The 244,541-nt window shown below is 40.6% G+C and overlaps 13 protein-coding genes, 1 long non-coding RNA gene and 2 pseudogenes across 19 annotated transcripts; 7 read left to right on the top strand and 9 right to left on the bottom strand.

The window, feature by feature from the left end:
* Positions 1 to 5,782: 5,782 nt before the first annotated feature.
* LOC119735353 (adhesion G-protein coupled receptor F1-like) lies at positions 5,783 to 16,085 on the bottom strand. The gene is made up of 17 exons (XM_038209047.1): positions 15,797 to 16,085; positions 14,871 to 15,057; positions 14,309 to 14,367; positions 13,477 to 14,076; positions 13,023 to 13,304; positions 12,378 to 12,490; positions 11,171 to 11,387; positions 10,780 to 10,893; positions 10,315 to 10,433; positions 9,673 to 9,819; positions 8,840 to 9,206; positions 8,512 to 8,708; positions 7,790 to 7,951; positions 7,252 to 7,364; positions 6,626 to 6,888; positions 6,373 to 6,439; positions 5,783 to 5,873 (listed from the first exon to the last, which is right to left on the bottom strand). The coding sequence occupies exons 1-17, from the start codon at positions 16,083 to 16,085 to the stop codon at positions 5,783 to 5,785; spliced, it is 3,387 nt and encodes a 1,128-aa protein (XP_038064975.1).
* A 393-nt stretch (positions 16,086 to 16,478) lies between these two features.
* Positions 16,479 to 31,104, bottom strand: LOC119735352 (hyalin-like). Its single transcript, XM_038209046.1, has 9 exons — positions 31,029 to 31,104; positions 24,152 to 24,421; positions 23,605 to 23,880; positions 22,506 to 22,781; positions 20,565 to 20,840; positions 19,910 to 20,188; positions 18,704 to 18,970; positions 17,361 to 17,489; positions 16,479 to 16,516 (listed from the first exon to the last, which is right to left on the bottom strand). The coding sequence occupies exons 1-9, from the start codon at positions 31,102 to 31,104 to the stop codon at positions 16,479 to 16,481; spliced, it is 1,887 nt and encodes a 628-aa protein (XP_038064974.1).
* A 723-nt stretch (positions 31,105 to 31,827) lies between these two features.
* On the bottom strand, positions 31,828 to 41,727 carry LOC119735470 (follistatin-related protein 1-like). The gene is made up of 11 exons (XM_038209170.1): positions 41,538 to 41,727; positions 40,959 to 41,033; positions 38,043 to 38,100; positions 37,460 to 37,572; positions 36,782 to 36,914; positions 36,272 to 36,450; positions 35,668 to 35,795; positions 34,542 to 34,654; positions 34,262 to 34,325; positions 33,815 to 33,903; positions 31,828 to 33,532 (listed from the first exon to the last, which is right to left on the bottom strand). The coding sequence occupies exons 1-11, from the start codon at positions 41,538 to 41,540 to the stop codon at positions 33,210 to 33,212; spliced, it is 1,278 nt and encodes a 425-aa protein (XP_038065098.1). The 5' UTR covers positions 41,541 to 41,727; the 3' UTR covers positions 31,828 to 33,209.
* Positions 41,728 to 43,687: 1,960 nt separating this feature from the next.
* LOC119736105 (39S ribosomal protein L37, mitochondrial-like) lies at positions 43,688 to 49,799 on the top strand. 2 transcript variants are annotated; one of them, XM_038210117.1, is made up of 9 exons: positions 43,688 to 43,847; positions 45,032 to 45,316; positions 45,900 to 46,032; positions 46,782 to 46,912; positions 47,506 to 47,621; positions 47,789 to 47,939; positions 48,176 to 48,213; positions 48,843 to 48,988; positions 49,271 to 49,799. In XM_038210117.1, exons 2-9 carry the CDS (start codon positions 45,072 to 45,074, stop codon positions 49,601 to 49,603), a joined length of 1,293 nt encoding a protein of 430 aa, XP_038066045.1. In that variant the 5' UTR covers positions 43,688 to 43,847; positions 45,032 to 45,071; the 3' UTR covers positions 49,604 to 49,799. The 2 variants fall into 2 exon arrangements, with proteins under 2 accessions (XP_038066045.1, XP_038066044.1); XM_038210116.1 differs by lacking the exon at positions 48,176 to 48,213 and having other exon boundaries at positions 47,789 to 47,977.
* Positions 49,800 to 55,552: 5,753 nt separating this feature from the next.
* LOC119736024 (glycogen synthase kinase-3 beta-like) lies at positions 55,553 to 86,259 on the bottom strand. Of its 3 annotated transcripts, XM_038210013.1 has the most exons (10): positions 85,795 to 85,933; positions 78,547 to 78,710; positions 67,573 to 67,778; positions 66,862 to 66,963; positions 66,124 to 66,237; positions 64,158 to 64,288; positions 63,392 to 63,498; positions 62,667 to 62,860; positions 59,189 to 59,375; positions 55,553 to 58,615 (listed from the first exon to the last, which is right to left on the bottom strand). In XM_038210013.1, the coding sequence occupies exons 2-10, from the start codon at positions 78,584 to 78,586 to the stop codon at positions 58,464 to 58,466; spliced, it is 1,233 nt and encodes a 410-aa protein (XP_038065941.1). In that variant the 5' UTR covers positions 78,587 to 78,710; positions 85,795 to 85,933; the 3' UTR covers positions 55,553 to 58,463. The 3 variants fall into 3 exon arrangements, with proteins under 3 accessions (XP_038065941.1, XP_038065939.1, XP_038065940.1); XM_038210011.1 differs by lacking the exon at positions 78,547 to 78,710 and having other exon boundaries at positions 85,795 to 86,259; XM_038210012.1 differs by lacking the exon at positions 78,547 to 78,710 and having other exon boundaries at positions 66,124 to 66,234; positions 85,795 to 86,258.
* A 107-nt stretch (positions 86,260 to 86,366) lies between these two features.
* On the top strand, positions 86,367 to 95,002 carry LOC119736023 (cell wall protein DAN4-like). Of its 3 annotated transcripts, none has more exons than XM_038210009.1 (7): positions 86,367 to 86,508; positions 89,050 to 89,290; positions 89,760 to 89,899; positions 90,228 to 90,268; positions 90,762 to 90,830; positions 92,771 to 93,446; positions 94,240 to 95,001. In XM_038210009.1, the coding sequence occupies exons 2-7, from the start codon at positions 89,070 to 89,072 to the stop codon at positions 94,689 to 94,691; spliced, it is 1,599 nt and encodes a 532-aa protein (XP_038065937.1). In that variant the 5' UTR covers positions 86,367 to 86,508; positions 89,050 to 89,069; the 3' UTR covers positions 94,692 to 95,001. The 3 variants fall into 3 exon arrangements, with proteins under 3 accessions (XP_038065937.1, XP_038065936.1, XP_038065938.1); XM_038210008.1 differs by having other exon boundaries at positions 86,367 to 86,514; XM_038210010.1 differs by lacking the exons at positions 86,367 to 86,508; positions 89,050 to 89,290 and adding an exon at positions 89,431 to 89,507 and having other exon boundaries at positions 94,240 to 95,002.
* A 12,765-nt stretch (positions 95,003 to 107,767) lies between these two features.
* LOC119736191 lies at positions 107,768 to 110,043 on the top strand (annotated as a pseudogene).
* Positions 110,044 to 113,098: 3,055 nt separating this feature from the next.
* On the top strand, positions 113,099 to 115,977 carry LOC119736189. The gene is made up of 4 exons (XM_038210214.1): positions 113,099 to 113,229; positions 114,057 to 114,239; positions 114,702 to 114,835; positions 115,239 to 115,977. The coding sequence occupies exons 1-4, from the start codon at positions 113,100 to 113,102 to the stop codon at positions 115,383 to 115,385; spliced, it is 594 nt and encodes a 197-aa protein (XP_038066142.1). The 5' UTR covers position 113,099; the 3' UTR covers positions 115,386 to 115,977.
* Positions 115,978 to 120,884: 4,907 nt separating this feature from the next.
* Positions 120,885 to 125,660, top strand: LOC119736243. The gene is made up of 5 exons (XM_038210283.1): positions 120,885 to 121,048; positions 121,800 to 121,853; positions 122,349 to 122,552; positions 123,550 to 123,731; positions 124,108 to 125,660. The coding sequence occupies exons 1-5, from the start codon at positions 121,045 to 121,047 to the stop codon at positions 124,216 to 124,218; spliced, it is 555 nt and encodes a 184-aa protein (XP_038066211.1). The 5' UTR covers positions 120,885 to 121,044; the 3' UTR covers positions 124,219 to 125,660.
* A 272-nt stretch (positions 125,661 to 125,932) lies between these two features.
* Positions 125,933 to 137,683, top strand: LOC119735958 (zinc finger HIT domain-containing protein 2-like). The gene is made up of 10 exons (XM_038209935.1): positions 125,933 to 126,044; positions 128,252 to 128,401; positions 129,293 to 129,450; positions 130,756 to 130,880; positions 131,683 to 131,981; positions 132,356 to 132,425; positions 133,505 to 133,597; positions 134,223 to 134,379; positions 134,758 to 134,949; positions 135,307 to 137,683. The coding sequence occupies exons 1-10, from the start codon at positions 125,959 to 125,961 to the stop codon at positions 135,429 to 135,431; spliced, it is 1,455 nt and encodes a 484-aa protein (XP_038065863.1). The 5' UTR covers positions 125,933 to 125,958; the 3' UTR covers positions 135,432 to 137,683.
* LOC119735959 lies at positions 136,488 to 139,245 on the bottom strand. The gene is made up of 3 exons (XR_005272238.1): positions 138,848 to 139,245; positions 138,233 to 138,374; positions 136,488 to 137,759 (listed from the first exon to the last, which is right to left on the bottom strand). It is a non-coding gene; the product is annotated as an uncharacterized LOC119735959 (long non-coding RNA).
* An 8,799-nt stretch (positions 139,246 to 148,044) lies between these two features.
* Positions 148,045 to 150,619, top strand: LOC119735351 (annotated as a pseudogene).
* An 11,673-nt stretch (positions 150,620 to 162,292) lies between these two features.
* LOC119735349 lies at positions 162,293 to 162,766 on the bottom strand. The gene has a single exon (XM_038209045.1). The coding sequence runs from the start codon at positions 162,764 to 162,766 to the stop codon at positions 162,293 to 162,295; it is 474 nt and encodes a 157-aa protein (XP_038064973.1).
* A 12,119-nt stretch (positions 162,767 to 174,885) lies between these two features.
* Positions 174,886 to 185,323, bottom strand: LOC119735348 (tyrosine kinase receptor Cad96Ca-like; the record flags this gene model as incomplete). The annotated part of the gene is made up of 7 exons (XM_038209044.1): positions 174,886 to 174,986; positions 175,553 to 175,664; positions 175,769 to 175,888; positions 184,450 to 184,452; positions 184,609 to 184,790; positions 184,881 to 184,991; positions 185,158 to 185,323. Coding segments are annotated over 7 exons (795 nt in total), but the record flags the coding sequence as incomplete, so codon positions are not given.
* Positions 185,324 to 188,210: 2,887 nt separating this feature from the next.
* On the bottom strand, positions 188,211 to 188,570 carry LOC119735347. Its single transcript, XM_038209043.1, has one exon. It carries the CDS (start codon positions 188,568 to 188,570, stop codon positions 188,211 to 188,213), a length of 360 nt encoding a protein of 119 aa, XP_038064971.1.
* Positions 188,571 to 221,487: 32,917 nt separating this feature from the next.
* On the bottom strand, positions 221,488 to 222,294 carry LOC119735346. Its single transcript, XM_038209042.1, has one exon. It carries the CDS (start codon positions 222,292 to 222,294, stop codon positions 221,488 to 221,490), a length of 807 nt encoding a protein of 268 aa, XP_038064970.1.
* Positions 222,295 to 244,541: the final 22,247 nt, after the last annotated feature.

Raw genomic sequence — 244,541 nt, 5'->3', positions numbered from 1 at the left:
TTACCTTAACTGGGCATGTCACGGTCCGCATTGTCGATTAGATTTTATGGTGGTAACATAGTTTAGTTTTTAATGTTGCAATGTTTTTTTGGGTTTGCCACGGTTCCCATCAATTTGTTACAATCTTTTTTATGTTATATTTGTAACCAGGTCGGGTTTCAGTACTTACTTTTACCCGACAGGTTCCTTACTCCATGTACTCCAGCATTCATTTCATAACTTTTGTAATTTCGTGTTTGTGTCGATTCACATGTGAGCAGCCATTGCGATCATGCTTTTTGCCTAGCGCCCTCTCGCGGCCAACCAAACTTTTTTTTTACAGCGCGCGCCGCCTAGAATTAATTTTGCTCAACTATGCAATGGGCGTAGCGAGCAGGCGAGTTTTGCATTCCACCGCGCTTTGTTGAAGAGAAATAGCTAACATTCCGGGCGTTGCGGTTAGTTTTCTTGTAAGGCTAGCTGTGAAATAACTTTGATTTCGATCCAACACCTTGTTGCGTTCAAACCATCATTTTGCGAGCTCTTACACTCTCCACTTTTATCTACAAATTTTGAGTGAGGCTCCCTGATAGCAGTAATATTTTTACCTATTTTAACTGCTGATCTTCGATTTTGACATCGGACACGGAGAAGGCATGAACGTAGACCATCCCAAGTGGTGAGTAAATCCCTTGTCTGATATTTCGCTTTTTATGCCAAAACCTTTTTATGCCTAAAACCTTTTTATGCCTGAATCTTTTAATGCCATCATTTATGCAACATTGTTGTCTTTTGTATGCTTTGTTTATTGCCAGAAATTAAGGCCGTCAAAACGGACACGGCCGGAAATTTGCCTTGCGATCACGACTGATTAACTTTTGAAATCAATCTGTTGTCGTGATTTGCAAGTATTTTTGAGAATCAGTTTTTTCCCTAATGATTCTCTATTTAATTCCTGCATGTATAAAAAAGTGTTTTGATTTACAAATAAGGAAACCAGTTTTTCCCAAATTTCTTTGAATTAAATATCGTTAATAATGTATTTTGATATGGAAGTTATTCCCATAATTCATAAGTCATTTATTGTTTTTATGCATTTCAGATACTATCCTTGGAGCAACTTCATTAGCCTATTTTCCCTTTTTGACTGTCGTTTTTATAGACTCAACAAAGTTCGTTTGATATACCCAAAGTTTATTTATATACTGTAATTCTTTTGTAAATACCTAATAATTTGTATATATATTGTCTCATATTTGTGCTGTAAATAAAACATTTGATATTATTGAGACTAACAGAAAGCTTCGCTCCACCCAAATTATTTTTAGTGGAACCACTCGGTTGTAAGGAGAGTGCCACATTTTAAAACTAATAAATCCCACTCTCCCCGGTTACATAATATCATGATCAAATATTGGAATATGTTTTCTTCATTTATTGTCTTCAAATAAAAGTGACTTTAATGCGAATTGGAAGTTTCGCGATTAATACACTATTTTGCACACTTCCTGGATTGTCCTAGATCATTTGCAACGAAACCAGAGGTGATTCTGCATTCCTCCAGAAGCTTCAAACCAGCACGGGCTTCAGCTTGGTGTCCAGCGCTGCATGGACATTTGGGGACGCCAAGTCAACTGTAGCAAATTCTGAAAGTGAGTATTTTCGGATGGTGTTTAAATCATACCTTCTCGTACAAAACTGATGAAAATCGCTTAATAAAAATGTAATTCCTCGTGAACATCATCAAAAATTTAGTTTAACTCCATTAGAAAACAACAAAGTTATTATTGATCCAAAGTAGGACATTTTTAGACTTAGTAGTGCACCCTCTGTTGGAAGAAATTGATGACAACAGAAATACGGTTTGTGCTTACACGCTGTAGTGGCAAATTCAACGCATTTTTCTTAAGATATCGGCACCATCAACAAAGGCCAAAAAAAGTTTCCGGTTTCCGGTATGGTTCTTGCCCAAAAGTGGTGCGGCGACGCGGCTTTTTTTTTTTTACCTGATTTTTTTGCTTCAAATGTCGGCTGATGACTGCAAATGGTGTCCGACTAAACTTAGTGCAAATATTCGGGAGTCCAGAGAGGCCACCTAAAGCTTATTCTCGACTATAACCCAATCTAAAACACGTTAAAATTGTGCAATAGCAGGATTCCAGTCAAACCAGTTGGCGGTTTTGAGACATCTTTCAGTGAAAAGAAAAACTTTTCCATTTTGCCGACGCGCATGGCTACGGCGACGCGCGCGCATATCAGAAACCGGAGACTTTTTTTTGGCCAAATAGTGGTTATTTTTTTTTTCGTTTAAGATTTCCGTCGATTTTGTTTTTCAATCATTACATTGCCACTAAATATTTTCCAAAATTTCATTCAAAAGTGAAAGATTATTTGTCACGATAAAAATACTGTTTTCTTTCAATCATATCGCATAATATTTTCGCACGGTTCTATTCCATTTTCAATCATGTTGCGTCAAATATCACGGCCAATAATGCGGTGCAAGTTCTTCTGCAGGGTTATCTTTAGAAAGAGTGTCGTATTTTTGTCAAATGGGCACATCGTGACACATATTGACAGACGTCTTCCTCTTTAGGAAGAAATTGATGAAAGCAATTTTGATATACGTAGCGTCGACACTTTTTTGCTTTATTGTCGCGTATTTTTTTCCTTCAAGATTTCCGTCTAGGTATTTTTGTTTAGGTCATTACGTGACGACTACTTATCGAACAATATTTTCATATCAATATCTATTATTCTGGAGTTATTGTCTCCATAAATAGCGTGTTCAATTAAAAGTGACTATTTCGCAATCAATTGTTTTTGCGATTAAAACACTAAATAAAATTACATTATTTTAATCTACGTCCTGACAAGATTCTTACTTTCTGTGTCAAAAAATGCGATGCGTTATTCTGCAGTTATTGTCTCTAGAAGGAGTGTTCTGTTTTTGTTCAATAAAAAGTGACTTAGCTTCGTTATGAAGTTGTCATGATTAACTTGAACACCATATTTTCGTAAATCATATTCAATTTATTCTGGACTGGTTCTCATCCGATTTCCAAACTTGTGTAAAATATCAAGGTCAATTATCGGACGCAATTTTCATTAAATGCGATGTGTTATTCTACAGTCATTATGTTTAAAAAAAAATTGTATTGTTCGCAGATTGTCATCTACATTAAACAAAAGTCTTAAAGGTGCAGACCAGTGTTTATGTAGGACGCCCTATTTTGAAAGAAATCGACGGTAGCAAAAACTACGTACGGAGCGTCCAAACACTGTAAGTTGTTTTATTATCTTTTATTTCTTTCTTCCCAGATTTCCGTAGATATTTATGTCAGTATATCACCACTAATTATCGTCAAATTGTCATATTGATACAATTAATTATTTTGGAAATATAATCTCTGTAAAGCGTGTTTTACTTTTTTCCATATCAATGTGACTTCAATTCGCATTCCTTTTTTTCGGGGTTTAAATTCGTCAACGGTTCTTGTCACTTTAAGTTGCTTAGTGGGTTTGAGGTTCAATGTTGCTCATTACAAAAGAAATTGATGGCTGATCCCATTCCCAGCAGAAGCATTCTTTAACGTGTGCCCCCCCCCCCCCACGCGAATACTGGGTATAAAAAAGCCTTGCATAAGGAACGAACATGATCCCTTGTCACAGGCTACGCCTTCATGTATCCCTTGTACATGCAGGTACATGTAGACGGCAGGTATACTCAAATTAATGTACAAGATTTTTTCGAAAGTCCACACAGTGTATGTAATGTTTCCAACTGAGAGTTTTGTCACCATCTCTCGTCGGCTTGGTTACGTTTAAAGAAATCGTATTTATGAGTATTATTCAACGCAAACAAAACGTTCTACACAAACATTCATCAATTGATTTAACTACATCAAAATCGAATAATCTTATATTTTACATGAACGAGTATTCAGAGCGATTCTCAAAATCTTGACGGAATTGAATGAACATGTTTCAAATTAAACGAACACTATGCAAAATTGGCAGGGAAAACCTATATAACAATTCACTATTAATACCAATGTTCATCTCCCCAACTTTAAAATCTACTCTTTAATGGCTAGGCTGCGGTACCCGCTGCTACTCCGGTTCAACCCAGCCACCAGCCACCAGCCGCCGCGTGGTCCCAGGCAAGAACGGTGGTCGAGCGGTAATACGTCAGTAATAAACCGCAAGTCGATTCGCGCTTTGAGGGAAAACCTCATATAAAATTCACATTTCGGCGCAAGTGCCACCTGATACAAGATATTCATTTTTAGGGCATCGAAAGATTATCACCAAAAAGACAACCGGCCTTCGAAAACTGAATAATAATCCAGACAAAGCATCACTGCTAATAAGTACAGTTTTCTAATACTTCTAATGATACAGGTATAATGTAATACGTATTTACAATATTCTTTTAAATTAATAGTTTTAATAAGTTTTGTATTTAAGAAATAATTCGAATAGGTTACTTAGTTGACCTCACAGATCTTTTTATGAAACAGTTTTTCTGCTGTAAGCCAACTATCATTCTTAAAGCACCGTTTTAGGTTTTCTTGCTATTCTTTTCGGGCAGAAATATGTAGAATAGAAAATATTGTTATCAACGCAGTTGTTATAAAATCTGTACAGGGCAACCCATTCGATGGATACTTCACAATTATAAGTTTTGTGTTTGTAGTTTAATACTTTGTCGGCTTTAAGATCTTGCACTTCAGCTTTAGCAAATGCATTACTGCAAATTATAAGCTGGGATCATAGAAGCGCTTGTGACTTGTCGGTGAACCGAACAAAAAGCCGGACATGTTGCTTTATCGGGATTACAAAAAAAGGAAAAGATTAAAGAAAGAAAGACAGAAACAGGCCTACGCAGCAATCGCTTAATTCATTTATCTTCAAAACAACTAAATAAGTTGAAGTATCAAATTTATTATCATGACCTACAAATCTTAACAGTCCTGAATCCTCCAAGTTTAATACCATTTTTACACCCCCTCGAGAGGCTAAAGACCGCTAAGAATGTGATTGTACCTGTAATGCTGCCAATAATGAGAGTAAATACACGATCTATTAAAAATAAACCTCACATCACCTGATCTATAACCTGTTCATTATTTTCTTCTTTTTGCACAATCTTATTTATTGTACGTTGATTATACAGTTTAGTTGTCATACCCATTAGACTCATCCACTTCATTCACTTCCATATTCAGTTAATCAGAGACATTATCTTCGTTCTCTACAATCACATCCGCCTTAAGTTGATTTGTAGCCTGGTTATCATGCACATCATCTTCTATCTCTACATTCTCACCATTCTTCGATTGATCTCCAGCCTGCTTATCAGAGACATTTTCTTCTTTATCTACTATCTCATCCATCTTCATTGCCCGATTATCGAAGACATTTTCCTGTATCTCATTATCACTATTATCAACATAATTGAATCTCGGCTGTGACTTGGTATTGGGTGCGGATGAGGAGAGGGTTCCACTTGGCGCTGGTGTCTTCTGAAAGAATCCAAGAATCTTGCTTCGTATGTTATCCTGTCGGAGGACGAACAACAGGAAGATGAACAGGCCTTGCAGGGAGTTGAAGACGCAGAAAAGGACTTGGAATGCGAAGTTGGAAGACTCGATGACTGAGAGGAGACCAAAGGCCCAGGTAAGACCGAGAAGCACTGAGATAGATGCCATGTTCTGCAGCCGCCTGGCCATTTGACTTCGCTTGCCTTTCGTGTTGGAGCTTTGGATCACTTTAGCCTTGCATGTCAAACGACGGGCGATCAGGACAAAATGCAGGCATTATAGAGGAAGACCAGACCGATCATGAGCAGCTGACCGTAGTAGAAGGCTGCGCCAGGCTTCAAGAAACAACTGTAAATTTAAATTATGTCTCATGAGTTTAATTTACTTATATGATATCTGTGTACCTAACTACCTATGGTTTTTAGTCGACATTAAACAACGGTGATTTTTATGACATGTTCCTCTAATAAAAATCAAAGTTATTCGACTGAAAGGACGAGTTAAGACCTATTTCGGTTTTTGTTTTAAGAGTTCGTCATAAGTACGATGTTACTGCAAAGTATTGTGCAAAGCATCCGATCGAATAAATCATGGTACTTGAAAGGATTATACCAAAAACTATAGTTCAGACCGAAACTTACAGGGTTCACTTTCTATAATTATAATTAGGTTCATGTTTAAACGGTATAAAGTTCGAGTCCCGCTGTTGAGGGATACGAACCTAAGACATTGCGAACATCGTTCGGTGGCGTTCCGATTTCTCAATGTTCTTTCTGTTCACTGGGCGGTAGTCCAATCGGATTCCTTACCAAAGGTTTTATGCTGCTGGTGTCCACGTCTTTCTTACCTGTTTTTGTTTTCATAAGCCGTGTAATCCACCGCCAGTATAACTCCAATAATAACCACCGGCAATCCTAAAAAGAGTAATAATATAATTTCCTGTAGCAAACCAGCCTTACTCCATGCATGTGCAAATCTTGCCATCCAGACACACAAAGATCACGTTATCTCACTTGTTAAAATCACATTCGCCAAACCACTTTACATTATGAATACAAACGTCATATCCACGAGTTTCAAAATAATGTTTCAGCACTCACCCCATGCAGCGATAGAAGCCTTGACCATGAAGTGTACCACGTTAGAGTTGAAGACTCTAACGAGTTTCAGATAGAGGCTGGTTGCCTCGACTCCCATCCATGCCATGGAGCTAAGAGTGAAATAGTGCATCAATACAGCAACGATGATGCAACCTATGCGAGAAGACGTCTGCTCAATACCAATCAGGAAGACCAGATAGAGACAGAGCAGTGAGAAAGAGAAGCAAACTAAGATGCGACTTGGCGTCTTCTCTCGCAGGGACCTACCGGGAAAATTGAGACTGTTAAGTGGATATCATTTCCGTATAGGTAACACGCTTACAACTTTAGCCGCTTACAACTTATGCAGTACCAGGCAGCCCCGTGGACGCACTGAAAATGTTCGTGCAACCCCCCCCCCCCCCGGCACCCCCACCCAGGCTCCCCAATGAAAATGTTTTGTCTACGCATGGATGAACACGCCACTGTGTACAGTACTTTATAGGAGAATAATGCTTTTAGAAAATTTTTATCATAAATTCTCGTATCGGTACAATAATAATTATTGGGTATAATTTCGCCTATAGTTGACTTGAAATCGAAAAATGCTCTTTAATTCCTGCATTTGATTGAAGTCACATTCTTACTTGATGGCGAGGTATATGATGATGGTGAAAACAAGGGAAGCAATCGACACTGCACATCCAATCTTACTGATGATATCGAGAGCTAAGCTCGAGTATTTTTGGCCGTGAATGTCCTGAAAAGGATCAAAGTCTATTCTTAAAAAGAGCAGAAAACTAAAAATGTGATGCATAAATTTAGACTCATTAGCAATAGATCATTGGTTGGTTCTTTTGAAGGAAAGTTAAAATGGAATGAAATATCCTATAGAGATAACAGTAAAAAGAGTAAATTGTCATGACAAACATTATTTGATTAAAAGGTGGAGATTGACCTGACAGACCAAGCAAGGTTGGTTGTAACGATCTATCGGGATCGTGAATTCCAGTCCGCCCGTCATGCTTGGACTGTATTTTTTGGAAAGCACTCATTACTTTTATCGTGAATGTTGGCAGCGTGCATTCCTGATCATGTGATTTTGTAGGTTTTAAACCACGTTTTGACCAGTTTTTGTTTCTTTATGTAAAAAATAAGGTGTTTATAATTGGTTAAATATCTGACCACGAGTACTGCAAAGCTGGTAGTATGATTACAGTGACACACAGTCCTCTCGCTGACTGAGGTGAATTGTCTACAGCCCTCTGTTGACCATTCTCCGTTTCCATCTTGAAGTTGGTTATCCCAGAAAACGCACTGCACTTCCGCCCCTTCACCTTCAATCAACTGAAAACAAAATGTTTCTGTAAAAGCTTGGAACCACTTAACGAAAACAGTGCATTCATATTTGTGACCTACTGTGACAAAAAAACTTTGTTGTAAGTAATCGACGCCTTAAGTGTACTAGAAAAATCATGTAAAAATCGATATATAATTGCTTTTTGTATCCAAGCATCCAAGTTTCACACTATGCGTTTTTGTGAGGAAGACAAAATACCCAAAAAAGTAGAAGAAAATGATGATCGTTTTCCACTGCCGTTGGCTGTGCAGAGCGTATTTTGTCTTAATATTTTGATCTTTAAGATGTGGCATGTAACTGGAAAAGTCAAGTGGGGGTTATTCCCAATAATGATAAGGCAAATCACATTTATAAAGCAGTTTCCTGTGCAGCAATACAAGCAACGTTCAGGCTGTGGCGATTTGTAGATAAACACGTTGTCTTTGTTGTAATATTTGGGCTTAAATGTAATTTCAGATACTGATCACGCCATCCGCACACAGCGTTTGTGGTGATATTCTTTACTTTTTTCTGCATTAATGTACTGATAGATAACTTGCATTCTTACTGGATTCTGATAGAAGATAACAACCACAGGATCATCTGCTGGTAGGTTCTCGATATGGACACCAGCCACCGTAGCAGAAATGACTGCACTATTCACATACAGACGGGAACCAGTTGACTCAGCTTCAGCAATCAGTTTTGAACGAAATAACGTGCTCGTTTGATACACGATGAAGCTAATAGGTACCGGACTAGAAGCTGTTGAATGTTAATAATAATAAAAAAAAAGAAACACAATGAGCGGAGAGTTGAAAACTATGGAGAAGACTAAATAAAGAATGGGTTTGGAGGTGCCTCAAGGCAACCAACATGCCCTCTTTAATACCAACCTGTTGGGTGGTTGAGTAAAATCTCATCTGGGAGATGTATGGAAGATTCCACTGTCTCTGGAGGAAATTCAGAGACGGAAAAGTAAACACTGACACTATTATTCGTCAGGACGCCATCCGTAGTCTCTCCTTCGATTACAACGAATCCCACGCCTTCATCCAATGAACTAGGAGGGATATTTAGCGCCTGGACAGCGAGACTACGGGAAATGGCGGTGAAGTTCGCTCCATCTTCGAGAACGTACGAGATTTGAGTCTCGAGGGCTTGTACAATGCGGGATGTAGAATCTCCGTTGGGTAAGCTGCTGAAAGCCTCGTCATCGACTTCAAGGAGGTTGCTCGCAACATGCACAACATTTGATGTTACCTATGGACCAGGAAATGCAACTTAATAATTCACTGAACATCCATATTTAACTGAAGTATTTGGGTTTTTTTTCTTCAGACCAACAGTAGTGACTTATTTATTATTTTATTTTATTTCTTTCCGGTAATGAAACCCAGAATTCCTCAAAAATGTCCTAGGCACTGTAGTTCGAAAGCCTACCACATGTAGAGAAAAGACAATGAGAAGAAGTTACAGTTTAGAGGTAGGAGAGAAAACCCAGAGGAATATTCTGGGAAAGCCAACAGAATCAAACAGGCACTAAAAATCCAATCCACTCGATTTAAGAAATCGCGGTTACATTTGTATACTGGATATTTTTATATGATTGTAAAGCTTTATGATAACATTCTCTACCCACATTCTATTTTGAAAATCAAAATCATCCAGGGTAAAGTTACATACTTAAGCTATCTATATACATGTACCCCTTTGTTTGAAAACTTACTTCTGGGGAAGGATTCTGAATGTTGACGATGTTATCCAGGATATCAGCCACTAATACCACAGATTCACCGTTGACTGATGAGGCATCGCTGGTGAGGGATTCCAGAGACTCAGACACCTCCATTACATTGTCACTTGTTACCGTTATCTGAAACAAACAATACATGTATTATACACTAGAACTAAATTCATTTTTTGATGTGTGTAATTATTGTCCTTTTGGTTGTTTAAAGAAAAGCGTTTTGTTGTTTAATATTTTTGCTATTCTAGGCTTGGGTGATTTGAGGCTTATAAGGATCGAATAGGCTAGTATTCCTTTCTCCAGAATAATTATTTTTAATAGATCCATTGCTTTACACTCTCATGCTTAATAGTGGAATGTAAGGTCCATGTCTGATTAAATGAAACACAAAAATAAACTACTCATCCTCATAGTATGTAGGCCTTAATGAACTCCTTCACGAAAGGTAGCTGACGTGTTTAGTCATTTGCAAGAAACAAAAGCCGCATCTTAATCTCTTGCCTACATCTCTTGTCAATGTCTTCAGAAACAAATTCACAACAGACGCTGCCGTAGCTCCGGACGCCCTTTGAGTACGGAATCCATACTAAATGAAGTTTATTCTGCATCTATTGAACTTACCTTTTTCAACAAATCCAGCTGACCATTGACATCAACGCTGCAATTGCCCACCACGGGTACAAGCCACTGTGCACCCTGGGTAAAATCCCCGGAGCATGCTCGAGAAATCAGAACCCGTCCTGAGCAATAGTTTTAAAAAATAATTGAAAGTCCATTTTGTTGATTTTATATCGTACCTAGCTTGCGTAATGATAACAATTTAAAGTCAAATCCGGTGGTTACCCCTGCATGAGAGGTCTGTCTTAACCAGGACATTGTGTTTATCTTATGATGATAAACGCGTGATGTCTTTGCGGTAGAAACAATAAAACAAAATTAAGCCCTTTATTCCATGAATCAAAACGGAAGGCATACCCCTCTTTTGCGTATTTTAATAGCATTCCCACACCATATTAAATGCACGGATTGAGAGGGTAACCGTTCATAAAGTAAAGTTGATTAAATTAAGTTGTTTATTGTATTTACCCTGTTTTTCGTCAATGGCACATTCCTCCAGTAATTCAACGTTCAGGCCAATTCTTGTTTGCGGGAAGGTCACGTTTTGGCCTTCTAGTTCAAGGATTTCACGAGCACAGGATGCTGTAAATAGCAAAAACCTTTGCAACAGTTACTTCATATACATTTCTTAAATTTAATTTTCAAACGTCACCTTCAGTCCATTTGAACACAAATTATCTACGAAGCATTTAAGAAAAATTCCCACGAACAAAAAAAGAACGTTTGCTTTTAATTAGCATAAGAACTTTGCCGATAAACGTTCTGAGGATTGTCATGCTGGTATTCCTAAAGTACTTCTTTTTGAAAATTTGTTAGCAAAAGCGATGATTAAAAAAAGAAACTGTTTCGTTTGACTTACAGAGTGACACCACTTTAACAGTGTCGGGATCCAGACCGATGTCTGAATTCTCGGAGGCATATGCAGACATCGCCATTTGTAATGATGAAATAGTACCAGCGTCAGACACATTGCTAGGAGAATGGACGACAACTTTGATATCAACGATTACACTGCCGTTATAGAAGCGCACGATGTCGTAGCTCACAACAGACGGATAAATCGTATTCAACGGCAGCTGTAAAGACAATGTGGTTATACGAGAAAATATTATAGGGCTGCTTTCTCAAGCAAAAGTACAGTTTATCCGAAGGCATACGATTTATGTGGACAATGTTTACCTTAACATGAAACATATATAATTAGACAGTGCTATCTTCTCAGAAATAAATTATTGCTTATTCACAATAAGTTCCCACTAAGGAAACCGATGGAAATTCGAGGCATATTAACATTGGAACATTTCAATCCGGGTAGTTAACTCGCAATGTAACTATCGAAAACCACGAGGTAATAATTATTGAAAGCCCATTATAAGTTTTCAATTATAGTACTGTGAATTTCCGGTTTGTTGTCCGAATCTGTGACTTAGCTTAAAATTAATTGTTTGACAGTTTGTTTGGGGAGTCCATAATCGAGAAGACGGACGGTCGGTGGTCAACTGGAAAGTCATCCAGTAATATAGACTAAACAATACACGGTGAAAAAAATGGCGTACTTTTTACGGTGAAAAGTGTGTAGATGTTCACCGTGAGTAACCGTTAATTACGGACGCGTTGCATTTCACGGGCAAAACTGTGAAAGGCCGTATGCAGTGCATTATTACCGTCAATTTGGGCATTTTTGTTACAGTGTTATACTTCTGTCATTCAAAACGTTAGTCGGTTGGTTGTTATTCGGTTGGTAATATCCTTCACGTTGTCATACTACATCTTATTTGCATTTGCAAGTCGTATTTTGTCAAAGATTACCAACTTTGAACACGGATGTTAACATTACAGACCCCCCACAGGCAGTGACGTCACCAATTGGTGCTGCAATTTTCGACGGAAAGGCGAATCGGAATGTGGACAGGGCATCATCTGAAAATAAAGGTGGCGCTGTTCACGGTGGCCTCATTTGTCAACAATGATACGATATGGCCGACAGGAACGATGCTTTTCCAGCAAACACGACGAATGGGGATGTCGGCGCCTTTCATAAACATTATATCAGATAAAAGGCATACCTTGCTGCGTACTTTATCCGTCAGATTCTTGAAAGCGACGCTAGATGCATCACGAAGATCGTCGGTAAATACCTCATTAACAAATGTCGTGTTGGCCATCAATGTAGTGATACCTTGAAATAAGAAAAACATAAGCCAATATACGTGTATTATTCACTCCTTTTAAAATTTATCGAGGTGAAATTTCCCTGTTGTTGTTGGGGGTCCCTGGTTGTTTGGATAATTTCCGAGAACTTGACCGTGAACATCTTACCACTCAGTAAATAATTAGTTACGATCCAATCGCATGCAAATTGTGTAAATGTTTGCAAAAGTTTGTTAACTTTACCAGTCTTTTATACGTAATCGTGTATCGCTGGTCGATCCTTAGGACTACAGGAGAGTTGGACTACTCTATCTTGTTTTTCGGACTTTCGTCTTTTTACTAGCCAGACATTCATCGTTATGCAGGAACTTTTCTATTCTGGGAGGGGAAGTATGCATTCACGTGTGTGTTGGTGGTCGCTGTCGACTGGTCTGCGGCAAATAATATCTCAATTATGACCCGTTAAGTTTATTCACACATTTAATAGCGGTGTCGAAACTCGAATGTTTCAATTTCACACCAGAGTATTGCACCAGTGAACCAACAACCCAAAACCTGACCTGATTTCATCACGACTGCTTGATACTCCGCGGTAACATTGATGAGCAGTCCTCTGCCCCTTCCAACACAAACATAAGCTCCTTGGTCCCGGAGTTCTTCAAACGATGGAAAGATGAGAGCGTAGCCATTGGTAACGAAATCACGCTGGCCGTCAGCGTTGGTTCGGTACCACTCGTAAGTGGCGGCATTCTCAATGTGGCACTCAACTGGGAAAGGTTGCCCACTTGGCAAGTCACTAGGAACCTCGATCAAATACTGGGCAGACGATGAAACGATGGGAGCTATAAATAGAAAATATTTATAATAAACAAAAGAGAAAGTATAAAAAAAATTCTTTTATATGAAAATCAGAGGAGGAATCACGGAGAGATGGACAATTATTTAAGGCAGCCGGGGTAAAGCTGGGGGGGGGGGGGGCAACGCGCATGAAAGTCAAGAGCCAAGTGAAGTTACCTGGTCCAGGTTCTGCCGTTTCCCGACACTGCTGATATGACAGATATTCCTGCTGCAGTCCATTGCCGCATTTCGATTCCTTGAACTCCGTCTCAAGTCTGGACCACTCTTTGAAGAATCCTTCGCAGCCGTCTCCTTGGTCGCACTCTATCACTGAGACTTCTGCTGTCATCAATATCCGTTGCAGCAAATCCTCAACGCCTTGGCTTGGCATGATTGCGAAGATCATATTAAAGAACCCAGTTTTCAAAGCAACTGGGGGAACAAGTTGCAGGTTTATTTTCACTGCAGTATCGTTCACGTTGTTCACTTTACCGTAGCCGTCTTTATGTTCTTCTTGATTGTAATAGTACAGAAGATACTCTATTCCGGGCACCCTTAGCCTAACATCGTACGCAATGATTGGGATTATTTTCAACAGTAAAGCGGTGTCTGAGTTGAATGTTATGCTCAACTTGTGAGCGATTGCGGGACGGTTTATATTGAAATTGAAGTTGTAATCAAAACAGCTCGAATTGAGAACATGAGAGGAATAGCATCGAGGCGCAGAACGATACACTTTAAGTTCTTCAGAAAAGTAAATGTCCCTGCAACCAGAATCTGCAAAATGAAAGAAAGAAACAATTTGTGGCTGCTAAAAGTCTAAATTGATTGAAGACCTTGTTTGATATTGTGAATCGTTAAACTGCGTTGCCTTATCAACATTATGTAAGTAGTGATGCTGAAATAGGTTCATGAAAAATCAATCAAATTGAATCAATCAAAAGTCAATCACGAATTCGATCAGTAATGTTTTATTGTTTATGAAAATGCATGTCACTTCATCACTTACCCCATTTTGTTACTGTAACCTCTCTACTGGGTTTCACGTCATCGAGCACACATCTAAACCTAAGTAAAATAATGTGATATGATATGATACACGTGTTACGCTGCATGTTTGTAATTCATATACATGTATATTTTGTCAACGTTGAAGGAAAGACATTTTTAGGACTGTGTGCTTGCAGACATTTAACCGTTACATTTACTATACCCTATTCTTATACGTTTGTCCTCTGACAAGGTCATGCTAAGATCGACATGATATGACTTGTATTTTTCTTTTTATTTGTATTTCTGGTAAAGCCTGCCTGTAAGCAGTTTGCAGCACTTTTATTCATTTTTTTTTAAAACTAAGGAAAATAAGTAATCCTACTATCAGTCATAATTACTGCAACTCCTCCGCACAATCCCAAGTATCTCAATCTTTGTTCATTGTTGACTTGACGATGTATGAATCACAATAATACTGGATTTGATGTAACATGTAAGTGTTAGAGAAAATGTTCTGCTGAACGTGCACCTCCACGAGTCGGACCTTCTTTTTACTTAACGAACTTAACGAATGTTACCTTTGAGGAGTGTCGGCAACTACAACCTTCAGGTAGGCTGAATTCAGGCTGGACTGTAGTGTGGATCCCTTCGCGTCTACCCATCGCGTACGCGGAAGAATGTCACCAGTTGCTTGACATGACAGGGTGACCCCGTCATCTAGAAATGACGACACATCAGGGCTGAGATAAGTGAAATACGGTTGACCTAGAAGGAAAAATAACTTGCATTGCTCATTCGGCCTAAATCGAAGATTTCTATAGGTAAACCGTTTTATTATGCACTCATTATAATATTAATATTTAAAGAGTGTACTGCTTTGTTTTTTATACATAACATGGCTCACACTTCACTCGAGTTCTGATTTTGTTTGAGCCGGTTTTAAAGAGCACTCGTGCAAACATTTCTGCACACTTAACCCTCCGACGCAGAAAGCACATTTACTAACACGCTTACAGTAAGGGGTCCCTCCGGGGACCCAGACATTTAGCGCCTTGGTTTGAGGCTACACAACACAGTATCTATATGTATACAATTTCGACATGTCTGTAGACTTTAAATAAGGAAACAGATGTTGTATACATAGTCTGTGGTCAAGTCGTGCACTTGGCTACCCGCAAGTGACTTTGTTTTGTGCACGTGTATATGGGCAGCCCAGGTTGTCAGGCTCAGATATGCCTGACCCGGGGTCACACACTAAAGGTGACTGCATATATCCGTAGTGGGTGTCTCTGGCTAGGATTAGATGGAAGATCACCAGAATTGGTTGGAAATTTTTTTTTTATTAAGGTAATTAACCAAATTGGGTCCCCAAAAGGGCTAGTTTCTGCGTCGGAGGGTTAAAAATGTGCCAAGCGAGGTATTTAAGGATTTGCAATCGTGTAATACATTGTTTTTATCATTCCTCTAAAGAATCGTTATCCCCAATAACCAATATCAAACTCACCAAGGCACTTGTCATATGCAGATGAGAATATCTCATTGGTGTCAGGTACACCGCATGTAGTATTGAATATGTACTGCGCGGATTGTATGCCCTTCCTCCACGCTGCATAGTCTGGTAAGCACTCGCACCCACTAAGGTACGCTTGAAAATGTAGAAAGAGGCAGCTAGAGCAGTTAACTTTGATTGCGATAGGAGGGTTGTTCTGAATATCTGTGATGTACTCCATGGTAACGCTGATGTTTTCGCCGGGATCAACGAGGATTGGAACGCGAAGTTCCTTTGACACCATCTCAACGTCCTCGTTTATCTGCACGGCAAAATAATTCAATGTATTATATTTGTCATGATACTTCCTTTTTTAGATACAAACAGGCAAAGTAGGTAAGAATTGGAATTTCAAAAAGGCCTATAGTTTACAAGTGGAGACCAAGAGAATACTGTCAACTTTTTCTAGCTTCTGAATGATTCCTAAAGTGCATGTCAGGCAACAAAAAAATGGACTGTGATATGCTGTATATCATGTGACAAATTTAAATCACAATCAATCGTAAAGGCACTGTTGTATTCAACACTAAATTCTAGTTTAGTTCTTAAGATTTGCTGTTTAATTTCTTTAGAACTTACCCAAACTCTAGAGGTATGTGTAGTGTCAGTCAATGAAATGTTAACCAACACTGTCTTGTTAAACAATCCGGGGAAGTCGTTCACGACTAGGGCAACCTAGACGCAGAGAGTAATTTGGAAAAAATAGGACTTATGTGACAATAAGACCAATATAACATTTAGATCTGTTTCATTTCAGAGTATTTCATAAAATTGTCATATTGTCATCACAACATAGATTACGGTACCGTACCATTTTTTCCCAATAAAACAGTCTTTTTGATCTGTTGTCACGCATATATATAGGTCGGCAAAGCTGTTTAAACTCACCTGACTAAGGTACGTAGACTTCGAGAAATCTGCTGGCGCTGTTAAAGTGAGAACCGCAGTTCCGTTGACCGAATAAGAATCACTACTGTTCAGCATTCCAGTTCGGTCAATGCATGGTTTACTTGCATTACCGTGAGCTTGGCAGAAACTATAGGCTGTACATTAAACAAAAGTAAAATCAATTTCTTTAGGAGGATTTATTTGGAGTGTACACATCTGCATATTTTATCGTTGCTGGAAACTCTTAAACATCATGTGGAAGTTATACAACACAACTGTTAAAACGGTCCTGCGGAGTTTTTTAGGAGAAGAACCAACAAAGTACCAACCATTTTTGCAAAAGCGTTGGTATTAATTTTGAAAGATTAACACAGTTGTCTCAACTGAATCCATGTCAAACGAGTGAAAACTAGTACCGGTAAGGACGAATTTCAAACTTTACAGAACTTATTTACTTCTCTGATTTTGGACAAGGAAACAACTGATCTAATCATTCTTATCTGATCTAATCTCAACATTCATACCTGTAGCCTGAGCACTTGGTCATTCAATAGATCAATACAATTACAATCCCAGACATGATACAACCACGTCAGTGATATCTCTCCTTGAGGATTAAATCAATACTTACATTCAGATACGCACAATGTAGACTTCTCGTCTGAGTTATCGTAGTCACCACAATCATTAAAGTTGTCACAGACTTGGGAACGAGGAATGCACACGCCATTGGAGCATTTGTGTTGACCAACTTGACAACCTTCAAGCGACGGGAAAGAGGAAAATGTGTTTAAGATAAGCTAATCAGCTAATGCAAGAGAGTTCTTGCAAAGATAAAGCATAATGCATCAGCATGTAATGCTATTTATTTGTTTGTATGTTTCATCAAGGAAATCCGTCTTACGGATAATGTCCTTAATTCTTTTTAAATGTACTGACGAATTGCAACGCACATCTTCAAAATACGTATAGTGTATAGATTCACCACAATTATAAAAACCGAAACTAAAAAGTTCCAATTCATTTCCACAGTATAAGCCTCATGCAGCCCTTAAAGAAGTATCATTTGTCTATTTCGAAAAGGAGTACAAACACTCAAAAAAAGTCAATTTGGTTATGTACACACGAACCACAAAATGAAATGGGTGAAGTACCACTTCTGAGGCAGTTTCGATGAAGATACAAATATAGAGGAACAGTTATATGAAACCATATCTACTTATTGATGGCGTTAGGGGAAACCCCTTGCCCTTCCCAATCAATTCTTGTCAGGATTGTGACAGTTTGTATAGTACTTCAACAGTTTTGTTTGATCGCTGTAATTCCATTTCCCCCCAATATTATTGTCAATGTTTATATACGAAATTAGTCTTGAAACTTCATTTTATGCTGGGTGCATTATATTTAGCGTTTTAATGGACCTGTCGTTCGTATATTTCAAGTGAAGAACACGTTGAAAATTATATCAATACCAGCATAACGACAAGGTTCCCGTAAAGTTCTTGTTTGTTGTTAAAAACGATTGACATGTCAAAATATGGCTTCACACTCATATAGTGTAAATATAAAAAAAAAATCTTGCTCACCATCAATTCCCAATAATAATAGTCAACGGTGTGGACACAAAATGTGATTCTTAAAAACCACCAGTTTGCTCAAAACGAACACTATGTTAGGTCTCCATTTGGGTTTACTAATTTCATATGTGTTACAACATATAATTAAAATTTCACTGAAAAATAATTAAGGTAATTTGTAAGACTGATGGAAAAGGACTGGCTTTGATTATCTGATGCAGACGATGCGACATATGGCACCATGCCTTACAGTTGAAGATAGGCAATGCAGCCGTACACAAAAGAACCACTGCCATGTTTTTATCGTGTGAACAGTAACTTCTGCATTTTTAAACCAAACCATATGAAAGCTACTTTTTTGGACTCACCCTGTACATGTATAATTTGTAATACTCACCTACAACTTTGATGGTAAATTTGCACGATCCTTCGTTATGAGCGTTGTCACTTACACGACATGTCACTGTCGTGGTGCCCAATGAATAAGTACCATTAGACACCACGACATCCCCTGCACCATCGTGACATGCAATGTCGTTGATAGTAAAGCTGTCCACATTATCAGTAGCTGATGGCATTGGCGACCACCTGACAACCGCTTCTCCGATATCTGTTTCCTTGGACGGCACGCTATCGGGACAAATAATTTGTGGAACTTCTTTGTCTGCAGATAAAGAAAAGTGATTTAGTTTCGAAGAATACAAAGTGTTTGCATCTGAACAGATATGACGTGTACGCAAAAGTTTAGCAATCCGTTACAGTTATCAACCATTCTGTTGTTTCGCACCGCACCGTTATCAGTAAAAGCAGTAATCCAAAATGTCCCCTGATGAAAGCCTTGTAAAGGCAGATAATCTTGCTTTCAAAAAAAAAAAAAATGCCACATTCTAGATCAGCAGTTCATCGCCCTTCAATATAAATGTATAATAAGATACGAAAATGGTCAAATACCGATAATTTATGTGTCGCACTTATATAGACGTGTCTAAAAGGCACGTGATTATTTGGTCTGTGCACAAACGTAGCGGATAGCCATAATAACACCATAAGACCCCACATAGCGGATAGCCATAATAACACCATAAGACCCCACATAGCGAATAGCCATAATAACACCATAAGACCCCACATAGCGGATAGCCATAATAACACCATAAGACCCCACATAGCGGATAGCCATAATAACACCATAAGACCCCACAAACTGGTTACCGGTACCCATCCGTCGAACTTACGCATTCGTTTACTTACAAAACTTCTCTAATAATTGATTTTAACAACTTCAAACGTACAGCACACTTTATGCACACACTTTTAGCTCTCATGTGTCTCAGTGTCTGAATGTGACACTCAAAGCGTTTTGGACGATAACAAGCTACTTTTCTCACCCAAATTCTGATTGGGAGCACAAGGGGAAGGGCACAGGTCTTGAGCGTGGGTTGGCGCTACCCCCATCAAACCAACTCCACCCTCCCCCATGCAAACACAACCGATTAGTTGAAGCTCTGTCAACACTAATCTCACATTAGCAAATGTGAATCTGAAGACATATGAATTGAAAAATGGCCAAAAATGACACAAGTTAGGTAAAAAACAAACCAACCTTCAACTGTGATGGAAAATTGGCAGAATCCTCGATTTCCAGCTGTGTCTGCAGCATTACATGTCACTGCCGTGGTTCCTACGCCATAAGTGTCATTGGGTCTCACTGTCTTGCCTGTGAAATCATCAACACATGTGATGTTGCTAGGATCCAATAGGCCATCAACGTTATCCGTAGCATTTGGCATTGGAGACCAAGAGACCACGGCATAAGCCATCCCGATGTCTGTACTTATGTTGTGAACATTGTTAGGACAAGTGACTGTTGGAGGTTCGATGTCTGCGAAAAAGAAATAAAGCAAATGCAAAGTACCTTTTAATTTAATGGTTGCAAATGGATATTTGGAGGAGACCACTAGAAGTGTATCTTGAGGTCATTGCTGGTGGTGCCTGAGGTCGCGCTAAGACGCTTCTGATTCACATTCAGGAAACAATAGTCGTGGGTACTCCGCGCCACTGGGGCTTTCGAACGTAATCAAGCAGAGCGACCTACTGCTCATGCGCGGGTGACATTCAGTGTCATTCAAAAAAGTTTGATTGACAACATGAAGGAAAACAAGAATCCAAAATGAAATGCCTGGCTGAGCTCGACAAGTGATGTTAATTATTATCTTTTGTGTGAATTTAGCTGCCAATCTATAACTAAAAATACCAACCCATAACTCTGATGTAAAACTGGCAGGATCCCTGATTTCCAGCTGTATCTGTAGCATTACACGTCACTGTCGTGGTTCCGATGGCGTACGTGTCGTTGGACCTCACAGTCTCGCCTGTGCCATCCACACATGTGATGTTGCTAGGATCCAATAGGCCATCAACGTTATCCGTCGCATTTGGCACTGGAGACCAAGGCACCACAGCAAACGCCACCCCGATGTCTGTACCTTTGTTAGGAACATTGCTGGCACAAGTGACTTCTGGAGGTTCGGTGTCTGCATAATATGACAATTAAGTTGTTATGGGATCTGTAATGTACAGGTATGCCCTCGTTGGTTGAAAAGTGAGATTTGGAGAAGACAACTCGAGATGAATCTTGAAAGCACCGTACCTCACAGGAGCGCCTGAAGCTACTACAGAGGTGACGCGATCACATTCAGAAGTAATGTGCGTGGCCTACTTGGCGCCACTAGGCCTAATAAGGCTGTCGATAGTGGACACAAAGCACCATCTATTGTTAATCCTTTGTGTGTATGTAGTCAGCTCCGACACGTAAACGGTGTGGATCGACAAACTTAAAGGATGAAAATGCGAATTAAACCAACTGTAACTTTAATGAAAACTTCCACGACGCTTGCATTTTTCCAGTACAATTTGGTACTGCATGTCACATCCGATGTGCATAAGACATCTGAACTTTATTATTGGTCTAAAATAATATGTTGAAAGTGTCCCAACTTGGGTAAGGCAGTTGGGCTAGCCCAAACTAGAGACGCTGATCACGCGTGCTTTCACACTGGCGGTACAGACCGCGCATTTATGAACCATGCCCACCGGCTGGACAATATTTCCTTTGCATCTCAGTAAAGTCATTAACTAGTATTTGTATACGTAAAACATACATTCTATCGCAGGAATAACTAAATAGGTCACCTGATTAGGAATAAGTTCCTGTAGCTTATTCCATGGCGATCAGCGTGGTTTTGCTGTAGCCTGAATGATGCAGGTTATAGGTCCGAATCGTCGTGTAGGAAATGTTACATTTTCTTATTTTCCAAAAAGTGAATATTCTTTCCTATATTGTGTTCAATCAAGTTGATGATGGATAAAATAAAATTCAACCTTTTCTTCTCATTCGTGGCTCTAGAGGAAGTGGCTCTTAAAGGGAAGTTAAGTCCCAGAACTATTCTGTTACCAACTGACGCATGCACTGACTGCGTTTGGTTGCAGAAAAAGTAATTGTGGTACCTGCAGCCGTAAGTACGTGTGGTCAGGCGCGCACTTATGACACGTATGCGTGATTTGTAATGGATATTTTGCAACATGGATATAACTGCAAAAAGACGAGTTTTTCTATTCTACCATTAGAAACATGCTCAGTCCATGACAAGCTCAGTTGTGAGCAGTGAAACACTTGTTAAGGTTGAAACTGGCACTCAATGGGTTTAAAAGATTAAAAGATAATTTTCCTTCCCAATTTGGGGTGTCAGGTTGGCGTAGCGGTACTTTCCTCGCCTTCCACCGCTGTGACCCGGGTTCGAATCCCACCTGGGCCAATATGTGGCTTGGGTTTTCAGCCCCTGCCTGATTCCGTGGGTTTTCCCCAGAATATTCTTCTAGGGTTTTCCTCCCACCTCTAAAACTGTAATTTCTTCTCATTGTCTTCTCTCCACAGGTTTCTTCAGGCTTGCGAGCTACAGTGCCTAGGGCGCTTGAGGAATCCTTGGTTTAATTACCAGAAATGATTAATAATAATAATAATAATAATTTCTGAGGGCGGGAGATAAGAGAGAGGGCATAATACCTTCCTCTTATTTGAGCCACTGCCAGCCCCTAAACACACTAGGAAATGAATAAACAAACGGAGTTCCACTTTAGGTATGTTTTGTGTGAATTAAAAACTGGCGAAAAAAGGGTAAGTTAGGTAAAACAATACCGACCTACAACTGTGATGTTCAACTGGCAGGATCCTTGATTTCCAGCGGTATCTGTAGCATTACATGTCACTGTTGTGGTTCCAACAGCATAAATGCCGTTTGACATCACAATCTTGCCTGTGTCGTCAACACATGTGATGTTGATGGGATCCACGACGCCATCAACGTTATCCGTAGCATTTGGCATTGCTGACCAGGGGACCACGGCAAACGCCATCCCGATGTATGTAGGGATGTCAGGAAGATTGCTTGGACAAGTTACTTTTGGAGGTTCGTTGTCTGCAAAGAAACCAAACAGTTGTTATAGACTCTGCGCGCGACAAGTGTTGCGAGGGGCTTGAATTGGGTATTTTTCGAAATGAATAAAACGGCAGAGTAAACTATTCAGAGTCCTCGCAGAAGCTCAGTTAATAATTTTGAGCACAAATCACTTTAAAAGGTTGAAAATCTAACGTTTTAAGAAGCGATTACAAGCTGCAGTTGGAGGTTAAAAACATGTGTATAGAGCTTCGTGGCAGGCGAGGGTAATCATTAGTAGGCGCTGTCATGCTTTTAACCGATATTCTCATTACTGCTTATAATGGATCTCAGGTAAAACAAACAACAACAACAACAAAAACAAAGAGTTCCCTGTCTGGGATCGGGATCTTTCAATCAAATCATACAATAATAATTATTAGAACATGGGGCGAGTGCCGAAAAGCGTTTCACACTGACGCGTAGCACGCGAAATATCCGTGCCGTGTGCTGAAACCTTCTCTTGAAAACGTGAAACATCTTTTAATGACAAGCGCACAGTGGCGTCACTGTGACCCGATTTTCCGGGGAGGGAGAGCACTTATGGGGTCTCAATATGTAACTGTGACACTCAATGCCTTTAAGACAAGAAAAAGTTCAATTTTCCCCCAAGATCTGAGTGGGGTGGTGGTGGGGGTGGTGCTGGCACAAGAATATACCCTCCCCTTACTTGAGCCACTACCGACCTCTTTGTAAAGACTTTAGGAAATGTGAATCTGTACGAACGAAGTTCCTCTTTAGGTATTTTTCGTTTTAATAGGAAACTGGCTTAAAAACAGCAAAAGATTTAGGGGAAAATACCAACCTATAACTGTGATGTTAAACTGGCAGAATCCTTGATTTCCAGCTGTATCTGAAGCGCTACAAGTCACTGTCGTGGTTCCTACGCCATAAGTGTCATTGGAACTCACAGTGTTGCTTATGTCATCCACACATGTAATGTTGCTAGGATACAACACGCCGTCAACGTTATCCGTAGCATTTGGCATTGGAGACCAAGGGACCACAGCAAACGCCATCCCGATGTCTGTTTCTTTGTGAGGAACATTGCTGGGACAAGAGACTTCTGGAAGTTCGTCGTCTACACACACACAAAAGTAAATGTTAAGTATACCTTTTCTCGATTTATACAAAGGGATATTTGAAGGAGACCACGAGAAGTGAATTTTGAGCGCATTGCTGATAGCGCCCAAAAAGTAGGCTCTCGAAAATAGCATAAAGCGCCACTGAATTTAATGTGCGGAATTCATATCCTTTTTCTGTATGAAGTCGACTCAATATAACAACCCAATAACGATTTGAATCAACAAAAATGACAACAAACTCTTAAATAAAAATGTCTAGATACCAACCTGTAACTGTAATTGCAAAATTACAAGTTCCTCGGTTTCCAGCGGTATCGTTGGTACTACATGTCACTACCGTCGTGCCTAATTTATACGTTCCGCCAAACTCCACCTTATCGCCTAACTGATCTTGACATGTGATGTCGCACACTTTAAAGCCGTCCTCATTGTCAAAAGAATATGGAAATGCCGACCATGGGACATATGCAGTGGCTAAGCCGTTATCGGTACTGACATATTGATCCGTTGGGCAGGTTAGAGTCGGAGCTTCAGTGTCTGAAAGTGCAGAGAGGTTGGGTTGATGCTTACTTTATGCCATGGCAAAGCAAAAATAAGAACAGTACGACAGACGAAAAATGTCCCTTGAAAGCACAATATTTAGTGCCCTGCTCGCAAACAACATTAAAAATGTGTTCCCTCTCAAGATGGAAAACTGGCCCCTAAAACAATGAATAGTATGGTGGCCCTGAAGGGACATCACACATTAAGATTTCTGCGCAGATTTCTGCGATGTCGCACATTTTATCGCAGAAATCTGCGCAGATTTCTGCGATGTCGCACATTTTATCGCAGAAATTTGCGCAGATTTCTGCGATGTCGCACATTTTATCACACATTTCTGTGCAGATTTCTGCGATGTCGCACATTTTATCGCACATTTCTGCGCAGATTTCTGCGATGTTGCACATTTTATCGCAGATTTCTGCGCAGATTTCTGCGATGTCGCACATATTTTTATCTTACATTTCTGTGCAGATTTCTGCGATGTTGCACATTTTATCGCACATTTCTGCGCAGATTTCTGTGGATGTCGCAGCTGATTATCACGGTGTGCGGTCATGTGACAAATTTGTCACATTAAAAGGTGTGTTTCTCCAAACAAGAGGTTTCCCCGATGTAAGGCCCACATCAACTTTGTTTTTGAGATACGTGCTGCATATGTTTCGGTTTGAAAGTAAGGACAGCGGTAGATTTGTTGATGATTTGATAATGAGGTGCAAAAAGTGACGTATTTTCGTGTGTGTGCGGAATGCCAAACGGTCGAGTTGATTGTAAAGCGTACACGGTACGCGCGTGTGCAGTACGCATAGCCAAATCGCATGATGGTTTAGAGACAACTCGACCGTTTGCGTGTTCATGTATTTGTACGGGCAAGCTTGCGGATCTAGCCCGTATGTTCTTTCGTGCATATGTGGACGAAGATCTTCCATTGGCGGGATGTACATTTATATGACATGTCGTGTATTGTGCTACAACTTTGTTATACACGGGAAAGATTTCCATACATAAATTACATCAACTGGGCCTAAATTGGAAGGGGGGGGGGATGCAATTTGCACGATTCAATATAAAATTGATAAAAACAATACGAATAAGTCATGACAACAGAGAGAAAAACAATGCTAAAAAATGAACATTTCAATTTGATTCTGACAGTAATAAACAGGATAAAAGTACATATATTTAACATGTCGGACTAATCTTTTTAATTGCCACCTTTCGTGTTCGCAGAACTTATTCTGCCATGTCTGACGTTGAATTTATTTCAGGCTTTGCATATTAATTCAGTAATGCTTAGCCAAATGCCAAATCCATTTTCATGTAAACACAAACACATTAGTGCCTCAGCTTCATGGGAAAATTGGCAATTTTAAATTGAGGTGTTTTGTTTCTGTGTGATCCTGTTCCATACAAATGGATCTTTTTTTTCTGGATCACCAAGCTTCCCAAATTTTTTCAGCCACTTTAGACTTTGCACAGGCCTAATTGTGCAGTGTGTACCCCCCCCCCTTGATAAAGTAATATAAATATTGTTAAATGGTGTCATGATACATTATGTACATGTGACATGCACCACTGCTTTAGTGTTGGCGGTACATGTAGAACTTTGAATGTATGGCTACATTTCTCCCATGCCGCACCCCCACCCCCTAATAAAAGCAATTGCACATGTGATCCTTGTTTCTGAAAAAAAAAAAAAAAAAACATTTTTTGTGATTTTTCAGGAAGTTTGCAGTATCATTCTCCTGACAAGAGGGTTCTCGCATCTTCTGGAGCTCTGGTGAGATGGTGGTGTGATGAGCCATTGACTCGTCGTGATGAGCCGTAGCGTACAGTGGAAGTGAATCTTTCATCCCACATTTGTGCATGGAGGATCAGGATAACACAGACATGAGCATGTGTTGGGTGTATTTTTGGTAACTGAATGTGTGCCAAACTGTGTGATGCAATGTGCACTGCTAGATTTGAACAAACCGTGCATCGCCTTGATCCGACACATTAAGAACTTCTATTGTTTGCTTGCAAAGGAATCGCTCTGGAATTTAGGCTCAGGATTCACACGTCACACATGATCACTCGCGATGGACTGGTTCTCGCTCCCGTCATATCGGACATGTTTACATTTTAATGCCCATTTACATTACGGCCATTGATTGGATCAACTCTGCACATGTGCAGTAAAATGATTTACATTCTCATTTCTCGTGCATGGCTATAGCAAAACAAGTACATGAACCATAAACAATAGGCAAAATGGTCATATACCGGTATCTACTAAAACTGCATTAGTGACAATATTGTTGCCATTTTGAATGGGCTGGATCCATGCTTACATTATCATTGCGATTTTGTACAGATAAAGGGCAGAATTGTGACCTAGGCTAATTTCTGTACACCGGTAGGAAATCCTCCAGGACTACTGCGAATGAGTTAACACTCTTAAGTGCCAAAATGAATAGAAATAGAACTGGATATTACCTTTTACTGAAAATCAACTAATTGTTGACACTACTAAAATGCTATTATTAAATTAGATATTTTTATCAGTGTTTTTTAAGTAAGTAAATAGGCTACTAAAAACAAGTTTGAAGTCGGCCTACTTTTCCATACTTTAAAACAAATGAGACTTTTGCGTGTATGTGGATGTTGATTGTTTATTTAGCTGTACTTGGACCAATGAGAGACCAATGGATTTCACAAAATTGGCCGCCAACTTAAATAATGAAATAAAGTAAAATATGAATATTACCCTGCCTGTTTTTAAATCTAATATTCAAGTGAAGACTGCCTCTGCTTGTGCCACATGCAATGATCGGCTGCAGCCTCTACAATCTCTGGGGAATGTGGCAATATGCTGTGTGATGTCATGTGGCCATAGATTTCAGCAACCTTGCTGGCTACTTTTGCTTCTTGGAAGGGTTCTGGACAGAAGTGTTGTGCTGACCCGACTCGAAACTGTAACCGACCCAACCAAAAACCAACTTTGTGTTAGGTCGGGTCGGTTTGTCCGTCATTTCAGTTGGGTTGGTCAGATTTGTGTTTGAAAATTTGCGGATCGGGTCGGATAGGGTCAATTCAAAACTCGAAATAAACGGGGACAAAAGATGGAAACAGTTTGGAAATTAACACAGCGCAGGATTTGAATTATATCTATAATGTTTCGCATCGGTTTGGCCTATAGTGGACCCGACCCGAAGCAAAACACGACTGGACAGGAAAGGTTTTCAATGTTTGGATGAAGTTAATCCGGGACTCTTGTGGAAATGCAGGACTGCATTTGCTCGGGTTTTCCTAATAGCCCAAACAGTCCTGAATCCTGGAATTTTGATACGATTCTCCCCCCCCCCCCGGAGTTAGGGTTAATGAAAAATGTTTGAAGTGATAAGTGTTGCACCCGTAGTGGTTTTACTTCATGAATATTGCTGTGCAAATAGGGGCAGGATATTGGTTCTTTTATGAAATTTTAAAACAATTCTAAGCAAACGTGGAGCACTAATTATGTTCATAAGGCCGTCTGACCTACAGGAGTCTGATGTGAGCTCATCCTGCTTAATATTATTGGTGTTCGTACGAAACTATTTGTATTCTTAACAAACATGATCTGGCCGGAGTTCTGCTGAATATTTCCCCCACAAACCACCGGCCTGTGACTCTCAGCGCACGGTTTCGCTGAGCTGCAGCTCAGCGGGCAGGGCAGTGCGACAACGCCGTGTTAACGCCGCGCGTGCCCCGGTGGTGTGTGCATGCGTTCACGCTCTACAGCTACTGCGCCCATTGCGCCGTGTGTTGTGTGTGTATACCGCGCGGTGTTCGTGAAAAGCGGCTGTATTTTAACGGTTCTAAAAAAAATCTACCGCTGGCCTTCGAATGAAACTTCATGAGTCATTTAAGGTGGTCCTTATTTACAAGAAGTGACCAAGGAATATTTGGGGAAAACTTGGTATCAATAATAAAAACAGGATTTTCGTAGACCCCTTAGCTTCAGCAGCAAAATAGCCAGGCGCAAGTATGTTGAAAAGATGCAGAAATGTACGAAAAAAATGTGCGACATCCGCAGAAATCTGCGCAGAAATGTGCGATAAAATGCGCGACATCGCACATTTCTGCGCAGATTTCTGCGATAAAATGTGCGACATAGCAGAAATGTGCGCAGAAATGTGCGATAAAATGTGCGACATCGCAGAAATCTGCGCAGATTTCTGCGATAAAATGTGCGACATCGCAGAAATCTGCACGGAAATGTGCGATAAAATGTGCGACATCGCAGAAATCAGTAGTGAAGCCCGTCTAACCAGGATATTTTCCCCATTTTTGACGGGCTCTCGACCAATCAGAAGTCCGGATTTGGCCCCACGTGACCCTCATTAGCATAAAATGAGGAACGGACATCTACCATTGATCATGGGGGTGTCACGAGTATGAGGGGCTTGCGTAAATGCAAATAATTAATGGCGTGCACCATTATTGTGGTATTATTAGTTATCTTACGAGCGCGAGTGGAACACGGAATAGACCGCTTGCAGACGCGTTCGATAATCGACGCGCGAAGGCGCGCGACGCCATGTTGTGGGTCAAACGCATATCTATCCATGCACATTTTGTCCCACAACATGGCGTCGCGCACCTTCGCGCGTCGATTTTCGAACGCGTCTGCAAGCGGTCTATAATGTAGTGCGTCTGTGTCCCACATGCCACGAGGCCGAATGCCGAGTGGTGTGTGGGACACAGACGCATTACATTTTCCGTGTTCCACGAGCGCGAGCGTGATAACGAATTTATCTTCAAGCAAACTTGACGCACATTTGGAACACGCATGCTGTGTGACCTACGCGCAACTTTTGAATTCACAGTGAGCTGTGCAGCACAAATCGCGTCACGTAGGCTTAGAATAGCGCAATATGCGGAGTGCGGTATGGACCGTGGCCGTGCGGTATGGTTGTCCGGTTCGTTAGTGTGACGTCACCTCCAGCACTCTCTGCACGATTGGAACCGGAAGTTAACGCAGTTCGAGCGTTTGCAGCCAATGGGCGCTAGTAATCAGTGGTGCGTGCGCGTGTATGACGTTTTTACTAACGAGCCGGATATGAAGCACGGCTTGTTGCCATGGATCGACCAATCAGGATCGAGGAATCAAGTTTGCTTGAAGATAATGAATAATATACGTATAATAAAAATTAGTTTTACGTAAATTGAAATGTACGAAACAATTATGATTGTCTAATTGAAGAATTTATCTTTTAGTAAATTATTATCGAGTACGGCGAACATCGTCTAAAATGGAACAACCCTTAAGATTATTATCGAAAATTATTATCGAGTACGGCGAACATCGTCTAGAATGGAACAACCCTTAAGATTTGTTGCGAATGACTCATCCCGGTAGTCCAATTAGACAATCATAATTGTTTCGTACATTTCAATTTACGTAAAACTAATTTTTATTATACGTATATTATTCAATACCATAATAATGGTACACGCCGTTAATTATTTGCATTTACGCAAGCCCCTCATACTCGTGTCACCCCCATGATCAATGGTAGATGCCCATTCCTCATTTTATGCTAATGAGGGTCAAGTGGGGCCAAATCCGGACTTCTGATTGGTCGAGAGCACGTCAAAAATGGGGAAAATATCCTGGTTAGACGGGCTTCACTACTGAAATCTGCGCAGATTTCTGCGATAAAATGTGCGACATCGCAGATTTCTGCGCAGAAATCTTGATGTGTGATGTCCCTTCAGGGCCACCATGGAATAGACCTCTTCACGCGAATAAAATGGTCACTAAACTGGCCATCAAAAGCAACAGTGCCCCTTTCGCGATAAAAAAAACAAATGATCTCTCTTCTTGACTAGGTAAAAGAAACGCACAGAGCAAGATAGACAACGTGTTTATAATTTGTTCCTTTTCAAATAGGTTTCTAGCGAAATGAACGGGACCATTATTCTTTAACTTCACTTTCACACCGATGACATGCATGCAGGTGCCCCTTTTTCTAAGCAAGTGCCACTTTTTGGAGTTGCCCCCAGTTTGAAAAGCGTTCCGCCGCTCCCGGGTATGTCCTTCTAGCAAGTAAGTCGTAAACAACTCCTTATGTGGAGATTGGCGAGCGCATCACGCTTACTGCGCGTGTGGTGCAGAACGCAGCTGTGCCAGTGTATTGTGAATTTAGGACTAGGAAATACTGACTAACCGGTAGTACTGCGCATGCCTACGTCAAGATTGTGAACGTTCAACCAATAAACGGTAAAAGGCAGCGGGTTTCACAGGAGTCCAAATTTCATGTAACACTGGAAAAGCGTACATAAAGAGCAGTCAGCCGCTCTTTATCAACCGTTTAAAGCCAGCCACGAGACGGGCTCTCGACAAATATAGGAATGGGTAAACTGTCTTAGGTATTTATAAATAAAAATAAACAACTCCTTTATCGATGTTGATTTCACTCATTGATTTTAATGAATAACCATCACTTCCCCTTCCCATTATAGAAATTGCAAAATTTAATGAAACGGATTTAGCGATGACAAAATTGTCAATAGAGTACCAACGTTTCATTGACTAAAGGTTAAATTGCAAATATGATTGAAAATTATGACTCACCTTGAGCGTCTACGACACAGCTCTGTGTAGCGAGAAAGGAGATGACTACCCATACAAGATAAGGAAGTGCTCCCATATTTACCCTACTTCGGCGTACTACAGCCAGCTACCGTCCCAATGCGCCGGATCTCACTCTGAACTCGCGTTTGGTAAAAATGATGGCAGTGGCGTACACGTACTGCCTTTTAAGCGTTAATTTGGTTTGATCTCGGATTTCAGGTCTGCTAATCGAAACAAGCCATGTTATTTACGCTGGTCTGTTCGAGGGCAATTATGAAAGGACTTCACTTTGAACCTCTATTAAAACGTGTTTGTTTTCCAGAAATTCATTTACTTGGATCCGGGTGGGAGAATATGCCGGTAACAATGAGAAATCATCATGGGAAAAACACCACCAATCGTTCCAGATCCCCGTATATCCGGCTCCCTGCAACAATGTGTGACATCCAAACGAATGTTGATGGATATGTCTTGCAAAGAATTTATAAGCTTACTAAACTTCTAAGTAGCTTTTACGGCTCTAGGACCAGCTTTAATAGTCTTGTCTTATTTTAATTCTGAGGCTATTCAGCAGAGAAATTTGCTATGCGGAACCCCCCCCCCCCATTTATTCGGCAAAAAGAAGTCAGGCCTACCAGCCACAATGGTGTGAGATCCATGTTGAAATGTGACTTGTTCTTATCTCATTTTTCTAAGCACGTAAAATGTTCTAAGAAATGCACATGCATCGATATTGTAACAGCCGTACAAGAAACGATAGTATAACTGTAATCTGAAAAAAATCGAATTTCAAATGTTATCGCTTTCTAAACTTTTTTTTAATCTAAGTTTGCGCATGCACATTATTTACTTTCGAATTGTTTATTTTATTTAAAGCAATTTAACATACATTTTCAAAAAGTTAAATTAATGTTTAAGTTGGTTTCGTAATAAAGTAAATTTGAAAAAAATAGCTTTATACACATTTCATTTCTGAGATACTTATTTTGGAAAAAAAATCCATCGAAGAGCATTCTAAGACTTCCATTTTGAAATGTTATGTATATTCTTTGGATTCTGAGCTTTCTTTCTTTAAATTGACAAAGCTGACGATGACATACCGGCATAAATTAATGACGCGAATCCAATGGCAATATTATTACTTAACTTTCGTTGAATCACTGATAAGCAAAATAAGCAATAACGTTTGAACTTCCAAAGACGTTATCATTACGAGACTGTGCAGAGCTATCTCGACTGGAACAATAGTGAACGCCATGTATCGACAAACGTATGGGCCTAAGGGGGACGAAAGTTATTGAGTACAAAAAGTGGTCATCTACTTTTGTGCTGTCAGAATAGTTTTCGAAGGTTACATTTTCTGCTTTTCTGCTTTTTGCTTTAAAAAAGGGTGATTTTCACGTTTCCACAGGCAGTGGCGGACGAAAAGTGGACATCTGTTGTTTTCTGTCTTGCTCGAAGAGCAGAAAATCAGATCACACGTTTTCTTCGTTCGGAAAAGCAGAAAAGCTGGTCGAACGTTTTGGCAACAACTGTTTTCTATTGTTCTGCTTATCGGTTATCTGATATTCTGAAAACAAAAAAAAACAAAATTTCGAAATCGTTTGCTGTAGTTCCTGTGAAATTCACCGAGCGTACCCATGGTAGAGTTCGCTGATGTAGTGCGAAATGTGGACTCCATGAGATATAGATGCAGTGATGCGGTTTGGAATCACGTATCCGTAAGGTCAAGGATGCAACATCCGGGTCATCCTGCTGGTGCAGACCGGAGATTCGGTTGAAAATTACAGGTGCAAAATTCTCGGGTGTTGTGATCAAAAGTAAGTCTACCTCCCTATTGTATCATTGGTTGTATTGCGCATGCCTTAGTGACAATAATCAAGACAGTGGCAGTTCACTTGTAAAAGTTAAGAGTCCATAGACCTCAGGTAAAGGAAACCAGATTCCATAGAAGTCCACATTTCACATGACACCGATTTCACCGACGTCAACTGGGCAGCCAATCTAGCCAAACCTAACCACAAATTTACTCTAGAATACGCTTTCCCCGTAGTCTTTATTTTACCATTTCACTGGCTAATTCCGTGGGTTTGGTACTTAATCTAATTGATTATGCGTAGGTATATCATGAAGCATTCACAATACAAGGCGATCGAACATTTCCTCACAGCGTGTTCATATTTACACTTTATCTCGCATCTTCTTTCCCTCCTCGGGCGTTGCTTCAACAATCTCCCTAAGATGCCCAAAACTCTTGGAGATTGTGTTCTTCAAACCTATGAGGGAGCCCTTCGAAAATGAAGGTTTTCTAGGCAATGCGATGTCATGATCATGCGCATGCTCTCTTGCTTCTTCTGTAGATGTCTCAATGACCGTTTCCTCTCTTCCGATCACTTTGGCAGCTAGCTGACTGACATTGTACGAATCTGTTGGAAACTTGACAGGGTCCACGGAAGATAACTTCTTCATGATGTTCAGCCAAGTGTCTTTAGAAACGGTTTCCTCTTTTGTTTGGGAATAGGGATAAAATTAAAGATAAAGATATGAAAGAAGGTAAACCCACAAATTATGATGTTTTTGCTGTCTATACTTGGTGCTCGGAGTCCTAAGATCATGCATGCATCATTGACCCAAAATCTCACTCTATTCTGTATGTTACATCACAGCTGAAGTTTAAATAAATTGCTAATAATGTACAGGGTCGAGAAGCTGAGTTCATAACACACAAAGTACCACTGTAATATTTTAATTAGCACGTGTAAGGCAGACACTTTGCAGAGCCGTACCTGTGCTTTCCTCCATTGCTCTCTGCCCTGCAATAAATCGTCCATCACACGCGTTGGCTGTACACACCCAGTTACCGCAAGCACAAATGCTACAAACAACAGAGAAGAAAAATTGTACTCGATACACGAAGAAACTATTCCCGTTATATTATATTTAAATCTACGCTGACGCAAACTTTCACAGGAATAGAGGCAGCTCCATTCACTGTACATTCACAAAAAAAGAGGAAATTCCAAAATTCAGAAGACTTTGTACAGTGTTTTTCTATTTTGAATGACAGAAATGGGAATAAAAAAAGAGGAAATCAGCTAATCCGAGGAAAAGTTGCATGCCTGTCCATTCTATTATTTATAGATTACATTCAATTTTAACTGTATGACCTGCGCTTAGTATGTGAATACTATCAATACGTTCTTCCCAAGATATTTTTAAGATAAGGTTCTTACCAGATATTGCATTTATTCTTCTTCTCTTGGCCGTCCATAAAATATTTGCCTTCCAAGGAGCACACTGCGAAGATAAAATACCGCTGAAGATTAAAGCTAAACTGTTTTATAATAATGCCCAGGGCAACTCTTAGTTTGTTTGTCTTATGTCACAATCCATTTTTGCAATCACTGTTTAACAAAAAAAAATCACCCCTACTAAATTAACTGTCAATTCAATTGTTATCTTCTCTTCTCGGGAGACATTTTCTACAGGTAGATAAACAAGCGTTATTCTTACACTTGGTGGGTGGGTTGAATCCAGGCATCATGACCTTCTTGAATTCAGATAAACTCAGCCTCCAATCGAAGTTCTCATCTGCCTCAGCCAGGAGTGCATCAACGCAAAGGCTTCTGGGAACATACAGCAAATTTACGTCACCTTTCAACAGTGAACTTTTCGTTAAAGTTGCTCAATCAGGTTTGAGGTCGGGAGGGGAAAGACACAAAGGGAATAGAATGTGGGAGGCGTATTAGGGAGGGGTATAAGCGGGAGCGGTCGCTATAATCCAAGCTGTCCAGTAACAACAGGCAAAATTGGGAAAATGTCTATCTGCAAATGCTGCTGATCGTTACGTAGGTTTCTCAACAGTTTCTGGTAAAAGTATCAAACTCTTTGACAATGGGTTATTTGTATCGCAGTTACCAAACGATACACTTCAAGTAAACACACGGTTAAGAGCTGTCAAAGACAACATTCTTGTTAAATCAGTGATAATTGTGCAAAGTGTCTACTCATCACCGAGAAACAAAGACTTCTGCGAGGACGCACCTTGCAGACATTCGAGGGAAAAAAATACAGGACACGTTCTGCCAACCTCAACCAAAATAGGAATAATAGGAATATGCAACATTTGTCTTTACTGTTAGTTTAAGAGAAAAGGATGGATTTGGGAGATTAGTATTTTAAAGCGAATATTGTTGCACTGACTTTTTTTGAAGTTTTGTGTTGGTAAATGCTGGGAAAACCAATAAAAACAATCATGTTTTTGTATTCTGGTTCCTTATACCCCACTGAAATTAAAATGGAGCAATTTATAGACGTCGGGAACTGTAAGGTCAGAGAACCAGACTAGAAGGCTTGTACCCGTTCGATTGGTATGTAATCGGTGTTAAATTGGGGCAGTATTTGAAAAAGGCCGGTTTTTTCCAGCTTTGGAAATTTACAATAAATACCACTTTTCTTGAAAATGTCAGTACGCCAGGTGCCATGATTTTACAGGATGCTTTAGACTCTCAGTCACTAATATATTAGTCCAGTAAGGAATTTCATAATAATTTGGTAGATTTGTTTTGATGTTGCAAATGTTGCATGTTCACATTTTTAAAAGGTTCTGCAGGCCTATACATGTAGCTCAAATACTGACCTCAGCAAGGTGTTCTCCTCATAGTATTGATTCAAGTCGTCAGTTGTATTCTGTAATGTCTCATTGTGCTCAACAAACTTCATGAACTCGGTGGGCTCGAGGAAATTATCTTGAGTATCGTCGAATCGCTGACAAAATAAACGAGTGGGGGGGGGGAAGTAGAACGAGCATTAGCTATTTAATTTTGTTTTGTTTTTCTGAGTGTAAGGTTGATGTTTCCAAATATTTTGATTTTTTCAGCAACGAATTCTCGAATTATGTGGTTTATTTCGACCCCAAAAAAATTGTTTTGGTTTCGCGACAAAAAAAACCTAATGAAAAAGAAAGTTTAATTTCATGCAAAAATACATCCACCTTAATTATTGTCCGGTCGCATATAATTATAAATTGGTAGTGTAAAAATGTCATGAAAAAAGGGAATTGGCAGGTGTTATTTGTTCACTGGCTAATTCCATAGTACATTTGTAAGTAACTTATTTAATACTGCTAGAAAAAAAATAGAAAATAAACAAGAATCTCTTTCGGAATTAATGAAACTCGAAAATACAGCAAAAAAATCAATTAACTTTTAAGTTCCCGACAGCTCATAAAACGAATGACTTACTGCAAAGCAATCTTCTAGCAGCGCTTCGTAGGCGTTATCCTCGGGTCCTGCAGACGCACTTACTCCCTGTAACCACTCAACGATCTGACGCTGCAGTGTGTCTCTCTGATCTTGATAGCATGCGATGGGATGGGTACGGGAGGCTGGACTCGAGGTAGGGGTGGGATCTGTGGGCAAAGCTAAATGAAACAAACAGGGGTATGAATATACAATGTCCGTTAACCATGCAGTATATGGGATGTATTTGACAGGTTGCAACGTCTCATGCATCACTTTGATAAATCTTGGATATCAAAACCCCCTGTAACAACCCCGCCTCGCACACTGTCATTGCCCTTAGGAATCAGGTACTAGTCTTCAACATATTCCTTCCTCTTAGCTTTCAATAAAATACATGTATCTACAATCACAATGGACTGCAAACGACTCCCTCCATACCAGGTTAACGATATATTTCAATTTCTTTGAAAAGGTATATTTTACTTAGGACACCGTTTGACTTTTACTCACGAGCACAGATGCCTTCGTGTTCGATAAACAGCTGGATTCCGCCTCGACATGCAGCTCTCTGCAGCTCACATTCATTGGTGTACGTCACACCGTCAGATGCGCAGAGTAAACGGCTGCGATGACGTCTACATTCCTAAACGGAAACACCATAGCCAACTTCATTATTAACACAGTCACGGCGCTGTTGGTAGGGCACCATTAGGGGGCCATAAGGGTAACATAACGGGACCACTCGGTGCAATAGTTGGCTTTCTGGACATAGAAAAATCCTGCATTGTTTAAAGTTACGAATATCACAATAACAATAATTATGTGGTATAATGATATGGTGCTTTTACACTCGAGTATAGAACGCTATCGAGTCTATATCATGTGCAAATCTTAAAGCGCAAAACAACGACAGCCTTCTCTTTGACAACACAAAGTGATCCACCCTACCCATAAAAGTCTTATTTTGCACTCTTTTTTGTTTTTATGTGATCGGCATTAGACTACAACCGACCATCACATATCAGACGAAATGAGTTACGAAGACTGAAATGCGATCATAATACTCGAGCCATTATTTCTAACGTCACTGAGCAATCGACTCTTGGCGTATGGACATCTGTGACTGAGGAATAACAAGCAATGAAGCGTTATACAAGACTAAGCCTGGTTCAGAGGGAAACATCGTACTTGGACGCAGACACAGCTAGCCTCTCCATCAGTCGTCAATGTGCACTCCTTGCCCACCCCGCACTCAACACCTGCACATACGTCTGCCTGAGATGGAAGACTCTTTGAGTCAGCTGTAAAGGAATTCACAACCGAGCGTTATGAATTAAAGGATACCAAAATCATGCAAGCATTTCTGTAAATACTTAGAACAAGTTCGACCTATCTCTCTTCCTACTCCGTGTACTAAGCCTATTCTTTAATTTTTGGATAGATTTTGTCTCTGCCCCCTCATGTAAGAAGTAACATGTTCGATTGACAGTTTAGCCATCACTACAGATCACCATTAGTTGTTGCAGACCCAATGACAATCGTTTACCTGAAGCACATTATTTCATTCAAACTTGGTTTAAACGTCTTTCAGCTTATTACTGTGTAATTAAATAATTATAAGAATTCTTGCCAATTAGCTTTTAATGTTCGTCCCATGCATGCACAGTACATATATACGGCTGTTATGTTTTCCTTCATATTTTATGTGAATACGGTAAATCGTTGTGATTGTTTAAAGGTTAAGTCCAGCCTCGGGATTCGACCGGCTTACCCTCTGTGGCTTTTCTTTCACCTCGCCATTCCTTCTTCATGTGACGCCCTCTGTTGGCCTTAACAATAATTGAAAACAAGCCATCATTGACGCAGAATCAAAGTGTGGTCATTATTTGAATGCCTGAGGGTAAGGATTACGTAGTGACTGTGCCTATTGAATTCAACTCTCCAACCAACAAAAAATCTGGATTTTCCATCTACATAGTTTTTGTTTGGGATTAGAATGCGTCCAATCGCTCCCAACAATAATATCGACCAAACAGCTCCCGGCTATTTCTGTCATCTGCAAAACTGTCATTGAGGATTAATGCAGTTACAGTACCAATTACTTTCAATGATTTTTTCCACGAGTTTCGATCAATAGTGGGATTAATAGCGAATCTGTATTTTGGTAAGATTCTATAGGTTCTTGGATCCAGGCAAATTGACTCGTGGGATAGATGTTTAGACGGACCTAGGCCCGAATGCGGGTGAACTGAGCTCAACAGTGCGCATGTGTCCATGTAATGACAGTTCACCTGACTTCCCGTTGATGCCAAAGAGGATATTAGCAGTCTTATTAACCCTAAAGGGGCCGGGTTATTTTGACCACCTCTCAGCAGGGGGGGGGGGGGGGATCCCCAAGATCTCGGCCATCGAGTGACGAATAACTCAGCACATGCATAGAGCAACTCTTCCTAAACATACCCAAGAAATTTCATGACTATAGGTCAAAGGGTTTTGGAATTATGGCTAATTAATTATTCACATGTTCGAATGGCAATTCTGCTCTGTGTACACGACTTATATGCAAAAATTCAGTTTTCACGGCGCCTAGTCATAACAGCTCGGGTCGCGAAAAAATTTTTTTAGAGGCTATCGCGGAAAATGTTGAGGGGGGCGGGCGGATTCCGCCCCCAGCCCCTTTAGGATTATGCAGATACAGCCAACTTGAACTACATGTAGCAACCGACCATTGGACAAAGTTTTCCGTTAGCGGGAGAGTAGATTTTTTTCTCTCAAATTTCATAGGCCTAAACAGCGACCTCCCATCGTCGCGTTAACAGAGTTTTTCACACTTTTAAAAAAATATATCCTGTGCCTTTATCCATGGAGAAATAAAACATGTTTTATTTCTCCATGCTTTAATGAACAATTGCGAGTGCATTATACTCTGGCCGTGTTAGACTCAAAAGTCTTGCGTGAAACCGATCAAAAGGATCCCTGCCAAGAGCTTAAAATACGATGCCGGAAAATGCGACGCCGATGGCACGTATGGAACACCATACTTTTGGTCGATTTTCGGGACAGACGGACAGACAGACAGACCGACCGCCCGTCCGTCCGTCCGTCCGTCCGTCCGACCGACCCAGCTCCTGTCAGAGCTTCATGTCAAGATATTTTGGCATTCACACCACTCGAGTCCTTGTGTCCTTGTCTCAGTTCCACATAAATAGCTCGAGGGGGAGACTTCAGTTTCGATTCGTGTCAACCTGACTAACATCCATTGGGTTCTCTGCTTGTCAAGGTTGCAAACTTAATCTTTCCCTCCTCTGTCTCAATCAAAACGTTTGCTGGAATTCATTGCGAAAAAAAGGACGTGACAGAAAGCACTTTAGAACAAGGTCGAGTAGCTTCATAATAAGGCCAATCAGTTCGTTGTAATCGATAGTAAAGCTGAGACGCTTATCGTAAATAAATAAGAAGACTTCATTGGAAAGTAGGTTTCTATTATATTCTTTTCAGGGTTATGTTTGGAAATGAAGATATAACGTTAGATAAGAATATTAAGTGGTTGTTGGTTGGGTGGTCTTGTAGTCCGACCAGTCTGTCACTGGTGCTCGGTCAGTTAGGAGTACACAAATGTCCCCAATTTTAGCTAGAGGGTATACAACGCCATATACGGCACTGAAGAATTTGTTGTAACTGAGATTTTTGTAATAAACACGCCGAATCAATCTGATATTCTACCGGCACGGATACTGATAACTAAATTATGGATTTTGCTGCGAGCAAAGTAGAACAGTAGTGGTGTGCAAAAGTGGCCTTATGGCTGCGGGCAAAGGTCGTAATTGAAGAAATATGAAATAAAACTGAGGTAATTGGAGAACGGAAGCTTGAAATTCACAACATTACGAAAAACAACAAAGTAAATCTCCACGCGGCAATTGTTAGGGTCAACAGTCAAAACCTGGAGGCATTCTTGGGGAGTTTTAACTTACACACGTTATGGGTGTTTACGAAAGTCTGGTAAACAGAATTCAGAATTGTACGAGAGAAATGTGCGAGCGAGAATTGAAGGAGAAATTATGTTCGTGTGTTTTTTATGCGATTTTGGGCATATTGCGCCGGTTGACATTCTTGACAAACTGCGCCCACGAAAAAGGCTATTCCTAAACAAACTAGACGCCATTCGAAGGGCTCTAGATAGATATCACTGCTAACATAATTAGCAGTATTTTTTTACGATTACGTCTGGGGGGAAAAGGGGGGAAATCTCTGTCATTCTCTTTCAGCAAGAAACCGAATAAATTATTTTAAACGTTTGTAAACATGTATTCCCGTGCTTTTTTTGAGTTTCAACTTGTTTTTTTTTCCAATTGCTTTTTTCTTAGCAATATTTAAGTTATTTACTTTTGAACAAAGTTATTCACTTATGAAATAAAAATCATCCGACGTATATTTCTGCACAAAATTCGACTTATTGGCTAACATACAATGATTCGGCTTTCGCACGGCGGGTTATTTTGTGCACAAAGCAACCCTTTTTTTTCACAGCGTTCAATCGAAATAAAGTGGTTGTTTCGTTGAAAAAAAAAACATACAAATTAAAAAAAAACACTATCCATTTTGAAGAGCATTGGGCATGCATTTGACAAGCTTCTGCTAATAAAGTTAACTTTGAGCTATAGAAGTTTAATGAATCACTACCTACCTTTCCAGTTTTGGTCAGAACTTCACAAGAGGTGAGAACTAGGGTAATAATCAGCAATGACGTCAATTTCAATGCCTGAAAAGTTAAAACCAATAACTTTTAGTTTTTAAAATTTAGATAAAGCATCACAAACAAGTGATACTAACCTATATTTCACAGCCTTTCACTTCAGAATGTTCAGGTGGCCGCGGGGAAATTTGTACGAACACTCTGCAATATCGTGAAATAACTGGATATGCCTATGGTTACTTGTTTCAGAGCATGAAGCTCAATCATCGGACTTTATGATTTTAAAATGATTTCTTGGCTGTTGTTTTTTAGTTTAACAAGCTTTTCTATTCAACAATTCCTAATTCACGGTCTGTTATTAAAGCAACGATAGCTGAATACAAAAAAAATGAACTGCAAGGCACACACCTTTACTTGAAGTGTGAGAAGAACCATGGTGAAGCACAAAACAATGATGTTTTACTTACAATTGGTTAATTTAAAACCCCAGCAACATTGTGTTGACGTGCGTATAATTATAATGCATCACTTAATATTTAGGCGTCGTAAAAATTCCGTTAAAATACTCACCATTGTGGCGTTTACAGTGCAGAGTGATGGAGCAATGAAAACGAAAGTTTCGCCAACGGAGCTCCTGTCACCCACCAGCGTACAGCAAACTAAATGAACTCTGAAGTGAAAGGCTTTTGTAAAAAGGTGAGGATTTTAGCGGGTCACTTGGGAGCACAATCACGATTTATGCTTACCTGGGGAACGGACATTTTCGATTGGCGCGTACCTTTGATCACAGTCGCCAATAGAAACCTTAGACTCGTGAAAAGAGGGTCAGGATGGCCCTGGCCTCGTCCAGTATTTCAACGGGGGTTGTAATGTAATGTTTTGATAATTCGACCTCAAGCAACTATAGTATATTATTTAGGAAGAAATCAAGTGCAGGATTACGCATTTGATGATTTATCAAACGTCTTATTTAGACCGTGACTGCTATTCAAATAATCAAGAATGTAGTGGCCAAAGAGTTTTAATCATGATCATTCCCATTGAAACATTAACTCGCCTGCATTCCTTGGAGACTTTTAAGAAGAGAGAGAAAAAAGAAATTCCCCCGGCAGAATCGGTCAGGTTACGGCGGACCGAAAGCGCCTAACGTCGCCATCCATTATATTTGATTTGTAACTATAGCCTCCTGGGTACATTTTATTGGGTAATCTTTCATTTTTATCGAGGAAATACGACCACTTTTGGGTCAACCTTTATTTCTTAAAGGAAAAGGGAAATAATCGCAACGATCAGTGGATTGTCACCTTGTCATGAATCCAGTTTAGGAGCTGTTGAACAGGGCTCTTGATAAGTAAATTGATTTTATTTGTCATGTAACAATTCCCTAAATTTTTGAAGAACGATAAATATCGCGAATTTTAACCTCCCCCATGCTGACCATTTCTATGACTATAGTTTGCGGGTACACTGATTCATGTGGCTTATCTCTTCTGCGAGCAAGACAGGGCAGAGGTCATAAGATCTTACAAAAAAGGAGGGAATCATCTCCCCATCCCCTAACCAGGGGCGGCGGAACCGGGGGGGGGCGGGGGTGGGACTTGCCTACAGATTTTTCTAGGCCAAAAAAGTGCCCCTCGAGATGAAAACAAAACCGCCCCTGAAACGCACACATGAAAGCATTAAGATTGCGCCTAAAAATTGTCTCCTCTCTTTCATGCAAAAGTGCTCTCAAAAACACAAAACCCCTCGCGCATTAACGAGATTATGAATCTTCTCGAGATGGAAAACTATCCCTCGAAAGCACAAACACCCTCTCGATCGCAATAATACAACAGTGCCCTCTCGAGATGGGAAATTGGCCATCAAAAACAACAGCGCTCTTCTCCCGATAAATTATAGAGATAGAAAACTGCTCCTCAGTACCCTGTTTGCTACATTAAAACTGTGCCCCTATCAAGATTGAAAAGTGACCTGTAAAAAAAAAAATAACACTGCCCCTCTCATGAAAAAAAAACCTGGTCCCTTGCATAGGCCTAACTATAAATTCAAGGGCGGACCAAGAAAAGTTACTGCCAGGGTGTGCCTGAGGCCAAAGGGCTCTCTCAAGTGAAAACAATTCCTTATTTGAGAACAATACAGCTATATTGAGACTATCGCAGGAATAGGCCTACTTGTTTTTTTGTTTTTTTGATTGAAGAGTTTTAAAGAATTTCACGCAAGTTTTATTTGTAAAAGTATATATTAAAGTTGTGTCGGTAAATTTTGTTCCTGGTAATGTGTATTCCTTGCAATGTGAACGAAAATAGTTTCACAATTTTCTCATATTTCACACAAACGGAAGGTGCCTTGTTTCTGAGCAAGTGCCCCTTTTGGTGAATCCCCCCCCCCCCCCCCCCCCAGTTTGAAAAGCGTTCCGCGCCGCGCTGCGCCCCTGACAAACTTGAAATCCTGCTGAGTGCGCCACTGACTGAAGCATTGATAAGATCCCCCTCATGGCACTTTTATTATGTTCATCAAATATTATGTGCAGGGGATGATGAATGTTGGAATCATAAACATGAACATGTACTTATCATTGGGCCCCAAATAAATGTCTAAATAAATGGCAGGACTGTTGTTCAAGTTGTTCGGTAAAAATTGAACAGCGCCCTCTCTTGGTGAGAAAAACGTGTTCCGTAATATCGAACGGCGCCCTCTATTGGTGAGATAAGTTATTCAAAATGGCGACCTCCATGTGATCGTTTGTTCGCTCGAATTGTGTCCGATAAATACCCGATAAATAGGTTGTTATTGCCTCGTTGATGAATAAATTCGACATCAAACAAGTTGAATTAAGTAGAAGAGGATTAAGTACACTCATTCCTCTTACTAACGTAAAAAGTAAGAAAATTGTCTCCTTATAATCACTGGCTTATTACTAGCCCCATAATGTGGCCTATTTACTGGACTGCCTCCGTAAACATAGGCCACACATCCACGGTCATACTAAACAGCGTCAACACAGCGTCAACACACTCCAAAGCGTCAACACAGCGTCAACACAACGGCGACACATCCAAAATGCATTAAAATTGACAAAAGCAGTATGTAACCCATACAGTATGGACAGAAACAAGATTTGTGCTTAAAATCAATAGGTTAAACGTCTGAAAATCGCGATTTTTAGTTCAAGAAAATTGGCTCTCCGTGCCGCTCCGAAATCGGCTACCGAACACCCGCCATGTTGCCTCAATGGCAGCGCGGACCATACCATTATTCTAAAGGGTGATAGCGTTGTACAATAAACCAACAGAGAGGGACGCGGCCGGGGTCGCCAGTGTTAAAAATATCTGTAAAGACTAACAATTTAATGCTGTGTTTACGCTGCAATTGCCTTTGTTGTTTAATTTTCTTTACTTGTTCGTTGGTATTTACATTATTGTATAATATTGCAAGGCGCCCTCTGTTATTTATGACAAGATAATGTCATTACCTACACACCCCTACTTGAAATGGTGTAGTCCAAGCTTTGTGCGAAGTCAAGATGGCGGACAACGGCCGTGCAAGTTAAGGTCATTTTTTTCGCGTGAAAATACGATATTTTTAACAACGAAATGGAAACTCAATCCAATGGAAATTCTCCTTTATTGTATGTTTCACAATTATATGCCCTTTTTGTCAATTCAGAATGTGTTTTGGATGTGTTGACGGTGTGTTGACGCTTCTGTCATGTGTTGACGCTGTGTTGACGCTGTGTTGACGCTGTTTAGTGCGACCCCACATCCACATGTACAAAAACGTGTCGACTTTGCCACATTTTGATTTTCACATTTAGGCTTACTTTGTAGGTTTTTTTGCTTTAGAAGCATTCTCACCCTCTATATAGGCTAATCAGAAAGTGCTGCCTTTTTCAGATGTCCATTTTTCGTGAAATTTCCAGATACATTTGCACACGTTTGCGTATCAAAATTTCAACATGAAATTTCACAAAAATTAGTCTTTTAACTTCTTTTAAAAAACAAAAAGGAAGAAAATCATACCATCGCACTGCCAAACCAGATTTGATATCACTCCTCATTCTACAGATTAAACAACTAAACCAAGAAAGTGACGCAACATTTTGAGATGGCGCTGTTTCATACAACACATCAAGCTGCCACCATCCTCACAAGATGTCTGCCTGCTGTATCATCACAACTTCTCTTCCATCGAGGATACCGACCGGAAGTCCTGAAACGTGGAATAGAGAAAAACAAACAAAAGAAGAAGCCACTGCATCGAGTTGTTGAAGAGATGCTGGGCTTAGAACCTGCAATTGAACAACCACCACGAGTTGAATTACCTAACAACCATCCACAATACTCAAACAGGTACAAAATGAACGTACCAAGGTACTGACTTTGTCCTGTTAATTTGTGCCTACATCCTTCTGCAGCCAAGGTCTTGAAGGAGCAGTTGTCTTGTGCATCTTGTCTCATCCTGTCTGAGTTTCCTCCAGACTACGTACATGTATTTTGAACATGAACCAAGCCGTTAATACATATGATTGCTTTACTGCATGTATCGCTTGTTAAATTTCCTAGAAAAAAATCCTTCGCAGAAAGTATTGCTTCTTTGAAGTTCTTTGCCTTCTTTTAGCTCAAGCTTACATAACCATACATATTTTGCTGAGATATAAAGTACTGAAAAACAATTGCACTCGCAGACCTGTTCATATGAAAGGGGAATTTGTTTTCATTATACATTTTTGTTCACATTTTCTTCGTTAATAAATTGTCCATTAAGCCAGAATCATTTTGTCTTTGAAATGTTACAAGTTGATTTGTTGTGATGAAATAAGGTTCTGAAGTGGATAAGGTACAACTGCGTGCAGAAAGGTTGGAGTTTTGAAGGTACCCATTTAACCTTTGCCCATTGATCACCCTTCTCGATTTGTTTATTTCTTATCTTCAGGGTAGATTTTGGACCGGAGAATCCCCACTACCATGATGACGTTGCTTACTTATTCACCCATGATGTCTCCTTACAGGAAGGTGTCAAGCAGGCGCTGTGGTTGACTAAAAGCAAACTCATGGGAAACGGACAGGTACATGAATGTTACACAACTTCTTAATGTTTAATTACAACCTATGGTGACTGATAGGGCTGTGCATCCGAACTGGGTACCCGAGTACCCGATCGTTGATGTCAGAAACTGGTTCCAAAACTGGAAAAAGAAAGGTTGTGAATGTCATTTGTTAGGAATGTTCAAATTGAAAGCCAGGCTACATAGGAAAACAAATCTTTATGACACTTGCAAAACTTGCAGTTTTGACCACAAAGCACACTGTACACACTTAAGCAAGATGCTCCATTGATGCACCGATGTACAGTATTATTGTGCAAACCTTTATGATAGATCTGAACAGCATCATCCGATGTTTGAATTGTGGGGTTGGGCTTCTTTAACAGGTACCTGGGTACCCATGTGTTTTTTTCAGTCGGGTACCCGGTTCCTGTACTACCCATCAATTCACAGCTGTACCCCTAGTGACTGATCCATTAGGGTAGCCACATGCCTCGTCATCTAATTAGTGATTCAAGCCTTGACCAATTGCAGCCTTCATTACACAACTAATGTCTGGCAAAACCCAACGTTTTTTGCACTTGTTCATGACACAAGCAGCAAGCAGCATGACACAGTCAAAGTGCATAGTGGGCTTAATTGATCGGTCTAGAGTGCCAGTTTTCCTGTCAGGAGTTTTAATTGAGTTCTCTTAAAATACCTAGAATTTGTAACTGCTTTTGATTTAGAGGCAAAGCACACAGCGTTAATTTGTTCATTTTTGTACATAGATGCCCAACCAGATTCAGGACCTGACTACCTCTCTAGAGATTCCTGATATGGACCAAAAAGTAGAGCAGTCTATCAGACAGTGCCGACAATATGATACAGTAAACAAGTTCATCTCAATGAAAAGATACAGGTCAGTGTTAATCCTACCAACAGGTTCAGCCAAAGTGACAGATTCAAGCTAAGTGCTCAATAAATAACAGTAGGTCAAACAGTTCTTAAATTAAAGTAAGTTTGTTGAAGTGTACTGATATGTACATGTACTTGTAGTTGGACATGAAATTGAGTAATGATAGAGAAGCTGTGTAGCACTGCTTATGTGGGTAAAATGAAAATAGTCAAAAGCAGTGCTTACCATGTTGGACATGTTGAATAAACCCAACATTTAAATGTCATACATGTACATGTATGGTAGTTGTGGGCATGATCAGGCACTGAATGGTTATTCAAGATGCTTCTAGCAGAGTTAAAGTCTTAGCGAGGTTAGTCTATAGGCCTCTGAAACTGACTGACTCACTAACTTGCTGATTATCGCTTGTCAATTAGACCAGTTGTAGTCTAGTAAAGAGAGCGTGGCAGTGCTATCACATAGGATTACCCCGTAATGCCAACAATGGGCTAAATTTGTTGCGAATCGGAATCAACCTCACTGGGTTTGCTTTGTCAAGTTCTTCTTGTACATTCTTTACAGGCATTGAACACATTATTTTATTTCTTTCCTTTCAGTTTTACAACGACAATGGCCTTAATCAGACTTTGTAGTCTACTTGGCCCACAGTACCCTGAGATTCTTAGCAGAGCACAGGCACCCAATTACTACGTTAGTGCTAGCTGGACAAGAGGTAAGAGACAAGGCATTCAGGGTGTCAGGTTGGCTCAGTGGGATTATCCTCACCTTCAACTGCTGTGAACCAGGTTCTAATCCCAATTATGTCACCAATAAGGTAACCATTGAAAAAAAATGTCATCAGTTGCAGTGAAGCATGTGGATTTGTTTTTTCCATTTCAGAAAATAATGTGATCCAAGTGAGAGGTCGGCCAGGCATGTTAATGACATCCAAGAACCCTCTTCAACCGTTAGCTGGTCTAGATGAGATCCAACAAACTAGTGATCACACATTGGAGACATTCTATCCGCTAGCACCAACCATTGATCTCAGGACATGCTATGTGTACAAGGATAACTACAACTTCTCTGGTAGGAATGCTTATAAACTAGAAACTAACTGGATATGAAAAGATTAAATAACTAGAGTTAGCCCCAACCATTGATCTCAGGACATGCTATGTGAACAAGGATAACTACAACTTCTCTGGTAGGAATGCTTATAAACTAGAAACTAACTGGATATGAAAAGATTAAATAACTAGAGTTAGCCCCAACCATTGATCTCAGGACATGCTATGTGTACAAGGATAACTACAACTTCTCTGGTAGGAATGCTTATAAACTAGAAACTAACTGGATATGAAAAGATTAAATAACTAGAGTTAGCCCCCAACCATTGATCTCAGGACATGCTATGTGAACAAGGATAACTACAACTTCTCTGGTAGGAATGCTTATAAACTAGAAACTAACTGGATATGAAAAGATTAAATAGCTAGAGTTAGCCCCAACCATTGATCTCAGGACGTGCTATTTGTACAAGGATACAGCTTCCCTTGTCGTAATGCTTAAAAACTAGAAACTGGGTTAAATGGATTGGAAACAAATGAGATAATTTTAACTAACTAGAGTACATTGTAAATGGTTAATAAATGAGACAGAAAACTTGTCCATATTTTAGGTAAGATCAACAAAGATGTCAAGGATCTGTCCTTTATTTATCTTAACTGATCAGTGACATCAGAATTACATTTATACATCAATCCTAGCTTTCAACAAAAAGCGCAGTTCAACAAAATGAAGGATACTTTCACAAATATCCTGACTTTCATTTGCAATTTTCTGAAGAATTGCGAACTAACTTAGCTGAATTTATTGAATTGAAATGTGCATGCAAATTTCCCTCTGATTTATGACCAGGTATACACTGATTCGTTGTCTCTTACAACTGCAGGTTTCTATGATGGTTACCCGTTCCCTCACGCACACACTCTGTTTATGTATGGAGAGTACGATGAGAGACAAGCTGAAAAGATCAATGCTAGAGGAATCATGTTTGCATTTGCCAACGCTTTGTGCAGAGCCAAGTTGCAGTGTGGAGTAAGTGACAAGTCAGTTTGTCAAGTTGTCTGCTTAGTTGTACATGTAGGTAGATTAATTGGTGATGTTTAAACAGCCTATTTGCTTTGTGCATACTCGTTGAGGGAGTCCTTCATATCATCATTCAATGCTTTTCTGAATAAATGCCATTGTCGCAGTTCATGTTAATAGCTTGTGATGTGACTTGGGATTGGATGACTTGTGATTGACTTGTAACGATGACTTGAAATGACAGTAGATTTCAAGTTGATAAACCTATTTTCTTCTTTCTCACACTCACAGACTGAAGAGATGGACCTCCCCACCCCGTTTGTCACCCAGTGTGTCGTCACTAATGGCGTCAACTTTTCCTACATCCACGTTCAGCTGAACACACTGCAGTTAGACTCCAGTGACGGACTCAAGAACATGGTGTGGCTCGATGCAGACAGCGCCCTCTATCAGGACATGTATCCACCACTACTGAAGATACGACGCACGAAGGGCAATCGTAAGACAGACAGACGATATATTCGTCCATTGGTTCGTCGAGACCCAGAGCTTGGTTGCAGAGAATTGGATGTTGATGTCTTTAGGAAGTTCCTTGCCTGTTATCTTAATGGAGCAGTGAATTGATGTGGAGATTATTGGCATGTATTTGTCATTCATAAATACCTAATGTAGTTTACCCATTCCCATTGGTCGAGAGCCCATCATGTGACTGGTCTTAAGCAGATGATAATGACGTGGCTGGCTGGTCTTAAACACTTTTCCAGTGTCGCATAAGATTTGGACTCCCATGAAAACCAGTGCCTTTTAACGTCTCATTGGTTGAACGTTCATATTCCTCACGTAGGCATGCGCAATACTACCAGTGAATCAGTATATCATAGTCCAAAATTCACACTACACTACACCAGCCCAGCTGTGTTTTGCATGACAATCTCCTTATAAGGTAAAGGAGTTGTAGAGGGACATTCCATATCATAGTAAGTCAGTGAGATAGGTAACCAGTCTAAGTCACAAGTGACAGTCAGTCAGTGAGATAGGTAACCAGTCAACCTCGTTCCCATGGGTACGAGATCTTGCTGCGCCATGTTGTTTCCCATCATGCCTTGCGCAATCTCAACCCCTGGAATTGTGTAATTTAGATGTGTCAAAATATGGCACATTATAATTAGGCTGCAGTTTATCCGTTTTACATCCGACGCCATCTTTTAAAATGTTTATAAAGTTGTGATTTTGAAGAATCAACCCTTTCAAACATAAGGTTTGGACGTTGCGTTATTTAGCAAAGATTTGTATTAAATGTACGTACCCCTTTCACCCCTTTACAACCGAAGATACAGGTTTTTTTTTTTGCGAAAACGAGGCTGCCATAATCCATATCGTACAGGCATCGCGAGTTTTGAATCACAAAAATATTTCGTGAGTGACGTGATATGCAAAGCACGCGGGCGCATTATGGGCGCGCCCGGCGTGCAGTCTTCGGAAATGCCCGCGCAGTACGCTCTGAATACGCCAGTCAGCATCGTTTACGTGTACATCACGGCCAGGGGTTAGTGAAGGAACGCGCACGCGACTATGGAGTCCAGGTTGGTAACCAGTCTTATTCACAAGTGACAGTCAGTCAGTGAGATAGGTAACCAGTCTAAATCATAAGAGCCAGTCAGTCAGTGAGATAGGTAACCAGTCTAATTCACAAGTGACAGTCAGTTACTGAGACAAAACGGAACAACTTTTATCACTATTTATGGATCAAATTATATTGGAAAGTATTTGTATGCCCTCTGAAAGATTTCCCATCTGAATGTCAACCATTTCGCATCATGAGGTAATGATTACTTCATCAGTTTTGTCAGTCTGTATAATTTTCAGACGTCATAATTATCTGGCATTACATAAAATTATGATTTTCTAGATTCTGATTTTGTGTGGTTTCAAAACATTGAGGTCAATAACGTGTGTCACAAAATGAAATCACACAGAACAATGACACAATTGCTTTTCTGTTAAAAACATCATTCACCCTTCATCACTTTCCCCATCCCCATGTTTGCTCAGAACTGTAATAGACCACCATATATCACAATGAAAAATGGAAGATTCCATTACAGTTTATAGGGGATTAAGGGAAGTTTTGAGGGGTGAGTGTCTTACTTTTTATATTTTAATAACAAACTGTACAAGTTGTGTGATTGTTGCGCTACCTCTATGGACATATATCAATTAAATCATTCATCATATTCAAAGTGCAATATCGTAAACAGGAATCCACATTTTGTTGTTGTCCACAATAATTATTTATAACTGTACAATTCTTAATCTGGACTTCACAAACTGTGGCTTGACATAGCCACAAGGTGCACTGTACAACTAGGGTCTTGGAGAAATGACAGCAGAGAAATGGATATGGGTTCTCGTGCTTCAAGTTGCATTCCCTATGATCTTCAACAAATTCTATTTGCTTCTACTAATACATTTTCAACAAACTTGTTTGTTTTATTCCACTGAAAAAAAAAACACATTTTGTTTTGGACACAAAGAGATCCGCTTTGCCAGTAGACTGGCTCCCAGTCCATACATTATCGATACTGATTGTGGGGCAGGAATCGGCCTCCTCGCGAGAAGGGGAATTATTGTCTGGCAGCCAATAACTCGGAATTGTACAGTAATAATTCAACAACTAAACAGGTGCCTATTTTTGTCAGTTGGTGTGTCATTCAAAAGTGAATTACTTGTGTATTCCTAGACAAAATAGCAATTTAGACAAGGAACCAATTTTTTAGGATGAAACTTGAAAATAGCACAGGGAATGCATCTTCAACAGAATTGAAGGCAAGTCCATCATAAGTCACATCACAAGTAGCATGACTCACTCATAACAAGGACAAAGGAATGCCTTTGTCAACGTTCATTTGAGTAGCAAAACAAAGAACTTGTGAATGACTTTCGAGGAATTTACTCAGATTTATAAAAAGAATTTCAAAGTGCCATCTACTAAAAGCCATATTTAAACATCACAAACATCATCTTAATAATATTTAAATTGTCTTAAGCGCTGTTAGATTTTTTTACTGGAAAGTTACCCATAATACTTGTATCTTGTTTTTTTTTTACAACAAAAATTAACAGAGAGTCAACAAGTTTTTAGTAAACTGTGAATTGTAATCTGTACAAGGAATTGTGTACATACACTTGGGCTAGCCGAAACCAATATACAATAGCTTGCCATGTCGGTCAGGTATCTCGCGGTCATTGTACAAATCACAAGGCAGCTCACTATAAAACAGGCACCAGCCTAAGTTGATTTTAGAAGCCTCACTTTGAGCAACATAAACAAAGGAAACACCAAGATACCGGTAACAACCACATGATGACTGTTTCTATGGCAACATGCCATCACACATATACTAGACTTCCACCAGTCTCACATTTCCTCCACAAGCTTATTTTCTTACAGGTTCAGTTACGTCTAAAATCTTTTAAGATTCAGAGGTATTTCTGGTGTACAGACAATTTTCTGCACCATGTATCACAGCAGTATGTACATTGTTACTACATGGAACAGGAACATAAACATGATGCAGACAGGTCACAATAAACACATTCTACAAGAGCAATGCTGAGAAATATGGTGAGAATTTCTAAGTTTTGTTTTGTTAAAATAAATGCATTTTAAAACCTTGCGATTATGTTCCTAATTCACAGGTCACATTGTTTGCCGGTACTAAAATGCTGAACAGACTTCAGCCAGTCTACTACTTGCACAAAGTCACAGATTTTTAAACAATTAAACCTTGAAATGTATAAATACACTCCGTTTACATTCATATGACTGTACACATAGGCATATTCAGGACCTTATGGCAAATTTGAAATTTCTCCTTTAAAACAGGAAAAATACCAATTGTTCTTTGCTTTCCCCTGACATACATGCCTGTATTATCATTTTTATCACAAAGCTATTCACAGATAATCTTTTTATATTTTATGAAGATGAAATTATTTTACATCACACATTTCACATTTTATATCTTAATGAAAAGAATCAGTTGTCACAAAAAATACATCTGCACCAGATTTCCATGCTTAATTCCAGTGCTAACTTCGAGTATGTCAAAGAATATTCCTATCACTAAAGTTAAAAGTAACAAGTACATTTCCTTCTAGTTTATCAAAAACAATCTCTTTTCATTCTAGTTAAAATTGTGAAAGGCAAGATAACACAATTCTTTTTCATAAATGACACTTGGAAAGTCAGAAGAAAAAAACCCAGTAAACCCCTTCCCCCTCCCCCCAAAAAAAGGAAAAGGAAAAAGGACTTGGAAACAGTCGTGTGACGATAAAACAAGTGATTTAATTTTTTCCTGAGCCCACGGAAGCTACAAATTCCAAAATATTAGCCGACAGAAACCTGAACATTAGTAACACATTTTGCATCTACATGCGAGAGGCACCTGCATTTAACTACCAGGTTAAATAGCAACAAGCAAAAAGATCTACCTTATGCATTTAAGGGGGCCGTATCGTAAGTCCAACGCCTCATACTTATGAGGCATAATTTTCGCCTCATAGGTCCAACGCCTTCTAAGTCCAACACCTCATAAGTCTGACAATGGACAAATGCCGTTTTGGACTTGTGGTGTCGGAGCTATGAGGTGGCAGACTTATGCAGCATCGGACCTATGAAGTGGAATTTATTATCATAAGTCCGACGCCTCATAAGTCCAAAATGTCGGACTTATGAGGCGTCGGAACTATGAGGCGTCGGACTTATGAGCGGACCTCGCATTTAGGACAGACATGAGTAAACCATTGGTGCATTCATTGTAACTAAATGAAAACAACAAACATCCTCTAGGGTGCTTGCAGTGCACAAGGCATATACTATTGTTTCCCTTTTAAAATTCAAAGAAAAATTAACAATGAAATGAAAGTCAAAACCCAAGTATACGGACACCATTTTTGAAGCATCAAACATGTTTAATGGATGAGATGATAGCAGACTGATTTCTTTTCTTTAAGTGCTCGTGAGAAACTGATACCATACATGTACATGAGTGCTAATGTCATTTTGTGCAGACCCTAATAAGTGTTTCTGCCTTATGCTGATGATACTAAATGAACAAATTCAAAAAATTAGCACACTCCTTGAGTTTTCTAATGCCAGTGAATTGATGGCACTCTTAGTCATTATCTACTTTTTCTGCAGAGTCAATATGAAATAAATCTATAGACCAGTCACTCAGAAAGTAAAAAGAATGTCAGCACATTGTACTTGCATTCCTGTATTAACAATCACATATGCAGATTTTCTTTTCCTAAAAACAAAAGCCACATGATTATTTTTTGCTTGGGTCAAAACACCCAACTTCTTGAAATTCACAATTACATGTGGAAGACCAATTTCACAAATGTACCAGCAAAAAATCTCAAAACTACTAATAAAAAAAAAGGATAAAATGTTAAAGTTATGTTCATATGACCTACACCATACAGGGATCTATATATGCATAATCTGTACAAACAAGAAAAAAACTATATGTGTAATATCAAGTTTTGAACAAATCTTTCACAGGCAGACACTTTCAGATATGAAATCAATATATTTCTTTTTGGGGGGGGGGTGGTCGGGGAAATGAAGAAAACCATTTCAAATTTAGAGTCGTTCAATTTTGGTATTTAATCGAGTACCCAATTAGAATTGGACCTTCATTTCAGAAAAACCTCAGATAGCACTTGTTTAGAACAAGTAGTCCATTCAATAAAGCCCTACATGTAGGTTGACTTCTATTACTGGTTTCCAAATAGAGCATATGAAACCATGAGTAGAAGACTACAACATTGACATGCCAAAATACTCTTGTTGGCCAATGGTTCTTCAATCAAGCACAAACTAAAGGATATTCCCTTGATGTAAGAAAGTCTGTAGCCACGACCATTGAGCGTAACCCTGAAGTAAATAAACATTTATCATGCAGTGCTGCCACCATTTTCATTTTGTGCAAAAAGGAACCAGACTATTTTTCCTTCCAGCCTCACTTTGGTTACGTTGATTTGAATGGGAAAACTCAAGACAACTGCAACATGGCAATGGTCTATTGAACCACTGTCGTAAAATGTACAAATGTCAGAACTCATGACATGTCAATAGCTTGGGCAAAGCAGGCACTAGGCAGGGGCAGGGCTCGAGGCATAGGAAGGGGGGTTCTTAGGAAAAAATTAAAGCAATTTTAGATGCAACATATCTTACAAATATGCCTACAAATAATGCTTACAAATATGACAATGTAACACCAGCATTGTAAGCAATACATGCTTCATGTCTCTTCCAGAAATCAATCAGTTAGTGTGGCTCTTTTGATCTAAACGTGTACTTTCCTTGTAAGTTCACGAGACTCCATTTCACGTGACGTCTACTACATAATGATATTTTTATCTTAAATCTTCTGAAAAATCACTGTTGCTAAAAAAGTGCATTTCATCAATAATTTACCTTAAAACAGTGCCAATGCTAAAATGGGAGTCCACGTTAAACATTTTTTAAAGGGGACACAAAAATAAGACGTGACGAAGATGAAGTTGGGAGTTTCTTTACACGGTAGGCTTGTTTTATTCATGTTCACATGTTTATCTATAGATACTTTCAGACAACTACTTTGCATGGATATCGCCAATCACCATGGCAACTTTGTTGCTAAGGACAACAAGCATTTATCCGTAGCAACTACAAATGGTGGGGTGTATGGTGTGTGTGTGTGTTAAGAAATTATGATTTACAAAACTGAGTTAATCATCAACAAATCACTGAACAAAAGGAAAATAGGACAACTTGGATGTGAAACTGCCTTGTTCCAAAACACAAGGCCAATCACATCCGAGTTCATAAGATTCCTTAAGAAATCAACTCAATAATTTACACTTTTCTAAAGAATAAAAGAATAACTAAAAAATAGCCCCCTTGACTGTACAAATTTACAAATCACTGTGCCATTAATGCTGTAAAGGCTCCCATAGAAAGATATATTCAAACATTTGTCTCAGATTCGAAGTCTGACCAACTAACAGAAATGGGCTGATAGTAGTATTTCGACATTCAATGGTACACACACAGTATAAACTTCCTGCCTCGTTACTAACTAAATGGTTGCCATTGTTACGGAAATGGTTTTCACTGTATGGTGGAGTCTTTGACTTTCCAACAACGATATAAATGGACTTAAACATGAACAAAAATCAATTAAAAACAGAAAATTGCCACTTCTTACTAGAGGAGGGCTTCAGACACAATATTCACGGCTCAGTCATTAAAAATACAAGACACACGTTTAAAAATTGTTCAAATTTTCCACAATTTCGTCTCTCAACCTTAAATCTTACACGATAAAAATTGAACATCTTACAATCTTCAAAATCTGTTTTAGATGTTGTTTTTGGAGACTACGAGACCTTGTTCACATTTTTTCAAATTTGAGTGTGCAAAAACTACTAAAAATTGACATTTAATAAAATAAAAAAGGTTCCAAAAGGGAGAATACTTTTGATGCAAGAGATCTGATGCTCTCCAAAATCATACATATCAAGATCTGTTATTGGTTGAATTTGTTTTCTTCCTTCATATAACAACGAGTTTGATTGGCTAGTGTTGCCTTTTGTCTCTTGTACAACCTCAATGTCTCCAATATTGACCATTGATTTGGACCAACATCCATTCAAATCTATTTAAAAAATTGATGGACAAAATGTTCAGATTTTTGCAGGGTTGCAGCTATAAGTAAACAATGACTAGACAATGGAATCACACTAATGATCAACAGAACAGCCAACCCACAAACCAAAGGTGTAACAACAACAGACATCACATTCTTACATTCACAGTAGGGACCTATTAAAAATCAAACTATTGAGATGAATATTATACAGGCACTGGCACTTTGCAAACAAAACACTGTAGTGAATCAGTATAATCTGTGAGCAATTCAGTTGGAACATGTGGAACAGATAATGCACACCACGCTTAAGTCTCAGCTCAAGTATTCATTAGAATGGTGTGACATAGTATTGTGAACAAAGGACAAACAATGCCACAGAATTCAAGATCCTGACTTCAAACTGATCCAATTCAAATGATCATTACAATAGTATACTCCTGGTTATATTCAATCATCTATTTTGAACTTGAAGTACAAAGTTGGGGAAGGGGGATTTACAGTTTGAACTTCACTATGGTTACCAAAGGAAACTGGGAAAAAGAATATTGAGATCAGTACACAGATATGACGAAGTAAATAATACAATAATCCAAACTATATGTACAGATTGTCCATTTTACAAAATGAACATCGGGTTTACTGGGAATACTAGTTGGAAGAAGGTCACAAGGAAAGAATGAGGAATAGGATATCCAGTGTTTTATCTCGAGATTTTCATAGCAGAAATATATCAGATCTCAGGAATGGTACAAAATGAGAGGGACAATTCAAGCCACTGTACACGTTTTCTTTGGGTAATCAATTTACAATCAACTGAGATGTTAGCAGGTTATTTTGCAATGTTGGCACCTGTCAGAAGTTACACCAGACATCTCTATTCCTCATTCTTCCCCTAACGATGGTCTTAATTTAAAGGGACATATGACGTCCCAATCCTGTACATGGGCTAAAAACAAGTGCAACTAATATCCAAAAACACGCTGTGTATCCCAGAAAGCCAAAAGAGTCAATTTTATTCAGCAACAACTGATGAAAGTTGGATCATGTTTTCCTTCATTTGTTTTTTTTTATAATGCTGGCTTTTAAACTCATTGTGGCAGCATTTCTCTGCATGCCACATGACCCACAATCTGAGACTGGAAGCAGGATATTCTAAAAAAAAAAAAAGCCACATTCTGAGCAATAAATTAAGATATGATTCTTGGATGATTATTGACACCTATTTTTAGCCCCATCATTAATATGAGACTTTGTATATAACAACAGGGAATATTTTACAAGGATTCCTTAATTATCTGATCTGTACACATATTGAAATACTTAAGTTACAGGGAGTTCCATCCTCTGTACACTATCTGATGTTGAAGTGATTGATGGATTAAATATTAGCACATACTTGGACATACTGCAGGTATTAAACCAGAATACTCAACTGTAACCCATGCTTTAACCATTGCTACCTGGCTAAACTGCAGTCATTTTAATCTGGATCAATACAAATTTAACCAGCGAACACCAGATTAACCTGTAAACAGTCAACACTGAAGTTTAAACAGCAGGGCAAATACAACCTGATGACATTCAATTCGGCTAGTTGTTTTTTAAACCATGGTTTATCACAAGATAAACTGGTAAATTCCTGCAGTAACTAGTTTACCATGTACATTCCTTCAACATCAGACAGTACACAAATGAACCCAGAATATCTAAAACCCCTGCTTTGTGCTACAAGTGTACCTTAGGGCGCTTGGAGAGGTCACTACTTAGGGGGCGGAGTTGGTTTAGTTCCCACCTCCTATGGCCCCACTGATCGGTAACCCTGCCGAACTAGTAGTGGCTGTACTTTCACTGGTTCCCTGAGATGAGCTGACTGGATCTCTCCGCGCATGTGGCGGGATAAGAATGTCATTGAGTGACGGTTTGATTGCTAGTTCTGTAAGCAGACACAAAATGGACATAGTTAAGTTTCAATGAGAAACACAACGTGCCAAACAAAATGCAAATTGTTAAAAACAAAATTTAAAGAACAAATTACGGTACATTATAAACCTTGAAACTGATGTTACATAGGCCATGAGCTAGAATTTGCAAGGGTTTCTATGTCAACAAACACTATGGGGATTATGGAGTATTAGCTTGTACACATGAACTGTTCATCCATTCAAAAAATAGCGCATACAAGGGACGGGGAAATTTAGATTTTGGGAAAAATGTCCTTCACTGATATTGATGATTCCAACAGATCTTAAGCAGTATCAACCATTTTACAGTAGAACACTACTAAATAGAACACAATGGGGACAACCAAAGATTGTTTGATAACGCAATTGTTCATTATTGCCACTATCGGCCAGGCGGCCACCACTACCAAGTACAATAGCCCTGAGAAATAATGATCTCATGCTTTGTTCACATGTGCGCTTTTCCACGGGAGCAAGGTGGGGACGAGTGCCACCAAACTCCCATTAGAAAGCCTGAGTGAAGGTGTTGAGTTTACTGCACCTACCCTGTGCGGTGAAGTTGAATAACGGTGGAAGAGGCCGCGTATTGGGTAACCTAGTACCCGGGTCTCGAAGCTCATCAAAGAATTTGTGGGAGCAAGCATCAAGAGGCGATATCCTAGAAGACGGTGTGTACTCCAGGAGTTTACTACAGAGATCAATGGCATCAGACGGAGTCCTGGGCCGGAATACCTGCACAGGGATAAAGGAATGTTACAACTTGCTACGGAGATCAATGGCATCAGAAGTAATGCAAGGCCGGAATACCTGCACAGGGATAAAGGAATGTTACAACTTGCTACGGAGATCAATGGCATCAGAAGTAATGCAAGGCCGGAATACCTGCACAGGGATAAAGGAATGTTACAACTTGCTACGGAGATCAATAGCATCAGAAGTAATGCAAGGCCGGAATACCTGCACAGGGGTAAAGGAATGTTACAACTTGCTACGGAGATCAATGGCATCAGAAGTAATGCTAGGCCGGAATACCTGCACAGGGATAAAGGAATGTTACAACTTGCTACAGAGATCAATGGCATCAGAAGTAATGCAAGGCCGGAATACCTGCACAGGGATAAAGGAATGTTACAACTTGCTAGGGAGATCAATGGCATCAGAAGTAATGCAAGGCCGGAATACCTGCACAGGGATAAAGGAATGTTACAACTTGCTACGGAGATCAATGACATCAGAAGTAATGCAAGGCCGGAATACCTGCACAGGGATAAAGGAATGTTACAACTTGCTACGGAGATCAATAGCATCAGAAGTAATGCAAGGCCGGAATACCTGCACAGGGGTAAAGGAATGTTACAACTTGCTACGGAGATCAATGGCATCAGAAGTAATGCAAGGCCGGAATACCTGCACAGGGATAAAGGAATGTTACAACTTGCTACAGAGATCAATGGCATCAGAAGTAATGCAAGGCCGGAATACCTGCACAGGGATAAAGGAATGTTACAACTTGCTACGGAGATCAATGGCATCAGAAGTAATGCAAGGCCGGAATACCTGCACAGGGATAAAGGAATGTTACAACTTGCTACGGAGATCAATGGCATCAGAAGTAATGCTAGGCCGAAATGCCTGCACAGGGATAAAGGAATGTTACAACTTGCTACGGAGATCAATGGCATCAGAAGTAATGCAAGGCCGGAATACCTGCACAGGGATAAAGGAATGTTACAACTTGCTAGGGAGATCAATGGCATCAGAAGTAATGCTAGGCCAGAATACCTGCACAGGGATAATGGTATGTTACAACTTGCTACGGAGATCAATGGCATCAGAAGTAATGCTAGGCCGGAATACCTGCACAGGGATAAAGGAATGTTACAACTTGCTACGGAGATCAATGACATCAGAAGTAATGCTAGGCCAGAATACCTGCACAGGGATAAAGGAATGTTACAACTTGCTACGGAGATCAATGGCATCAGAAGTAATGCTAGGCCGGAATACCTGCACAGGGATAAAGGAATGTTACAACTTGCTACGGAGATCAATCGCATCAGAAGTAATGCTAGGCCGGAATACCTGCACAGGGATAAAGGAATGTTACAACTTGCTACGGAGATCAATGGCATCAGAAGTAATGCTAGGCCGGAATACCTGCACAGGGATAAAGGAATGTTACAACTTGCTACGGAGATCAATGACATCAGAAGTAATGCTAGGCCGGAATACCTGCACAGGGATAAAGGAATGTTACAACTTGCTACGGAGATCAATGGCATCATAAGTAATGCTAGGCCAGAATACCTGCACAGGGATAAAGGAATGTTACAACTTGCTACGGAGATCAATAGCATCAGAAGTAATGCATGGCCAGAATACCGGCACAGGGGTTGTGCACAAAGCAGATCTATATTACAAGGCAGATTTTTTTTGCGTCGGGGTGATATAAATCAAATTAGATGACCTCCTGCTTTCTAGTGCAGATGTCTTCCCACTCGACCACCGAGCTAACGGGATCGGTTGGCTGGTTCGAATCTGATGTACCCGCTGTTATGTACATCAGATTCGAACCAGCCAACCGACCCTGTTAGCTAGGTGCTCGAGTGGCAAGACATCTGCACTAGAAAGCAGGAGGTCGTGGGTTTGAGTCCCACCCGAGTGAATTTTTCCAACTTTCACTCGGGAGGTAACACACTGAGTATACAGTGTTTACACGTTGGTGAAGGGCAAAACCTCATTTGATTCAGATCTATATAGTTTAATATTCAAGGCCTTACCATATTGTTTACAAGTATGTCAGTTAGGGTTAGGGATCGGTTGTCTTGTGGTCTAGAAACATACAATGTAGTATTATCCAGACTTGTATTCGAGTCACGAAACATCGAGTCCAAGTCCGAGTCCGAGTCACATTTCTTGAGTCCAAGTCCGAGTCCCAAGTCCTCCAGGTCGAGTCCGAGTCCGAGTCACGAGTCACAAAGGTCGAGTCCAAGTCCGAGTCACGAGTCACCTCTAACATTGCATTGGAAAAACGTACATTTTAGGGAATTCAGAGATTCAGAGTCACCTTTGATATAGTAAAAGGTGGCGATCGAAGTTTGACGTAGTGCCGGTTTTCTCCTCTATTTTCCTCTTGCAGAACTTGCATTCTGCACTTGATCTTCCATTGGCATTTCTCTTGAAGTTAAGATACCAAAAATTGACAATTTTTGGAGTGGATGTCATCATGATCTACATGTAACGTTACCGAAACGGGCAGATCAGCAGACTATTCATATCGCGTTATCACGATGCGACAGCAATACACGTGTGAACAACAGGACGTCTGACAAGAAAAGTCTGGTACCTTACCCTATCAATCTTGCACCAATGCAGTATTACGTGCGGACGGCGGGGTACAAGTTTCGGTACATTGATTTCTGTAATCAATATATCGGTAACCGGCCACGGCCACGCACGCACCGCATCGAGCGCCCTGTACATGTATTGCACAGTAAAGAAAACGATCGACTTACGTATGTGCGCATGTGCAGTGCGGTAATTTCCGTCGAGTCACAAGTCACTTCGAGTCCGAGTCCACAGCCCTGAGTCCGAGTCCGAGTCGTAAGTCAAAGTGACTCGAGTCTGAGTCCGAGTCATTAAAAATGTGACTCGAGTCGGACTCGAGTTTGAGTCACGAGTCATACAAGTCTGGTATTATCTTCAGCATTACTGTTCCTAAGCAAGATATATTCCAACTACATCTCTTAATCAGGCAGCAGCTCTCCACAGTTCTGTAACACACCTGCCTTGCTATGAGCCATTTAATACAGTGTTGAGTACGTAAGACTCGTGCCGCTCTTGCAGCATCACTATCTACTGAGTTTATGCTTTTCAGAAAGGCACATTATTTTACATGTTTGTTAAAACTGATTCAGTCATGTCCATTACAAGTCAAATTTCAAGTCATTTGTAAAGTATCAACCTGGGTACATGTAGGTGAAACGATTGTGTGAAACAGCCTTACCGTATGTCGGTGCTTACCTTGTTCCATGGGTGAGGTTTTATCTGTGGGAATTTGAACTCTGTATAGTTGGGATTCATTTCATGGATTTGGTCCCGTGACGGAGTGCCTAGAACCTTGATGATTTCTACTAGTTGATCCACTCCGCTATCCCCAGGAAATATTGGCTGACCCAGGAGTAATTCAGCTAGGACACAGCCGGCTGACCATACATCTATGCACATAAAAGAAATATAAGTTGTAAATGCTAAGCACACAATCTGAGACTGTAAGCAGTAATCACCCAATAGGCATGCTTACCTTTGAGGAACAAGTTGGTTAATTGGTGATGAAACAATAAACAAATCTCCATTCATTTTCTGTTATAGTTAATATAACTTTTCTGCTTACTGTTAAGCAGCACTATGAAATTGGGCCTGGTTGAGTATCAGTTAATATGTGTAATGACATCAAGTTAAAGCACAGAATACATGTAATGTGTGGTCAGGTATCACGTCAAAGGTGGCCTTTGCTGAAACCAAAAGTATTAGGAACAACTTTGATTGACTCAAATAAAGTAGTTTCAGTCACGCAAACTTTATATAAATTACCATTGACTAGACTGAGTGACTACAACAGTTTATCGTTTGACAACTTTCGTGTTTAAGTAAAATAAACGTCAAACATAATTGAAATCTGAAACACAATTTAGTTCAGCCTGACTCTGGAATGCTGACTTTGAAATGTGTGTAACTTACTAGCTTACCTATATTGCATGTGTAGTCTGTGGCACCAAAGATGAGTTCTGGTGCTCTGTAGTACCTTGAGCAGATGTAAGATACATTAGGCTCACCTGGTACTAGTTGTTTTGCACTGCAGAAAAAAACAACACCACATTGTACAAACACATATATCAAAACTCATAAACACATTAACCCTAACCCCCTTGAGTGAGTTACCAGGAACCTTCCTCATTCTTGCAAAATCCAACACCATATGGTAACTCAACACCCAAACTGTTGGACTCTGATTATGGTGGTATGTCTGACCCCATGTAAAGCATCATCAGTTTACTAGTGCAGTACTCTCTCCAACAGATTCCAACAAAACGTGCAGTTGGATTTTGAAGGGTTGTCCGTGGTTGGGGTTATTGAAATAACGGTCTCTCGAGGGTGAATTTAAACACAATTCTTGCAAAGACAAAACAAACACCCACAATCTATATGGAACTGTGGTGTACAGACTGTCATATTCTGTCATTTACTAATGCACTCTACAACATTTGACACATTCATTTTTGCTTTCAGAAATATGACAGGTGGTACAAAATGTTCTCATACTTATTTGTTTTTTGAAACCCAACAGGTATTTAAGAACGAGAATGCAGGTGTGGTTTGGCTTTATAACATGTTATAGGCCTGGCAGCTGATAACACCTGTCACCTTTGATCTGGGTCAGTCTTAAACCACAACTTTGCAACTACTCCATCACACTAGTATTCCACTGAAATATCCAACTGCAAATATTCCTACCTTCCAAAGTCTATCAGTTTAAGTACCCCTGATTCTGGATCCAAGAGCAAGTTCTGTGGCTTAATATCTCGATGGCAGACTCCTAGAGAATGAATGTAGGCTAGACTGCGGAATAACTGGTACATGTACAACTGGGGAAAAAAGAAAATAAAAATATCCAAACTAAAGTCTCTTGTAATCTTTGTACAGTAAAATGCAAGTTTGCTTAATGCTGTTGCGTTAAATATTGACTTTTAAAATTGACAAACATCCCCTTTAAATTCCAATGGAAAATTGTTCATGCAAATGAAAGGAGTAGCATATGGGAGGATTTGTGTACTAACTAGACTTTTCAATAACTGGTATCATGATGCCTCAGCTTTCCATGGGCTCAAGTTTACGTGAATTACAAAAAGATTCTGAGAGTTCCATTATGAAATATATCACTTCTGATAAAAAATCTACAAGCTGAAGGACTGGGTATTATGATTAATGATCATTGCAAAATGTTCTTATATTGACACAAACTTCAAATATAAACATATAAATAAAACATAAATTGCAATGTTTATATCGTGTTTTCCATCATATCAACAATCTCAAAGCACTTTACAATTAGTTCCCCATTCATCAGGCCACGAGACTATGCTGCAGCCGATATAACCATTATCTTGACTGATTCAGAAGGTGATTCAGAAAAGAATAATCACAGTGACGTGCAGTGACTGCTATGAGGTGTAACCCATATGAGAAACAAAAGGAAATAATTGCACAGATCATTTCCCATACATCATACATTTCCTTTGTTACCACAGACACTAATACATGCTACCCACTCATCCATTGTGTGGTGCATAGGATTGCATCAGGTGGGATTCCACTTCCACCTATACACAATTTATAGCATAACTGAGCAAGGTCAAATAGGTTACGTGTGGGAAGTTTAATGTTCTCCCACCCACAAACATGTCTGTGTCCATGGCCATTTACTACTGCCTCCAGCAGGTAACAGCAGGAACTATGGCTAACCAGAGATGGACTAATTCACTCAAGCCCACAGTGTATCTACTGGTAGTCTAGTGGCTATTCCAAGGTTGGTCACTTCCTTGGTTGCAATATCTGCATCATATTGCACAGCAGGAACTATGGCTAACCAGAGATGGACTAATTCACTCCAGCCCACAGTGTATCTACTGGTAGTCTAGTGGCTAGTCCAAGGTTGGTCACTTCCTTGGTTGCAATATCTGCATCATATTGCACAGCAGGAACTATGGCTAACCAGAGATGGACTAATTCACTCAAGCCCACAGCGTATCTACTGGTAGTCTAGTGGCTATTCCAAGGTTGGTCACATCGTTGGTTGCAATAGCTATCTGCATCATGTTGCACAGCAGGCAGCCATGATCAAGACGTTTTGTGGTGACATTTTGATCAGTGTTTGACTAGAGACATTCACACATTGCTAAAAGCTGGCAGGTGTAACTTACTTATCAACTAGGTGACCAATGTTTCTTGATCAAACTTGCACAGTTTACGTTTCAACAATTTCCATCGAAGACCTATTCTCAGTGGTATCGGTACCTTAATTTGGACACAACATGGATTCAAAGAGATCGTTGCCCACACTAAGCGGTACCATGATAATATATTGACTCTTTAAAATCAAGACACAGTATGCCATGGTGTCTTAAGGTGGACACAACATGGATTCAAAGAGATCGTTGCCCACACTAAGCGGTACCATGATAATATATTGCCTCTTTAAAGTCAAGACACAGTATGCCATGGTGTCTTAAGTTGGACACAAAATGGCTTCAAAGAGATCGTTGCCCACACTAAGCGGTACCATGATAATATATTGACTCTTTAAAATCAAGACACAGTATGCCATGGTGTCTTAAGTTGGACACAAAATGGCTTCCAAGAGATCACTGCCTGTGTTTCCATGATACTATGACATGGCAATGGTCAATTACACAGGCCTTACCTTGACGTATAATATTGGTATCGTCTGCTTGTTTTTGCTGTAATGTCTCGCTACCCTATACACTGTCTCTGGAACGTACTCCAACACTAGATTCAGATACACCTCATCTTTCTGCTGTCAGACAAAAAAAAGGAGACAGAAAAGTATAAATAAATGACAAGAAAGACCAGAATGGAACAAAACTAAGCAACAGAAAAAGGAACCCCAAAAAAGCTGCAAAAACAAAAAATGTAAGATACAATGTAGATAGGCTTGAGATTATTGGCATGCATGTGCCGGTACAATGACAATGTATGACACAATAGACTTTACATACGTGTACATGTATGTACATGTATTGTGTGGAGTTTAAGGTAGGCATGGTAAACATTTTTGTACATTGTTACCAAATAAAATCAAGAGCACCAGCAGAAACACCCATAATGCATACAGTCTATTTCCATCAGTTCACCTACTACAGACAGTGTACAATGTTCCCATTCCCAGGGAAAGCTCACCCCAGCTATCTGACCTTCCCACCTGTACTTAGCATGACCCACTTCTCCCATTCCCACAATGCTGTAATCCGCCTGACATTGAACTCATACATACAACATTGACCTACAGCATGCCTGTCATCTATACAATCTGCCTTGTGATTCATCATGCACTGGTTTAGGAAAAAGGAAATGGTTAACGTGTCATAGTTTTCAAGGCCTTGGAAAAACTCCCAGATGCAGAATTGAAATTGTACTTTACCTTTCCCGAGCCGCTGGACTTTTCACCACTGGAGTAGAAGAAATATTTCAGCCTGACGATATTGCAGTGCTCAAGCTTTCTCATGATCTGCAACTCTCGATTCTATTCACAGAAACAATGATATTTTTTAAAAATCTATAACCATGAGTCCAAGGCCCACTCAAAGTGGTGAGAAAGAAGGAATCTGTAAATACAGTGAAATGTCGGTAAGTCAAACTCTGATAACTCAAAACAGCTGTTAAGTCAAACAAAGAATCCATTGCCTTCAGTAGTATAACAATGATTTAAAACCCTGCTTAAGTCAAAACTCTGCTTAAGTTGAATTTTAAACCTGTTCCCTTGAGGTTTGACTTGTCAAGATTTCACTGTACATGTATTTTGTTTCATCTGTGACAAGTTACAAGAAGTGTAAAGCAAGATCTTGGCAAGAAGTTTCACAGTATGAGGGAAGACCTTTACTTCATCGTACCGGATCTTACAACATCAACCATTGCTTTACAACAGAATACAGAAGATTGACCATGATAAATCAAGTTTAATAACGCAAGCACAAGCAAAATTTAGAATGTTGAGGAAAGACAGATTCGGTGAATAACATCTGAAATCAAAGAATGATCCCACATGTTCAATCCAAACACTGTTAAACTTACTGATAAAAGCAAGTTACCAACTCATAAAGGAAAGGTTCCTGAATGACCTTTAACCTCTCACCTTAAATCTTTTATCTTGTAAGACCTTCTTTATTGCAACCATCTCTCCTGTATCAGTGAGCTTGGCTTGATGTACCACACCAAACGACCCATTGCCGATGATTTTGGTTTCGGAGTACGAGATCTCCACATTGCAGGCCTCTTGTCTGGCGTTTGAGACAGCGCCCGACGTCGCCATGACTGTCGTGACCCGATTGCCATCTTTGTCTAATTGAGAAGAAAAAGACATTTCAGTAAATACATGAAACAAATAGCAATCTTGATCCAATTGGAAACTAATCTTGTTTGAATGCAAACACTGGCTAAGGCTGCGTCCAATCTTCTTGGTTATGGCTTGCAATTACACATGCACTCTATGGAAGTGGCTGAAGCCATTACCCATAGACAGGTGTGTACTGCCGGCCATAGTCAAGTACAATCTTCTCGGCTATGGCTTGCAATTACACATGCACTCTATGGAAGTGGCTGAAGCCATTACCCATAGACAGGTGCGTTACTGCCAGCCATAGTCAAGTACAATCTTCTTGGCTATGGCTTGCAATTACACATGCACTCTATGGAAGTGGCTGAAGCCATTACCCATAGAAAGGTGTGTACTGCCAGCCATTGTCAAGTACAATCTTCTTGGCTATGGCTTGCAAATACACATGCACTCTATGGAAGTGGCTGAAGCCATTACCCATAGACAGGTGTACTGCCAGCCATAGTCAAGAACAATCTTCTTGGCTATGGCTTGCAATTACACATGCACTCTATGGAAGTGGCTGAAGCCATTACCCATAGACAGGTGCGTTACTGCCAGCCATAGTCAAGTACAATCTTCTCGGCTATGGCTTGCAATTACACATGCACTCTATGGAAGTGGCTGAAGCCATTACCCATAGAAAGGTGTGTACTGCCAGCCATTGTCAAGTACAATCTTCTTGGCTATGGCTTGCAAATACACATGCACTCTATGGAAGTGGCTGAAGCCATTACCCATAGACAGGTGTACTGCCAGCCATAGTCAAGAACAATCTTCTTGGCTATGGCTTGCAATTACACATGCACTCTATGGAAGTGGCTGAAGCCATTACCCATAGACAGGTGCGTTACTGCCAGCCATAGTCAAGTACAATCTTCTTGGCTATGGCTTGCAATTACACATGCACTCTATGGAAGTGGCTGAAGCCATTACCCATAGAAAGGTGTGTACTGCCAGCCATTGTCAAGTACAATCTTCTTGGCTATGGCTTGCAAATACACATGCACTCTATGGAAGTGGCTGAAGCCATTACCCATAGACAGGTGTACTGCCAGCCATAGTCAAGAACAATCTTCTTGGCTATGGCTTGCAATTACACATGCACTCTATGGAAGTGTTTGAAGCCATTACCCATAGACAGGTGTGTACTGCCAGCCATAGTCAAGTACAATCTTCTTGGCTACGGCTTGCAATTACACATGCACTCTATGGAAGTGGCTGAAGCCATTACCCATAGACAGGTGTGTACTGCCAGCCATAGTCAAGTACAATCTTCTTGGCTATGGCTTGCAATTACACATGCACTCTATGGAAGTGGCTGAAGCCATTACCCATAGACACGTGTGTACTGCCGGCCCTAGTCAAGACCAATTTGGATGCAACTTAAGACAGGGACTTGAAGGTTGATCAGCTTTGTTTGTCCTAGCCTAAGTAACATTTTGGCCCAAATGAGAATGAGACAAGAATCAAGAAGAATACGCCCATCAGTTCTAAAATCATAACAACAAATGAAATTTTTGCTGGTGAAATTTTGTTTTGACATCAATTTTATCAAATATATTTTGTTGTCAGAGACAGTAAAAAAAACCAGTTTTTCCACCGGAGAGAACGAACAAATGTTTAGTGAGAGCAAACTATGTCCTTGTATGGAAATAGTGCAAGTACATGTACATGTACATGTACATTACAGTACATGTACTGTAAATGATTTACTTGCAGTGATTACAGATTACATAACAGTCAAGGCTCCAGGCTGAGAGAGGGAGAAACATTTAAGGACAAAACCTTAGTGTTGCCTCTAAAAGCAGTGATAACCTTGTACCATAGATCAGAACAAGGCATTCTGAAGCCTGAAATGTTGTTAACAGAAGGGGAAAATGTACATGTACCGGTATATGCTTACGTGTTTGTATGTTGACATGTACTCAAGCAAATTATTCACACACATTTATCTCGATTAAGATCAGCAAACATTTAGTTTCTTTAACACTGAATTATTGATCTTTAATGAGTAACAAAGGTTTGAATGTACATTACATGTACCGGTACTTGTAAATGTTATCACTGAATACACAACATGTACACTGTACATGTAATACATGTACGTGTACATGTACCAAAAGGAATCCCCATATCTCAATGAAAATAATCAACAATACAACACACGTTCAGGTTTTTATTGTACATGTACATCACACATGTACCCAGTTACACACAATGTAATGGTACATTGTACATGTACATGTAGTCATGTGTACCTGTACTCTGATATGACCCATTACGTATGTAAAATCCACATTGATGCAATGCACGCAGCACAGCAGGCAGGCACTAATTAATTCCTACAGCATAAGTTGACAACACTGTAGGGTCAGCTTAATTGGGTTATACAATTATTGTGAACATGACCTCACACCACCATACATAACTGAATACATGTATAATATAATACACGTGTATACGTATGGTACAACTGTGTGTGTACAGTTAAAGTGTACATGTATACAAAGCACGTATGCAGACTGTACATGTACATGTGAATGTATATTTTTTAATGTGTGTATTACGGTACATGTACATGTACATCATACATGTACATGTATGTACTTCATCATCTTTCCCAAATGCACATTTTTGCATTCATCACAGACAGATGCGTTTTATATTTTTCTCGAGTGATGACAATGTAGTGACAAATGTCCAATGCTAAGCAAATTTAACCACCCTGTATGCAAATTGTAAATGAGTTGGGAAAATTTTGTTAAAATTTGACAGACAGGCCTAAAGGATAGACCCTTTTATATAATGATGTTGAAATCCCATGTTTTTCTTCCGTTTTTATTAACGTTTTGACGTGATTTTAGTACAAGTTACATTTACCAGTACCAAGTACATGTTGAGTATACTAGATTTATACACTGTACTCTGTTGTTTCAATATTAGATGTTGCAAAGTAATCTTGGACTTTTTGGTATGATTTGTAGGCTTAAACCGTGATAACTGATGTACGTGTACATGTACACAAAATGTACAGTGAAAACTAGATTTGTACACATTTGCACATTGTATCATTTGTACTAGCCTTCACCAAAGCAACCGTGACATCAGCTCAATGCCAAGTCACAAAATGTGCATACTAGTGTCCATGTATGCAACAATGTACATGTATACGTACCAAGGTGCCACACATATCACATCACGATGCATTTCGATCCTGCCCATCATACACATGGATGTACACATTGAAACCATGTTGGCAGAAAGGTTAACAAACTCTTTAGCAGAATGGCCTGCGTACACTGCCAATGGATATGAACTTCACTGCGTGATGCATGACCCCAACTTGAACTTATGGAAGCCATATTTCACAGTTCAAATGGCTCACCTCTTCACGTACAAATGTAGGTTTGTTGGTGCACAGACTTGCACTGTTGCAGTATTCACACTGACCTTGGCACACAGGCTTAGCAGTGCTCTTATTTACCACATTTTGGAGTACACATATTAATTACACTACATACATTGTACATGTACATGCAAAAGAAAAGTTATGACCTTGTAATCACAGACTTATTCAATGTACATTCTCATGTACATGCATACACATGTAGAATGTACAGAAATGAGTGATCTCAAACAGAAGTGAATACCCTCATACATGTTTGCAACAATACGCACATCTTTGTTGCATTGTGTACTTTTTTTTGTATACATGAACAACAGTGTACACACATTGTAGTGTCCGTGTAATGAATTTCATTGTGTGTATGACTAAATGACAATTTTTCATTTCAACTGTTACTGTTTGATAACGATTACTTGTATTTTCTGTACATGCTTGACTGCTTGTACATGTACACCTGCCTTTGATTGCTTGCAGGTGTATTCAGAAGGCCCTACCGGTATCTCCCAGTTACAATGTAGACTCAGGTAAAGTTCAGAGACACTGAATGTTACACAGCTACATGTAGAACTACTTACATTGTAGGTCTAAAAATCTACACAGGTAAAATCCCAATCTACAGTTGACCCGCATACACACAAACTCGTGTGAATGATCTAAATCACAGTGGACCCACGTTGACAAAATACCAGTATAAACATACATGTAGGGTAGACAATATTGTGGGGAAAACCCTAAATAATACACACTCAGCATGTGTACCTCTGATCAATGACTTGTTTTGTGCTTATCCACACCTGTCTTCAAGCCGATCCTTAAAATAACCCCGTGTCTTCTTTCTCACCTCAGGATATCCCAATTCCCATGTATAATCCTCTGGCTAAAGCCACACATCCATCTTCTGTTCCTTAAGGACATCAATGAACCATTCAGTAAACAACATCTCTCTCTCTCTCTCTCTCTACATGTACACATGTACATGTACATGATAGTGGCATTTTTACCAAAACAAAGCTGAAGACTATTGATCTAAATGTCACTATATAGAGAGAGTAATATAATGATATCAATAGTACTGTCAATTGTATTATAAACAGGGATGGTTCTTTAAATAATTTCTTAAATACTTAAAAAAAGCACACAACAGTTTCCTTACCACACAATGCTTAGTGTAAGTCATCGGTCCCGTATGCTTTGAATTTTGTATTTGTTATATTTGATAAACATGTATGTACATTTATTCATATTACATGTATGCAGACAGTTATCTTTATTGTATCATTAATTTACATGTAATTAATGCATGCACTTCTGATTATAATAATTTCCTTCATACAAGTACACGTACATGTACCCGGTACATGTACAGTGATTTTTTTCCTTTGTAGAATTGCAGCATTGATTTTACATTTTTAAGTACATGAAATTTTCTAAGATATGTATTTCTTCTGTGATGTTGTACAACCATCAACCTGGTCAGTTTTCTGACAACAATATCATCATAGTATACAAATATTGAGTGGCTCAGTGAGGAATGGGAGGAATATTATTGCAAGGTAAAATCTGGACTTTTTCATTTCACGAGGCGAAGCCGAGTGAACTGGAAAAGTCCAGATTTTACCGAGCGATAATATTCCTCCCATTTCACAATTTAACGCCACTCAATATTTGTTTTATATAACTGACATATAGATCCTTGTCATTTGATATATTTGATCTTTTATTTCCATACAAAACTGGAGGAAAATGTATTTCTCTCTTCCAAACCACCCCTTCACGAAAATGTTTGAACCCAACGCTGTAGCACTGGCTCTATGGAACAATGCGCGCTATGCGCAACGCTGAACGTGCATACCAGCATGCATTTGCACACAAATACCGCGTCATGGTCGTAACTGTTAAACAGTATTTCCCATTCCCCATGGGCGGATAGTACTTTTTGAGCCGCGGCATGAATGGGAGCAATAACGAATGTCACGTGATGTAAGTTCCACCAATCAAATGACAAGGATCTGTATGTAGGTAATATAAATTAGTTCTATTACTAAGATACCGGTAGTGAGGTCCATATAAAACAGTGTCAGTGCTAAGATGTAAATCCACAGCGGAATGTAAAGCATGTCAATCTGAAGGCAGAGTTGGTAAATGGCAGATCAGTGGGATGCTTGCTAAACATGTAACACAATACACTGCTGTCACTGAACATGACTGAGGATGGCAGAATGGTTTAAAGGGATTACACTGGCATGTCGATTGCTCTATGTGTGTTTGATTAGAAATTTCCTATTGACTTGTTTGAATGTTGAAGATCTTGATAATTGTCGTATTGACACGATGAATCAAGAAAAATCTTACTAAAGTCCTTTTAAGTTTTATAAGAATCTGAGGTGTACTTCTTTGCTTGTTTTGTTTCAATATTTTTTACAAGTAATCAAAAAACCAGGGACTGAGAGGGGGATAACAGATAAGAAATCTACCTGAGAGATGCAAGGCCATGTACAATTTTTTATTTGATAAAAAAAATATTAAAAACCAATTTCTCATCTCCGCCCGCTTCCTGTTTTCCCGGCTGCCTCCTTACCCAGAGGAGAAACTACATGTACTTCCTTTTTTTTTTTACTCGGCCTAATCTTTACATGTTCACATTTATACAGTTCACCAATGGAGAAATATAAAATCACCGAACACATTTTAACATGCGCAGTTGAACATCAGTGACTACATGTTTTCCTGCATGTGGCCTCAACTCAACCCATAAACGCTACCAGGCTGTGGCTTTGTCAAGCCAACCGTTACAAATCCCAAGAATAACAAACTGCAGTACTGCAGACAAGATCCTATAGCTTGCATTCTGATTCCAATTGACGATGGATTTACTGTCAGGTCACAATTAATCATCCATAAATATTTCAACGATTTGGTTTCAATGTGAGTGCTGGCCTGCAAATTTGACAGTTCTTCAATCAAGTTTTCAGATACAGAATTCAAGAGTACATTGTACACGTACATGTACGTACCGGTACATGTTCATGTGCTGAAGTAAGTGACGTACATGTATAGGCTAGATGTAACATGTGAATGCAAATTTAACCAAATGATTGAAATTTGGAGAGAAAAAAAATATTTGCAGACATGAACATTAATATTCAACCAATTCTCTAGCAGTTATAGGATTTAACAAAAAAATCCATGTTTTAATAGCTAACGACAGTGCAGGGTATTTTGTGTTCAAATTGATTAAACTTGTAAAACGGTGTTGCCATTTCTTACCAACTATAGTTTTAAGGAATTATATATTTTTTTAAACTACATACACTATAGACACATGTAACTAAATGAAGACAATGCAAAAATTACATTGAAAAATCGAACAACGTCCACAGCAATTTCCATTCTTCTAGAGTACATGTAACGACAGATGCTGCCAACAATGAAACATCTTCGGCATAATTTCCTACTTGAAAAAACAAAATAGGCCTATACTGTTTCATATCAATTATCAGGTTTCTTTTCAGTTGCGAGTTCAGAGTGAAAAGGATTTTTTTTGGGTGGTGGTTAGAGGTTCTCTATAAGATGCCATAATGGCCCAAATTACATGTAAATGGGTCACAGTCATCACAATGTTGATGTCAAGTGAAGAGCAAACTTTTACCCAATGTGTAGAGTAAATTGAACATGCCCCAGCAGTACAAACATGTGCGTGTTTGTAATTCATGTACATGTACATAAAACATGTATACATACCGAGGATTGAAAGCAAGCCAGGCATCCCATTTTATGTTACAAAATATCATTCTTGGTAGACGACGAACCACTAAGGAGTGTGAAAAATTGTATTAATATGGGAGGATTCCTGAATAACCCATTAGCAACTTGGATCATCAATTGCTAAGAAATAATCTATGTTCAAAATTTAGATTTTCTTTTTGATTCTGAAGCATCTGTGAGAATGTTCAGTGAAGTGTACCGTAGATTCTTAACAAGTTGATATCGGTATGTACATTCACTGTTACATGTACTTCCTTCTTTGAATGATAATTTTTGGACTGGAATGAGCAGGTTGATCAAGGTCAGTCTGGTCATAGACATTATGAGAGGAAACAGCCAAGTGGATCACTTGTAAGATGATCAGGGGAGTTCAAATGATCCATATCAATGGTACACGTACTTACACAAATACACTGTTAATTGCAGAGTGTCTGCATGCATTGTTCAGATATTGTGGCCATGCACCTTGCCTGCTTTTATGCAACTTGCGTGCTTTTCTGCACCATTACCCTTACCATCCATACATCATTAACCCTACTATGCAGTATGTTCTACAATACAAAAGGTTCTGAATTGGTTGCCAGCACTGAAAGCTTAATATCCAAGATGGCAGCCACCGTAGCGTACCGAAGTGTGCCGTGTATTCTGGTTTGCACGCATACCGGTAGCTTATTAAGCATGTGAAGACATCAGCATGCGAACTCAGCGCGTGAACCAGAACAAAAACAGCTGATGTCAGACTTCAGTACTCTGATCTATTCATGCTTGATGAATAGTACTGAGGGCATGCATCAAGCAGGTCATGCTCGTTCATACCTGTGCACTGCAGACATGTATTGCACATGATTGCAATACACACTGGTACATTGCGCTACGTACCGGTACTAATTTTACAGCATGCGTACATGTACAGTTGTATGCATCTTTGTCACAAAGTGTATACCCCAAAAGTTAGGTGTTACATGTATGTTACGTAGCATTTGAAGGTCCTGCATTCATTATTCGACCCATTGCACAGCCTACGTCATTAATTTGCATTCACCTTGCATTTTAGTCCCATCGCTTTTGATCTATTGCATGTTGCGTGCACGCTAACATGTTTAGCGTCCCGCCCGCTTCCTATTTGGAGGCCGCCTCCCTTTTTTTCCTTTTTTTTTTACAAGAAAAAAAAATGATAAATTTTCAACAGGGAAATCATTTTGGCCTTTTTATCTGTTATGAGTCCAATGGCGGCCATTTAAAAACACTGGCAGCCACCTTGAAAAAAATAGCCCGGTTGGGCGGCCATTTTAGAGGGGGGGGGGGAAAGGGCCTCCTGCTTCCTTTTTTTTTCAAAAAGGCAGGACGCTGAGCTTGTTTTTTTTTATTTTGGCCTAAGACCCGCAGCGGCCCGGCACTATACCTGGTACAATTTTTGAGCTACTTAGACCATATCATGTGTTTTGCCTTTGAAGTCGATGCAGTTGCCTTGTTGATTTGTTTGCACTAGTTATTTTAATGTTAATTTTCATTATTGTCAATGATATGAATTTTTATCCTTTGTTAGCCTTGAACAAGCTGAACAAAAGAAGTGGACATGATACAATTTTGTGAGTTCTGTTGGTTCTTAAAGTTTCATCCTCCAATCGAATGACAAAAATCCACTTGGGTGTACAAAGCAAATGAATGTTTGCATTCGTGCATTGATGAGTTGAAAGATGGAATGTTCAATATTTCAACTCATGAAAATATTTTCACCATTGCATTCATAAACATTCATTATTTGTATACTTTTCACAATGTAAAATAAATTGCTGAAACTTACCTTCCCTTACTTGAACTTACCATTTGTACATAAATGTATTTAAAAGATAGTTGGAAAATGGAAATATTGTGCCAGTATCTACCGTAGATGTTTCCCCACAAATAAAATCACTCCACATTCTACTGTACAGCAATTACAACAAATAATGGCAGAAACTGTACATGAAGAGATACTAATAGAAATTGCACAGCCCATCACCATCTCAGTAACTACAATACCACTTACTATGGTTACACATTAATTAATCTAAAACTACTGTGTACACACACAAAAACCAGTACCACATTTTGTCTATCTACTGCACATGTACCATAACAATAACATACAAATTATCGTGTCAACTATTATACACATAGTTTTTCTACACTACCACATTTGAATATCATGTTCCAAACTTTCAAACGTACGCAGCACAATTTTTTTCAATATTGAAGGTACTTTTTTCTTGGCCCAATAGGATGTTGTCAATACATGCAAATTGTACACTTTCAACCAATCAGCTGTCAGCAACTTATCACTGAATACATGTACTGTGTACGTACATGTATCTTCTTCTTCCTTTTTTACAAACTTGGGAAAAATATTTAGCGTGTTTGTAAAGCATTCCTCACTCTATAGATTTTGACACTTACAGGGAAAATCTATTGTTTTCAAATCCAGTTTTGATTTTCTTGTGGTAACAGCCTTTGAACAACTTCAGAAATTGCAATGCAAATGACACGTTGCGACACAAATTAAAAAAATCTAATACAAATGCTATTATAACCACAATGTACAGGGTACCAACTCTCTGTGAACTCCCATTTTTTCTCATGGAAACAATAAGAAACACTGCTGAGATGTACATTGTGTAAGTCAAATACATACCGGTACATGTATGGATCATGCGATCCTCAAACCTCCTACCAAAATGCATTATGTGCAGCTCCAATTTAATAACACGTGCAGCATGTGTGCAAGCATTGTACAACCTAAAGATATACATTAGTAGAGTGTACTTGAGGTCACTGGCTTGGGGATAAGTCGTTATTGCGAAAATTAAGTGTGTCAAGCATAGACTATGAAATCAAAATGGCTGTTACAGTTCATAGTATGTCCTTTATTTTAGTATTCAAGACATTAACTGGCATTAATAGGTGAGTAGGGTTAACATTAATGACATTCATGCTATTAAAATTAATTAGCATTTGAAACAGATAACCAGCAAAAACATTAATGGTGCGTTCTATACCCGTTCTACTGGAATGTTCAATAATATGATTACAGGGCTCCTGTCACAAAGTGCTCATTTGGAGAAAAAAAAACCTTAAAATTCCATTTCAAATGACCATCCAACATCCAATGCTTCCATACTACTAAGGCTTCCCGCATACATGTATATGGTCTCGGTGTACAGATCCCTCTACCCCTCAAGTTACACATCTACATCTACATCAACATCTTCTTTTTCAATTTTTGTTTCTCCATACATGTGTGTCCATTATTTTTACACGATTTCCTGTATTACTTTAGGTCAGGAGCATTTTCACAATTTCTCTCTAGGTTCTTTTCCCCATGAAGTGGCAGGAACCCTGTAATGAGTTAAGATGGTTATAAGCAGTGCAGTACCGTCATAAAACTAGTAAAGAAAAACCAGCACCCAGTGCAGTGCAGTACAAACCACAGCATAAGGCAAGTGCATTGTTTCGTTCGGTGGGTGAGGGGGGTGAAGGGGGTGGAGGTTTGACGGGGTTGGTGGTGTTTAAGTAATACGAACCTATGGATCGTCGGTTATGAGGCATGTGCAAAGCTGCCATGGCGTGCAGTGCACGCTTGTATAGTGAGCAGTTTGGAGGTGGTCGATACTATGCCACTCTGCTGCCCCCCTTTATAAAGAGTTAACTCAACTCCAGGCAGGTGGGTGTGTTAATGCTCGTCAAGCTGTTTGGAAGGGGGAAGAAAAAGGCCGGCCATGGGTTTGAAAAATAGCTCATTTCACAATGTCTACATGTAGCTTATGGGAACAATGGTAAGTAAAAAATAATAAAATTAAAAAAATTAACTTAAATAATAAATAAAAGTTGAAGTAAATGGTGCATCTTGCTTTCATGTAAGGCAAAGAATTAGCCAGCAAGTTCAGATATTAATTAAGCTGCTTTGACTTTCAGCGATGAAATAAATTGTATTCTTGATAACTCTGTCTTCTGCAATAATGCCAACCACATAAAAAAAACCTTGAATTATAAAACTTTTGTTACTTGGGCTTACCAATAGAACGTTGTTATAATATTGAAAACAATCAGGCAAGGCATTGATTCAACATATGTACACAAACGGCATTCAATTATAATGACTCATCTTTTCAACTTGCTGAGAAAGGATTCAAAATTAAACATGCAAACATTTTATAATCACTCCGATACAAATTATTGAAGTTGAGAATTGTTATTTGAATGATTTTCAAGCATGCAAGAGTGTAAAATATGATGCAGAAAACATGATGAATAAAATATGATGCACAACGGACAAATGTAGCAACAGACTAAAGTGTGCTTCTTTACAAGTCCTTTTATGGACAAGGAACTGTCTACTCGTTTTTTGGGGTTTTTTTTACCCTAACCCATTGGGTATTTTTACTAGAAAGTATCCTGAATCCGCCAAAATCCATCAATTTTGCCATGCAATAAAATGTTGGTTGGTGGTGAGTCCATCAGAATCCACTAGTTAGCCGGGAGTAAATCTGTGGAGATCCTGAATCCATCAAAGTCCCCCAACTGCTCAATATGGAGGTACCGTATCCTGAATCCATCAAAATCCTGCAGTACCGCTAGGCTTACTGTCCAAAATCCATCAAAATCCTCCAACTTTTCAATATGGAGGTACATGTATCCTGATTCTGCCGAAATCCTCCAAAACAGGGGTGTGGATTTTGATGGATTCAGGTTTGCAGGTACGTTAGGATTAAAGAAAACCTACCAGCCATCCAATGATTTCATTTTTCTACATGAAAGTACTGTCAGTCCATCATATAAAAACACACCCTAGCAGTCTAGACGTTCTTAACATTGTAAAAAATCTTAAACTACTCAGGACTTCAAGACAACGATCAAACTCATGTGTACGCACATGTATGAAAACAGAAAACTTACTTAAATAAAAATAAGCGCTGAAGTACAATACATACAATGTCACGTCATCATTAGCAGAATTTACAATTAGTGAGTAATTTGACTTTATGCATTAAATCTTGGCACAGATCTGATCTCATAAATCATCCTTTTTCTCAACAAAGTTCCTGTTTTTGAACACGCGTACATATACCGGTACATGTACAGTGTACAACTATTTTTTTCTTGAAAACTGTGACTGCAATGCATACAGGATATTCCTCTTTGTGATATGCATCAATTTATATGAACTGTTTGTAATATTTGCTCAGTTCACACAGCTTATTATCCTATGCTTTCGCCAGTGTGTACATTGGACTTGACAGAATGAAGACAATTTCAAGCTTCTGCATTTTATTGCCATGGTAACCTGCAGGACTATGGACCTCAATAGGACTAACAATCGATAGCGATGATGAAGCTGTGATTCCAAAGCAAACACTTAATGCATGACCTCCAGGATTTCTATTTTATTTACACAAAGGATAAAAAAAACCACAAGACTAAGAGGACTAGATTGAGTAAGGTCAGGTCACATTGATGTCACACAGACTATTAACAGGAAGGCCATGAAATGCCCATTACACAACCCACTGCACAACAGACAATGGACAAAAAGTCAGGCAGCAACTCTTCCACACTGTGGAAACTAATATGGCATGAAGATGAGAACTAGACAGTAGACACTGCAAGAAAGTAAATAAAACCCAGTGGTTACCAACAATGGATGTCTGACAAATCATGGCTTGGCAGTGTACAATGGTTTGGGAATACTGGGGTCAATCATTTCTGTCCGATTGTTCCTCATCAGAGATTGTGGCAGTAGGAATAGTGTGCTCTGTTAAGATGCGATCAGCACATGTACAATATGCATGCGCCTACAACATAATGTACACAGCTTGCCAAATTTTACTGCATTTGTAATTGTAGGCTAGCCAGCACACCATCTCTGCATGGCGCTATAACACTTCAAGACATACATGTACAGTAACTTCAGATTTCAATGAATCAACCCCAACCCAATGAAACTGTACGATGGGATTTTTTGGCCATTGGGGGTTGTAAATTTAATTTTTAGTAGCACTGTATACAATGGTCAGTGAAGACTCAGCCCAATAATATCAAATTAAAATCCCAACATCAAATTAGCATACAGGTACCGGCAGCAAGGTAATCCCCTACGTAACATGCCATTCACATGTGCCTGTGATCAACTGATTATAATTGAACCCGAGTGTCCTTTAATTACTCACCTTTTTCAAAGACATATATTATAAAGAACTACATGAAGAAATGTTTAACACATAATTTCCATAGCAAAGTTAGCATAATAAGGAGTGCCAATTCATCTCTAAAAAGACAACAGTGATAATGCACCTCTTGTACACATGATCTGCAAAGTTGGCAAAATAATAACCACCACGTTTATTTATAACCCAACAACTGCTAGTCTTCCCTGATTCTACGAAAACACCTTTGAAACTCAATGACCAAAACCTCAATAATAACCTGACATTGGTTTGTGGGTTTTTAGAAACCAGCCCTACCTTGTCATTGTGTGACCCTTCAATATTCAATCCTGTCAATGCACTGTTAGACAGTACAGGTTACCACTTTCCCAAAGAATAACTATTTAAGATTCCAGTCCAATGCACACACTGAGTGCAGTGACCCGATAATATTAATAATTACACCATGACGCATTGTATAGACCTACCTTCGCTGTCCTAATCCTAACCATAATTCAGTATCCTTCATTTCTGAACTTGACCCCTGTCTACAATGTACACACACACATGCAGTTACAACAACATGCAGTTGTACATGTACATGTAATGTTCTGCAGTTATCGTGCTGTACATGTACCGGTACCTATATTTATGATCCCAACGCAAAACCTTCACCCCTAAACATGTTACCACTTACATGTAAGTTCTATTAGGCCAAAAAAAAAAATATTCGGTCTCTGGTCAGACCAAAGTTCTGGAATTGACGCGGCCACGCGGCTTTTTTTTTTTTTTTTGCTTTTTTTTTTTTTCTTCAAGCTTGGATTGTACAGATAAGGTGGGTACTATTTTGCTTTTTTTGTGTCCTCATGTATATTGGTGTCCTCCATAATTTGCCTTGGTGCTTTCGATCATTTGCCTTGGTGCAATTTCCCATTCCTTGGTGCCCTTTGGTAAAAAAATTGAGGAGGTGCGGAAATAGAGGGCGCTGTTGGAGCTACCGCGGAACATTTTGGAGAAAAAAAAAGATCGACGCGCATGATTAAAATCGACTCGCGCGCTGACCAGAGACCGACTTATTTTTTGTTTTGGCCTTACCAAGAACACAACACTTTTCATCCTCATTGCTCTTAACCCCTCTGCCCCCCCCCCCTTGTATTTTAAAGGCAGAAAAAAACAAAATGCAATTAGATCTAAATACCGGTACCTGAAATACTTGTACATTGTACCGTAGGTACCGGCAGCGATTGATTTCAATGATAAAAAAAAATACACAACAAGCAATCCTCATCTTTCACTTGCATCAAGTAAACTATGTTGGCTTACATGTAAAAGATCAATCAGACAATTAATGACCATTTTGACTTTTCACAAAAACAAAACAAGCAATCCTCATCTTTCTCTTGCATCAAGTAAACAATGTTGGCTTACATGTAAAAGATCAATCAGACAATTATTTTAATGACCATTTTGACTTTTCACAAAATACAAAACAGAAAAGCAATCTCCTCTCCAATCCACACCTCCCATCTCAGTAATTGAAAGTGGGATCAATTGATTTTTGACCAAATTTGCTTCTACCAAAGAAGTACAATATAATTTAAACTTGACAGCTTTGTGCAGCTAAAGGCAAAAGGTGGTCAAGAAACAAATGTTTGTATTTTGTTTGTGTGGAGTAACTGTGGAGGTATATTAAGGAACTCCTCAGTGGAACCTTTTTTTTACCCCCAACCCCCTAACAGTACTAAACAATTCCCCAGGACTACCCTGCTAAATCCAACACCTAAGTCCGACGGTGACTCATATGAGTTTCCTGTTCTATCCAACACAGTCCAACACAATCCAACTTACCAAGTTGTTGGGTACCTGAAAATATCAAATGAATGTCATGCTCAATCCTACAGAATCCAACTGTGACTTATTTTTTTCTGTTTATTGCTGGATCCAACAGAATCCAACTATTTACCAGTACCCAACAGAATCTAACTCTGAATGTTTCCAGTTGCCTGCTGAATCCAACAGATTTCAACAGGAATGTATTTTACAAGGTGTTTTACTGCTCAATTCCAACAGGATTAAATTGATGGATCCTGCACTATTGGATTGGTCAAGTGACAGTCATACTCAAGTCATAGTCATAGTCCATAACTTACCGGTACATGCACATATGTAATACTCCCTGTTTTCATGTTTTGCTGGTTTACAAGATTTTCCATGGCCATGTAGGTAGAAAACAGTGATTAATTTGAAGGCAAATTTGTCCACAGGCAACAATCCTCAGGATAGCAACCTTACAATGTCTATACTGTACCGGTTGGTACATTGTATACATGTGAGACACCATCCAGATGCCATTTTTTCCACTGTAACAATTGATAATGGCTTGTCATTAAAAAATGCAATTAGCTTTTTTGGGACAGAGAAAACTTATTACGCCAGGTGGCATACATGCCATTACATACCACAACTTCTTCAGAGACCATTAACAATGAAAGTGCTCAACTGACCATTTTCCCAGGCACTTCATTTTCAGTGTGCATGAATTATGATGAAACTGTTCAAAACTTATATTGTCAATCAGATGACAACACTCATCAAATGGTTAATGAAATACACAGTATTTCCGTACACTGACACCGAGTTTTGCAGCTTACTTATTCATTTATTTAATTCTTATTAATTAACTGGATAGCACATTCAGCAGAATCCACTGGTCTCCCATGGATCTGAGGGTCCCAGTAAAGAGAAGACAATGTCAAGCGAATTACAGTTTTAGATGTGGGAGGAAAGCTCCAGAAGAATATTCTGAGGAAAACCCACGGAATTAAGTAGGGACTGAAAACACAATCCACATATTATCCCACGCAGGAATAGAACCCGGGTCAACACAGTGGAAGGTGAGGAAAGTACCGCTACGCCAACCTGACTAGCCAGTATTAGTAACAAATAGGCCTATTATGAAGATATTGTGTAAAACATGGATTAACCTCAAGGCCTAGATCAGCAGCCTAGATGAACATGTCAACAAAATCTATCTGATAGAAAGACGACAGAACCGGTAGTCCAGTATCTTACAAAGTTCGAAAATTTGGAAAGAATGTACAGTAGTATCCAGACACCAATTCATTGTTTGTGTACAAAGTCTATGAAGTGTCAAGTACATTTTCAAAGCATTTTCTAACAAAATTGAAAATGTTTCTCAGTCCAAGATTCATGTCTTTTTAACAGTTTTCCAATGACTGACCTAAAGTAACTGAGATAATACATGATGAAAAAAGTGGCGTCAGGATGCAACATTCTTTCTGAATTTTTTTCAGCTGCAAACTGTCGGGCCATTTTATACTAGAGTTTGTACAAAATGTAGGAACATCCACACGGTGTTGGGTATGTTCGATTTGATGGCAAGAAAAAAGTTGATTGAATACTGATTAAATCTAGAAATCTTTGCTTGTAATCTTGTACTTGATGACATCAACGTGAGTTGTGACGTCGTTACCACTATACCAGAAAACTCGAGAGCTATGTTAACTACCCGGTAAAGCTATTTGAAGAAACATCTGGAATATAGCTCTCGCGATTGATTTTTCAGCAATTTTGAAGGTTTAGGTCTTTTCATTGTAACTTCCGGCCTGATTCTGTAAACTTCGCCACACACATCAACTAAAAATTAATTTTTCACATTTTCAACCTGCTGCTAGGCCGCTCTAAGTTCCAACATTTTATGACGTCACCGGTACTTTTTTTGTAAAGCACATCCTTTGAAAGCAAAACAACACCCAGCCATTTTCCAAATCCTGGCTTTTAGCTGCGTCTCTGGCCGGCTCCATTCATGCAGGTTGGCAATGCCATGGGGCTGGACCCGGATACGGAGCTGAAACTGGGGTTTGGAAAACGGTCGGGCTCCATTTTGTACACAACACAGCTGAGAAGACAAATGAACGGTTGTGCACACCGAAGGAGTTGCACTAAAAATACCCTTTTTTGGGTTCAGCTTGATCATTGTGTCATTTTGAGAGGAACTTCTGCTGCAAAGGATACATATGGTGTCGTTATCTGATTAACTACAAATCAATGTAGGCATGGTCATGGTAGGCCTACATGATAGATGTAGGTGATTTTTTGCTTGGAATTTGAAAAAAAATTCTAAATATTGGCAAAAAAATGCGTAAACCTCCTTCTATTTTCTAAGTCTGGTGATTCCCTTTGATGTTACTGTCGCCAAATCATGTCCGCATGTTAAAAAAGGTGATAAGTTGGGTCAATGACAAAGTTACTTGGTTAGTCTTGGACTAATCTGCAAGGAGAATCATGATCATGAGACTGACATGACTGATTGAGAATACACACACTACACAGGCATTTTTACATTTTTGAGACCGGAGTCTGAAACTAACTAGAGTAAGACATGAATTTTTGGATTTGCCCTTATAGCTAACACCATCACCTGTGGAATGTAAACACAACAATGCACAAGGTATTAAAGCATGCAATAAACTTGAACAATTTGATGCACCATCTCGTCAAATATGGCGCCTGTTTGTACTGTGGACGGTGGACTAGCCTACATGTATTTTTGCGTTGGATTCAAGTTTGTAGCAGTACGCCAGTAGCACGTCCTTTGCCCATACTTACGTGAAATTTTAAAGCCCCCAAACGCAGGATTGTTGCCTTTGGCGTCTGCAAACGACGTTGTTCTTGGTCTTGCACTCATACTCCAAACTCGCTAATTAAGATTGTCTATGTTATGATCAAAAATAACGAAAAATCCAACCGTTACATGGTCGACAGCGACCACATTTCACAGGGTTAAAACTCGATAAAAAATCTCGCCAGTCAAAGAGTAAAAGATAGGACTAGTTCAAGAAGCTTTCTTTCCTTCTTTCAGCGTTATATTACTCCCTCCGTGAGAAACTATATACATGAAGAAATTTCCCTCGTCACAAAAAGGATTTTCCAATCAAACTTTAAGTCATCTCGAAGGGAATTCCGAAGGTTTTTCGTACGTACAGAGTCCTGTTTGGCAAATCCCTTTTTCTCGTTGCCAATAATAGTGACAGCGTACAATACGGTCGTGATCGATCCGCTCGGCAATTTCCGGAGACAATGCCGAACACGCGTTTGACCAATCAGATTTCAGGATTGGTTTCTACGGAAAAGAACGAAGAATAGTCGGAGGAGTTCGGATTTCATTTGTGCACACGAATTGATGACGTCATACATTTGCGAGTTAGTTTTGTGATGAATCATGGGTAATTTGGGACACTCCCGGGTCCGTGCACGTATCTCATGTGGCGCCAAAGCAAATGTTCAAGTTCACATCGCTTCATTTTCCACCAACTTGACCAAGTAAAGGTTTGAACTATCAAATCAGTTGCTTTAGTGATGTTACATACGTTTATTTTACTTAACGTGCGTTTGGTATTGTATTCCTTTTGACAAACTCTTTCGATGTCGATCATGTCGATCGTCATGATCGTGTATTAAATTAGCCTTGGTCAAGGCGTTCGTCGTATTCGTCCAACTCCAAGTGCATAACAAAAAGTGCGCGAACAGCGACCTCATGCGGCCACTATTTTATGCAAATCATTTGGATCCAGACAAATGCCTTGGTTTAATCATTTGAGCTATAATAAACACATGTTTTTCTTTATTTTGCGCAAGATTTCCAGCGCACGACCATGACGACCTCATGACATGTGCGAATTATTACTAGCCCCATAATTGTGGCCAATTTTCTGGACTAGACCTAGGCCTACCGGTACCTCCGTAAATCAAGGCCACACTTGAAACATATAAAATTAAATTTAATGTAGAACTTTGTCAACTTTGGATTTTACTTTTTAGACTTTATGTGTAGTTTATTTTCCATTCACGCTTAAGAAGCATAGGGCCTACTCAGTACTCACCCTCTTTTAGCAATTTGAAAATAAGTTCCCCCCCCCCCCTTTTCAGACAGCTGCTTTTCGTGTAACAGGGTTCAAAATTAGCGGTATCTTGCTAACCAAATGATACTTGATAAAATGATAGTCAAAACAGCAGCGGGAACAGATGAAGGAACAGGAAGAAATAAATCAGGAAATTCAGAAAGCAAACCTACATCAATTTGTGTCTTATTATATTAACTGTTTTAAAGGGTTAAATTTTTATATCTGATTAATTAAAAACACTTACAAAATTGCCTCAGACTAGGCCTACATGTAGATGAGAAATCAGTTGAAACTTGGTAAAAACAAATTTTACTTACGACCTTTTTTCGTTCTAAGGTCGCCTTGTTGGATCTCGTCTGTTTTCAAATCGCTTACTTGTGTGAGAACGAAAATTGTATTGACGCCAAGATTTACCTACATTTCTCTTATCCGTACATGTACATCTGATGGATTCCAGATTTATTCAGGCTAGTTTGGATCACGTTTTAATACAGTTCTTATCAACGGTCATTTTAGATTTGCTGTAAACGAAAAAATAAGTTTGTGTATTTAAAAAATCCTTATTTTTAGTTTGAGACTCTCAGCATGCTCAGTGAGCAATGCTTTCTCAGACATTCTAAGTCATGGTCATGATGTCACAGGCCATGATTTTAGCAGATGAGAATGACAGTTTTAGATTTGCGTCCAAACATTTTCCAGATCATGCAGATGACAGGAGGCTTTTTTTCGTTATTCACTATTTTAGTGAAAAATCAATCTCTTGACCATCTCTAAAGTTGTGGCAGTGGTGAATGCCCGCCGTGCGCCGCACCACGATTCTAGAACATTACAGCGGGTCCGACACAACAACGGACCACTCGGATCCCATTGTCATTGAATTGTTGAAAATCTGACACGGATCGCGACACCCATCCAGTTCATCGTAAACAAAAATAAACATGCTAAACATGCAACGAACACAAATTGTTCCAAATGTGATTAATCCAACACTAGTTTCCAACTAGTAAAATATTAAGTGAAAATATCGATTGGAAATACTCGACTCGATCATAAAAAAAATTGAGAACAGTGCGTGCAGAAATCCATGTGGAACTTGAGATGAAAGTTTCCATTTGTACTAGCTGCTGCGCTTGGTAAATGCTGAATGGAATGGGGGCCGGGAAACCCAAGGAAAAAACAAACAATGCCGCACACGCTGCTGGCACACAACATATGTAAACGCGTGATGTGTACGTGCTTTGCAGACGGGATTGAAGATCGTGAAGTTTGGCCTCAGTCTCTAGCGTGGGGTCAGACATGCACACCCATACACCATAGTTTGTGGAAGTATGCCTTAAATGTCTTTCCAATGATACCAAAATTGTCGATAATTTCTTCAAAAACATGAAAAACCACCGCACTCCTTGCCAACAATTCTACCTGAAAATTCAATCAAATGTCTTTATGGTGCCAGTTGATCATCTGGTTCCTTGACCTGACAATATTCCACATCAGGATCTTTGTCTCTTGTAACCAGACTATCAACCATATAGACAACCAAATAGTTTTTGGACTCTGTTTCTCTTTTAAATAGGTTTTATTATTTTTAAAAAAATCCTACAAAGCCATGGATTACTAAAATTTATTGAAATACAAAGTAGGATTTTGAATAAAAACATACATTTAAGTAAAAAAATGTGCACAGTGTTGATTCAATCCAGAGAACTGTGGCATGGTAGTTCAACGTTTGACTAAAGTGCTTTGGTTTGAAGTGCAGTTTATACGTGATTTAGATTCCCAACATTTGTTGTTTTTGCAATGCTGTGACGATAGCAGTTGCAAATCGCATTACGGCTTCCATAACGATAGCCACAACAGAAATCAAAAGTGTTGATGTTACTGTTGGTCCATTGTTCCCTGGGGAGTGCCCATTACATCTTTACATTTAACACTTGCCTGTGCCTTCATCTTTCTCACACAGATCACAACGAACTGCTCATCATGAAACACAAAACAAAGACAAAGAATCTTGAAGATTCGACCCAGGATGCTAGTTGTCATGCCGTCAGTCACAAAAGAGATCGACCCCAACCCACAGAAGGAGTGAGGCGTTCAACACGGAAACGTTCAGCACCCAAGACATTTGTTGTAACATCCAAGAAGTCTAAAGCACTGTATTGGGAAGCCGCAGAGAAGGAGAAACTATTGAAAGTTCTGCAAGAGTAAGAACCAACATATTTGTATTTTATTGAATAGAATGTCATGCAAAATTATTATCAGGTTTTTGACACTGAGCCAAACTGTTAACAAACTGTACACTTTTGGCATATCATTTAAAAAAAACACATATCCTTTTTTACAGAACGTGCCAATTTAGCGTCACAGCAACAGTGCCCTCAGGTGTCAGGAAATTACATGCACATTGTATGCTGTAAAAAGGTCAATATAACCAAACTGTATATAAACTAATCAAAATTTCATTCCTGAGGCATGAAATTTTGCATAATAATAACACAGCTTTTATGGCGCTTTTTGCAGCTTTGCTTCTTTGTCTAAATGCTGGCTATAAGCCATGATGGCCTTGGAGAAAGACCAACCTCACCCTACTAAGCCAACCCATAAGTGTCTCATTCTTAAACATGGAAATGTTTTATAAAATTATATTCATTTTTTCCCATTATCCAATCAAAGATTAAACACTCAGCAACTTGGTACAGCACTTTACTACAGCAAAAATCGCTACCCAATCAAGCTGATGTCTAAGAGAATTGGTAGCAAGTCTATGGATGCTGTCAAGAAATACTTGACCCTTCTGGAGCGCAGAGGAGCAGGTAATGGGCTCAAAGATCAAGTCAAATCCACCTATCAGTAAATTTCTTTAGAGATACTACATGTATTTGTATTTATGTGCATTCAATTATTGATGATTTTTTGTATGAATTTTGACCTATGAGTATTTTAGTTCAAACACAAAACATCTTTGCTTTTTATTTGAGTACTCTTGGTGTTACTCATTTAATGTTAAGTTTTGTATGTTCTATCCTTTGATCATACTCAATTTGACAGGATACTATACAGTGTAGTATACATGTACAGTTAGAGTATCACACTTCAACTCAGCATGCTTCTTTGATTGATTCCATTTTGTGTTTAATCCAGGCATGGCATTGAGTCAAATGAAGCATCAAGCACCTTTACAGGTACGATTTTACAGTTTCTCTTTTCTCAATCACCACTGAAATGTTCCATACTTTGACCTTTGACCTATTCCATTCCTTTGTATGGGATCTGTAATAGCTGGCATCAGGCTAGGCTGTCTGATTAGAACCCGTGCAACCCAAGGAATTCACTCCTGGTACTTTTCTTTTCAATATAGCTGGATATGTCGTCCTGTTTCTTTAGGACATGACAGTCAAATAGTCTAGAACCTAATACCACTGGACCCCAATTCCAGTATTCTACCATCAAAACTACTGTATTTTGTTCACATTCCAAAAGTCTGAGATAAGAACCCAGGCCCATTGAATTACAATTCTACAATGTTTACATGTTCCACCAAATTTGACACTGTGTTTTGTCCTTTTTTATGATTTGGCGATCAAAAAGTCTTGGTTAAGAATTTATGACCATGTGACTCAATTCCTTTGTTCTACCATGCAGCTTATCTGTGTATTTGGTTTGGTTGCATTTTAGAGTTGGCGTCAGATGGCAGATAAGTTGACTGCTCTGACCAGCGACAACTGCTCCCGCCAGTTGATCCGGGTAAGCAACTTTCTCTCAGGCCAATTTCACGGAGCTGCTTGACATTGAATTTTGCTTAACACAGAAAATATTTGTCCATCAAAAAAAAGGTCACCAGCTAAAAACTCGTGTGATGTCTATAACATTTGACTGGTTCCCAGCTGGGCCCAATTTTATGGCTCCGCTTACCACAGAATTCTGCGCTTACGATCCCCATTCCGCACTAACAGCTCTAGCAGAAAAAATAATCATGCTATTCCTGTATTACAGAATCATTAGGTACGGGATATGCGTACATGTATAAGCCAATATTACTCGCTAACATGATACAAATGTATATGCTGACCGTAAGCACAAAATGTTCTTCTACAGTTGGCAGAGCCATGACATTGGGTTGAGATATTACTAAGCAATGTTTTCTGATAAGCAGCTGTTTCAAAGTTTGCCTGGGCTGATTGTTACACACACCTGATGACACCGTAGTCATGAAAGCTGAGATACCAGGGCTATGATTATCAGCATTTTAAAGAGATTGATGCTTTCATAACTTCGGTTCAAGTTGGTTGAAACTATTGTGATATTTTGTAACTATAATGATCTCTTCTGAATTGTGTTTATGGATTTCTCAACCTTCGAATGTGCTGCTGTACAAATTGTCCTCAAGGATTACTACTGGTTTCCCCGAGGTTTTCCCCAAATCTTCCTCAGATTTACCAAAGTTTTCCCCAGGATTTTCCCTGGTTTTTCCCTGGGTTTCCCTATTGAAATCAAGCTGGGACCACTACCGATATATACATTGATGTACAGTAAACTCTGGCCAAGTCGACATCGTATAATCATAATATCGACTAAATCGGCCGTCTAACGAAAGTCCTGATCATCTCTTATGCAGTTCCATTTGAATTTTCATTTCTAAGTCGGCCTTTGTAAGTCGCCCGCCCTTTCACCTAAGTCAGCATGCTACTTTCGGTCCCATTTCCTCAAAACCACAAAAATTCCTCCGTATAAGTCGGCATCCAAAAAAAAATACACCACCGCCACATGCGCGATCAAAAAGGGGTTTCCCCGATACTGTGAGCACATCAATATACCAGTACCCCCTCTAGTCCTGCACGCATGCGCTCTGTCAATTTTGGGGCTTCCCGTATTGAATTAACCGCATTCTGAGTACATCAATACCAGTACCCCCTCTAGGCTCTAGTCCTGCACACATGCGCTCTGTACAGGGGTCCCCTTATTGAATGAACTTTACCAGTACCGGTATACCACACACGTGCCCATTAATTCCTAACTGTACAAGTGCATATGTGTACACATGTATGCAAGCGTTCTGCACAGCAACTGTTAATGCTGGCCGGCCATCCTTGCTTCGTACAGGAATGGCTTTCTGTGATCAGTACCCCAGCTATGTGATGATAAACATTGAGGATAAATTTGCTGGAAACAACCATGGATGTAGAAATAAACCAGGGTAATTTGAAGCCTGTGATACCATGGAGATTGTTTGCAGTATTGATCTAGATACAGATGTGCAGAGGCCATTCAATCTATTTTGTACTCCATGATTCAATTTACAATGTACATGTATGTAAGTCAGCAAAATGACGACTTACAGCAGATGTCGGCATTCGTGTACGTCGTCACAAATTCTCGGGTCCAGAGAGTGCTGACTAAGCCGGAGTTTAATTACTCTATGTGTAATCTTTGCTTACGCTCGTGAAGCCTAACATCGGGCACAGACAGAAAGATGCCTGCCGGAAAACCTGTTTTTCCCATCAAAATGTTGTATTCAAATGAAGCAACTAGTAATGAACTACCTAGGGTTTTCATTAAGGGGTTGCTGTTTCAACTAATTGCCTGCCCGTTTGGACAATAGCGCCCTCTAGGTCCATGTGCTAGTCCAATAACCAAGTTTTCTGTATCCTTGTGACAGTGATAGCATATTTTGTTTTCACTTACAGGTCTGTAGCATCTTGGCTCTTGAAAGCAAAGATGAGGACGAATCAGCAGTAGAGGAACATGGCGGTGATGATACACAAACCATTCCAACCTTATCACTCACACCAGCTACTACAACATCTGCAGCCAGCAACTCAACAGGTAGCAATCACACCAATGATGTACATGTATCTAAGGAGATTGCATCACCTGATGCCTCTGTATCAGCCAGAGAGATTGCCATGACAACATCAAATGTAGAAACTGTGTCAGGGTCAGGAATGTCTACAGCAGCATCCAATGTGGCAAATGCTGCAGCAGAAGCAAAAGATAGTTCAGCAACAGACAGCGTTTCATCATCAGCAACAAGCCAAAACATTTCATCAACATCACCAACAAGAGACATCAGTTCAGTAACAACAGCAACAACAGCAGCAACAACAGACAGTACTTCAACATCGGCAACAGCAACGTCAACTGCAGCAGCAAGAGACAGCAGTTCAACAACAACAGCAACAAGAGACGGTATCTCAACAGCAACAAGAGGCAATTCAACAACGGCAATAAGAGACCATTTTTCAGCAAGTGCATCAAAGCCAAACGAGAGTAATGAGCTAGAACTCAAACCAGACTATCCGTCCATCTACAAGTACTTTGCCAATCTCATGCAAGGCGAACAAAAAGAACTTGGACCACTCGGTAAGGTTTTTAGGGATTTTCTTTTTACATTCATGTATTGCTTGCTCTCAAAAGTTTGCAAAATGTAGCTGGTTGAGCGAGCTTATTTTGTGTTTGTTCAAGTTTACTAGCTGTGATAAAGTACAAGATAAAACAGATGAATGTGGTAGCGCCCTCATGTGACCATTTACCAAATAGCTGGTTGGCTGCAGTTAACCAGTCACAGTGGCTGGATTGTTTCCATTAGTCCAACACAGGCTGACATCATTCCTCATTCAACATTCTATTTTGCCACAGTTTTGTGATCAAGTCTATAAAAGTCTTGTCACAACTAAATCATCAGTCAATTCACAATGCAAACAAATTATAGTAAATGAACAAAACAAAGAAATGCCTTTGTCACAGATCATTTGAATATTAGCTTGCGACTTGACTGGGGACTGGCCAACTTATTGTACATAGGATGACTTGTGATGGACTAAACTCTACAACTCTGGCAAGCTGGCTGACTGGTCAGCATGTTACTCTTCATGGAAATAGTGGGGTCCATGACAACTCCCTGCAAGTCCATCACAAGTCCTCCAGTCCCAATGTAAATTACAAGCTATTTAAATGAGCTTTGATGAAGGCATATCATTGTTATTGTTCATCCATTGTTCTTATGAGACTGGGTGTGTGAATGGACTGGACTACATCCCTGCTTCTCGTCCCTTGTTCCAGCAGACTCTCTGGTTGGTGTTTTTACCCCTGATGTGGTTCACTCCTGATGTGTTAACATACATATACTGTACTGTGTTTCTACATTGACTTACAGAGTCCCTGGTTGTTCTAGACTGCCTCACATCTGTCGAGAAACACCTAGTAGCAAGAGACAACACGAAACAGAAGAAGTTTGCACAGAAACGCTTCTTAGACATTCTAGAAAACTTGTATCTGAGTATCGATGGCGAGACCGCCAGAACAGCTAAAGGAGGAACAATGAATGAGGATACTGATGCTGGGAATGTGTTGACAATGGCAGACCTGTTGGGCATCAACAACCAATCACAGTCACGGAAATGTCAAGCTGACCAATCAAAAGCCACATTACCAGAAAACAGCCAATCAGCAAGCAATTACTCTGTCAGCCAGTCAACATCAACCATGTTGCAGGGCCAGTCATCCACAGCCAATAAGAGAAGCAGCAGAGAAATACCCACCCGTCTAGGTAGTCTCAATCCATTTGGTGTACCAGTTAAGCTACTGGAAATTAGACAAGACAGATGAGGGCAGCAGACAGGTTATCCAAGGGTGCACTCAAGCATGTGTTATGGGAGATCCCATAATCTTAGGAGTTCACCTGTGTTCCAAGGATAGTTGTAGCTGATGGTCAGGAGTGTAGCATCCACCCGAGAAAGAATGTACTCATAAAGTGTAACCAAAGAAACCACATTCGCGAAGGTGGTTCAAATGCACTCAATGGACCTTATTCACGAGGAAGCTATTTTTGGTCGTGTTCCCTGAATGTATTTTATAAATTGCGAACTGTTGAATGGAATGGTGCCAGACTATTTATGCATTCTAGCCTCACTTTCAATTTTGTTTTTTTTTAATTTGGATTACAACATTAACCCTTACCCTACTTGACCCTCCAATGCATGCCAATTGTGCCTCAAGAAAATCTCCTATGTTTTTTGCATGGCCCTCCAATATCTGCCATGTCATTTCAAGGGTAACTGGACAGGCACTCCAATACATGCCACAGAGAACAATGAGAGTCCTCTGATAACAAAGTGAGTGCCCCCAGCTGGTCAGTATCAGGCACCCTCCAGGGCCTCCAACTCCTGCCAATTGGAGCCTTCACTGTTAAGACTTGTTATCTGCCAAATAACTGCAGCTGGAGGGCATTGGCATAACCAACTGACATGCAGTAAACTACCCTCAGAGAGTAAGGGTTAAGGTATGAGCACACTGGTATTAATTTGTAATTAACTTTGTCATTGCTTTCATTTCTCTTCGCAATTTCCAAATATGAAGATTTTACCTCGCTTTCAATTTAATATGGCCGACTCGTGAAAAATGGTCGACAGCGCATGTGTGCGTGTACCCTGTGTGCAAGAAAAAGTTCCATCTCAAAATAAGTTTCTCATTTGTTCGCGGGAAAAGTCTATTGTGGATGCAGCTACTAAGTCTGAAAAAAAAACATGTCTTTTGATCTTTAATTACTCTGTTTATCAATGGAAATAAACCAAAATTTCAGATCAAAATTTCAGATCATTTCAGAAAGTTTCACTAGCTTTATGCAAGAGGGTGAGATTTAAATACATGTACAATAAAAATTAATACTTTCAGAATGTCGATACCGCTAGAAACAGTGGCGGAAGGCGCGTGCTGTGGCCGAAAGCTTCTGAAGGAATGCAGGATCACCCCTGATGTTATTGCACACCTGATTGGGTGTTGCGCTAAATGATCAACGAGGTGTGCAATGATATCGGGGGTGATCCTGCATTCCTTTAAAAGCTTTGGGCTGCAGCACGCACCCTCCATCACCTCCAGCCCTCTATCAACATTGGAGGACACCATGTCAAAAGTGGCAGATTCTGAAAATAGTTTTTATTTTGTATGGCGTTTAAATCTTACCCTCTTGCACAAAGCTGATGAAACTCGTACCATACAATTTGTCATGCCTTGTTTACATGATCTGAAAATTTGGTTTAATTCCATGTGTAAACAACAGAGTTATTTGGGATAAAAAAAAGTAGGACATTTTCTTTGACATGTAGTACAAAATGTACATGTATAACAATCACATTGTGCAGTTATAGTGATATGAGTACATATGTCAATAAAATGACATGAAAAAAGAACATTTATAATTGAAAAAGTTTGTTTATTTACCTTTATCTTATCGTTTGTGTTACATGATGTGAGTGGTTGTTCCTTGTGCGATTCTATTGTACATATGCCCACTAGGAATCTGACTTCTAATTCCATCATTGTAGCAGTAATCACCCGAACAAGCTTGCACAGTATTTGCAACCAGACAGTTACTGGTTAATAAACTCCCAGGCAAGGGCCGAATTTCTTACACTGTGCCCAATATTTTTGTTTCCATTTGAAGTTGTAAGCACCTACATTCTTTCTCCAGTTACTTCCAAACAACAAACCAAACTTCCACGAAATCATAAAATTATTTTGCTGACGAGGCTTGCGAGGACCCGGTAAGCCACTACATGTACATTGTAGTATGAAAGAAATGTCTGGAAGTTCACTTCCTCAGATGAATGCGTTATGTCATAAGTCCGACAAAATCGCATTCCCCAACCAAATAAAGCCCTCATAAGTCCGACGCCTCGTAAGTCCGACGCCTCGTAAGTCCGACGCCTCGTAAGTCCGACGCCTCGTAAGTCCGACGCCTCGTAAGTCCGACGCCTCGTAAGTCCGACGCCTCGTAAGTCCGACGCCTCGTAAGTCCGACGCCTCGTAAGTCCGACGCCTCGTAAGTCCGACGCCTCGTAAGTCCGACGCCTCGTAAGTCCGACGCCTCGTAAGTCCGACGCCTCGTAAGTCCGACGCCTCGTAAGTCCGACGCCTCGTAAGTCCGACGCCTCGAACGATTCGTTTTTCCGACGTCGGACTTATGAAGCTTCGGACTTATGAGGCGTCGGATCTATGAGGCGGAATAAATAAATTGTTTGTCTCATAAGTCCGACGCCTCATAAGTCCGAAATTTCGGACTTATGAGGCGTCGGACCTATGTTACGGCCCCGACAATTCCTACATTCTTGGGTGGGAGAAACAATAGGCGCATTATTATAGTCGAGTAGTACGGGTGCGCCATCAGATTTATGTGCAATTACATAGACATCATGATGTACAAGTTATATTCAAATATTAACCATAGTTGCATTTTAATTTAAACTTTGACCAAAGAAATCGAAAATCCAGCTCGGGTCCATTTCTGTGTTCAACTTTATAAATACAGAGATATTAAACAGCGTTCTCTTTTGTCTTGAACTTTTAAGGGTGGCGTAAAAGGACAGCTGTGATAACATATTCCTAGGCCTACCTGCTGGACTCGAAACATTGGTGAAGGTGACACACCCACGAAGACTAAAAAGCGGGGTTGTAAGGATTAGGCCTTACGGCGGGATACATTAATTTTTTTGTAATTAACCGTTAATTAAATTGTTAGTACAAAGATTAAATTTATAGTACACAGATTCATGAAGGACGCACCAACGTTATGCGCCACGGCCGGTCGAAAGTTGCCACGCACCCGTCCCCCCCCCCCCCCCCCCCCCCCCGACAAATCCTGAGAGTGGCAACATTAACATCGGTTGTTCGTTTTGGGCTGAGTTGCGTTCAGAAATTAACAAGACAAAGGGGCATTAGATTTTGTCCTTTTTCTCTTGACTGCAAATGACACGTCATATGGTTAAGTATTACAGTGCATGTTTCCTACAATTCCAGCTACATGTGTATACAGGGCGAGTCAAAACAAGCGGAACCCAAACCCAAAAAATTATATTTCATACTATACTGAAATTCATTCGTTGAATATCATATAATACTAAAATTGATCAATCCGTTCAAAAATATCTCCATTTAAACACAATGGCCCTAAAACCTGTCTCATCCAAAAAAAAATGCGATTTCAAGGATCGTCATCACAATTGTCTTCAAACATCACCAGCGATAAAACCTCAGTTCAGACGTTAAAAATATTCAACAAAGTCCTTTTGAAGGCCCGCCTTTTAACAAAAATAGATTTTATAAATCATATTTTTGCCTAAACAGGGTTGTTAAAGATATTGTGTACTGTAGTTGGTGACAGTTGTTGAAACAAGTATTCTGTGTCATTTCCTTTGTTGTTCCAAACAGTCAAAACACACAATAAATAGCTTTTTTTGGACAAGACAGGTTTTAGGGTCATTGTGTTTAAATGGTGATATTCTTTGAACGGATTGAGCAATTTCAATAATTTGTTCATCTTAAAGTAGCTTATGAAATTGGCTTTCCAGCTATTATTAGGCCTATATTTGGTGCTATATATATTTCTAAATATGAAATATATTTTGGGGGGTTTGGGTTCCGCTTTTTTTGACTCACCCTGTACATGTACAATCTGTCCATTATGCCTCTGTATACACTGTTTCTTCTTTCAAGGCACCACGGCCAATTAAGCTAATCTTTGATGATGATGGCTCCGCCTCAATCACACTTCACCTTGATACCGAAGTAGGATCGTTAATGGTTATTGACCTGTTGGCTAAGAATAGCAACTCTTGTTCATGTCAACGCGTTCTTGAGCAGTTGCTCCTAAAAGGGGCTTATATCGCGCATAGACATAATCAGAGCCGTACATGTATATATAGATATAGGAGTTGCAAAACTATGGATACCGATTTCGGATGGAAATTTTGGTCCTAGGATGGGGGGGATTCTTTCATGTAAAATTTGGTGTGTGTGTTTTTAAGAAAATCAATTTCTCAAAACAATTTCAAAGCTTCGCCGTCGTATGCGTGTGTGTTGATCGTCACTTTGAAAAAAAAAGCTAAAGTAAAACTTGTAGTTAAGCCTACGCTCAGTTTCTCTATTTTATTTGAAATCTTGACAGAATCGTATATTATGTTCCTTCAACTGAAATGTTGGTCCAATTTCTGAAGATACATGTTTTCTAGTATACACAATAATAATAATCAAAATTTCCCGAACTTAGTTGGGTTGGAAACCTTACCCGCTCCTCTACATGCATGTGGTTAATTACCCCCATCTTTACCATGTGTTTGTCATTATCATCGACTGCCTATGATTTCATCAACGCACATAGCAATAAAAACAAGTGCGTTTTGATGAGGAGGTCCCTTGTAATATAACGAGCATAGACTGTGCGATGGTTCTGTTTTGTTTTCCTTTTTCCCAGGCTCCTGTGGTCTGTGCTTGAAGCACGCCCATTATTGGAACGAATCATCTACGTCGCTCAATCACCGTATTCACACCAAGGCCCCTCGTCACAAGCCTGTCTCTTCGTAATTTGTGTCTTTATTGCAACTCTTAAGGGCGTCACTCTATAGCAGTCAAACATTATGCGGTAGACGGTCATACGTCGTGTATGCGAAGTCATTTTACTCCAAAAGTACACCAGCGGAAGCTATTTTATTTGGAGACTTTGCCTCGCCGAAAAGCGTTTCAGAAACTTTGTCGGAACTGTTGCCATACCGTACATTTCCAGCTTGTTTCCCATGAATATGGGTGAGTTGTTTCAGTCTTTTCTATGACATTAGTGTGTAAAGATAGCCGGAGTTCGTACGTCTTAACAACTCAAGTAAAAGTGTGCATATACTGTCTGATTATATTTTACAAAGAGAGAAAAATCCGACTGAAATTATGGGGACGAGGCATTTAAAGTGAAATTTGATCAATTGAGTTTCCTCTCCATGACATGGCCCTTTCAAACTCTGAATCATCAGGACATCTTAAGTTTGGTGACAATATGAAATTTCACTGTTTGGAAATATTTTCAGACGCGGATTCAGAGGGGGGGGGGGGGGTTCGGCGCGGCGGTCGAATAAAGCCCTGCTCTTACATAAAAACATAATAATAACAATTATTATGGTAATAACATATCCGCCTGTCCGCGACAATCGGGCATAAAGAACATCTGACGGGCTGATCACCCCCCCCCCCTGCAAAAATTCCCGGATCCGCCCCTGAGAAGAGAGTAAAACGTTTGTAACTAGACAAACTTGGTTTGCCTGATTTTGTTTAGGCTGTGTATGTGATGCCTGCAAATTTTGTTGAGAATCTGAATCCCCTGGGTAAATTTAACCGCTGTTGACAGCTTGTTCATTGGTCTCTTTCGGGGGTTGTTTATAGTCTCTTTTTCGAATCATGAACTTTACTGGAAATGCTTATTTACAATCATCACTTGACATGTTCATTCCGATTGGTTACAGGTTGGTTTCTCCATCCATTATTTCATGCAATTTGCGCCACCTGCTTCATCGGTGAGTACAATAAAATACTTCAGTGTGTTCATTTGATATACATGTACAACATTTTCAGACGGGAGTTCCAAAGGTGCGCCAATAGTCCGAAGATTTGGATTCAGAATGATAAATGTTCGATGCAAGGGCGTAAGTCCCGGGGGATAGGGAGTGTATATTCTCCCTATCCCCTGGGACTTACGCCCTTGCATATATGGTGGTATATATACCGCCCCCTCTCATTTTGATAGGGGGAAATTGGATCATCCTTCATCCCCCAAATTTTGTGGTGAGAAACACATAATGCCGAATTTAACCCTAAAAGGACCGGGTTACTTTGACCATCTCACTGCTGGGTGCGGGGGGGGGGGGGGGGGATTCCGCCAACCCCCCCCCCCCCCCCCCAACGATCTCGGGCATCGAGTTACGAAAAATTATGAAACTCGGTATGCCTACATGCATAGAACCACTTAACATGAACATACCCAAGAAATTTCATAGTTCAGAGGGTTTTAGAATTATGGCGAATTAATTTTTCATATGCACTAATGGTAAATCTGCTTTGTGTACACTAGTTTTTCGTTTATATTTTCATGTAAGATTTTTTTTATGATTTAATTCTTAAATTTAAATTCTTAATCTGCACCTTTGTCCACTGTCTTTTTTATGTACACATTTTTATTGTTTTGTTGTAAACCCGTTCATGTCTCATGTCTCTTTTATTTAATGATTACAAAATGTATTTGGTATAATTTGATATGATCTTATTTCCTATTATGTCTTATCTGCTTTGATTTTTTTTTTACACTTTTAATCTTTTTAATTGTTAGTTTTTGTTTTATTAATTTATAATTATATGCTCAGGGCCCCGTGGAAGACCATATCATTATGTGAACGGGCGCGCTACCCTGATAAAAGATCAGAAATAAATAAATAAATAAATAAATATATGGGGACATTCAGTTTTCACGGCAAGTATCGTACCGGAATTTTATGTTTTTCGTTTCAAAAGATGCGCAAGACTCGAGGCTACAATGTCAGGATAGCTCGGGTCACGAATAATTTTTTCAAGGGTATCGCGGAAAAAGTTTGTAACTGTCAAAGAGTGCAAGCTTTTTTGCCGAATAGTCGCGACCAGACAACATTAGGATTTTTGTCATCCCCCATCCCCCCCCCCCCCCCCCACTCGCCGGCATGGATTTACGCCACTGGTTCGCTGTTTGAAACGGTCAGAAGGATCATATTACAGATGGACCCTTGCAGTTGTTCCAAAGTCTGGTAAATGGAAAGGCGTGCTGACCATGAGTTGCCCTATACAGTTTGGTTCGACGTAGTTCTAATTTTAAGCGTTTTATTACATGTATATGCCTGCAACTGGTAAATGACATTATATTACGTTTCCGGTGTTTCTCTTCGCGACATAATAAAACGAATTTTGGAGAAAGGAAAAAATAAAAAAATCATCATGACTATGTTGATATTTTACAATATTTTGATTTGATTAATTCTAAAAGAGCCGAGATTTAATTTGTACTTTCTTACGGCCGGGGCAGGGCGGATCCCCTCAATTCCTGACCAATTTGTTACGGAAATTTTGTATTGGGGTACATTCATGCTATAGGACACAGACAAAGGTTGAGCTTAACCCTAAAAGTGCCGGGTTATTTTGACCATCTATCAGATCCCCCCCCCCCCCTAAGATCTCGGCCATCGAGGGACGAAACATTGTGAAACTTTGTACATTAATTATTTCTATGTACGAATGGTAATTCTGCTCTGTGTACACGACGTTTATGGGAAAATTCAGTTTTCACGGCGCGTAGCGCCGGATTTTAAAAAAAATATTTTTGGTATCAAAAGATGCGCAAGGCTCGAGGGCTAAAATATCATAACAGCTCGGGTCGCGAAAAAAAATTTTCAAGGCTATCGCGGAAAAAGTCCAAGGGGGGGGCGGGGCGGATTCCGCTCCCCGGTCCTTTTAGGGTTAAAAGGAAAATACGTTTTTATTTTAATGATCAATATTCTACGCTTTCGTGCACGAGTGTACAAGTATTATTACATTCACTGTGTGGACTTCCGAACAAAAGATGTCCACATAAACCAGGTAGCAGCGACGTTGTGTGGACTTGCTCAGTGCGTCCCCCTCTCTGGAAAACAGGTTTAGAGGCATTTTGTGGTTAGGTTATCTGTGGCAAAATGAAGAGAAATACTAAATGGAATCATAGCAAACAATTTGGGTTGAAAACGTTTGCACAGTGTGAGTAAACTATGAGGGTTTTTTTTTACAGGTTTTTCTTAACTACACGAAAACAAAAGAATGTCCACACTAGGTATGTAACGTAAACATATACGTGTGAATGAGTAGATTTCCTCAACTTTTTTTCAATGGAAAACAAAATCACTTTTCGGTACCGTGAAATTATGAACTTGATTCCAAAACATCCGTGAGATATCAGTCTATGAGAAAATATAAAGGTTTGACTCGAAAACAAAATGCGCCGCGAAGATATCGGAACACAATGAACGCGGGGATTCCACCCCAATCCTTTTATAGGGTTGTTTATATTTTATACGAAGTTAAGGAGAACACACCGCGAGAAGGTGTGCATTCGTAATTTAATAATGCTGAGTGAATTCGTAAATTAAGAATCCACGTTTGCACGTGTATTCTCTGATCAAACCACGTCCAAAGAAGTATTGTCACTATATTTGAGTTGAGTCGAGATGAAAAGGCACGCATTCGAGGCATGGTCACGGTAATTTACATATTGTCTGTGAGGATATCTTACGTAATCCAGCTCGCAAGTAATGCTAAGAAAACAAAAACAAGTAGAATCGTAATTGTTTAAGTTCAGACGATATGGAAAGCCATAAATTCACTTTTGCTCATGAGGAAATGTACAGTCGGGTGTGTTGCCACGAGGAGTGTGTTTTGTGTATCTCCGCGGCCCGGCTGGCCCCTTGACGAGAAACATTGATAGTTCAGACGATCAGTTTTTAGATCTTAAAATTAATGTGGCCTGACGTTGCGAACTTAGCAAGTTCTTCTTCAGAGGCTAAAACCGGGTTATGATCAGTTTTTAGTGCAGAGTAAGTTCTGGCGGTAATCAGGCGCGGATCCAGGATTTGGGATATCAATTCATTATGTATCCGAGACGTCGGAGAATTGAATTGCATAAGAAGCTTAGTAAGGCACATTTCCCCCTCAAACTATATATACAACTTTTCACTATCAGATTATCCCGATATGAGATCATTATATGGAGGTGAAAAAAACGTGTCAACATTTCAGCATGGTGATGCCTCCCCCCAGTTTGAAAACCGTTCCGCCGCTACTGTAATTAAAAAGTACGTCTATGTTTCTCACTAACTCGTTACGCCGTTCAAAGTACAGAGTATTACCTGTAGATTGGATATTTTTAACAAATATATGATGCACGGGGAAAGTGGGCTGTTTTCACACACACACAAAAAAGAGAGTGTAATTAAGGCCGAAAAAAAGTCTCCGGTTTCTGGTATGCGCGCGCGTCGCCGTAGCCATGCGCGTCAGCAAAATGAAAAAGTTTTTTTTTTCAATAAAAAAAGATGTCTCAAAACCGCCAAACTCACTGGTTTGACTGGAATCCTGCTGCTGCACAATTTTAACGTGTTTTTAGATGGGGTTATGATCTAGAATAAGTTTTATGTGGCCTCTCCGGACTCCCATATATTTGCACTAAGTTTAGTCGGGCACCATTTGCAGTCATCAGCCGACATTTGAAGCAAAAAAGACAGGTAAAAAAAAAAAAAAGCCGCGTCGCCGCACCACTTTTTGGGCAAGCTCCATACCAGAAACCGGAGACTTTTTTTTTTTTGCCTAACCTCAAAATCGGCCAAGTCAATGGCGGCCAACATGAATTGTCTCACTAAATTGAACGGCACAGTCGTTCTCTTTGTCCCACAGATTCAACATCGCACTTCTGAATAAACTACATAAAATTTCCGTCCCACTCATATAAGAATCATTTTGATTGGACGAGGGAAAAGGGCTTTTTTGCTTCCAATCATGGAACGTTTCTCTTCTAAGACCAAGGCTGCCAGACTTTTCTTTTGTGACTCCTGGCACCGTCATGTTCTGGATGAAGGAGAGGAAAGGCCTGTTGAACAGTTGACATTTACAAGGCACCCTACAACTCATCCGTAGGGAATTTCACTGTCATTTCCGATTTGAACGTGGAATTGGAAACAAGTTTGATTTTCAGCAGTTTTCAGATTCTTGATTTGTATTTTGTTGTTCTGTGCATTGTTTTAAAGCAGTTATTGGCGTCATGTACTCAGAAATGTACACGGTCATGACTGTCATGACACTTACAGTGTACGTGTCACTTTCAAATTCTCTCTTTGTTCTCTTGCGGTTTGTACTGTTGTAGTAGTGTTCAATCGATTTACACAGGACGGGCATTTACGTCTCAGCCAATGAAAAGCTTTGCTTGCCACGCTTCACCCACAGTTACCGCCCACCGTGACCGTCTACTGCCTTACTTTTATTATTCAAATTGTTCGCTGCTTGTATTAATCATGATAACAATGCAAGAGGATTCCAACTCGATCGTTGAGCGGTACAAAATCTAAATAACAAAAGAGGATCTCTTACAATTAAGCTGTCTGGCACAATGCCTGCTGAATCTCTCTATCGAAGCAATTTTGCAAGTTCATGTACATTGTACATGATGTGTTTTTAAAAAAAATGTAGTCGGTAAAGCAAACAGAATACGCACGTAATTAGTTTAGTAGTGCAGGTATATGAATTCAAACTGCAGGGAGTCCTCTCAGCATTTAAAGGGAATGTACATCATTGGCTTTTGCTGTAATTTTCAGAAATGGAGTATTTGAGGGGTTAGTATAATATATCAAATATTGTTACACTGACATGTTTGAAGTTTTATGTTCGAAAATGCTGGAAAAACCAAGAAAAACAAAATTGTTCAAGTAGTCTGGTTCCCTGACTCCACTAAAGATGAAATGGATCAATTTATAGTTTCCAGAAAATTATAAGGTAAGGGAACCAGTCTAGCTGGCCTGCACCCGTTCATGAACATGTAACCAATACCAAACAAAATTTGGACTGAAAAAGGGTAAATTTGGAGCAGTAGTTGAAATATAGTTAGGTTTTTCCAACGGTGGTCGGCCGACCACTGTTGGAAATGTATACAAAAATACCATTTTCTTGAAAATGACTTCACACCAGGTGCCATAATTTTACAGGATGCTTTAGACTGTCATTTACCAACATCCAAGGTATTTCTGAAAAACTTGGTAGTTATATTTTTCGATGTTTGCAAATGTTGTATATTCCCTTTAAGCCCTGTACATATACTGCCTTTTCACGGTCAACCATGTTCCTTTCTGTATGTTATTAATTTCTGTTATTGATAAGTGTACCCCCCTGTTGATTTTTTTCTCGACGAATATCTGGCTTTTCTTTGGATTTATTTCAACACTCTATTTATGGGTTTTCTCGATCTGCACGGGCATATTTTGTTTGCCTGCACCTTTGCCAAGATTGCCCTACAATAGAATCTATTCTGAAGGCTTACGTAGGGTACAGCATACAGTCAGTATTCAGATTAACAATACACTTGGAACGTAAGGAAAGAATAAAGCTAAGGCCGGGTACGAGCGCTACAATAGACACTATGTAGGATTAAAAAGGCTTATATGTAGGGAACATTCAGTATTCAGATTAACAATACACTTGGAACGCAAGGAAAGAATAAGGCTAAGGCAGGGTACGAGTGCTACAATAGACACTATTATAAGGGCTTACGTAGGGAACAGTCAGTATTCAGATTAACAATACACTTGGAACGCAAGGAAAGAATAAGTCAAAGGCAGGGTACGAACGCTACAATAGAAACTATGTAGGATTAAAAAGGCTTATATGTAGGGAACATTCAGTATTCAGATTAACAATACACTCGGAAAGGAAATAATAAGGCTAAGGCAGGGTACGAGTGCTACTTAGAAGAACAATAGAAACGGTACGTAGGATTATAAATGCTTACGCAGGGTACAGTCAGTATTCAGATTAACAAGACATATACATTGTATGCCTATAAAAGCTAAAGGCCACCGTCGAGTACCGTGTGAATATATCAATGATGAGGAGAGGGCACTTGTTTTAAATGCATATCGCCAGGAGTTTATAAACAAAGAAGAGGTTTATGGAGTAAATCATACTAGTTTATAGAGTAAATCACCTTTGTTTAACGACGCTGAGAAAAAAGTTTGGCTCATTACGTTTAAAATTAACCTTAACTGAATCTCCAATAAAAAGAAATATTTGTATGTACCGCATTTTTATCATATTCTTTTCATAACTAACAACGAATAAAACTGCTGCAAACTGTTTAAAGAGTACATTGACCTGAAACTACAAATCAACAAACTTAGCTGACCCAAGTTTCGGCAAGTCCTTCCAATTTTTATTTATAATTATTTATTTATAATACATGTGATAATTGATAACAAGTCTTTTATTTTGTTAATTTCAGTTTTTATTTATCGGAGATTATACGATAGAGCTTCAAAGAAACAGAGATTTGTTTGTGTTTACTTTCATTGATAGGAAAATGGTTGACAAACTTTGTCGAAAGATTTCAACATGAGTTGGAGTTGTGCACTACAGTATCCTATACATGTATACACGTACATGTACAACATTGTCAGTGCATTTCTTCATCACATCATATGTCGCCTATAGGTACAACACTATACAACTCCACTTTATTGTTCCCGATCCTGCCACTTAGAATGTTCTTTTGTTATGTTGATTTCGCTCAATGACTTGGAATCCTCTTGCATTGCTATCATAATTAATACAAGCAGCGAACAATTTGAATAATAAAAGTAAGGCAGTAGACGGTCATGGTGGGCGGTAACTGTGAGTGAAACGTGGCAAGCAAAGCTTTTCATTGGCTGAGACGTAAATGCCCGTCCTGCGTACGTTCAAAACGAATGAACACTATGCAGACTTAATAAATAATGAAAGGTTTGCGGAAACACCATGTGCGAATAATTTCTCAACTAAGAGAATGGTTCTGAAAAGAACCAGAGGTATAAACTCGACGTTCCGGTCAGTATGCTCTGACCGTCTTCAGGAGAGTGCCTAAACTCTAAGAAACTCTTTCTTAGAGTTTAGGCACTCTCCTGAAGACGGTCAGAGCATACTGACCGGAACGTCGAGTTTATACCTCTGGTTCTTTTCAGAACCATTCTCTTAGTTATACCTCTGGTTCTTTTCAGAACCATTCTTCTTTTCAGAACCATTCTCTTAGTTGAGAAATTATTCGCACATGGTGTTTCCGCAAACCTTTCATTATTTAGTATCTTCACCATGCAAAGCCTCAAATCTTACTTATCTTCGCTCTACGGGGAGCTGGTAACCAACCAGGTTAGGTTGTATGAACGGACGTCAATTCGGCGTTCTAAACTCATCAACAACTTAACCTTCCTCAAGCGATGCCGCGACTCTAAGATAACTCCTGCCGGTCTGCGTATCCGCGATCCCATACGCAATAACCGATCGGATGACATCCTCCGGAGAGCCAGCTCCGCACTCATCCGAGAACGCATCTCCTTCACCAGACTACAACTCGCCATCCTCGACCAGCAGATCACCGACACGGAAGAGGATCTCCGCTCCACCTTGGAACCAGTCCACTTCGACAGGATTTGTTCTCTCACTACTTCTTCCAGCCAGTTTGTGTTCTCCACCACTCGTCAGAAACAACTTAGGAAATTCTACCGCCTGGAACGCAAGGAACGGAATACTCCGACTCCTTTCCACCGTAACCGTAGCCCGCCAACTGGATCTCCTATATCCTGGCGTCATCCATCTCGCCTACATAGCCCGCCAACTGGATCTCCTATATCCTGGCGTCAGTCTTCTCGCCCGCGTAACCTGCCATCTGGATCCCCTATATCCTGGCGCCATCCACCTCATCTCCGTAGTCAAGACACCTTCACCAAGCATACGGTAGTCAACCTCAGCAGCCGACAGCTGAACAGTACCGAAACGAAAGTTCTGTCCCTTGGCATGAACTTTGCTGTTCCTCCAAAGTCCGTACCCATCGAGAGCATCATCCAGTCGACGGAGCCAGCCCTCAGACACCTCACCAAGACAGCAGCCAACGACGTCCGCATCAAGATGAATGAAGTCCTCCGCAAGGCTCGCCCAGCTAAACCTAATCTGACCAAACCAGAGCGGTTCGCTGTCAGTGACCTTCGCCGAGACAACTCCATCCACATCCTCACAGCGGACAAGGGCAACGCCACCGTCGTCATGGACAGGGAGGACTACAGCAACAAGGTAAAAGACATACTTTCTTCTGGTTCATACCGCCCACTCCCCAAGAACCCCATCCCCGCCATCGAGAAGCGAGTTGCCAGCCAACTTCTCCTCTTGCATCGAGCAGATGCATTATCCACCCCCCTCTACAGACGACTCAGACCCTCCAGTTCGATCTGTCCCAGGTTCTTTGGTCAACCAAAGATTCACAAACCTGAGATCCCTCTGCGCCCCATAGTTGCCTCTCGAGGTTCCCCCACTTACCACACAGCCCAACACTTGGCCAAAATCCTCAGACCCTTGGTGGGTCAGACACCACACCATGTGTCCAACTCTTCCCAGTTTGTCAGCATCACCAGAAACCTCACTGTCCAACCCACTGACTTGCTTGTCAGTTTTGACGTCGTCTCACTCTTCACCAATGTTCCCACAGGCGAGGCCTGCAAACTAGCTAAGGAAAGACTTGAACATGATACCACTCTCGCTGAACGCACAGACCTGTCCCCCGACCAAATTCATGATCTGTTACTAACATGTATTTCTTCCAGTTGTTTTCAGTGGCAAGGCAAGTTCTACGAGCAAACGGCTGGGACCTCCATGGGATCTCCTTTATCCCCGGTCCTAGCCGACATCTTCATGGAGGAGTTCGAGTCTTCCTCCCTACTCACAGCGGATCTTCGGCCGAGCCTGTGGCTACGCTACGTTGATGACACCTTCGTAGTGTGGCCACATGGCCCGGACACACTCCAAGACTTCCTCCAGTACCTCAACAAGCAACACACCAGCATCAGCTTCACCATGGAACAAGAACAGCATGGCACCATTCCTTTCCTGGACGTCAAGATCTCCAGGAATCCGGATGGCACCCTGGGACACAGCGTCTACAGGAAACCCACCCACACCGACCGCTATCTCCACCAGCGGTCGTTCCATCACCCCAGCATCAAGTCATCGGTCAACCGCACCCTAGTACAGAGAGCCTTCGAAGTCTGCGACCAAGACAACCTCAAGCGTGAACTCAAGCACATCCAGACGTCACTACAACGGAACGGCTACAAACCCAACCGCATCAAGATCAGCAAACCTGACCAACGGGTCCCCTATACCCAAGGTCCTCCCACTGTATCTCCCTCAGTCACTCTTCCTTACATAGGTCCAGCTTCTCATCATCTGCAACGCATCCTCCGACAAGCCGGCGTCAAGGTGTACCACTCATCTGGCAACAAGCTCCAAGGCAGCCTCCATACTCACAAGGACAAGCAGGACTCCTCTTCCAAGCCGGGAGTCTACCGCATTCCATGCGAATGCGGCAAAGTCTACATCGGCGAAACCGGTCGGAACCTTCCCACTAGGCTCAAGGAACACAGAGCACATGGACGGCGAGGGGATTTTGACAAATCGGCCATTGTCAAACATTCCCACATCAACGACCACAAAGTTGATTGGGATGCGGCCGAACTCATCGCACCGATCCAGTTCTGGCATCCAAGACGCATACGGGAAGCCATCGAGATCCGCAAGCACAACACAGTTCCGCAAGACATCGGGTTTCATCTCAACGACATCTGGCTCCCACTTCTCCAGACTGATGGGTCTCCTATACCCTAGGTCCTCAGCTACTACCTTAGACTGATGGGTCTCCTATACCCTAGGTCCTCCCTCCACTGACACTGCAACCCTACTGTTCCACTTCAGTGGGCACTAAGCTTGCTCAGGGATCCTGTCTACTTGGCATCCTCACAGGATGCAACTTCACACTCCACTGATTTCACCCTTTTGCTACTTAAGTATTCTCTTTCTTAGAGTTTAGGCACTCTCCTGAAGACGGTCAGAGCATACTGACCGGAACGTCGAGTTTATACCTCTGGTTCTTTTCAGAACCATTCTCTTAGTTGAGAAATTATTCGCACATGGTGTTTCCGCAAACCTTTCATTATTTAGTATCTTCACCATGCAAAGCCTCAAATCTTACTATGCAGACTTTATATGCATTGTAAATGAACATGCATAGCTGGTAATTTCCACGTATCTGAAATTGAATAATTAATTGGATTGCTGCAGGTGCAGTTTTAATCATAAATCATATTGGTTTGTGTTGAATGTGTTACTATGGCCGTGCGTGTATTGTGCCTTTTAGATAATTGCTTTTCCCGCCCCCCCCCCCCCGCCAATTTGACCGTTGGGGCCCTTGCGGCTCCGATCCCCCGCCGTGGCTTCGCAAGTTGTTGCACCACGACAAAACTGTGCTTTGAAAAAAATCCTGTGGAGAATCCTGATTTTTGTTAAAACGTGTCTGAGGAAATCTTACAATTCTCTATACAAAGCATCTAGACTGGGGGCTGGACACCATTCTGACCATAGATGTATATATGAACATTTATTATGCATATATATGGATGTAACATTAAACATCATTATCCTCAGTTACGCCCATTTTTTTCATATTGTAAAAAAAAAAATGATAAGGATGATGGCCAACAAGCAATATAATACCTTACAGCTTTAAAAACCACTTGGTAAAAACATATGTGAAAATGTTAGTATATACGTTGGCGTAGCCTTGGTCAAGGCGCTAAATGTTATTCATCCCGGCCGTGGCGTGTAAACGATTATCCTCGCTAGGGCCATGCATAATGCAGTGCATTAAAAATACGGCGCGAACAGCGACCTCATGCGGCCACTATTTCTATGCAAATTAGTTGGACCCAATATCGCGCCTTGGTTCAATCGTCGGCAAAAGCTTATGTTTTTCTTTATTTTGCGCTGGATTTCTAGCGCACGACCTCATATGCGAATACAGGTAAGTGTAGGCGGGGCTAATATGTGGAGTGTCCAATCACACCTTGGTAAATCCGGACGTCATCAAACTGTTTGCAGCTAGCTATTCGCCTTTAAATTTTGCGGACGTGACAGGAACCACAGTTTTTGTGCATTGGTGCCGTGTGTAGAGACACATAAAGTGTACGTGTACATGTATGGATTATGTACGGTGCCACGTTTTACTAAGCAAGTTTCCCTGCAACGATCGACCAATAAGAAAACGACATTTAAGGTCAGCTAATAAGGCTATTAACATAATGAGCACCACCCCCAAAACCTCACATGGACGATTGAACCAAGGCGCTATATTAGGTCCAACTGATTTGCATAAAAATAGTGGCCGCGTGAGGTCGCTGTTCGCGCTGTATTTTTTAATGCACTGTACTGCATGCATAGCGCATAGACATTATGACTGCATGCATTACCGCGTTACGGCCGGATAAAAAACAACTAGCGCCTTGACCAAGGCTAATGTTGGCGTAAAATATGTAGGGGGATAAATTAGTATTATTATTATATTTTTGGGGGGAGGGACGTCACCATGCATTGGCGTCCCCGCCCAAATATTATTGGAGTAGCATGCCCCCCCCCACCTCTCTCACCCGTCCCCCTACCGCTCCCCCATCCCACCGTTCCCCCGTCCCCCACCCCTTCCCCCGTCCCCCTACCCCATCCACCGTTCCCCGTCCCCCACCCCATCCCCGTCCCCCAAGTCCCCTACCCCCATCCCACCGTTCCCCCGTCCCCCACCCCCTTCCCCCGTCCCCCTACCCCATCCCACCGTTCCCCCGTCCCGCCCATCATCCCCCATCCCCCAAGTCCCCAACCCCCATCCCAACGTGCCCCCGTCCCCTATCCCCCATACCCCGTCCTCTACCCCCCATCCCACCGTTCCCCCGTCCCCATCCCCCGTCCCTCCCCCCCCCTCCCCCCTCATCCCCTCGTCCCCCGTTCTCCCCTCCATTCAAGCTGATCAAAAATCAGCGGAGAATTACTCACAAGCAATAGGCCTGTATTGCCTGACATGTGCTTATATTTAATTGTATAGAAATAACACGTTTAACCTGTAAACCAAAGCTCCACCATACTGGCCCCAGACACTTTGTTGTGCTTCCCTGTTGCTCTGTAATGTACTTCTGGGGTAGTCGTCCTCCAACCCCTGCAGGAGACCTCTAGGATATCAAGTTATGCCAGCATGTTATGGGGGCGGACCTCTTTTAACGCTAGAGGGTGTTCTTTTTATTATTTATTCACATTTCATAAAGCCGTGCGGTTCAGGAAAGTCAAAAATAGTCATCTAGCTTCCTCTTCGCTTTAATAAATCAAACAAATACTTTTAAAAAGGCACTTCCTTGGCCAGCGGGGGGGGGGGGGGGGGAGCACCTAGGGGCACTGGGAATTTGGCCCGTGGGCACGTCCCCTCCCCCATGCAACTAGCCCCCCCCCCCCCATTGGCCCGTTTGAAGAATTCTTTTCTTTCATTTTCAATTAATACAAAAGACATTTTCTTAATCACAAGTCAGCCGTATACCATTTACTTGCCTGTCTGTTGCAGGTATGGTGGTAGCACAGTCAGATTTAGGTGATCTTGGAGATTTGGGAGATCTTGGGGATATCTTAGATGATTTGGATCTGGGTGACATTGTTATCATTGGTACGGAGATGCCCGACCAACCCATGGAGCAAGGTAAAAATTAAGCAACAAAACTGATACCTGTGAGAAGGCATGAAGAAATTGATGTCCCAACCACATCTAAAATGGCTACAACGGTGTCCCCGCCGGCCCTGAGTGGTTATACGTTCTTCTTATCAGTCTTCTTTTTATACCAATAGAAAATGTTGGCATTGGTTAGCAAGCACGCCTAAATCCTGTCAGAGTATGCGGTAATTGAGTTTAAAGCACTTTTGATTTAAAATGCAATTTAGCCATACTTTTGTTGACACATAATTTGACATTTAAAAGTGAACGTACATACAACCAAAATGAGACCCAAGAAAGTGGTCGTCCTTATATTCCATCCATACAAGAACGTATGCTCAACATTTTCACAGAATTAAGTTATATTTTTATTTCTTCGATTACACAAAAGATACATAACATCAAGTGAAAGAAAATTCAGTTGAACCCATTAATTGATTGTGGATAGATTGCAAGTGGATGTGAGATGGTCATGTGATCGTAATGGCAGTATAAACAATCAAAGTGCTGTAAAATATTGGAGTCATTTTGTATGTTATAGTAACTGTTGATGTACTGATGGATCACACATCATCACAGGTCCATCACATGTCAATCAACATCCAATCCGGTCAAACCTATTCAAGTGATCTGTGACAAAGGCATGCCTTTGTTATTCTGCGTCTCCGTTGATGCTTGTGATTGGACTTGTGATCTGACTTATGACGTAGTTGAGACCTAATTTGTGAATGTATATAATCCATGACAAGTAGGCTTACCCGACTCAAACACCTGCTATTTTTGTTTTGTTTATTACTATTTTGTTTTGATCACAGATCAAACTCTGACTTGCTATGAGTGCGGTGAGGTCAGTGAACTCAGCAGAACTGACCAGTCACGGTCTTGTGCCATGCCTTCTAAGGCCACAGTCAATGGGACCGTCTGCGGGGCACCAACCTATCGCCATACCAATCGTTGCGGCTGGATGGAGGTTACTGTCTCAACTCCCAGAACACATGGTAAGACTGCGTCCTGCGGCTTGAAATGAGCCTAAGGAAGCAGCTCAAGCCTTCCCAATACACGTCTGTACAGTGTGTTACTTGCAACATTAACCGTTCGCATCCAAGTCATTTGTCAGACACCCGAGCCCCTGACCGTAACATTTATTCATATTTTGAAATATTATAACTACATTTGAAAATGTGTTAATTGTTGTGGAACTTTACCTGATTTATTTTTAAAAGATGGCTTTTTTTAAATCAATTGATCGATTTTCCAGTATCATGAAAAGCAACGTAAAAGTGACGTAAAAAGTAATTATAAACTAGGTGAAGAAATATTGCGGAGAAAATGCATAAACATAACAAAAATAAATACTAAAGTTGAGTTTTTTTCCTGACTATACTAGAATCCGAGTTGCTGAATTGAAACACAATCAAACTTCTTTATTCATAATCCTACAACTTGTTTTTTTTTCTCAGATGAAATGTTGGAGTTGTACTGGATCTTCAGAGGGTGTGTTTCTGTCCCTGATTCGTCGGGTATCGGTGATGATTGCTTCTCTGATGCTGACCTAGTGGGAACGCTGGACAAACTGGGCATGTCACTCTCAGAAGTACGTCATCATTCAAACTGACCAATAGGAAGTCTCAAGTATCATGACATCAGTCTCATGGCTTATAACTGCAACTTTTCAACAACGCTGCTAAGTATAAAAGACTTCATTAAAACTTACTCTAAATTCTTTCTGTGGTTCACTTAAAGCCAATTGGAGTTGGAGATAACTTATTACCAGGAACACCGCATAATGATCTCGATACCCCTGGATTATATCTGTGCATTTGAAACAAAAAGTAAATGTACATAGTTCAAGTTCTTGCCTGTCCGTGCGAAATCATTGATCAATATAGAACGCTTGATTACAACACAAATGTATTGCCTTCTTTTTCACTAATTGTCCAGTGTCGCCCAGACGACTAACTATTTTGTTTGTTTGTTTTTTGGTTACTTTTTTCCAGATTGTGGGGAGCAGCAGCAACAGTACCATCACCGGCAAGGGTTGTTTCTGCAACAAAGACTACTGTAACGGAGCATCGCGCGTCAGATTCCTGACTCTTAGCGCAGTGTTGGCTATGGCAGCGTTGGCGTTCGCCATACTTGATTAATGTCGCCATGACACAACTGTAGCCTTTATTCGAGTCTGATGTGTCGGTATACAGTATCTGATATTTGGCTAATGAACACAGAACCGGGATTTGTTTCTAACATTTCTGTTTACCGTGCATTTGAGGCAGCCGGTAAATTTATGTAACATACATTTTATGTTTTGCACGTTTTCATAGATGCATAAATAGTGAAATACGCTCATTTGGTTATACCGACCAATGAACGACTTGAATAAAGTCTGCCAGACAAACATAAATCGCTTATTTCAAACCTTGTCAGAAGACATGATATACACATAACGTGGTAATCATAGTTATAACGAGGTCAAACAATATGCCTCGGAGGACATTGATGCACACATCAAGAAGGCACGACAGTTCTAACATTTCTGAAATTCAGCTGGTAATGAAAATGATTTTTTTGCAGGCATATTGCGCTATGTAAATGCTGTTTTTATTATATTATTTCGTTTGATTCTCACTGCTACCAAAATTCAGCACATATTCTTCATGCTTTAACCACTGAGAAAGGAAACATTCAAATTTGAATTATTTGAAATGAAATGGCTCGTTCTGTTTAGATTGAAATTGAAAGATCACGCAGCTCGTCATTCAACAATCAATAAGAATCATTCAATTTAACTATCCGAGAATTCTATCGTCTTGTAGCTTCACTTGTCCCCGTAAAAGATGCATTCAAATTAAAAGTATCGTGTTCATTCAATTTCGTCTGAACCAGCAGTAACGCGTTGATCGGGCATTCGTTTTCATTGATGTTCAAACGTATTTCACATTTGTTCAAGCATCTTTTAAGACATTTTTGCAAGCGTCCGTAATAAACCAACTTCTGATAGGGGGCACTGTTATAATAATTATATTTGCTCTTCATCACGATCGCACGATTTTTTCCGACAAGCCGATTACGTTTTAAAAAGTCTAGCCCGTGGCAATCTGCCATGCACTCCTGCACTCCCTCCCTCCTGGTTACGCCACTTTGTCTTGCATGTCAAAAGATCGATGGGTGAATCAGCGATAAATAAAAGGGGGGAAATACTTACAAAACAGAACGAAAAAAGAACAGTAAACAACGTTAAAGGATTTGTTCAAACTTTTAAACACTAACAAGATCAACAGTGAAAAAGAAAATCCCTTGACCTTAGCCCTTTTCATATCATTAAAATTTGTCACATTATAATTTTACAGACACAAAGATTTTGAACAATATGAACCCTTATAGAAGAAAATAGGAAAAATATCAATTAAGAAATCTTATTAATTTGAATGACCAAACGATGAAAATGACTGCTCATAAACGAATAAGAAAAGAAAAGCGTGATCACACGTCATTATGCCCAGCGACGTTCGCTTATTTGAATGCGTCAACCGTCAAAAGATGTCCAAAACGTAATGTAAGAATGCTACAAATTAAGTCTTTGAATGCGAAAACGAAATAGAATGCCCCAAAACGAAAATAAACATTGGGAACAAAATCTTGGGTGCCTAAAAATTGAAATTGAATGCCCCAACAATGAAAAAGAAACCCCAATTTGATCAGATGTGTAAAAATCACGCGAAATTGAATGGCCGATAATGACGATGATAAGAAAATTCGGAAATTGGCCGGGAAAACCTTAGTCTCTCTATGTCCAAATCTTTGACGTCATCTTTTCTATCAGTCAAGTTAAATTTCTTTCCGTTGTTGTTAAACATGATTATAATTCCCCTAAATAGGATGCTAACGCGGGTTGCAGTGTAAATAGCGACTGTGCGGACAATACGCCCCCAATTTTTTGTCGATTCAAAGATCCCCCCACCCACTTTGCTCCTGACTTGCTCCGCCCTTCCTCTCTATCTCTGGTCCAGCCTTTCACCGTCCGTAGTTGATGGCTCTGCAATTTTCTCCTCTACCTATTTTCTAGTCATCCAAATTCAGCGAAGGGAAGTATCGATTGGTTCGTTGGCCTACAAACACTAGACTTAATGAAGGTGGACAATTGCGACTAATTATAGACAGAGATGGTGGTACAACTACTGGTTGCCTTGGGTGATAAACGTGCAATTTTGTGTGAGATTGCGTGCATATTATGTTAAATTGACAAACTTCAATTTTGAAGGCACGCATATGGTGGTCAAAGTTTTTTTGAGACTTTTAATGTCCTGCATTTTAAAAAAATTCTGAGGAATTTTAAATATCGTTCAGTTTATTTGGAAATTATTTATAATGTGTTAATAAAGTAAAATTTTGTCGAGAATAGAATGCACCAAATTTCAGGCACCGTTTTCTTAACATTCTAAATTCTACTTAATTGAGCATTACCAATCAGCAATGTTGCACTCATTATTAATCGTCTGTACTTCATGCACTTATATTACTTTTTACTTCAGATTATTTTTCATTTTAAAGTACAAATCGATATTTTTTTCCGTTACTGTACCCTATATTAATTAAACCATTTATAACAGTCATCCGCACCAACAATAACATCTTAGTTATTAACGTGGAATACCAAATTGTCAATTATTAGTTCATCTCTGACATGAACATAATTATTATATTGAACAAGCAAATTTCTTTAACATCCCTCTTTAAAACAAGAGCAGCACTAGTATTTTTACAGTGAGGGTGTTTCGAATGTTATTCACCTGATGATTGCATTGCTAAACATGTACATGTCGTTGCTTTGTCGTTTGCAAAATTAATACCTTCTTTTAGATCATGTAGATTGAGAAATGGTCCAACATGCAACGCAAATTGTCATCATTAATGAACAAGCTGTAAAATGCGATCTTCATTTGCTTTAGGCCTCGTCTAAATTATTTTGAGAACCGTTCGCAAAAGAAAAACATAGTAAAGCTCCTGTTCATAATTTGCGCATGGGTCATTCCATGAATAAGGGTACCAAAGCGTGACATTGTTATATATGTTTGGATGCAAAATATTTTCTTCTTACATGACGAAAAACATGGTTTCACGTGTAAACATGGACACCGTTCCTGTTACACGTGAAATTGGTGACTTTTTGTGCCACATTTCTGTTGGTTTTCATCGAAAATATCTAAAATTCATATATGATATAAAGCAGTGAAGATACTCGTGTCTGTTATGAACATTTGGATTTTCAATGGCAGGCATAAGAAATATAGCGCAAATAAATTTCTAGTTTCATGTGGGGAAACCATGGTGTCCCCCCCCCCCCAAAAAAAATGTCCGTTACAGTGTGAAGCAAAAATCTTGTTTTTTGGCCATATATCTGTTAGCTTTCTTCGAAAATTCTTTAAATTCCATAAGCTAATAAATGACACCTATTATTCTTTAATATTCAGACATGTTTAGATGGATATATTGCACAAAACAGTGATTATTTCCTTATTAAGAGGTTGGTTTCCCCATTACACTTGAAACCAGTAACTTGTATGCACCATATAATCTTAAGTAATTCATTCAAATGTCTCAATTTCTTTTAGTATGTAGTCATACCAATTAGTTTATGAATTAAAGGAATTTCAAACTTTTTTATTGTAATCATGCAGGATATTTATGACCAAAAACGACAGTGAATTCACGTGTAATGGGGATACGAAATTTGGTGTTCCCGTTACACGTGAAGAATGTTTTTCATCATATATGAAAAAGATAAATTTGATTTTTACGATTCGTGTTTTGAGTGACAAGGACAAACCATTACCACATACTGAAACTGCAAAGATTGCAGAAAATACTTTATGTACAAAGTTATGCATATAAAATTGGTAGTAGCCTTATTTATGAAAATACCCATATTATGCATAATATCTCTATTAATAAAATAACTTGGCTTAATTGTTAAAAGTCACTAATTCATTCATAGTACATGATTATTTCTTATCTTCTTTTTAGTGCTTTTGTTGACGGACAAAAAGTCACCCCCGATTAGAATTGCATGCTTCAGTGTCCCCCCCCCCCCCCGCCACACGCACCCTATATTTCAATATATTTCAATCCCACTTAACGTACTGTGCTACATTCCGAGATGTTAAAACTGGAGAGGACACTCCAGTTTAACGTCCAGTTCTTTTTCATGAAGTTGGAGAGAATGATTTGTTTTTCATTCTTTGAAAATATAATTACGTGATAAGATCGTAATATTTCAGGTAATTGTATGTTTTTACTTATACATATTTGTTGTTTAGGGCTCCTAATTTGAATTGAGATGTCTTAGCCTCTTTTTGATGGTTGATGGGTAATCATCAAGTGATGCAAAAGAGTACTTAAATCGTCGTTCATAGAAAAAAATGTGTCATGTTGTTAAACATATTGTTAAATACCCGAGGTTGCTACGCAACAACTTTTGTTTACTTTTTGAGAACATACGTTTTCCATCAAACACTGAATTTTGTTTAAAAATATTGTTTTTATGAAAACGACAAAAGCATGTCTGCCAAATAAGTTGCTAATAATTACACAAAAACGCACGAAATTGCACGATTGTAAACAAATAAAGCATTATTGCACAAACAAAAAGGCGTTCTCAATCAAGTGGCAAGTTATTTCATTCACGGACTTGATTTATATTGTATTTTATTATATTTGTTTATTTGTTTTTTAATTATTGTTCATCAAATAACAATAATATGTCTGTCAGAGCAGAAAGTTGCTGACAATAACACAAAAATTGAACGAAACGACACCTAACCTAAGGCTTGACTGACTGAAAACAGACAAACAAAGTGTTCTTGCACAAACCTCGTCCTTTTTTGAGAACTCAAGCATATAACTCCAGTGCGTGTTGATGTCGATGTCGAGTCTCTGCCGTGGCGGTTCATTATCTATATCGATTTTTTTTTTCAAGTTCATCATTGTCGACGTCGAGGACGAATTGTGCAATGTGTTGCAATATTTCTCGACAATTCCCAATAATTAGGCCTTGGGACAATTTGTTAACAGATGCCACGTACGCGGGCTGTGCGAGTTCGTATAATAATATTGCAAGATATTGCAATGAAAGAAAAAACCAGCAATTTCTATATTGGCCTTTTATGGGGGTTTCTTCGTATTATGTAAGCACGCATTTCAGTGTGTTTTTTCTTGTTAGATAAACACGTCGCTACAGAAGACAGCTCTTGACAGCCGCTGTTCGTTTGTGTGTGTTTTTTTTTTTTTACATTTATAGGCCTATTTAAATCAGTTTCATAATTTTAATACTGTATTGTTTCTGAAGATTTAAAACAATATATACAATAAGTTGTTACACCTTCAAACTCGGATATCATTTAATATGAATCACAATGGCATGTTACAATTATTCGTCCAATCCAATACGAAGGTCATCCATTGCAACAAGTGTCACACCTTCCACAAAAGACATGAACTGGTTCCCGTTACCAGTACTTACGTCGTGATGTAAAAACCGGATGAAAAGGTACCAGGACGTTTAAGCATTCAAAATCGATAATACCAACGTATTGCAATTAATAAATGATCGATATTCTGCATAAATACTTTGGTTTCAAACACGGATTAATATACTGCTCATTCCGTGTGAAGCGAGAAATCAGAACACGCAAAGAAGAAATAGAACGAAGCGAAAGATAAGATATCATTAGAGAAAACTCTTCCTGTTTACTTCAACTTGCTACAAGCTGTACCCTATAGGATTTATAGAGGAAACTTAGGAAAAAGATGGGTAAGTGTTTTCATTAAATATATTTAAATTGTTCACTTTAATGGATGATTTCACACACAGCTGGATATACAAATTACTATTATTAATACAAAGGAATTGAATACAAAGATTTGCATCGATTTGGAATTTGCGTCAGAAATTCAGACGAAACCACGTTATTTGTAATAATAATAATAAGAGCCGTTTAACCCTAACCGCCCTGAATCCTCCAAAATCCTTTTTGCAAATTGGAGGAATTTGCAGGATTGAGGTTACATGGCCAAAGTGCGTTGCTGATTTCGGAGTACGCACTGTGTCAAGGTCTTGGGCCGGACCTTGTGTTGTTTATGCTCAGCCGTGCATACATTTAGTCCTTGATTATATTTGACATCCTCCGCACTGCTCCAGGATGTCACTGCCTCTGCCTCCGCCTATTGACAGTCATAGCCGGAGGATTTTGCAGGATTCAGGCAGTGGTCACCCCTCCATGGACCATATTCAAGAAACAACGGAGGAATTTGCAGGATTGAGGCTATATGCTATTTTTCCATGAGGCCAATTGGAGGATTTTGCAGGATTGAGGCTACATCCTAGCAAAAAGGCCTAGGGAGTTAATTAATTTCTCAAAGTCTAACGTTCCCTCATCCGTGTTTGAAAACCGTTATTTTAACACATTTTATATAACTTTAAAACACCAACGTGCCAGATAAAACAAATTTGACAAAAATGTTTTTTAGCCGCTTGTGTTAATCAATACTAGTCTTGATTCCAGGTTTCATCCAGTTATCTCTCCTGGTTCTGATCTTCACAGTCAATCTTCAGAATGGTACGTGGACCATTATTATAATCTTCATATTCCGTGTCATTAATGTTAACAACAACTCCCACTTTCACGCCAGAGAGAAGGCTCATTAATGACCATATCTTCTTTCGTGTACCCCATTTTGATGACATTGACTTTTTGGTCATCATAGGGGATGTTTTTTTTCTGAAAAGCGACCCCGCTGTTTTCATCTGTAAAATAGGGACATCCAACCAGTTGTGAAATGTTGATGGTTATTCCTCAACGAGGAATAAACGGCAGAATGTCACCGAGAATGACCAGTAGGGTATCCAGTGGGCCTTTAGAGGAATTTGTATGCCAAACTGGTGGAAAATATTACGCAGAAAATTGATAATTTTTGCAGCATGCGGGTCTTTTAGAATAACTTTTCCATCAATCTATATGTATCATTGATTAAAATTCGTGGCCAAAATCGATAGCCACAACCAAAAACTGCATCTTAAGACTGTAACCGTTTTTATTTCTCCCTTTATTTAGTATCCACTGAGAAGTGCGTGCATTGCATTCACCTAGACTTCACTCCAAGTCCTCCCCCAGGATTTCCCAACATCTACCGTAATGCACACTGCAAGAAGTACAGCCCAGCAGTCCTGGCTGCCAATAGTCACGACTGCCCGGATGATGGCAAAGACTACGTGTGTGGAGCCATAATGGGCAATTATACATTTGATGTTCCGTCTGGTAATGTGGCTGTTTAGTCTTTTGAGATGTCCTTCCCGTCCACCCATCACAATCTGTAGGATCCTGACGAATTTTCAGCTCCTATATTTTTAAATGAAAAATATACCTCTGCAACTCTCTGAAAAAAAAAACACAGGGCTTTTACAAACATGTCCAGTCTGTGAGTGGACTTATTCCAAACCTTGGATTATCGATTCTGATAAGCATGGGAACCGGGCAGACTGCAAAAAGAGAATTTGTTGGGCGTTAAATAATTCAACTTAATTTGCAGACTAATTATTCCGGCACAAAACATTAAACGTCGGCTCACTGGTTTTCTTTCGCTAGCTTTCTCAATCAAAAGTGAAAACAATTCAGAAATTCTATTTTTCGGGTGAAAAACAACACAGCTAAACAAGAACTCTTTCCTCATTGCACTATTTACTGGAAGTGAAAGGGCCAAGTTTTACCATATATTTGGACTAGTGTTAAGATACTGAATTTCTTTAGCTCTGGAGAGGAAGTGTTATTAAGAGAGAACATTATGTAATGTGATCAAGATCGAGCTCACAATGTAAGCACTCTCTCGATCACCAAACGCAAATAAGCGTTCAACACTGAAATTTTTTTTACGGAGGGGGGGGGGGGGGGGATCGGACCTACAGTTTTACTGTTTGAGAAATTAACATTGATGGTGCCAGAGGTGCCGGCCTGTTGTTCACTTTATTCATGACTGACTGAGCTGACTCACTGACTGACGTCACACGATTGTGATTTAGACGTGCTTAAATTAAGTATCATTTTGAACCAAAAGCGTGTAAACGGTTTACTCGTATAACGACAATCCACTAAATCCGGCCCAATGTGAAGGCCACTAGCAATCGGAAAAAAACACTTCTAAATTTTGAATGGATTGAATTGATTTTTTGCCCTTTGGGATATGCATCTTTCTTGCATTGTCTTCTTATTATATCATAGAGCAATCACAAACTTGTATTGTTTCTTCCCTTCATTATAGTGGGTATCACGACCGTGGATGCGATGCTGCGTCGCTGTGTAGTCCAACCACAAGGCCTAATTGACCTCGACTCAGGCAAGGCGATCTGCCTGAAGGGAAACACGCTGGATAAAGCCACCAATGATATCCAGTTGGTTGGAGCCACCGAAGAATTCGGGGACATGACCAAATTTGATGGACAGGTAGGAATATCAATTAATCCATGACGTCACACGGGTTGCTATGTCAACGACGCGTGATGGTTACACAAAATAGGAGACAGTGCACCCCCCCCCCCAAAAAAAAGATGCACTGGCATTCGATTACAAGATCAAACTTGTTTACATCAATGTTTAAAATTTGTAAAAACTTGCAAACGAATTATAAAAATAGGAAACTTTCCAACGAAAGAAAACGAAAGCGGCATAAAACTCGTAGAATTATCAGTGGCACATTCGTTGTTGCACATACCGTGACTTTTCATTGAAAAAGCGGTCAACATTGACATTATGGCCAACTTCTCCGGAAAGTTGCTCAGTCTTAAGATAAATTCTCATAATTATTTTTGTCGCCCTGTAGGTTTGCTACTGTAGCGGTCATAACTGCAACACAGCCAGCACGATCGGACACAATGCCTACTTAGTCAGCATCCTGGTGGCAACAATCGCCGCTGCATTGAACATGTATTAGACGACGTTGGTGGCGCTGTTGTTCAATGATCCACAAAAGGTTCAAGGCAACCGTACGGCAGTTGCAACGCAAGTAACCGTTGCACTACTAGGAGTGACTACATTCTGGACACATTATGGCTTTTCGTATGTCAGTTCATAGGACAACTCAATAGAAAACACGCTGGATTATGTATTCACGATCGAATACATGAATTTTTTTTCCCCCTGATAAAAGTTATTGCAACTTTCTCTTACAAAACGTCTTATGACCGTGAGACTTTAAAAAATTGTCTTTATTTTTGTCCCAAAATTTGAACATTCAAATTCCAGGAATAGGATCATGACTTTCTCGTTCAAGTGTTCGATTCATACTAAGGAAGTAATAGGGTACGGACGTGGATGTTAATTTTAAAAATCTTGTAAAAAATAAAATAAGGAATATCACCAAGCTATATTTCAGTTAGATGACATAATCACCATATATTTTCTTTCCCTTTTAATTTTTGAGTTCTTTTAATTTTAAATCAATTGGCTAGATTCGGGGAGTTGATCATCATAACAAATTCCAGTGACTTGAAGAATTGCTTCTGTCTCAATACAATCATGTTCAATGACAAAAATTGTTCTTCAACTGACCTCGATTAATGTATTATTGGGACTAGTTTGTTTATAGTCAAAGTAAGAATAACGCGTATATTGTACTAACAATGGTGGAGGAGATAACGGAAAGGACAATCAGTGTGACAACAAAACTCAGTGCAATAATCAGTCAATCTAATCTGTAATTCTGCATCACTGTACTTATTTTCAGTTAGTTGGTTTGATATGATTGCCATTGTCAGTCAATTTCCTTGCACGGTAAGATTTTGGGCCAAGAGTTTCATTCTAAATAATTTATTTGTCAGTTCGTATCTTTTTTCTTTTGTAAAATAAACTGGATCAATTTTGCTTGGGGAAACAGAAAAACGGTATATCATTGTAATTATCATCGGCTCAACCTTGATAATTTCGTCTTCAAGTTCGGCTTCAGGACTCAGGAGATTTTTGGACCTTTTCGGGAGCTGATTTTGGCTCAAAATCGGTTCCTGTTCTGCTTCAGGAACGCAGCTAAAATTTAGAGTATTTTCGTTCACTTTAGACATAAAAAAGGCTTAAACATGTGACATACACACTTCCGTTAAAAAAAATGGCCCGCGATAGGAGGTTGCACATAGTTTACCCTGTACATCCATCAGCCAGCTACCTTATAATCCAAACACCTCCGTCAAACTTTTACAAAACTCCTGGCGTCGGTTTTTTGTGTACTTTACCACGCCCCCAGCCACGCCCTAGGCCACGCCCTAGGCCACACCCAAACCAAACATCACCCCATTCATCCATTTTTTTAAGGCTATTATGCTTTATGCATCTTAATAGGTCAATGTGGGACATCTATATTAACATTTATGAGTTTTTTGTTTGTTTTAACTGTGGAAATACCGTATGTATTGATAAAATATCAATAAACAAACAACATAAATAATCAAAAAAATTCCCAACCCTGAGAAGGCGTCATAGTTCATATTCTTCAAAAGTATGGCCTCCTTGATAAGAAATATCCCCCCCCCTAAAAACAAAAAAAACCTAATGTCATGGTGCGCTGCGGACTACTTAGACCCAAACCGCTGGAGATGAGGCCGTGGTTTGAAAACTCTCAAAGTACGGGACCGCTCTGCAGTATGTACTGCCCTCTATCGACGACTAATCTTAACAATCCAAGATGGCAGCCTGCATGAACGATTTAACAACGCAAAGAGCTGCTGAAGAAACAGTTGCAAACGAAGAAATAACGAAAGTTTGTGAATTGTAAGGAACAGTTTTTAAAACTTAACATTGTCTTTTACCATTGGCATTTATTTACGGCACTAACATAACACTTAAACAAGGATTTTAGGGAACATCTTTTCGAGGTTAAGTATGCGCATGGTGGGTAGGAAGCTCGCACAGACTAGAGAGCGCCCTCACCTGCTCACAGTACACGCTGTATGTCACATACAGCATGTACTGTGAGCAGGTGATGTGTCTTCCTATACCTCTTTAATCGATACGCCTGATACTGAGTGTACGTTTTCAAAACAAACTTGTACTTTCAGTTATCCTTACCTTTTTACCCCGTTCCTATATAAGGTAATAAAAGACTCACCAAAACAGCTGACTAAATGACACTCAAAAGGGACATTCTGATAATTCTTGACACGTTTGAACAGTTAACTTTAGTTTAAGTTTAACTTTAACTTATTTAACTTTATTTCCAATTCCAAACAAGAAAATGAACAAAATATATACAGAGAGTATGGATAACATTGTAAATAATTATGTAGTGAAAAAAATTCAATAATTAGACGGACAATTAAGTATGGAAATGGAGGGGGTCCATAAGAAGTACAGCTTGTCGAGTATGGGCGCCCTAAATTAAGGGATTTAGAAGGGACCCAAGCTACACCCAACACAATAGGATGAACATAGACATAACTAAATGTAACATATTCAGATAAACAATAGACTGACAATAGAGAAATATGAATGCATAAACTTAAAATAATAGACACAATGATATACAGGTGAATCAATAAAGGAACTATATAAAACATAATGACAAGGCATTAAACAAGAAGTCAAAATAGGTATCATAGAATCAGGTAAGTGTAATGAGCAGGTAAATCAAACGACTTGAAAATAGTAATGAACGGGTAAATGTGAATGAGGAAATAGATTTAGTCGAGATACAAACAGGCAAGTAAAAAATAATAGGGTGTAAGTGAGGAAAGCCAAGGATTAAGAACATAATGGCATTAAGACACATTGTAGTTATTAAGAATATGACGGTTGAACTTACTTTTAAAATGACTGAGGAAACAAACAATATGAATGGATCCATCTACAGAATTCCAGAGTTTAGGACCTGCAGTTGGCAATGACACCGTCTTGAATATCAGCAGGTTTAATTTTGTGGAATGAGGATCAGGGCCTTGATATATGAGGGAAATTAAGGGGTAAAAAACGAGGATGAGGAAAAACAGACACAAAAAACAAGATGGCAAACTGCAAAAAAGGTAGGAAACTAGGAAAGTCACATTTTCTTTGAAAGTGCTTTCAAAATTACAACTAACATGAGTTTATCTGAAGAAAAAAGTCACTTTGGTACTGGACATTCATCTGCAAAAGTCAGTTTTGAACAGATGTCTAATCCGACCGTACCTGCCACAGTGCTCCGTGGTGGGCCATGCATAGACTTGTTACTGCATTTCCATCATGACATCTTTGGCCCTTTGGCGGCGTGGCGGGAACCAGTCATCGCTGCCCTGAGCATTTCGCACGTGCTACATGTTTTCATATCGTCACCGCGACATTGAATTGCGAAATAGTTATTGCGAAGCAAATTGTAAAAACAACAGAGGTTTCTTCAAAGAACATAGCGAATATAAGTAGGCAAACAAATAAATACAAACATTTTGAGGCAAAATGGTTGTTGAGACGTACATGTGAAGACAGAAAAGACAACAGGATTTCTTTTAATTTGTTGTTTCATTTATAATTATATATTTTTTTGACTTGCCGATAACATTTTTAAGGTCACAGCCTAAAAATACATGTAGGGTCGGTCGGGTAACCGAAAGCAGAACTATTTTTTTTATTGGCCTAACTTTAAAGCAATAGCCAATGAAATATCCAGATGTGTAATGTAGAGTTCAATTGGGCAGGTCCCCTAACATTGCATTCTTTGGTGTTGTTCATCACTCAAACCCAACCCATTTTGGTTAATGTACATCAAAATAAACAGAGTGAATTTTGCCTGGTTTAAGATATCTTGTCTTTACGTTGATGGATTGTTCCTTAGATTTGCAAAGTTACAGGGAAGATGTTGAATTTTCAACTTACTTGTTTTCTCCATCAAACCTATCCCAGAAACTTACCATAAAATGCTCTCTGTTTTATTAGCTGTCATCAATACTGATTGGCCTAATAATAATGTGTCTAAATGTCTTGAAGATTTATTTTCATCTTTTTTCTAGATGTCTCAAGGAGTCCTCCAAATACAAATGTCCTCGTTGCGGCATATTCTACTGCTCCCTGTCATGTTATCGGGGTGGGAAGCATGCCGGTTGCTCAGAAAAGTTTTACAAAAACAACTTCATGGAGGTGATGAAAAACAAAAAGGGGAGGTATGTCATATTCTTACTAAGGATGTGATTTTGCATTTAATTTTGTAAACGTTTAGCTTAAACATTTCAATGTTCTAATTAATGTTAAACCATTTCACAAGTATTTAACCATTTCACGAATACATGTTTGTCTGCAATCATAGACGGGCATGATTGGCATAATAGATCAACAATGATTGACATAATAAATAGCAGGCACTCTAGCTATCATTGAAAACTTAACAATTTAACCACATTTATTCCCCGAATGTAATCAAGTTTTGCAGTGCTTCTAAGGTTTTGTGAAGCAATAGGTTTGAAAACATCAATTGATATTTGTGTTATGTTTGTTTAACTGAAAGGAAGATCGCGTGAATGAAGCCTCTCCCTTTTTTATAATTCAGGTTTCGTTTAAACAATTTGGACGATTTGTAAACGGATAAAGAATTTCGTTTAATTGAAATGTTTAAACATGTAAATGTCACATCAGACTTCTTACAAGTGAAATGCACTCACCACCTTCATTAGGTCATTGCTGATATCAAGTGAATTTTATGAAAGCAAATTGATTATTTAAGTACTTGTTTCCTTAAAATCTGTGTTGTAGTCCAGCCCATCACAAGTCCATCACAATTCCTTCAGTCTCAAGTCACAAGCTATTGAAATGAACCGTGAATCAAGCATTCCTTTGTTGTTGTTTATCCCCTGTGATTTGTGACTAGACTTGTGATTGACTTGTGACGGACTTAACTACTACATTTACATTGATTATAATGTAATCAAACAATGAGTTTCTTTTCACTGATAGTACATGTAGTTGCATTAATATAGTGCACGTACAATAATTATATGCAAGTGAATACCAAAAACTACTCAATTATCAAAATTTATTCAAACAATCCTATGTTTCAGTGAAGAAGATCGTAAGAAGATGCTTGAGATTCTACAGAGAGTTGATGCTGAATACAAACCTCTGTTTGATGAGGAAGGGGCGGAGATTAATGAAGAAGAGGAGGAGGAGGATGAAGCTACTGAGACATTGGCAGAGAGAATGGCAGGACTAGATCTAGGTACTAGGATCGGTTAAAATAACAGCAATATTTTGCATGACTGAATTTTCTGTTGGGAAGAGTATACAGTGATAATGAAATTCGTATAGTGAAGGGCATAACCCAGTATTGAATTATAATAGCAACTGAAAACACAGCATATTTCCCGTGGATACAAAGCACTAAATCTGTAGAATCTTCCCTCCCAATCCTGTCTTACCTACCCTCTTGCCTAACTACCTCCCTGCTAATACCTCCCTGCTTATTACCAGTCTGCTTACCTCCCTGCTTACCAGCCTGCTTATCTCCCTGCTCACCTCCCTGCTTACCAGACTGCTTACCTCCCTGCTTACCTCCGTGCTTAATACCTCCCTGCTTACCGCCTACTTACTGGCCTGCTTATCTCCCTGCTCACCTCCCTGCTTACCAGACTGCTCACCTCCCTGCTTACCTCCCTGCTATTACTAGCCTGCTTACCAGACTGCTTACCTCCCTGCTTACCGCCCTACTTACCAGTCTGCTTACCTCCCTGCTTACCTCCCTGCTTACCTCCCTACTTATCAGTCTGCTTACCTCCCTGCTTACCAGTCTGCTTCCGTTTCTGCTTGTTCCCTTGCCTGATTGGCTACCTCTCTCTGTACCCTGTTTGCTGACCCACATTCCTGCCTACAACCCTTACTCCATTGGGCATGGATATCTCTGTCTCACAATCAATTAGATTATTTCTCCACTTTTTGTGAGGATTCAATTCCCAGTAATGATTCCCCAAAGAATATATTCCATGCACTTCAAAACAAAGTCTATGTTAATGGTCTATTTTGAGACATGCATTACAATGGTGATTTAGTCAGTATTTGTCATAAGTGTAATTACTGAGGATTTTCCCTTACATTTGTTGATGAGTAAATTTAGAATCAATTCTGAATAGAATCAGAATTCCTGGGTGGGACTGAAATCTTTTCTCAATTTGAAGGAGGTACCCAAGTCTATTCTCCTGACCCACCTCCTGCACTGATTACCTACCTCCCTGCCTCCCACTTGCCTATTTGCCTATCTGCTTTCCCAGTCTTGACTTGTCCGCCTCCCTGCCCACCAGCCTTCCTCCAGACTTACCTAGATGTCATCGGGTGCACCATAAAGTGACACATCGTCTTTGGACTTTGTGCTCATGATACGTCACTTCGTGGTGCAACTGACGATGTATTCCCTATCCTGATTACCACTCTGCCATTCCACATCCCCTTGCCTCCTCCCCAGCCACCGACTTCATCATCTGTCATTTTGACTTTGACAGTCCTTTCTTATTTGCTGTATATTCTTGGACAGACAAGGATACCGATCTGATCTGGGAGCGACTGACTGAGAGAGAGAAGAGAGAGTTTGAGTCAGTGTTGCATGCAGGCAGACTGGGCAACTTAGTGCCCATCTGGAAGGCATGGTGGGAACAACATGTAAGTCATCAGAATCAAACATGAATATACGTCTCTGTCAATACAGTGTGATGCACAGTTCCATTCAAGTAACTCTATGAAAGGGTTACTGTACAGATTGAGCTTGAAATTGATTCCCTTAATTTGAAGGAATTAAAACAGTGTGTATCGTTTCGGTTTGCGGTAACACCATGTGGTAATAACTACTGCTTAGAAGATATTAGTTCTGAGAAGAACTTGTCCTGCTTATTATCAACTTTGCTAAGTAGTTTTTTGTTCTGGTTAGAACAGTCCTGCTGTAAGTTCTAAAAGAACTTGTCTTTGGTCTCAACGTTTCGACTAGCCTGCTCTAGTCATCGTCAGGAGACTGAAGATAGTTGGAGATGCTACTCCTTAAGTAGGATTTGTCAGGATTGGGAGTGCTTGCTGGGCATGCCCTGCTCGCTCGGGTGTGTCAGTTGGTTGTGAGCCATGGGCATTGTGTTGAGGGATGCCCGCTGAGCGTGCTCTGATATTTAACCAAAATATCGGCTTGTCAGTTATGGTGGACACCAATTTGAGCTTTTATTATCAACTCACAGTGCACAATAAGTCAAGTAGTTATTCTAAGCTGAATTTCAGATACGAATGCTGAAAATACTTGTTGCCAACTTTCTCCATTTATCATTATTGCGATTTGTCTTATAAAATGTTAAATGTAAGTAGAGCTTGTGCTCATAGGAAACAACTCAATCTTTCTGGAGACACTGCTGTCCACCAGCAGAATGCAGTATATAATTCATGTTATCGTTTGCTCATCTTTATATTTTTTTTCCTGAAATAGGACCAAAGCTTAGTCAAAGAAATCGGAATTGACCCATCACCCCCCACTCCACCTCAGTCAACTCCGCCCCCAGAAAAGCCCAAAGAACCATCATATGCTGATGAGATTGAAGTAGATTTGGCCAAAATGGCCAAAGATTTGGGTTTGAATGATGAAGAAACGACTGAAGAAGAGATTTCGAGGGAATTATCGACTACATGCGATTGTCCTCCTATTCTCAAGACGATTCCCAAATTGAGTGATTTGCTACGAAACAAGAAACCATCAGAGTGTGTGATGTACAATCTACTGAATCTCCTGTATCCTTTACTTTATTTAATCGTTCTATGTATTTTATATTTCAACAGTGATTAAATTTTTCTAAGATTTCAACAACAAATGAACAATGCCAGACATTCATCACAGATGACCATCTTGCTGAAAAGAGAAAAAGCAGTGTCTTACATTTCATAAACCCCTCACTTGTGGATTTTTTTCATAGCAATATTAGTTTGGAGCAGAGTCAATAATAACGTGTGGCGCTTCAGAAATCTTGCAGAACTTCACCAAAACAATTCTCATTTCAGCCACAAGATGGTTCTGTATGCACAGAGATAATAAGCTGTTGCATTAAAATATGAGCGATAAAGAAACCTCTTCACAACTTGTTGTTTTTCTGAAGTAATCTGATCAGCTACAGCTATGCATGTGTAGTCAGATTCTACAATGGAACACACAACGACTTACCAGTACAAGTGGCTCAGGTACAATGTTGTATTTGGGGTGTACATATACATGTCCCAATTACTGTTGGAATTAAAGGAATTCTATTAAATTTAGGCACAGGGATTTGTTATCATTTATAACTGAAAGGAAGTACACCTCTCCAAACTTGAGACATTTTTTACGTAGAATACTTCTGTTTGATGAGTTTGAATGGGTGTGTCCAAGTTGGACTGAGCAAGATCAAGTGGTCACAAGTTGAATGCATTATTTGGGGCCGGATAACTTACTTGTTGGACCTCTTGCTTGCCTGTTCTGCCTCATTTTAATTTTTGCAGGTTCTTTAAGTCATAACGGCTGAAGATTGTTTTGGTATTTCCTTTACTATCATCATTTACCTCAATTTTTTGTCCATCTACAATTGGTAGTCTATGAGAAAATTATTGTATATAATTAATTGGCAACAGTGCACTCATGTTGGTGACGATGACAAACCATGTCAATTCATGACTTTAATCACACTGAATGGTATAATAATTCAGGTAATGCATAGTGTTAAAGGGAATATACATCATTTGCTTTTGCTGTAATTTTCAGAAATGGATGGAATTGGGGGGTTGAAAATATAAAGCAAATATAGTTGCACTGACTTTTTGGAGGTTTTGGGTTCGAAAATGCTATAAAAACCAAGAAAAACGATCATTTTCCTGTAGTCTGGTTCCCTGACTCCATATAAGAAGAAACAGAGCAGTTTACATACATTGGGGAATTGTAAGGTCAGGGAACCAGTCTAGCTGGCTCGTACCCGTTCATAGGTTTGTAATCGATTGCAAACAAGTACAATGGTCAATTGGGGCCAGTATTTGAAAAAAAGCCAGTTGTTTCCAACGCTGATCGGCCGATCAGCGTTGGAAATTGATACAAAAATACCACTTTTCTTGAAAATGACAGTATACCAGGTGCCATAATTTTACAGGATGCTTTAGACTGTCATTTACCAACATCCTATTAAGGTATTTCGCAAAAACTTGGTAGTTTTATTTTTCGATGTTTGCAAATGTTGTATATTCCCTTTAAGACCACCCAACTATGAAGGTAAATTCCTTGTATCTTTCCACAGAACCTACTTGAAGTGTCTGCCACACTGAGTGACAATGCAAACTACAATGCAATGGAAGAATCCCTGGCAAGTGCACTACACAATGCATCAAAGGTGGGCATACAGTGTGTAGTTTTATTGCTATGCAAAACAGCATTTTCATCCTTGCTTGAGTAATGGACTCCGTGCTCCTCCCCCCAATTCAGTTCCAAATAAGTTAGACTGGAGTCTTGAACACATTGTCACCGTTTGACTGATGCTCACAGAGCAAAGACTTTGTGTGCGCATTTAGGATTCAATCAATCACTGTTACTTTGCACCATACGCATGCTAATGAGTGTACAGACACAATGTGTCCCTCCACTGAGAGTGGTCACACGCTGGGAGTCTATAGCAGAACAGTTCAGATCCCATACAGTTCTAATATCATGCGCAGTTGGGAGTTTCATTTATAGAATTTGCCAACCACCCTAAAATGTAAGTGACCCGGCATACTCGGGAAGGGTTTGTTGTATACATGGTATACTTAAAAAGGTTATGGCCTGAACAAAAATGGAACCTCTTTATGTTTTAAACCCAAGAGATACATCAATGGTAACTACAATCACTGTTATTTTGTATGCGTATAAAACACACCACCTATTGTTAGAATATGCACTTGTAGTGCAGTCATATTTGAAAGTAACAGGTGTTTAACAAAGCCTTGTAATATTTGTCCGTGTTTTCATTCTTTTTCTAGTCGCTGTCAACTAGCAACACATTTTCCACCTCCATTCTTCAAGACGTGGTCCACATTCTCCTCGGAGCAGCATCTGATGCACCAATCAGTTACATCCAATCAGCATTATCAGACTTACATCAATTATTGGGAGCAGCAAGAAAACAGCTAGTCAAAAGTAAGCGTATAAGGATTTTTCACGTTAGTAATTCTGTTAGCAATACAAGACAGCTGTTTCATGTTTGTAATTCTTTAAATAATAGCAGGTAGCTATTTCATGTTTAATTAACCTGTAAGAAGCAGCATCTGATGCATCGATCCTTTATGTCCAACTACCTGCCAGAAAAAAAAAACTTGTCCAAGGTATGTAAGTAGATGGCTATTTAATGTTTGTAATAGTCCAAGGAATATCTGGCGGCTATTTTATGTTCATCTTAATCGGGAAGTAAGATCTGATGTTCCCAACACCTGCTTTCTCATCAATTGTTTGGAGCAGCCAAAGTGGTTTAGAGGTTTGCATTGTCTAAGATGAACTCTTCATAATTTGTTTCCATAGAATCCAAGAAGTCCCCAATGAACGGGGATGCACAAGACCCCAAGCAATCGACGGCTGGTCCATCAGAGACCAAGTCACTGCTTCCAAAGAGTTGCTTCAATTGTCAGAAGAAACTAGAATTCTTTCTGGCTTGGTTAACAGACAATCAAGACAAACCTAGAATCCTGCTGCTTGAAGTGGACGCCATGTACAGTAAGTGACCTGCTTATCTAGGATTGAGTTGATGATACAAGACTCAACAAACATGGCATGTGTTCAATTACAAACACTCAGAGAATTGTTTGGAGTTCAAGTATGGTCAGTGTATACTGACATAGCAAATAATTTTCATTGCGTTAATTTTCATCACATTTGTTTCCATCCATTTTTTTCTAAAGCTTTGAAATTGAGAAAACTGAAAAGTTCCAGAATTCAAACATGCAAAATTATGATTTTTTTTTTCAAATTAAGAAAGCATCTTGTTTGTAAATCTTTTATCAAGAGATTTCATCCTCCTTGGATGACAAACTATTTTTTTCTAAAGTGGCTTTTATGACTTTGTTTTTTTAGGATCAAGAAGATTGTTGGATGAGCAGCACAGTGCAACCAAGTCAACTCTTGAGAAGCAATGGGGCGGAACAAAACCACCGGCAAAAACAAAAGCAAAACACACGCTCATTGAGGAACTCAGCTGAATGGTTCTTCTATAATCATACTGATATTTCTAATGCGCAAAATGCCTAACAAATCCTCTATAGGAGTTGGAATTGTTTCCTGCCAGAAACTTGATGTCATGGTTTGTAGTGAGCTAGACTCAGCCTACCCAGTCAATGAACAGAAATCTTAAAATTGGAGATCGTAATAGAGGCGTATCTAGATGGATCTAGTCAGCAAACTGGGGCTGTGTGAAGCTTTGATGGCTTCTGTATCTCAGATGGGAATCAAGATAGAAAACAATCATCTCTACATGCTGCTAGTATGCAATGAGCAGAAACATGATATAATGGCTTTTTGAAAGCATCTTTTTTCCTGTCTTGGCCGTTTCATCAGTTACAATTTGCAAGGCTTTCTGGCAAAATGAGACGGAACTGGGCACATGCCACAGTGGAGAAAAAGGGAAAAAAACAAATACGGCGATTTGTTTCAATTTTCAGATTTATTGATATTTATTGATAGTATAAGAATTGTGAAATTTTTTTTTTTTATAGGGAAAAACCAAAAGGCATCTTTCTTTTTTCATGAATACAAAACTCGAAACATTCAAGGCCTTTTTCTCAGTATTTTACTTTTTTGACGGGTCGATAAATTCAAATTTTCAGCAGTCGTAACTTGTCAACAGAATGTCCATTTAAAATGTACAGCAAACATTTTGTTGTGTCCTAATACCCACAAATCCTCATTTCCACCTCTGCCTACTTCCATCTCATTTTGCCAGAATGCCTCATATTTCATTTATTCGCTTCACGCCAGATTATCTTTGTGTTTCTTTTTCTTCTCTTTTTTATTTTCACTTTGACCACTAGTTTTTAGTGGTAAACAATGTAGGCATTAACATGCAGTTCGGTTCGGAATGTCAAGTATTCAGCAGTTTGAATACAAAGCTGTCCTCAAAGACTCTCCATTATGTCATTGCACTCATTTGGAGGTGTACAGTTGAATATATATACATGTAGAATTTTTACAGGGCCAGAATTGAGATCGATTTTTGTGGAAAAGAAAAAGAACTCATTTTGAGACAAAATAGACATTCGTTGTTTTCTTCAAACAATTCAAATTCATATTTATTTTTCTATTTAGTATGTCTTTACAAATTTTAAGTATTCTGAACGTCAGACTTTTTGCCAGTTTTCTAATTTCTTAAATGAATGACAAATGAAGAGCCTCTCCACGAAAATGAGTCGGATTGATAATTGGCGACGAGAATTTTTTACTTCTCATGAATGCCATTTCAAATTGAAAAACACTATACAAAGTCTTGTGTGGTTTGGAGTTCCTCATTTTTTCCTAAATTCCTAGTTGCATGGTTGGAAATAGCATGGGTAAATGGAAATAGCATGGGTAAATAACCTTCCCAATTTTGCCTTTTCGCTACTTATTTACTTCTGGTGATATGTTCTGTTTTATAGTTTGGTACAAAAACAATCAATTAATGCAAGATGCTATAAAAGCAGATTTAGTTTGAAACTTCACTTCTATATTAGAAATCTAAGACTTTAATATCTGGGAAATCAACAAGTTCTTCCTGGGGTCAGACACCAACTGCAAATTTATGATTCTGGTTCATTTCCACAGAGGCACAACTGAACTTAAATAATGACCTATGTAAATAAGGGTCATGGAGCATGGTCAGAAGCAAACCCGGTAAGAAATAAATATTTACAATTTCAGCATCACTATTCTTATTCTACCACACAATCTTTGCAAATCAGGTTATAGTTTTTATTGCATATACATTTGTTACACTGACTTTTGGGCTTCTTCAGAACAACAAACATGTTCCAATTTTTTCACAAGGTACTCCATGCTGGATCTGTAGATGACACTCTGTGACCTATGATACCCAGGCTAGAGTATATCACAAGTCCATATTCAGTGTGGTGCACAACTAGTAAACAATTGAAAATATTTAATGTGCACAAACGTTTAGCCTTTTGAGGTAAGAGGAGCACTCCTAAGCATGGGTGCACACAGTATAGTTTACATTATCATCACTGAGAGGTGAAGTTATGCACAGAATCCATACAAGAATGTGACATTGATTGGAGGAGATCAAGTTTAAAAAGGCAAAAGAAAAAGAGTGGTGAGAAATGGTTTTGTTGATTTAATCATCCTAGTTTGATTCAATAATGGCAACATCAGATTATAAATGGTTTAATTTTGCCATAGATGGCCGTGTAATAACTCTGGTGATGCTGAACTCTGGTGATGGTTTGTGCCGTGTTGCAAATAGCAACCCCCCAAAAAATACTTCTTCCGATGCTGTAGCTAACGATCAATCTCTCCAAACACAACATCCAAAGTTCCTGTAAAAAAAAACCCAGCAGGATACAGTTTGATAAGTGAAACAGGATTGAACCTTTCTCTTCAATAAACAAGAATTAATTTTGTCCTGTATTGATGAATTATAAGCAAAGCAACTTCAGTACTTTCTGACTGCTTGGCAGAGAGAAATACAACAATGTCAGATGCTTGCCCAAACCCACAACCACCATCGTCCTAATTTGTGACTCCGTGATGTCATGACAAGTACTCTCACTCTGCGAATTCGCAGATATTGAACACACTACAGTGATTTTACCACCAATGATGTTTGTGACGTCATGTGTGATCTGCATTTGTGCTCACAAAGTTATGCTATAATGTGTTTCTTTTTTTCCTTAGTTTGAGTGCCAATTAAACCGTTTATGAAATTATAACATACCCAGTTGCATTGTTCCATTGCGCCTGAATGAGATCTACACATTCTCCAACCTGATTTTTAAATGACTAAACTCACCAATAATAGCTACTGCATCAGCCAGCATGTGTACCTTAGACACCATGTCCAGTCCCGCAAGATGAGCAAAACCTGGAGCTTTGATCTTACAACGGTACGGTCGACTGGATCCATTGGAGACCAAATACACACCAAACTCACCCTAATAGGGTTTAAAAAAAAATGATGTCGGCTACTTGATGTTCCAATAGACTATTCCAGATTTGGCCATAAGCCCCGCCCACCTTTGGTTTGGGTACATTTCTCACAGGTACTGAGTTTGACTGAGTTACCTTGGTCACCTGACCAACAGTCCTGATCTGATTGGTCAATGTTCAGTGTTTGATTGACAGGCTAGGAAGGGTACATAGTATGGTCAGCTACTTCCATAGTTTGAATCATTGTCGGGTGCCATTCTGAAGTGCTTTGAAAGGAGTATTTTCAAAGACCTGTAATTCAGCACCTTGTTTGTTATTCCAAAGTTTAATTACCATGGCAACCATGGAAAGAATGCCACGAACTCAACACTTTGGGAAATCAAAGTTTGACCTTTAACCTTTTCTGGGCATTTACTTGAGGAATTTTTGCTATGTGACCACTAGAGGGCCAGGGTGATGCACAGATCTATCAGCTTACCTTAGGTGCTTCAATCGCTGTGTATGTAGCCCCCGGCGGTACCTGATAGCCCTCTGTGTACAGCTTGAAATGAGGCCAATAGTGACTATGTGACCACTAGAGGGCCAGGGTGATGCACAGATCTATTAGCTTACCTTAGGTGCTTCAATCGCTGTGTATGTAGCCCCCGGCAGTACCTGATAGCCCTCTGTGTACAGCTTGAAATGAGGCCAATAGTTACTATGTGACCACTAGAGGGCCAGGGTGATGCACAGATCTATTAGCTTACCTTAGGTGCTTCAATCGCTGTGTATGTAGCCCCCGGCGGTACCTGATAGCCCTCTGTGTACAGCTTGAAATGAGGCCAATAGTTACTATGTGACCACTAGAGGGCCAGGGTGATGCACAGATCTATCAGCTTACCTTAGGTGCTTCAATCGCTGTGTATGTAGCCTCCGGTGGTACCTGATAGCCCTCTGTGTACAGCTTGAAACGAGGCCAATAGTTACTATGTGACCACTAGAGGGCCAGGGTGATGCACAGATCTATTAGCTTACCTTAGGTGCTTCAATCGCTGTGTATGTAGCCCCCAGCGGTACCTGATAGCCCTCTGTGTCCAGCTTGAAATGAGGCCAATAGTTACTATGTGACCACTAGAGGGCCAGGGTGATGCACAGATCTATTAGCTTACCTTAGGTGCTTCAATCGCTGTGTATGTAGCCCCCGGTGGTACCTGATAGCCCTCTGTGTACAACTTGAAATGATGAATCAGAGCTTCCATAGATTCCTGCAAGAAAATGGAATCAAACGGTAGTTATTGATGGACCCAAATTGACAATGATGAGTATAACAGACCCATCCATGGTGCCCCGTCTATGGCACAGGTAGGTAACAACATACAATGCACACCTGTCCGCGCTGCATGTTCCAGTCATGCACCCCATATGTACAAGCACACTGGTGCCCCATCTATGGCACAGGTAGATAACAACATACAATGTACACCTGTCTCGTACCAAAATTAGATCGTAAGCAAGATGGCGACATGCACGTCGCTTTGTTTGGCTCTCCGAATTTTGATTTGTTTTTCGTCAATTTGGCTTGAGCCAGAAGCCCATATTGGTACCATTGGTCATCAGAACACTCTGGATCATGTTGGCTCGACTCTGATTGAAATCAGTAGCAGGATTCATCTAGATCTGTCTGATTTCATGCTGCAAGGTCTTGGATGTGGATTTCAACCACCGACCACAGGTGGGTCTCGGACTATGGTCACTGGAGGCGGGAATTTCAAACGTGATTTTCGCTCTCGTGGGATCTCCTGCATTTTGATCTACACTCTGATTGCCTGTGGTGATATTGAACTAAATCCTGGTCCTGACATCGGGCCTAATCACGGTATTTATTTCCGCGATCGGCCAAATCATAAAAACATATCCTGTATCCTAGGCATTGCACGTAGTCTTCGCAACAAAGGACCCGAACTGCTGGCCAATTTGCATCTGAATCAGCTCCCAGATATTCTATTCTTCACAGAAACCTGGCTCACCCCTCACGACAATGACTCCATTATTGGTCTACCTGACGATTACGTAATTCTGCGACGAGATCGTTGCCACGGACGCCGTGGTGGCGGTGGTCTTTGGTGCATTCAATGCCTCTCTGTCACCATGTAGGCTGGGCAATCTTGAGCAGGACGATATGGAACTCATGTGGGCATCTGTGGAGTTTGCAAGTGAATCCTGGCTAGTAGGCTTAATCTACCGTCCGCCGTCGTCAACTGCTTCTTACTGGCCGAAGCTCAGAGATGTTCTTCAACATGTAAATATGGACGATTTTGACGGATGCCTCGTTTTGGGCGACTTTAATGTTGATTTTAAGTCATCTGAAAGATCGAGTCCCCATCGCACTAGACTGTTGGAGATTTCGTCTGACTTCTCTCTTGAACAACTTGTCACCTCTGTTACACATCCTACTCATCCCGACAATTTATCTGTTGGATCCACTATGAGACCTGGTGTTCTCCAATCGCCCTGACCGCTTTGCTTCCATCTCTACCGGCCTGAGTCTCATCACATCTGACACCCTGGCTGTACACATTGTGTTTCGCTTCAATAAACCTCCACCTAGACCAGCTCTTCTGCGTTCTTTTTTACAGTTTCACCGTGGGGATTTTGGGCACCTTGGTACACTAATCCACCTCATACCCTGGTCTGCATTCTTGGACCCATCTGATCCCAACTCATCATGTGAAACTTTTATGGATCTTCTTGACGCCGCAGAACGGGACTCCTTCCACAACAAGGCGTAAGACCAGATTTACACCTTGGATCACCACGGAACTAAAACAAACTCATCAACAAAAAGCATAAGCTCTTTAGATTTGCTCGTAGATCTGGTTTGTTAAGGGACTGGCAATTGTACAAAATCACTCGTAATATGGTTAAGAGTCAAACTCAGAAAGCTTATTGGAAATATATAAATGACATGTTTTCCTCACTTGCTAACAGGCGAAGGTTTTGGTCTTTTGTCCGTAGTCGTAAATAATCCCCGCCACCTCCTGTATTCACTCATAACAATGTTAAATTATCTCAACCTGGTGTTATTTCATCCGCTTTACATACATACTTTTCCTCTGTGTTTAACCCTGATGGTCTGGTTCCCAATGACCCATCTCCTTGTTCACTACCATTACCTGGTCTTTCAGAACTGTATGTGCCTGTAGGTAAGATTAATTCTATTATACGTAATCTACCAACCAACAAATCTCCAGGCCCCGGATGACATTATTCCTGGTATATTAAAGACGATTTGAAGTAGAGGGCGCTGTGTCGGAGCTAGACGACTTTTATTTCGCGGGAGATTTTTAGCTTTTTAATCCTTGATTTTTCGCGTTTCCTTTGGCCATCCAGGCCTTTTAACCCATTTTTATCGCTTTTGATGTTTTTAAGGATCTGCTTATTGGTTTATTGTTCGTCGTTCGTGTGAATTTTCGTCAAATTTCGTCATTTTTAGTCAACTGTGTAATTGAATCTTGAAGTCGGCCATTTAAAAAAAAAAAAATGTGCAATTTATAGACCGACATCGAAGTTTGTGCTTGGACTTCCTACTACCGCTTCTGCAGCTTTTGACTTGGATTAAACCACCATGGAGTTCACCATTACTTATTTTGTGATTGGATTCCTGCTTACTTTCTTACGTATTAGTAATGGGATCTGCAAAACTGTAAGTACAACCATAGACCCAAGGCTGACAGAATGTGATCACGACATTGGCACAACAAGCACCAGTTATTTTGCAACTGCGTTACTGCCTCGTAGACAATCTATCAAAACTCTGAAAAACTCTCATGGCCTATCCTGGACCCATGTTTGTTGATCGGACTTGGAAATGATGTCAACCTAAACCCAGGCCCTCCATCCAACTCTTCGCTTGATGACCCCCCTGCACCGTGTGGTGTTTGTGGAGAGGAAGTAGGCTATCAAGCGAATGTTCATCATAGAGACCTCAGAAACTGCAACAAATACTCCCTACCTCTTTGTAAGACTAAGCGGTACCAAAAAAGCCCAATTGTTTACATGACAAAGATTTGGAATGAAAACCACTAATAATAACTATCTAGTGGGTCTGACCTCTAGCTGCAATCCTGAATTTTTATGCATTTGTGTTTATATCGAATTTTTTTTTCTTTTGTAACATTTGAGTGTTCCCGTTGTTTTTCTTTACCTTTGACCCCTCCCTTCCACAATCATGTTGTTCACATAACAACCTCCCTTCCCATGCCTTCCATCCCCAAGACAACTTCCCTATCCTACTTGTATCAACCTCTGCCCCTGTGTACACCCAACCTTTCCATCCTCTTTTCCCAACCTTTTTCATCCTGTGCGGTTTTACAGCCTGTTTGTACAGAATTTTAAAAAGGAAGCCTGGTTTTTATTGCATTTGTATTTCACTAAACTGTTTCTCTCGATTTTTACTGTTTGTCTTGTATCTGTGTACTTTAATACCATACATGTTTTCCCAGCTCCATTCCCCTCAACCCGTCCCTATCACTCCCTCCCTTCCTATGCCCTTTCATGATGGTTATTCTTTAAATCTCTGTGTAATTTTATTTTTTATGTAACTATTCTGCAATTCCGCTGCTGGCGGCGATAGAATAGAACAATAAACCATTAATATAATATATTATCCAGAGAAGGGTATCCAATGTTAAGAGTGTGAAAAATGGAGTCATGCCGCTTGCATCAACATGAGTAGTAAAACTTGCAACTTGTTGGCTAATTGTAGTACCTCATGGATTTGTGATGGGTGTGGTCATCCAAATTTTTCTGGTTCGCTATTTAGTATTGTGACTGATTTTGAAACTGAAAATCCCTTTACTCCACTTGACTCAGACCAGTCTTTGAGTGATGTACAACCCCTTGCTGCATCATCCCCCAAACCGCCTTGTAAAACCAGGAAGAGAAATCCTCCCCTACGCGACACAGCAAAAACAAAGTCTAAGGAACCCACCAGAGCGAAGAAGCTTACTGTCATTAACATCAACTTTCAAAGTCTGAAAAATAAGGCTTCGGAACTTTTGGCTATCCTACATGAACATACGCCAGACATTCTTATTGGCACAGAAACCTGGTTAAATGAAAAGATCCTTGATGCTGAGCTTTTCCCACCAGAGTACGCTGTCTTTAGAAAAGATCGTAATGATGGCTACGGGGGTGTCTTGATAGCTGTCAAAAACCTCTCCTGTCATCTAGTGGATGAATTAAATTCTGACGCTGAATGTATCTGGGTTCGCGTTGAATGTGGACCTAAGAAGAAGGTCTCAGTTACATGTTATAATGATATTTCTTCCACGTAGATCCTCCTGACTTCACCTCATTGACTCAGACTCCGCAAACCCCCGTCACTGAAGGCAGTGATGTAACGGTAGATGCTAATCCTTCTACTGTTGATATCATTTGGAAAAAGAACGATCCATGTGATGCATTTAACCCAACGAATGGCCTCACCAGCACACTGACTCTGAGAAACATCAGAAGGGAGGATGCTGGCTACTACACATGTACAGCGAATAACGGTGTGGCTACAGATAATCCTGCTGATGTGGTTTCATCTCCAATTACTGTCATTGTACACTGTAAGTTCACTTTTTGAGAGAATTTGCATCTACTGTAATCATATCAATTATATTTTCAATTAGTTTGTTTATTGGTCAGTATGGCTTCATTTATTGAGTTGTTAATGCATTTACTAACGAAGATTTATTGCAACCCTTTGTCTATAAAAGTAAATGATTGTAGATGGCAATTTGTTTATAGAAAATAAACAACAGCATCCTAATGATTCACACAAGTTTTTGAAATACACGTGCTGAACATTATTTCAGTCATTTTGGCGTAGCAGTTCTTCCTTCGCCTACCACCGCTGTGACCCGGGTAAGATTCCTGCCCTGGCCATATGTGAATTGAGTTTTCAGTCCCTACCTGATTCCATGTGTTTCCCCAGACATGGGCGTCGCAAAGGGAGGGGGGGGGGGGGGGCAAGGGGGCGCTTCCCCCCCCCCCCTCTTCGGAAAAGCAACCCCCCCCCTCCCGAAAAAAGGAGGAAGAACAAAAAGGGGGAAAATAGAAAAGAAAAATAGGCGCCAAGTCATATGACTGTTAACTTAAGGGGGGGGGGGCAAATGTCCCTGCCCACCCTCGAAAAATGATAAATCGAGAATATGTTGGAAAAGTGCAGGGATTTCGGGGGAAATGTGCTTTGCCCCCTCCCCCCCCCCCCCCTCTAGGAATCAAATCCTATCGAAGCCCATGGCCCTAGAATATTTTTCTGGGGTTTTCCTCCCAATCTCTTAAACTGTAATTTCTTCTCAGTTCCTTTCTTTACAAGTTTCTTCAGGCTTGTAAGCTGAAGTGCCTTTTGGCACATTTGAGGAATCCTTGGTTTCATTACCAGAAATAAATCATAATAACATGTATATGTATGTTTTTCTTGTTCTCCCCACAGATGAGGTCAATGTCACCAATCAGGCAATGAATAAAGTAGGAGTAAAAAATGGTGATACTGCCGTCTTAACCTGCATTGCTGTGGGCAATACACAAGAAGCCGAAGCTTATAAACAGAATGCCTTAAACACAACAAAATATATATATATATATATATATATATATATATATATATATATAAACAATACTTAAAAAGGAAGACTAAATTCAAAGACAAAACACAACAAAACAATGAAAACAGAAACAGACAAACAAACGAAGTGGACATAAACTTAATAAACTATACAGACGGATATACGAAACTTACTAGTGATACAACGACACCGTTTATAACATGGATGATGCAAGTAAAAGAAAGCACAATTAAAGCAAACGGTATGAATATAGAAAAACCAACAAAAGACAAAGCAAACTGAGCTATATACTGGGAGATAAGATGGTTCTTGAAAGTGGTTTTAAATCGGCCAACAGAGGACTGCGATTTCATAGACTGAGTTCATTCCATAGACGAGGTCCATAAAAACGAAGTGTTCATTACGTATGATGTGCGTGCAAGAGGGATGTAGTAGTTATTATGTGATCTAGTATGGTATTGATGAATATCGTTAATTGAGGTGAAATATGAGGAGAAAGTGCGAGGAAGACGTTTACATGTATTAGTATATTTGTACATTATTATACCAGTTTGAAATGTATTAATGTCGGTGATTGTTAGTGTGTGTAATCTGGCAAACAAGGGTGCTGTGTGATCACGAGGACGGGACAGTGGGCAAATACGAATAGCCCTTTTCTGTACGGTAATAAGAGATAATAAGGTAATAAGTTTTTTAGTGCTTGTGCGTGCCCACACAATATTGCAGTAGTTCAGATAGGGGAGAATGAGAGCATTGTAAAGAGAAAATAAAGTGGTAGATGGGAGAAAGGAGCGGAGCTTAGAAAGTACACCAGTGTTTCGGCTGATGACTTTGGAAACAGTAGTAATGTGGTTGGACCAGGAAAGTTTGTCATCGATGGTAACGCCCAAGAATTTTGTGGAATGGACTTGACTAATGGCAGTATCATTGATTTTAACTGTTCCATTACCACAAAAAATCTGAGACCATAAAAAAAATATATGATGAAAACATGATTGGATATCAGCAAATGTTTGCATAACCAACATTTGCTAAGCAATTAATCGATCTGTTTATCAGTTCTGTGAACTGGAGCCAGCTCACCATTAATGTAACACTGCTATACACGTTCCTGACCAGTTAATATTATTATTATCAATTTTTGACAAAGTCACGGGTTGTGGACAGACTGTACCGCCCATCTTGAACCACTTCCCGTATAAAATAATATAACAACTCAAAAGTAATCATTTAAAGATAAAAACTTTAAGTAATCATGTAAACTGTAAAATAAAAAGGATAATATATGAAATTTAACGTATAAGAAGAAAAGAAAAAGAAAAAACAACATGATAAAATTTATGATCAACCAAAAAAAACAAGAAAGATAAAATAGACGCGCGGACAAACATTACACACAATAATAAAACGTTAAAAATAAGTACATATAAATATAAAAATGGGAAAAAAACACCCTCAAAACAACTGGCCAACAAAAACGAAGGAGATAAAATAGAGATAATAATTATCAAACAATTACGCGCAACAAAAAATCGTTTACACTAGAAAATACGATTCAAAAAGAACAGTTGCCTTGTGAATTATATAAGAAGAATGTGTATGGAAGTTTTTACTTGCAAGTTTCAGTCAACTGTGTTATATACAGTGAATAATGTTGTTTTGTTTCCAACGGAAAGCTTCGCCTCAGCCCAGCAAGCCGGATGACAGTACTGGCGTCATCGTTGGTGTCATCGTCGGATTTGTCGTGTTAATTGTCATCGTTCTGCTCGGAGTCTTTGCAAAGAGAAAATATGGGAACCAGAACAACGGTAAGATTGACGTGTGTATCGTCTTTATGGTCCGTTTTAAAAGTACTCTTTTGTAGGTCTCATTTTTGTTATGTGCAGTCATGCACGTAAATACAGATGGGGAACGTTATTAGACAGCAATTTGATAAATCACAAAATAAGTGTACGAATGATTAGAAATAGCAGTATATTTTAAACATTCAAACACACAATCTCTCCAACCTGTGGGTAATTTCACGGAAAAGAGGACGTGGGTGAAATGGAAAATCTATGAAATCGTTATACATGTATCTACAAGCATCAAAATCTGTAGCAAATTAAAGAAGACAATAAGACGGATCATTTGAGGTGTATACCAGTGAGATGGAAAATGGTAAGAGATTTGATGATTGATTTTTTTTTTTTTAATATCTATTATTCTAGCAAATGACTTTTACTCTAATGACGTAAGAACACTCAAACGGTTCATCCAACGGTGCACAGTAGGAGGGAAGGACGACACCCCTTTAAACATAACACGAGCTCCTGTGGAATAGCGATTTACCAGAGTGATCTCATTCTTTTTCTTTTTGATTCCAGGGGACAGAGAAACCTTTAGAGAGACAGTGTAAGTTTTTAGATTCTTGCATATGGATCTGCTTGTATCGCTTCAGTACACAACTGGTACATAAATTCACACGTTGATGCTAGGTCACCATGAATTGTTGAATCTTTTTTTATTTTTTTTTTACATTGCTCTTATACAGGAAAAGCGTCCGTCCAAAAGCCAAACATCCGCAAGCAGACACACATTCACCCTATCAAGAGATAACAGGTATCATTAAGCGAATTCTAGGAATAATACTGGTTGCTTTTAGAGTTCTTTTACTGGTGATCCTCAGAGGCCGCATGAAATGAAAGGCCACATATAAATAACTGCACAAACGAGAATTGCTTGCAAATCGAAGAGAGTGGTGTCACCGTGCTCAAATTAGCCACCGACTACTGTTTGGAGATTCTCTACAAAATATTCTCTTCACATTATTGAGGTTCAATTGGTAATCATTACTTTAAATTCATTTCAGAATTGGAAGTACTTGGTAATCCAGCCAATCAGGAACCAGGAACCGCAGCCTATGCAAACGTCCAGACTACCCACAAGGCCTTCCCACGCGATCAGGAAAATTGATAGACTCGAAAATATATTCAAAAGCGACGTACATCAGGACAAGATCAAATAAGTTGGGTTTTTTTTCAGACCCAACGAACAATTTTTATGGTTTTGATATTGGTTTAACGAAATTTCATTCAGGATGCAAATTCTTTTCTTTCTACTGAATTGGTCTTTGTCCAGTGGTAAGTTATTATAAAATGTTGTTCTTCATTCCTTTCTACAATCAGACCCGCCATACATCATCGTGGAATATCTGTCCAGAGGCAATCTGAAAGACCTTCTTAAAGACAGTCGTAGTAAGGGAGGGCGTGTCTATGGCAACCTGCATGGTATCAGTGAGTCACTTACATCCAAGGATCTGACGAAGTTTGCCAAGGATGCCGCTGATGGAATGGCCTTCATCTCATCGCAACAGGTAACCGTTGTTAGCCATTGAACTGAGAATATGTAATCAACACGTTTGGCTCTATTTTTGTCTGACTCTAAACTTTGGAGTCAGTCGAGTACATGAACTTTTACTTCATGATGCATGTCATTTAGCTCTCTTCTTTTTAACTGGCAAACGTCCTAATTCTCACACAGTGCATTCACAGGGACCTTGCTGCCCGTAACGTGCTTGTGGCTGAGGACATGACTTGTAAGGTGTCTGATTTCGGACTCGCTCGTGACGTCATGAATATCCGAGTGTATGAACGGGGTTCAGAGGTATGTGCGTGTGGTGGAGATTCAGTAGCGTATGGGGGGGGGCAGAACGGGGGGGGGGGGCGGGGAGGGGAGGGACGTGCCCCCAATGAATACCCGTGTCCCAGGGCGCCCACGGGTGCCCGCCGGGTGCCACTGGGTGCTCCTGGTGCCCCATCCCCCCGTTTAAAATCTGAAATTGACCCAAAACAATGTACCATTATGCCTTAATTGGCCCTCTTGAAGAAATGTATACACCCCAGGGTGCTCCCTCAGAAATGTAACCTTAGTGTCTTCATTCTGGAGAATAAATTTAGATAATTTATTATTTTTTGCAGGGTGCACTGCCCATGCGCTGGATGGCCCTTGAGTCCATTTTGGATGACGTGTACATGTACACAACAGAGAGTGACGTATGGTCTTGTGGCATACTTCTGTGGGAGATTGTTACACTCGGTAATTTTTACATTAAATCAGCCGTACGCTTTTTTACATTAAAATCAGCCATTAAAATGTATTGTTGGGTCTCGTAATTGACAGTCGTTGCTAACGCATGTAAATAATTAGCTACACATGCAAAGGTTCATCCTATTTTGAAACCACCTCCAATTGTTACTTTCTTCCAAACGATACCGTTTCAGTCGTTTACATCTTCATTTTGAGCAAGGTCTCCGTCATTACATCGGTAGGTACTTTGTTTGGTACCTGCAATTGTCCTACACATAGCTTTTAATGTTTCTGAGGGATGCTGTTTATTGTGTCCTTGAGCAAGCAACTGTGCATTAAGGAAAGCCCGTCTGCTGAACAAACAAATCTGATCGTGAGGTATGTTCTAGTTGTACTTGGATTATGCCTATAGTCATAAAAATGAATTCAACTTGATAAGGTTGCTGAACGTGGTGTAAATTAATAGATTATTTTTGATGTTTCATTCATTTAATTAGGTGCTCGTCCATACCCCGCTATGACAGCAAAGATAATGGTTGGTGAGCTTTAGTCTGGCTACCGTATGCCCAAACCACAACACTGTCAGTGACAGTGTTGTGGTTTGGGCATACGGTAGCCAGGAGGAATTGTGAGTTAAACCATGTGCACTGAACATGAATAACTTCTTCACGTAAACAGAAATTAAGACCTCTTTTCAAATCAGGCAATTGCTGAATACAACATGTTTCCAGTGATGGTAAAATGATTATAAAAAAATGGAATAAAATATACGGGGGGGGGGATGAAAGTGTATGGAATTTGTTTTCACTATGTCTGTAGATCAAATTGTATGTGGGTGCTGTTGCAGTGTAACATAACTGATGCGAACGATTAATTTGTGACATAAAAGTCTTCATGTATATTCAAACAGGAGACTACATCATATTTTGTTTTTATAACAATGCCAGGTATGTGATGATGTTGAGATGTTGGTATGAGGACCCAGAGAGTCGACCAACCTTTAAGATGATCAGTAAGGAGCTGGACAAACTCATCAACAAAGGAAAGGTGAGAGGTCAAGGACGTGACGTCATGATTACACTCGTCAGCTGTTACGTTATAATCTTCCGTCTCAAAAGCCGTAACTAGTTTGTTGTTTTGTTATGAAAATTGTAATCTTACAAACAGGGTATTAAAAAAGGTATTTTTAAAACAGGAAATGGGTATTAATACATGGATCAAAGAGAAACTTATAACGAGACAGCAGTTGACCGTTGGGAATTCCTAATTTTTTAAATTCAGGCCTGAATGATTGCAAATGTTGGCAAGTAATGCAGGCAAGTGGTTGTTTATTCCTATCAAACTAGATAATGAGTATTTTGGTTTGTCTTTGTTTACAGGAATACATATCGATTAAGGATTTCCAAGAAACCGTTTATGAAGTTGTGCTGACGGAAGATGCTGGTGAAAAGTTTTAATGGTCTAACCCAATTTTGTTTAAGTATAAAAACGCACGTCGATAATTTTGGATTGTCTTTCTATGTATACGTATATATCGCGACAAAGCAACCTGGGCTTCCTGGCACGCGGATCCGCAAATCAACGTGGTTACAAGCCCCCGGCATGATATATGGATCGACTTTAGTGTTGATACAAATGCCATCCTGGTGCCCAGCAGAAGAAAAAAAAGATTATTAAAAAACTGTTCAAACTGTGACGAAAGAATCGGAAGGGCACAAGTTGTTTCTATCACGTGACATATTGGCTTGCACCTTGTTTAGCACAGTTATCCCCGCATGCTACCAAAGACACAAGAGACCGGAATCAGAGGCTGCACACTCAGCATTCTTTGTTACCTGTGGCCTGAGCAGCCGTTTATTCAATATGCCAAACACCATGTTCCCGCCCGAAGCTGATAGCGCAGAACTGCAAATATATTTGGCAATACGTAAAAGGTTGTTCCCGCCCGAAGCTGATAGCGCAGAACTGCAATTAAACATAGCAATAAAAACACAGATTGTTCAGCAATATTCTCACAGATAATTCCCGCCCGAAGCTGATAGCGCAGAACTGCAATTGCATGTATACATAGCAACAATACCACAGATTGTTCAGCATTATTCTCACAGATTGTTCCCGCCCGAAGCTGATAGCGCAGAACAGCAATTACATGTATACATAGCAACAATACCACAGATTGTTCAGCATTATTCTCACAGATTGTTCCCGCCCGAAGCTGATAGCGCAGAACAGCAATTACATGTATACATAGCAACAATACCACAGATTGTTCAGCATTATTCTCACAGATTGTTCCCGCCCGAAGCTGATAGCGCAGAACAGCAAATACATGTATACATAGCAACAATACCACAGATTGTTTAGCATTATTCTCACAGTTTGTTCCCGCCCGAAGCTGATAGCGCAGAACAGCAATTAGCAATAATATCACAGATTGATAAGCAATATATTATCACAGATTGTTCCCGCCCGAAGCTGAAAGCGCAGAACTGCAATTATACTTAGCAAGTATAGTTAAAACAATCTTGTCAAAGTCTGCTCCCCTCCAAAGCTTGATAGCAAAACCGCAATTATAAGCAAAACAGTACTGACACTGTTAGTTCCGGTCCAAAGCTGGTGACGCGGAACTCTGCAATTAGCCATGAGCAACATAATAATGACAGATAAACTTCAAGTGTAACTTATGAATATATCAATCAGCAAAATAGGTAAGAGAATACAGACTGCATGCCTTTTGCGATTAATCCCTTAAACATCTTGTGCCTGAATTACCGACAAAGGCAGGGGTCAAGGGCTTTGCCCCCCTAACCACAGAGGGAAAAAAGGGGGGAAATTCCTTTCTGGCTCCGCTAATAAATGGCAACCGAGTACTGCAAGTTCATGATCACTGCGTCAAACACTCTAGAATCGGCAAATTATCACTCAAACATATCGTGCAATACGAAAACATCAATTTTTACCATGGCAATGTTTATGCGGAATATGTGCAATTAGGTGGCTACGAACGGGGAGGAGGAGGGAATTTTTTCAGCAAGACAAAACTTTTTTGCCGGACCTAACTGCGTGGCTGCTCAAGCAAAAGTGACCGTGTGCTCGAACTTTCAGTTATAGTTCAATTACAGTGAACTAGTTCATGCACTTAAATCATTGTGGCCACAAGGGGAGTGACCTGGAATGGCTAACCTTCCAACCAGCCCTGTCAACGGTCCAGCGGTGATAAATTATTTGAAGCTGCAATTCCATTTGCCTCAAATCGATTATGTGGTCAACAACGCAATTTCAAACAATTTACCCAGACGTTTCAAGGTTTAAGCCCATGGTATTAAGATCACATTTGTTTTCGGAGTTTCTGTTTAAAAAAATCTGAAAAAAATCCCAAGACTTAAAATGTATTATGCAGTTAAAATTTCAACCAACAAAGTAAAACCTACGTATTAAGCAAAGATGTCTTAAAACATTGTTCAACTATTATCATTCGCACAAATGAATCAATCAGAGAGCAATCTGATAGTGTCATTTGTTAACAACACATTATAAAACTATTTTTTTAAAGAAGTACTTGTATAACTGGAACGGTACGTAAAGGGTCCTTCTATAATAATAAAAAAAATAGATCGTTGACTTCAAACTGTTCAGGGAGGGAGGATTCCTCCCCCCCCCCCCCCGGAAAAAGGGAAGTGCCTTCAGCGTGCCTATTTACTCAACTTGCTTTCACTCAACTTTCATATCAACAATCCGGGTTTTTTTTTGCTATAAACCTAAACTCCGCAGCGATATAAAAACGTACTTCGCGATACGTCAGACAAACAGACGAACAGACCACTTCTGTGGTTGAAAGGGGGTTGAAACTGTTCGCAAAGGTGCCCTTTGATGAGCTTGACGACCAGTTAAAGATCCAATCACTGTCAAGCTCGGCATGATCGAGGTGATACAAAAGTTTAAGGTAATAAAGGGAGAGACAGTGAAGAAGAATACTTTTGCACGGAGTTGCTAATGATATTCATTATCGCAGAACCATCGAACTCATGGATACTTGAATTATCAAACAGTTTTATAACAGAAGGCAAATTAAGGATCTCCAGTGTAATTTAAGCAGACGATGACACTTATGTCGTTTCACATTCGATCTTTATAATAACGTCACTTCATGATTAAAGTATACACACATTATTTTAAAGCCATTTTTAAAAAGTTTTTCAGGTTTAGTGGCAACGTTAATAGACCGAGTGAACGTCAGTTTAGGAAAAAGTTTATTGAGTGGATATTGAAAACTTAAATTTTTCTAAATTAAAACTAAGCGGCAAATTAATATTACGTTCAAACGCTCTACGTTTGGATGGAAAATAAAAAACGCTAGCCGTCATGGCTCCCAGGATATTTAATAAGGGAAAATGATGAACGTTAACCGTCATTGCTAGGAGGATAACTATAGAGGGAGAATTGGGAACAGTAACGTCATTTATAGGAGTATGATTTTTGGGAAAATCAAGATCGAACTCCCCGTTTCCTGAATGCTGGATTCGCCCTACAAATGCCTCACATTTCATTGTGGTTGTCTGCAAGCAAGGCAAGGAAAGTCTATTAAAGCTGGTCCCAGAGTGAACAACATCCTATTCAATTGATTCACAATGGCTATCCCCTGAACGTTCCAAGCAAGCATTGTCTGCAAACATCATCAGTGATAAGACCTCAGTTTAAAAGTTAAAAAAACATATCCAGCAACGTCCTTTTGAAGGTCCGTTTTTTTTAAGTTGAATTTATATTATTATTTGCCTAAACACGATTGTTAATAAAGATATTGTTTACTACACTTATTGACAGTTGTTGAAACAAGTATTCTGTGTCATTTTCTTTATTGTTACAAACAGTCAGAACGCACTGTAAATTGCTCCTTTTTTGGTCGACGAAAGAAGTTCTAGTGTCATTGCGATTATGGTGATATGGTGATATTCTTTGAACGGATTGAGCAATTTCAGTATTTTTTTCATGTAAAAGTAGTTTATGAAATTAGCTTTCCAGTCATTATTAGTTTTGGTGCTGCATATTTTATTTCATATAAATGATATTTGTGGGGGTTAGGGTTTCGCTTTTTTGACTCACCCTTTATAATTCACACACGATTGAAGGCCTACATAGTCTACCATCGTAAGTTACAATTGTGAGTCAGTCAGTCAGTTTGTCAATCAGTAAGATAGGTACACAAATGATTTAGGCTGGTCCTCTGGAACCAGAAAAAAAAATCAGCATATAGAAGTACTTTTAGTTATCTTGACCCTGACATTCGGGATCTCTGTCGTTTTTGAAAAAAAAAATGTTGGTACTGATTGTGCATGTGACAGCTTCTTGCTGTAAATTATCAAACCCTGATCTGTCTCTCCAAATATACCCCTTTCTGTGAAATGAGCCTTCAGAGTTTATTGCATTCACAGGGAATCATCTCGAACAGTATTTTGAAGAAATCGGACATTCTTAATACCCGTTTCAGCAGTTGGCGACGTACGAGTCGCACCATTTGGGCTTTGGGGTCGAACCCACGGTCAAAAAAAATTCTTTGTGGAACGAAAGTACTTTGGAAGCAGTTAACAAACGTCTTTCCCGCAAGTATATGATGATGGTATTTTTTGCATCGGGAAGATGTACATTTTAATATTGGGTTTTGCCCGTCACCGACACGGTATTAATAAGCACTGTATGCTCAGTGCTGTCCAAGTGAATGCAACCTCCCCCCACCCCCCACCCCCCACCCCCCCCCCAAAAAAAACCAATCACAATCTTGCTCGGATGGGACTCGATTGGCTATCCGATTCTAATCTGCAAAGCCGGGGGGTACCGCAAAGAATGAATGATGATGATGATGTTTGTTTGCGTCGGGGAGATTTTTTAAGATTAAAATAGTATATTATTTGGGTTTTGCTCTTCACTGACGTAGTATTAATAAGCATTTCATACTCGGTGCTGTCCGAGAGCTTTCAAGAAAAAAAATCACAAGCTTGCTCGGGTGGGATTGGAACCCATGACCTCCTGCATTCTAGTGCATGCAGACGTCTTATTCTTAACCACTAGACCACCGAACTTGTCGAGATCCAAAGAGACTGGCAAAACTCTCTCTGTACGACTCGGCCAATAAAACAAAAATTGTGCTAAATAACTGCGTTTTACCATCTCAATTCAATTTTATTGTTATTGCTTCATAAAATAAATTACGAACTTATCACTAAACGTGCGCGGTGGGCGGGGCTTCCTGGATTTGTCTGTTCATAAGAATGTTACCCTGCTATATACTTAACTACTCTCTGAAAACTCTTCAAAATTTGTTAAGTTTTGATTCTTCTTTAACATATTTCATTTTTTTTGTTAAGAATATTACCGTCTTGTGTGCATGGTTTCTACAACCCTCTAAATTTTTTTAATTAATGATTTTTTTTTTGCGCGCGCGCGTCTGGAATATGTTCGTGCTAACATGGTATAGAACTTGACACGACAGAACAATCCTATTCCAGCCTTGGCAAAGAAATGATAATATAATGCTAGATACTTTATATGTACTTCTTGTGTTTAAAGCTATAACAAGAACCATATAAGCAGAACTGTAACCATATAAGCAATCAAACTATAAAAGTCACCTGAGTATTAAGTTCTTTTCAAAATAATGCAATGTCAAGTCCCACTAGTCTTAGCTAAACGTATTACACTCCTTGTCTTTGAGGGTGGGCATTATGTTAAAAAAAACAATATTCCAAAAATATACGGCACCTGTTCGCATCTATTTACATTTAAATACAAGGACTATACGCTTTTTAACTTAAACCTTTTGGATAAAATAGTTTTTGAAAACTTCTAAATAGATATTTTTATAATACGTTTGTGCAATGTATTTGTTATATATTTGTAACGCTGGTTAATCCAAGATTCACGCTGGTTAGTACCAAGATTATTATGACTGTACGATTATTATCGTATATGATTATATATTGCAAATACCTCATAGACTGAGAATTGGCTCATTTAAATTATAAATGAATTGGTTCGTTTGCCACGCACGAGCATTGACATCTGCCAGCATTGTGTTGTGTTGTGTTGTGTTATGTACGTTAAAGAACCAAGTAACACCTATCGCTAAGAGAAGGGGTTTACCCCGGTGTTTCTGGCAGTGGCTGCAATATGCGCCGCAGCACCTTGTATACCCTTTTTAAAAGGTGCAACATAATGGGTCTCATATTTCTCATAAACTTCATTTACCTGTCTTTAAAAACTAGACATAATCACCAGCGCCTTTAGTACCTAATTGTTGGCAGATACGTGCGCTGTATAAGACTCTAGCATTATTATTATTATTTTATCATCATATGTACACTCTCTGAGTTTAATTCACAGGTTAATATAGGTCCAAACCAAAAATGGTTCAAAATTAAAAGTAACACAAAATAAAATCATTCCTTTCATATGATCTTAATATTCATAGCTTGTGTAAAAAGAAAAATACTGTTTTAATGTCAATTACAGAGAAATGTAAATTTACACGATTTTTTCCTTAAATTCAGCGGTTTTTTGGTGCTTTTTGTCTAACAAGTTTTTACTTTGGCCCCACCCACCTTTTTTTTTAAGAATGGTCCTCCCAAAAACCAAGAAATGTTATTCATAAAGCGCTTTTAAATTTCACAGTATAGGCTCATCAGCCAAAATGTTATTTGTTGTAAATTACTATACTAACTACTGCTCCATTGTGTGTTTTTTTCATCAGTACTTTAAATGTCCCACTCAGCGTTACATGCTGCAGCTCCATCCATAGACTTGCCGAAATTCACATAACCAACTAATTACACCTTGTCGTCTGCATCATTTTTCAGTACGACTTCATAGATGCTCTCCTGGATATCCGCGATTGATATGTACTCCTGTCAACAAATACAAACCAAATTAGCCTCTATATATGGTTTGTTAGGAATTAACGAAGTAATGAAACATTCTCTCCCAGATCTGCAACGGTTATAAATCAGGCCACTGGACATTTGTGTGTGCAACAAGAGACAGAAAAAAGTTGCGAGACAGTGATTTTGTTAACTCAAACAATTCAGGAATTGACCGTGATGGACTGCAGCCCGATATATATGACGTAACGTCCTTGACCTCTCACCTTTCCTTTGTTAATGAGTTTGTTCAGCTCCTCACTGATCATCTTGAAGGTCGGTCGACTCCCTGGATCCCCATACCAACATCTCAACATCATCACATACCTGACAATGAGATATTTAAACAATTAATCATCTGAATTTTCATAAACCAGCATTAAGTTATTAGTCCAAGATGAAAAACAGTTTATTACAAATCAAAAGGCATATTCTTCTAACCTATTGAATGGTGATTCAAATAGCAGAAATAACATGTTTTTTTTTCCACTTTAATTTCAAATTGAGATTGTCAAAGTGTACTTTTTTTCGATCAAAGCAAAATGTAAAAATATATTGTGGCGGAGTGGCCGCTGGCGGCGCTATGCAGTGACCTAGTTTTGGAAGCTGTTTTGGGGTTGCCTGATGCCCAACGCGTGATTACTGCATGATCAGCTCATGTACATGTGCCAAGCGGGCTTACTTGGCGCGGTTTAAGGCAGTTCACGTCTGGCGGTCTTACTGGAAGGATCTGTATGCGATAGACAGTGCTTTTAGAATAAGAATCTTTAGAATTGTCAGGTTTGTACAAAACCAAGTGTTTTGTTAGAGTACAAGAGTCAGAATAAACCAATCATCAAAATCAAGAAGAACATTTTATCGTCCATTTATTGTGTGGAATAAATAAACAGAAATTGACGTTCCCCAGAAACCTTTACCGCTCGAGTCCTACGTTACATTGGTGGCTAGCGTCGGGCTTTTTCTGTTGTATTTTTTGCTGTTGACGATTTGTTTAGCAGATTGGTTTTTCAAGCCTGTTAGGATTTGTATTCGGCAGTGGTGTAAACCGAGCTGACATACAGTTTTCAGAGATTTTGTTCAGTCTTGTGTCAGTGGTGTAGACCGAGACACTTTGACTGAGAGCCGACCGGAGACGAACAGATTGCCGCCGGGAAAGCTGCTCGGAAAGACCCACGTAACCAGAGCCTGCCGGAGACGCCCGGATACTGATCGAAAAGACCGGAACCGGCCAGAGACGTGTTGACAGCCGCCCGGAACCACCGGAACGTATACATAGCCGCCCGGAGAGCCGCCCAGAGACGTACCAAAAGCCGCCCGGAGACGTACCAAGAGCCGCCAGGAGAGACGGTACGGAAGGCGTTTATATGTCTGTATATATTCTATATGTCTGTATAGAGTTAAGCCGGCCGGAGAATTATTTTAGCATTAGGCTAGTGCATTTTGTTCACTTACCTATGGCCCCTGTCACACTTTCGCGTATCCTAATTCCTTATGAGTTCCTTACCAAAAATTTTCAATACGCAGCCGTACGCTCAAAACGTCAAACTTTTTTTAATACTTTGACTTATGTGCGACGTACATCTAGCGTACAAGTAACGAATTCAGCGCATCCATTGCGTATGAGATGCGTATGAGTTGCGTATGCAGTGCACAACATAATTTTTCGGGCTGCGAATAGGTCAGTATCATTGATCTCCATATGGAGATCAATGGTCAGTATACAGTGCGCATTCTGAGCGTATTCCGGACGCACCCGATTTATGCCGACCGCATGCCTGACGCAATACGTCGGCATTCGCTATGAGTTCGTTCAGCGTGCGTTGTATCTGTGCTGCAAGTACGCTATGTATACGTCCAATCCGGTTCGTTAGTAAAAACGTCATACACGCGCGCACACCACTGGTTACTAGCGCCCATTGGCTGCAAACGCTCGAGCTGCGTTAACTTCCGGTTCCAATCGTGCAGAAAGTGCTGGAGGTGACGTCACACTAACGAACCGGATATAGGCGGCTCATCATGCTGACGGGGTGTGTGCCGGGAGGTCAGCGTATTACTGCGTATGAACCGCTTATCCCCCACGAACACATAGCGTACTCGTACCGTGCTCGACCGATGCGGGACCGATGCGCTGCGTATTTATAACTTATGACATGCGTAACTGCGTACGCAGCGTAGTTTTGTGCATGCCCAAAACTATCCAGCGTACTGGGCCGTACCATGCGTATGCCTGCGTACATAAAACTTACACAAAACGATAGTATACAAATATAACATGGTTAGAGGGTGGACAGTTGATATTCGCTCCCCGAGGTATTGGAAGTTGACAAACTAGTTCCCGAGGCGAAGCCGAGGGAACTAGTTTGTCAACTTCCAATACCGAGGGGAGCTAATATCGACTGTCCACCCTCTAACCATGTTATATTTGTTTTACTATACCTCATATATATTCAGTTGCCGAATTTTGTTTTATTATTATGCACCTAAAACAAAAGTTGTAAATACAGTTGTTTGCAATGTGTACAACTTTCTTTTGTACAGGAGACATCTTTACACGGTCTATACATTTTCTCCAGTACGGCATCATTGAGCTCTGTAAATTAACATTTACGCGAACCGTGCAACCATGCATCTCTCCTGTGCGATGTTCGCGCGTGCGTACTGCACCCGTGCGACAGTTCCTCGATTGCTCTGTAAAGCGCATGCGTAGTAGACTGTCGCACGGGTAACCCATGCGACAGTCTACTACGCATGCGTATTTACAATGTGCCTGAATCCTCGCGCGCGCGTTTGGTAAACAGCAAGAATAACATCTGGCACGTGATGGTGAATTGACCAGTGAACGTTCGGCTCTCGATCATGAATATGTATGAGGTATAGTAAAGATGCATATGAGGTGCGTATTGTGCGTACGACTGAGTATGAAAAAAATGTCAATGCGCAACTCATAAGGAATTAGGATACGCAGAAGTGTGACAGGGCCCTATGGTAGGATGGCGTCCTGCAGTCAGACCAAGGGGCGTTGCATCGCTTTCTGGAGGAAAGGTACCAGGAAGTAAGCAGGGAGATTGACACAATCTCAAAGAGCATACTGGAACGCACCAGTAGTTTGCGAAAAACGGCACCTAGGGGCAGTAGAACAAAGCTAGCGGAGTCTACCAGTGAGTCTGATGAGCGTCATGAGACAGGTAATGCCCCACGCCAGATTGATTCCAGTGGGACAGAATCAATGAATGTTCGGCAACTGAGCACGGTCGATATGCAAGCATTGATGGGGACATCGTCCCTAAAAATACAGCTGATGGACAAACAGAATGGACAGAAAGACTGGAGAACACAAGCCTTTTGTCCCCTTCTACTGTAAAGAAGGAAGAAGAATGTCCAAAGACAACGCCAGAGCCAGTAGACCAATTCATAACCATACCAGATTCGGTGCATGGGTTACGGAGATACAAGGTCACACTCCAGCCATCTGACGGTTCATCGACACGTATGGACGGATCAGTAGCAATTGGGTCATGTTTCCAGCGTCCGGAGAAAAGAGAATTCCACACCAGAAGTAAGCGATATTAACTTGTCAAACATTCTGCCTGACGGGATTGGACATGAGCAGACAAATTCAGAGCCAGCCAAAGCCAGTGCAATTTCGTCTGCACCAGCGAGGTCCGCCAAGGAAAGAAGTGATGTTTCCCCACCGGAGCCTGGAAGTTATGATGACAAGGCTAAAATTGACCCAGAACTCACTCAAGATACGCCAACACTGCCGAAGAAGAACGAGACGTCGGTCAAAGCTGAGATCATTGACAAGAGGCCCGAGAGGAACAGACCTTTGATAAACCCGACCGATATGATGGAAAGACATCATGGCCATCCTACCTGAAACACTTTGAGTAGTGCTCAGAGCTCAATGGATGGGATGAAAAGGACAAGATACAGTTTTGGCTGTGTTGTTGACTGGCTCAGCACAACAGGTATTAAGTAGGCATCCGTCCGTCAATACTGACGATGGACTTCGCTAAGGGGGTTGTCGTCTTTGTTGTAGCGGCGGCTGTGGCTGAGCAGTCCAATTCTACATGACACTTGCTGCCGCAGTTAGCGCAGACGAAGGGAGAGGGGGCTGACACAGGGGTTGGGGCTGCTACTCGCAATTTCCTTCTCTGCCTCTTCTCCTGCAGCAAGGAGGTGCGCCTCTCCTCAGCGCGTTGGACCCCTGCGGCAACTGTCTGCCTCCAAGTACTGCGATCCTTGGCAGCTTCCTCCCAGCTGTTGGGGTCTATGCCAGCCTGCCTCATGTCGCGTTTAAAGACGTCCTTGAGGCGTAGGTTCGGACGACCAATTGGCCTGGATCCTGAAGAAAGCTCGCCATACAGGATGGCCCTTGGAAGACGACTGGAGTCCATCCGGTGAACGTGACCGAGCCATCTGAGGCGTCGCTGGCTCAACATGGCGAACATGCTGGTGGTGTGGGCACGTTCCAGCCATGTGATACCAAGGATGCGGCGAAGGCAGCGCAGGTGGAAGCTGTTCAGCCGTTTTTCTTGTCTGGTGTAGGTGGTCCAGGCCTCACTGCTGTATAGCGGAGTGCTGATGACACATGCTTGGTAGACCTGGAGTTTTGTGCACACAGTTGGGTTCTTGTTAGACCACACTCTCTTTGCCAGCCTGGCCATCACTGCGGCGGCCCTAGCAAGACGGGTGCTCAGTTCTTCATCAAGCGACAGGTTTCTGGAGACTGTTGATCCGAGGTACATGAAGGTGCCCACACAGTCTAGAGTCTTGTTGTCAATAGAGATGAAGGATGGGGTTTCGACTTCTTGGCCCATGACATGGGTCTTCTTAGTGCTGATGTCGAGGGCGAACTCCTTGCATGCATAAGAGAGACTGTTCACCAACTGCTGTAGCCCTGTCTCTGTGTGGGATGCTAGAGCTGCATCATCTGCAAAAAGCATTTCCCTCAGGAGTACACTGGTCACTTTCGTCTTGGACCTCAGGCGGACAAGGTTGAATAGTTTGACATCAGCTCTTGAGTGTAGGTAGACGCCTTCAGGGGTTTAGCCAAATGCAAACGACAGCAGGAGAGAGAAGAAAATTCCGAAGAGGGTCGGTGCAAGAACACAGACCTGCTTCACTCCGCTGCGGATTGGGAAGGCCTCTGAAGTTTCCCCCATCACAACAGACTGAGCCCTTCATGTTCTTGTGAAATGATGGCACGATGCTGAGAAGTTTTGGAGGGCAACCGATCTTTGCAGGCAGCTTGAAGAAACCATCTCTGGTATCAAGGTAGAAGGCCTTTGTGTGGTCGACAAAAGCGAGATACAGGGGTCTCCTCTGTTCACGGCATTTCTCCTGCAGTTGTCAAAGGGTGAAGATCATGTCCACCGTGGATCTTGCTGCCCTGAAGCCACACTGTGACTCAGGGTAGACGTGCTCCGCCAGAAGCTGGAGCCTGATAAGGGCAACGCTTCCTAAGACCTTCCCCACAGTGTTGAGCAGAGAGATGCCGCGGTAGTTATAACAGTCGCTGCGGTCACCCTTGTTCTTGTACAGCGTGACGATTTTGGCGTCACACATGTCCTGGGAGACGGCTCCTTTATTCCAGCAAAGGCAGAGGAGGTCGTGAAGATATGGCAAAAGGGTTGGTTTCCCAAGTTGGATGATGTCAGGTGTTATCCCATCAGCACCTTGGGCCTTGCCGCAAGCGAGTCTGTCAATGGCTTTGCTGAGCTCCTCTTGTGTAGGGTCCTTGTCAAGCACCTCCATCACAGGAAGGCTTACGATGCCATTCAGAGCCTCCTCTGACAATGTGTTTTCCGTGGCATATAACTCCATGTAGTGCTGAGCCCACCTTTCCATCTGTTTGCTGCTGTCGGTGATGACTTCACCGGACTTGGATTGGAGAGGCGCTGTTTTTTTATGGAGGGACCTGTGGCTTTCTTGTTGCCCTCGTACATGCCCCTGATGTCACCTGTGTTGGAGGCGGCCTATATGCTGGAGGAGAGTTTGAGCCAGTAGTTGTTTGCGCAGCGTCGTGCTGTTTGCTGGGCCTTGCCCCTGGCTTTTCTAAGAGCCTCAAGGTTCCTCGTCAATGGATTACTTTGTACTTGAGGAAGGCAGTGCGCTTGGCCTCGATAACTGGCTCCATCTCCGCTGCATTGGCCTCAAACCAGTCTGCATTTTTCCTCACTTTCTTGCCATATGCTGCGAGGGCTTGGTCATAAACGGTGTCACGCAGGCAATTCCACTTGTTCAAAGCACTTTGCTGATTGGAGGAGGAGAGTGCTTGATTAAGTGAGGTGAGGAAGAGCTGAGTGACAGTTGGATTTATGGAGCAGTTGGCGTTGATGCTGGGACGTGCCTTCTGTTTTGCATGGTGGATCTGCCTGGGCTGTAGCTTGACCTTACTGAGGACGAGGGAGTGGTCCGTGTCGCAGTCCTCGCTATGAAAAGTGCGGGTGAAGTGGACAAAGTTGAGTGCTCTCTCGTCTCGTGATGATGAGGTCGAGCTGGTGCCAGCGTTTGGATCTTGGGTGTCTCCAGGAGACCCTGTGCGATGGCTTAGTCTGGAAAAAGGTGTTGGTGATGCAGGGCTGATGATAGCAGCACAACTCTAGCAGTCTCTGCCCTTTCTCGTTCATACTCCCCACTCCGAAGTGTCCAAGGCAGTCTGACCAGTTCTTTGGGATGGTGCTGATGGCCGTGTCAAGCTCCTCGTTGAACCTGTGTGACTCAGGGAGAGAGCAGAGGGTTGGGGCGTAAACGCTCAGCAGATTGGCTGGTCCATTGCTGGTGGATAAACGGATGGCAAGGATGCGTTCGGAGCCTCCTGTCGGTGGTACAGTTGTGGCAATCAGGGTGTTTTTCACTGCAAATCCAACGCCATGTTTTCGGGTCTCTTCTGCGCTCTTGCCATGCCAGACGAAAGTGTATTTTTTCTCCTTAAGGGAACCACAGTCAGCAAGCCGTGTCTCTTGGAGAGCAGCAATGTCGACATTGAGTCAGTCGAGCTCATGGTCGATGATGGCGGTCTTGCGAGAGTGATCAATGTGGTCAAGGCTGTCTGAGAGCCCTGTGCGCATGGTTCTAACATTCCAGCTTGATATGCGAAAAGCTGGCATTTTCGTTTAAATCTTTCCTTGTTTGTCTGGTGCGGTGTTAACGTCCGCTTGTTGTGCTTTACACTAAGTTCCAAGCACCCAATGAGGCAGACGGACGTTGGCAGGTCGACACCTTACTGGCCGGAGGCTGCCCGGCTTGAGGCGGGCGGTAGCCGACCAATGGAACGCGATGGTTTTCTCCACCGTCGAAGCTGGCCCGTGGCGTCCCGTTTCCTACGCCAATTGGATGGGACTATAACCCGTAACTGCCAGCTTCGTGTTGTTTCCACACTCTAGATGAGGCTGGAGTGGCCTCTCAAGGGCGCAAGCCTGGGCATGAAGTATGGAGATCCTGGGTTGCCCAGGCGCAGAATTCCCCTCTCGGCCTTGCTGATGGAATCCAAAGGAATGCGAGCATGACGTTTGGCACCAGCTTGGCTGCAGGAGCTGCCGAAACGGTGTTTGCAAGTCACCGGTCCGCCTTCGGGGCTCCACTCCTGATTTGGAAGGTTTACTCCTTTACACGTGGCCGTTGGGTCAGACATTGACCCCCTCCGCCCTGGCCGTTGGCTGTTTGATGTAGCTCATCCGCCCAGTGGTGCAGTGTAGATACCACCCTCTCACGTGGTTTCGCCCGCTAGCTGAAGCGGTTTACCGGGGTGTGGCACTTGGAGCCAGCACGTGAGAGATTTAGGAGCTGAATGAGAACCTGTGATGCCTGTCCACTATGCCAAGAGAGTGCAGCTGACAGACAGCAAAGGTACTATCTTTACCCAGAAGTTAGTCAATGAGAACCTGTGATGCCTGTCCACTATGCCAAGAGAGTGCAGCTGACAGACAGCAAAGGTACTATCTTTACCCAGAAGTTAGTCAAAGCCTTGCAGGTATACGCTTTGACCCAATGGGGAGGCAGGAACTTTACCGGGCTCAACTCCGAAATAGAAGGCAGAAACCTGCAGAAAATCTCGTGGAGAAAGTGTATGTGGACCTACTTGCTAAAAGTAAAGATCGTATGGAGAGAGACCACTTCTTAGATGCTTTGGCTGACGGCGACATCAGAATAAAGTTATTCAGATGAGAACCACCACACTTGACGGAGCTGTAGCAGCAGCAGTTGAGTTTGAAGCCCTTCAAAAGGCCGAAAAAGAGCGAAGGACGATGGACTGGAAGAAAACAACGTGAGGCATGCCACCACAGAAGAAAGAATTTAGGTCATCAGTGCCAGCGAGTCAGCAGGTTTGCAACAGCAGACAGCACGTTTCGGAGCAAATAGGGGAGCTTAAGAAACAACTCAACAGACAGAAGCAAAGTGGAGGCCGGAGGACAGACGGCAAGGGGCCCCGCTTCTATCATTGCGAGGAGTATGGCCATATCAAGCGAAACTGCCCTTTGCTGACAACAAGTGATGGCAGTACACCAGCGTCCATGAACGTCCAGAAGTCCCAACCCATCGATAATCAGGGAAACTGTTAGGAGCTGAGCCAGCTGTATAAAACATGGCCCAATAGTGATCTACAAATAGGGAATGTAAATGCCGTCGGTAGAGGATTGTACCTTGATGCATGTGTGAATGGAGTCGATGCAGTACTTCTACTTGACACAGTGGCATCCGTGTCAATTATATCCGAGAGAGTCGTCAAGAAATGGTCAGAGAAAAGACAATGCAGCATAACCAGTACTGACGTTGAAGTGAATGTTGCAAATGACACGAGCTTGGCAGTCTCGGGAGAAGCTACAGTGGAGCTTGAGTTGGGTGGTCACCTAGTGTCTCACAAATTCATTATCGCTGACATAAGTAATGATTGAATGATGCTCCTTGGTTTGGATTTCCTACGATCTGAGAACTGCTCGATCGATATTACCAGTAATACTCTGCAGTGGAGAGTGATAGAGTTACCTTTTAGGGACACTTCTGATCGACACCGGAGTTGTCGAGTGACTGTTAGTGAGACGTTGGTTGTGCCAGCCCAGACAGAAATGGTAGTTGCGGGAAAACTCAGCGAAGATGAGAGAGAAGTGCCGTATGGGGTGATTGAGCCAGCTCTCAGCCTCGTAAAGCGAAATAATGTCCTGTTGGCGCCCTCACTGGTCAGTACCAAGGAGGCAACAGTGCCAGAAAGCCTTATGAACCCTACAGAAACTCATGTGACCATCTACAAAGGAACGACGCCAGGTACATTCCAAACAGTAGACGCAGTAAGGCCAAATCTTGGTGCAGATTACCAAGTGCATTCAGAGCAAATCAATAACGTAAATTCATGTGACGGTGATAGAGATCACGCAGACGAACATAGACCAGTTCCCTCACATTTGGATGAACTTTATCAGAGAAGTGCAATGCAAATGAACGACACAGAAGAGCTCCAGTTAAAGAAAATTCTGCTCAAGACTCAAGATCCAGGCGCTGTTCTCGAGAAGGGAAGGGGAAATTGGTAAAATCAGTAAGGTTCATCACCGTATTGAAACCGGAAGTTCATCGACTGTTAAGCAGCAGCCGAGGAGATTGCCCCTTCATCAGCGGGAAGTGGCCGAGAAAGAGATAAATGACATGCTGGAGAAATCGTCACCGTTTTCACGAAGAGCCACATATGTCGATTTTGAAGAAAAAGTGTTTTCGAGATAATCGCAAAAGAAGTTTCTCATATTTTAAAACTGCAAAAAATGCCACTTTGCAACAACTTTGTGAAGCAAGGAAACCATCACACTATTCTGTGTGAGCTGAATTTTTACATGAACCCAGTAATAAGACTTAAAGGGAATATACATCATTTGCTTTTGCTGTAATTTTCAGAAATGGATGGAATTGGGGGGTTGGAAATATATAGCAAATATAGTTACACTGACTTTTTTGAGGTTTTGGGTTCGAAAATGCTATAAAAACCAAGAAAAACGATCATTTTCCTGTAGTCTGGTTCCCTGACTCCATATAAGAAGAAACAGAGCAGTTTACATACATTGGGGAATTGTAAGTTCAGGGAACCAGTCTAGCTGGTTCGTACCCGTTCATAGGTTTGTAATCGATTGCAAACAAGTGCGATGGTCAATTGGGGCCAGTATTTGAAAAAAAGCCAGTTGTTTCCAACGCTGATCGGCCGATCAGCGTTGGAAATTGATACAAAAATACCACTTTTCTTGAAAATGACAGTATACCAGGTGCCATGATTTTACAGGATGCTTTACACTGTCATTCACTAACAGTCCAGCAAGGTATTTCAAAATGATTTGGTAGTTTTATTTTTTGATGACCAGTTCTTTGGGATGGTGCTGATGGCCGTGTCAAGCTCCTCGTTGAACCTGTGTGACTCAGGGAGAGAGCAGAGGGTTGGGGCGTAAACGCTCAGCAGATTGGCTGGTCCATTGCTGGTGGATAAACGGATGGCAAGGATGCGTTCGGAGCCTCCTGTCGGTGGTACAGTTGTGGCAATCAGGGTGTTTTTCACTGCAAATCCAACGCCATGTTTTCGGGTCTCTTCTGCGCTCTTGCCATGCCAGACGAAAGTGTATTTTTTCTCCTTAAGGGAACCACAGTCAGCAAGCCGTGTCTCTTGGAGAGCAGCAATGTCGACATTGAGTCAGTCGAGCTCATGGTCGATGATGGCGGTCTTGCGAGAGTGATCAATGTGGTCAAGGCTGTCTGAGAGCCCTGTGCGCATGGTTCTAACATTCCAGCTTGATATGCGAAAAGCTGGCATTTTCGTTTAAATCTTTCCTTGTTTGTCTGGTGCGGTGTTAACGTCCGCTTGTTGTGCTTTACACTAAGTTCCAAGCACCCAATGAGGCAGACGGACGTTGGCAGGTCGACACCTTACTGGCCGGAGGCTGCCCGGCTTGAGGCGGGCGGTAGCCGACCAATGGAACGCGATGGTTTTCTCCACCGTCGAAGCTGGCCCGTGGCGTCCCGTTTCCTACGCCAATTGGATGGGACTATAACCCGTAACTGCCAGCTTCGTGTTGTTTCCACACTCTAGATGAGGCTGGAGTGGCCTCTCAAGGGCGCAAGCCTGGGCATGAAGTATGGAGATCCTGGGTTGCCCAGGCGCAGAATTCCCCTCTCGGCCTTGCTGATGGAATCCAAAGGAATGCGAGCATGACGTTTGGCACCAGCTTGGCTGCAGGAGCTGCCGAAACGGTGTTTGCAAGTCACCGGTCCGCCTTCGGGGCTCCACTCCTGATTTGGAAGGTTTACTCCTTTACACGTGGCCGTTGGGTCAGACATTGACCCCCTCCGCCCTGGCCGTTGGCTGTTTGATGTAGCTCATCCGCCCAGTGGTGCAGTGTAGATACCACTCTCTCACGTGGTTTCGCCCGCTAGCTGAAGCGGTTTACCGGGGTGTGGCACTTGGAGCCAGCACGTGAGAGATTTAGGAGCTGAATGAGAACCTGTGATGCCTGTCCACTATGCCAAGAGAGTGCAGCTGACAGACAGCAAAGGTACTATCTTTACCCAGAAGTTAGTCAATGAGAACCTGTGATGCCTGTCCACTATGCCAAGAGAGTGCAGCTGACAGACAGCAAAGGTACTATCTTTACCCAGAAGTTAGTCAAAGCCTTGCAGGTATACGCTTTGACCCAATGGGGAGGCAGGAACTTTACCGGGCTCAACTCCGAAATAGAAGGCAGAAACCTGCAGAAAATCTCGTGGAGAAAGTGTATGTGGACCTACTTGCTAAAAGTAAAGATCGTATGGAGAGAGACCACTTCTTAGATGCTTTGGCTGACGGCGACATCAGAATAAAGTTATTCAGATGAGAACCACCACACTTGACGGAGCTGTAGCAGCAGCAGTTGAGTTTGAAGCCCTTCAAAAGGCCGAAAAAGAGCGAAGGACGATGGACTGGAAGAAAACAACGTGAGGCATGCCACCACAGAAGAAAGAATTTAGGTCATCAGTGCCAGCGAGTCAGCAGGTTTGCAACAGCAGACAGCACGTTTCGGAGCAAATAGGGGAGCTTAAGAAACAACTCAACAGACAGAAGCAAAGTGGAGGCCGGAGGACAGACGGCAAGGGGCCCCGCTTCTATCATTGCGAGGAGTATGGCCATATCAAGCGAAACTGCCCTTTGCTGACAACAAGTGATGGCAGTACACCAGCGTCCATGAACGTCCAGAAGTCCCAACCCATCGATAATCAGGGAAACTGTTAGGAGCTGAGCCAGCTGTATAAAACATGGCCCAATAGTGATCTACAAATAGGGAATGTAAATGCCGTCGGTAGAGGATTGTACCTTGATGCATGTGTGAATGGAGTCGATGCAGTACTTCTACTTGACACAGTGGCATCCGTGTCAATTATATCCGAGAGAGTCGTCAAGAAATGGTCAGAGAAAAGACAATGCAGCATAACCAGTACTGACGTTGAAGTGAATGTTGCAAATGACACGAGCTTGGCAGTCTCGGGAGAAGCTACAGTGGAGCTTGAGTTGGGTGGTCACCTAGTGTCTCACAAATTCATTATCGCTGACATAAGTAATGATTGAATGATGCTCCTTGGTTTGGATTTCCTACGATCTGAGAACTGCTCGATCGATATTACCAGTAATACTCTGCAGTGGAGAGTGATAGAGTTACCTTTTAGGGACACTTCTGATCGACACCGGAGTTGTCGAGTGACTGTTAGTGAGACGTTGGTTGTGCCAGCCCAGACAGAAATGGTAGTTGCGGGAAAACTCAGCGAAGATGAGAGAGAAGTGCCGTATGGGGTGATTGAGCCAGCTCTCAGCCTCGTAAAGCGAAATAATGTCCTGTTGGCGCCCTCACTGGTCAGTACCAAGGAGGCAACAGTGCCAGAAAGCCTTATGAACCCTACAGAAACTCATGTGACCATCTACAAAGGAACGACGCCAGGTACATTCCAAACAGTAGACGCAGTAAGGCCAAATCTTGGTGCAGATTACCAAGTGCATTCAGAGCAAATCAATAACGTAAATTCATGTGACGGTGATAGAGATCACGCAGACGAACATAGACCAGTTCCCTCACATTTGGATGAACTTTATCAGAGAAGTGCAATGCAAATGAACGACACAGAAGAGCTCCAGTTAAAGAAAATTCTGCTCAAGACTCAAGATCCAGGCGCTGTTCTCGAGAAGGGAAGGGGAAATTGGTAAAATCAGTAAGGTTCATCACCGTATTGAAACCGGAAGTTCATCGACTGTTAAGCAGCAGCCGAGGAGATTGCCCCTTCATCAGCGGGAAGTGGCCGAGAAAGAGATAAATGACATGCTGGAGAAATCGTCACCGTTTTCACGAAGAGCCACATATGTCGATTTTGAAGAAAAAGTGTTTTCGAGATAATCGCAAAAGAAGTTTCTCATATTTTAAAACTGCAAAAAATGCCACTTTGCAACAACTTTGTGAAGCAAGGAAACCATCACACTATTCTGTGTGAGCTGAATTTTTACATGAACCCAGTAATAAGACTTAAAGGGAATATACATCATTTGCTTTTGCTGTAATTTTCAGAAATGGATGGAATTGGGGGGTTGGAAATATATAGCAAATATAGTTACACTGACTTTTTTGAGGTTTTGGGTTCGAAAATGCTATAAAAACCAAGAAAAACGATCATTTTCCTGTAGTCTGGTTCCCTGACTCCATATAAGAAGAAACAGAGCAGTTTACATACATTGGGGAATTGTAAGTTCAGGGAACCAGTCTAGCTGGTTCGTACCCGTTCATAGGTTTGTAATCGATTGCAAACAAGTGCGATGGTCAATTGGGGCCAGTATTTGAAAAAAAGCCAGTTGTTTCCAACGCTGATCGGCCGATCAGCGTTGGAAATTGATACAAAAATACCACTTTTCTTGAAAATGACAGTATACCAGGTGCCATGATTTTACAGGATGCTTTACACTGTCATTCACTAACAGTCCAGCAAGGTATTTCAAAATGATTTGGTAGTTTTATTTTTTGATGTTTGCAAATGTTGTATTTTCCCTTTAATTCAGTTATTAATTAGTGAAAATTAATTAGTAAAGATATGTGGCTCTTCGTGAAAACGCAAATTCAGGTTTCCGACATATTGGCCCTTTCTGTTCAATGTGTATTTCCATAGGCGCGCGTGAGTACGCGCGCGCAGCTGAAAATGTAACAAAGATATGTGGCTCTTCGTGAAAACGCAAATCTCATTTGACCTACTTTTACGTATTTCCGTGCAATGGGTTTTGTACGCGTTCAAAGGGCCAAAATGTATGTGGCTCTTCGTGAAAACGCAAAATTCATTTATCGAGATTTTGGCCCCTTGCAACATTAATGTAACTTGGAAATTAATGATGTTTTGCTTACAAAAACATGTCAAAATGTTTAAGTACATTGTTTTAAAGCATAATATTGAAAAAAATTCAAAATCGAAAAAATTGTAATTTTTGACATATGTGGCTCTTCGTGAAAACGTTAATGTGTCATCACGCCAGCAACGGGACCATGGGCGTCGCCAATCGTCCTGGTGAGGAAGAAAGATGGGAGCGTAAGGTTCTGCGTGGATTACCGGCGGCTGAACGCTATCACCAGCAAAGACGCGTACCCTATTCCGCGCATTGACGACACTTTTGACACCTTGGCTGGCTCCCGGCACTTCACCACTCTCGACCTGGCGTCCGGGTACTGGCAAGTACCGATGGCAGAAGAACACAAAGAGAAGACTGTATTTACCGCCCACTGTGGCCTGTACAAGTTTGAGGTGATGCCTTTCGGGCTATGTAACGCCCCCTCAACTTTTGAAAGTCTTATGGAGAATGTATTGCGAGGTCTCCAGTTGCAGATATGCCTGGTCTATCTTCATTACGTCATAGTGTATAGTCGTACATTTGAAGAGCACGTGGAACGGCTACAACTCATCTTTGAGCGGATAAAAGAAGCAGGACTGAAGCTTAAGCCGAAAAAGTGCCATCTGTTCCAGCAACGAGTGTCTAACCTGGGACATGTTGTTTCTGACAAGGGAGTGCACACCAACCCGGAGAAAATCCAGAAAGTAAAAGATTGGCCGGCCCCAGTGAATGTTCATGAGGTCCGTAGTTTCCTTACACTGGCCTCGTACTATCGCCGGTTTGTCCCTGCTTTTGCTGAACTGGCTAGTCGTCTCATAAACTGACCGAAAAGGGTCGTGAGTTTGTCTGGACTAGTGATTGCCGAGAAGCGTTTGACATACTCAGACACCGCCTTATTTCATTTTCATTCCTAGCGTACCCGAACACTTTCATTTTGGACAATGATACCAGTGATTTCGGCATAGGGGCTGTCCTGTCACAAAGTGTTGACGGAGTCGAGAGGGTTATAGCTTATGCCAGTCGCTCTCTCAGTAAGAGCGAGAGAAATTACTGTGTGACCAGAAAGGAACTCCTTGCCTTGGAACACCATGTGAAGCACTTTTGTCCTTATTTGTACGGACGTCAGTTCAGGATTCGAACCGACCATGGAGCGTTGAAGTGGTTGTTGGGGTTTAAAAACCCCGAGGGACAAACAGCAAGATGGCTTCAGGTGTTGGCCGAATATGATTTCGTTATAGAGCACCGACCCGAGCGCAGAGACGGGAATGCCGATGCGATGTCTAGGATGACTTGCCTTGCCGGCAGTGTAAACGTTCCCCAGGAGACTGGGAGGAGCCACTTAGGATTATGGCAAGATGAAAGACAGACAACAGCGGATTCTCCGGCCGAGTCTACCCCTGGTGAGTGCCAGGATGATACAGATCATTGTCATGTGTTACAAGAGTAGACCAGAGAGGCGGCCAAGGAGCGAGGATCCTGTTCTGAATAAGTTCATAAACTGGCTCGAATCCAAAGGTCTGAGACCGCCATGGTCAGAGGTTTCGGCAGAGAATGCCCGATGTAAATCCTTGTGGGGAGCCTGGGACCAGCTGAGTGTTCGAAATGGAATCTTGCAAGAGAAGTGGGAGGATGATACTGGCAACGAGATCCATTACCTTTTGGTTATTCCCAACAAGATGCAAGAAGAAGTCCTCAAGCAGCTACATGACGCTCCAACAGGAGGCCATCTAGGCATACGAAAAATGTATGAAAAGGTCAAGGCTCGCTTCTACCGGTGGAGGATGCTAGACAGTGTCAAAAAAATGGTGCCGGAGGTGTTTGGAGTGTGCTAAACAAAAGATGCCGCTAGAGAGGATTGCAATAGACATCACTTGGCCTTTCCCGGTCACAGATGGTGGCAATCATTTTATTGTGGTAGTGTCTGACTTCTTCAGTAAATGGACAGAAGCCTTCCAAGTTCCTGATATAGATGCCGAAACAATTTGCCCATGCCCTTGTTGATGAGTGCATCAGTAGATTCGGCGTGCCTCGCCAAAAACATAGTGACCAAGGTCGGCAATTCGAAAGTAAGCTCTTTAAGAGTTTATGTGAGTTACTTGGAATAGATAAGACCCGCACGACACCAAACCACCCTCAGAATAATGGGCAAGTGGAGTGCTTCAATAGGACACTGATTGCAATGCTCGCCTCGTATGTCGCTAATAATCAAAAGGATTGGGACAGATATGTGCCTTCAGTCTTGATGGCATACCGAGCTTCCCCTAATGAGAGTACCGGCCTTACTCCAAACAAGATGATGTTTGGGAGGGAAGTGGACCTGCCCATTGACGTGATATGTGGTCTACCGAAGAAGGGACATGCTAAAGCATCGGACGACGTTGATGAGCTCAGAGAGAGGCTAGAATCGGCCCATGAGACGGTTCGAGATCAACTTAAGAAGTCCGCCTGCTACCAGTGTCGGCATTACAACCTCAAGGCTGACAAGGCTGAGTACGACGTTGGCAGACGTCAAAGGCACGAGTGCTCAAGGAGCGCACCATCAAGGAGCTACTAGATGGTGCCACAGTCGTATCACGTGTAGTGACCGAAAAGTTCGATTACGAATGATCGCTAACACAGTTCCATTTTCTAAGGGTTATCTTTGTTTTCTAAACATTCTCTAAAGTTTTTAAAGTTTGTTGTTGGAAGTTAGTTTTATAAGTGTTATCTTTAGAAAAGTGTTTAAAAGCTGTTGTTTAAAATGTAGAAGTGAAAGTTTCCACAGATGATTTAAACGAGAACTTAAGTAGAGGCTGAAAAACAAGTGCATTTTTTATGGCTGAAAGAGAAATTAAAGAATTTTGTGTTACTTTGTGGTGTTGTTTTGAAATGTACAGACTTAAAAGTTTTGTCAAGTGTTAAAAATCGTCTATTTTGTCGTTGCATGAAATTGACTTAAAGCAGTCAAATGATGTGAGGACACATCACCTTCTTAAAGGTGGGGGTAATGTGGCGGAGTGGCCGCTGGCGGCGCTGTGCAGTGACCTAGTTTTGACAGCTGTTTTGGGGTCGCCTGATGCACAGCGCGTGATCATTGCATGATCAGCTCATGTACATTTTGCCAAGCGGGCTTACTTGGCGCGGTTTAAGGCAGTTCACGTCTGGCGGTTTTACAGGAAGGATCTGTATGCGATAGACAGTGCTTTTAGAATCATAGCCTTTAGAATTATCAGGTTAGAACAAAACCAAGTGATTTGTTAGAGTACAGGAGTCAGAATAAACCAATCATCAATATCAAGAAGATTATTTCATCGTTCATTTATTGTGTGGAATAAATAAACAGAAATTGACGTTCCCCAGAAACCTTTACCGCTCGAGTCCTACGTTACAATATCAATAATTTTGCATTCACTTGTACCCAAGAAATGGTGTCATATTTAGCATCTCATTTAGGCCTACTCGGAAATCGCCCTTTGAATTTTACATTTTAAACATTCTTATTCGATTTTATTTTTATAATTCATATTCACTCTCATCTTTAAAAACTTCAGAAGGTCTGTTTGTTCTTAACAGGAATATGAAGTAACATTTTCAGTGCATGTAGTAAAACTCACAATTCCTCCTGACAGTGTTGTGGCTTGGGCATACGGTAGCCAGACTGAAGCTTATCAATCATCTCACTCGGTGCCATAGCGGGGTATGGACGAGCACCTTCACAAAATACGTGTAAAAAAAACCCAGAAAACATCATTTTGTCCCTTAACAATATTTATATGTAGCAAGCAAAATCTGGAGGCAACGGAAAGAGTCACTCTAGATAGAAATGATTAACATTATCAAAAACATCTAGCTCCTGATTTTATGGGAAATACATAAAAGGTTGGTGTGCATTAACTACTGCACAAGTCATGAGCTCTCTAGGTCTACATCATGGAAAAAGAAACACTCATCTCTTGGGGACGTTTTAACCTCTGCTTCAGAATAAACGCATCCAATTCACATGTCGTCTGCATAGTCCCAATTTGTCCAGGTATATTCCATTTTAATGGTTGTGAGGCAATTAGAAGTTTTTTCAACAAACAAAATATAATAAAATGTAAAGAAGTGTAGCATATCAAATGTGTGAATATAATTGCTTCAACAATCTGTGGGGCGATATTGGTGCACTGCATGCAACTTAACGATGTTCAGTTGGAATGAATTTGTTGGTTAATTATTGTGCCAATTCACTGAAACAATTTACACTCGGGTTAATTGTTCTTAATACTTTTATTTACCAAGTGTAACAATCTCCCACAGCAGAACGCCATAAGACCATACGTCACTCTCTGTTGTGTACACGTCATTCAAAATAGACTCAAGGGCCATCCAGCGCATGGGCAGTGGACCCTGCAAAATTAAATTTGTCCGCATAATAACATCGTACAACATGATTTTGTCAATTTGTAATCAATAAATAGCGAGACTTTTTTTGTAATCTACAAAACACTAACCTGTGATCTTCGTTCATACACTCGGACATCCATGACGTCACGAGCGAGTCCGAAATCAGACACCTTACACGTCATGTCCTCAGCCACAAGCACGTTACGGGCTGCAAGGTCCCTGTGAATGTGTAAAGGAGCAGAAAATAACTTAAAGTTTTTCCCTAGTTTCAGATCTGCTACCCGTCTTTTTATAGGAGTACACCCCCCTCTTCTTCCGTGTTTAGTTTAGTAGTGGCCTCCCCCTTCCCCCATTGTTTATTCTGGCCCCAACTTCCTGTGTAGCTTTAGTTCATTGACCTAGAGGCTCATTCAGCAGACCAGCATCACACAGGCAAGACATATAAGCCCTGCTCTAGCTTTAGTGTACATTTTCATCCCGATCACAAGTGTCTGCTCCATTTTTGGTAAGTTTCATGAGTTTTCATGAGTTTTCTTATGATTGTATAAATCCAGTTTTATGTTTGCCTTTATGATACTCATATTATCCAGTTCAGTATCATTTTAGCTCCTTTTAAGATTGAGTTTTTTCCTATACATGAAAACGTTTGTGTCTCCGCTCTTTTCTTAGAAGTCGTTTTAACTAGCCTTTTTGTTTAGAAACTTAGAAACTTTTGATTACTGTTTTAAGTTTTTATTCCAACTTGATTATTCTTTTGGCTTATTTCTAAACATTTGAGGAGTCCATTCTTTGAAAGTATTGAAGTTGTGTGATTCTAATAAGTTTTGTAATATAAGTTTGTCCAAGTTTTAATTGCTTGAGTCTAGGATTACCTGCAAGTTTCATGTGTATAATATCCACAGAGTTTAAGTTCCTTTTTCTTGCATTTTGCGTTGATTTTCATATTATTCTAGGTTTTTAGTTGCTCTTTTTGACTATATGTACTTGTACCTAGACATAGACCTGTATCCATTTATTTAGCCTAGACCATGCCTTAATCCTTTGTTCCCTCCTTCTTAGAAGTAATAGTTTATTGAGACAGTCCAGAGGATTTGCATATCATTATGAGGCCCATTGGACTGTGCAGTATCTTGCAGTCCATAGTGAGTTAATCCCTTGTGCACACAGTGGCAAACTTGCATTTGTACCCTTTTGTAGCTTAGAGGATACTTTAGTACATGGACTGTAGTTTCATAGGAGTTTTGTTTTATAAGAACTGTTTTTAAATTGCCATTTGTTTGTATTTTCTTGTTACAGGTTTTTAGTTCATTCCTGTGCTTTTAGAGTCATTTCCTTTATTGCTGTGTGGGTTTTCTTCTGTTTCTTTTTTTTTCTTCTTTGGGTTTTATAATTTTAACTTAGTTTTTTTGTAATCATCCCTAAATTTTATCAAATTGTTTATTTTTTTATCCCTGGCAAATTCTTTTGAGTGTTTTATACGTTGTTTGAGATTTTTTGCCTTGAAGTATATTTCTGGAAACTAGTTTTTTTTGCGCTCGAGGATTGAAATTGTTTTTTTGTTTGTTGGAATGTTTTTTTTAGACTAAATTAAATTTTGCGAAGTCTATTTTTGTTTCCTTGATTCCTTTTCTTTCTTTTTTTTGTCCCAGTTTAAAAAGCTAAATCGCGACATAATCATTGAACCAGGTGTTTTTCTCTAGTGATCCATTTTTCCACGTTACATTTTTGGTGCCGAAACCCGGGATGATTAATTTTCTTTAGGAATTTAGCCATTTTTGTTTTTTAGCTGGGACATTTTTTCCTTCTTTGAAAGTTTTTTTAAATCGAAACCCACACAGTGCTTTTGGTAAATGAACTCAAGGAGTACAGAATGGCTGAAACACCATCGTCATTGCCAAACCTCACCTTCTATGGTGCAATGGGCACCCCACATCCACAACCGGGCCTCCCTCAACCTCAAGCCTCACCATTGATGACCAGTCCCCACTACCAGATGACACCAGCCCAGCAAAATCCTCTTCATCTGGCAGACTTTGACCCGCCATCACAGACAACTCCGCAGCCCCGACTAGCACCTCGCATGTACACTGCCCACCAGATGAAGGATGTGCAGACCTTCAGTGGGTATGGTTCAAAGAAGCATGGACTCAAGGTGGAGGACTGGGCGAGGGACATCAGATTCCTACCAAGGGACCTCAACCGGAGAGCATTCGGTTCCACGAGGTAGTTCGGCACACCAAAGGAGAAGCGCGGGATGTCGTCCTAAATCTCGAGAGTCGGGGAACGGTAACCGCCGAAGAGGCCATCACCGAGCTGCTGGATGAATTTGGAGAGGGCAACATGTCGACAACGCCCATCGCCACCTTCTTTGCCAGAAAACAGCGGCCCGATGAAACTGCCATCGAATATGCTATCGCACTTGAGGCACTGCTTAGACACGTCGAGGAACTGCAGAGGCGGCAGGGGAGAAACGTTTCCTTTGAGGACGACAGGGATGATCTTCTCACTACACAGTTCATGGTGGGCCTCCACGACAATGCAGTCAGACAACGCTTGGCACCGATGAAACCCCGTGATATGAGCTTTAAGCTGCTTCGTAAGGAGCTCCGCATCATCAGCGAAGAGTTCCGCCTGGCACGTGAGTCGAGGCGTCACTGGTATGAGACCCACCAGCAGAATACTGGGGCGCCAGTTGCGGACGTCACTACACCGTTGACCAGAGAGGGGAATACCAAAGCAGGGCCTGCCCAGATGAATCAGCAGTCCACCACAGATGTTACGGATCAGCTTGGGGAACTGACAGCTCTAGTACAGAGGCAGCTTACTACCCTAGACCAAGTCATCGAAGGCCAACGATGGATGGGACAGCGAATCCAACACCTTGAGGGCTTCACCAATCAAGGACAGTCGATGCGGAGCCCCCGACAACCGAATCTTCCTGTTCGTGCCCCTGCCTCAAGGCCAGAAAGGAGATGCTACAACTGCGGGGAAGTAGGTCATTTCGCACGGCAATGTAGAGTACCCCGACAAGGACAGCAGCCTTTAAACTAGCCCGACCTGCGGACGCCGGGCAATCGGCAGGTAACTCTGTAAATAAAAGCCCTACTGGATCTAGAGATGAGAGGAGCACAGGAATGGTTTCTACCCAAGCTTGCCAGGAACCTCAGCAAAAAGAGGGGCCAATGCATATCGCCGGACCAGTCAGCACCACCGAAGTGGTAGTTTCAGGCAAATGCTGTTAGGCTCTCGTGGACACGGGTTCCCAAGTGACCACCATCACTGATGTGTTTGTCAGGGGACATCCACAGCTTAGATGTGAGGCCCTGCGGTCGTCAGATATCTTAATCAAAGGTGCTGGAGGTCAGAGAGTTCCCCACAAGGGATACATCCTGCTTAGTATTGACGCCCTGGGACAAAAGGTAAATAACGTCCCTGCCCTGGTAGTGCCAGACACCCCCTTTCGACGCAACATCCCCCTTCTCCTCGGAACGAATGCGATCCTGGCTCTGCGCAACACCCTGCATGATCGGTATGGCAGAGGACTGATGCCCCATACCAAGAAAAGATCACAGACCTGGTATACAGCCTTTCAGTGCGTCAACGTAGATGGAGTTGACATCGCCAGAACGAGTGGTGACATTGGCCATCTTCGCTACACAGGCAGACGCCCATTGAAGGTTCAACCGGGAGCAGAAGTTGTCATCACAGCTAGGGCACCGCAAGCAACCAGAGGGCGGACCATCACTGCACTAGTAGAGGGAAACAAGTACCAGAATTTAGGTGTCGGTCGGGCAATGGTAGAAGTCAAAGATGGCAGAGCTCCCCTCCGATTGTGCAACTTGTCTCATCAGACAATCACTGTCAGGAAGAACTCAGTCCTCGCCATGCTTTCGTGTGTTCAAGTCCTCCAGTCCTCTACATCTGAAGACGTAGCGGAGATGACATCCTTTGAGCATCTGGTGTCCCATGACAATCCTGTACCTGATATCAACCTTTGTGATGTAGACCTGTCGCCATCTGAGAAGACTGCCGTTGAAGAGCTGCTGAGGAAGAATGCTGCTGTTTTCTCCCAAGATCCAATGGACATCGGCCACACACCAGCAGTTGAGCACGAAATCCCCCTCATCGACCCTACCCCTTTCCGACTGCCTTATCGGAGGATACCACAAGCGGAGTTTCAAGAAGTGAGAAAACACATAGATGACCTCAAGAATGCTGGAGTCGTTAAGCCCAGTCAGTCCCCATTTGCCTCACCAGTCGTGGTTGTGAGGAAGACAGACGGTAGCATCAGACTTTGCATTGACTACCGTAAGCTGAACTCCCGCACGGTCCGAGATGCTTTTCCCCTTCCACGAATTGAAGAAACGCTGGACGCTTTGGGAAAAGCAAAATACTTCACATGCCTGGACCTCACCTCTGGCTATTTCCAAGTCAAGGTAGCAGAAAAGGACCAATCCAAGACTGCCTTCACGACACCCATGGGCCTGTTCGAGTTTACACGGATGCCCTTTGGCCTTGTGAACGCCCCAGCAACCTTCCAACGGCTGATGTCCACAGTCTTTGCCGGAATGCACTTTGAGAGTGTTCTCCTGTATCTCGACGATGTTATCGTTTTCAGTGAAACGATCGAGGAACACATCGCCAGACTAGACGAAGTTTTCGAACGGTTCAGAGAACACAATCTGAAACTGAAACCCTCAAAGTGCCATCTTCTGAAGCGAAGCGTGAAGTACCTCGGCCACATCGTTTCATCAGAGGGTATAGAGACAAACCCAGACAAGCTATCTGCAATAGAAGAGTGGCCAGTTCCAACATCTAAGAAGGAGGTGAGAGGTTTCCTAGGAATTACAGGGTACTACCGAAAGTTCGTCCAGGACTATGCGAAGATAGCCAGTCCCCTCTTCTCACTTATAGGAGGGAAACGAGGCACCAAGGACCCTCCATTTGTTTGGACCGATGCATGCGAAACCGCCTTCCGGACCCTCAAGAGCAAGCTGGTGTCTTCACCTATCCTCGCCTATGCCGACTACAAACTGCCGTTTGCAGTACAGACCGATGCGTCCCTGGATGGCCTTGGAGCTGTACTGACTCAGGTGCAAGAAGGTCGCGAACGAGTGGTGGCCTATGCCAGTCGAAGCCTGTCTACAGCGGAAAAGAGATACCCGGCGCACAAACTGGAGTTTCGTGCACTACACTGGGCTCTGACTGACAAGTTCAGGGACTATCTCTATGGTCACCATGTAACAGCTATCACGGACAACAATCCCTTAACATATGTCCTGAAGAGGGCAAAGTTGGATGCCAACGGCCAACGCTGGGTGAATGACCTCTCTCTCTTCAATCTTGATATTCGGTACCGACCAGGAAAGGCCAACAGCAATGCCGATGCCCTATCAAGAATACCACGGGAGGAGGTAGCTCGCATCCTAGACTCCACAGAAGGAGGAGAACCTGCAGGCCAGAGCCCTGTGAAAGAGGCCACCGTGACGGCAGAGGTACATGTGGGTGTAGCAGCAGCAGCAAGAACACAAGACACCCGCCGGATAGATGATGCACATCGAAGCAGCCCTAGCACAAAATCCAGCGAAGAACCCTCTGGATCTGAGCAGGACCACCATCAACTTCCTGACACAAGCCTGATGGAGAATGGCATCGACCTTCTTGAGGCCCAACAGAATGATGCAACAATAAGAAGAGTCACACACCTTAGGTCAACCCGACAAAGTAAGCCCAGCATGAGGCAGTGCAGACGGGAAGAAAAAGCAGTACAGCGTCTCCTTCGATCCTGGGACCAACTTGATGTCAGCGAGGGTCTGCTTACCTACGACAGAGGTGAAGATAGACAGATGCGTCATATCCCTGTTCTTCCTGAAGCTCTGAAGTCAGAGGTATTGAGGAGGTTGCACGACACGATGGGCCACCTAGGGTTCCAGAAAACACTTCAGCTGGTGAGGAGCCGTTTCTTCTGGACAGGGCTTCACACTGATGTAAAGAGGTATGTGGAGGCCTGCAAGCGGTGTGCACTGAGGAAGCTCCCAGACACCAGGAGAAGTGCTGGCTTGCAGAACATCCGGACAGAGCGACCCCTGCAACTCATCTGCATCGACTTCTTAAGCCTAGAAAGATCATCAGGTGGATACGAGAATGTTCTGGTCCTCACTGACCACTTCACGCGCTACGCACAAGCCTACCCCACGAAGGACCAGAAGGCGACAACGGTGGCAAAAATCTTGTGGCAGAAATTCATTGTCAACTATGGTATCCCCGAACAGATTCATTCTGACCAGGGGAGATGTTTTGAGTCAGGGATCGTCAAAGAGCTGTGTCGCCTTCTGGGAGTGCAGAAGTCAAAGACAACTCCATATCACCCCCAAGGCAACGGCATGACGGAACGATTTAATCGTACACTCCTGTCGATGTTGGGCACCCTTGAGGAGACCGAGAAGAGGAACTGGGCGATGTACACCGAGACATTGACTCATGCTTACAACAGCACACAACACGAGTCAACTGGCCACTCACCTTTCTTCTTAATGTTTTTGAGGGAGCCCAAGCTCGCTGTCGATATTCAGTTTCCAACCCCGGTCCAACGACGTGCTGGAGATGCAGATGCTGAACTTCCTATCTTCGTCGAGAATCTTCAGCGACAACTTCATCGAGCCTATCAAGAGGTTGAGGCCAAAGCAGAGAGATCTCGTCAGAAGCAGAAAGAAAACTACGACAAGACAGTCAAGGAAACCACCTTCGATCCTGGGGACAAGGTGCTTCTGGCCAACAAGTCGCTTCGAGGAAAGCACAAGCTGAAAGACAAGTGGGAGGAGACCCCCTACATTGTGGTCAGACGACATCTCCAAGGTCCAGTGTATGTTGTCAGGCAACTTGACTCCATGAAGACGAAGTCTGTCCACAGGAACCTGTTGACAAGATGTCCCTTCCCAGTAGATACACCAGAACACGAGGCTGTACCACTTCTCTCTTCAGATGAGACGTCCTGTGTCATCCGTCCGTCGCCCGAGTATGATGACGCGGCATCTTCATCCATCGATGAACCCCAGCCTAGAGACCAGACATCAGGCTCTAACTCAAGTTCCGATCCTGACGATTCAGCGGATGAAGACTGCCCCTCCAACTCTGACGAGTCTGTGGAGATTTTCAGCAGACCTAGACGTGTGACCCAGCTACCACTCCGTTTTCGAGACTAGATAATTTTGTGTACTGTATATAACTATTTTTTTTTCATAAGTAATTTTTGTTGTTGTCAGGAGCCAACATTTTAAAGATGGGGAGAGTGTAAAGGAGCAGAAAATAACTTAAAGTTTTTCCCTAGTTTCAGATCTGCTACCCGTCTTTTTATAGGAGTACACCCCCCCTCTTCTCCCGTGTTTAGTTTAGTAGTGGCCTCCCCCTTCCCCCATTGTTTATTCTGGCCCCAACTTCCTGTGTAGCTTTAGTTCATTGACCTAGAGGCTCATTCAGCAGACCAGCATCACACAGGCAAGACATATAAGCCCTGCTCTAGCTTTAGTGTACATTTTCATCCCGATCACAAGTGTCTGCTCCATTTTTGGTAAGTTTCATGAGTTTTCATGAGTTTTCTTATGATTGTATAAATCCAGTTTTATGTTTGCCTTTATGATACTCATATTATCCAGTTCAGTATCATTTTAGCTCCTTTTAAGATTGAGTTTTTTCCTATACATGAAAACGTTTGTGTCTCCGCTCTTTTCTTAGAAGTCGTTTTAACTAGCCTTTTTGTTTAGAAACTTAGAAACTTTTGATTACTGTTTTAAGTTTTTATTCCAACTTGATTATTCTTTTGGCTTATTTCTAAACATTTGAGGAGTCCATTCTTTGAAAGTATTGAAGTTGTGTGATTCTAATAAGTTTTGTAATATAAGTTTGTCCAAGTTTTAATTGCTTGAGTCTAGGATTACCTGCAAGTTTCATGTGTATAATATCCACAGAGTTTAAGTTCCTTTTTCTTGCATTTTGCGTTGATTTTCATATTATTCTAGGTTTTTAGTTGCTCTTTTTGACTATATGTACTTGTACCTAGACATAGACCTGTATCCATTTATTTAGCCTAGACCATGCCTTAATCCTTTGTTCCCTCCTTCTTAGAAGTTATAGTTTATTGAGACAGTCAAGAGGATTTGCATATCATTATGAGGCCCATTGGACTGTGCAGTATCTTGCAGTCCATAGTGAGTTAATCCCTTGTGCACACAGTGGCAAACTTGCATTTGTACCCTTTTGTAGCTTAGAGGATACTTTAGTACATGGACTGTAGTTTCATAGGAGTTTTGTTTTATAAGAACTGTTTTTAAATTGCCATTTGTTTGTATTTTCTTGTTACAGGTTTTTAGTTCATTCCTGTGCTTTTAGAGTCATTTCCTTTATTGCTGTGTGGGTTTTCTTCTGTTTCTTTTTTTTTCTTCTTTGGGTTTTATAATTTTAACTTAGTTTTTTTGTAATCATCCCTAAATTTTATCAAATTGTTTATTTTTTTATCCCTGGCAAATTCTTTTGAGTGTTTTATACGTTGTTTGAGATTTTTTGCCTTGAAGTATATTTCTGGAAACTAGTTTTTTTTGCGCTCGAGGATTGAAATTGTTTTTTTGTTTGTTGGAATGTTTTTTTTTAGACTAAATTAAATTTTGCGAAGTCTATTTTTGTTTCCTTGATTCCTTTTCTTTCTTTTTTTTGTCCCAGTTTAAAAAGCTAAATCGCGACATAATCATTGAACCAGGTGTTTTTCTCTAGTGATCCATTTTTCCACGTTACAAATGCACTGGAATACATTCAAGACAATGTCACTTGATTAACTCTGGCAGAAACACATTTTGTGTATTTTAAACAATGCTTTCTCACTGACTAATATTGGTTTGGATCACATACTGAATTCTGGAATGGGCGAGTAAGTGATCCCAGTCTGAACCGGGCTAACCCGTTGAGATGAGATGAAGGCCATTCCATCAGCCACATCCTTGGCAAACTTCATCAGATCCTTGGAGGTATTACTGAGACCATGCCTGTTGCCATAGACACGCCTTCTCTTATTACGACTGTCTTCAAGCAAGTCTTTCAAATTGCCTCTAGATTGATACTCTACAATGATGTATGGCGGATCTGTAAGAAAAGGAAGACTGTGCAATTTCTAAGCTTTCTAAAAAATAAACAAAACAAAACAAAAACAAAATAAATGGTTATTTGCATTACCTTCCTCTACACAAAATCCAAGGAGCCTGACTACATTACAATGGTCTGGTAACTTCTTCATCAGGTCTAGCTCCCTTATCAAGTCGGCTTTATCGCTCTGGCCGGCTCCATCTGCATAATATTACAATGTATAGATATACGGGATGAAATTGATTAGTTGCCAATTGCATCTCCTAACCTTTATTTTAAACTCTTGCTCGAATTTGCAAGTTGGCAAAAGTTGTAAAATCATCATGACTGCCGACAAATATCTCATAACTTCGCTACAAGTACTAACCTTTGAGTGTCTTAACAGCAACCAGTGTGACCTTTGACCCCTGTGTCATCCCCGAGGCTTCAGCTAGAAGCACCTGACCAAAGGCGCCATGTCCGAGCTCTTTGATAATGTTCAGCTGATCACGTGGGAAAGCTTTGTGCGTAGTTGGTGTATTTGCATACGCCGCGGTTCATGGTTCTTGATTGGCTGGCTGACTGATGACGTCTATTTCTGCAATTTGAATGGAAGAATAATCGAGCATTTCAAAGAGTTGGGAACATCTGATTCATTTTGCAAAGCTTTGAAACCCCCCAAGTCGCCTTTGTATTGCATAACATAGTCGATTGTCTTGGCTCGGACTAGGCCTATTCGCCATGTTCAGAACTACACAACGGTAAAAAGTGCAACGTTAGTCTTGGGTGAAGACGTTGTTGTAGAAACGCAAAAGTCTACAGCGAGAGGGCGTTATCACAACGAACCGCTATCACCAACGAACAGACATCACACCAACGTTTTAGAAATCTTGTGCACACGCTCACCTTCAGAAGGTGCCATGAAGTTGCGCACAATTCTGATTAAAATGTCAGAGTTTGGTTCGGAGTTCATTTTCGAAAGTGTTGATGGGAATGCGCGCTGCATACATTTAAATTAGGCAAAACAGGTACGTGCGCGCATGAAACGAGCGCTACGAGATCTTAATTTTTTGTGGGGGAGGCATGCTCTTACCCCACCCCTCAGTTACGCCACTGTATCGGAAAGAGAAAATACTATAGCTTTTACAAACATAACCCTCTGACGTTACGTTTCTGACAGCAGTTCCGAAAGCTTCCTTTAAGTTCAGAAGTTCAGCTTAAGAACATTTTAAATACCATGTCAATCAAGTTGGAATTTTATCTTTTTAATGCAAAATTAAAGCAATATAACTGCCTGACTCTTCCAATCTTCAGGTTTTATATAACTTTTGCTGAAAGGGAATATACAACATTTGCAAACATCAAAAAACAAAACTACCAAATTATAATGAAATACCTTACTGGACTGTTAGTGAATGACATTCTAAAGCGTCTTGTAAAATCATCGCACTTGGTGTGCTGACAGTTTCAAGAAATTGGCATGTTTGTATTAATTTCCAACGGTCGGCCGACCACCAAAATATCTTTTTTAAATACTGCTTCCAATTCTTATTCAGTAAGTCCGCATTTTCTTTGCAATCGGTTACACACCTGTGGACGGGTACAAGCCAGCTCGACTGATTCCCTAATCTTACAATCCCCGACGAGCCCAACACTTCAATTAAGTCAGTTAATCAATATCTTGGTTGGCTTCAAAGTTCAGTTCCGCAGGGCAAGTTACACAATGGTAGTACATGCATAGAGTAAATCGTTTATTACTCTTTCTCGCTTCCTCGGTACCAACAAATGTGGTATATTTCGTGTATAAAACTGTATGGCTTCGCAAATATCGACAGAAAGCAGGTCATTCGTGCACCATTCGAACATTCACGGTGCATGGTAATCACGAGCGTCGCTCCAGGGGAGGGGGAGGGGTGTAGCAAGTGGCAACCCCCCCCCCTCCCCGTTAGTCCGTTTTGTCGACAAAATCATGGTGCTGTCGGCAAAATAGAAAATGAAGAATGCAGAGGGAAGGGGAAAAAAGAGGGACTAAGAAAAATGGAGAATGTAAAAAAATAACACCGCTGCTCAAAACCTCGCGAAGCTAAAATCCGGTTCTGCAATCCATGCCAAAGTACAGTTGTACACGTCGGCGCGAGCTGCCGCGCGATTTGCTTCATTTACGGCGGTTGACAGCTGTGCAAAACACAAGCTCGTGCTCATTCGACACTCGCATGCAGTTATGAATTGATCTGGTTCTTATAGTGACGGCTCAAAATCATAGATCAAGGTACAAAAAGAGGGCACATCTCGAAAGAGACTCAAGCTACAGTTTTGATGTGATATTTGTGATGTAATAAATTGTCATGACCAACCCCATCCCCCTAAACACCAGCACATTTTATTAAAAGAATTAGGGAAAAGTGGCCAGGAAATGCCTGAGAATGCACCACAGAGCATCAAGAATCCGAAAATTTCCAGGGGCCCTATATGCTGGCCCCGGACCCCACGTCCACGTCTTCAGGGCTTCGCGCTCCGCGCTCGCATATAAAAAGTTCCACTTCAGGATTTAGGCCCGCCAAAAAAGTTTCCGGTTTCTGGTATGGAGCTTGCCCCACAAGTGGTGTGGCGACGCGGCTTTTTTTTACCGTATTTTTTCTTCAAATGTCGGCTGATGACTGCAAGTGGTGCTCGCCTAAATTTAGTGCAAATATATGGAAGTCCAGAGAGGCCACATAAAGCTTATACTCAATCGTAACCCCATCTTAAACCAAGTTAAAATTGTGCAGCAGCAGGATTCCAGTCAAACCAGTGAGGTTGGCGGTTTTGAGACATCATCTTATATTGAACATTTTTGCCGACGCGCATGGCTACAACGACGCGCGCGCGCACCAGAACCCGGTTTGCCTTATAGTCCAAGGGCCAGACCAGATATTGGTACCACCCGAGGTGAAAAAACATTAAGGGTGCCAAATACTTTATAGGATCGACCTAAGTACAAAAACATGTGATAGCATCTCCAAATGAGTAGTTTAGTCTCTGTGTTTCTTAGTTTTGTGTTTTGCCATTAAGTTACATTATACTTGCATTATATGTACACCCCTTAGCATATGGGTTGGCATAATATTAATTACGCAGATATTGCAGGTGATTATGGTAATAATATACAGATAGGCAGTTGTTGAACAATGAAGCCTATGCCAGTAGTGCATGTTGATTGTTACTAGTGTTTCCGGGGGGGGGGGGGAATTATGTTACGGTACTCTGGCTTAACCCTAAAGGGGCTGGGGCGGAATCCGCCCCCCCCCCCTCGACTTTTTCCGCTATAGCCTTGAAAAACATTTTCGCGACTCGAGCTGATATTACTTTTTAGCCTGGAACCTTGCACATTTTTTTTTATCTGTGGAGCACTGACCACGCCTGTCCTCTTCGAGTCTTGAGGTCTTTCTCACTGGAATTGATCTAAGCTCCAAGGTACTTGTAGTCAGATTCAACCTTGAGAGTTGTACCATCTCTCGTGCAGACAGCTGTGCCACTGATGTAATAGGTGAGCACCTTGGCCTTCTTTGTGTTCAGCTGTAGACCAACCTTCAAACACTCCTCCTCAACTGATAACAAAAGAGCTCGAGCCTGCTCAAATGTATTTGAGACTATTGCGATTTCATCCTCAAAGTCTTTGTCAGTGATCATCACAGGAGGCACTCGCCAGGTCTTGCGGGGCACTATGGTGAAACCCAGCTCCTCTTCTCTACCGTTGATGGCCTTACTTAGGGCGTAGTCGAGTACAATGATGAAGAGAAAATGGGCCAAGGTGTCACCCATGAAGCACTCCTGTCAGGGTGTCAAAACTCTCTGTAACACCGACCATTGAAATGACCCTGGCCCAGGTGTTAGCGTAGGTCGCCCCAATGATTTGCACTAACTTACTGGGGATCCGTATGCGGTGAGGATGTTCATCATTTTGACCCGGTGGATAGTGTCAAATGCCTTGCGGAAGTCAATGAAGGTGATGACTGCAGGAAGATGTATTTGTTTGACACCCACATGCCTGAACCCATTCTGTGAAGTTCTAAGAAATGGGTCCATCACTGGCCGAATCCGGCTGAGCACCATCCGGTTAAAGGTTTTGGCGACAAAAGAGGCAAGACTTATCCCTCGGTAGTTGTCCGTGCATGTGAGGTCACAAAACTTCGGAAGCGGGATGATATTAATACTGCTTCACTGATCTGGTATCTCTCCCTTCTCATATGCCTTGTTGACAAAGTCGAGTACGAGGTCGTCTATGGGGACATACTTCAGGACCTCTGGGACGACACTGTCCTCCCCACAGCATTTTCCAGCCTTGAGCGCCCCCTTTGCTTTCACGTACTCCTCTTCGTTGAAGGGACCATCTTCGATATGTCTGGGTCCTCGAACACTTGCTCTATAGTAGGGGGGCCAATGTACAGATTTGGGTTCCCGTCGAAATTTCATGTTAATTTATGCCAACCATTATAAATGTAATCTTATGAGTCCTGAGAACAAGAAAATTGATGTTGCCATTTTTTCCATTGACCTTTAGTAACCTTGACCTGAGGTCAAAGTTCATGGGTCATTTTCACCTAAAAATTGCCTTTCGGAAGGGTTTGCGAAGATTTTCGAGGCAAGTGAGCACATATTGTATTTGGTTGAGAGTTTCTCCATTATAATAAATGTTATTATTAATGTATTTATGGGTTTTGCTGAAGAAAACATGGGAAAATGTCACTTTTGCCCGAAAAGGGCCGGGTTGTTTTGACCATCTCACGCAGATTCCGCCCCCCCCCCATGACCTCGGCCATCGAGTGACGAAAAATTATGAAACTTGGTACGTGCATAGAACAACATAACATGAACAAACCCAAGAATATTCATGACTATGGGTTAAAGGGTTTTGGAATTACAGCTAATTAATTATTCATAAACACGTATGGTAATTCAAATCTGTACACTACGTATATGGGGAAATTCAGTTTTGACGGAGGGTAGCGTCGAACATATTTCGCTGCGCGGCAACCTGTGTTTCGAATTTTATGTTTTTGGTATCAAAAGATGTGCAAGACTCGAGGCTAAAAAGTCAGGACAGCTCAGGCCTTGAAATAAATAATTTCTCAAGAGTATCGCGGAAAAAGTTGAAAGACGGAAAATCCGCCCCCTCCTCCCTTTTAGGGCCAAAATATGACCAACCCTTTAGTGCCTGACATCTAAATATGAAATGTTGTAAAGTGTCCTCTGCAGTACCACACTCACACAGGGTGTTTGTCGGTTGAGGAAAATCCCCACTTCTTTTGGTGCGAGCCACTCCAGAGCGGAGGTGATTTAAGCACCTCCAGGTCTTCCATCCTGCATTGGATCCTGTAGGTAAGGCTTCTGCAGGCTTGATTGGCATCTCATGTTGTGGGGGAGACGCCACCAGCCTGGTCAACCCAGGAGGCACACACTTGGGTCTTAATAGCAGGGTTGATCGCTTTAAGGTGACTCACAGTGTAGCACTGCTGTGACTGGTCAAGAGCATCGGTCAACGTCTTCCCTTGGGGGACCGTTCCTTTGAAGACGTACTCTACTCTGCCTTTGAATACTACAAAGAAACGATGGTTCTTCAGTAGAACACCAATAAACTGGGTAAGGTTCAGGTCTGCCGTCGTGTCCAGGATCTTCTGAAGGAGTCAGCAACGGTTAACACTGTCAAAAGCAGCTGTAAGATCAACAAAGACAGCGCCGGTGATCTATTTTTTTCTGATGGAGGCAGTCCTTAATGTACTGAGTGAGGTTTAGAAGCTGTCCCGTTGTAGATTTGCCGGGACGGAAGCCTGCCTGCCTGTTCCTGTATCAGTTGTTTCTCAATGAAGAGGCACAAAGGTTGAGGAGGAAATATTCCAGCAACTTGAATGTGTGACTTTGGGACGATAAGTTTTGACATGCATGTCACAATAAAACCACCCTTCTCTTGTATCTGTGACTATTTAATAGGTAGTGTGAATAATTCTCTCTTTTTTTACCCTTGTATAACTATGCATGAGTGGATCAGAGTCCAAACCTAGCCAGCCGTGGTTGACTGATCAAGGTAACAATAAGAACACATTCCACACACAATACCTCTAGGAGCATCTTCCATGTACCCACACGCACACAATACAAATCCCTGGTATCTCCACTCTGGTAAGGTAGATATTTTGCATATTCATGAGCTTTGGTTTAAATAAGAATGAGAATGAAGTTAGGTTTGAATGAGTGTGAGGAAATGAGATGGTAATTGGCGGAAGGTTGCTGGAATTTGAAGGGAAAGTGAGGTAGTTGTCTCCATGATTCTGAGCTGTGTACATGTACACGTATTTGCGCCATCACTCTGCTCTGCTGCAGCGATTTTTGATACTTTAGGGTAATTCAGGCCCTAAGATCTTTCTTCCAAGCAATCTGGCTCGTGACAATCGCAGTGCAGCCAACATTGAAGATCTGCAGAGTGCTTTTCAAGCAAATTTGTGCTTGAATGTGTTTTTAACTTTGGTGTGAGGGAGACAAGTCAGCAACATCGACCAGCAACCGTAAGTTGAAGATGTAATTGTTTTCATGATTAATTAAAAGAAAAGAAGATATTGTTTTACCTTCATTATATTTATTGTTGTGAGATTCACCAGGATTAAGGATTGAATCTAGAATTTTGAATTGTTTGAGATAAAGTTGATTGGCTATATACTATGAGGATTATTGCATACCTGATGTATATATCAGAAGTTGATTTAATTGTGTTAATTTAAGAATTAGAAAAGTCTAAGTGACATGAGATCGAAGTATAGAGTAGTATTCATTTTTAGGATTAGCTTTGAAGAACATTTGATTGGTGATTCGGCCTGTATTTTGTATAGTGACTCAAAATTATTGTGAGAGTTTATTGAAATTATAAATTTACAGACGGCCTAATCTGATCCTATAACTGACGAGGATAGACGCACAAAGGCGACGCCACAGGCACTGAAGTCAAGCCAGAGGGCTGAAGGCAGCTTACAGCAGCAGCATTTCCAGTGTCTATAACCGTGGAGTGGGTGGCGAGAACTACCAGGAAGAAGTCAGTTGTTTTTATGCCTGCATTTATGTAATTGTTTTTTGATAGTATAGTAATAGTGTATTTTGAATTTGAAGTAACGTGAGGACGTGAAACGTCATCAAAAGTAGGATAAAAGTTTCAATTTAAATTTGTGACTTCGTTCACACAGACCCTGCGGGGAGTGGAGTTACAGAGAACCTAATAATTTGGTAGTATTTGCGGAGAGAAGTTTGAAATTTGATTCCACTTATACAGTGATGATCAAGGAGTTTTGTTTTCATATATTTTGGAGAAGTTTAAATTAATAGTGTGCAGAAGGTTGTGAATCTTGGGTAGATTCAACCGATCGTAATAGTGTAATATTTTTTTGTTGGATATTTGACCAGTGTGATTAATCCCGTATTCATTCGTACTTTGGATGTGATAGTCCAACACAGTTGTGATATTTTCTGTTTATATATTTGATTACAATTTACAAGTGGTGCATTTGAGAGTAATTAACTCAAGCTTGAGGTATTGTTGTAAGTAGGAGTGATTTTTAAATTAATAAATTAATTCGGAGAACAGAATAATTTGTGGACATTGTTTTATTTACCATTGTCTTTGAACATTTTAACAGGAAGGTTGACTCACTGGCCGAATCCGGCTGAGCACCATCCGGTTAAAGGTTTTGGCGACAAAAGAGGCAAGACTTATCCCTCGGTAGTTGTCCGTGCATGTGAGGTCACAAAACTTCGGAAGCGGGATGATATTAATACTGCTTCACTGATCTGGTATCTCTCCCTCCTCATATGCCTTGTTGACAAAGTCGAGTACGAGGTCGTCTATGGGGACATACTTCAGGACCTCTAGGACGACACTGTCCTCCCCACAGCATTTTCCAGCCTTGAGCGCCCTCTTTGCTTTCACGCACTCCTCTTCGTTGAAGGGACCATCTTCGATATGTCTGGGTCCTCGAATACTACCTCCACCTGCTCATCCATCATCTCTGATTTATCACCAAGAAGTGGTCTGTATCTCCCTTGATCTGAGAGGGCTTGGAAGACTTTCTACCAGCTATCTCGTTGATCAGCTTCCAGCTCATCGCATTTTTGGTTGACCCGAGCTACTTCCACCTCTCTGATTTTGTGAGTAAGCACCTCTTCTTCGATAAGATCATAGGTTTTGACGAGGGCCTTCTTCTTGTTGGAGTACACCACTCAAATGATGAGGCTGAAGGCTGCTACAAGAGATATGTAGGCCACTTCCATCTCCTCCCTGACGACACAAGGATCCGATTAGGCTTTCGCCCTCCTCGTCACCTTGCGGACCTTGTCCGTGCAGACCTCCGCGGCCTCCTCGTTTGCTTTCACAAACTTGTCATATCGGTCAGTTGCAGATTCCCCCTCCCCAGTCAGTACCTGGAACCGATTGTGAACGTCTATGGCGTACCTCTCTTGCAGATTGCTATTTCCCATGAGCTTCTTCCATTCGTACTTCACACTTATTGTGACTGCCTTTCTCGGTGCTTGGAGGCTGAGACGCACCTTCGTAACCACCACTCTATGATCTGATCCCACTGATGAGGGCGCTAGAGTTAATAACTTAAAGGCAGTTACGCCATTTCCTCCTGGTCAGGATGAAGTTGATCTGGGATTTCGTCCCTGATGGTTACAGCCACGTCCACAGCCTTCCCTTTTGCTTCTCAAAAAACCTGTTGTTGACTAGAAGAGAGTAGTCCTCAATTAGATCCAGCAGACGCACCCTGTTGTCATTTGTTACCTGATGAAGGGTGGAAGGAAGGGTGGAATAATGGCAAGGAAGTGATGCTGGGGAACAGCCTCTACCGCTCGTCTTAGATCATCATAGAACTTTCTCTTCTCCTCATCGGGTGCTAGGAGAGTTGGTGCGTAGGCCACTATGGTGGTGAGGACTGGATTGCTTTGGAAAGAGGCGGTGATAACTCTATCAGAATTCCTGTTGACACTGACTAACAACCTCTGTGCTTCTCTGCTCAGCACGAGCGTGACCCCACCAGTTGCCGCCTGAGCTGCATTTCTCCCAGCCGATGTCGTTGAAGGTAGTAATCTTCAATCATGTGGGTAACCACGATATCTTTTATGCCATCAGCATGCACATGCTCCTGGATCCCACACACAGCCACTCCATGTCTCCTTATCCTATCCACTAGCTCCTTTGCTCTCTTATCCTCCTTGATTTTCTGCACATTCATTGTGGCAAGAGACAAGCTCTTCTTACATCTCAGTAGTGCGTCGGTTCTCCGGCACCCGTCCGCTGCTCCCCTTCCAAAGGAGTCCTTGGGGTTCGAGGGAGCATCATCATCGTGCACGAATTCCCACTGCTGTTCTCCTGCGGACTCCAGCCGCTGGAAGTACACAATTCTTCATTGGATTTAAGATCATGATTAGGCTTTTCGTTTGCGAAAGTAGTGCTCGGGTGGTCGTAACGCCTCTCCCGAGACAGGTGGTTTGAGTTTAGAGTTTTCCTTCTCTTTAGGAGGGCTGCCTTCCCTGCTTTACGAGCCCCTCCTACCCAGGACTATTTAACCCATAGCTGGGGCAGTGGTTGACATTGCTCCAGGGTGTGTCAACACGCCGATGGGCCTGCGCACCATGTCGCTGAGGCCAATTGCTGCTCCGAGTCATACAAGTTGCTTATATTTAGTGTCATATACGCACATTGACACAGGGCAAACGAAATGACTTATTAATGTCTAAGTAATACTCATCCAAATATAGCGCCCTCTATAGACAGTTGCCATAACAATAAATTTGTCATCACGTGAAGTTCATCATCACGTTGAGTATGATTATTGATTCGCGAAATTCTATCTAGGCCTATGTCTTAGAATGCATATTTGAGACTTGCGATAACAACCTACTTGTACACATGACGCTAATATGAATACTTTATGTATGATATACAGGCAGTTAATATGTTACTCAGGCAGGTGCTATACTGGCAATTTTTTAAGATGGTACTATCTTAATAGTTAAAACAGACCTAAACCAACACTTTTAAAGCATTAATTAAGTTTGGTTTGTTTCACAGGGGACACAAAACAAATATGTTTAAAATAATGTTTAGCCATCTAAAAAACGGGTGTAATATATGAGCACCGTCTACGAACCACGCCCTCTAGAGAAATATATATTTTTACGTGACGTCATTTCAAAAACCTATAGCAAACCAATAATTTGACCAAGTTCCATCATTATACAACAAATCATAATGGTGTAATTGCGAATTGTACAACCACATCCTAACCCAAGTGCTAAGGATTTGTGTAGTAAGCTCATTCTGACTAGGTTTAAAAAGTGGGCATTAATTACCACTAAGCTACCACCCTGGGATTGCTATCACATCAATTTATCATCCTTAGACATAGACCTTTCCAAAAAATGAATTTAGATTCTGCCACCTCAGGTGGTACAAATAAGTCAAATTTTGGCCTCTGGCCCATGGACTAGTTATTCAGAGTGTTATACACCCTGCCCCCCCAAAAAAAAAATATACAATGGTTTTTTTCCCTAGCTCTGTTCATCTAAAAGCGGAGACGTTCTTGTTTTTACTTTATGCCATATAGATTGCTGTGTGCATACTTCACTATATTGATTGTTTCAAAAGTCAACATTTAACCAATTGTGAATATCATTCTTTCAATAACGAAATTCACCTCTAGTTATTATCACTCACTTTATAACTCTATGAGAAACTGTTAAACATTGTTTACGAACCAATGCTAAATGTTCATCATTGAGTCCGCAATAACAAAAACAACTTAATTTCAATCACCTTTTGGTGATTCCTTTTTGTGAGTATTTGGGATTCTCTTTAAGGACTATAATGTGCTGTATATACATTGCTTGTGTAGGATTTATAGTGTCAGAATTTGTGGAATTTGTGGTGTTAAGTAATTCATCGCTCACTCAGAATAGACTACATTTTACCCAGAGTGCACTTTATACCATTACATTTGAAGTTTTCGCAAACATTAGTAATTCACCAGTGTATGACACCTTTATCTCAAGATGTCGGTAGCGGATGTGGAAACCGTAGTTACTGCATGTGAATATGCCATTGTTGCCTGTAGCAATAGTTATGAAATCTACGTTAGGAAATAATAGGGATATAGTATCTGTCTAAGTATACATGTATATTACGATAATGATATTTCACCCCGCGCAGTGTCCTTACTCAGTGATATACATTTTGGAATTGATCATAAACAATTTCAACCTAAATAGCTAGCTATTGAAGGAATCTGGCGACATTGTAGAGTGTTGGAAAATTGCTAATTTTATAACAACTGACAAAACTAGCGCACGATGGGAATGAGTAATACTTAATTCTGTTTGTAAAGAGGTTTTTAAAGCTAATATATAATCGGCACATTGTTATTACTCTATAAGTATCGGTTAATGGTGTGTATCACTGAATATGTTGAAACAGTATAATTTGTACCTATAAATATTAACTGGTACATTGTATTTGTATACCCATAAAGTATGCTTATAAGTATGTAGGTGTTAAATAAGACATTTAAACAGGAATGTAAGACATTTCAATGGCTGAACGTGAAATTGAAGAACCTGAAAACAAACGAAGAGTCCCTTTATTTCTAGTGCCATAAACAACTTCAACGCGTTATTCCAACTGCGCATGCTCGAATTAAGATTTTGCGATTTCTCTCCTGGAAAAAAAACCCGCCGTATAATTAGAGGAGAATACTCATTCAAGAGAAATTCCTGTTTTACATCAAGTAAAAATAGTAATCAAAGAAAAAATTAACCGCACTGTTTTTACAGTAGGCCTACATGTATTTTTTTCCCCGATTTTCTATATTTTTTGAAAACGTTAGAAAGAATGTCCATGCTAATATTGTAAAGTGACCCTTTCAGCTGCTGCTGTCGAAAACCAATGAATGAAATAAAATGAATAAATAAATAAATAAAAATGTCGAATATGTGGTATGTTATATCCTCCTGATGAGATTTCCATTATCAAAATCGGCAAATATTTATGTTGCTCATGCGCTGTTGGAAAACCAAAATATGTTTTAGAAAGGTACAGTGTAAATAACACCTAATATAGAGATCCTGATAAAGTAGGTATAGTATGACGAACAATAATAATCGCGCTGTTAAAAAAAAAAACACTGCAAGGCACTAATCGCCATTGCATTTACAGCATTTATCGTATTTGTTTCTTTTTAAAAGTATAGCATTATTATAGTCTGGCTCCCAGACCAAAAGATTCTAACCGTATTTCTGATTAATATTAGGTCACGACACGTGACCAAAATGGGATTGAAAAAAAAAACCTTAAAATTCAATGACGAGTTTGTGCATCAAGTATGCATTCGGATCGTACGAGGGGTGAATTGCTGCGTCGTGTACTGTTTTGAATCTGACAACGGTTACCTAGGGGTATTCCAAAACTCGGCTTCGTCTCCATTACGGTTTCGGCTGCTATTTTGGTCCCTAACTTTGACGAATCCACCCCAACCCTAGGCGATGTTTTCTAACAGAAATATCAAACTGTATGACATATGTTGCAAGTGATTTTCTTTTTATTTGATCTGAAGTTAGGAATATTACATGCATTTAATGATAAAGCTGAAGCTGAAACAAAACCGAGCTTGGAGAAAGGAGCTTCATGTTTTATATATAGCCGTGGTGGCTGCCTGACGTAAGATTCGTCAGAAATAATAGTAAGAATCTTGTGTTTAGGGAACCAGACTACCACTCTTATAAATATTCACTATACAATAATTATACGTAATTAAGCACGTTATTAATCGGAGTAGAAAATAAAACACTTTCATTTGAAAGAGAAAATAAATGGGACAAGCAGCCATACATTGGATATTGTATACATTGGATACAACATAGGCCCTATGTTGCTTGAAAACAAGGAATTCGTGAATAATCCAGAAGAGCTTGTCTGTAAATCAGTCTAATCCTGCAATTGTGATTGTTCTTTCGCTGTTTACAAATGCTAACGTCGGTATTGCATGACTGTATTTTGCATCACAGTGTTAATGGGTTATTAAAGTGGCAGCTGCACCAGATAAAAACAGGTAATTTGTTAGGTGGCAGTTTTTGTTGTGATCGGATGAAGGAATCAAGGCTCATCCAACTCATGATCTATCCCCCACTGTTATTGTCGCCAGTCAACGTTCATTTTTGATGTGAACGTCTTGGTACCAAACACTGACTCGTCTAGTTACAGACTCCCTCGTGCTTTTCAGGGCGAAACATGCGCGAAAATAACAAAACAGGCACTCGGTACGGCCGATGGGACAAAGAAAAGGCACGACTCGCTTTTAAAAAGGGCACTTGCTCAGAAAAAAAAGGCAATTTTTGAAAAAAGGGCACTCTTTACAAAATATTGGGGGGGGGGGGTAAGCGCTGGTGTTAAAAAAGGGGCATTTGAATGAAAAAGGGCAGTCTTTACAAAATATTGGGGGGGAGGAATTACCAGCCCCCTAAATTTAAAAAGGAGAGCAGCGTATATTTCTGCATGGGGTTTTTCATGCAGTTTACCGAAGCGCATGAAATTCATGAGCCACTCGATTAGTTGTTACCAACTTAACGGACTAATTGCCACATTATTTGCCGATGTTTACGCGACTATAATTAGCCCAAAATTACTGATGTATGACAGGCACAATAGGAGGGCGCTGTTTTATTTGGGTAAAGTCTTTTGTATTTAACAAAACTAAATAGCGCCTTCCTATTGTGTCGGTTATAATTAATATCAAAATTAATAGGCTAATTGTGTGTGCAACGTGAATGTTGAATAGTTGCTAGAATGACCTGCTTTCCGTCGACGTTTGCGAAGCCATACTGTTTGTTTTTACGAAAGATACTTCACTTCCTGGTAACAAAGCAGCGAAAAAGAGCGATAAACCGGCATGGGCGTCGCCAGGATTTTTTTTTTACAAGGGGGCAAAACATATTTTTCCCCCGAAAACTTCCTGTATTTCTCAACATATTCTCGATTTATCAGTTTTAGAGGGGGACAGGGACATTTCGCCCCTCCCCAACCCATTAAATTTACATCAATATGACTTCATGCCTCTTTTTGTTTTCTTTTTTTCTCCTGTTTTTTCTTCCTTTTTTGTTTTGGTTTAACCGGGAACTCAACGTACACAGCCAGGTTAATTGCCGGGGCTTGAAAATTTCAAGAAAGGCCGGTTATTTGCCGTGATTGTCGATTTTTCCGATGAATTGGTTCACCATCCTGTTCAATTAAAGGGACGTGCTAGTCCAATGCTGTTTCCGAACCTCAATAGGCGGGCCATGTAAGGCAATGTCCAATATCAGGAGTTATTAGTCAACCCAGCCATACGAAGCAAAACTATAGTATCGTTACAACTGCCATTTGTTTCGAGTAAAGCCTATCACAGATTCAGGGGGCAGATTCAGGTATGCTCAAGTTTGACTTATTTATGCGATTTGGAATAAACTGATTGATCTTAACCCTAATCAGGCCGGGTTATTTTGACCATCTCTCAGCCGGCGGGGGTGGGGGGAGGCGGATTCCGCCCCCCCCCCTCCCGAAAGAGCTTAGCCATTGAGTGACGAACATTTTTGAAACTCGGTACATGCATAGAGCAACTCATCATTAACATACCCAGGAAATGTCTAGACTATAGGTCAAAGGGTTTTGGAATCATGGCTAATAATTTATTCATATGTACGAATGGTAATTCTGCTCTGCGTACATGGAAAAATTCAGTTTTCACGGCGCGTAGCGCGGGAATTTTTTTCGCTACGCGGCAACCCCTGGTCCAATTTTTATGTTTTTGGTATCAAAAGATGCGCAAGGCTCGAGGCTAAAAAGTCATAACAGCTCGGGTCGCGACAAATTATTTTTTTTAAGGCTATCGCCGAAAAAGTTGAGGGGGGAGGATTCCGCCCCGGCTCTTTTAGGGTTAATCTTTATAGAAACTTTTGGCTCTTTGTTTTGTCTCTAGGCCCTTGCGTAGTTGGACCGGAGACATAGAGGGCTCCGTGGAACAATGGGTGATCATACTCAGACTAATTTCAACCAGCTACACGTGGATAAGGCTTAACATTTGGATTGAAGCTGAAATCTGGGGAATTAAAATTGGATTGAAAATGGAGACATAGTTTCAAGGCTTACAATATAGGGCCTACAATATCCAGACCTCCAAATATTATAAGTTGACTCACTCACGAATTCAAAAGATCCTCGCCTCTCGTCTATTATTGGGCACTGTGGTTTTTCACTGAAAACCCTTGCATCCAGGGCATAATTTACTTTTCGCTGGGTCAATCTTTTGGGTTGATAAGCCACTGGGCCTGTGTAGGTCTCACCAGTCCATGCTCATTCACTTTTTAAATTAAATTAACCCAATAGTTATTATGCTCGATCGATTAAACAGAAGTGGAAGTCAACTTTTTTATTCTTATAATAGTAAATAAATTTGTAATATATTCAATAATGTTGTCAATTGTATCTTTTTTCTTTCGAAATAAACATTTTATTGCCCTTGATAAAATGAGTCTATAGTAACGACAAAAAACAAATTGTGAAAACATTGAACGTCAAACACATAGTCTGGTTCCCAGACCTGACAATTTTTTCCGACGCTCACGTCTAAATTGTAGGTCAGGCAGCCTTCGTGGCTGAAATAAACATGACGACATTGACGGCCTTTTTTTCTAGCTCGGCTTCGTTTCCGATTTCGCTTTATCACTTTTAGCTTTTAATGTTTTGATCAAATTGTTGTCACTTGTCCTTTGCTTGGTAATATCATACAGTTATGATAATACAGTTTGATGTTTCTGTAAGATAACATTGACTGGTGTTGATCTGGAATTTTCAAAATTAGGCACCCAAATAGCACTGTTAGGATGCGGGGCTAAATAAAGACCGAGTTTTGAAAATCTCGGTAACGGTCGTCAAAATTCAAAATTGTACATGACGCAGCAAAAAGTTCGGCCATACGATCCGAATATATTTTATGCACAAAATCATCGTTGAATTTCAAGTTTTCTAAATGAAAGCAATGAATATTAGTTATCACCTCATTTTAAAAAAATAAGCAATTAGCAGTTAATTAAACCTATATAATACTCGGAAATTCTTGGCACTATCCGATGATCGACGAAACGAATTCGGCAAAATTTTGGGAAAAAAGAGGAATTCCTCCCATTTTAGTCACGTGACGTAAATTGTTATACAATGTATTACGGAAGGCTACCTGACCTTAACCTCGACCCCAGGGTGACGCGCATTACGCACCCATCACTTACTGCTCTCTCATTGGAAACAAGGTTGGAATTAGAGTAAGCACTGGGGACGAGGTTGACCTGACCTAAGATTCACCAGGAATAGTTAAACTGGTTCCCAGACCAAAGATTATAACTATTCCTGATGAATCTTAGGTCCGGTAGCCTTCAGTAATACATTGTATTATAATTTACGTCACGTGACTAACACGGGAGGAATTCCTCCTTTTTCCGAAAATATCCGAAGTTTGCCGAATTCATTTCGTCGACAATCGGATAGTGCCCGAGTATTTCCGGGTATAATATAGGTTTATTAACTGCTTATTGCTTATTAAAAACTTTAAAAACTATTTGATAATTAATATTTATGCTATTTAGAAAACTTGAAATTCAATGACGATTTTGTGTACTCGGGTCGTATACGAGGGGCGAACTTTTTGCTACGTCATGTACTATTTTTAATTTGACGAACGTTACCGGCAATTTCCAAAACACGGCGTGGTCTGGCAATTCGGCTCCGCCTGCTAACAGCCCTATTTGGGTGTCTAACTTTGAAGATTCCAGGTCAAAATAAGTCGATGTTTTCTTACAGAAGTATAAAACTGTATATCATAACTGTATGATATCTGAAGCAAGTGATTTATTTAAAAAAAATTGATCGCAATATTATAAGCTTTAAGTGATAAAGCTGATTGATTTAGCGCTCCCCCCCCCCCGGGAAACAAAAAACCGGAAAAAGGGGGGAAAAAAAGGAGAAAGAGGTGCGAAGCCATATTGCTGTTAATTTGATGGGGGGGGGGGCAAATGCTTCCCTGCTCACGCTTGGATAAATGATAAATTAAGAATATAATGAAAAAGTTTATTTATTTTGGGGAAACATTTGCTTTGCCCCCCCCCCCGAAAAAAAATCCAGGCAACGCCCATGCCGAAACCGTTCGTTTAGTTAGCTCCACTGCGCATGTCTGTCATCGCACCAGGAGCCAGGCGCGAGTAAGCCGGGGGAAGTAATCGAACGGGGGAAGTAAACATGGTAGATCGCAGATCCTATATATGGTCACGCCTAGATGTGCTGTTTTCTCGTTAAATCTCGCAGGGTTTTGAGGTCACCTCGCATGCTTTTTTGTTGGACAAAAGTTTGAGCGTCGCATAATGCAATCCTACCGTTCGTGATTGGAAACGAAGCCTGAGCAAATGACGGGAATTGTAAATTTACAACACAGGCCTACGTTTTACAGAATTTCCTACATTATTACGCTTTTCAACGAAGAACAAAATCTCTAAGCTGGAATAAAACAGTAATTAATTAGTCTTAACGGCCGTTTCAAAACTTGCAGAGTCATGACCTTGATGACGCGCAGTTGTTGACCTCTGTTTTAATTGTGAGGATACTTCATCCAGTTTAAAGGGGATACAGCTCTCGGGTTCAGTGGAAACAAGCCGACATTGTTCCCATACCTAAGCAACTCCCGCCTACTTTACATAAACTTAGGCCCATCTCTTTGACTCCATTACTGGCAAAAATTGCTGAAGGTTTTATTTGTAAATGGATCATGAACTCTATCCAACCCAATGTCGATAAAAGGCAATATGGCAATCAGAAAGGAATCTCCACTACCCATTGCCTGGTTGATGTTTATCATAACCTAGTCTCTGGTGCTTGTGTTCCAAATAATGTTAGTACCCTGGTGCTCACAGATTTTACTAAAGCCTTTGATTTGGTAAACCATGAAATTGCTGTTGACAAACTGTTGGAGTTGGGTGTATCGCCTGCTATTGTGCAATGGATTGTTAGTTTCCTAACTGGTCGTCAACAAAGGGTTAGGTATAAACAAACATTTTCTGATTGGCATACTCTTTCTGGGGGTGTGCCCCAAGGTACTTAACTCGGACCTGTTGTATTCCTTGCCTATATTAATGACGCCGTTGACTGTACTCAGAATAAATGCTGGAAATATGTAGATGATCTCACTCTCAGCGAAAATAGACACATTACTGGTGTAAGCAGGATTCAGGCAGATTTAAACAATCTCAATGACTGGGCATTGGCAAACAAAATCCAATACGGGCGATTCCCAATAGTGCGCCTCCAAGATTTTGCAACGCGTTGGCCAATCACAATGCGCGAAATCAGTCGACCTTTTCCAAACGCGCATTGGGTCGACAGATTTTGCGCATTGTGATTGGCCAACGCGTTGCAAACTCTTGGAGGCGCACTATTGGGAATCGCCCGTATTGAACCCTTCTAAATGTAACACCATGCAGGTGTACTGTGGAAAAAAAGATCCTCCCTTCGTTCAATATTCCATTTCTAATGTTCATCTTCAACAGGTTCCCAGTGTGAAGTTGTTAGGTGTTACATTGCAAAACAACTTAAAATGGGATGCCCATGTCATGGAGATTGTTAAAAAAGCCAACATGAAACTTTTCATGCTTAGGAAACTCAAAATGACAGGGTTAACTGACAAAGAGCTTGTGACCGTGTATAAAGGTTATATTAGGCCTGTTATAGAATATGCTGCCCCATTGTGGCACTCGGGCATCACCACAACTCTTTCTAATCTATTGGAATCAGTACAAAGAAGAGTGTGCCACATTATATTGGGTCAAAAATATACTGGATATGAACAAGCTTTGACCAGTTTTGGTTTGGAACCCTTGGACATGCGCAGAACCTCCCTTTGTAACAAATTTGCCTTGAAATCCTTTAACTCAAGCAAATTCAATGAGTGGTTTGTCAAATCTAAAAGCACCCATACTATGAATCTCCGGTCCAAACGAACACTTATCTCAACAGACTTGTTAATAGCGCACTCAGTTCACTCCCACCAGCCCAATGAAATTACCGGTTCTTTTTAGCATAGTACATGTATTGTTTTTCTGTGCAATTTTTGATATGTATACTATATTTTTTGTACTTACAATTTTCCTTTGTTTTTACCGTTTACTCTTTGTGATTTTAACCTCATCTAATTTTTATTGAAATTTGTATGTAAACTGACTTGTAATTCAGCCTGTGGGCTGCTATAAGCAGTGTTTTAATAAACCACAAATAATAATAATAAAACAATGGCGATTAGTGCCTTGCAGTGTGTTTTTTTTAACAGCGCGATTATTATTGTTCGTCATACTATAACTATACCTACTTTATCAGGATCTCTATATAAGGTTTTATTTACACCGTACCTTTCTAAACCTATTCTGGTTTTCCAACTGCGCACGAGAAACATAAATATTTGCCAATTTTGATGATGGAAATCTCATCAGGAGGATATAACATACCACATATTCGACATTTTTATTTATCTATTCATTTTATTTTATTTTTTGGTTTTCAACAGCACCAGCTGAAAGGATCACTTTACAATAATTATAAGCATGGACATTCCTTCTAACGTCTTCAAAAAAATATAGAAAATCGGAAAAAAAAACAGGTAGGCCTACTGTAAAAACAGTGCAGTTACATTTTTGGGGGATTGCTATTTTTACTTGATTTAGAACAGGAATTTTTCTCTTGAATAAGTATTCTCCTCTAATTATACGGCGGATTTTTTTTTCCGGAGAGAAAATCGCAAAATCTTAATTCGAGCATGCGCAGTTGGAATAACGCGTTGAAGTAACACCCATCATGGTCAAACTTAGAAAACCATTTTTTTATTAATGGAAAAAGCGTCTGCATGGCTACAGTAAGAGCTCTAATATATACTAAAGCGTAAAGACAAATTACTCTGTGATTAAACGAAATACGCTATAATGTGCAAATCTTGGCTAATGTCTATATTCTTTAAAATGAAAGCATATGTACACGTCAAAGAAATTCAGATAAACCCCTTTTTTGAGACTACGCGCGAGGATAAACAACTCGAATGTCAGTCCTCCTGCAACCGGACTATTCTGGAAACTTTAAAATGTATACAATGTACTAACAATTCGGGAGCAGATTCTCGAGGGACAGGGATATTGTGCTGGGTAGCTAACCACCGCCCGGATAATCTACACAATTCGGATGAAGGATGGGAAATTGGGGGCGGGGACTACAGTGGTCCTTGTGCATGATACCCATAGCGTGTGTTCTGTATTAAAACCATGTGGCTGATTTTGTTTGGTTATATTCCAAACGATTTCTATCGTAAAATCTGCCCAGCATATATTAATTTCCATCTAGTCGAAAAATCCTGAATTTTAAATACTTGCAATTTAAAAAAAAAATCGATACATTATTTACAAAATATTATATGAGTGTCTTGTTTATGGCACTAGAAATAAAGGGAATCTTCGTTTGTTTTCAGTCTCTTCAATTACGTTCAGCCATTGAAATGTCTAACATTCCTTTTAAATGTCTTATTCAACACCTACATACTTATATATGCATACTTTATGGGTATACAAATACAATGTACTAGTTAATATTTATACATGTAGGTACAAATTATACTGTTTCAACATATTCAGTGATACACACCATTAACCGATACTTATAGAGTAATAACAATGTGCCGATTATATATTAGTTTTAAAAACCTCTTTACAAATAGAATTTAGTATTACTCATTCCCATCGTGCGCTAGTTTTGTCAGTTGTTATAAAATTAGCAATTTTTCCAACACTCTACAATGTCACCAAATTCCGTCAATAGCTACTATTTAGGTTGAAATTGTTTATAATCAATTCCAAAATGTATATCACTGAGTAAGGACACTGCGCGGGGTGAAATATCATTATCGTAATGTACATGTATACTTAGACATATACTATATCCCTACTATTTCCTAACGTAGATTTCATAACTATTGGTACAGGCAATAATGGCATATTCACATGCAGTATTTACAGTTTTCACATCCGCTACCGACATCTTGAGATAAAGGTGTCATACACTGGTGAATTACTAATGTTTGCGAAAACTTTAAATGTAATCGTATAAAGTGCACTCTGGGTAAAATGTAGTCTATTCTGAGTGAGCGATGAATAACTTAACACCACAAATTCCACAAATTCTGACACTATAAATCCCACACAAGCAATGTATACGGCACATTATAGTCCTTAAAGAGAATCCCAAATACTCACAAAAAGGAATCACCAAAATTGGTGATTGAAATTTAATAAGACTTAATAATGAACATTTAGCATTGGTTCGTAAACCATGTTAAACAGTTTTTCAAAGAGTTATAAAGAGATTGATAAGTTTAACTAGAGGTGAATTTCGTTATTGAAAGAATGATATTCACAATTGGTTAAATGTTGACTTTGAAACAATCAATTTAGTGAAGTATGCACACAGCAATCTATATAGCATAAAGTAAAAACAAGAACGTCTCCGCTTTTAGATGAACAGAGCTGGCGAAAAATCCATTGTACTTTTTTTGGGGGGGGGGCGGGGTGTATAACACTCTGAAAAATGTGTTTATTCTGGGCACAAACCGATCCAGATTGAGTCAGAGCAGAGTGTATCCTGGTCCATTACATTTTCGACACTGATTGTGGGGCGAGACCAACCCACCAATGACAATTGAACTGTTTTCGGGCCGCAAGTAATTCGAAATTTGCATGTTATGAACTTGAAAACTGTCAAAGTGGCTCCATTTTTAAGGATAGTTCAATAGCTTTTCATATAGATGTCTTATTAGCATCTCAGTCACGGATGGCCGAGTACAATTGATTTCAAACCAAAGGCCATTACACCTCTGTTTCCAAGTTAGCTGTATACGTGGCGAGTACCAAGCCCCAGCGCTCATTCAGGCGACTTCTGCTAGACTGAAAATGAAACCAAGAAATGCTTCCACTTGAACTGAAACGATAGCCTGTCCCCCCCCCCCCCCCCAACAAAAAAATGAAGTAATAATAACATCGTTAGCTTTGTGGTCGAGTGGTAAGAACAAAAGCCCATTAGCGACACTGCAAGTATATGTTAGTATAAATTCGTTATAACGGATTACTAATTCGTCATTGCGGAATGTTTAATTCGTTATTACGGTGTCATCGACCCTGATCGCAGAATGGCCAGTCTTCAGTTTCGCTAGATCAGACCGAGGCTCATTAGGCCAATTTTACATTTCGGCCTAATCAAAATTTTGAAAACAAGATCAAAACAAGTATCATTACCTTGGAAGTTGTAGATTATGGAAATACTTAAGAGTGATTTTAGATCAGACTAATTAACTTAAGAGCGGCGCTAAAAGCGCAAAGGGGGCGGGGCCACAATACCCTCCGTGTACATGTCTGCCCCTATAGTCGCAAAGCAATTTTAAATCCTGCCAAGTTTCTCTGTTCCAAAAAGCACGTATACACCAACATTAACTTTGTATGCCCTATTTATTGATATTTATAAGATTTATTATTCAAACCCCACTTTTCCACGACCCAACTCCAAAGTTTAGATAAGAATTCTTGCCATGATATGAATTTACAAATGTATGGAAAGTTCATATCTGACCCATGGTGAACTTTCAGAGGTCGGTTAACAAACTTGGTTGCCATAATAATAAGAAGATAATATGGAGCCAGATGGGAATTTCCCCGTGTTTCTCCCAAAAGGGTTTTCGCGGGGTTTTCGCCCCTCTCGTAATCAGCGAATATAGTTACAGCAACATTTTTTTTTCTTGATGTTACAAGATAGATCCAAATTTTTCGTGTTCACTGAATCAAGTTTATAGTTAAGCATTCACACTGTATATGTAGTTATAATAGTTGTAAAATATATTGTGTTTATAATATTAGCTTAACACTTATGCATTCTGCAAATAATGTTTTATCGTACTGTATTGAATTTTATTGTATTTGTAATGTATTGTATAATTATACATGTTTGTAGTCATTATTTATTGTATGCAGGGCATAAACAAATAAATAAATAAATACCCCGGCACTATTAATTCAAAAGTCTAAATAATGAAAAGAAGTGTATTTGTTACTATTGTTCTAAAGGATTTCATAAATTCAGACCCCGAATTACCAACATATACTTGCAGTGGCGCTAATGGGCTTTCGTAGGTAAGACATCTGCACTAAATTGAGAAAACATTTTTTGTGGGAGCATGCGCATCACCGTTAGACATTGGTAGGACAAAAGCGACACGTAAGACCCCTTTTACACAGGGCTGCAACCTCTGGGCCTATGGTTGGCCTACGCAGCCATATGGTTGCGAAGGGCGATATCTAACGGTTACGTAACACTTTTTTGAATGAAACTACATGTTCAAACATGTTCAAAAACAGTCGCATAAAGGTCAGAAGGCAGAAGGGAGCCACGAGCCTTGCCGTGGTTGCAGAATGGATGCACAATGGTCGTCACGTAATAAATGTAGATCCGTTCTGTTGCAAATTTTACCGTGAATCTGGGCGATGCTTCTGCCTCCCTTGTGCCTCAAGGGAGACACAAGGATCGCTGGAGCAGTTACATAGAAACAGGATTTTCTGGGTTTAGACGACCATTGAGCGTCCTTGCCTTTTTTTGGTCGCTCATAGGTACTACAAAAGTCGCAGCCCTGTGTAATAAGGGGGTGCCAGCAGTAACTTATTACCGCAACATCCACCAGAGCCTACAAAAGAACAAACGGCAGCGATGTGTGGGCTTAACTAACTAAAACAAGAATGTTTCCCAGCCCCATTTAATTTGTGTACCTACAAATTTCCTGGTTTGATTGTCATCATATACCCCATATAAATTGTGTCTATCGACTGAGGTTTACCAGGCACGGATCGGGGGGGCGGGGTCAGCTGTGTTAATTTTGGGGGTTTTCGTATAGAAATTCATGAAATATAATGCCCCCCCCCCCCGCTTTGATCTGACACCCAACAAAATTATACTGGTAATAATGTCCGCCTGTGCGAAAAATACACACAGAGCCAGCTTGGTTAGGTGGTATTTGTACACTATTCTGTAATATAATGTTAATAATACAAGTGCCCCTATTTAAAGTATGGTACGAGCCCTCCCCCCCCCACCCCCTTTGATTTTACGGAGGCCAAGTGTCCGGACAAACTCCTGGATCTGCCCGTTTGCTGGTGCTCCTGTGAATGCATATGGGATGTCCATTCTCAGAGGCAATGGTTCGCATTTTCGACGCAGATGGTGCAAGTCATGTGCACGGAACCCACGTTTAGATTGTCCATATCATTCCTACATGCATGGGCTAATCCTCAAGTTTCCACTAAAACCAAAGCAAGTGTGTTATGAAATTCCACAAACAGATGTGTCAATGATCCATGCGTAATTGCAGAGATAACCCTTACCATTTCGCTCCAATCGAGGTCACACGTGCACAAGACAATGTTGTCACAAAATTATTGAGCAAAAATGAGATGGAATACGTCCTGGGCTTTCTTAACTTTCCATAAAAACTTCACTATATCTACAAGATTACATGAAGTTTTACGTTAAATTAGTTTATATTATATTAAATGTGTAAATGCGTCAATGAATTTTCGAGTTTCTTTATAATTATGAACACGAGATGTTATAGAGGGTTTAAGTTCGCGGGGACACAGACAAAAAGAAATTAAACTTTATTTTTTGTTCTCTCTCTCAAAAAAAAACCTGACAGAAACAAAGACTAACAGTTTCGATTAATAAAATCACTGCAGCCTCCAACATAAATGTTTAAAACATTCCAAAAGAAAACCCAACATCTGTGACGTAGGTCAATTCGGTGTGGTTTTTTTTTGGTTGATGGTTTCAGAGGGCCCGCCATATACCTTTATGACTGACTGCAGGAGTTATCAACCGACTAAATTAAGTGTTACTGGCGAATCGGGCAATGCTATCAGCACACGATTTCAAGTGAATATCCATTCCGACTCAACTGATGGAATTGTGTGGGTTCTGGGAAAAGCTTTTCCAAGTTTGTCTTGTCTTGTATAAATCAATATACATGCTATTCAGATTTACCTGTAACATTAAGCCATGTTCATATTATGTGTCCACCTTTCGATGGTTTTCTGCAGCATGGGCAGTGTTCTCTGAAGCAGGGACAGTGTTCTCCGCACCAGATGCAGCAGTTGTAGGTGAAGCAGAGGTAAGTCCCAATGCAAATCAGAATAAGGCCAACCAACACGCAGCCACAACTGATGCCAGCGATTGCCCCGGTCGAAAGCCCTCCATCAGGTGCTAAATATTAGAAAATAAATGTGGTGTTATTATTATTTTTGAAGGGGATGGGAATCATGTTTAAAAATAGTGGAAACACAACAGTAGATCATTCATTGTTATGAGCGGTGGTGCTGTAGATCTTTTACAATGAAACACATAATGTGGGTCATTTTTTATCTTCGCAACCGGCCACCGTCTATGGACGAATGCAATATGCCCTCTTACCTATTAACTCTATATCAGATGTAGATGTGAAGCCTTACAACCTGTTACACAGATATGTTAATCATAACCAACTCAATGTAGGTTGACCCTTCGACAATGACAAGACAATGGAATCAAGACAAGATTTGAGAATTGCAGATGAAACAAAATATTCTTTATTGTCAACGAGTTCAACAATCATTGCAGGTCTGAAGTTTATTCAATCGTTTTCAAATTATTGCAAGTGCATTTCTTTTCAGTAACCCATACACGATCGGAACTGCACTTCACGTTATTCTGCTCAACGTCAGACCTGTGACGAGATGTATGAGATGTTTATCTTCTCCATGAATCATCAACTGAATGACTTGTTTCTGAGTAAATAGACAAACAATCAAAATAAAGGAATATAAATAACGCAAATGCCAGTCCAAAATGTCATTCCAACATAATAGTATATCTAAACAGTTGAAGAAGTAGCCATTTACGGATCCCAGTGCACACTCGATTACAAGCGTGGGACAATGCTAACCATTTTAAATTTAATGTTATGTGTGTATTGACCAAACATTCGGTGTCCTCTAAACTTACAAGTACGTTTATCTCGTACTTGGAAGAGATGTGGACAGTTAACATTTTGATTTGAAAAAGGGACTCGATAAAGCTGCGAGTGAGAAAAACCAAAAGCAATAAAAACACTAAATGGGATTAAGGGTGCGCCAATAATTATATGGCCTCGGTGCATCACTGCGCCCTCAACGGTGAAGAGAGAGAGAGAGAGAGAGAGAGAGAGAGAGAGAGAGAGAGAGAGATGAAGGACAATTCGCAAATGAGTACACACAAAGCTTCGCTCCTACCCCCCGCCCTGCAAACAGGACGCTGGTCAGGGCTGACGTCATTTGAGCTCTCATTGGATAGTAGTGGGATTTTAAAAATTAATTATTTACCGATTCACAATGTTTGACAGACGAATCGAATCGACTATACAGTTACCCCCCCCCCCCCCCACAAAAACATTGCACAATTATTTTGGCGAGAATCGAGTTGCACAGATTAATCAAGGTGATTGATAAGTTTCATTATATATAATGCATTTTTACTTATTATATATGTTTATTATACTCCAAAGTAACTACTTCATACATTAAAAAAATGTGCCACTCTTACAATGGATTTGTAATTTCATTACCAATCCACTGTTCAAATATATCCGACATGCCACTGACGTTAATAAAGGACAAACCTTCAAAATCTAAGTATATGACTTAGGTTCATGGCTCTTTCTTCTGCTTGCACATTATTTGCAAATTTGAGCTGATCCTAAAATGTCAAAAATTAAATAGCACTATAAGCTTCACAAGAGGGAGTAACATACTTGCAGATCAGGGGAAGGGGGATGTTTGTTTGGTACCGGGATGAAGGTCCATCACAAGTCCTCCAGTCCCAATTCAACTCACAAGCGGACATCTCAGCCAGACGGAATTGTGGGGTGATAGCATTGTGTTCCTTTTATACCTTTTTCTAAAGATCCTCTTCTGGGATGATGTTTTTCTATTGTTAAAATAGTGGGGAGATGTGTTCTGAAAGGAACATCACCCCACAAGTACCGTATGTGTATGGTAAGAACTATTGTTCTTGTGACTGGACTTGTGATTTACTTGACACTGGACTTGGGCAATTGTGATGGACTCGCCTATACAAACCATGGTTTGGAACAAAGTTTACAGGTAGGTAAAGATACCGTATCTTGAGTTCAATAAATTCAAATAATCATTCTGCTATGTACGTACATACAGGGTGAGTCAAAAAGAAAGTGACCGAATCCAAATTTGTTTCATATGTGGCTGGCTCCATTTCATAAAAAAAACCCATAGGGATAGAGAACATGTTACTGTGAGAATTTCACGTACTTTGCACACTCTATTCACAAGTTACGTCTATTTTGATTTTTAAAAATCAGATGTCCACCAGTGATTATTTACCATCCTACCAACTGATGAATAACCATCAAATACAATGGAACATGGACGTTTTCCCACCTACATGAATGACAAAAATCAATATTTCGGGGGGGGGGAGTTGACATGTTCCTCAAATTTCAAACGCTAAATCTGACAGTTACAATAATATTTCAGTCTTGGTTCAATTACTTAAAATCTCTTATTTTTAAACATATACATAGCTTCTGATATCATGGATAGATTTCAGTGGGTTTTTTTCTTCAGGTGAGTGGAAATACATGCTCTTGTAAGACGTGACCCTACTTCATTCTATTGGGTTTTTTAAAAGACAAACAAATAATTAGTATAATTAGTATAATTAGTGTACAGTGAGCAACATAATACAAATGTATGGAATAAAAACAAATATTGCGATTTTCGTGAATGATTACTATCCTCATAATATAAAAGGCTTACTCACACGGGCGGATACAGACGTAGAATGGGATGTGGGTTGGCTTTTTAAACATAGCTTTATAATACTTTTTCGGCTTAATAGTCAAGACAGCAGTCTAGAACCACAGTTTCGCAGACTTTTATTTGTGAGGATGTTTTATCAATGAATCTGTGATGAGTCCTATCCCATTGTCTCCATTTATTTGCTCGCCATGCAGTGAGTCAAGCCACGGCCAAATCTCTACACAACAATCCCGAAACCCACACCTATTCCTACCTTAAAATAACATTCTGTAAAATATAATAGTCATACTAATTATACATTCTTTAATTAAAATTAAAGGGACGGAACCTAAAACAGCTGCAGATAAACACACTCAAATATCAAATCTTTATCCAGTATATTTACAATCCTTCGCTATAAAATCACAAATGAAGTCAATTAATTCTGGGTAAAACGGCAAGATTGCTTTCCTTTTTCTCACGGCAACTTTTTTTTCAGCACTTTCATTTTTATCAACAGTTTGCTTTTCATTTAAGCTCTGCACTTCTATTGATTAAATCATAGTTGATTACTTTCAATTAACGGAATGATTAGCAAATAATTAGCCAGATAAAAAGATATGAAGGCCTGTAATGCACAAACACAGAGTTATAAACTAAACAAAAATGTGATCTATTTACAGTTCGTTTGCACTTAACACAAACTCAAGGTCGAATCTGATGAATAGCGCTTTAAACAAACTACGGCTATTTACAAAGATATTCCATGTTCAAAACCACACACATATATTACAGAATATATTACAATTATTTATATCGACCTATCAATGCTGTCCACGCAGGAAATAAACAGACAAATGGCGATTAATGAAGCTCATGAAGCATTATGAAAATAATGCAAACCCAGGCAAAAAAGTTTGTTATACATTTTCAGGTATACCAATAATAATTTCCTGTTTTAATTGTTTTCAACTACTGAGCTTCAAAATAATCAACACATTTCTTGAGAATGGCGCTTTCTTTAAATCCTGCTAGCAACATAATGATAATTTAGGTCAATATTGGGTTTTGCCCTACACGGACGCATGTTACTTAATTATCAATGTATACTCATTGCCATCCCAAGTGACTACGAGAATACATCATATTCATGTACATGTATCAGTTTGTACATGTAAGCAACAGGGGGAAAAGGCCAAATTATCAATGCCAGATCTAATCTCTGGGAAATCATCACAGGATAATTTCATCATTAATATAATGGATTTCAGATTTCTACCCCATAATGATCGATATTCCCTTCTGCCAAGCAATGTACTCAAATATTAACTTTAATTAAAATCAAAGGAACACTTCCAAGAAACACAGAAATGTCACTTGGCTTTGATGGTTCCCCATTAATTGTATTTCATCCGCAGATTCATTGTAACATTATGTTCACATGCAAAGCCGTACCCGGCTTGGTGGAACTATAAAGTGGATCCTTTTTAACATAAAAGTAGACCATTCAATGTGTGATAAATAGTTGACTATACAAAACGTGGACCTGCGGCTGATTTGGGGAGCGTTGTTCCACCCCCCCCCCCCCTCAACCTCCTCTGGCTAAGGCCCTTAACGTTATATATAAGTTGCCTTGGATTTCATTCTATTGTTCCAGACACAGGCAGTATTTGATATAATCTAGAAATCAGGTTAGTTGACATCAACATAGCTGTAAGGCATTAGTGATGTCTGTGCATATACTCCAGGTTCATTTAACAAGATGATTCCAATAACATCGGCAGTCTGAATGTAAGGTGACAACTGCAACCAACCTGTAGCAATTAAAAAAGAGCAAACGAGACAGTGAATATTTGGCATTAGGGTGAAACATTCCTTATATGGTATCACAAATTACTTCATATGCAATTTTGAAGAGACTGAAAATTCTAAACTCTTGTAAATAAACTAGGAGTTACGATAACAAAGTATACGCCCTGACACTCAACACAAAGTATGCTTCGATACTCATCAAAGTATCAGAGTATGATGTTAGACTTATCACAGTTGTATCGGAGTACCCTCTGACACTCATCAAAGTTTTGTCGCAGCATGCTCCGACACTCATCTCAGTTCTATAAGAGTATACCCTCACACTCATCCATGATCACGGTTCTATAAGAGTACAAATGTATACTTTGATACTCATTACAGTGCTGTAAGGGTTTACTCTGATACTCATAACAGCGCTATAAGAGTATACTCTGATACTCATTACAGCGCTATAAGAGTATACTCTGATACTCATTACAGCGCTATAAGAGTATACTCTGATACTCATTACAGTGCTATAAGAGTATACTCTGATACTCATTACAGTGCTATAAGAGTATACTCTGATACTCATCACAGTGCTATAAGAGTACACTCTGATACTCATTACAGCGCTATAAGAGTATACTCTGATACTCATTACAGTGATATAAGAGTATACTCTGATACTCATTACAGTGATATAAGAGTATACTCTGATAAGCGAGAGGTTTGCAGTAACACCGTTTGAAATATCTCTTTGTGAGTATGTGTGGTTCTGAAGAGAACCTGTTGGATTAAGTCGATGCTTTAAACAGCATGCTCTGTTCGTCATCAGGAGAATGCCGGACTCTAGCTGGGAAGGTGGTTTAAGTACTGCCAGGGTGCTGTGAGTTCGGTGAGCCCTGCAGGTGGGCAATTTTGACAGGATGGTATTAGTAGGATCCTGGATGCTGTGTGTTCAGTGAACTGTGTAGGAGGGAAGTTCTGACTGGATGCTAATTAAGTGGGATCCTGAATGCTGGGGTAGTCTGCTGGTGTTCAGTGAGGCGTGTCAGAAGGATGGGAGTGCAGCTGTGGTGAACATCACTGGGGTGCCAAGGGAATAGGAGACCCATAGGCAAAACTGATGTAGGGGAACTATGGGGATGGGCCGTTGTCTGTGGGTAAAGAAGACCCACTGAACTTGCCATGAAGTAGTTGTCGCCAAATGTCACTGATGTGGTATCTGATGTCTTGTGGAACAGTGTCATGTTTGTAGATTTCCATGGCCTCCCGGACATGCCTGGGGTGCAAATGTTGGATGCTGATGATGAGTGTTGCTTGTTGCAAGATGATGTTGTGATCCTTGCTGTGAGAATGTTTGATGATGGAGGATTTGTCGTACTCTCCTCGTCAGCCATGTGTTTTATGTTCCTTGAGTCTTGTGGTGATGTCACGTCAGGGAAAGCCTGGCTTGGTCTCGGGACACTGTTTGTCTTTGTGGGACTGAAGGAAGTCGCAGATCTCATTGGGTGCATTGTGGATGACCTTGATGTCGTTGTTCAGGATGCGTTGGATGACATGGGAGAAACTGCCTATATATGGGAGGGTGACAGATGACTTGTACCTAGGGGACTGACCTTGGGTATAGGAGACCCTTTGGTCGGGAGATGCTCTAGCGTCTTGTGTCTTGATGGTCTTGTATCCGTTGCATTGAAGGGCGGTCTTGACATGGTGGAGTTCTTGGTTCAGGTGTTCTTTGTCGCAGATGTTGAATACTCTCCGTACTAGGGTGCGGTTGACGGACAACTTGATCTTGGGGTGGTGAAACGATCGGCTGTGGAGGTAGTGGTCAGAGTGTGAGGGTTTGCTGTACACACTGCGACTGAGGGTTCAATCGGGTTGTCTAGATACCTCACCGTCCAGGAACGAGATGTGGCCATCACGTTCCTGATCCATTGTGAACTGGATGTTGCTGTGTAGCCCGTTGAGGTTTTGTAGAAACAGATGGAGGTTCTCAATGCCCTGCGGCCACACAATGAAGGTACATGTATCATCCACATATCGGAGCCACACACTCCGTTTCTGGTCGGATGTGAGGAGTGCTGTCTTATAGAGGTTCTGGAGGAGTGTTCAAAGAATTTGTCTCACCACTTAAAGCAGGACGACGAGACGCAGGTGAGCAAGAGTTCATTAATCTGGTTCGGGGTAAGGGCTGTGCATTCACACAGTGAGGGGTCATGGGCTAACCTTTCTTTGGCTATGCGGCAGTCTTCACCTGTGGGGACGCAAGTGAAATCATCCAGTCAGACCTTCCCGTCTACACAGTTCACCGAACACACAGCATCCAGGATCCTTCTTAGCATCCAGTCAGAATTGTCCACTGAGGACTGCGACTGAGGGTTCCATCGGGTTGTCTAGACACCTCAATGTCCAGGAACGAGATGTGGCCATCACGTTCCTGATCCATTGTGAGCTGGATGTTGCGTGGAGTACGGCATTCTCCTGATGACGAACAGAGCATACTGTTTGAGACATCGAGTTAATCCAACAGGTTTTTTTCAGAAACACACATACTCACAAAAGAGAAATTTCCACATGGCGTTACCGCAAACGTCTCACTAATAGATCCTATGTCTCATTTGTACTCTGATACTCATCACATTGCTATCAGAATATGACACTCATTACAGTTCTATAAGAGTATACCGGTACTCTGATACTCATCACAGTTCTATATAAGAGTATACTCTGATACTCATCACAGTTCTATAAGAGTATACTCTGATACTCATCACAGTTCTATAAGAGTATACTCTGATACTCATCACAGTTCTAAATAAGAGTATACTCTGATACTCATCACAGTTCTATAAGAATATACTCTGATACTCATCACAGTTTAGATTTAGATTTTAGATTTAGATTTTTTTTTTTTTAGATTTAGATTTTAGATTTATTTCCGTGCTTTCTGACACATAGTAGTAAACCAAATAACTAAATATAAATGAAGTAAACAATTCAAAGGAAATAAATGAACTGAAGTAATTAAATGAAAATTCAATAAATTAAATCAATATAAAATCTGAAAAAAAAAACAAATACAAAAGAAACCACGGAGGCATTTTCTTGAAGCGAAGCTTGTACAGAAATGCCTTGTGCAAATAATTTATAATCCGAAAAAACACAGAGATTCACGAGAAACGTACACAATGACAAAAACATGGACTAAAACAATAACGAGACTGCAGCGAACAAACAAAGACAAGAACACACAAACACACAAATATACAAATTGTTGAAACAATAAACATGGTGAGGAGAGGGGAGAATACAAAACCTTAGCGAATAGCCAATGAGATCAAAGAAGCTGCGTTACATAATTTGAGATTAAGATCCTCTTATAATATCGTTTGAATTGGCCAACGGACGACTGGTCTCGAATGGATTCGTCCAAAGCATTCCAAAGACGCGGGCCGTAGTATTTCAAAGTGCTGAGGGAATGAGTTGTGCGAGTGAACGGTAGGAATAAATTGTGCTTATTGCGAGACCTAGTAGAATATCTGTGAGTATCTCGGACTGAGGTAAAGAAAGAAGAGAAGGAATGAGGAAGAAGATTATTAACAAATTTAAACATAAAAATACCCGTGTGGAGTTGATTAATGTCAGTTAGTTTGAGCGTGTTTAGTGATGTGAAAAGAGGTGCAGTGTGTTCACGTGGGTGAGAATTTGTGCAAATCCTGATAGCTCGCTTTTGTATTATGGTGAGCGGATGAAGCTTAGATTTAGTTGCATGTGCCCAGACGATGTTACAATAGCTAAGATAAGGAAGAATAAGAGAGTTATAAAGAAGAATCATTGACGCCTCAGGGAGAAAAGAGCGGAGCTTAGCCATTACGCCGGTGTTCCTAGCTGTGACTTTGGCAATAGCTGAGATATGCTCACTCCATGAGAGTTTCTCGTCAATTGTGACACCTAAAAACTTGGTGGAGAAAACTCTAGAGATGAGAACATGATCGATTATTATAGGGTACGGATTAGAGAAAGAGCCAGATTTAGAAAAAATCATGTACTTCGTTTTACCATGATTTAGGGAAAGCTTATTTGCCCTGAACCAAGAAGAAACTTGATTAAGTTCCGCATTTAGAGAATTGACAAGAGACTGGAGATTGGGACCGGTGTGCAGAAGGGTGGTGTCATCAGCAAAAAGCGTAAAAGAGAGAGACGAGGAAGAACTAGGCAGATCATTAATGTACAGAAGAAATAGAAGGGGACCAAGAATAGAGCCTTGAGGAACACCATGAAGAATACCTTGCTTAGACGAAGAATAATTATGAACAAAGGTAAACTGCTGTCTGTTGGAGAGATAACTGGAAAACCACTCATGGGCAACACCTCTAATTCCATAAAACTCAAGTTTAGACAGAAGGATAGAATGATCAATCGTATCAAACGCTTTAGAGAGATCGATGAAGATTCCAATGGCGCTCATTTTATCATTTAAGGCAGAAGTGAGTTTATCGATGACCTGAATGAGAGCCATGTCGGTGGAATGCTTGCTGCGAAAACCATACTGATGATCGGAAAGGAGGTGGAAACGAGAAATGAATCTGGATAGGCGATTATAGACAAGTCTCTCAAGTATTTTTGAAAAGCAAGGAAGGATAGAAATCGGTCGGTAGTTGTGAATATCATGACGATCTCCAGATTTGAAGATGGGTATAACTTTGGCAATCTTAAGATTAGATGGGAACTGGCCAGAAGAAAAGGAAAGATTGAAAATATAAGACAAAGGACGAGAGATAAATGAAATAACAGATTTTATAACGGAAGGACTGATGCCATCAAACCCACAGCTATTGCTGTTGCTGAGCTTATTGCCAATATCAACAACTTCTAAAAAGTTTGTTGGTGTCAGGAAAAATGAGGAGGCGTGGGAGCCATGCAGATAACTGAAGAAAGAAGAGTCAGCGGGGGGGATTTTGCTTGCCAAAGATGCACCAATGTGAGAAAAATAAGTATTGAATGACTCCGATATGTCAGGGGGACTGGTGTAATTGCAATTGCCGTCAGACAGATTATCGGGAAGATCCACCTGTTTTTTACTGCCTAGAATGTGATTGATCTCTCGCCACACTTTTTTAATATTAGATTTATTTACATCAAGTCTATGTGCGTAGTGACTCTCCTTGGCTTTTCGGATGACGGCCGTCAAGCGGTTACGGTAGACCTTGTACATGCGGGAGTTGGCATCAGTTGGGTTCCGAAGAAAACGTTTGTAGAGTCGGTTTTTGTGATTGATGGAGTTGATAATTGACCGAGTAATCCATGGTTGATTCCTGTGGGATTTACCTTCTATTTTGACACGATAAGGAAAATGAAAATTATACAGATTAGAAAAGGTGGAAAAAAATGTATTATAAGCGTGATCTACTTCATTCGCACCATACACATCACTCCAGTCAGTTCTTTCAAGATCTGAGGTAAACGCACTGATATTGTTTTTATTAATATCCCTGGCGATATACGTCTTGCGGAAAGATGACGAATCTTGGAAGCAGACGGGGGTGATCTGAAAGAGAGGAAAGTGATCAGTGAGGTCAGAATAAAATATGCCTGAAGAAATATCACAAGTATTGTTAGTCAGAATGTTATCGATGAGTGTGGCAGTGTGAGGGGTGACGCGTGTCGGCTTGTCTATCAATGGACGGAAACCATAGGAATAGAAGGTGTTAATGAAATCGTCCGTTGGCTGATGATCACAGTTGAGGAGATTCAGGTTGAAATCACCCATTATGTAACACAGCTTCTTCTCTCTGGTGACAGTATTGAGACAGCAATCAAAAGACCTGTGAAAAACATCAAACGAGGTGCCAGGGGATTTGTAAACATTACCGACAATCAAATTACTGGCGTGCTCACGCTCAATTTCAACAAAAACACACTCATACTCATCAGAAGATGACATGAGGTCTTCGCGAATACGAAAATTCAGCGTGTTGCTGACAAACATGGCCGCTCCTCCGCCGACTTTGTTAGATCTTGAAGAATGAACAATATTGTAGTTATCCATGTGAATATACGGCGGAGGAGAGTCTTTAAACCATGTTTCAGTGAAGCCAAGCACGGAAAACGCATGATTCAGGGTGGAGAGAAAAATTTGAATGTCATAGAAATGTTTACTGAGACTCCTGGCATTCATGTAAAACGCAGAAAAATAACCCGGATTTAAAACATTGAGATTACAAAACTCATCAGAGTGGAAATAAGCACAGGTACTGTTGATCTGAGAATTAATATCATGAACATCTATATCTGAATTATCGATAAACATGCAACAAACGACAAACAAAAACAGAAAACAGTAAATTACTGATGATTCGAAAATAAATAATGATAATACAGGGCAACGATGGAAAGTGTGCCCAAAAAAGAAATGGAGGACGTACATCTCGAGCAAATTTAGAGTAACAAGAACAAATGCGTCAGTGTATGTAGCAAGGAGTAAGAGACATGAAAAAGCAGCAGAACACAAATAGGTTGTAAATAATTTATATAAATGTAACATTAATTATATATGAAAAGCAAACAGTGCAAGCAAACAAAACACAACTGCACCAATCAAAAATAAGCATGGGAAATCTGTCCAAACAGTAAATCGATGTGAAAATGCAGTAATAAGCAACGAAAAAGAATGATTCGGCAGAGCCAAGTGATCGTATTCAAGTGATATGAGCAAAATGAAACAAATCAGCTACAAACAGAGCAACAAAACGCAAAGGCAAAAAAAAAGCCAAAACGTAGTAAAAATTGCTTTACGACATGGCAGTTAATTGTGATCATGGAGACAGACTCCCTGGATGAAAGGATGGATGATTGGGTGGATGCAGGGATGGCTGGTGATGGGTTGTCCCAAGCAAGGTAGAAGGGGAGCAGAGTAGCATGCAGGTTACTGTTGTGGGAAGACGTACGGCACTCCTCCACTGCCACGCCACTTTCCGGCATAGAACCGGTATTTTTTACCTGCTTGGTAGGCCTTTCTGACGTCATCCTTCCATCGCCGTTTTTCTTTAAGATCTTGTTTGGTCAGATCTTCCACGCAAAAGTAGGATTCGTCAGAGAGAGCTTGTCGCTGGCGACGTAGGATTTCCAGTTTATCTTGGTAGCAGTTAAGCTTAAAGAGAAGATGTTGAGGCTTTCCTGGAATCTTTGGACCATCACGATGAGCTCTCTCGATCTTGATATCACTCAGGCCAAATTTGTCTCGGAGAAGTCGCTTGGTCAACTCCAGGCATTCTTCGTCTTTATCTTGTGGGAGACCTATGACCCTCACGTTGTTTCGCCTGCTGAACCGTTCAAGCTTGTTTAGGCTGTCATTGTGGTCTGCCAGCTGTTGATCAATTGTTTGGATGTGTTGACGCATTCCTTCCAGCTCTTTAACCTTCTCTTCCAGATCACTTATGCGTCGACTTTCGAACTGGATTGACTCGCTGAGGTTGGATTCAAGCTGAGTGATACGACGGTTAATGTCAGCTTGGCCACGATGAAGATCAGTCAGAGACTTTCTGACAAATACCTGAAAGTCGGTGTCATCGGAACGAGGGGTAGAGGTGATCATCTGAGGTAGATCGGCCGGGGAGTCTGGTCCCTCAGCAGGACGCAGAGTAGGCATAGTAGGTGTCTGGGGAACAGACACACTCTTTCCTGCAGATACTCCTTGCTGCTCAGTAGGTGATTTTCCACTTTTTCTTGGCATTTTGGACTAGATGGTGGAGTTCAGACTAAGCAGTGGGAAATGACGAATGCCGATCGCTCGTGATTTGAGGGCTGGCTATGAGATTAGGAGCTGGAAGACTGAATTTTTGCAGCTTGGTCACAGAGCTCGAGAAAATACGTCTTAACTACATGATGGCGCCCTCCTCTTCATCTGAGTTTACTCTGACACTAATCACAGTTCCATCAGAGAATACTCTGATGCTCCACCTAGTTCTATAAGAGTATACTCTAAGACTCATCACAGTTCTGTCAGAGTATGCTTTAACACTATTCAATGTTCAATCAGAGTAAACTATGAAAAAACAAAGTTCAATCAGAGTATAATATGACAAAACACAGTTCTATCAGAGTATACTTAACACAGTTCAATCAGAATATGCTCAGACAGATCACAGTTAAGCCATCAGAGTATCTGACACTCATCACAGTTCTATCAGAGTATGCTCTTACACTCATCACAGTTCTTTCAGAGTATGTTCTGACACTCATCTCAATCCTATCAGAGTATGCTCTGACACTCATCCCAATTCTATCAGTGTTTATAGAGGGCGCTCATCATGAACGGACGTATGTAGTGCCTGCTCCGTGAGAATCAGAGCAAAATCTCGATTTTTCTCCATCTCTTCATATTGTTTATCCGTTTTATGTACGCTTCCACAAACACCCTGCTAATATACTCTCTCTTGCTGAGTTTTTAATATCATCATGCCTCCAAGAAAGGAGAAAAAAAAGGATCTGTTTCAGCTGAACTATCAAGCTCCAGTGTTCCCGCGCCAAGTCAGTCAGGTGACCAGTCGCCTACCGCCAGTTCCCCAAGCCCTTCGGCCAGTGAGATCGCTGGTCTGCGGCAGGACATCATGGTCCTGGCAGCTGATCTTCATGGTAAGCTTGACAAAGTTATCAGGAATCAACATCCTTACCAGAATGGAGAAAATGTAGGCCAATCATGAAGAGATGGAGAAATCCCTTGACTTTACATCACGATCCATCGAAGATATTCAAAAGAAAAATGTTTCGATGTCCGACGATCTATCCAAGATGGCGTCTCAAATGAAAGAAGCCCAAACAAAGATCGTCCAGCTTGAAGAGGCACCTCGAACGCTACTCCTGAGGGTTCAACTTACGATTTGGCGGTATACCAGAAACTGTGAACGAGAACCCGTCATACCCCCTTCAGAAGGTGAAGGAGATCCTATCTACCAAATTCAACATGGCGGACATTAAGGTAGAGAACGCACATCGGTCTGGTCGCGCACCCAAACTACTTTCTGAAATGTCGCAGAAACCTCTCCATATCCTGGTCAAGTTCCTGTACCGACCTGAACGTCTGGCGATCTTGAACATGCCAAGTCTTCTCCAAGCACCACTGGTATGTTTGTACTTCAGGACTTGCCTGCCGCCGATCTTGTGAAGAAGAGATCCATGAGAGAGCTCATGAAGAACGCATATGACTCTGGACACAAAGTCGTATTCCGAAACGGCGATCTCTTCATTGATGGACAGAAGCAAACCGCGTCTACTAAGTTATAGACACAATCGTCCTCCTTCATGGACAGCTCGGACACCAGATGTAAAGTAATTACAATTAACTTATTGTGATTCTCTTGATTTGCATTGCCTTTTTTTATGTCAAAAAGTTAACTTGTTTATCTGTGTTTTCATTGTACATAATATCTCACTGTAGTGTTTGTGTGTTTACAATCGTCATGGATACGTGTACCACTGACTTTAAACGTCTCACAGCTGTAGAAAGGCATTCTTTTGATGAGGGCTGTTTAGCACTCTCAATCGACTCCCCTCCTGTGTATGGCTAGTTGTAGATTATGTAACCAACACAATTCGTGTTTCCAACATGCACTGCCGTTTAATCATTTGGGTGACGATCAAGATTTCTTATTAGCTCTCCTGGAATTGAAAAATGATCACAGAATTGAAACTCAGAGACTCTCAGATATGCACTTCAATCCGCTCATTTTCAACAACCAATTTGGTGGCAACTCTGATATTGATCCTGATGCAAACTTTTTCTCTGACATGCACAATCACCCATCTGACTACTTATTCTGTGATCAGTTTAATGCATTGTATTACAAAGATGTTAAACAAAGCAAGTTCTCTACCTTTCATTTGAATGCTAGAAGCTTTTACAAAAACTTCGATGCCATTGGTGACTATCTTAGTCTTCTGAACATTGACTTTTCAGTTCTTGGTTTTACCGAAACCTGGCTCCACAAAGATAGTCCACCATACGAACTAACAGGTTACAGTTTTCTTGGTAAAAATAGAGCTGACAAAAGAGGTGGAGGAGTTGGTTTGTAGGTTAAAACGAGGGATGACTTATCTATAAACAGTGACATCTGTGAGTCACTTTTTATCGAAATATCTTCTCCAGGTCGCAAAAATATCATTGCAGGGGTGTTATACAGGCCACCTTCAGTCAACCAAGCTGATTTCATTGAATGTTTTGATGGCCTTCTACATTCAATTAATCAGGAAGACAAACTCACCTTTTTAATGGGCGATTTTAACATAGATCTTCTGCAATATGAATCGCATCAGGCCACTCATGACTTTGTGAACAGCTTGTTCAGCAACTACCAAATTCCATTAATAAACAAACCTATCCGGATCACAGAAACCACTGCTACTCTTATTGATAACATCTTCTCTAACAATGTTGATTGCAATATTTCCAGTGGAATCTTGTTTGCTGACATTACTGATCATTTGCCAGTGTTTCAAATATCTACCTTCAATACTCACCAAACTCCAATGAGATATAAACAGTATGTGAGAAGGGAGATCAATACTTGTAATATTGCCTCTTTTTCTAATGAATTGAGCAAAGTTAACTGGAACTCTGTACTATCCTATTCGGATCCTAATGGTGCTTTCAATTTGTTCCATTCCACATTTTCTCAACTTTACGACAAGTGTTTCCCAGCCAAGAAAGTTAAAGCTAATGTTGTTCGTAAAAAAAAAAGCTGGATGACCGCTGGGTTGATTAAATCTGTTCAACATAAGCATAGACTGTAAAAAAAAAAATGCTTAATCACCCCTCAGAGTCTAACAAAAGAAAATTCTTCCTGTATCGCAATCAACTTAATACATTGATCAAGAATTGTAAAATTAATTACTACACTGACGAATTCAACAATGACAAGAACAATGTTAAGAAAACCTGGAGTGTTATCAAAACTATTATCAACACGAATGCGTCTACAAATTGAACAAAGATAAAGAAGATTAACCACAATGGAAGGCCGACTACCAACCCTGACGAGATCGCCACTGCGTTTAACAATTACTTCACCAGCATTGGTCCTTCTTTGAGCAGCTCTATACCTCAGAACTGTGACGAGTGTCAGAGCATACTCTGATTGAACTGTGATGAGTGTCAGAGCATACTCTGATTGAACTGTGATGAGTGTCAGATCATAATCTGATTGAACTGTGATTAGTGTCAGAACATACTCTGAACGAACTCTGATGAGTGTAAGCGCTTACTCTGATAGAACTGTGATGAGTGTCAGAACATACTCTGAACGAACTGTGATGAGTGTCAGATCATAATCTGATTGAACTGTGATTAGTGTCAGAACATACTCTGAACGAACTCTGATGAGTGTAAGTGCTTACTCTGATAGAACTGTGATGAGTGTCAGAACATACTCTGAACGAACTGTGATGAGTGTCAGAGCATATTCTGATTGAACGGTGATGAGTGTCAGAACATACTCTGATTGAACTGTGATGAGTGTCAGAGTTTACTCTAATAGAATTGGGATGAGTGCGGCCCTATTTTGGTAAAATGATGTATCTCACTTGAAGGACATTTTGAGAAATAGTGATTTAAAGATTGAAATGTTGCTGTTTTGGTCTTTAGGTCTTCAAGACTGTGAAACAGTCATTTTCTGATGTCTAGGCAACTAATATTTTGTTTTCTTACATAATTCACTAAATTTTGTGGATATTTCTAGAGAAATAGAATGTTTTTGGAAGATACATCATTTTACTAAAAAAGACTTCCAATGGAAAGCTTGGATTTGTTACGCAGTAATAATGTATGTGTGTACATATCATTTGAAGAGACTTAAAAACGAAACAGTCTGCATTTAAGCATGTGAAAGGGTAATTTCGTTTATGATGAAAATAATGCAAAGGACTTTCCCCAGTTTACTTACATATCAGGGGAAACAAATGGGATATGCATGAATTCAAACCAGCAGTGCTATTTTGGTAAAATGGTGTATGTCTGACATGCACAAACAATTAACGAGACTTTAATTACCAAAAATGCTGTAAGTAAAAGATACACCATTTTACCTTGTTTGTGAGATTTGCAAACACAGATATATGTCACGTACTTGCATTATTTTTCAAAAAAAAAGCTGCACTAGTTAAGTTTTCCACGGTGAGATACATATAATATCTTTTAAACGCTTCATTTCTTGACTCTAATATTTTCTGAATCGGAAACAGCGCCCTCACTTTACCGGGATTTGACACTAACTCAAAATCGCCCAAAAATCGACTAACATCATTTTACCAAAATAGGGCCGAGTGTCAGAGCATACTCTGATTGAACTGTGATTAGTGTCAGAACATACTCTGCTTGAACTGTGATGAGTGTCAGAGCATACTCTGATTTAACTGTGATTAGTGTCAGAGCATACTCTGATAGAACTCATCACAGTTCAATCAGAGTATGCTCTCACACTCATCTCAATCCTATCTGAGTATACTCTGAAACTCATCCGAATTCTATCCGTGTATGCTCTGCCACTCATCACAGTATAATCAGAGTTTATTCAGACACTTATCACAGTTCAATCAGAGTATGCTCTGACACTCATCACAGTTCAATCAGAGTATGCTCTGACACTCATCACAGTTCAATCAGAGTATGTTCTGACACTCATCACAGTTCAATAAGAGTAAGCTCTGACACTCATCTCAATCCTATCAGAGTAAGCTCTGACACTCATCACAGTTCAATCAGAGTATGTTCTGACACTCATCACACTTCAATCAGAGTATGTTCTGAAACTCATCACAGTAATACCAGAGTATGCTCTGACACTCATCTCAATTCTATCAGAGTATGTTCTGACACTCATCACAGTTCAATCAGAGTATGCTCTGACACTCATCACAGTAAATCAGAGTATGCTCTGACACTCATCCCAATTCTATCTGAGCAAACTCTGACACTCATCACAGTTCAATCAGAGTATGTTCTGACACTCATCACAGTTCAATCAGAGTATGCTCTGACACTCATCACAGTTCAATCAGAGTATGTTCTGCCACTCATCACAGTTCAATCAGAATATGCTCTGACACTCATACCAATTGTATCAGAGTAAGCGCTTACACTCGTCACAGTTCGTTCAGAGTATGTTCTGACACTAATCACAGTTCAATCAGAGTATGCTCTGACACTCATCACAGTTCTATTAGAGTATACTCTGACACTCATCACAGTTCTATCAGAGTATACTCTGACACTCATCACAGTTCTATCAGAGTATGCTCTGACACTCATCACAGTTCAATCAGAGTATGCTCTGACACTCATCTCAATTCCATCAGAATATGCTCAGACACTCATCACAGTATAATCAGAGTATACTCCAACACTTATCACAGTTCTATCAGAGTATGCTCTGACACTCATCACAGTTCTATCAGAGTATACTCCGACACTAATCACAGTTCAATCAGAGTATGCTCTGACACTCATCTCAATTCCATCAGAATATGCTCAGACACTCATCACAGTATAATCAGAGTATACTCCAACACTTATCACAGTTCAATCAGAGTATGCTCTGACACTCATCACAGTTCAATCAGAGTATGCTCTGACACTCATCTCAATTCCATCGGAATATGCTCAGACACTCATCACAGTATTATAATCAGAGTATGTTCTGACACTCATCACAGTTCAATCACAGTATGCTCTGACACTCATCACAGTTCTATCAGAGTAAGTGCTTACACTCATCACAGTTCGTTCAGAGTATGTTGTGACACTAATCACAGTTCAGAGTATGCTCTGACACTCATCACAGTTCTATTAGAGTATACTCTGACACTCATCACAGTTCTATCAGAGTGTGCTCTGACACTAATCACAGGTCAGTCAGAGTATGCTCAGACACTCATCACAGTTCGATCAGAGAAAGCTCTGACAATCATCACAGTTCAATCAGAGTATGCTCAGAGACTCATCATAGTTCAATCAGAGTATGTTCTGACACTTATCACAGTTCAATAAGAGTAAGCTCAGACACTCATCTCAATTCTATCAGAGTAAGCTCTGACACTCATCACAGTTCAATCCGAGTATGTTCTGACACTCATCACACTTCAATCAGAGTATGTTCTGAATCTCATCACAGTTCAATCAGAGTATGCTCTGACACTCATCTCAATTCTATCAGAGTATGTTCTGACACTCATCACAGTTCAATCAGAGTATGTTCTGACACTCATCACAGTTCAATCAGAGTATGTTCTGACACTCATCACAGTTCAATCAGAGTATGCTCTGACACTCATCACAGTTCAAATAGAGTATGCTCTGACACTCATCTCAATTTTATCAGAGTGTGTTCTGACACTCATCACAGTTCAATTAGGGTATGCTCTGACACTCATCTCAATCCTATCAGAGTATACTCTGACACTCATCCGAATTCTATCCGTGTATGCTCTGCCACTCATCACAGTATAATCAGAGTTTATTCAGACACTTATCACAGTTCAATCAGAGTATGCTCTGACACTCATCACAGTTCAATCAGAGTAAGCTCAGACACTCATCTCAATTCTATCAGAGTAAGCTCTGACACTCATCACAGTTCAATCCGAGTATGTTCTGACACTCATCACACTTCAATCAGAGTATGTTCTGAATCTCATCACAGTTCAATCAGAGTATGTTCTGACACTCATCTCAATTCTATCAGAGTATGTTCTGACACTCATCACAGTTCAATCAGAGTATGTTCTGACACTCATCACAGTTCAATCAGAGTATGTTCTGACACTCATCACAGTTCAATCAGAGTATGCTCTGACACTCATCACAGTTCAAATAGAGTATGCTCTGACACTCATCTCAATTTTATCAGAGTGTGTTCTGACACTCATCACAGTTCAATTAGGGTATGCTCTGACACTCATCTCAATCCTATCAGAGTATACTCTGACACTCATCCGAATTCTATCCGTGTATGCTCTGCCACTCATCACAGTATAATCAGAGTTTATTCAGACACTTATCACAGTTCAATCAGAGTATGCTCTGACACTCATCACAGTTCAATCAGAGTATGTTCTGACACTCATCACAGTTCAATAAGAGTAAGCTCTGACACTCATCTCAATCCTATCAGAGTATGTTCTGACACTCATCACAGTTCAATCAGAGTATGTTCTGACACTCATCACAGTTCAATCAGAGTATGTTCTGACACTCATCACAGTTCAATCAGAGTATGCTCTGACACTCATCACAGTTCAAATAGAGTATGCTCTGACACTCATCTCAATTCTATCAGAGTGTGCTCTGACACTCATCCCAATTGTATCAGAGTAAGCGCTTACACTCGTCACAGTTCGTTCAGAGTATGTTCTGACACTAATCACAGTTCAATCAGAGTATGCTCTGACACTCATCACAGTAAATCAGAGTATGCTCTGACACTCATCCCAATTCTATCTGAGCAAACTCTGACACTCATCACAGTTCAGAGTATGTTCTGACACTCATCACAGTTCAATCAAAGTATGCTCTGACACTCATACCAATTGTATCAGAGTAAGCGCTTACACTCGTCACAGTTCGTTCAGAGTATGTTCTGACACTAATCACAGTTCAATCAGAGTATGCTCTGACACTCATCACAGTTCTATCAGAGTATGCTCTGACACTAATCACAGGTCAGTCAGAGTATGCTCTGACACTCCTCTCAATTCTAGAGTATGCCCTGACACTCATCTCAATTCCATCAGAATACGCTCAGACACTCATCACAGTATAATCAGAGTTTATTCTGACACTTATCACAGTTCAAATAAGTTATGCTCTGACACTCATCACAGTTCAATCAGAGTATGCTCTGACACTCATCACAGTTCAATCAGAGTATGCTCTGACACTCATCACAGTTCAATCAGAGTATGCTCTGACACTCATCACAGTTCAATCAGAGTATGCTCTGACACTCATCACAGTTCAATCAGAGTATACTCTGACACTCATCACAGTTCTATCAGAGTATGCTCTGACACTATAAATCACAGTTCAATCCGAGTATGCTCTGACACTCATCTCAATTCCATCGGAACATGCTCAGACACTCATCACAGTATAATCAGAGTATACTCCGACACTTATCACAGTTCAATCAGAGTATGCTCTGACACTCATCACAGTTCAATCACAGTATGCTTTGACACTCATCACAGTTCAATCAGAGTATGCTCTGACACTCATCACAGTTCAATCACAGTATGGTCTGACACTCATAACAGTTCTATCAGAGTATGTTCTGACACTCATCACAGTTCAATCAGAGTATGCTCTGACACTCATCACAGTTCAATCAGAGTATGCTCTGACACTCATCACAGTTCTATCAGAGTAAGCGCTTACACTCATCACAGTTCGTTCAGAGTATGTTCTGACACTAATCACAGTTCAATCAGAGTATGCTCTGACACTCATCACAGTTCTATTAGAGTATACTCTGACACTCATCACAGCTCTATCAGAGTATGCTCTGACACTAATCACAGGTCAGTCCGAGTATGCTCTGACACTCATCTCAATTCTAGAGTATGCCCTGACACTCATCTCAATTCCTTCAGAATATGCTCAGACACTCATCACAGTATAATCAGAGTTTAATCTGACACTTATCAGAGTTCAATCAGAGTATGCTCTGACACTCATCACAGTTCAATTAGAGTATGCTCTGACACTCATCACAGTTCAATCAGAGTATGCTCTGAACCTCATCACAGTTCTATCAGAGTACACTCTGACACTCATCACAGTTCAATCAGAGTATGCTCTGACACTCATCACAGTTCAATCAGAGTATGCTCTGACACTCATCACGGTTCTATCAGAGTATGCTCTGACACTAATCACAGTTCAATCACAGTATGCTCTGACACTCATCTCAATTCAATCGGAATATGCTCAGACACTCATCACAGTATAATAAGAGTATACTCCGACACTTATCACAGTTCAATAAGAGTATGCTCTGACACTTATCACAGTTCAATCAGAGTGTGCTCCGACACTCATCACAATTCAATCACAGTCTGCTCTGAAACTCATCACAGTTCTATCAGAGTATGTTCTGACACTCATCACAGTTCGTTCAGAGTATGTTCTGACACTAATCACAGTTCAATCAGAGTATGTTCTGACACTTATCACAGTTCAATCAGAGTATGCTCTGACACTCATCCCAATTCTATCAGAGTAAACTTTGACACTCATCACAGTTCAATCAGAGTATGTTCTGACACTCATCACAGTTCAATCAGAGTATGCTCTGACACTCATCACAGTTCTATCAGAGTAAGCGCTTACACTCATCACAGTTCGTTCAGAATATGTTCTGACACTAATCACAGTTCAATCAGAGTATGCTCTGACACTCATCACAGTTCTATTAGAGTATACTCTGACACTCATCACAGTTCTATCAGAGTATGCTCTGACACTCATCTCAATTCTAGAGTATGCCCTGACACTCATCTCAATTCCATCAGAATACGCTCAGACACTCATCACAGTATAATCAGAGTTTATTCTGACACTTATCACAGTTCAAATAAGTTATGCTCTGACACTCATCACAGTTCAATCAGAGTATGCTCTGACACTCATCTCAATTCCATCGGAACATGCTCAGACACTCATCACAGTATAATCAGAGTATACTCCGACACTTATCACAGTTCAATCAGAGTATGCTCTGACACTCATCACAGTTCTATCAGAGTATGCTCTGACACTATAAATCACAGTTCAATCCGAGTATGCTCTGACACTCATCTCAATTCCATCGGAACATGCTCAGACACTCATCACAGTATAATCAGAGTATACTCCGACACTTATCACAGTTCAATCAGAGTATGCTCTGACACTCATCACAGTTCAATCACAGTATGCTCTGACACTCATCACAGTTCTATCAGAGTATACTCTGACACTCATCACAGTTCAATCACAGTATGCGCTGACACTCATCACAGTTCTATCAGAGTATTGTGACGGAATAGGAATTAAGTCAACAACTGTATGTTTTGAATACACTAGCACACTGTGAGTCACCCACACTTTGCATATAAAGGATCCTTGTTTCTTATTGGTCAATTGAGTTTATGCACTGTTGTATGGCAAAGAGAAGTTGTGCACTAGCTTATGGGGCTCAAAGTCTATAAAAGGAGCTGCAGGGCTAGGATTTAGTCAGTTGATTGCTTGATTCTCTTATGATTAGAATAATTGTTCAGGCTCTTAATAATGTGGAATGACATGACGAATGATGATGATTAAAGGCATGACCACCGTACTTGATTACTGTTTCTGTTCACCAATTACTAGTCTGTATTAGGGTATAGGGTCTACTTAGGATTAAGTCAAGGGCAAAGTCCCAAGGGATATAAGTTGGTCTACCCCATTCCGACTCCGCCGACTCCGCCCACATTCCGACTCCGCTTATTCCGCCCCATTCCTACTCCACCCACATTCCGACTCCGCCTATTCCACCCCATTCCTACTCCACTTCCATTCCCCTGCTCCATTGCCCTGACTACCAGTCTACTGGCTGATCCGATCAGCCGAGAAGCGGGGCTAGCCTGGTGCTGTGGCCCACCACTGTAGGGATAGGACACCATCGGGACGGCAAGCTACCAACCAAACCAGCCTGACGCAGGAGAGCTGGCACGACACGTCACATTGGTGGCAGCGGTGGGATCCACCAGGAGAGAAACTTCAGTGGAATTCAGCAGCTGAAGGAAGAAGACAACGGAATGGAACAAAGAGAGCAAGCAGTGCTTACACCGGGGAGACACCGAGTGGAAGAAGTCGACTCGGAAGTGGAATTCCGGTATCAAGGTATCCAGCGGCTGTGGGAAGTGCGGCGACGAGCGGAGCAAGCAGCATCCTTCAACCGGTCCAGGAAGCATCGCAGCTCCAGTTTTCTCCAATGACATCCACCGTGAATCCTGGGCTGTTTCTAGGGAGATCGACAGGATGGACAACGGTTGAAGGAGAGTGGGCAAGGCAACCGATGGCGAGCATCAACCCTGCACATCTTGAGGGGTCTCAACAGAGAACTCCACAACGTGAATGGATTGGCGAGCTGGGGGAACCAGCCGGAGGATCGCCGATGTTGAACCCACTGAGCACTTCTACTCCAGTGAGCAACTTACAGATATCAGGAGCCAGAGTCGAGCAAGCACCAAGGCTACCAGTGACGATCGGGAAGATCGAAAACTGGTGCCCGGAGGGAGCAGGAGCAAGGGAATTTTCCACCAGAAGTGTGAATATTGGAACTTCCGCACCACCAGGAATCACTACCGTCAGTGGAGCATGGCAAGCACCACCGGGGTACGGCCCGTACGTGCCACAAGTCTTCAGCACTATGACGGCAGGAATGCGGACATCCCCAGGGTATGCAGCAGCAGCAAAGCAGTCTACAAGCGGAGTGAGCATAAGCACGGCTTCTGCTCAAGGGAGACCGTTTGAGGTGCCCGGAGCGGGAGCCGGAAGCAAGTACATGCCGGTTTCAAGTGAACGGTCAAGCACGTGGTGTCCAGTTTTTGCTACCAAGATGGAGTCGAGTCAACCACAGCTACCACCGAAGGTTTCCTCACCGATGAAGGTGGAGGGACTGGAGCAAGGGTTGGCGGGAGTGACAATTGGGAGCAAGAAACCAGAGGGGCCCACAGCGGAACAAGAGAAAACGACAGGTGCAGGGGATGAGAGGATCCACCGAGCACAACGGAAGCCGAGTTTTGTTCCAGACAGATTTTCAGGGGACATTCCTTGGAGGGATTACAAGGCTCATTTTGAGTCTTGTGCCACGATCAACGCGTGGACCTCTGCAGAGAAAGCATTTTTCCTGGCAGCAAGCCTGAAGGGGCAGGCCCAGCAAGTGCTTGGAGACGGGGTCCAGGGCGAACCACTGAGCTACAACGACCTTACTACAAGGTTGGAAAGACGATTTGGTCCTTGGGAGCAGGCCGAGAGATTCCTGTCGGAACTGAGGAGTAGGACAAGGGGGGTCAACGAAGGTCTACAAGCACTCGGACACAGCATCCGACGGCTGACGGAATTGGCATACCATGAGCTCCCCAGAGATTCGCGGGAAAGACTCGCCCGGGGGCATTTCATGGATGCCATCCCAGATGCAGAAGTGCGTGCAGGAATCTTCAGAGCACACCCCAAGTTCTTAGATGAAGCGATACGGGCGGCCCTGGAGACAGAATCATTCATCAACTCCGAGAGACAGAGGCAGGGGGGCCAAGGTGGTCGCCAACCTCCAAGGACGCATCGGTACGTCAAGACGGTCTCTCGAGAGGAGTTCAACCGGCATACACAGGGCATGTTGGAACAACTCAATGCATTGGAGGCGATGATAGCTGGCCTAGCAGAGGCAATGCACAGCAAGACCGCAGCTCCGAGGAGTAACGAAGGAGGAGTAAACAATGCTGGGATTCAGAGAGATGGAGGAGGAAGACAACCATGGGACATCGAAACCTGTCACAATTGCGGGGGCTTGGGACATTTCAAAAGAAATTGTCCAACTCCTACGAGCCGAGGATGGGCTACTGGAAACCCCAGGGGACTAACACAGCTAGTCGTGGGGAAGCCGTCTGTACCAGAGCAGAGCCAAGTAACCGACACAGCAACAACAAAGGCTACTCTCAAGGAGTCCAGTGGAGAAAATGAAAGAGGGGCATGGACATTGACAAGAACTCCAAGTTGGACACTGCAGGAATTGAGGGACGCACAGCTGGCGGATTTTTCAATTGGGCCGATGATGCGGGCGATGGAGAATGGTGAGGAGCCAGTATGGGAAGCCATGTCGGAGGAATCAGCAGCTATGAAGACATACTGGGCTCAAAGGCAGCTACGGATCCGGAATGGTGTGTTGTCACGTCAGTGGAAGTTGGAGAATGGAAAACGCGGTAGATGGCAGATGGTCCTACCGCCCACATTTCAAGAGAAAGTTCTCAAGGAACTACATGACAGTAAAGTGTCACCTCACCCCGGCGTCTACAAATCACTGCAGATAGTGCGCCGACGCTACTACTGGTCGGACATGACGAAGGATGTACGGACAACAGCAACGAGGTGTGAGAGCTGTGGCCATGCGAAGTCCCATGGAAGAAAGGCTCACGGACTACTCAAGCAACATGTGGCAAAAGCGCCAAGCATGGTGAGAGAGAACACCATGGTGAGGCCACGTGTGTGGAAAGTGAGGTGCTCCAACAGCATTCCAGTGGCATTCCAAGGGAAGGTTCAACAACATTCCACTGAGGGAAGTCAGCAAGATTCCAGCCACATTCCGCCAAGACTTCGGCATCCCTCCACCGATATTCCGATCATGTTCCACCGAGACATTCCACAGGAATTCAAACAGTATTCCACTAGGGCATTCCACCGAGATTCCAGGTACGAGGGGAGATGCCAGAAGACAAGCTCAAGGTGGGAGCCGACAAGGGAAAAGACAGTCAACGAGACCCCCGAGGCCCGTCCCGGCAAGAGGAGCACCGCTGCCCGGAGCCAGGGTGTGGAACGACCACAACCAAGAGATCCAACCTCGTCAGGCACATGGGGGAGTGCCACAGGGAACAGTCCCAATTCCGCTGTGACGTATTCACGATTCACGAGGAGGGACTTCCGGGATCAACATGAGAAGAACCACCGGGGTGCGGGCAGCACAAGCCCCAAGACCCAGAGCCAGAAGGCCAGACCGTCCACATTACGCAAGCCGCTCCTCCTCAGAGGCAAGCTGCTCCGACGTCAACCTCCGAAAGTGGAAGAAGTACTTCCACGAAAAGGGGGAAGTTCCACAGAGTGCTACGCCAGGAGGATCAGTCCAGTGTCCAGGTAACCAGGGACAGCTACACACATCAGAGGGTGAAGAGGACATCAACAGGGAATACGGCAACACAATCTGTTGGAACGATGTAGCCTGCCATCAGGAAAGGATGACAAGAACTTCCACCTAAACTCTTAAGTCTCTATAAAATAACATTAAGGAATGTTTTCTGAAGAAATTAAAGTTTATACAATTTTGTTCAGATCTGAGATATTTGTAAGTCAAGTTTTAAAGCTAACTTTTGGATCACCAAGTGGTTGTTTTTCAAAGTAATGTTTCCAAGAAGTATTGGAATGTGCTTAAGATTTACCAAACTTAATTTTCATGTAAAATATTTTTTGTCTTGGTTATTTCATCTGAGTTGTTTTGTTAAAAGCTCTTGTAGTTTTCAGGGACTGAAAACTTTGGGAGGGGGGCTATGTGACGGAATAGGAATTAAGTCACCAACTGTATGATTTGAATACACTAGCACACTGTGAGTCACCCTCACTTTGCATATAAGGGATCCTTGTTTCTGATTGGTCAATTGAGTTTATGCACTGTTGTATTGCAAAGAGAAGTTGTGCACTAGCTTATGGGGCTAAAAGTCTATAAAAGGAGCTGCAGAGCTAGGACTTAGTCAGTTGATTGCTTGATTCTCTTATGATTAGAATAATTGTTCAGGCTCTTGATTATGTGGAATGACATGACGAATGATGATGATTAAAGGCATGACCACCGTACTTGATTACTGTTTCTGTTCACCAATTACTAGTCTGTCTTAGGGTATAGGGTCTACTTAGGACTAAGTCAAGGGCAAAGTCCCAAGGGATATAAGTTGGTCTACCCCATTCCGACTCCGCCGACTCCGCCCACATTCCGACTCCGCTTATTCCGCCCCATTCCTACTCCACCCACATTCCGACTCCGCCTATTCCACCCCATTCCTACTCCACTTCCATTCCCCTGCTCCATTGCCCTGACTACCAGTCTACTGGCTGATCCGATCAGCCGAGAAGCGGGGATAGCCTGGTGCTGTGGCCCACCACTGCAGGGATAGGACACCATCGGGACGGCACGCTACCAACCAAACCAGCCTGACGCAGGAGAGCTGGCACGACACGTCACAGTATGCTCTGACACTCATCACAGTTCAATCAGAGTATGCTCTGACACTCATCACAGTTCAATTAGAGTAAGCTCTGACACTCATCACAGTTCAATCACAGTATGCTCTGACACTCATCACAGTTCAATCAGAGTATGCTCTGACACTCATCACAGTTCTATCAGAGTATGCTCTGACACTCATCACAGTTCAATCAGAGTATGTTCTGACACTCATCACAGTTCAATCACAGTATGCTCTGACACTCATCACAGTTCTATCAGAGTACACTCTGACACTCATCACAGTTCAATCACAGTATGCGCTGACACTCATCACAGTTCAATCACAGTATGCTCTGACACTCATCACAGTTCTATCTGAGTATACTCTGACACTCATCACAGTTCTATCACAATATGCTCAGACACTCAAGAATTACAGTTCCATCCGAGCATTCTCTGACAAATCACAATTAAGCCATCTGTCAATTCTCTGACACCCATCGATTTCAGAAATAAAACTGATCTTAAACAAATCTACCACTCTTTTGTTGTCCAATTACTCACTTCAATTCCTTATCATTCCTCCTCCGTAGTGGCAGATGCATCTTAATTCATTTCAAGATGTACTGTGTCAGCGCTGTTACCTTGCCTTGCTGTTCCAACAAAAAGGAAAGACATAACATTTGTTTAATGGCTAGTCTCTTATCCATGATTTTGAAAAGAAGACAAAGACAAAAAAAGACGTATAAAACGTGTGGTAGACTCTTATAAGTTTCCATACACAAATGGCTTCGATGAAAGACAGTGTGGATGCCTTTTTTATATTGTTTTGATGTTATGTACCGAAAGAATTGCATTCAGGTCTTTTACCATCAAATTACAAATTGGACAACAAAGAGGAGTTAAAAGAGGTCTATGGGAGTGCTATAACAACTTCCTAATTCATTACCAGCTAGACATGGAAAGTGGTTGGCACAACTTTCCCTGTACAAAAAACACAGTATCAGCGTCGAGATGATAGCCACCGCAGCGACTGCACCGATACAGATGCCGGCAATCTGTCCTGGACCAAGACCACCAGCTGCAAGTTTAGAGTAACAGTAAATCACGTATTACAGTATACCTAGGACTATTATAAGATTAACTGCAATAATTATGCTCTTTGGGTATAAAAGTGGTTTGACTGAAGAGCAATTTTGAGAGGTTTTGAAATCTCGGCTATGTCTCCAGCATTGGCTTCAACTGAATACAGATTTCTGATAAATTTGGAGGAACCAACATAAACTTGGTCAATGGTCTGCTTCAGGGACATTAAATCCTAAAATATAATATCCTAAAATGTAATTTTGTTTTATCAATCATGAGAAAGGAGGGTAAGCGGAACCCGAGGTTTCAAGACCCTGGAGTTTGGTTGTAATGTGGCTCAATTTTTTCAATGCATTTAAATCATGTTGAGACTATTTCTTTCCAAATGTGTGCCTGCACCATAATATTTTCAACTTTTTTTTCCATTTTAATGTGTGCTCGCAAAGAAATCCACCACATTTCATGACAAACTCACACTTCAATGCTCTAAAAATCAATACATGTACCTGTTATTATTACCAAATAGCAATACAGGCAGTGATTTGTCCAATTAGTAAAAATCAAAAGTTGGAAACATGAGCATGTTTGAAGAAGTTGCTTTGAAAAAGAAACAACAAGGGAAAAAGAAACGTCCACACGTGCATGAAACATCACCTTCTGGCAAGTTAGATACTTTACTATGAACAAAATCAAAGTAAGACAAGTTCCACATGTACGGTGGCTTTTCAGTGGAGAAGAGCGAGATACGAGCACATTGATAAGTATTTTTGTTGCTAATACAATTCAAAATACAGATTTTGATAGTAAGAAAAATTTGAGAATGCATTCACCTAACACATTGTATGCTCTGGTGCAGCAAAATTGTTTGAAAGTTTAGAGGAGCAAAGGGGCCACACCCCGCTTCAGGGATCATTTTAAGTACGTTTGGTGAAGACAATTTTGTTTTTTAAAATCACTCCTGCTCCTTCTCCGACTTTCAAGTGAATGCTTCCATTGTCTAAGACAGTTATCAGTAATAACAATATGAGCAGATGAATGCAGGATAGATCCAAAATAACAGGCATGAATGCCAACACATAAGTATGGTCCTGTTTTATTTTGGATCAATCCACTACTTGCTTGAGAGTTGAAAATTGCTGAAATCATACTGCGGATATGCACAGATACGCATAAAAGGTTAACTTAGCTGAAGACGAAGTAGGATATTAACACAAAGTAACTTTGGAAACACAGTATACTGAATGTCTCAGTAAATATTACACATTTGCTGGTTTTTTTGCAGAAAACAATTAACAATGGATTATGAGATTAGATGCACACTTTTTTTACCCCTCAAAAAAAAAACACAAAGAAATCCTGATGAATTAACATTTTTAACATAACATAACATTTTTTTTAAAACCAAAACTAAATATCCCTATTACATTGTTTTAGTATGCAATTAAAAATTGATTTTTTAGTTTTCTAGCAAAAATAGAGAGAGTGGGTGATGATTTAAAAGAGTTATCCAGACTATTCCAATATAGAGTGCCACGTTGGACAACACTGTTTTTGGACAATGTCGTTCTACAATAATTAACATACAGATTTTTCCTAGTAGTACTGCGGGTATGATAGGAATGAATTTTTGAAGTAAGAGTAAAACCGGGGTTAAAACAAGCAGGTAATGCACGATTCATTTATTTATACATACCTTTTCCTAAGTTAAGATGATGCAGGTCAATGATTTTTAACAATTTTAAATTTGCAAATAGAGGCCCAGAGTGTTCACAATAGCCAGTTTTAAAAATGACTCGAACTGCACGTTTCTGTAGAGTAAGCAGTTTGTTGCATTTAGGAGATGGACCACCCCAGGTCAGAATTGAGTAATTTAAATACGGTAAAACAAAAGAGTTGTACAAGGTTAGTAATATGCTACTAGGTAAAAAATATTTTAGACGGTTCATTATACCAATATTTTTTGATATTTTAGCTGTTATAACGTCTATATGATTCTTCCAAGTTAAGTTCTCATCAATATGTATTCCCAAAAAATTTGTACCCTTAACCTGGTCAAGATGAGTATCATTTAAAATTATAGGAACAGAATGAGTGTACTTGTACTGGCTAGCACAAAATATTATATAATTTGATTTGAGAACATTTATACATAATTTATTGGCTAAAGGCCAAGCGGTAATTTTCCGGAGCTCAAGATTAAGATTCTGTACCGCTAAGTCTACATTTTTGTCAGTATATAATAAACTTGTGTCATCTGCAAATAAGCAAAATGTAATAATAGCTGAAGTGTTGCAGATGTCATCAATGTACAAGATAAACAATAAGGGACCACATACAGAGCCCCGTGGTACACCGCAAGTTATAGGCTGTTCTGTAGATTTTACAGAATTATACAAAACATACTGGGATCTGTCACATAAATAACTTTTAAATAAGTCTAGGGCTATTCCTCGGATACCATAATGTTCTAATTTACGAATCAAGATATCATGGTTAACTGTATCAAATGCTTTCGATAAATCCAAAAAGATGCCAATAGAAAAATGTTTGTCATCTATATCATTACACAATTTGTTAACTACGTAAGATGTCGCTAAATCAGTAGAGCGATTACGTCTAAAAACAAACTGTGATTCCGAAAATATGTCATGTTTATATATAAAATATAATAATCGTGTATATATAAACTTTTCAAATAGTTTCGAAAATGTTGATAAAACAGAAATGGGTCTATAGTTTCCAATATCATGTCTCGAGCCTTTTTTTATATATCGGTATAACCTGAGCTATTTTTAACCCATCAGGAAAAACTCCAGCTGTAAGGGATTTGTTGAAGACATAAGCCAGCGGTTTAGCCAATGAATACTTGGCCTGTTTAATAACAATAGAGTTCAATTCATCAAATCCAGGGGCCTTTCCTGGAGGAATTTTGTTCAGAGTGCCCACAATCTCTTCTTGCGTAATGGGAGTCAAAAAGAGTGAATTCGAACACCTTTTACTTAGGAATGCCTCAATGGGAGTATTACATAATGGTAGCTCACTGGCAAGTTTGCTTCCTATGTCAACATAATATGTGTTAAAGGCGTCAGCAATTTCTTTGCTATCAGTGATTTTGTTACTATCAGTACAGAAATACGTTGGGTTCATTTTTTGTTTACGCCAAGTACCTTTAATGTTATTTTTTTGTTGATTAAATTTTTTGCTTAAATAATTTTTCTTTGATGATTTTATAACAGAATTAAGTTTATTTTTATACAAAGTATAATTAGATTTGTTAAGTGAAGTACGGTTTTTAAGAAACTTCTTGTACAAGTGGTTTTTCCTCCTAATAGAATTGTAGATACCCTCAGACATCCACGGTGACTTTGATTTATCATAACGATATTTAACTTCAACCACAGGAAAATGTCTGTCATAGAGTTATTATACATACAATGGATATCATTCGATGACATTATACAATCCCATTCAGTCTCATTCAGATCATGAGTAAAATTTTCAATATTATCGTTACCAAAAACTCGCCTTTTATAATTTGTATTAGCCTGAGCACTTTCTCTAAAGTTATCAATAATCAAAAATACCGGAAGATGGTCACTGATGTCAGTTATCAGAACACCTGAAGTATGGTTCAAATAATCATTTGTTAGGATATTATCAATTAAAGTTGCACTATCAATAGTAATCCTAGTCGGTTTGTTTATGGTGGGATAGAATGATTGAGAATCAAGAATATTCATAAAATTGTGTACAGTATTATCAGTATCACACTGCATAAAATTTATGTTGTAATCACCCATAATATTACATTTTTTGTTTTCAGTATTTAAACGACTTAATATTTCATCAAAATGATCTGTGAAATTATTACATGATAAACACGGAAGTTTATAGACAACTCCAATGATAACAATTGGTTTATGGATATTAACAAGCTCAATAAAACAGGATTCTGTTTCAGAGTAGTTTATACATAAATCATTACGAATTTTATACACAAGATCTTGTTTTATATAAAGTACAACTCAGTATTGGAGCAAAGGCTTTGACCCTCAAGGCCAATGCCAAGGCCAAGGCTTTGACTCTCAAGGCCAAGGCTTTGACCCTCAAGCCTCGAGGCCAAGGCCAAGGCTTAACCCTCAAGGCCAAGGCCAAGGCCTTGTTTTATGAAATGACCACTGATATAGAACTAATTATAGTCACATCATCACGCAAGGGCGGATCCAGAACAAATTTTTTTTTTGGGGGGGGGGGCAAAGAAATTTTGGCCCCCCCCCCCCAAAAAAAAAGTGGGTCACAAAATTACGGCTTGGGCTTCGGGTCTTCAATATGGTTTAACTAAACAAAATAATGATTTACTTCTACATGTATATTGACACACAATTCTCCCAAGTGTAACAAAAGGGGGATCCAAGAAACTGATTTGTGAAATGTTTATTTGCTGGCCCAACATGGTCAGAAATATCAGCATTATCTAAAACAGATACATGCAAATCTTTAGCACTTATCAGGGAGACATATACAACCAATCAGATCTATTCCATAGTTATATGCAATTTAAGTGATCATCTCATGAGCCCCACAAGTGTACGGAATATTGTTGCAGCAAATCTACTACAATGGTAACAAAATGTGATGCTACAAAAGTGGAAGTGTGCCCAACACACAAATCTATATGGTGCTTCCCTCCTCCATCGTAATACGATTAAAATGGTAACAGCAAAATTTCGAACAGATTTATCTGGAAAATGCAAAAATCTATGGGCCTTGAAGAGCCTTGACTCAAAATTGCAAGGCCCTGAACCCTCAAGGCCAAAGCCAAGGCCAAGGCTTTTGCCCTCAAGCCTCGAGGCCAAGGCCAAGGCCCTAAAATCCAGCCTTAAGGCAGCCTTAAGGCCAAGGCCCAGCATCATGGCACTACATCACTGGTACAACTCCACCACCTCTTTTATTTTGTCTGCAGGAACCTTCTAATGTATAATTTGGAATCTGGACTAAGGGATCATTTATGTCCTTTAACCGTGATTCTGAAACCCCTATGACTGAAAAGCTTGTTTGCAATAAGTTTACATATTGAACAATACTTGTTATATTTTTGGGCAAACTACGAGCATTAATATGCAGTAATTTAGTATTGGTGTTGAACTTAAAAACATTTAGGAACTCATCTTGGTCATAATATTGACACGGAATTTCCGGTACTTGAAGATTTAAATCTGGATCTATATTGTTATTCATACTAGAGTCATGAATTGCTTGACTCATTCAAATAATTAAGCATACAACAAACTACTGAATATCACAAAGGTATAGAATAGGAGTAAACATTTGGGATATGCCGTCTTACACCAGGACACATAGAACAACACAGAAACAACATACATGTATAGCAGAGAACAACATTGAATTAAATACATTTGTATACAGAAAATCATGAAAACTGCGGTCGATCATGCAGCTCCCCCAAGACGATATTGTAGCGCAATGCATTTTATGGAGGGCGCACTTTAGTTCTTTACTGGTAGCCAGCGGGGTGCACGTGCACTCACCCAGGTTTATGGGGGCACCAGCCAATTAGCGCCAGTGTATATAAGCGGCCATGCGCTCAGCTTCGCCCTCTTTCTGCTGTGGCCGGAACCCGTGCGCGGTCTCAAGAAATGTTGTAATCTGTTCTAATCTCCCACAATTAACCAATCACCAATCACCTATAGTCGCGGCGGAGGGAGCCTCGTACTTTGTGTGAGTGTAGTTAATTAATGATTCCTGCATTATAATCCAGATAATTATGTAATTTTTGAGTTTGTAAGGGAAGTGATTGAATATAAGATCACGTAGGCGAGGCGCCTGGGTAGGCGAATAAAATAATCTTCCGAAAGACATATCTGGTGTCAGGTCC

The sequence above is a fragment of the Patiria miniata genome, unplaced genomic scaffold (genome assembly GCF_015706575.1).
Source record: "Patiria miniata isolate m_02_andy unplaced genomic scaffold, ASM1570657v1 HiC_scaffold_29, whole genome shotgun sequence".
In the NCBI taxonomy this organism is placed as follows: Eukaryota; Metazoa; Echinodermata; class Asteroidea; order Valvatida; family Asterinidae; genus Patiria; species Patiria miniata.
This window is presented reverse-complemented; position numbering and strand designations above follow the sequence as displayed.

Excerpts from the sequence above, each read along its gene's own strand:
- LOC119735349 (XM_038209045.1), bottom strand. The coding sequence starts at position 162,766 with ATGGAGTTATATGCCACGGAAAACACATTGTCAGAGGAGGCTCTGAAT.
- LOC119736243 (XM_038210283.1), top strand. Across the intron at positions 121,854-122,348 it reads CACAGTCAATCTTCAGAATG|TATCCACTGAGAAGTGCGTG; the intron begins GTACGTGGACCA and ends CCCTTTATTTAG. Across the intron at positions 123,732-124,107 it reads TGACCAAATTTGATGGACAG|GTTTGCTACTGTAGCGGTCA; the intron begins GTAGGAATATCA and ends GTCGCCCTGTAG.
- LOC119735470 (XM_038209170.1), bottom strand. Across the intron at positions 36,451-36,781 it reads ACACGAAGGCATCTGTGCTC|CTTTGCCCACAGATCCCACC; the intron begins GTGAGTAAAAGT and ends TGTTTCATTTAG. Across the intron at positions 34,655-35,667 it reads GAGGAGAACACCTTGCTGAG|AAGCCTTTGCGTTGATGCAC; the intron begins GTCAGTATTTGA and ends GTATGTTCCCAG.
- LOC119736189 (XM_038210214.1), top strand. The coding sequence starts at position 113,100 with ATGGTGGTAGCACAGTCAGATTTAGGTGATCTTGGAGATTTGGGAGAT. Across the intron at positions 113,230-114,056 it reads CGACCAACCCATGGAGCAAG|ATCAAACTCTGACTTGCTAT; the intron begins GTAAAAATTAAG and ends TTTTGATCACAG. Across the intron at positions 114,240-114,701 it reads CTCAACTCCCAGAACACATG|ATGAAATGTTGGAGTTGTAC; the intron begins GTAAGACTGCGT and ends TTTTTTTCTCAG.
- LOC119735346 (XM_038209042.1), bottom strand. The coding sequence starts at position 222,294 with ATGCCAAGAAAAAGTGGAAAATCACCTACTGAGCAGCAAGGAGTATCT.
- LOC119736105 (XM_038210117.1), top strand. The coding sequence starts at position 45,072 with ATGGCGCTGTTTCATACAACACATCAAGCTGCCACCATCCTCACAAGA. Across the intron at positions 47,940-48,175 it reads GCACCAACCATTGATCTCAG|GACATGCTATGTGTACAAGG; the intron begins GACATGCTATGT and ends CATTGATCTCAG. Across the intron at positions 48,989-49,270 it reads GAGCCAAGTTGCAGTGTGGA|ACTGAAGAGATGGACCTCCC; the intron begins GTAAGTGACAAG and ends TCACACTCACAG.
- LOC119735353 (XM_038209047.1), bottom strand. The coding sequence starts at position 16,085 with ATGGTGTCAAAGGAACTTCGCGTTCCAATCCTCGTTGATCCCGGCGAA. Across the intron at positions 14,077-14,308 it reads GGTTACAGTAACAAAATGGG|ATTCTGGTTGCAGGGACATT; the intron begins GTAAGTGATGAA and ends TTCATTTTGCAG. Across the intron at positions 6,440-6,625 it reads GGCTTCTATCGCTGCATGGG|GATTGCCGGTGGTTATTATT; the intron begins GTGAGTGCTGAA and ends TACTCTTTTTAG.
- LOC119735958 (XM_038209935.1), top strand. The coding sequence starts at position 125,959 with ATGGCAGCCTGCATGAACGATTTAACAACGCAAAGAGCTGCTGAAGAA. Across the intron at positions 133,598-134,222 it reads CACTACACAATGCATCAAAG|TCGCTGTCAACTAGCAACAC; the intron begins GTGGGCATACAG and ends TTCTTTTTCTAG. Across the intron at positions 134,950-135,306 it reads TGAAGTGGACGCCATGTACA|GATCAAGAAGATTGTTGGAT; the intron begins GTAAGTGACCTG and ends TTGTTTTTTTAG.
- LOC119735347 (XM_038209043.1), bottom strand. The coding sequence starts at position 188,570 with ATGGGTGACACCTTGGCCCATTTTCTCTTCATCATTGTACTCGACTAC.
- LOC119735352 (XM_038209046.1), bottom strand. The coding sequence starts at position 31,104 with ATGGGAGCACTTCCTTATCTTGTATGGGTAGTCATCTCCTTTCTCGCT. Across the intron at positions 23,881-24,151 it reads TTTTGCAATTACAGTTACAG|ACGACGAACTTCCAGAAGTC; the intron begins GTTGGTATCTAG and ends GTGTGTGTGTAG. Across the intron at positions 16,517-17,360 it reads TACATTGTGCGTATCTGAAT|GTTGCCCTAGTCGTGAACGA; the intron begins GTAAGTATTGAT and ends CTCTGCGTCTAG.
- LOC119736024 (XM_038210011.1), bottom strand. The coding sequence starts at position 85,873 with ATGAGTGCAAGACCAAGAACAACGTCGTTTGCAGACGCCAAAGGCAAC. Across the intron at positions 67,779-85,794 it reads TGGGGGCTTTAAAATTTCAC|ACAAAGATGGCAATCGGGTC; the intron begins GTAAGTATGGGC and ends CTTCTCAATTAG. Across the intron at positions 58,616-59,188 it reads ATTCAACTTCACCGCACAGG|AACTAGCAATCAAACCGTCA; the intron begins GTAGGTGCAGTA and ends GTCTGCTTACAG.
- LOC119736023 (XM_038210009.1), top strand. The coding sequence starts at position 89,070 with ATGAAACACAAAACAAAGACAAAGAATCTTGAAGATTCGACCCAGGAT. Across the intron at positions 89,291-89,759 it reads CTATTGAAAGTTCTGCAAGA|ATTAAACACTCAGCAACTTG; the intron begins GTAAGAACCAAC and ends ATCCAATCAAAG. Across the intron at positions 89,900-90,227 it reads TCTGGAGCGCAGAGGAGCAG|GCATGGCATTGAGTCAAATG; the intron begins GTAATGGGCTCA and ends TGTTTAATCCAG.